Raw genomic sequence first — 279676 nt, 5'->3', positions numbered from 1 at the left:
GGAATGGGAGGGGGATTGGACGATGGTGTAATGTGCTGTTTCTGTGCCAACTGTTTCTGTGACAGTGGAACCACTTCCTTTATTGCTATTGGCTATAACCAAGAACTGATAGAGGCTCGGGCAAATGAGGCAGCATGCCACAGGGTGTGAATGGGTGGTTCCTTTCATGTGTTTCTTCCACTTCTTGTTAATCTCTGGGAACAGCAATAAAAAGACATTGTTTTGCTTCACTGCAGCCGCAGAGAATACACATGCATGAGCACACAGAAACATAGTAATCACAGCGCTGGAGCATGATGTGAATTATCGCTTTGTCATTATGGATGCCACCAGTGTGTAAAGAGACTCCTCCTCTCCTCTTGAGACACACACACACACACACACACACACACACACACACACGCATGCTGTCCTGCAGGAAAAAATCCCCAGATCAGGTTGCTCAGGGTGTGTAGTGTAATATAATTGCCTGGACACCAACCCTGTGTCATGAACTGTGAGATAATTAATCGGCTATAGGCCAGTGTGAGTGCACATCTGGTCGGGTGAACAACTTTGCCTCTCCCCAACCTTTCATCTGGCCCTTTTAATCCAGTCTGGCGGGCAGGTGGTGTATCGTCCCCATTCTTTCTCCCTGTCACTATCTCACTTACTGTCTCTCTTTATCCCTATCACAACATTCACTGTATATCATTAATTATCGCTCAGTCATAATGTTGCCTCTTCTGTAGTAGTGGTTTCATAAAGCAGAAATGTACCATCTCCCAGTGTTGGTGTTTCTGCAGAGTGAGCTGAACTTCCCAAAAATGAGTAACAGAAACCACAGACAACAGCGCAATAACATCATGTAATTCAGGCATATGAAACTAACACCTCCAACCACCAAAAATACACACTGGGATGCCCCTATCTTGAGACATGTCCACAGGGCCTCTCTGATACACAGAGAAATGTACGATAGTTTCGGCTCTAAACTAGGTTGTTTCCACTGCACTCAACAGTTACTGTTGACGTCTCACCTCAAATGTCAGACCTGTTATGATATACCTGACCGCATCACACAACAGCCAAATCTCCAGGTGTGAAATGTTAACATCATGCATTTTGATTTGTTTGAACAGGAAAGATTTCAATCTCTGTCCTGAATGAGAGGTAGTTGTGGGCTGATAGAAGTACAAAACAACCACCAGTTAATTCCTGATAAACGTTTGTGATGATGATGATGATGATGATGATGATGATGATGATGATGATGATGATGATGATGATATGCCAAGTTGCTATTTTAAAGCCCCTTTACCACTTGAAAGGATTTCAAAACTTCTTAGCTTTTTGGCAGTTAGGGCACAGACTTTTGTCATCACTTGGTGACCTTAAAAACATATTATATTTTTTACATTTTTACATTTTTTTACAAGATTCCCTTTCCTGTTTGCAAAACTGCAGCAGCAAAGCAAATGAAGCAGATGACGAACAAAAGATGACCCCCCGTTAAGCAGCCCTACGCTGGTTGCCTGTTAATTTAGAATTGATTTCAATATTTCACCATTAAAGCACAGCAGGGTTTGTCTCCCAGCTACATATCAGACTTAACTCTTTGTGAGCTGCAGTACAGCCCGGGCCTCTGGGAGATTGTCCTTTAAATCACTCCAAAAGACATTCTTTAGAGAAAAATCTGTACTTTTTGTCCTCCTTAAGAATGCACTAATTTATTTGTTCTGTAAATCACTGACTTTATTCTCTGTTCTGTTTCTCAAGATGTTCTCTGCCAGTGCCTTATGACCCCTCTGTCTCCTTCAGCATTTTTCCCTTCTTTTCACTCTCACTACCCTCACTATCCCTTTTTGTCTCTCCCAGATTGTCTCTGTGCCTCTCCCAGCTTCCTGTCTCCCTAATCCTTAATCCTGTGGAAATCGGTCAGGCAGAATGAGCCAGCTTTGATCAGGCTCTCATATCAGGCGTGCTAACAGTGTCAGCACACCCGGATCCCACAGAACCCTGGAGCCCAGGGGGAGAGCTTCAAACAGGCGTTCACCCCCTGACTCTGCTTGAGACGAAGGGGAAAGAGATGCTGCAGAGTTCCTGTTTCAACTGCCAGCTACAGACTCTGACACCAGTCTTTCTTTTTTGATTTAGCAAACATTTGCATTGTGATTTGACACCATTTATCTGCGATGGCTCCTTTGCTTTGGTCTTTTTTCCACATGAACTCAACTTGATGTGGGAAAAGAGGTCAGCAGCCACTGTTACACCATTTGCTGCTGAGAGCAGCGTTAAGAACAGAGATGAGGAAGATGCTTCGACTTTTGTCAGCGGAGTCCTTGACAGCAAGCATGGAATCTGTGTCACTGGTGTTTTGGTATTGTGATCCACAGCCAGCGATAATACCTGCCTGAGTGGGAGGCATGTCACAAAACACCTGGTGATCTTGTTGTACAAATGCATCATGCTGGAAAAATTGGCCTTCCTTAAAGGTCAGCTTTGTGCAAAGTCAGAAAAAATACACAAACTGAATTGTGTCAAAGCAATTTCTGCTTTGTGCCCATATTTTAATCTAACATCCTACCTTGAAGACATGTTGAAATGAAAATATAACAACTCAAACAAAGTCAAAGTCAGCTTTATTGTCAATTTCTTCACATGTACCAGACATACAAAGGAATTACGTTTCCCACTATCCCACGTTGAGACAATTTCAAGTAAAGACATGCTGTTTTCACTTCATATTAGTATGTGAAGGGGGCTACCATTGTAAAACATACATAGACTGACACTGAATTGAGTGCCATGCGGTACATAAGAAAGCAACACTGCAAATACTGGAATAACCAATTGAATTATCATTCCATTCATTTAGTAATTCTTCGCATGCAGCCTGTAAAAGGACAGTACAGATATTCTAAGTGGAAAGGTAATCCTACAGATTAGGATCATACCAAGGAGTAATTTCACAGAGGCTATGATCTTGCAGAAGTGACAGAAATGGCACATAAAGGTTTTTCTTTGTCACAATCTCATGATCTGGAGATCTACAACAATACTGGCTGTGTAATCAGGTACTTTAAATCAGATAGAGAAATTAAGCATTCAACAGTTTATGGACAGGATGTGCAACATCTGATGTGTGACTGCATGCGCTAATGGGCTCCACTTTTCAACTGAAGATGGAAACTCTTTTGGTGATTTTATCACTATGTTCATAATCCTGGCCTATAAAATGCAAGAGAAAGGTGTATATTTGGCAAACAAGACCTCTGTCAAAGTAACCGATGTGGCGCTTGCATCAGTTATAGCACCCAATAATGTTAAATAATAATAATGATAATAATAATAGAAAAGGTTTGAGATGAACAGGGGGTCATGGCAAGAAGAGGATATGTCTAAATAAACTGGTGAAGAACATAAATACTCTTTCTGTGTAGCTCATCCACTGTTTTCCAAGCAAATGCTGACATCTAGTGGCACATCCCATGCACTACATATTAAGAGGAACCATAACCTGTGTGATTAATCATAGACAGACAATTCTTCTGCATTCAACAATATTTTAAATTGTGTCATTGTGCTACGCAAACCAAACTGAATTTTGAAAGTGACAGAAGTAGGCTTGTTGGTTTTCTTCACTAAAGTGTAACACTTGACTCAGTAGTTTGTGCCACATGTTGGACCTTATTATTTAAGTTGCTCATGTATTGAATGATTAATCACGGCTACGCCTCTTTGCTTATCTTTAGTGTACATTACAGTGACACAGCTGATTTAGTCTTATCTACATTTTTTAACTGGACTTACATAATAGCAATGCATTGTAGCTGTTATGTAGCTGACATCAGTATGAATTCAGTGCAAAACAAATTCAAGAGTTTTCAAAATGAATATCATCCACCTGAATCCAGGAATCTAAACACCATGTCCGCAATCAAGACCTCATCCATAATCTTTGCACCTCAATTTTCTTTGTACACTAATCTAATCCATAGCTGGTGGAAGGCGGGAGAACTGGAAGCTTTCAGTCTTCAGTATTTGATTTGATTGAGACATCAGCTGGTGTTTAAATGACTAGTGTTTTTCAAATTTGTGGTTGCCTGTTCTGTATATTCTCCTGCTTCTGTGCACAACTTTTGGATCCAGTTAAGTTTTGTGGTCACAGCTGCTATAAATACTCCTGGCAGCTTTGGTATTACTCTCTTTGTAAAGTTGTGACATCTAACAATTTAAATAAAGACTTTAATAATAGACTCAACAAAGACTAAATTACAAAATAAGGGGTTCTGTGATATCTTGAGTTATTAACAACTTAACCACATATAATACTTAAGTAGTTACTGTACACGCCCCCTTCAAACCCACCAAACATTTAGCTGTTGTTTGGCTTGATGTATGATTCAGAAGAAGCCTATTTGCCCTGAATGACTAAGGCCTTTCATCAATGCTGCTCCTGTATCTAGTGAATATGTGGTTCTGTTGTTGAGAACAGATTGTACATAATCTGTAAGAAAAGCAGCTCTTTGCAGGCTTTAGTAATCCCCACACTCTTTGGCAAGAAGGAATCCCATTGACCCCTTTCTAAACCCTAATGCCGTCTTTATCTACAGGAAAGACACTGTCTTGTCTGGCATCAGATAAGCCCTAATAGGAAAATTTCCTATTGTCAAGTGCAGTAATTATTCCACTGGACTTGAATCAGCGTGTAAAATTTTCCCAGATCGAAACACACATTTAACAGTGGAGATGCTCAAAAGGAACAGCAATGGTCAAAATAGTCATATATACAGCACACATAGCAATATATAGGAATTAGGACTTAAACACTCAAAATGTGTGAACTAATATTTGCTAATGTAATGTGAATCTGCAGCTAAATTTGAAGGTGAGTACTGAGACTTGAACCTCCAACCTGATATGTAAATGTGTTAACAGATTTGTAAAAGGGTAAAGTATCTCATGAGCCATTTAACTTAAGATGCTGTCAAAATTATTTGAGGGCATCTCTACAAATCTCTCTATGTCTGTGTGAACTGATGCTTTCACATGTTTCAGGACACATGCTCAAATGTGTGAGCATTGCACACTCAGAAATGTCTTGCCAGGAAGGATCTGACCTTGTTTCCATATGCGACTCAGCTGTGCTTTTTATTCATCTGGCATTTGTTGTATTTAATATGTCATCTTGTTGGTTTGTCCACAAACAGAGGGCTCTTAGTCATTACACACTTTGTGTTTAAGGATATGTATCCTTCCTTCACTTAGTCCATCCATCCATGTGTCCATCTGAGCATCAGTTTGTGTATTCATTCATCTAAATCAAGATATTCCAAAAGCTACTATCCAGATTACCCAGTAATACTGCATGGATATTCAAATCCAGAACAGGAAGATTCAAATGAACCCCTGTGACCTTTTGTCCAACGCCGCTATCAAAGTTTCCCCCTAACCAACCATGACAATTAATCTCAAAAACAGATGAACTCCACAAGATTTGCTATAGATATGCACGATCCCCAGAGAATTAATCCTAATGTATTTAGTGATTACTTGATTTACTGTGAAAATTCCTCTTTCTGCAGAGGATATACCATTCCTAATTTGGACACTGATTCTTTAACCCCACCCACAGGAAACTAATCTAGATCTTAATGAAATTGTCTGTGGACATTCGTGGGCTCCCGAGGATGAATCCTCATATTTTTGGCAACCTCCTGATCGTCAGCCATATGTTTGCACACAGGATAAAAGTTAGTCTTCTTTTTGTGCACTTTCAGTCAAAACTTCAACAATATTTTCCCACATTATATTTCACAATCTGATCAGTATAATGTCTGTTATGAGCTGTTATGAACCTTGGGCTGCGTTTTGAAGGCCCTGATTTTAATGACCCCTTGATCATTTAGTTGTGCTGAACACAGATAACAGAACAAGACACAGAGTCTACAGCCACGCTAATTGCTCTGAGGTAGTGATGCTTATTGCTAAGGTAAACAAACTATTGCTCAAATTGAAACTGCATGTGCATGACACTGACTGACACTGCCACCCCCTGAGGCATGCCTCTAGCATAAAGAAAGTCCTAAAATCTAATAAAACACTGTATGTTGTTTGTTTCTTCTGACATTTTTATATTGAAGGTTGTACATTGCAGCCTCAAGGGATGCTAGTAGGGCTTTAGTCCAATTGGCTTTAGTAGGGAATCATAAGGTATGTATAATTATTTCCTACACAAAGAGTGTCTGGCAGTGCTGATCAAAGTTTACAATATATCTACTAAAGGACCTTCCCTTCTGCTGAAGCTTTTTAAGGTGTCTTTAGCTGGAGTGCAGTGATTGGCTGCACTAGCTCTCACTCAAAAGCTCAACCACCATGAAAGAACATGGTGGTTTGGACATAAACATTTCCAATAGATTTTAACTGACTAACTTATTGCAACACACCACATTCTTTTACATGTATTTATCGTGTTTATCTCACTGTGTTTTATTGTGTACTGCAGCCTTGCTTATCTGTCTTTTGATCAGGGGCATTCAGGCCCCTGAGCATAAAATCATCTAAAATAAACTTAGAGATTTTAATCAACAAATTGTGAAAAAGACTCTGTAAACCACCTCTGAGAGCACTCTGGACCTGCTCATCTGTGGGTGACTCTTTTAAAAATAATAGGAAACGATCTAAAAGCATTCGTTCATTTACACCACTTCTATTTATAAACCGTGGCTTTCGCTTCTAATTTATCCAGATTTTTTTATGTTATATTTCTGGTTCTCATCCTAATAGTTAATTAAATGGGTCTAATGTGAGAGATCGTGTGGGGTTTTTTGTTTGTTTGTTTTGTTTTGTTTTGTTTTTTTTGTTTTTTTAGTATTTGGTCAGTAATTAAAATTATGTCTCACGATAACATCAAATGCTTCGTCAGTTAATTTAATGTCTAACCATAAATTGCATTTCAGAGTCGACGTAATGCCCGCGGCTTTAGTTGTAGGTGTGCATGATAGGCTGCACTGCTGCCAGCTGAGGGGAAACCATTGCGAGCATTCTCAGTGCACAAAAGCGTTCAGTGCACGTCCTACTTGTAAAGCTCTACAGCAGGGCGATTTTGCGCGTTCCCGTGACTCTCGCCATAGAAAACAAAGCTTGAACGTCTTCCATAACAGCTAGGGGTGCAGACTTGAGGAATATCCGAATCTATGCTGGATACATCATGTTGAATATGGATTTACAGTGGGTGTAGCATCGTTGGAGACCGAGCCTTCTCGGCTGGGGTGACGGCAGGACGTTAGCGAAACCGACGAAAATAACATCAGTGTTTTTTTTCTCGGGGTGCTTTGTCTTGTCCACCTAACGATAGCAAACCACCATTCCCATTTCAATTGCATGATATTCAGCTAGTGATTACTAGCTGCCGCCGGGATGTATCATCATGTTGTCACCTAAAAGTAACTGCTAGGACGTCGGATTGTGAAGGATAAGCAGAAAACCTCTCCGAGGTCCTGACGGGTTGTCACCGGGACCTGAATCTGTGTTAGCCACAGTCGCGGAACCCACTGTTTTCGGCGATATGGCGGAGCAAGGCTACTCATCTTGGTGAGTGCGCACAGGCATCTCGCTCCCGATTAGTAGTAGCTACCTTACGTTAGCTGTTGCTACTGCCAAGCCTGATTGATATAGGTCACTAAACCAATGAATTATATTTCTGACAATTCACGTTAATGCTTGGCTCTTCACGTCTACGCGCTCAGATGTATTTATCACCGTCTAGAGAGCGATATGTCTGTCATCCAGATATATTTTCTTGCATTTCTGAATTGCTAACAGCTAACTTGAGCTGGCTCGTTAGCTAGCAGCGGCTAATCAGCTCCACCAGCTGATGCCGTGCTAACGCTGTGTAGCTTCGATTGCAATGGGTGCTATTGTGAGCGAGTGCTAAAGAGCTAGCTGCCGAACGGTTTGCTAGGCTCATTGGGTTAGCCAGTCAGTGAATGACTCCTTTGCTCATATTATCAGCGCTTGGTTTCTGAAAATTGTAATTTTGCACAAATAGTACAACGTTGCTTGACAGTGTCAGACAGATTGGTGAACGTTAGCTGTGTCAACATGTTAGCGTTAGCTGAGTAGACGGCTAGCATTCGTCGTCGACCCGTTCCACACAATAACAAAGGTTCTGCCGTAGTGCTAAGCTAGCTAACTGGCATCGCAGTCATGTCCCAAAATGCCAGCTCCAGGGTGAGCTTTGGCATTGTGACACACGGTAGGTTGTCACAAATTGTATTTACCAATTAGTGAGGTATACACACTTTAAGTCAGGTGAGCGTTGTTGTTCAATTCTAGTGCTTGTTGAAGAACAGATTAAACGAAACCAGACAGAGATGATCTGATGACTGAAATGCGTTGTCCCCATGAATGAAAATGACCTGACTTTCGTTGAGGCCTAGTTAATTATTGTAGGCTAAGTTATGCTTCTTTGATCCCAACAGCTCGTGTTGAGTTTTTGTTATGATCATTTTTAGAACAGCGTTCTCTTTCGTATGAAAACTCCAAACCAGTGACTCCCAAAGAGCAGACTGGGTTAATTGAATGGTAGGGGGTTCAAAGAAATGTTATGTTTTGATCTTTGGGGTTCGTCTAACTCCATTTTAATGTCATAACTTGGTGTGGTTTTTCTTTCGTCTTCTCACATAGATTTTGTGACTTTGATCAGTTTGGTAACGAAAGCATTTCCTGAAGCATTTCCTGCTCTGAGGTTAATTGTAAACCCTGTCGTTTTTATTTTGTGAGTATGGCTTTGTGTCATTGTAGTTTTCATAAACATTCAGCAGTAAAGGTGCACAGGTGGGGACACTGCTTGCAGGAGGACAAGGCCAACCACTGCAGAATTTCTACTTTGATGTATGATTGAGCCAAAGCTTTCTCATCAACTCAGACAATTTACATTTATGAACCGTGTATTCGTCATCTCAGTCATCATCACCATGACCATAAGCTTGGGGCTAAACTGTTGCTAATATCCCTTTTTACTATTAATATTAAGTATGTATGAAATGGCAGTAATTTTTAGCAGTGAATTCAAATTGACAGCCAGAGTTCTCCTTTAACATTTATTTTGTAGTGTTTGAGTCATGTTGATTTTGGGGGATTGCACTTTTTGAGAAGCTCAGTGTGTTGTCTAACATGCCTACTAGGAAACAGCTACCAGGTACACACTGACAAAAATGTCAAGTTTGAAATGTAATGTTAAGAGTGAAACTAATGAATTAGTTTATTGTCAATAACAGGTGATTAAAATCACATTGTACATGTTTTGTTTTATTCGGTTTATGTACAAAACTAAAGGGAAGCTGAAGGTGAAAGTTGATTTAATAATAATTTGACGCTTATTGGTTTTTCATTGGGAAAGTTTATATGCAGTGCTTCTTTACAATGATGGATTGTGGTGATCTGAGGAAAAAGACAAACTTGGAGATGCAGTTGAGCACATTTACACCTGTATTAATGTGTGGTCTGTACCTTGATACATTATCTGGATAATGATGTCCAATCCACAGGCTTTTGTGTTTTTATCAGGTATTAATAAGCAGTGTTATTTCCAGACAGACTTTACCTCAAATATGGATCTCAATATGGCAAATTGTTTGGCAGACTTGTCAACAAACATGGTATGTCCCAGGTCAAGGAAAGCAATGCTATAGATGGTCATCGTTCATTTTTAAATCACTTTTAGTGAGGGGCGACTCATTAGTTGCATTTTCCGGGCATACTGGACAGATTTAATGTACATCTGATGGTGTCAACATGTGTTGATCTATATCCAGATACTAATCATATGTTAATGTCAGGTGGAAATGTTGTCTCAGATTCAAGGTGTTTTAACTTGTTAAATAAGCTTAGCACAAAGGGAAAGACAAAGAAAATAGCTAGCCTTCATCAATGAGAAAAAGAGAAACAAACACACACTCCAACAGCTTCAAATGGTCTTACATGACACACATGTTACACTTGTTCAATCTTTTCACCTCACTTGTGTTTAGACTGCAAGTGTATTTCTTAAAACGTTGGTGCTTTCCTTCAAAATCACCCAACCTCTGCTAGAGAACTAGATCCTGTGTGAATGGGGTTAGAGAGTGTAGATACTTGTGATAATGTGCAAGCTAAGCAGAAAAACATTGTTCAGGACAGTGACCATCTATTGTGCCAGAAATGGCCTAAATGTCACCTGAAGAACTTCTGAAAAGAATAATTGGTGCAGATGGCAAAACAGTTGAAGCTAAATCAAAGCTTGTATGTCCATGCTGGCAAAAGGTTTTCTTTGCAACCAAACTGCAAAGTCACATATGCTTTTACTCCTGCAGTGTGCAAAGACTCAGACAGCCAATCTGGTCAAATTATGGCCCTAACCCTTTTTACACTTCACAGCAATGTACAATCATCTGTAATTTTACGAGTGCCACATGACTGGTTGCTTTTCTTGCATGTCCTTTAATTTGGAATCTGTTTCTGGTGAGATATTGAATTGTGAGCGAGTATTTGCATTTAAGATGAATTACATTGTAATCATGGCCATCTGTATGCTAGAGTGTGGGAAAACACTTGAAACGCTGCATTGTTGTAATTGTGGTTGAGTTGGTTCAGTTAAATGTGCCATCACCAGTTTACTTCATCACTACTGTACCAGGGCTCCAGACTAACTTTTCCACTCTCAGTTGGTCACACCAACAGATGACTTGGCCTTGCCTTATATATATATATATATATATATGTGTGTGTGTGTGTGTGTGTGTGTGTGTGTATTTATTTTCATTTTTAATTTTTTACTAACTGTAATATTAGGGCATTACAAAGGACAGGCTAACATTATTCTTCTAAGGTAGCCAGCACTGTCCAGGCAGTGGCAGTGGCAGAGTATTTTTTTATGGCTAAACTACGGTAAGACTAGTCCATATAGTGGTGGGGCTTAAATCGGTGTCAATATTTTAATGTGAACATATTCACAATAAAAGAGCACCCCCACCTAACGGCTAAAAATATCACACATTAAGCTAATATGGGTTGGATGATTGCACTGACTCCTTTTTTCACACGCAAAATGACATTGAGAGCAACAGATGTTGACAGTTACTGTTACTGTGCATTGTACATTGTGTCACTCCGCTCAAACACACACACACATACACACACAGCCGGAGGGGAGAAAGAGAGCTAGTTAACAAAGCAGAATTGGTGGATCCGAGTGAAAATACAGTCAAATACATGACTGAGCCTAAGCATTCGTGAAGGAGAGCGTGAAACTGTAGCTGAGACCACACAAAATGTGAAAAAGTCAGCACCGTTTCCAAATGGACCCTATCATTAAAAATATCTTCAAACTCACCATTGACATTTTCAAAGGTGCACAGTCCGCTGGTTGTTTTTGGAAGGTTGTTATTCAACACGTCCAGCACCTCTTTGGTCCACCGACGCTTAAAAATAAATCCATACGTGATACAATTTCCCATCTTTCTTAACTAACTAATTCAAATAACTAATTTTAGACTGTAAAAGAAATAACGGCAACATCTTTGCTGCTAGCATCCATGCAGGACAATGTTTCCACTTGTAGGGTGACTATGTAAAATTTCAATTTGCATACTCTCAAAACATGGTCATAGCATTACTACCAGCTCCAAGGTGGACGAGTTGTATCCAAAAATTGGCTTGACTACAGAAGTGTGGAAGTGGTTTGGTTAAAAAAGATCAGGTGTGCAACAAACCATGATAATAAGTACGAGGTGCATTAAGACTAAGAGCAAATGGGGGCAATACCACAAGCCTATGTATTTTACCACCTCAAGCAGAAGTACCTGGGTGAGTGTGAGGAAAGGCAAAGGTCAATTGAGGAGCGTTCAGCAGGTATTAAGAGTTCCAGTCAACGCAGACAAACTACATTGGCTCAGAATAGTATTGCCGAATCTTTGCAGGCTGTAGTTTTGTCGTATCATCTACAATCATGGTGTTCTTCTTCTTGGTTCTGTTGGTACTCGGGGTGGGCGATGTGGCCCTAAAATATCACCACTTCATTCTGTCCCGTTTTTTCGCTACCCCTCTGTTGAGAACCCAGCACACTGGTCTGGTGCTTATAGGTGGAACAAGAACCACTGCAGTCCATTGATTGGCCAGCGAGAGACAGTGCAACAAGAGTCGTCTCATCATCTGCACACTGCTGGAGGATTTTCTAACCATACTGTTTTTTTTTCTTGTATTATTATTGTTATGTGTTTGGTCATTTTTAGGGCTTTTTGCCATTAGAAGCTCTCCCAGGTGAGCTTTTGTCCTGTATTTTTCAGCAGACTTTTGTCTTGCTGTCTGCAGCCTTTTCTCAGACAAAGTTTGTCTCCTGTAAATAAGCAACCACATACCAAGAAGACAGAACACGAAACATTCAATGTCCTCAATTGTGTTCATGTTATTATAAGTGTAGTAGCTCAGTGCTTAATGTGTGTGCGAAGGGAATGTTCTGCTGAGCGAGAGAGAGATTGATGGTGAACATGAGTGGCGCAGAGGAAAAGGTTAGCAGTAAGTTGTCAGTCTGGCAGTAAATGTAAAGTATAGGTTACAATATGTTAGTTAAATGCTGCAGCCTCTCAAGACCAAGAGCAGTCTCTTGTTTCCCACCTGCTGGAAAAATAAAGGGGGTTACGGTACCAACCCCGCTTACCTCTAAGAGTACTGCCTGTGGTGAATATCCAATGAGATCTAGCTTTAGGTATGTGCGTTTATGCATGTATGAGTGAGTTGGTTATGGTATTTCAAGGGAACTTTGTTCAAAGTGTCTGATGCACACGTGGCTTTGGTCTTAGTAGGAGAGTAGCAGGTAGACTAACTTGTGACTACATGTCATCTGGAGCCATTGAACGCAGTCCCATGCTGCCATTACCTCAAAAGAAGAAATACAAAGCCCACACACAAAAAAACAATTATACATTCGACACTAAAACCATTGTGTTAAGCATATTACTTATGCCTGTGGTTGCAAGTAATACAATATATATACAATATATTGTATTAGTGGTGTTTGACTACAGCAGGTCTTGGAAGACACAGTCCTGTGATGACAATGCGTGCTCAGACATTTCGTTTGGGTGCTGTGGTCGGCAGCATTTGCATGTTCTGTTCTGCACGATTAGTTTTCTAACTACTATATTGCTGCCTGGATAAATTGCTAATGAGCTAACCACAGCAAGTCCTGTTCAGCCTTGTGCTAACAAATTTTGAAGGTGTCTGATGCCATTTTCAAAACCCTTCACACCAGCAAATAGCTTTGCAGCTGCCCTGGTTCCTAATGTGACTGCTGTGTTTTATTTGTCAAGGGACTTGCTTTCTCCCAGTTTCTCTTCCTCATTTTCAGTTTTGCAGCTTGTCAAATGCATGCTGTGTCAGTCAGAACTTTTGAACCATCACATTTTAGGTGAAATTGTGAAAGTACTGCTTCCTGAAGTGCACACGGTGATAGACAGTGATAGACACAAATGCCTGTATTAAGTGAGAGCAGCCCTACACAGTTGGTATTTGATTTAAGGTGTCCATCCAGACGATTGTCAAACGTCTCTTTGTATTTGTATATAGACAACATTAATCAGCCACTGCACTTGTCAGTGTCATCTTATGAAAGCTTTTATTCTGCCTGCTAATTAGAAGGGAGAAGAAATTGTCTTTAATCATAATCCATTACATTTTGTCATTATTTGCAACCACCTAATATAGACATTGTGAAATATCGGCCTTCATTCTGTAATTTCATTCAAAGCTTTTACTGTAGCTACTGTTCTCGCCCAATTGTCATGTGCCTTTGCTTCGATTCAGCATCTCATTTGACTGCTTTATTGAACAGCCAAAGGGTCCAGTCTGTATGATCTTCAGGGCTAGCTGTAAGAGTGCACATACTCAATTTCCCAGGAAGTTTTACAATATAATTGAGAAAAATTGAATTGTTCTGATTTGGAGAAGGAGGTTGATGATAGCCATTACAGCCATGTCATCACATAACGGTAAATATGATTTGATGCATTGTGAGCACTGTGTTGTGGTCAAAAATACACTTTTGGGAGTCATCCTTGAAGTCATCCATGCTGTTAATTCACCCAGTTTGTCCAAACTAAATCCTTCTTTGGGCATGCAAACATACCTGTTTACTAGAGCTGATTAAATTCACGTCACACAAATTGTTGCAGGTACATCAATGCAGATAGTATAGATTAGAAATTGGCTTTAATAAGGAGATTTCCCTTGCAAGCTCTTAAACACAAGTAAAGTTGAAGATGACACTTCTGCATCAGCTTGCTTCATGATCACCCACTCTTGGTTTATTTAATAAGAATGAGACCAAAATGGAAAAAAAAATCCAATAGTTAAACCACTTTGCCCACACTGTCTGACATCAGCCTCCAGCATTAACACTGCAGCAACCACATCTAAGGAACTGAAAGTGTGTTTGGCAATATTTTATGATCATCTTTTCCTACACATGCTTAATTTAAGAAATGAAGTTGGTCTGTAACATGCCAAAAGTAATGATCAATACCCGCTTTCACTTGATAAATGACTTGCGTAGTTAATTGTTCAACTATTTGAAAAACTGAGTGCTCATGTTTCACAGTTAATTCTGTAGATTGTACGGAGGATCGATTTGCAAGCATTGCAATCCATGTTTGGAGAAAATCTTTTGATGTTCAGTAACGCAAAGTGATCCCTGTTTTTCAGTGTCACAAGAAAAAGCTGAGCACTTATTGAGGCTATCTGAGGCTATCTGCTAAACTCAGCACTGCAGTGTCTTTTTACAGCTTACCGTGGAGGTTGTGCTGTGTGTCTTCTGTACTGGTAAAATTGCTGTAGCTTATGGACAATAAGCAGAGCAGTAGTAGTAGTAGTAATAATAGTTTTTTTTTCACACTCGGAAATTAGTGGATCCTAGGTGCTGCCTGCCATTAGTCGTCACTGTTATTACCTCAGGCTACATTCTGATAACATGGTGTCCGGCCCCATCTGTGTAGCCACCTGCTGTAGTATATAACCAACAATTTTTGAAATGTGTGTGTAGAAAATTGTCCAGAAACTGTTATCACTGATTTTTTTTAAACGCTTGTCATAAAATCTAATCTTAAATAGACTCTTTAATATTGCTGTCAAAGAACATAAATATGTCATCATGCTGAAATTTTGAACGATGATGGCTGCAGGTCCATGTTGACAACAGCAGCTGTCCAAAAGTATGTTTCCTTTCCCTCTGGCCTTTTTAAAATGAATTTGGGGCGGGGGGGGGGGCATCCTTCCTCAGGAAACACAGTTATTACGATATGATCCCTAATCCTATTATATAGACTATACATTCTATAATCTGATTCAAGAATGGCCTTTCCAGACACCGACCAATCAACTCATCAACTCACTCAACTCAGAAAGTCGGTGATGTGCTGCACATTTAAAATAATCTTGTTTGCTTAATTAACAGTAATATCTAGTGTCAAAGAGCCTTTGTATTCTAAGGTACATCAAAGGACAGAAATGAGAGCAAGCACCGTCCCTGTTGAATACAGAATGTTATAAGTATATAGACACAACTAATGCTGCTGTATTGTCAGCTTGGAGCACACATTAGTCGGTTTGAATCTGACGGATTACTGAAGCACCTGTTGCTTGTGTCCTGAACAGAAGCATGATTTAAGATTAGCCTTCAGAATTGAAAAGCCTAATTAGACGGTAGTCTGTTGCACCTGGAATTTTAGGGCAGATATTTCAAATCATTGTGTTTAGATTATCAAAATTATTAGATCTGGACCCTAAAGGTCTTAATAGGTGTACAGCTCAGTCTTTACCTGAAAATGTTCTTAAAACATGGTGCTGCAGGGCAATCCTTGCAACTCTGAGCTGAGGCGTGGACCATTTAATTATAATATCATGGCTAAACCCAGGCAAGGACTTCACATGCCTTCACTGTGTCAATCTTTTCTGTCCATTTCTGTGTTGATCCCTTATCATCACTCATTCAGACTGGAAAAAAAAATCCACAGAAAGGTGTAAACACACCTGGGCAGCAGCGCAGGGAACATGTACTCATTTTCATGGAGGCAAAAAGGTCACCGTTGATCACAAATTACATTCTTGTTCCTGAAGGATGTAACCCATTACACCCATAATTGGATGAGAAAGTAGAGGCAGATAAATTTGAATTCCCAATTGAAGGTTTGGTGGCAACTCCACCCAGTGGCTACTGGAAACTGGAGGTTATAGTAAAGTTAATATCTATGCTAGGGGTTTTCATTTAGAGTAATGTGTCTGCATGTGTATGATCTAATGAGACTTTTGAGCAAAAAATTTCTGCACAGTCTATCTTAAATATCCACGCCTCACAGGGGCAGCATTTGCAAAAGTCCTCATTGTGGCCCAGTGACCCGGCCCCTTAGTGGTCAAGTCATGCATGCAACTGGCTTGATGGAGGACGGTATTGGGATTGTGTTATTGAAAACCTAGTCTGTCAGCGAACAAGGACGTCTTATGGCACTTTGGGCTGCCATCCAGCCCCCAACAGTCCGGGATTGTATTTTGTTTTTAAATGTTCCATTCATCTATCTCACCCATGTTCTACGGGCTTCTGTGCGCAGAATTCAGACGAAGCAGTTCGATACTAGAATATGAATTAGGCCTGTGGTAGATTAAACTAGCGGTCTATGTGCTTACTGTGTTGACAGCGAGGTAGTGACATCATTGGTGTCTGTGTGTGAAGAACAAGGTCAGTTTCCTTAATCACTTTCTTAACGCTTTAGGCCAAACTGTTGGCAAGACTTGTAACCTGTTTAGGGAAACATTTGCCTGAATAGGGTGTCATATTTGGATCGGCTATGTTGTTAGACACTTATTATGACCTACATGTTGGGTCAAGTATACCGGTCCCATTGTAATTAGTTGTGCTGGTAAAGATGATGCCTGCTGAGTGTGTTTGTCAGTCCTTAAGAAGAGGCCTCTATTGGACAAACGAGACCGGGGCAAAGCTCCTTGATGCAGTATTGTCCCGGTGTCCTGTTTCCACAGTGAACTACATGTTAACCCTCCCCTCCTAGACACCCTGTAGTCATTCCCCTGCTACTGAATGAATGAAAGAGACAGGGGATACTTGTCCCCCCCCCCCCCCCCCCCCCCCCCCCCCCCCCCCCCCCCGCTTGAGCATCACAATGAAAACTGTGAATTCCTGTGTCACACACGCAGCAGAATGAAAAATGATTTGGAGCGCTGTGTCTTTTTTATGCAAGGGCTGTTCTCTGTGTCAGTGCTTGGAAGAAAACTAGTAATGCAGCCCAGTGATACTCCGAACTGAAACCACATTCACTGCATGCCAGCAGAAAAGGGCTGATTTTAGCTGCAGGGCCTGATATTTCGACACAGAAAAGCTTCTGTCCTATCTTGTTTGCTGATATTATGCAAAGGAGTTAACCTTTCTGAGCTCATGAGCCCTGTTGTTATTCGTGTAATTAAAACAAACATTTGAGTGATTATTGCGAGATTTTACACTCCTTCAATTTTTGCCCGCATTGCCACCACAAACTGAAATGCAGCCAGCATGATATAGTGTGTTGCAGAGGAAAGACCATTTATATTCACTGTATGCAGCTTCACTCATGTAAGGACTGAGATGCAGGCTACTGTTGTAGTAGAGTGGGAGACATTTTTTGCATTCAAAAAGGTGACCCAAAGTGCAGCAGTTGGAAAACATAGCAGAGACTGTTACACATTACACTGTTATCATCACTGTTACAGATGTTGATTCAACTCGAATGTTTTGGGCTTTTTTTTTTTTAATTAAAGAATTGTATCCTGCAGTATGACAAATACTGTATTAAGTGTCATTCAGTTGGTGTTTTTGGGGATCAACTTGTCACTATTGTTCCCTTTGGCTAGTGTGGTTTTCCTGTGTGCAGCATCTCTCACGCTCTGCTTATGGATCCCTATGAAATTCCACTAATTTTTTTTTTTTTTGTCAGATTTCTTTTTTTCCATTGTCATTTTTTCTGACCTATGTGTTTTACGATTTAAGCTCATTTTGGCACAAGAAAGTGTCTCTAGTCATGTGGTGGTGGTGGCGGTATTTAATGAATGTCAATGAGTTTGATGTAACACAGCGTTGTACTATTTCCTGTGAAATGGATTTTCTGCAGGGCAGCCTGCATGTGCAGCTCGAGCACACCGGGTAAATGTGTCGGACGGAGGCTACTCTCACATTTGGGCAACACTCCTCCATGTTTACAATCATTGACCAGAAACGGACGTAACTTCTTCATTTTCTCCAACAGAATATCTGACTCACACGCACATACACACACACACACACACACACACACACACACACACACACACACACACACACACACACACAAACACGGCCATAACGTCTTCAACGAGCTGGCGTCTTGCAGCTGCTGAAATGTTTGCACTTCTAAGAGTTTAAGTGATGAACTCTCTCTCTCTCTCTCTCTCTCTCTCTCTCTCTCTCTCTCTCTCTCTCTCTCTCTCTATTTAGTATTCTCAGTATAAGAAACACTTGCAGTACACAGTCATTTCCTCTGTAGGAGTAACTGTAATATTTGTCACTAGTAACTATCTCATACATTTGTTTGACATTTATGTACTGCAGTTTCTTGTTACCTGTCGGCCGACATATTCATAGATGTCAGTGTATCTGCAAACTAATATTGGCCAGTATATTGGTCTAACTCAACCTTTGAATCATTGTTGTTTTTCTGTAATTTTGTACCTTGTAACGTGACGCATTGCATTGTGTGTTAGCCGGCAAATATAGCGTACATGCCTTTTTTATTTGTTTGTTTTAAGTCCATTGTGGGAAGTTTTTAGGGCTCTATGGTGAGTTCGGACATTCAAATAAAATGGAGGAAGGTAAATGTAGTGCACTAAGTAGCAAAATTGGGACAGTTTCATCCCATTACTGTGTTCATGCAACTGTAAACAGTATCATTTTATTCACTTGGTTGAATAGAGCTGATAAGCCTGCCAAATGGCTCTGTTCATAGCTGATAGATTTCAGCCTTCGATGCATTGATGCCTTTTAAGACTGATGAAGTCTGAGCTAAAATACAAACTAAGAGCGGCTTTGGTGCCTCTGCGCTGTTGGAGTAGTGATGATGATGGCATTGTTGGGGGGATGCTGGTATTTTTTCCCTCCAGCCTGCATTCATGGCCACAGAGTTTGACAGGAGACAGATAGGTCAGGATTGGGGTCAAATCTGCACCTCTCAGCTGAAGGCAGACACTTCACAATGCCAGCCTTGTCTTTGCCCCAGAAAAAGGCCTGCATTATGAGGTTGCATGTCAAGTCTGCCCCCAGATCATTGATATGGGAACAATTTGGTGCTTAGACGGCGCATCAGTCTGCACACTAGAAGTCTGATTACACGTTTGTCTGAAGAAACAAAACAGTGAGATGACTTTACGATGAAATTTTAGGATTAGTCAGATGTGTAATGTTACAAGGCTCCTGTTTCAGAGAGGCAAGAAAATCTGTTTGTTTGCCTCATTAACAGACTAAAAATGATCTGGATAAGTAATGTTTTCAAGCTATTTTCATTATTCATCAAGAAAGCACAGAACTAAAATGCCAACCATCTTAAGTCTGAAGTGTATACTCTGTAACAACAACCCTCAGCTGAGGACTGGCATTATAATGTCCTTCAGCAGCTCCTTTTATTTTGTCTAGTCTGTCTCAAAAAATGCAAGAACATGCACAGATTGCATTGGAGGATGTAGGTCAAGAGGTATTTAGATTTTTACAGGGAAGTCTTTTTCGCTGTGTTACTCCAGTAATTTCAGTAAGGTCTGCAGATTGCTTGCAGTAAGCCCAGACTGGTACGCTGTATTTTGTGAAATCATGTTTGCTTTCGTAGATTGTACAGAAAAGACAGCCCGTCTTGCAGGAATGTCTTGCATGAACAGCATGGTTTGTATTTTGACGATGGACAATGCATTTCAGTGCGCTCAGACATTTTAAGGCTCATGTTGAAATTTAAGCCATAGTTTTCTCAACATCTGTGTGACGTTTCAGCACAGGATTTTCATTAAATATGTTGCCTTAACATGCTGTATTACACAACTAATACATACCATTTTATACCATTTAATACTGATTATGATTTATAATTACTAGTATTGACTGCGAGTAGTAATGAAGTGAGTCGCAAAGGGGCTTTAAAGAAGCAAGCTGCTGTAGAAAAAACCAATGTTCAACCTCGGGGACAGAAAATGTTCAGCTGTGTGCAAAACAGCAGCATTTTCTTGTAGCATGCAGTATCAGTGTGTTATGTGATGTTTTCACATTGTATTAGATACTCTCTCCAAAGGATTTTAAAATCTTCTCCTCATAATTTTGACTGCAGTAATAACAGTCTTTAATTGAGCTGCGCACACCCAGTTCCCCCTACGTATATGCATAATGCACAGGTTGTTTGGCCAGTGTATGAAAGAGGCCACCCAGTTCGTGACCACTTGTTATACACATACTACGCTTCTTGATCTTCCTGATATAAAATTTGCTCCACCCCACATATCACTTGGAGTTGCATGTCTTCTATAAAAGGAGGAAAATGATGTGCTGCAGAGATTCAAAGCAGGGGTGATAAAATTGCCACAACCAGTGCGAGAGTGTCAAAGTGCAGCATCTGAAATGATTGACTGAAATTACACCGGCATAATACTCTTTTCCACTGCATGGCAGTATAAAAAAGATAGAGAGAACTGTGCAAGCATGATCTATTCTAATTTCAAACTGATGGTTTGTATGTCTGAATTGATTATAGAGTAGGATCGGGGAGGAAAACCACCTTTATTCCAAGAGAAAGTGATGCATGTGCAATTTAGCTCAGTCAAACAAATCCAAGGCTGGAATTTTCTAGTAAAAGTAGATGTGGCTGGAATCGGGTCTATTCTGACTCACAGCTCCCCAGTTACTCATTTATTTTGTTTTGGGCTCCAAGTATGGTTGCTGGTGTGCATTAGACTGCTAGACATATGGGTGCGTATGTTAGAAGTAATTCATAAATGTGCAGTCGGGTAATCATACAACAGTGTTCTGTAACTAAACTAAACAGTCTGTCCTTTGGCCCTCCATGTATCCCTCAGCCAGGGTAAAATAGCTGAGGGATCCTTTTTTTTTTCCTCTTTCAGAAATGATCAGAGAAGCTTATCAAACACTAAATTACACACTGAAAAAAACAGACTTGATGTGACAGATAAGAGAAAGTCTCCACACCATCACATGGGGTTTGAACTCAAACAACAAACGTGGTTTCACTCACCTCAGCTTGTAATGAATGCGCTCAAAAGGAAAACTGGTCAAAAATAAAACGCTTGTGTTTTTTTTAGGAAAAATAGCAGCTTGCGGTGTGTAAAAGATTCCAGTCGGGACCAACAAAAGGAGGAAGCCGCAGAGTCTTTTCACAGTATCATTTGTGTATTTTAAGGCTGATTTACTTTCCTGCTCTGCATGTGATGTTTAGTGTAGTGACAACTTGTAAAGTTGTAAAGTAAACAGTACAAGTTGTTACAGTTAATCAGGATAATGTCAGTATGAGGACAGGTGTTACGGAATTTTCTTTTTCGCCACAAATATTTAATTTATTGATTGGTTTCGTATTTCTTTTTTTCTCTCCCTCCTCTTCAGGGCATACTCCCTAGTTGACTCCAGCCAGGTGTCCACCTTCCTCATCTCCATCCTTCTCATCGTCTATGGCAGCTTCAGGTGAGTGTCACTAAATAAATGATCGCTTTGCTCTCAGGAGGATGGTGGACGACGACTTGCAGAGTAGTGCTGTGTTATGACCAAAATCTCACATCCTCATTTCTTATCCAGATAATGATTCATAACACATTTCTGTAAATCCAGTAAATGAATAATTTAGAAGCCTACTTCCTATTGCATTTTTAATCATATACTCGACAAATATAAAGCTTTTGATCAAAAATTTGATCATTATTCTCCTTTTGCTTAGAACCTTGGTGTAAATATTCATTAAAACACTCAACAAAATATTAATGTATAAAATATAAAAAGGTGAAACAAAAACACTTTTCAGCCAGAGTTGCAAACAAAATAAATATAGGCCTAAAATGTGAAGATGGTCAAAAATGTATTTCCAGATGTTCCAAGTGTGCTACATGTGCCAAAGGGCATCTCTGGACAATGTCCGGACCTGATTTGGCTGACACTGTCCAGAGTTCGTATGAGAAAACGGCTTCAGTGTCTCTGCTATGTATTCAGGATGTGTAGCACAGTATAACAATCTAGTTGCCTCGCAAGGCCACGTGATTTTGGCAGCAGAACTCCTTCCCACGTTCTCACGAGACATGAGAGCAACAGTCATGAAAAAGCACTTTTTTTGTTTTTAGAACCTTTTCAAGTATATCAAATGTTCTCATTTTGGGCCCCTGGCTGCAAGAATTGAGAACGCTTAAAGAACACGTTTGCCTTATTGTAGTAAATGTGCTTATTTACCATGCATTCGATGTATGGAGCCGTTTCTCCGGGTTCAGTCTAATCCAAATGTGCATCTTCTGTTTAATGTGGATGAGAAACTTGTTGCTGCAGCGTTGGGGGCTTTCACAGGCCAAGAGTACCTGGTGAACAGTAGGCTGTAATGGGATTTTGGTGCATTTTGTACATCAAAAGAATCCATAGCCCTGCATCTAATGGGGTTTTGATCGATTTAGTTGCATTATGAAAAACAAATTTGTTTGAGAGGAGTCTTCTGGTCACTGGCTTTGTAGTGTTTGATTCTCAGGCTGAATTGAGAGGCGGCTATGTTTTCCTCATCCATCTGTTATTGGATTAACAACGCAGAATCAATGAAGTGTCCATCACTTGGATAAATTATATCTGCATAAATATGTGGGCTATTGATGCTGTCTTATCTACCATCCAGATAGAAAGAGGCAGAGAGGACAGTGCCAGTACGGTGCTCCATCGTCAATCCATGATAGGATGGCAGGACAAAATCACGTCAGACAAAAAGTGGTTGTTGGGTGGATTGTAGTTATTATTTGGAAGTCACGACTGATCAGTTCATGTTGCACTGAGCTCATTCTAATCTGGGGCTATAAGATAAAATCATTCACAGTCAATGCTCTTCCAGCCGCCTGCTTTAAAGCCTATTTTCAGTTTGTGCACACAAAACACCGCGACATATCCCCAGAAAGTTTTTACAGTTAACTGAGTTTGTGTGGCAATAAAAACAAAATGTGACAAAGTATGATAGAAAGAGATTGAGCACATAGATCATGATGTACATGCTTTTTGTCAGCATCTCTTCATCGCCTCTGCTTCTAGCGCCACCAACTGTTTATCTCAGTGTGCCCAATGTTGCCCTCAAGGGAACATGACCGTATTGAGGTGAAAGGATTCTGCTCTTTGCACTCTAAATTAAATGCTTCCAGCCATTGCAGACATTTTGACTTGCCATCACAGGAAAAGAGTTACTAATAATCATCAATTTTATTATTTCCACCTGTGCTTTTCTTACTGAGCCCTACGCCTGTAAGGTGGGAGCATGCATAGGGAATTAAGGGCAAATTATATTTTCATAAACCTATCTGATTTTTACAACAATTTTTATGAATGTGCTCACATCTGTTAATGTTGGATGTGAGCCCAAAAAAAACAGCAAGGACATGGAAAGATTCTGCGGGCTGATGATAATGATGATGTGACACTTTCACAGGTTTCGGTTTAGAACCACAGTTCAGATTAAGTTCACAGACCTCCCGCCGTCTGCAAAGTTCAGCAATTCAACATTTCGCCCAAACTTTTCGCACTAAGTCAACAATGTGAAAAAAAGGAAGATGTTTGGGGGTTTATTTCCAGAGTTTTTCAAAACTGAGTCATCTTCCTTCAGATAAGAGCCATCACTTTTCAGCAGGAGCCATAGTCTCTCTCACATTCACCAGAGAATAAAGCTGTTTTTTAAGTCTCTTTCGCTTTAAGTCTGCTTTTGAGATTCTGATTATTGATGCCCAAGTCCAACACACTTTCCTGCTCTCTGCTCTCTCCTCTCTGTCATTCCCTCCCTCCTGCAGGTCATTAAACATGGATTGCGAGAACCAGGAGAAGGATAAAGATGGTAACCCCACGACAACAGGGGCTTTCAATAACAGCAACACAAATAACAGTGAGTGTTATCAGAGTTAGTGAAGTATGCAGGCAAAATATTTTCTTGCATTTGTAACTAATCACTCACGTGGATGTTTGTATTGTTTTGCAGGTATTCAGACTATAGACTCCACACAGGCCCTGTTCCTGCCCATAGGAGCCTCTGTGTCCCTGCTAGTCATGTTCTTCTTCTTTGACTCGGTACAGGTGGTCTTCACCATCTGCACTGCAGGTAAGCATCGTAACACAAAACCTGTACAGCTGTAGAATTCCTCTAATCAGGCTTTGGCAGTTGTGTTCAGTTGTAGCACACCTGGGGAAGGCCTACTTGTGTTGATTATTGAAACTGTGAAGACCATTAACTGCCCCATTAAGCTGAAAGAAAATGAGTGGAACAAGCAGTCGAGGTATATTAGGCGTTTGGTCTCACCGCTGCGCTTTGTTCTTCTCCTCAGTTCTCGCAACAATCGCATTTGCATTCCTCTTGCTGCCAATGTGCCAGTATCTGACCAGACCCTGCTCCCCACAAAACAAGTAAGGAAACCATGTGGATTTTTTGTGTCTGTGAATCGTGTCTGTTGTTGCTCAAACTGCTCCATGCTGTTTTGCATTTGTAACACTCAGAGATCAGCTTCTTCTCAGTCAAAACTGAAGCCGTCCGCAAGTACCACTGGGAGTGTGTGGGAAATGTATGTTATTGGGGTGAACTAGCCCTTTAACGTGTATCCTTTCACTTACACAGAGATCATTTGTAAGCGTCTCTGGGCTCAGGTGTCTGGACAACTCGGGCAATAATAAAGCACATCAACAACAACACAACCCTCCCAGTCAATAACCAATATGAACACCTCTGCTCTAGTTACCGATTCAGAGCCTCCTATCTGGTTTCAGCCAACCTTTGTATACCTTATGGAGCCAGCAATAAGCCAACCTCCAACCCCATACGCTTTCCAGCTCAGTGTTTAGGTTGTTGTTATTTAGAAGTAAAGACTGCACAGGCTATATTTAGCACATGTATCATGAATGCATCCCTTGTCTGCCTGTTCAGATTGAAGACACTTTCAGTTATACTTAAACCATGTACATGAATCCCCGCTGGGGATCTCATTGCAGTCTGTCTTGCAAATTAGGGTCGGTGCCACTCCAGTCCAGAAGGAGGTGGTAATGCTCCTGAAGCTGTTTGCTAACCAAATTAAAACTCAAGAGAAGGAGAATAGTTTCTGCACTTGCGCTGTTTATTTACAACAGTAACAGTTAAGCTAGCATGAGCTAGCTAACAATGACTCAAACACATGAACACAAACGAGACAAGCATTTTTTTTTTGGTCTTCACAGGCTTTTTCTCTCCGCTCCCTCACCCATACAGATCAATGCTCTCTCATCCTAGTTGCACATAATATGCAAAAATATGCAGAAACTGCTCAGTGATAAAACATTTTTGCCTGTAAGTAGCACATTATCTTATGATGAGTGATTTAGCAGAGTCTCTTATTTGTCTCGTTGCAGGATTTCCTTTGGCTGCTGTGGGCGTTTCACTCTGGCTGAGCTCCTGTCCTTCTCCCTCTCCGTCATGTTGGTGCTCATCTGGGTGCTGACTGGGCACTGGCTTCTCATGGACGGTGCGTGTGTCTGTCGTGATTCTTGTGTCAGTGTGTCACAGGAAATAGTTCTGCAGCAGGTTGTTGTACCACAAGGATCTCTTAATTACCAAAGTAGCCCATTATTCGGAAATAAAATGAAGTGTGTGAGGAGAAGGAGGTTTGATGAAGGTGAGAGTCTGGACAAAAGTCACCATTCATCATCTGTAGGGGAAGAAGGAACAACTCATACAATAAGACATTTTAGCAACACTATTTTCAGGCTCTTACTGCAGAATACAGAATGTACTCTGTACGCTGTATATTAGTCAGCTGCTATGTAAAAAATAACTGGCATTTAAGTCAAATCATCTTGATCAAAATTGATATTTCAGTCCAACAAAGCAGAGAAAAATGCGTAAGGGTGTGCACCTCTCTTATTTTACCCAGTTGACTTCGGTAATTTGAAACATATTCATGGCAGTTTTCTTAACAAATGCGAACAACACATCCCTGCGACAAATGGCAATACTTAGTCATCGAAAATAGACACGCTGAAAGCACAGATGAAACTGCTTGAATTGTGAAATTGACAAAAATCCGAAAGGATTTCAACACAAGCTCGACATGCTTACTGCATGTCCCTGCATTGGAACAAGGGAAGTAATGTAACAGTGCCCTTCTGGGTTCCTGTCACTATTACACCTGGTAATAATAAATAAGGTGCATACACTACTTGTAGTATGAGAAACACAGTCTATATAAAAACATACAGGTTTATTGAGACAAACCTTCAATGCATGAAACACCTGCAGTACCCCCATGTTGAATCTCAGCACCATCTTGTGTCTCACCAGGTCATACCTCATGCACCCAAAAGCGAATTAGGACACGAGCAGAGAAATTTCATCAGAGTAGTCTGACTAATTAATTAGGCCTGTGCGCTCAGTAATTAATATTTGTTAAATAAACTTGCATAAATCATTTCCCATGTTGCTATTTCAGCTCATTTCTGTTCAGCTAAAGCGTGTTTTTAACTGTCTTGTCTTTTGCCTCCTTGCAGCTTTAGCCATGGGCTTGTGTGTCGCCATGATAGCCTTCGTGCGGCTCCCCAGTCTGAAAGTGTCCTGCCTGCTGCTGTCGGGACTGCTCATTTATGACGTGTTCTGGGTAAGATACACACCCATCCATAACTTGACCTCTGTCAGAGCCACTGAAATGAGATGCAGCAAATAGACGATGTGTGTAAGGACGCACTCATTTAAAAAAAAAAAAAAGTCCACAAATATCATCCCGCTGTCAGACTTTGTGCAAAATGGTAATTATTCAGTCTGTGAAAGCCCAAACGCCTCCTTTCCAGACAGATTATTACATTTTGCAGGTTATTGGAAGGAAGTGAGGAGTTAGCATCAATGCTGAGAGCTGCCCGCATTGACAGAAATGAACCAGATAAATGGCTGCAAAGGACAGCAGGTGTCTCCCTGAGCCAAAACTTGGATGAACATCACCATTTCCTCTGAGGAACAAAAAAAGAAAAAACATGTATATCTTTTTCTGTCTCGGGTAGATTTAGGTGAGATTTCTTAGCCATATCTGGCATTGTCCATACTTTGGATCAGCGCCTGCACTGAGCACAAAATACAGAAGTAATGGCCACTTAACAGCATTAGTGTCACCAAAGTCAAGGTGAAGCATTATCTCATGAATGCTGACTTTAATATGAGAATGTATCAGCGGGTTAGTGAGTGGTAGAAGTGAGAAGCCATGTTTTTCTTTGAGTTGTTGCATGAACTGCAGTGTTTTCCATAATTTAATTAAACCACAGAACACAATCAGTTTAGATCTGGGGGAACAGCTCAGGGGGATGTAGGAGCACCTGGCGGCTGTAGATATATTATCTGTTTCCTTCAGACAATACGTTTGTTCAAATAGGTGCAGCCATTGCTTCTTGGAAAGGATTAAAGATGAGTGCTGCAGAAAACTAACATAAAAGCGCACAAATACAAGGCATATTCAAACAGAACCAATCATATCTGACACTGCGCAGCGAGCTGCTTCTGGTGATGTTCTACCAGTGAGCACATTTTCTGACATTGCTCTCATCCTGAGCATATTGGGCACCGAGAAACCTGCCAGCACATTACTGCCGTCAGTGTTATTTCCCTCATGACACTGACCATTTATGTTCACAATACATGACTTGGATAAATAAATCCCTACCTGTACCTGCTTTGAGGAGGTGTTTGAAACAGTAATTTAGTCTAATTGGACATAAATTTGAGTATACATGTGATGTAACTTCAGTGATAAAACATCACTGGACACTGGTAAAGTGGACTTTGTCTGCCAGCTAAATTTCCTCCCTTTTTTCCTCCAGGTGTTCTTCTCAGCCTACATCTTCAATAGTAATGTGATGGTCAAAGTTGCCACCCAACCTGCTGAAAATCCCATAGACGTTCTGTCCAGGAAGCTCCACTTAGGGCCGGGGATGGGCCGCGACGTCCCCCGTCTCTCCTTACCTGGCAAACTGGTCTTTCCCAGGTAAGACTGGTGGAACCACGGGGAGGAGGCTCGTGCTGCGTCTGCTGCCGGTCAGCCTCTGCTGTGTGTTTGTGCTAACAAAGCTATTCTTTCCCACATGTGCAGTTCCACAGGAAGCCACTTCTCAATGCTGGGAATAGGGGACATCGTAATGCCGGGGCTGCTGTTATGCTTTGTCCTGCGCTATGATAACTACAAGAAGCAAGCAAATGGGGAGGTCCCAGGGCCTGGTAACATGTCCGGACGCATGCAGCGCGTCTCCTATTTCCACTGCACTCTCATCGGATACTTTGTGGGTAAGCAAGCAATCAATGGTCGGTGTAAAAGGTCAAGGGTTTTATTGTCTGGAGGTGATACTTTTTAAAATGTATCCAGTGATTAATGATGTGACTGCGTCTTCAGGTCTGCTGACTGCCACCGTGGCCTCCAGGATCCATCGCGCTGCTCAGCCCGCTCTGCTCTACCTGGTGCCCTTCACCCTGCTGCCTCTGCTCACGATGGCCTACCTGAAGGTACGCTGACGGCATGACACTGCCCTCAACAGTCACTTATTTGACCAGAAGTTCAGTTCAGGCTGTTTTTGCGTTTGACTTCTTTAATTGTAAAGAATAATTGAACCCTTTGTCAGATGGAAATGTGAAGGACATTCTCTGGATGCAGTTTTCAACAGTGCAGCTCAAATTCACACATTGTTTTATTAATGGTGTTCAAGCGCATGAGGTTTTTCTAATCTTGTCAGAATGTTTTGTGCTCTACAATGATTGTTAATTGTGGAATTCAAGGTTAACAGTACGCCTCTGCCATAAATACTCTAACTGCAGCAGAGAACTGGCTCGTACTGGTGTGTTTGATTACTTTGCTGATCTCACAACTTGGCCTTTTTTTCCTTTATTTTTAGATTAGGCAGCAGTCTCACTAGTCATCAATGACCTTTTGTAAGATGAATAATTATTCTGGGAATTTTAGAAAGCTGAGAACAAAGTTTGGGGCAAGTAGAATGAAAGAATATGCGAGCAGGTGGTAGAGAATTAGTTATTTTTACTGCGGTAAAAGGTGGAACAAACATTTTCTTGGCCCATCCGGAGAAAGACGTATCATAAACATTTGATTCAGGAGTCATGACTCGCGTCCAAACTGGTGTCTGTGGTCCACAGGGGGATTTGCGGCGCATGTGGTCCGAGCCCTTCCACACCAAGACCAGCAGCTCCCGCTTCCTGGAGGTATGATGCACCCTGGGATAAGCGACCAGTCTGGGGAGGACTGCGGATCCTTTACCTTAATTAGAGGGAAGGAGAGAGGGCGCACTCACAGTGAGGCCATGTTGTCATCACTTGTTCATGCTTTCCGCCAATCTTCTGTGAAAACCCTCAGAAGGACACCAGTGTGTGGATCACAACGCCCCAACACGACTCATCTTTGGTCCCTACATCCTCCCGCCATTTCATCTCCGCTTCCTCGTTTCTGTTTATTTCCTCTTCATTACAGCACATCCTGCCTATGCTGTTTTTGTTCTGCCCCCTCCCTCTCTTTCTTCCTTTTCCCCTCTTCTACAGTCGGTCTCATTTGCCACTCACCCCTCACGGCCCGCTCCATTCATCAGGCCTCTTCTCTCTGCGTTTTTCTTCTTTCTCTTGCATCTTTAATTTTCTCTGCAGCTCTGTTTGTCAGCGACTCAGATGAACTCGATGGCCAGGCCTCCCCCCTTTTTGTGGACTTAGGGTTGTGAGACATGGCTGGGGTTTATATATATTTTTTTAGCATTGTCGTGGTTGTTATTATTATTAATATTATTATTACGGAACGATTTAAACAAACAGAAGAAGCGGAGTGTTACAGTGGCACAGGACAGTGCTCGGGAGCTGCGACGCAGTAAAGGAGAAGAGTCTTCCCCCTCCATCTGCCCCCCCCCCCCCCGCTCTCTTCATCTGTCCCATCATCCCACCACAACGGCTTCTTCTCAGTGTTCCTCTGACACTCCCTGCGAGCCCCACCCTCCTCCTCTCTGTTCATCTGCTGTCCCCACCCTCACAGATAACTATGTATTTTATTTAGAAAAGTTTTATTCTTGGCATATACAGAAATGATGCATTATAAATTGTTAAGCTGCCCCCAGTGTTTGAGGGGCCGCTTCTATTTGTATATATGTGTATTTGCGGTATCTTGAGTTTGTATTTGTGTTTGGGAGCATGTTGAACAGGGTGGGAAACTGACGCCAGCCAACAGCTGAATTTTGGTCAATTTTGGCTGCCAGTTGGGTCAAGTCAACTGGTGAGCGTCCATCATTTCGAGGTTGTTTTCTAAAATTTGTTGCCTTGCGTAATAGATACGTAGCTGGTGGATGTTTTGGGGGGGAGAAAAAAAACATCTGCATCACTGGCTGGTTGATGAAAGAGTTAGTTTCCTGCTCTAGTGTTAAAGTGTGTGTGCGCGTGAGTGTATGTGTGTGCGCGTGTGTGAGAGAGCGAAACAGACAAGTGAATGGTTGTTTTACTTGGTTTTAATTTGAAATCATGAACATGTTAAAAAAAGTGACAATAGTCAGGTTTCCATTGAGCTGTGTGTGTCATAAACACACGACACGTCTGATGGAAACAGTTTGTGTCTAACATGTAAAAACTTAAAGCAAACCCAGAGGGTCGGTTTTCTTTTTATCAGCCTCTGCGGACAGGTGGAAATGTAAACAGTGTTTTTTTTTTTTTTTTTCAAATAAATGAATGTTGAATTAATTTTAAGGTATGCAATGTTACTTTCCATCATGAGACCACATCTTTTCTTTTTTCTTGTCTCTCCTCATTTCTCTCACACGCATCCTAAATTTACATGTATTTATGACCATAGAAACACTAAAAGAAACTTACTTCAGCTTTCACAAGCGTGTAAATGTCTGAGCATGATGATGTCCGGTCTGTTTTTCTACACTTTGAATAAAGATGAGTCAGCGGAGCAGCACAACAGCACATCTCACCTGAACTCAGTAAATGTCGGTGTTTGACCTCACTCGATGAAGACCTGACTATTGTGAGGGATTGGACTCCTGCAGATGAGGGTCAGTGGGACATGAAGACGTACTGTGGTTAGATTCATATGTAGTTACTGATAAAGGGTTCTCTTGGTGGACGGTGGTTAAGTGTGTGTGTGAGTGTGTGTGCCTGATTAAATAACATGATAAAGCCTGTTTGGACCTAGGGAGGGGAGAAAATCAGCTATGCCCTTCAGAAATTGAAAATGGAAATTAGAAATTGAAGCTAACCAATAGGATGTTTCTGCTGTCACCATTTGGTCCTTGACAGTCTTACAGTCTTTTTTTTTTTTTTTTTTTTTTCATTTTGTCCTTCCACTTTTTTGTGGTGCTTGTCAGTTAATATCTAATGTATACTGGAAACTGTGAGTGAGTCGGAGAGACGTACAGACGACGCAGTTTGCTGGCTTTTTGTTTTGTTTTTTTTACTTTTTTATGCTATCTGGCCGTGCATGTTAAGTGTACAGTGTATCATTTCTCAGACTGCATCAACAGGGCTACTGCAGTTTTGAGTCTCTGCTGGCCGACACCGAGGCACTGGACCTAACGAGCTCGCCTGTGCAGGGCAGCAGCGTCCGCGGGTGGGACAAAGACTGCAGGTCAGAAAGACTGCGATTGGTCAGCTCTGACTGATACTATGACCTGAACGCTGTCAGGTTGGGACGTCCGACCTGCCGCTCAGTGTGGCCGACTAAACTTGGACGTCATGAGACCACAAACCCCCTTTCACCTTTTCATGGACATGGCAAGAAAATATATAGATTTATATACATATATATATATATACATATATGTGTGTATATATACATACAGAAATAATTGATGACGATCATGGTGATGACAACAGAGAAGTTTTGTTTTTTTTATAGAAAATGGATTTCTTTTTACCCCCTTTGTTTTTTTGTTTTCCCCCTTAGTGCTTTAGTTTTTTTTATTTTTCTTTCCACCCCGTCTCCCCTCCAGCAGAGGACTCCAGCTCTGTTGGTGCATTGATATTATGGCTGAATGGATTCTGTATAGAAAAAAGGTGAATAAATAAATTAAAAACTGTGTAGTGAAACATGAATCCTGAAGCGCTTGATCTAAAACACTTTGTCTCCTTTTAACCCCTCCCTCTGCCCTCTCCCCTCCTTTCCCTCCTCGTTCAGGATTCTGCTGTAAATAAACATGACTCTAACTGTAGCACCAGTTTGTCCTTTTTCTTTGGGTCGCATGTTTATTAAAGATTAAAAGTCTACATGAACACACGATAAGGATATAAAATACAATTATTTGTGTTTTATGTTCCCGACCTTCACTGGCAGGTCAGCGCTCACAGAAATGCAGCGTCCAGTTCAGGTCCCTCGTCCTGTTTCAGTCTGTGAGTTATTAGTGATTCCATTAAGAGAGATTTCTAATTTAAACTTCTCAGATGGTTTCTGTTGAATAACTGTTTGAAGTCCGAAGGGGCAGAAAGAAATGTATTTCACCAAAAAAGGTCTTTAAGTTTTTCTTCTTTCCTCCCATTAATCATCTCCTGATGTCCCAGATTTATGACCCTCAGGCTGGGAACCTCTAAACTATTTAACATTATATAAAGTAGTTAAAGCTACATAGCCCCACCAGCTACAGCAGTGACATGCCACTTACACAGTGCTGCATGAGTGTTGACAAAATTATTTTTATCTAATCATATATATGACATATCTGGCCTGCAGAATGAGTTCTTTTACTTTGATTCTTCTTCTTCTTTGAGCATATTTTACTGATTATTCTTCTTTATTTTTACTTAAATAGAATTTTGAATGCAGGAGTTGAAAAAAGTATTATTACATTTCTGTACTTTTATTCAAGTGAATGATTTGAATACTTCTGCCACAACTACTGTTATCAAGCTTCCTGTTCAGTCGGACTTGACTGTTGGAGCAAAGTTGGACACAACTCATGAAAAAGATGTTCATGTATGAGCAACATACAAAAACACTGAAATAACTGAGCAAAGTAAATATTGGCAAACCTCCTAAAAGAAGCATTTGAATGGTTAACTCAAACTACAGCTACAGATACTGTGTGTATAATCAGCAATGCCAAAAATATATATATATATGTCATTGAACTGAACTACATCTGCGTCCTCAGTGTAAGACCTGCTCAAACCGATAAACAGCTGCCTGTTTGAGGGACTCCTGTCACACACACAGTGTAACAATGAACCTCTAATATGACTGATGATGTTAACCAGGTCAGCGCTGTCGCAGACTCGGTGCAAAACAGAATTCATCAGCTTCTTTTGTGGCTCCAGTAAGCTTTGATTAACTCTCAATTAGCCTCACTGGCAGAGCAGACACTAGATTACATTTGTCATATTAATATAGCCTCTATAATGTGTCTATAATGTGTGTTCTGGTCTTTTCAGATGGCTCAAAGGGGCATTTTTCATTTGTGCTAAAGTGAAACAACATCTCAGCTGCACATAATGTACAGAATGTAAATTGTGCAGCCTTTTTAGAAAGTTGTAGAAGCCACTTGCAGAAATGTGTGCAAGTTAAACTTTGTCCAGCAGATGGCGACACGGTATAAATATCTGAAAACACTGTGAGAGAAGCAGAATTATGAACGGCCTGATGTGGTTTCTGCACTCAGACACACCAATATGTTCTCACCTCATGTGTGGAGATCTCAACTCATTTTACAAGCTCATTTTCCAGAATAAGCTCCTTTGAGCAGCATCGCAGTGTCTTTAAATGGAAGAAACATGCAGACAAACCACAACAGCATAAAGTTCATATTTTCACAGCGAGCCTGCTGTGAGACACGAATCAGACAAAATAAAGGAATAAAGAAATCATTCTTTGATTGGGCAGTTAACTGAAATGAAAGGCATGCTCTCATCAAAGTGAGGTAATTGGTTCCTGCGAGGCACCGGGGAGAGATCTCCTGAGCCTTCATGGGAAAATGGCTGCCTCAATGACAGACCAAAGACGCTGAGTCAAGAGTTTGTGGAAAGGCTGCTGCAGAAATGCTGAGTTCTTACACTCTGAGCTTGTATTGTGCTCATATCTGTAATGGAAATGAAGCCTTTTGTCTGTCTGATTCACTTCAGCTGCTCACTGATAACAGGTCTGTGGACATGTCAGTGCAATGAAATGACAAATGTCGGATAAATGTTTGCATATGGGCTGAGTCAAGAATAAAGGGCAGCAGAGGGTGTGACACCTTGTCTGGTGAAAGCATTACACTCACTTAGCATTTCCATCTAACCTCCCATGGACAGCCAGTTCAATGAAAAATGATCATGAATTCTCTTATTTTTGATGATTGTTTCCTCCTGTGAATTTCAATCTGTACGTTCATTCTCAAAAGAATTTCAGATTTTGTGATTTTTGCAGGCAGACGCTCCCAAAAAATCTGTCAAACTGACAGACAGACGGACGGCCTGACCTACTGACTGACTGGCTGCTTCACTGGATGGATGGGTGAAGTGGACAGTGGGGGGATGAGGAGCAGGACACTGGGTGGGTAGTTGGATGGGGGGGGCTGGGGAAGGTCGGTGAGGTCAAGGCAGGCAGAGTCCACCCCTCTTCACCTATTGGTCAGATGCAGAACGAGTCCTGAGCAGCTTTGAAGCCCTGAAGTGGACAGAATTCCACCACGGCCATGGGGATTGTAGCATGTCATTTGTAAGAAATTTTGGCGAGATGGTCCTAAAAATGGAGAGACTGGCCCACGCTTGGAATGCAGGGCTTTGTATTTAGAGGCGCTCGTAGGGTGCTCTCCTATTGATCCTGAAAGTACAGATGGGCAGGTGATAGGGCGTCCAATTAGCCTGCAACTGATGCAGAAATCAGGGCTGGTTTTAATTCAGAGGGACAGGAACTGCCCCTTCTTTTCCTTTGGATTTGCAAGTCAATGGCATGAATTTAGAGAATATTTTTCCAATAGGAGCGTTAATCCTGTGTGCACAGGACAAAAGTCCTTTAACCCTCTAAACTTTACTGTCATTTCAAACTCATGCTGTGCAGCCAAACATTGTTCAAACCTAATTTTAAAATGTACTAGCTAAATGGGCCAAAAATGTTCGAATGTGGCTGAAATGTTATAAAATGCTGCAAATATTTCAATTTGATGAAACAGGGAGGCCATGAAAAACACTCTCAAGAAAAAGCTGAAACAAGCCAATGTAGAAAATCTATGTCAGCGTCAGACAGAGGGGAATAAGGGGATTTTTCCAACCTTAAAGCAGAGAAAAAATAGGAAGTGTGCATGTTTGAGGGGTTGACTGCACTTCCAGGATCCTGTACCTGCACAACACATTAAACTCATCCAGTGATTTTAGCTCTTATCACAGCAGCAGACATTTATTCCCAGTCTAACTGGTGAATATATAACCAGGAAAAGCTCACAATAAATTTCAGAGTCAGTAGCACATGAAGTCAGCCAGCACAGGTAATTTAAAAAGTGCTGGTATTTATTGGCAGTGGCCCCTGCTCATGTTCCTTCCCCTTCTTCTTCTTCTCCTCTCCTCCAACCAGGCATTCCAGGCTTGTTTAAATAAGGCCTGCCTGCCTGGGCGCGGGTGGATTCCCCTCTGGCCCTTTGCCCTTTGACCTAAAGTGCATTCCGTATGTAAAGTGAGGAATTCCTCTGAAGTTCAGTTAATGGGGGTGAGTTTTTTCATCTTTTAGACTCTGCACTCGCCCGGTGGAAGTGGAAAAACAAGCTGGATGTACACTTATCGGGCGGCCGTGAGTTATGGATGAGGTTTGTTGTTTATCGGTGGTGGTTCAGAATCGATGCCTCCCACCAGCAGCTTTGGAGCTTCAATAAACTTCTCTAAAAATCCTCTGGGATCATGACTAATTGATTTAATGGAGAATATTGTGGAGTGAAAGTGAGGAAGTGGAGTTTGTTTGGTTACTGGCCCTGCAGCTCTGTTGGTGGAGGAACATGGTGGCTGTAACATCAATGAAATTATCCTTGTAACGTGAAGTCAAGCTTGTTTTTCATTCCTTATTTAAGGATAAAAGGTGTCATATACTGTACTGATTGTAAAGCCCTGTGAGGCAAATTTGTCATATTGGAGCTGAATAAATAAAATTGACTTCATGTATGAACAAGACAAATTTTAAATCTCATTTTTATATGCAGAGGTTTCTCTATTTTGCAATTTAATGATCAAACGGAAACAAAGTTATTTTGCAATCCACAGCCTGTACGGATGAGCGTCATTCTCCAGTTTAATTTGTGGGGTCAGCAAAACACACGGTTGAAAGTAGAAGGCTTGAAATTTCAATAATTTAATAAGCTGATTTTCATTTTAATCTTTCTATTTTGTTGTTTTTTTTTTGGCTTTACTGCCTTGTTGTTAGGGGCTCTGCACACACCGCTGTACTATATGTATTAGAATAATAATAACAACAACAACAACAACAACAACTATAAATTCAGACGCTTTTTCCTCAGATTTTCTTTCATCTCTTCTAACCTCATTTAAACCTAATGTGTAGAAAAGTACTGAAGTGATAACACTTAGGCACAAACTGGGCCTGCACATTTGACGAAGGGCACAAAATACAGAAAAAACCATAAAGTAATTCTGTTAAACCAAATAAGGAAATATTTGATGTTTCACAACTTATATAGACTGTCCATGAACAAATACATATTCCCTTTGTTTGCCAAAAAGTCAAGGTACAGTATGTTTATCCTACATGTTAACTCATAACAGGCTTAACTTCCCGTTAGACCTCTGATGGACAAACTCCAGCAACAGAACCCACACAGACCTATTTGAGATGTTGAAGGGACAGTGCAGCATTTACAGAAATATCGGCACCCGCCACAGATACAGGACGTGAAAATCTGATGTATTTTTATACATGTTATATACTCACTTTTTATAGACTTCTACAACATGTCAACAGCTCAGAAATCATTTTCTCGCATAGTTTGGAAAATCCATGAAGGATCAAGCTGATAAAACATCCTACAAATGTTTTTTTCTTTTTCTTTGAGCCATTAAAGATGGTTTGGGGTCCCTGGGGTTAAAGGTAGAGAAGGAAAGAAATGTGTTGTCTCCTGATTTATTGTTTTACACATCGAGCTCTGTGAACTTCAGGGCCTTAGCCATTAAATTTCCCAGGTTGAAATCGTGGAGAATGGAGAGCATGGCCGAGGTCCTGAGTGAAGAGGCGTATCAGAGGATGGATCCATGGGTCGAGGTTCCTCTGCTGTTGTGCTTTAGGAGCCCTGTGTACCGTTGGAGACGCTGTAAAAGGCTGTGCCACCCACACAGCTGGAATGTCATGCATGCAGTCCATAGAGTCTGTTTCAAGAGGGAGGCAGAGGGGGGAGGAGGAGAGGAGGGGAGCCCTCTTTGGAAGAGACAGGGTGCACAGGGGCTCGGTGCTCGAGGTGGGGTCTACTACTACTACTTCATGAAAAAGATGAAGCAGAAAACTCACTTCCCAACACCCCCCGCCCCCCACAAAAACCTTGTCCATTAAGGCTTTTTTCCCTTCTTTTTGTGGGAAATTATCAATGACGATCCATCACGGTTGTTTGGTCTTTGGCCGATGAGAGGAGAGGGGAAATGTGGAGAGAGACGTGAGATGGAGGAATGGGGGTTGGGAGAGGTTAAAGGGCAGAGGAAGAAAGGAGGTACATTTTCGGAGGATGGGAGGTTGGAAAAAAACAGAGGGAACAATAACTCCCATGTTTAAAAGGCTTTTCTCAGCCCCCATGACACCTCACACAGGCAGCAGTTTGAAGTCAGGGAGAGGTGGTTTGTGGCACTTTCCCCTCAGGCTCATTTGACGAAGAAACATTTTCCAAAAGCATGAAACTAAATTCCCTTTCTCTGTTTTTCCTCCTCACTTTTCTCTGTTTATCTCATCTGCTTTCAATAAAGTACCCTTCAAAATGCTGCATGTTTTTTTCCCCAGCTATACATTTTCTGTAGATTAAACCTGATTAAACACATCTGAGCTGCTGGTGTCCGTGTGCCGCAAATACAAAAAAAGAAGAAGAAATCCAAACACATTATTGGCGAAATCAACTAAAACATAATTGTTTAATTTCTTCACACATAATTACAATTCTTTTTAAGAACTACAGCTCATGAAATTTGCTGATTAAGTGGCATTGCATCTGTTCTTTATGCAGCAGGAATAAATATAAAGTATGCTTAAAAAAGCAATTTTATCACTATCAGATGCCTCATGAATTGTAGTACTTATGAATTAATGTTCAGGCCTGTTTTCAGGATTTTCGTCAACAGTCAAAATAGATTTACCTCCATTGCTTCCATGACTTCCTTACCAATGACTTTATTAATTACTTGTTTGATTTGAAAATCTTACAGTTGTCCTGTATGTTTGAATTTGGGAAACTTCCTAAAAATAAGCCAAATGCGGCATTTAAATCAGGAAACACTCGTTTGAAATAATCATGTGAAATTGTGTTAGTGTCTTTTCAGTGTGGATTTCTGTGAGTAAGGCCACATTTTACAATTAATCAGTAGAATTTTCATGGTTTTGCTATCAATTAATTTGTAGTTATTCAGTGGCAGCGTGATTTTCCTTATTTAAAGACTGAAAAATATTACATTTGAAATAAACACAAGGTTTAACTCACTTGTTAATACATTTAAAGCCCTTGAAAGCAGAAATGAAAAATGATTTGAAAATGATTTGAAAAATTTCCTAATGATCTTTTTTATCTCCTTTTATCTGATGATGATTTATAAGAAATGCTAATGTAGAATTGATTTGACATCTTAATCACACAGATCTGGTGGAACATCTTAAAATATCTCTCAGTAGGTTCTTTTCTCTCTCCCAGAGCAGAAAAACTGACATCTGTGAATAAACTTTTATCGAGTTTATTCTGTTTTAAAGGCACAAAAACAAATTAACAACTAATCATTTCAACAAATCAGTTATTCGTATTAAACAGTAGTCGTGTTGCCTGTGTGTCCGTTTCCACAGTGGGATGATTTTAACACACAACTGCTGTTGAAGGGAAAAGCAACTAAAGCCATTTAAGATCTGTTATCCGTTTTTAAAACTTTTGAATCACGTCTTAAACATTTTGAGGCTCTGAGAGGAAGCTGGGAATGAGGCTCTGCTGGATTATGATTGATTTTTATTCTCAGATAAATCAGATTTCAAATCTATAAACCAATCTTAAATCTACGCTGAATCATTTCATTTATTTAAATACTTTTTGAAATTGTTGCATCTCAGAAATTAATCTGATCATGTGCAAAGAAGCTGCATCTTCTTATTTTCACATAATCTGGATTCACTCATTTCCACAGTGTGAACACCTGATTCTGCTTTCAGCCTCTCTGTGAAGATAAATAACGATCATCAGTGTCTCCAGATGACCATCATGTGTGTATCAGACACATTTGATAACCTAATCATTCAGCCCTTGAAGCCTGAATTTCCTTTTTTGTCTATCAGCTTGTGAACGTCAAATATGTCAGCAGCAGTTCTGAAATCTGAAGACACAAAAACACAAAGTGTGACAAGTCTTCACGTTCAGCTTCAGAGGCAAACTTCACTTCTGTGTCACACACTCGGACGGGACATTTTTCAGTCACCGGGGAAAGCCTCTGTGTGAGGGGCAGAGGGGGCATCACTGCTCCAGACCTTCACCGGATCCATCATGCCCCGCCTTACATCAAACATTTTTTTTGCCGACTGGCTGCACAATCAGATCCCTTCTGAGTGGGCTGGAGTCGGGTGGGTGTGAGGGGAGTAAAAAGTGGGCCCTCTCCCACTGGATAATGCCATTATTTCAGCTCCTCTGGCCAGGAATGCCAAATTTCACAGCCCGCTACTCCTCTCTGTGCGTCAATCAAAGCTTCGCAAGGGGCCGAGGCGCCCACTGGGTCCGCCTCCAGCCCCGTGTGATCCGATCCAACCACTGATCCCTCGGACGGTGGATCACACACGCTCATTCTGCGTATTCTTACTCCAACTGGGACGCATGAGCAACTTCTCGTATTTAATCATTATTTTCTAATTATTATTTTTCATAAATGCTGCTTACGGCGCTAAATAGGGGACGAGTAAATCGGAATTAGGAGCAAAATCTATGTCTAGATGTCTATATTTATATTAAAATCGATTATGTAAAATCGATCAATACTAAAGGCCTGATCCACGCTGCCTGTGTGCGAAGATAAGCACGGTTTAGTCCACATTTGAGCTAATGAACAGCATTACTGTCCCTCCAGAGGCCAATTTAAGGCTAATTATAATCCCCTTTGTAAGTTCACAAAAGGGTTTTTGCGCCAAAATGTAAATAAAATAATTAGTGATCAAGTATCCAGACCCAGCGAGGCGGGGACGGGGAGAAATTTGTGAATGGGACAGTTGTCATCAGGTATTCGTTGTACGGTGTGACGCTTCCCTGCGCGCAGCCAATCCCGTGGCCGCTGGAAATGTCGAACACGCCGAAACCAAACCAATGGCTCATCATATAGCAAAGACTAGCGCAAGAAGAGGCCAATCAGTGGGAGGCATGCAAACGAGGAATTTGCTCCGGCAGGCTCTGAATGTCAAGTAGTCAAAGATGGAGTCCGGATCTGCGAGGCCGTGTGCTTGTGGGATGGGAGATTTTTTCTCACTCCTCGAGCTCCGCACATTTGATCCGTATTCGCCTCCAGCCCGTCAGGAACGACGGCGCGAAGCCACACAGCAGCGGACCGCGAGGTGTGGTTTGTGGAGAGGGTTCCTTCTCTTTGTTTTATGGACAACTTTTTTCCTTCTCTCTCTCCCTCTCTCTCCCTACCTCTCTCTCTCTCTCTCTCTCTTTTTTTTTTTTTTTTTTTTTTGCCTATAACGGATTGTCCCTCCCTTGGCTAGATACTATTCATGATTTTGGAGGAGGAGGTTGTGCGGAGAGGAGGAGGAGGAGGAGGAGGAGGTGGAGGGGGAGGTTGTCCGCTGTGAGTTGTAGCCGATTTTGCGTAAATTGTCAGGAGCTCCGTGCAAACTTGGAAGTTGCAAAGGTCGAGACGCGGAGATTGGGTGTTTATTTACGCGACTTGAGGGAGGAAAACAGCGATAAGAGTTGAGTCAATCCCGAGCGCTGCGCATCTGGAAGCCCGCTTCAAAACTTGATCAGGACACCATTTAGCGCCGTGTGGCCAGATAAACGCGTCCTGCGCCTTATTGGGCTGTTATCGTAGTGTGATGGGTCTCTGAGGGGGACATTTTCCCCGGTGCTGGCGTATGTGTGTGTGTGCGTGTGTGTGCAGCCTATAGGCTGTTGTGCAATCTAACAAGTCGTCAGTATTGTACTGTGGGCTTGTGAGCTGGCAGGAATGGCTTGCAGAGCAGATCCAGTGCTTCCAACGCTGAGGAGGCGTATAGGCCGCTCACACTGATGTATGGCGGAGAAAACGTAAAGCTTCCAAGAACAGGTAAAAGCAAACAGGAGCACCTTGGTGTGTTTCGCAGGAATAATCAAACAGAGCAGGTATGAGAAAGCTGCATGGTGTTCTAGAGGTTTCCAGCCTCCTCTCTGCTTTAATGGTATAGATTCTGTATGTTGTGTAACAACGCGTTGATTGTGCAAACTTGCAGGAGCCACTTTGCTTTTATTCAGGGCTCGAAGGTGTTAGAATAGCTTATTGCGAACTCTTTTCACCGTAAAGGAGCAAAGCAACTTTTTCTGAAGTTTTTTTTTTCCCTTCCTCTTTCGAAGAAATCAGTCAGGCACCTTTATTTCGTCGCGGCCTGCTCGTGTTTTATTTCCAGCAGTAATTTGGCCGCAGAGGGGACAATCCTGAAATGATAGAAAATGCGTTTGATGGTGGAGGTGTGGAGGGTGGCAGCCTGTAGTTCTCTGAAAGCTTTGGGAGTGTGTGTGTGTGTGTGTGTGTGTGTGTGTGTGTGTGTGTGTGTGTGTGTGTGTGTGTGTGTGTGTGTGTGTGTGTGTCCGTCCCCTCTCTGTCTCCAACCTCCCATTTCTCCCCCAAAATTAGAATGCGTGTCATTCACTGCAGAGAATAGTATGGGCCCACATGCTGGGAAATTCCCATTCTCCCAGGGTGAGAGTAACCAATGCTGTTTAAATTAGGAAGTTCATTTAGCTCCACCATTGAGAAGTTATATTGTTAATCTGTCATATCCTAACTTTTGTCTCCCACAGAGCATTAGTGGAAAAAGAAAATCGCCTCATCAGGGTGATTTTGTGCAGTAGAAATATCAACAGTTTGCAAACTTTAAAATCCAGTTTGACTTTTGCCTCATTTCTGTGATCAAACTATAGTCGGGGTTCAGTTTTTAAAAGTAAAATCACAGGAATTTATTATCAACTTGTTTGTGATACCAGTGTAATTTAGAGAGTTTTTTTTTTTTTTTTTTATTCGAGTAAAGGTGGATAGTTGAGCCAGTATGTGCAGTGGAGTCTGATGGTGTCCATGTTGTTGTCCACTGCCCTTTTTCTGTTGCACTACTGGACACTGAGATGAGCAGTGCAATATTAAAAGGGCATTGGCTGATGAAACAGAGACCCAGACCTCTCTTTACTGCCTTAACTCTTAAACCTGCACATGGAGATATGAGGGTTTCCTTTCACATGAAGATCAGCGTGCTTTTTAGAGCATCATCCTTTTAAAAAAACAACTATCTCCCCTCTGATGCTGCGCTTTATTTTGTAAGAGTAAACATGCTGTTGAATTAGTCAAATATCTGAACTTCAGATTTGTCATTTTCAGCTCACACTCAACAGCCAAACACCAAAGAAATCAGCTGAATTCAGATTTCAGCACAATTTGAGCATTTCAGTACCTGTCTTCTTCTTTTTTTTTTTTCTTTTTTTTTAACGCTCAACAGTCGATCCAGACAAACAGCATTGTTGCTTATTTAAATGTAATTGGAGTTTGGCAGTGAAGAATGGCTGTCCCCATGTCCACGTGCTGACACATGCTGAGGTCAGCTGCTTTGACAATGTTGCACTACTGTACCATCCATTCTAGCAGTGCAATAGTATTGTCATAGCATTTGGCCTCAGCTCACACTAAACTGGTGCTAAAGGGCCCGCTTCAAACGAGTTGGTGTAGAAGTGGAGCTGATGACTGATAGCAGGTGGTGGCGCAGAGCAAAGCCTCCTAAACTGTTTACCTAGTTCTGTATTTACAGAAGAGCGTTAACACACATTTGTAGATTGAGATAACCCCCCCGTGACCTAAATTTAAAGTATGTGTGCATTTGGAAATGAGGCATTTTAAAGAAGGAAAACAAATTACAAAAGGCCGTTTTCAACAAGTACAATCTTGACTTTTGCCTATCTTGTGTGACGGTGCATTGATTGGAAGTCACCAGTCACTCATCTTTTAATTTACACCACATCTCATGAAAGATGTGGCTAATTATGTAAAGTGAACTGTAAGAAACAGTGAACACCAGAAGAGCAAATCAATTTAAGTAAAACCAGGAATAGTTAGCAAAGATGTATTCCTGATGCGTTTTCAAAGCTGAAATCTTTCCGTCATTTGAACTGGATTTTCAAGTTTTCCAGAGCTGATCGCAAATGAGTTCCTTGTTAAATCTACATTTTTTTCAATGGAGTTTGGTCTCCTGTGCTTTTCCTTACCTGTGTGCTGTTTTGTCGTCACACTAAACACTGTGACAGTGTGCTGACGGTAAAATAAGCAGATGAAATAGAGGGGGGGAGGTTGATGTGTGTTTTTGAGCATCCTCAGTGGCAGCAGCAGGTCGATGGGGGGAGGGGAGGTTCAGGAGGAATGTAGGGAGCAAGCCCCCCTCCCTCCCCCCTCACGTTTTGCCTTCTCTTCTCTGTCTGTCTTTCTTTCTTTCTTTCTTTCTGTGTTGAGATTAGGTGTCACTGCTCCTGTGTGTGCCTCATGTTCGAGCCCTTAAGTAAAAGAGGAAAGGGGTTTATTTGTTTTGATGACTGTCAGCAGACCTCTCTGGGTGGAAATGTTTAACCACAGTCCAGTTGCTGTTACAAGCTGCAGCAGAAGGACACAAGTGATTATTAAAAACAGAAAGGAAGCATAGTTTTGGGCAGAGATTAGCCGGCTGCAGTGCAATGTTTCAGGTGAAAGAACCATTGTGGTGACTGTCTTTTAGAGCCAGTTTGCAAAGTCTTATCATGTCTGTGCAGCTTTAAAAGATAGTTTTGAATTTTAGAAGACTCAGATGTTAAAGTGTATTTGTGTGATTGCACACTAAAGGGAGGGCAAGAGGAGACCTCAGTCACTTGACTGTGTGAAATTCTCCCTGAGTAAAGAACGTGACTTGTTTAGGCTTGCTTGCAATGCTTGCTGGGAAATCCTGGAATGTGTGGAATGGGGGACGGTGGTGCTTCTGCAGTTATGTGACTGCATAGAGCAGCAAGTATCCTGCAATGAAACCCAACATGTCAGCAGTGCTTTTTTTGAGCAGCTTTTCATGTGCAGATTAAACTACAGAGAATACGAGCTAATGAGATAATGACATCTGCATTTCATTAAATACATAAAACACAGCAAACTCAAAGTGCTGCACATAAAACAAATGGAGTTTTTTTTGTTGCCTTTTGTAGTGTGTCTATGGGCCTGCTGTGTGTTTTCATTACACTGCAGTTAATGAAGCTTTCTTAAAACATTAATGAATCACTGTTAGAGAATGTGTTGGAACGAAGAGGTGAGCTGTTCAAACATGTGACGTTGATTTGGAGTAAACAGTGTTAAACTCTTTTTAATTGTTTAGTTTTTGTGGTTCATGAAACATTTCTGATGAAAGAAACTGCTGTTATTTTTCTCTGTTGCCTTCTCTCTGAATAAAGATGATTAAATACAATTTTCAATTGCGCATCATTTTTCTTTTCATGGGAAAAACAAATTAAAAAGGCAGAATTTGATAGAAGAAATCAATTGATTGGCTATCAGGCGTAAAAGTATTATATAGACTTGAAATAGCCAATGTGACACCTTTTATGCCTGACTGTCATTTGTAGAGAATAATTAAAAAACAGTGAACTAAGCACTGAAAAAAACATCAACCTTATTCCACCATAAAAATGTTAATTTATCTCATTATCACACTGAAACACCGAGATCTCAGACCTGATAACGGCCTGCTGCTTCTACGGCTGTTCAGAAAAGATTGTGAAAACAAACATCATGACTGTGAGGAAGTTTTGTTAAAGTGCATCTTTATTGTTCACAGACGAACTTTGATTCAGTCACAGACAGATGTCACCTCACTGCCAACTCATGATACATCAACACAACAACACACAGAAGATTATTTTCAGCTCTAGAGGAAATGACATTTCCAAAGACACAGAAAGATCGAGTTGAATTATGGGAAAATTTGTAAAGAAAATTATATTCAATACATCCAGAATATGTCCGTTTGATTTTACAGCAGAGCTGAAAATACATGAGGTCTGAGTTTTGAATATTTCCCGCAGTGTAGACTGAATTTTATGGAAAGAGCAGACACAGAACATACTGTCACATAATGTGGAAAAGAGTCATTTTTCTGAATTAAAATGAAATTTAAGGGCATGATCACAAGTTGAAAAGCTTAGAAATTGGAAATAAAAAGCTGCAACATAAAATGCTAATTGCTATATTTTGATAAAATACGACCTCTATCTCAGTCTGTACATTAATGATCACTGTAATGTCTCTGCAAAAATGCTTTCTCATGTTTAGTGATACAATAAAACAAAACATGTTCAGGGACATCCTCAAAGCTGCAAACGCCCCCCTTCTCCTCCTTCATGTTGATATCATTATTCAAGGTGTGATCAAGTCCTGTATTAGTTTAAGGTAAACAGGTATTTGGTGCAGAGTGACATGTGGGTGAAACTGGAAACAACAGCACAGACAAACTGACACTTTTCACACCTCTGCAGCACAGGTACGCCGTGTGTGAGATGACAGCTCTTATATCACAATGCAGTATATTGTCTGGAGGAAGAACAGGTTTGTGTGTGTCTGTGTGTGTGTGTTTGTCAGGATAAGTGTACGACCAAAAGTCCATTTGCAGCTCTGTGTGTGTTAGCTCCCATCGGAGGAAAAGACATTAAGACAAAAAAAAAAAAAGGGAAAAATGTGTTTTTGTTGAGGGGCTACTTTTCAGTAAGGGTTAAAGATTTCTGAAGCATTATTTACTACACTCTGAAACTGATGCAAGGGTTCTCTGCAGACTAAATATTACAAGCAGGTTTATCATTTCCTCCAGTCTCCTGCAACAATTTAGTTTCTTCAGAGATAAAAATACAAAGCCTCAGTGTAAATCCTCCTGTATCCACACATTCAGGTGGCAGCGTTGCAGGTTAGTGCCATGCAAAGTATGCAGAATCAAAGAGTCATAGTCATCCATGGTTCATTATTCACTGATATTTAATGTTTAAATGAAGAACAATGCATCAAATGAAGGACGGGGGACTCTGAGGTTAGTTTATGTGCACAGTGACAAAACATAATGGGGAAGTGATTTAAAAAAAACAGATGAAATAGTAGCAAGGATGAGATGAAAGCAGGTGAGAAAATAAGGACACGACAAATTGAATAAATGAAAAGAAAGAAAACAAACAAACAACAATAAATCCAGGTGACAAGCAGACAATGACAAGGGAAATCCAAATAAACTGAAATAGCCCAGATACAGGAAATGAAATCATCTAGGAAACGTGTGTGTGTGTGTGTGTGTGTGTGTGTGTGTGTGTGTGTGTGTGTGTGTGTGTGTGTGTGTGTGTGTGCTTTTGTATGTATGTGTGTGTATGCTTTTGTGTGTGTTTGTGTGTGTTTGCAAGGGGGAGGATCCTAATTTGGATTTGCCCGTAATGTTTAATTTGAAAGATGCCAAAACAAGGCAGCGGCAAGTGATGAGTGTGTGGAAATCCAAAAAATCCTTCACTCACAGAAAATAATGATGCTTCTCTCACAGAGATGCTCCAATAATCCACATTTCTCCAGCTTTTACCGCAGGTGTGTGTAAATCAGCTCTGGATCTTACTGATAACGTATTTTATTTTCTTCCATTTTCCCTCCTATGAGTTTAAGCCAAAGTTTAAGCTGTTTCCTGACACCAGTGAGGCTTCATCATCGTCACTGCTATATGCCAATATCAATAACAAAGATGACTCTGATGCCACATGAGCTGTGAATGATCACCATGAAGTGAAATGTGGAGCAGATGCTCCATAAACAAGCTGTTTATCTGCACGGGAGCACAGCAGGAAAACTGTGATACTCTGCACACTTCAAGCCTGCAATCATTTCCTGTGAGAGAAAAAAAAACACTCATGCATAATCACACGTGAGCAGTGATATGACACAGTAAGAGTGTGTGTGTGTGTGTGTGTGCGTGTGTGTGTGCGTGCGTGAGAGAGAGAAAGAGACAGCAAATTCCTCTCAGCTCTCTCCTGATAAAGGTTCGGCTCTCCTGGGGGAAGAAGTGTCAGAACCAAAGCGAGAACAAGAGGAGATACAGACTGTGTGCATTAACGTACTGCTGCAATGGGACTGAGTATTTTTACTCAAGTACATTTTTTAAGCACTTTACTTCCCATTCTGTGCGGCTTTACGCTTGTACTTCACTGTAGACAAATATTGCATTTTTTTGCACATTCAAATTGTTAATTGTTGTTGTTTTGTTTTTCAGTACTTGCTGCTACTTTAGTGATGCTTACACATAAAGGCAAAACTAATTATAATCCATTAATACATATTCTGGTGAAAAGAGCATAATGAGTACTTTTACTTCAGTTACTTTAAGTATATTTTGATGCTTATATAATTTCACTGGTGTAAGATTTTAAATGCAGGACTTAAAACGGTATTTTGATGGTATTGCTAGTTACTTGAGTAAAAGATCTGTATACTTCTTCCATTGCTGAGTACAACACAGGTGTGTGTGTGTTAGTCTGTGTGTGTGAGCGCATGTTAGGGTTCATGTGTTACATAGCATTACAAATATCACATTTCAGTTATGTTAATGATTTTTTTTGATGGTTTTAACATTCACCTCCACTCTGAAAAGAGCCAATAGGATTAGTTTTATTCAGGGATGACGCAGCTGTTTAACCTGCCAGTAGATAAGCTGCTGAGACAGATCCGTGTTTTGTCAGACAAAACTGTTTTAACTTGTTTCCAGTGAACATCACTTAGCCACCGCACCCCCTTCACACACACAGACACACACACAGATCGATCTGCAGGTCTGTTGCAGAGGTGATTCACTGCCATCCAGTGGAGAACAGATGCATTACAACTGAAAACAGCAAAGGATCAAGTTGTTCTTTAACAGGCTTCTGGTGGCTTCTAGCATCCTTAGTTCTGCTTTAATTTGCACAGGTTTTACATGATCTGTCCCTGAGATTTGTGCCTCCACCTTATACATGTGTTTCTCCGGATAATCCACAGACTTCACGGTTAACAGCTTGCATTGGAACTACAACACTTGGTCTCTACTAACACAATGTAAAATGAGGATGTGATCATGTCATCTGATGACATAAACAGGGGCATGATTAGATGAAGTTACTGGACTTCAATGAAAACAATGACAACAAATCATATGAACTATTTATTGAAATGATTAAACAGAAGTTGCACAAACAAAAAATAAATAAACTTACTTCTTAAAAACCATTACGCAAACCTGAGATTAAAAGTGCATCTGCACCACTGCATATATATACAGCACTCATATATACAATAACCCTGAGTCTGTTTGCTTTGAGTCCTATATTTCACTTATAGGTTTATTCAGTGTTACATGGTGTAGCAATTCATGTCTCCTAGGTGAACCAATGTGATATTTTTTTGTAAAGGTGGCACATCATGGCTGCAGCAAAGCCTTTATACAAGCACAGGTGCAAACGGTCACCTTCATCAGTGAGAAGTGACCATGTGACACGAGAAGGTTCCTCTGCAGCATCTCCATGTATTCTTCTTCCTGTGAAACATCAGCTGTCTTCAGCACTGCAACACAGAGAAATGTTAACAAACTCTTAAAAAGAATTCAGTAAAGACTGAGCACAGCTCAAATACTGTTTCAGAATGATAATGACCTTAGTTTCTCTTCACCATGACAGTATTGTTGGTGACAGTGAGCTCCGATGAAGCAAAGTCAGCTGAGTTTTGAGACGCCGCCTCATGAGGCATCTGAAAGAGTTCATGAGTGAGAAGAAGAACAGCCGTGAAGGTAAACTATGACACAACAAAGATGTATTTTCTGTGCAGGTGTATGAGTGAGGCAGACGACTGACCAGGACTGGGGGAGCCATGAAGAGGTAATTGAAGGGATAGTGCAGCAGGTTGATGCAGGTGGACGAGTAGAGATCTGCATAACGCATCAGCTGGCTGGCAAAGAGCGTCTGCCTGGAGCCGCTGCGCAGGAGGCTGCCCATCTGGCCATAAGACATGTCCATTCTGTAGGTCAGCACCTGCAAACACAAACAGCAACCACGTCAGCAAAACAGCCCTGGACAGAATGTAATAAAACATGAAAAACACCTGAAACACAACTGCTTCGCTCAGCAGACCTCCTGCTTTTGGTGTCTGGTACAAAAATGCATTTTCAGACTTTCTAGTAGTATTATTGTTCTTGAAAAACAAAATCCGGCACACTGTTGCTTGAACTCATTTTGAAATAGGAATAAAAATATAATGTATACTTTGTAATATGATAATAAAGTGAGTTCAAGGTGGGTTTTCTTTTCAAGTCAAGAGTTTTTCATCCTACACACAAATGAAATGAAGGTACCCATAGTCACCATTAACTAGGTGATTATTAGCATGCATAATACTTTCATTATAAAGCATTTCTTAATGCCTTATTCTGCATGAGCATATTCTACAACAAACAGGACATTAACAAAAAGTTTTCCCTCAATTACCTCCTAATTGTTGCTTATTGATAGTAAATAATGGTTAATAGCCAGTCAATGGTGAGTATGTGTACCTTAATACAAAGTGTTACTGTCTTCATTGAAATGATCCCTCTGGTGAAATGTACATATTTCAGAGTATCATACCAAGAGCTCAGAGTGAAGCTCACCTTCATCCTCATCTGGATGGTGCCGATGTCGGGACACTCTCGACTGCCACTGTCCAGGTGCCTTCAGACGACCGACACAGACAACATTAACAGCTACTTCAGCACTCCATGTATGTATGTATCTGTATGTTCAGACATAGCTAATGCCTTTAGTAATGATGTAATAATGTTAGAAATTCAATGTAAATGATAAATCATACATTATAATGTGTTAATCAGTTCTGTGTGAACTCATGATTATTCGCCATAAACTGCCTGTTTTTAAACTTTATAAACATTCAAATATGAAACAAGTCCAGGTGGACACAAACTCACTTGTAACGCTCAGCTAAGAAGACGTCGAGACGTTTCAGCTCCTCGAACAGGTCTGCACAACCAAGAAAGTCATCAAGACATTGAAAATCAACAAAAAGGTCATAATGCAACAAATACTCAAAGACTTGTCCTTACTCCTCTTCTCCTCCCACACTTGCAGCTCCTTGGTGAGCTCCGGTACGACCAGAAAGGTCTTCCAGCCCTGACGCTTCTTAGATTTGAGGATGTCGCCAAAGATGTGGTCGCCAACGTAGAGGATGTCCTTACCTTTGACGTCCAGCAGATCGCAGACGATGTCTGAAGATCCTGCAACCAGACATTTATTCAAAATGTTACAGAAACTAACACGGAAGATTTACACCACAAGCACACGTGAAAACACACGTACATATGAAAGCAAAGGATGGCCATAATAATTCTAGTTTTACAAGAAACTGGATCCCTGATTGTGAGATTTAATGACTGAATTTAATGTTACAGCACTGAAATATTTTACTTTTAAAAAGATAATTTTTTTAGGGTTTTAGGGAAACAAATTCAAATGAAAAATTAAAAGTAAATTTAAGCTCTGACTGAAGAATAAAAAAAAGTGGAAATCTCAGACACTCTAAATTTATATCTGAATTTATGAACACTAAAACAGAACGATCTTTTTTTGAAATGCCATCACCTCAAATAACATAATAAATAATGATTCACAGAGTTTAAATAGCACCTTTCAAAATAATCTTACAAAGTGCTTTAGAAAGGAAACTAAACTAAATAAAGAAAAATCTGCACAATAATCAAATCTAAAATAGTATCAAATACAGTAAAATAAGAGAAAAATAGAAAAATAACATATAAAACACGCAACATAGATAAAGATGATTTTCACAATAAAACATTTCAATTCTATTAATTGAATTATGAATGTAGAATTTCACAATTAGGTATTGTGTTGCTTATAAAATTCAAATACACATTTATTTATTTTTCTTTGTGAAGAGGGAGAATTTGTTTTGGGTTCTAATTATATTTCCTCATCCATAATTTACAGCATCAAATCTTCACCCAAATTCCAACCAATCTCTAATAATAATAAACCCGTAGGAGTCAAATCCTAGTTGCTGCACTATTATCTGAGTTCCATTGACTTTCTATCTGGACAACGACAAACCAAGTAGCCAAAATAAGCCACAATTGGACATATAAATAATCATCCTACAGAGTACAGGGTGTAAACTGTACTATGGTACAGGGCACTGAGGTTTAAATTCTGCAAAGTGTGCATAACCACAACAGAATCCTTTTCCAGTTGGCTTAATAGTAGCAAAAGTATTAAGAAAAGTCACCTCTTCTATGCCTCCAAATCCCTGTTCTGGTCTAATTCATTAATTCTGTAAATATTATGTGACAGTTTCTTAAAATCTCAATTAATCAATAAATGACTCTCACCTCCGGAGTAAACAGTTCCATGTTGGAGGTCTCCTGTGTAAGTCCCAATCCGAAGCTTTCCCGTGTCCTGTGTCCAAAACACAACACGCCACTGAAACCCGCTGCTGTTCAACAACAACACACAAATCTCCAGAGACCTTTTCATACCGTGTCCACTTGTCTTAGCACGGTGCCCTCTGCAAAGAACAGCGGCTTTCTGGTGTCCACGACGACCAGGTCGAAGAAGGAGCGCCACGACTTCTTCGGACTTCCAGACTGGAATGAAGAGTGATGTTAAATTCCACTGATTCAATGAAATGGACGTTTTTCTGGAATATTCAAAGGGTCACATTTTCTTACCTTACCACTACTTTCAAGCAGGTATTTCATAATGACCTTGATGAAGTAGGAGAAAAAACAGATTTCATATAATTTGCTGTTAAGTTGTCATGACCATCATCACCACATGTTCAGAAGCTCACCTCAGTGTAGCTGTAGTCACTGTTGGTGGCGAGGAAGACTTTGGCCACCTCTTTAATCCGGGTCAAGAGCACACCCAGATTTGGCTGTAAAGAAACACACTTGTTTAATATTTTCTTTATCAGGGAACAAAGACATTTTGTGCGCAGAGTTGTCAGTTCACTCACATCTTTGACAACGTATTTCTCCAAATTCTTGATGGTTCGATCTTTCAGGATTCCCTGCACAGCACACACACACACACAGCATTGTGGTCACCACACAACAGAGAGCCAACAGCGGGACACAATCCTGCATCTTTTGACAAACAACTCACCGTATCGTGGATGAAGTCCATGGCGTCTCGAACATCCTGGAACATGCTTCTGTAGGACATAAACAAGTCGCCGTGCTGGTAACCTTTCAGGAGGCTGGAAGACATTTAACAGGAGAGAGGGAACTAGTTGGTTTCCAATAGTTCAGGGCTGACAGGTAAAAAACCAGGATGGGGGGGCGTCCACTCACTTTGTGTATCTGGTGCACCTGGTGAAGAAGTCCACGAGGCAGGTGTAGAGATACGTCTCTGCAGGGTGAGTGGAAGCACAGGTCAGTTAGCACGTTTAAGTTGCTGATATATAATCGCATATAAAGTTAGAGGGGTCGCAAAAAGTGACGCTTAATGACTCTAAAGGTGAATTTCATACCTGAGAGATTGAAGAGGGTGTTGAGGATGTAAAAACGGTCGGTGTCGTCTCTTTGAATGAACTTGTTGGGGTAGTAGTTGTGAATGTCTTCCCTGTGGAGCACAAACATCACAGAGGTCAGTATGGCACAAACACAAGCTCGCTGTCTGAACGGCTGCAAACAAATGAACAAAAAGAAGGCTCTGTGCTGTCTTGTGATTCAAAAACAAAATCAATTACTCGTGTTTATCTGCCGCCAGAGAGTAAGTGAAAGCACACTGAGCCAGCTCATCTCAGCTGACCGTCACGCTGCACTCTGCATTGGCTGTGTGTGTTTCCCTTCTCACTGAATAACTAAGTAGCCTCCAAATGCAAAGAAACATGAGAGTTTAACTAAACTGCAGATGTGTTTTTTGTTTTTTTTTTCCAATAAGTCAGTGACAGCAAAGAATCCATCCATTGTTATACTGTTTCCCTCGCTCTCTGTGCCTGACCGCACCTGAGCTGCAGAGGTCACAGGTAGATATGTCCGCCATTAAAAATTCAGCAGACTGTGTAAAAGCATCTGTGTATTGTATCTGACCCTTTACCCCGTGAGGAAGCGGAAGCCGTGACTGCAGACTAAAATATTGCCATTTGAATCCACCTTCAGGAGGTTCCCGTAAGTGGTGTCGATCACTAACCCGCTGAGAGTGGAAAAAAGAGAGAGAGAGAAGGAGGCGTGGACAAAGTTATCAAGACATGACATGAACTGAGAGTCGATATAAAGACAGAGAGGAGGCAACAATGTTTGTTCCAGGGCTGAAACTAGTGATGATTGGCCTTTATTTAACAGCTATTATCAAAATAGTTGGCAATATCTTTCTGTCGATTGACTAATCGATTCATTCGCTTTTCCTCGTTTCGTTTTTTTTTCCATGTTTTTATTTGGATTTAATCATAATGAATTTGTCTGCGGCCCCTTGTTGAAAACACGACAATTCAAGAGATTTATCTTTAAAATCTGAAATAAAATAAGCCGTTATCTTTGGGAAAAGTCATGCATCATTGATTACATTATTAGTGCAACATAATAACTTCCCAAATTATGCTCCAGAGGCAATAATAGACAAAGAAAATAAAAATCTAGAGGCAATAAACCTGCAAAAATGACTTTGTGCTTGAATCTCATCTCCTGTTCCTGCAGCATGTTCAATAAATGAATTGCTTTATTGTTGCATGATTCCTCCGTGACGGAGGTCGATTTCAAACTAACCGTGTGGGGAAGGTGGGGTCATATGTGTAGCGTAGAAGCTCATGAGGGTATCCAACAGACACCATTCTGTCTCTTATCAGCTCAAAGCCCAGGCTCTCATAGTCAGGAGACTTATACACTGCAAACACATGACAACAACATTACTATACGGACGGTGAAACTCAAAGCATGACACACACGAGTGCTTCTGCTGGAGCCTTTACGTACTTGCCATCGTGTAGTCCATGTCAAAGCCGTAGCACTTGATGTTCTCCAGTGTCAGGCTTCTGTTGACGAACACCCTGAGATCAAACACAACGACAGCTGAAGTCTGCAGACACATGACCAGGACGAGATGTTTGAGCACGAGACCTCAGAGGTGTCTCGAGCTTCAGTGTGTCTCAGCAGACACAATCAGGTTTTTCTTATCAGCTCGTATGCATCAAAACTACCCAGAAGTTGTCTTCATGCAGGCCTGAATGGAAGAAGTCGCCTTTTTTAAGTTTTGTACCCTTGTGGTTCCTTTACTGACCTTTTTTCCATCAATGGATTTTTTTTAGAGAGTCACAGGCTTCATCTACGTTTCCACCTCAGTTACCTTGTTTTGTCTCCCAGGCCCACTTAACAAGTCCTTGCAGCGGAGGTGGAGATGGGTGGAGTGTCGAAATGTTATCATTACCCCGTGGTGGAATGTACCTAAGTACATTTACTCAAATACTGTACTTAAGAACAAATTCAGCATACTTGTACTTTACTTTAGTATTTCCATTTAGCTCCAAATTGCACAATTCTGAATTTGAAGCTGAAAACAGGTTGTTTTTCTTATGAAATGCTGACTGTGTTAGAGATTTGTGGTTCTCACAGGACAAACATATGATGTTCTTATACAATATGATGCATTGCTGTAGATTAAACCATCCAACAGTGTATAAAGAAGTTAAAATTGAGCTCAACCTTAAACATCCACAGCAGTTAAATGTAACACAGTAAAATTACTCCAAAAACACGACAGAAAACACTAACAGGCAGCATTTTACTGAATACTGAGTACTCTTACTTTTGGAACTGTATGTACATTCAGCTGATAGTAAATAACGTCCACTTAAATACCGTTTTAAAAGCAGGACTTTGACTTGTCGTGGAGTATTTCAACATTGTGGTATTGGTACTCTTAATTAAGTAATAGATCTGAATACCTCTACTGTCACTTCCTTCAACTAGCTCCTCCACTGTTTCCACTGACAAATGACCAAAACCAAGGATCTTTAACAGGCTGTTGTGTGTGTAAATGTACGTGGTTTCCTGTGCTGCAGACGCTCCTCTTTATCAGTGACACCCTGACAGAGAGGCAGAGGCCTATCTGCAGCACCTCCAGTCCGGATGGCCCAGGCTCAGCCCTCCCTGACACTTCATGCTTACTGGGCTGCTGTAAATTATTTATCTGCAGGCTTTTGTAGCGTGAACATGTTACTGCTGAGCATTGAGGATCTTTCTCCTGAGATCGATCAAATAGCAGCAAATAGAGGCTGGCCAGTGTGTCTGATGCATGAGCACTTACTGCACAGGTGGTGCTGCAACTGGTTTCAGAATCTGCTGACTGTAATATTTAGTGATAAGGTGCAAACCCTCAGAGGATAGAGGCAGGTATTCAAATACCAGCAGTGATTACAGACAAATATCTTAAACTGCAACAGCCTGATTATGAAATCACTGAATCTAATGACTTGTTAATACTCTAGAAACAAACACAGAAACTGGAGCTTCTCCTGATCGGGTGTTACCAGTACTACAAAATCAAAATCCTATGCAGCAAAGTATAGGATACTGAAAGCATCTTAAGTCCAGGGTATGTTTGTGTATTTCACTGATATTAAACTAAATCAAATGGACTCACTTTTGCTCAAAGCTTCTTTTCATTCTGGGCTCAGAGTCGATGCTGGGATCTGTTTCCATTGTCGGCGCAGCTGCAAACTTTCAAACTGCTCAGCGCTTCTTGCCGTAAGTCAACGGAGAAGCATTTAAATGACCAAATTTCCCCAAATGTGGCTGGGTGGAGTGTGAGTTTCTGCGTCGTGCGCAGGCTGAATCTCCTCCCTACGACTTTTTGCTCGCTGCTGATGTAAAGAGCTGCAGGACGCGCGTCCAGCCGCGCTCCTCTAGCATAGGTCACACACTCGTCCTGCGAGACATTTCGCTTTGAACGCGTAGATTGTCTTATCAGGGAGACACACATGTGCCGCGGCCGCACGCCTGCGTAATTGGTAGGAGTTTCCCGATGACTGTCAGTCCCGCTGTGACGCTGACTGATTAAGCGTTTTCACTCAAAGCAATACAGGATATTTGAGTGATTTATTTGTCTTTGGTTTCACCAAAAGGTGCACGACGCATAGTGTCACAAGTACAATGATAAAATTTAACAACAACAAAAAAAAACCCATCTGCATATGTAGAAACATGTGTGAAGCAGAAACTTGCTGACTTCAGTCAGATTGAATGGTGATGAAATGGTGATTTAAAGCCATAAAACTTGATGTTTTACAGTGTCAGTCTCGTGTTGATGAGCAGACTGTGATCAAACACAGCGACGCAGCTGAAGTCCGCGTACATGACCAGGACGAGACGTTTGCGTCTGTGGTGGGTCTGACTGGGGGAGGTTTCTTAAAGGCTTCACATTTCACACAATGGTCTTCATGTCTGATGTCTTGTTGGATGATGATAAAGCACTTGAGCTGAGGGAGGCTTTTCTGTGACAGGTTTCTGATGAGTTTGGAGAGGACACGGTTCTTTGTTTGCAGTGTAATATTTCATATAAGAAGTTAAAACTTTTCTGACAATTGTTGTTTCACCACTGCAGCAGAATCTTTGGTGTCCTGTTCTGTAAGTTGTTGTGGTCTGCAACAGTTTAAAAAGGACTATCCAGCTACACTGTTTACATATAGCACAGGCAGAAACACTCCTGTCCTAACACATGTGAGCTGGCTTTCAATAAAGTGCAACTGATCTTTTACTATTTTAATGTTCTGTATAAAGTGATACTGATGGGTAGTTCAGTCTTTTTTAATGTGTCATTTTTCATATGATGACACAGTTAGTGTGTAAAATATGAACTGCTTTTCCAGCAGAAGATGAACACACACTTTTTGTAGATAAACACACACAATGCGCACGCACACACACACACACACACACACACACACACACACACACACACACACACACACACACACACACACACACAGCATGTTTATGCACTGCGTGCTTTGATGCCTATCTGTTCAGCCTGAGGTTAAACATGCAGACCCTACTGATAACCTCCAGCACTAAGCCTGGTTTTATGCTCCAAAGATGAACACAGTATTGTCGTTCAACTGGAGCCACTTTGGGACATTTAAAAGCTCAATAATGAGAGCCCACCTCTAAAATAAGAACACACAAACACAACATAGGACCACAAAAAGAATTAATATTTTTGTTGCCAAAAAACAAACAAAAAAAACACTTTGATTAATATTGTCTTACAGTTCTGCAGTGTTCACATGACTTGGTAAGGCTGACATAAATTATATGACGATATGAGTTTTATCTTATATTTCTGCTTCAGTTAAACAATTTGAATTTACTCAGTGTAGCAAAAAGTGACTCTTTCAAGCTACATGTCTGCTGTTGGACACTGGAGGACTCTGGTGAATGTAATCACAATTTGGTCTCGTATGTTTTGTTTCCATCGTCTTTCTGCTCATTGTATTTTTCCCTCCGTGATTCTCCAGATTTGCTGTGCATCTTCTGAAACTCTACAGCAATCTCCAGCGCTGTCTTATTCCTGGTCTCAGGCATGTTGAACTTCACATACAGCCCACAGCCGCAGCAGAAAAACAGGAATATGAGAAAACAAAAGTACTCCAGCTTCTCCTGGAAAGGAAACATGAGTATAAGTGATGCACTCAATCTGATTTTGCTTGAATAATCTCTCTAATGTGCCAAAATATGACTGAGATAGTAGTGTGCTTACAACTAAGACAGGGAAGAGCATCCCCAACACAAACAGGCCAGACCAGTTGATAGTGCAGGCGATGGTGAATCCAGCTGATTTGAATGACTGCGTAAATAATTCTCCTGGAAGAGGAGCTGTTCCTCCAGCTGAGAGTCAAGAACAAAGGGGGGATTGTTTACACTGCAAAAAGATGTAATCATTCTTGTAGCAAAGAGGGAATACTGAAATTGAAATCTGTGATAAAGGGCTCAGATCTTGAGTGATAAACCTACCTGGTCCACTGGAAAAAAAGAAAATGAAGACAAAAATGAGTCCCACGCTGCAGTATGGCATCCAGGAGACATGAATCTGAGGAAGAAGGAGGTTATGAATGATGTGAACGGCCTTTAGTCATCACCATTCATGTCCGAAAGATCAAAACATGCAGGAATATACTGCAAACAGTGTCTGGCTTTGTGGTGACTCACCTGCAGGTACATCGTGACGGTGAGGAGGATCAGTGTTGCAGACATTCCCATGTATCCTCTAAACAACAAAACCTTTTTGCCTGTATTCTCAATAACCATGAACTGTAACATCAAAACATATTTTCAGTAGTTAACCACAGGGGGGAGCTCTAACTATATATTAGGGCTATGAGATCTTTTTTTTTCCATAATTGTTTTTTTACATCACAAAGAGTAAATAAGGAAACCAAACACATATGCTGTGTGTATACATTTCAAAGGGTTATTACAATGGAAAGTCACTGGTAATAGGGCATAAAATAGACATAAAACATGAGGGGATATTAGTGAAAAAGGACTTACACATGCTAAAGAAGTGGACAGCTCACACAGACCTGTTCCTAAAGCCGTGTGCCTCAACTGATCTTCTTGGATCCCTGCAGCACGAAACACCTCAAAAGAATAAAAATACACCTGGAAAGAAGAATCTGAATAAGGACCAAATTATATGTCTATTTGAAAAGCCCCCAAATTCATGTTCACACCTTTAGTTTTGAGTTTAACATGCACGGCAGGCTTCAGTGCAGCAGTGCAGTGATGAGCGGGGATCAGGGTGTTTCTAAATATACTCCTTTTTGTTTGAAGTATGATTTTAATTGCTTGTGCTAATTGGAAAAGGGGGCTTTTTGGAAAAATGAAAATGAGTTCAGTTCACAATTTTTATATCACACTATTTTGCCAAAAAATAAAAATAAAAAGTAATGTAACTTAAAGAAGCTTTAAATTATAACCTCTGTTTTTCTCATGCTACTATATGTACAAGTGACTTAAGTTAGCTTTTTTTTTTTTTTTTTGTACATTTTTGAAGATTTTCCCTTTTTATATTTCATTAAATAATGTAAACAAGGTTGTTGGCCAACCAGTTGTTGGCAGATTTTGTTAGCTGTTTCCAGTCTTTGCGCTAAGCTAACATGCAGGTGGGTTTAGAATGGGATTTAGCTTCATATTCAACAGAAAGACATTCTTGTCATCTAACTCTCCACCATCTGACACACTGATGTTTGTGCCAAATCTTTTTGTACTTGTCATTTGGCTTTAATGTTTACCAACATAGAGCATTTTCATTTACAGTTTTAACAGGCCTAGAGCTGATCATTAACTCTGCACACCATCTCACTTGAAAAGATATGAGTGTGAGATTATGCAAATGATTTTATGATATTCCAAAGTGCAGTTAACATTTTACTGCTCTTGTGCAAAAGAGCAGGATTTCATTTCACTCACAGCGTTGATACCAGAGAGCTGCAGTGTGATGTAGGTAACAACAATGGTGAGGAGCTGCCAGCGGATTGCTTGGTTCTGAATCAGCTCCATCACTGAATGGTTTCGAACAGTCTGCAAAGCAGCTTTCTCCTCCAGCATCTCCTCCACCTCAATGCTGTGATCCTTGTCGCCCCATAGCCTCCTTATAACTAGAGGATTGTGACAAAGCAGCAGATTAAGGCTGTGATAACACCACTGACCATTATTTGTACATAGGATTCTCTAAAGCCAGAAATGCTGTCTCACACCTTGCTCACAGGCCTGGTGGTCTCCTCTGTCCAGCAGCAGGAACTTGGGAGACTCTGGCAGGGAGGGCAGGGTGGAGAGCTGGACTAACGCAGTGAAACCATTGAAACCAAGCAGCCAGGGCCACCTCTCCTGAGTACCAAGTAACTCACTGCAAAAGCAACATCATCTTCAACATCATGCAATGATGGAGCTTTGACAGTACAATGCAATGTTAAGCACCCAACACTAACTGCTGTCTAAAAGGGTTTTCTTGTTTAAAGGGCCCCATGTTGTTCTATCAATTCAAAGAACATTGTACATTCCAAGTTAATTGCTGAGTGGGATATGGGAACATGGTAGCAAAACGTATTAAAATGATGCACAAAACCTTGAAAATAAGCCCAAGTTGTGAACAACACAAAGAACCTGCAACTATGCTAATGGCTCTGTGAGGATGTTCAAAACTAAATGCTAGCACCAGCATGCTAAAATGCTAACAATGACAATGCTAACATTATGATGTTTAGCAGGTTTGTGTTTATCATATGCACCATAGTAAGTTTAGCATGTTAGCATACTATGATTTGCTAATTAGCACTAAACACAAAGTAGAGCTGAGGCTGATGGAAATGAAAGAAAAGATTTCATCTATATTGTCCCTCCCCCATACAGAGAGGACACTGTGGGTCTTTCGGACAGTTCTGCTCACATGTGAGCTGTCATTTGAACCTTCCACCACCTGACCCCTCACTTGAATCTCCACGGTATCTATGACGCCAGTCACCTCACCTGATCCCCAGCAGCTGACCACAGAACTTCCCCAAGGAGATGAAGGTAGCGAGGGTCACACCCACCATCCCCCGCAGCCTCTTCGGGGCACATTCAACAAGGTACATGGCGTGACTTGTGAGACTGACTCCTAGAGGTATGCACAAGGGAATCATACATTTTCTGAAGAGTCAAGAATGATCAATAACTTGGTGACAAATGGCCCAGAGAACTTAGAAATATAATAGCGACAAGTATAAATAGAAATCGATTCTCTCTACGGTTAATTGTGGAGCCAAGAGTGATGGAGCAGCCATCTGTGAAGATATTAACGAAGAAAGAGATGTAATGGGTTTCCCCATACTGTAGGTTCACCTGCATTGATGCCATAAAGGAATCGTCCTACCATGATCATCTCAAAGGACATTGCTGTTTTGCTCAAGATCATCAGCAGAGCTCCAATTATAGCCACAAAGTTGTTAAACAAAAGACATTGCTTTCTGTGGGGAAAGGGAGATCAGGTGATTCTTTGTTAAAGCCTGGAGCCTTCATTTAAAAACAGGAAACAAAAGATAAAAGCTTAATTTTGTTCGTCTTTGCTGGTGAAGCTTTCATGGAATATATCTCTTTTCTGTTTCCACTAACCTGCCAAATTTTGTGACCAGTGATGCTGCCATCAGCGAGCCCAGCAACCCCCCAATGCAGAAAATGGACACAGTGAAGGACCAGATGAGGGAAATCTGCCACTCCTCCAGGGAGACGTTGTATCGCTCCTGACATGTCTTGTTCACCAGCTCCTTTATAAACTGCACATGAACGGTTTCATTTCTAGTTAAAATATGGCAATATGGTAAATGTTGTCATGTTTGCTTTTTGTAGAAGTACCATACTGTTGTCTTCATAGCTGATGTGGACAGTATTAATACATCTGACAAAAAATCAACTTGTATCTGACTTTTTTTGTAGTTCTACTCACAGCAGACGGAGAAGTCATCACAGACAAACTGAATCCATATTGAAATGTCCCACCAATGCCAGACACAAAAATGACAGCGATTACAAGAGGACAGTTTAGCTGCAGAAATGAAACATGTGAACAGTTATGATGAGCCTCACATTGGAGTCAGTAAATGATGAATTACTGCATTTAATATACATTGGTTTTGTTGTTTCTCCATCTAACACCAATCACTCAGAGCATTTAATTAAATGTAGAATTTGGGGTATTGTTTTCATTCATTAGAGCTGATTTCAAACTTTCATCCTAAAAGAAAAAAGCAAAGTCGAGACATATAATAATTTAAATGTTACTTACCAGGAGTGTTAAATACTGTGGCATAGCTGGAGTCTGATCGTTGTCATCTTTGTCTGTGGTCTTGAAATTAGTCACAAGTTAAACTGGTGTGACAGACACTGAAGTGCACTGCAATGATTAACTTTGTGTTCAGGCCAAAGAGGAAATGTAATGGAGGGCAACAAAACAACCACCAGATATGATAACTGTGTGTATGTTAGTGTGAGGGTCAGTGACGTGTCAAATGATGATAAAAGACTTTGGGTTAAAGTTAATTATTGTCTTGCACTCTATACAGTTTTGGAAACTCGCCCTCAATAAATAGTATAAATGTGTCCTGAAACCTAAAACTTTAATGGTGGATTTTTTTTTCAATCAGACAGGAAGACCAAATGAAGTATGTACAAAATATTTTTTGTTCCAGAAATTCTTAAAGATCCCAAGAAATGTCCACTTCAGCTTCCTGTGAATCTACAATATATACTGTACAATCAGAAACCGCATCACATTAAGACACTGTCATCATTTCAAGGAATATTTTGGTGACACAAATGGGCTCAAAATGACAAAAGGCAGGAATTGACAGATCCATAATCCTTTTAAGAATATGCAATATGCATGTTTTGAAAATGTGCAATAAAAAAGTGGACATTAGAGGTTGGGTAGCAATGGCGGAGCTTAAGCACAGTGAACATAAAGATGCATATTTTCAACATATCTAAGGTTTGCAGAAACGTACAATTCAAATATTGGCGATTGGGTATTTCTCAAAATCTCATGCTAGTCCTTTAGGAATTCCACTGGTAACCCTGCTCATGTCACTGCTAGCTTGAAACACTGGGCAGATTTGTCCTTATACCAAATTGATGCATCAGGCATATCCTTGCATGTTACCTGTGCTAACTGAATACCTAAACTTGAATCTTATGAGGATTGCACAGAATTAAAAACAGGAAGTTCCTCTGTGTCAGGCACTGTCCTGCCAGATGTCACACAGTTGACCTCCAGGAAGGAGCTGGTGACGGCTGTCCTGCATCGTCTCCAGGAGGTGGCGGCTTTGGATGACAACACGCTCCAGACAGACCACTGAGAGACTGAAAATTCTACAAAGCTGTCAGGGGGATTGTTTTCCAGAGGAGATGAAAGCCCTTACTGCTGTCAGAGAGGCTCAGTTTACAGCTTGACACAGGCAGGAATGGCTGACACCGTAAAAACAGAGGCATTGTAAGCCTTTTTCACATCTGTATCAATGTATACACATCACCATTCTCAAATGAAAATGGCTAATGTTGCACCACTGCAGTGCACAAACACATTGCAATAATAAGTCATTCATTCTCTGTGCACCACGAATGCCTGTACCAGATTTCATCCAATTGTTGAGATATGTGGGCATCACCAAAGACAGTAGGGTTTGTCCTCTGGGGACCATGAATTTCACTGAAATTCGTCCAATAGGGGTTGAGATACAGTATTTCAGTCTGGAACCTGCTAGTGAACTGACAGACTGATGGACATTGCTGTCCCTACATCTAAAAACATGCAGACAAAGAAACAGACAAATACCCTGCAATAATCTATGACTGTTTCTTTGTTCTGGTCAAAGGAAGAAAAGAAATTCTCCCACTTTCTTTCAATGTCTGTCATAATTAATGATTTTTCTGAAGGAGTCAACATTATTGACAATCACAGGAAGAAACCATTGTGTATTGTCTTTTACTTTGGAAACTCATCCAATTAAGCTGTGCACTGGCTTGCTCTCATTGTGTAAACTATGGTAAAAGTGCGAGGCTGGCTGAATTCCTGAAGGCGTCTGATGAGACACATGAAAGACATCCTGATGAACGAGCTGAAAAGTGCCACATTGTTCCTTCAGAGCCAGACTGAGAGAAACAACAGAGACGAAGAGAAGAAATTAGGGCACTGAGATCAGAGTGAGAAATACAGAGATGTGCTTCATTGTGTCTGAGGAGGGGAAAGTGAGACCAGAGACTGATTATAAATGGTAACTGGGGGATATGCTGCACCTGACAAAGGCGGAGGAGAGGGATGACTGGTTTTATAGCCACTGAGAGCAGAGCGAGGAAATGGAAAACACTGAAACTGGATAACAAAAGAGCTCAGTTGTGAAACTGTAATATAGAAAAAACCTCATCTACCACAAGTTACAATGTCATGTTTTTGGAAAACAAAAACAGTCCCTTAATGAGGTAGATAATATTGTGTAGCCATCTGCTAATGCAGGATAAAATTACACCGCTGCTAACTCCTTGAAATGCACATTTTGTCACACTGCGGTGAGGTCGTCCTGTCTTGGGTTATTGTCTTGTCATTTCCTGTTTTATTTTGAAAGTCTAACTCTCCTCTCGTTTCAGATCACTTGCCCTTCCTCTTGTGTCACCTGTTCGTCATCCCTGATTCCTGATTGTGTCCACCTGTTCCCCATTACCCTCACGTGTTTAAATAGTCTGCGTCTCCCTTTGTCCTGTGCCGAAGTGTTTCGTCTTATGTCCGATCACCAAAGCCTGCATCATAGCTCACAGCCACAGTCTGTACTTGTAAGTCTTGTTTCCTCGTCAGAGTGATTTTTTGTTGTAACTTCTGTAGTTTAGTTTAGCATTTATAGTCTTTTGAGTAATTCGCTTTCTTGGTTTGCCTCCCTTTGGAGTGATTTTTAGTTCATATAGTTCATAGTTGTAGTGAGTCTAGCCTCCATCTTTTAGGAGAGTTTTATGTTTCTGTCCTGTTCTTTCTGTTTCTTTGTTAGCTCTTTCTCCATTCGGAGAGACTTTAGTTTAAAGTTTTGTAGCCTTTTGATTTTCCTCTCTGTGAGTGATTTTGATTTTGATAATTTTTATAGATCCATGTTTGAGATATTTTCCTCCTTTGGAGTGTTTTTTGTTTTCACTAGAGTAGTCGAGTATTCTCATAGATCAGGTTTCATAGCCCCTTTGTTTGCTCTGCATTGAGGTTGTCTTGACTCAATAAAAGTCTGCTCACTGTCATTCTCTGCTCCTGAGTCCTGTTTTGAGTTCGGGCCTGACAGTACACTTCGGCCAGTATGGACTCAGCAGAGGCTGGCCGGTGGGCGGCCACGTTACAGGCTCAGGAAGCCCGCATCTCTCGTCAGGAGGAGTTCCAGACGGCGATGGTGGGTCAGCTTGGCCAGCTTTCGGCCCAGGTGAGGGAGCTGACGGACCACCTGCGGCAGACAGCCCCACCATCAGCGGCGCCAGAACCCCCAGCTCCTGCTGCGGCCGCGTCCCAGGGCGTGGCCGGGATGGGAATCAAGTTGGCTTCCCCGGAGCGATACTCGGGGGAACCAGGACAATGCAGGGCTTTCCTTATTGATTGTTCCATACATTTTGAACAGCTCCCGCACGCATTCATCACAGAGAAGTCTAAAATTGCATTCATGATTTCCTACCTGACAGGGAGAGCCAAAGCTTGGGCCGCCGCTGAGTGGGCTCGAGACTCTCCGCTTTGCTCCTCTTTTACAGACTTCAAAACTGCTCTCATGATGACTTTCGATCCTGTGTCGACTGACAGGGAAAAGGCCAGGGAGTTGAGCAGAGTGACACAGGGCCGGGACTCGGTGTGCGACTATGCTATTCGCTTTCGCACCCTGGCGGCGGAGAGTGGGTGGAATAACACCGCCCTGTACGATGTCTTCCTGAAGGGGCTGGCGACTCATATCCAGGAGCTGCTGTTGCCCCTGGATTTGCCTGCGGACCTGGATTCACTCATCTCGCTTGCCATCCGGACTGACAACCGGGTTCGTGAGCTCCGGCAACCGCGGAGCAGCTGTTCGAGGTCGGAGAGGGCTCCGTGTTTTCCTACCCCGGGGGGGCAAGTTCTCCGTGATTCACCGCCTGAGCACCGTTTTCCCTCCTTCCCCACCAGGGAAGAGGAGCCCATGCAGCTTGGCAGGACACGGCTGACGCCGGAGGAGCGACGACGACGCCAGCAGGAAGGCAGCTGCTTTTACTGCGGCAAATCTAATCACCTCGTCGCTACCTGTCCGGCCAAAAAGATCCAGGAGGTGAGTCAACCCCCAGCCACGGACCGCGCTCCGCGCAGCCTGACGCCTGTTAAGGTAACGCACCATGCCATCACTATGGACATTGAGGCACTCATAGACTCTGGGGCCGATGAGAGCTTAATTGACTGGGGGCTGGCGGAGACATTGGGGTTAAAATCGAACCCCCTGGCCAGCCCCATCAAAGCCAGGGCTCTCAACGGTAAAAAACTGTTTTTGATCACTCACGCCACTGAACCACTGGATCTGCAGATCCAGGGGCATTGGGAACTCCTGACCCTTTACTTAGTTACTTCACCCTCTCAGTCTCTGGTTTTAGGCTACCCTTGGTTATGTCAACACAACCCCCACGTGAACTGGTTAACAGGGGCTATTATGGGATGGGGGGAGGATTGTGTGGACCACCGCAAACCGGTTCCGGTCCAGGGGAATAACATGACTGCTATTAATCACTTCTCTGTCACCTCTGCCACAGACTCTGAAACCTCCGACCTGAGCTCCGTGCCTTCCTGCTACCACCACCTCCGAGAGGTTTTTAACAAAAGCAAGGCCTTGTCACTTCCCCCACACCGGCCCTACGACTGCGCCATAGACTTGATTCCTGGCTCCCCCATACCCAAGGGCCGGTTGTACTCCATCTCCGGGCCAGAGAAAGCAGCCATGAAAGATTACATAGAGTCATCATTGAGGGCGGGGCTTATTCGTCCTTCCTCGTCAGCAGCTGGGGCCGGATTCTTTTTTGTGGGGAAAAAGGACGGATCTCTCAGGCCCTGCATCGACTACAGCCCCCTAAACGCCATCACCGTCAAAAATCGCTATCCCCTGCCCCTGATGACGTCTGTTTTCGACCAGCTGCAGCAGGCTAAGGTATTTACCAAGCTAGATTTACGCAATGCCTATCATTTAATCAGGATCAGAGAGGGGGATGAATGGAAAACAGGATTTAATACTCCTAGCGGCCACTACGAGTACTTAGTCATGCCTTTCGGTCTCACTAATGCCCCAGCTGTATTCCAGACTATGATTAATGATGTGCTCCGGGATTTTTTAGACCGGTTTGTGTATGTGTATTTGGATGACATTCTCATTTACTCACCAGATCTAGAAACTCACAGAAACCATGTATCCCAGGTCCTCCAACGGTTGTTGGAGAATAAGCTCTATGTGAAAGCAGAAAAAAGTGAGTTTCATGCCGACACCGTCTCCTTCCTGGGCTTCATTGTAGCCCCTGGAAGGGTGCAGATGGATCCGGCTAAAGTGAGCGCTGTGGCCAAGTGGCCCACGCCTGATAGCCGCAAAAAAGTCCAGCAGTTCCTCGGCTTTGCTAACTTTTACAGGCAGTTTATCAGACACTTCAGTGCTATAGCGGCTCCGCTCCATGCACTCACCTCCACGAAGCAGCCATTCCTCTGGACTCCGGAGGCAGAGGCAGCCTTTCAGCACCTCAAGACCCGCTTCACCACGGCTCCCATTCTCACGATGCCTGATCCTCTGCGGCAGTTTGTGGTCGAGGTGGACGCCTCCAATGAAGGGGTTGGGGCAGTCCTGTCCCAGCGGTCGGAACAGGACGGGAAGGTGCATCCCTGCGCCTTCTTTTCGCGGCGCCTGTCCAGGGCGGAGCGGAACTATGACGTCGGCGACCGGGAGCTGCTGGCGGTCAAGCTGGCCTTGGAAGAGTGGAGACACTGGCTTGAGGGGGCGGAACATCCGTTTATTGTCTGGACCGACCATAAGAACTTGGAATACATACGTAAAGCCAAGAGACTGAATTCTCGCCAGGCCAGGTGGGGACTCTTTTTTAACCGCTTCTCCTTCTCTCTTTCTTACAGGCCGGGGTCCCAGAATGTCAAGCCCGATGCCCTGTCACGAATCTACGACCCCGAGCCTGTTGCCAAAGAACCAGAGCCAATCCTTCCACGGACCTGTGTGGTTGGAGCGGTGACTTGGCAGATAGAAAATGAGGTTAAGCATGCAATCGGTGAGAGCCTGCCACCTAGTGGGTGTCCCGAGAATCGATTGTTTGTCCCGGCTGAGCTGCGCCCACAAGTGATCCATTGGGCTCACACCTCGCTGCTTTCCTGTCATCCGGGGGTACGGCGCACCATGTATGCCATCTCCCGGAGGTTCTGGTGGTCATCCATGGAACGGGAGGTCCGGGAGTACGTCGAGGCTTGTTCGGTCTGTGCCAGGAATAAGACGTCCTCCAGGCCACGTATGGGACTTCTTCAGCCGCTGCCCATCCCCTCCAGACCATGGGCCGAAATCTCCATGGACTTCGTCACGGGGCTCCCGGTCTCCCAAGGTAACACCACGGTTCTTACGGTGGTAGACAGATTTTCCAAAATGACTAGATTCATAGCCTTGCCCAAATTGCCCACAGCCAAAGAAACGGCTGAGATTATGATTAACCATGTCTTCAGAGTCCACGGATTTCCTAGGGACATTGTTTCTGACCGGGGGCCCCAGTTTGTGTCACGTTTCTGGAAGGAGTTTTGTCGTCTCATCGGGGCCACGGCTAGTCTCACCTCAGGCTATCACCCGGAGGCCAACGGCCAGACCGAACGCATCAACCAGCAGTTGGAAACCGGCCTCCGATGTTTGGTGTCCCAGAACCCCTCAACATGGAGCAAACACCTGGTCTGGGTTGAGTATGCCCACAACTCCCTGCCCACCTCAGCCACAGGTTTTTCACCCTTCAAATGTGCGTATGGTTACGAGCCTCCTGTCTTCGCGGACCAGGAACCTGAAGTGTCGGTGCCCTCCGCCCATGCCATGATCCGCCGTTGCCGACGAATCTGGGCGGCCGCCCGGCAGCTCCTTATCCGCCAGGGAGACCGGGTCAAAAGGGCCGCGGACCGGAGAAGACGGCCCGCTCCTGCATACCAGCCAGGCCAGAGAGTGTGGCTCTCAGCCAAGAACCTTCACCTCCGAACCACCTCGAGGAAATTGGCACCACGCTTCGTGGGGCCATTCCCCATCACTAAGGTTATTGGTCCTGCAGCAGTTCGCCTGCGTCTGCCCCGGTCTCTCCGTGTCCACCCCACGTTCCACGTAAGCCAGGTCAAACCAGTCAAGGACAGTTCCATGGTCCCGGCCCCCCCGCCCCCTCCTCCTCCGGAAGTTATAGACGGGGGTCCTGTCTACAAGGTCAAGAGGTTGCTGGCAGTGCGCACCCGGGGTCGGGGCAAGCAGTACCTGGTTGACTGGGAGGGTTATGGCCCAGAGGAGCGTCAATGGGTCCCGTCCCGCTTCATACTGGACCGGTCCCTCATAGACGACTTTGTCAGGGACCATCCTGAACTTCCTGGGCCGTCAGGAGTCGGCCCTTGGGGGGGGTACTGTCACACTGCGGTGAGGTCGTCCTGTCTTGGGTTATTGTCTTGTCATTTCCTGTTTTATTTTGAAAGTCTAACTCTCCTCTCGTTTCAGATCACTTGCCCTTCCTCTTGTGTCACCTGTTCGTCATCCCTGATTCCTGATTGTGTCCACCTGTTCCCCATTACCCTCATGTGTTTAAATAGTCTGCGTCTCCCTTTGTCCTGTGCCGAAGTGTTTCGTCTTATGTCCGATCACCAAAGCCTGCATCATAGCTCACAGCCACAGTCTGTACTTGTAAGTCTTGTTTCCTCGTCAGAGTGATTTTTTGTTGTAACTTCTGTAGTTTAGTTTAGCATTTATAGTCTTTTGAGTAATTTGCTTTCTTGGTTTGCCTCCCTTTGGAGTGATTTTTAGTTCATATAGTTCATAGTTGTAGTGAGTCTAGCCTCCATCTTTTAGGAGAGTTTTATGTTTCTGTCCTGTTCTTTCTGTTTCTTTGTTAGCTCTTTCTCCATTCGGAGAGACTTTAGTTTAAAGTTTTGTAGCCTTTTGATTTTCCTCTCTGTGAGTGATTTTGATTTTGATAATTTTTATAGATCCATGTTTGAGATATTTTCCTCCTTTGGAGTGTTTTTTGTTTTCACTAGAGTAGTCGAGTATTCTCATAGATCAGGTTTCATAGCCCCTTTGTTTGCTCTGCACTGAGGTTGTCTTGACTCAATAAAAGTCTGCTCACTGTCATTCTCTGCTCCTGAGTCCTGTTTTGAGTTCGGGCCTGACACATTTTATAAAGGTCTGGATCTCTTGAGCAACAACATGCACAACGAGCAGCTGTTCAACTGCAAATTACATGAACATCGTCAACTTTATGAACTGACTGAAGTTATTTTGAGCCTCTGGAAGTCTGTTTTTCAGACCTCCCACTGAGGGCTAAACACAGAGATGTGTGAGCTCTTCTTTTTAAAGCTCCCTATAAACCAGTGACTGCAGCTCCAGTGTATGAAGGATGCACTGGTCCAAGAACTGTGATGATCACTGACTTTAAAGCAAAACTACGTAACTTTTGAAAGAAGAAATTACATGTTCTTAATCTCCAAATGAAACGCCAGCTTTAAATTCAGTAAAGCACATTGCTTCAACAGCTTTAGTTGCCTTTGTATGATAAGTAACTTATCATAGCTAATATTTGCTAAGGTTAGCAAATAGATATTGCAGCGTAACTGCCATTACTTAGTCACTTACTGAACAGACTTTATGACTGCTAGCTCTGCTGTTACACATTTACAAGACACCGTTTTTTGGCTTGCACTGAGCTGACCCCCCCCCCCCCCATTGACTCTCCCCTCAGACTCTACTGGTAACGTACATTTGTAGCTGATTAGTGAATATTAACATGCTAGCACGCTTGAGATGGTGAACATGGTAAACATTGTACCTGCTGGATATCAGCATGTTAGCATTACCCCTGTGAGCGTGTTAGCATGCTGATGTTGCCATTTAGCTCAAAGCACTACAATAAGAAGAAGAAGAACACATTTTAGTTGCAGACATTTGTCATACAAAAAGAGCTCTGTGCCTAAGTACAGCCTCACAGAGCCACTAGCGTAGCTGCAGACTCTTACTCTTGTTTTAATCTATCTGTTGTGAACCCCTAAGCTTAATGGAAGTGTGACATTAATCACTGGCGCACGTCTCTATTGAAGTCAGCCCGCTAAAACATTTCATAACTTTCTTCCTGGAGACAGAGAAGACAAATACGAAATGTCACTTCAGCATTTTCCATGGGAGGTCTTATTCTTTTTTCCATTACAGTTATCAAAATGGCATTTACTGTTATCCAAGCATTTGCACAAAGTGTCATGATTTTATTTTATTTATTTATTTTTTTTATCCGTAGCATTGATTATATGTAACACAGCCCAATACAATTTAGTGAAAGTTAAAAGCATCTTGGAAAGGGTCATTTACATTTTTTTTTTTTTTTGTAACAAGGAAATAACCAATAATGAATGCTCTATCAAGCCATATTTGATATGTCAGCATTTGATTAAATGATTTGTATTGTGTTGATTTAGCTGTCAGCCATAGAGCACTTGGTCAAGTGTGACCCAGTTCTGTATTAACAACCACCAAAATTGTTGCTGTGACTAATCAGTCACACACATTGTCCTAACATCATCCCTTCATCACCCTCTGAGTTTCTTCAACAGACTATAAATTTGCCATGAGGTGGCAGTAGCACATCTGATATTCTCAGCGTGTGTTTCCTAAACTCTGTGCATCTCCAAGTCTGGCCTCTTTTTTTCAGGTCATCAGAGAAACACTTGGCAGCAGAAAACAGACACTCAAGGAGTCGTGCCAAACTTGTAAGGTCCTCCCAAGTAGACAGAGAGTCATGGCAACGCTTGATCACAATGAATAATGAATGGCTCACAGGTTCACTTTACAAGGAGCTTTTCAGGTTCAGATACACACTCACTATATTCTCATTATCTGTGTGAACTGCAGTCCGGGCAGGGTGACTCATATCAACTGATGCTTTTACAACTTCTCCTCTACCTCAGCTGAATGTTTTCACAAACAGTCAGCGTGCCTGGCTTAACAGGAATCAAGACCTTTTACATGTAGTTTAAACAAAATTAAAATGAAAATTAAAATGAATGCAACAAATCCATCAACGTTTGATAAGCAGGGCAGTCAGCCTTCAAGCAGTTTTTCCAGAAACTCATGCAGTAAAACAGTATATTTTCGAGTTGCTCACATTGAGAACTCACCACGGCTGATTAACATGTGGGAAGTAAAGCACACACAAGGGATTAGCTCTGTGCTTCTGGATCTTACTGGAGCTTTAGAAACATATGTCTTAAAGGAATAAGCAGCCTGGAGGGAATTAGCATAGCTTAGCACCAAGAATGGAGACAGGGGCAAAAGCTAGCCTGTAAAACTCACTTATCAACACATTATATCTAGTTTGTTGTGCAAAAAGTTGTGTTTGACTGTTTCTTCACTAAGAACTTGTTCCACTGTATACATAACCGGCCTTGCTTTGTCCAAAGCTATCTAACCACAATCACTTCTAAATCTCAGTTACATGTTATGTCTTGGGAGATATGTAGTGTGATGGAACAATTCCTGACACAAAAGCCCCTGTGAAACCACAACTTGTCATTTTTACATTCACTTTGATATATCGTTTTAATAAGACAGCTTCAGAGGCCCAGAGTTCCCTCTGTTTCCAGTCTTTAAGCTAGGCTAAGCTAAGCTAACTGCCAGCTGGCTGTAGCTCCATATTTAGTCTACATATTCTCAAATGAGACTGGTATCAATCTTCTCACTAAGGCTAATTCTCAGCAAGAATGCAAATACTCTTATTTCCCAACATCTTAACCTGTTGCTTTGATTTTTTCACTTTTAATTCAAAATTCTACATTTTGTATGTTTGAACCATCCTATGTGAAGTGTGCTATGAAGGAAAGAAACAGAAAAATACCACGATCTTGACATCTAATGCTAGAAAAGAGTTAGTTCATACTGTGTGTTGTTTGACCTCATCAGAAATCAAAAGTGTTTACAGTCATGTCCCCATCATGGACAGAACAACAGCCTCATGAAGATGAATCTTTCCAAACATGTGGCATAAATTACCATCGATTTATGTTTACATCAGCATCAAAACCTATGTGGCCAAACTTGTATATCAGATGGAATTTATGACTGCCCAGTTAAAGCTTAAAGTACCTATCTTTATGAGAAGATGGGCCCCAGTTAGTGACTACCTACCCTAAGACTCCTAACGAGTTACCTTTCATTTAACTAACCATCATTATTATCAATATGTGAATTGCTTCTATCCGTATGTTGCTGTTTGAATACTGAACCAGCAATATGTAAGTGCATTGTATATATGCAAGAACTACTTCTGCCCGACAGATATGACCCAATCTCAGGATGCGTTATTGTTTTAGTTTAGCTTTGCTCTGTTTTTTTTTTATACCTCAATTGTCAATTGTCACTCATTATGTGTATACAGACAATAAAGTTAAAAAAAAAAAAAAAAAACCTATGTGGCCATACTAGCGCCATGGCTCCACTGGTTGGTCCAGACTGAAATACCTCAACAACTGCTGGATGGATTGCTATGAAATTTGGAGTTGACATTCACAATCCCCTCAGGATGAGTTGTGATCCCCCTGCTGATCCTTCACCTTTCATCCAGATTCACCACCAGGTCAATGTTTCAGTTTGTCCAGTACTTTAGTTTTCAACCAAATACCTGCAAAGCCACAGCTGCACTTTGTGTTTTAGTGCTACTTAGCAAATGTTAGCATGCAATCACACTAAATTAAGATGGTCACAATGTTACACTTTATACCTGCCTGACATCAGTGTGAGTGTGTTAGCTTTGTGCCATTGTGCCCAAGCACAGCCTAATAGAGCAGCTTTAGGCTCTCTTTTTTTGTCTTACTGAAAGACTCAAAAATCAATATAGCCACTTTAGAAGATTATCCTAAAAAACCTTCATTTAACATTTTGGGTTTTATCTGACTCTTGACAAATGTTTGAGACATACTCCTCTGTATTTCACTGAAAGGCAGCGGCAAGACTCTGCTGAAGTGATATTGTCTCATCTCCAGTTGGATGCTGGGATGCAATAATAGGCTTCAGACCTGAAGAGATCAAAGAGCAACAAAGGTGAAAGATATAGGTCATGTCAGACTTTGGGATAAACCCTCAGTACAGCAATGAGACAATAAACAGAGCATTGCTGTCTGCAACCATAATTTGTACTTATACAACATGACAAAGGCTCATGCATTCAGGTCCTCTTTGTCAGACACACACACAAATATACACACACAAAATTCAAAGATAAAACCTGCAGAGCTTGTCTCATTTGTCCTCAAAGTGCCAGTCACAATGGATCAATTCTCTAATCTCCACTGGCAGGAAGCAGACTGGTACAGCTGAAGACAAACCAAGTTTAATCAAAGAATTTTAGCGAGTATTGATGTTAATAATAAGAACATTCAGATATTTCTAATAGATTTCTGTGAAGTAACCAGACAATCTTGTCCTTCAAAGTTGGTGTGACACCAACACACTTATCACTTAATATGATACATCCATCCTCGGTCAGCCAAAGTCATCTGGTCATAAAATACTTGGTTGTATGAAGTAACTAGACAGACAGACCAATTAGACTGTGAATTTCTTGCCATGCATGCAGGCCTGATGCCCATTCTCCATACTATAAATGACAAAATCTCAAATGAACCACCACAGCGGCAGTATATCACTTCACTCATGGGAATAAGCTTGAAACCTGAGAGTCAAAATCCCATGTTTTATATCGTGCCATCATGCCCTTGAGTGTGGCACTTAAACCAGATTGCCAGTAAATCTCCAGCTCAACACAAATGGCTTTTCTGTCAGGTGCGATGTGCCTTAAAGCCTTCTGGATTCAGGTATCAGGGACATTAGAGTAGGAATTGGAGTAAAAACAGGTGCAGAATGCTGCTAGCAGGCACGTTTCTCACTCAGGTCTGGTGTCCAGTGTCCATATGACTCAAAGCTAAATAAATCATGTTCAATTAGTCTCCAGCCCAATGCAGGCAGGTGACATTGGATTATGGGGACTCAAATATTTTCTCAGTGAATTTATTTTATTTCAGGTTTAATCATCTGTCCTTCATTTGTCCTCATGTCTTGATTGTGAGAAGATTGCGGCTTTGCTTTGAAAACTGAAGTTAAACTGAACTTAGACACAAATTGACATTGAAGAAATGATGTCCAGCTGAGTGTGGACGGTTTAAGTAAAGACTGCAACACAAAGAGTCGTAAATGTAAATGGTAAATGTTAGTATTTGTGCGATTGTATTATTTCAGAACATATGTCATAGGCTGTTATTTGCAATTACGTGTGAAAATACATTGTAATAAATTTTTTGGGCAGTCGAAAAGAGTTCGACCAATGTGTCATTTCTTATCTGGATTAAATTACACTGAGAGTGGAAGACAAGCAATGATAATTTGATAACACTTTACAACAAGGGTACGAATTAACATTGGTTAATGAAGTAATAAGCATTAACTAATTCTAATTGGAGTCTGTGATGGCCACACCACAGACCGACAGCAATGTTGGTGGTTTTTCTTATTTGAAACAGCAACAAGGAGTTTTTAACTGCTTATGAAACATTGCCAGTTTGAAACTGATACCTCTATATGACCTAAATAAGCAAATGCAGTTTCATTCTGAGTAAACACAACTGCTTTTGTCCAAAATCAACACATCAAAGTTCCTTGTATTTGCTTAAACAGTTTGCTTAAACATACAAACTTTTCAAGTAATGACATGACATGTTGTTGTGTTTTCAGTCAGCAGACACGTTATTGTTGTCGTGGTTTTTTTGGGGGGTTTTTTTTGACAGTTTGCTAATGTGTGTGCAGGCCTAACAGTCTGCCATTCATTCGGTGGGTAACTCAGTTACATTTGCTTTAATCAGTTTATGTTGTACCTTTGTTTTTTATGGATTCTTGGCAAGTTTTCCCTTGGCCAAAAGATGTGGCACCAGTTAAAATGGCTTTTATAAAAGAGACATCAGGAAATGGAAGAGGCCATGTGGGTGTGCCAGAGGGCACTCTGCCATTTAGGATCCATGTTAAATCTAATTATTTTGGGACTTTCAGTTTAGTTGCTTCTGTTTGATAGATTAGTTTGTAAATACTTTTTATTTCTTATTGTTTTAAGTTTAATTTGTTGTATATTCCAGAAAGTGCAAGGCAAGACTCGTGGTCAGGAACAAAAGGCTGAGACATTTACCAGGGAACAGGAGGACAGATGTGGTCAAAGGCAGGCAGGTTTTGCAACAAGAGATTGGGCCAATAGTAATCGCTGGAGAGCCTTGCATGGATTCAAAGAACAGTCTGGCACTGAGTGAGTGTGGGAGAGCAGCTTAAATACTAGACTGATTGGAAATAATTCTCAGGTGTGTGATCAGGTGAGTGGGCAGGTGGGCGTGGCTGGCAGGGGAGCGAGAGTGGAAAAGTACTGAATGAGCATGTGAACAGATGGAGGAAAATGGCAGCAGGTAAGAGATTCAATATACTGTGACACCAAGAGGAATGTAAAATAGCAAAGTGTTATAATCACTCTTCTGCTTTGACAAGAACAAAAAGATATTTTCTGGTGCTTTCTTTGTGTTTTAATCATTTATTTTTCAAGTGCATGATGTGAATAGTACTTTCAAACTCTCAAGCCTCTATGAGACCATCAAAATTTAATTAGACTGAATTCACTACATTCAAATAAGACCTACAGTTATAAAGCTGTGGAATAGTCCTGAATGATCTTTGTAGAATAAATGACTAGAACCTGAAATAGCAACCACAGAAGCTGAAAGCTTTTGTTTTCCTCAAGGACTTTTCAGGAGTTTTTTGGCCAAGTTATCATCATTTCAATCTATAGATCCTTGTGAGCTGCAGTGTTGTCTGACAACACCAATCAAGGTGGTGTTTTAATTTGATTTTTAGGCCATGAGGTCAAACTCTAGAAAGGTCAGAGAGGTCATCACCAAAACAAAGATAAGAATCTGTCAAGTCTTGATATCACATAGCTTAACCAACAGAAGAAATGACTCATGGATGCTTTAATTCTCTTGATAAACTTGTATCACATCAGATTTGCTTCCATACATATTGATCAGCACACAAATTCATTCAGCCTGGTGTTTTTAAAGAGGACACACTCTCTTCAAATCCCACTGAAATGGATCAAAAACATAAGACCTACTCAGCTGTATTGGAGGAGGTGATAAACTGCATGAATCCATTACACAAAGCACATGAAGTGCAAACATCATTGCGAAAGAACAGCTGTAGACATCGTTCGTCAAAATTAAACCATTCATTTCAACAACTTTTAAGGTTTTAAAATGCTTAAACGTACACACATTTTACACAATGCACGCCTGTAATTTGCTTCGGAAGTTTATTGTGATTTACATTCGTCTCATTACGTTTCCTGTGGTTCAAACAAATGTCCCTGTTGCTTCTTTAAGGGTCCATTGAACACCCGGCATCACTTCAAAAGTATACAAATAAAATGAAAAGCCTTCATTTACCTCCATTGTCTAACACAGTAGCATCATTTAGCATTCAGCGTCATTTAGCTTCTTGATCTCAATGACTGCTTTGATCGCTCTCATCCGTGGTGTCAGAGTCATCTGAGGCCAGGAAGTTACTGAAAAGTCTTGAAGCAAAACAAAACTTTTGCACATAACAAAACCACCTCATCACCTCATCATCATAGAAATTTAAGAGCAATTTAGGAGTTCAGGTGAGTGAGTGATTATGACTGAGAAAGTTCCTGTATCTAGATAACCTTTTATGATGTTGTGTGTTCCACATATACATGAATGTGCAGAAACTGTATGTAGTATGAAAAGTGCCTTTAATAGAGAAGATGTGTAGTAAAAAGGTCACCAAAGAATGGCCACAACTATCAGGAAGAAGCTATTGAGGTCAAGGGTTTCCTTTCCTGGTCTTAATGGGCCAGTACCTTCACCCAGAGGAAACTGGGAAATGACTGCTGAGCATCTGAGTGGTCGTTTCTGTCAACCTAAGCAGGCTGCTCACTTTGCTACTTGCCTCACTCCGCATTTTTCAACATACTTGTCAGGATGATCAAAACACAGTCCAGTAGGTAAATACATGGAGTTGGGGAGTAATGTGGTGCTGACTCTGGAGTTGTGTGAGGAGGCATTATGTTTCCCTTTCAAGGTACATCAGAAGGAGACCGGAGAGGAGAAGGCTGTATGCAAACAACAAGAGGTGCATCAGCACACTTGGCCTTCTGCAGGATAAACCACACAGTTACAGTCTATAGGAATTCATAGTGATTTATAATAAAGAATGGCAGCTATCATCCGTTTGTCTACCTTAGATATTTGATAGGAATCAGTAAACAACTAACAGAGTAAAAATTAATCAGTGTAAATATGGGATTTAAGTTAGTAATCTTGATTAGGGTGCATTATTGAATTCTCCTATAGATAGTATATCTAAATGCATGCATGTGGATGTTTGAGGCCTTTCTTTGACTATGAGTGACCTCTCTACACCTTCTATTTGTATTTGATTTGAAACAGCTGCTCTTGCATACATCTCATCTGGATGACGTGGTTTTATCCTCAAAAGGGCAAAATGTACCAAAATATCAGTAGATTAATTAATAAAGCACCTCATGCCTGCCTTTTGTGAGGCAAGACCTCATCAGATTATGTTTCTCTCTGCTTCTTCCTTTTCAAATACACTGGCATGTCAGTCCTCAGTCTCATTTCCACCGCTAGGGGGGGCAATAACCAGTTCCACAGGCAATAACATTGAATATGAATGAATAATATGTGTATGACTAATATGAATGCATTTCTGCTAATTATAGTGCCTAGCTCATAAATCTCTAACTGAATGAATAACCGGCCTTTAGGACTCTCACAAGGCTGATCATAGACCCATCTCAGCAGGACCCTGGTGTGTGTACATATACTGCAAATAAAAAAATCATATAGGTAATATATGGGGAATTAGATTATTCTATTTCTTGTTCTGCTTTTAGTGTAAAGTGTAGATTAGACAAACAGACAGACAGATAGATAGATAGATAGATAGATAGATAGATAGATAGATAGATAGATAGATAGATAGATAGATAGATAGATAGATAGATAGATAGATAGATAGATAGATAGATTCATTTGATATTTTAACTGGGGATGATGTACAATGCATAATAAACATGCTCAGACATAAGCATGGCATCTTTTATTCTATATTTGGAAAAGTGCCACAAACTTTCAGATTCATAAAACAAAATTCATAAATGCTAGAAAACCATGATGGGAGTAAAACTGCTGAGGTAGTGTTTAAAGAGTTTCTGATTAAATTGCTGGCAAAACGAGGACGGATTAGATAAAATCCTGGATAAAACAGCCCACACTGGGTGGAATTTTACCAAGATAACTGGAAAATAACGACACAAGTGCGATGCGTGCTCTCACGTAATAACACCGTATGGAAAGATCATCGTTCAGTTTACATGAACAGCTCTCCCTGTCCTCACAGAATAATAACACGGCTCACATGATGCCCAGATAGGATACCGTGTCCATCCCGTGGCTCGAATTTATGCAGACTGTCTTCATTCACTGGTTTACGCGCGCGCGCGCGCACACACACACACACACACACATGCACACACACACGAAAAAAAAAAAAAAATCTTCCGCCTCCAGAAGGAGGGAGGTGTCACGTGGTATCTAGCCCCAGCCAATCAGGAGTAAGTGCGCATTGCGATCCTGTGCAGAAGGATTGTTTTATTAAAGGGTTGGTAATGATCAATGAGCGAGTGGCGCTGTCCACGGTGCTGGAAGTTACTTCATGACGGCCTGACTTTCAGCACCACGGGCAGCTCCACCTTCAGAAGTCCTGTTACAAAAAATACATATGAGCATTTGCATAACATGTAATACTACATTTATCTGTTTTAAGGTTGTTTTTTCCAACTTTGCAGATATTAAGATTTTCAATGTTGCTTGCTGGTTCCACACACACATATATAGAGAGAGACAAAGAGAGAGAGCGAACTTTATGACTCCAATGCAACTGAAGCAAGGAAAGTCTTGTGAGCAAACAGTGCAGCTCTGACTAAAATCCCACTACAAATAAAAAACATAGCTCCAATATAGCCTAACAGCCCTAAGACTAAATTTGTTGCTGCTGCAACGCCAGGACGTGTGGATGATTGGGTTTCAGCCTTTGGTTTATGCCTCCACAGCTGCTCAATCTCGGGCAGTTGGCTGTATTTCCTCAGGGTGATATAACTCTTCTACTCCATTAATAACGCAGCCACCAGCGGTCACATCAATCTGTGGCTGCAGACACGAGCCGCGGCCATATAGGTGCTGCAGGCCTGCACTGTCACATGGTCAGCGTCCAATGAGCTGAATGGAACCAGCACCTTGTAAATCAGGGGTGTCAGCGAGCTACGTGTGTTTCCTATGAAGTCAATACATGGGGAATCAGCTCAAAAATTTATGAATAGGCCGGGCTGGTGGGTGTTACAATGCAGAATGCTGACGTGTGACATGCAAAACCAGTTTTAAAAAAGGAGATAATACCCTTTTCATATGTTTGAATGTGAACTTTTTACTTTATTTTTGACTGCAGCTTCAGAGAGAGGTGAAGTCTCTCTGTTCTGTAAAGTGCAGGTAGATCTGCAAAAATGAAAAAAGCAAGAATTCTACATAGTTTATGTTGGTCCTGATGAGATAAGGATGGGCTTCACATCCCATGGTTGCAACCTGTTCATGACGTCGAGCCAGTTGTTTTGGTCCCCTCTGCCCAATCGGAGCCTCCGCTCACATTCTACCGGAGCCGAAATGGGTCTATTCATGCAGCGGCTCTGTCCTCCCGTAAGTACCATAACGCCCTTCGTCGGGTGCTCTATGGTACCCGACTGCTGCTTTAAACAGCAGCACTGACATGGAAACCCCATTGCAGCTGCAGAACGATTTCTTTCCAGAGCAGCAGCTCCAGCACTGTAAGTACCAGCACTACTGCGGGCGGGAGGATCGGCTCGGCAAGCAGCACGACCAATGCTGCACCTGCAATAACTGCACCTGTGATGCGAGAAAAAGCCTCATCTTTCGCGGGACGTCGCCGACCACTGTGGGAACTTTAAGGACACCTTCGGAAACGTCTTCGAGGCAAGGTTGCCAGTACAGCGTCTGCGAGTTCACACCCTCTAGTCATGGTAGTTCATCCAGGCATCATCATCCTCACCATCAGCAGCAGCAGCAGCAGCATTGCCGCGATCGGCAGCGGGGCAGCCTGGGCAGCAGCCACAAAGACAGTAACTCCTACAATGAAATAGCCATGAGCAGCTGCAGATACAACGGCGGCGTAATGCGGCCGCTGAGCAACTTGAGCTCGTCCCGCAGAAACATACACGAGTTTGATTCCGAGTCCCAGCCCTTGCAGCCTATCTCAGCCGCAGATGCGTCGGACACTTTAGTATCAAAGCCGGAGAATAATTCTACCACCCTGATGCCTTACGCATCGGGAGACGGAGGGGGAGGCTGCAGCCACAGCGGCGGTAAATCGGGTAAAAAGAAAAACCAGAACATTGGGGAAAAGCTCGGACACAGGAGGGCCTTGTTTGAGAAAAGGAAGCGGCTCAGCGACTATGCTTTAATCTTTGGGATGTTTGGGATCGTTGTTATGGTTATAGAGACTGAACTCTCGTGGGGAGCCTATGGAAAGGTGCGTATTTTCTCAAAGCCCACGCCGTTCAGAGTTGATTTAGTGGCAGCAAGCAATTTCGATTAGATAATAATTAAAAGCAAAGTTATGGCTAAAGCGTTATAGAAAAGCAGCCACTTTAAATAAGAGGCAACAGAAGTCTGGGCTCACTGCAAAGTGTCCCGTGTAGTCACGTTGTCACACGCAGGCCAAAAGGCCCACTGCTGTCCAACCATGAAGGGGAACCCCAATAAAACACAAAGATATCACTGGTCAGGTTTTGTTGCAGTGCACATTAACAGGCAGAATTCTTATTTACCTGTATTCTTCTTCCAGATTTGTGTCACACATTTAGCAGCATGTAGGAATGTGATTTTATGTCATGATGATGTGTCTTGTTTGGCTTTAGTGTTGTTGCTCTTTTCCAGGAGTCCCTGTATTCATTAGCTCTAAAATGCCTGATAAGCCTTTCTACAATCATTCTCCTGGGGCTGATTATCATATACCATGCAAGAGAGATACAGGTAATGTGGCAACGCTCTTTTTTTCTTCTTTAACTGCTGATGTTGAAGGGTCAGTCGTCTGCTCTAACAGTGAATGTCTCATCACGTTAAGTAAATGCTCAGTTTAATGTGTCTGCATGTCGAAAATGCCCCGAGCATTCGCAGGTTAGAAAAGATGTTTTTATTGACCTCGAATCTACCAAAGCAAATAAGTTCTTGTGAAAGCAAGTGAAGTGTTAAATTTCAGTTTCTCTGTGGCGCGGGACAGCGTAATTACTCAAATTGGATTTCCAGCATGAAATTTGGGGAAGGCTGCAACAACTTTATTTATTTTTATTTTCTTCATTCCAAAGTGAAAATCTATACAGCCCTGCGATTGCATGAATGGCTGTAGTGGACTGATCATTATCTTTTGAAGCCACATTAACAGTTACACATTTGGATCAGATTTAGGAACTCCTCACAGGGCTCAGTGGATGGATTCAGACTGTCAGGCTCCTCTGAGATGTTCCAACACTTGGACAGTTTTATGACCTTGCCTCAGAGCATTGTTGCATTGCTTACAGTTCTTCCTGTGCTTCAGCACTTGTGTCTTTTGTCGAACAGCCACAGAATTAATGGGGGACTGTATGTTGCCAGAAAGCTTTCGTGTATTAGATCTTTTCTTTTGTTTTAATTAAATCAACTTAAAAGGAAAACTTCATTTGAACAGAGACACAGCTCAGGCATTTCCCCCCAATCTTCAACAACCCCCTGTTTAATCATGTTAATGGATTTTCTTACTTTTAAACAAGCTGGTTTTTTTAAATGCCTTTAGCTAAATTGTTTGAGCTGATCAAGCTGTTTTTTTTTATATGCTGTTATTCAAGACATAGAGGAAGTTTGGGTAAAACATGCTACATTTGGACAAAACATAAGGTTCTTATATTTTGCTTTAGCTGCAGTATATTCATCAGCCTTGTTGGTATATTTAGTGCTTACAAGTCCCAGGGGAGTATCAGTCATTGAAATAGCCCAACAGTAAAATGTGTCGCCCTCTTTCAGATGTCTCATTGTAAACCTTTCTTTATGAGGGATGATAGAAATGCACAGACATCATTACCATATTTCAATGCATAGCAGAAGTGTTTTCATTTCCCGTGCAGACAGTTCCCAGCAGCTGTTTATAAATTAGAAAGCATACTGTACGTTTGCATGAGAGTATCATATTCTAGATTCATTCTTCCCTTCCTAGGCCTCCGCTCCTTCAGCTCTAATCCTGTGTGAATTATTTAATTCATAAACTCAGCTTTTTCACCTCTTGCTTGTGCAAACTTTGCTTGATGCTGAATAATGTAACGATTTAGTTGTGACTAATAGAGAGCAAAGGTGCATTCTTCATCGCAGCAGGTTTCCATTTAGTGACTTTTATAACAGGTTGTGTGAAATTGACAGTCGTGGCTCAGCTGTACTTTTATGGTCCCTGTTCACAATAAACCAGTTAAATGCTTTAGCTCTCAATTGTGCTACGCAGTCGCTGTTCGTCATGTCTTACTGTCATGATCCAGCAGCACGTCTGTATTCAGAAATATGGGGATGAAGACAGTTTTCAGAAGCTTAAATCCTCCGTTTTTCACATTAAAAATAGCTGTGATGCAATATTCTTTCCTTCTCCACAGATGCGCTGAAAATTTCATTTTAGCTCTAAAACGAGCTTTTCTTTCCATTTGTTTAATTGTCAGTAGCTGCACATTTACCCCACCGGAAGGCTGTTTCAAACCTCTTTGATCCAGACTCCTCTGACAGGCACGTCAATATCCAAAACATTTTTCACCCTGGATAGCTCTCTCGTCACGATAAAGACATTTCCTCTTTTGCTGACCTAGAAAACTTTATCAAGGCAATTGTTTGCCTCACAGTTGATTACCACAATGCACTTTTCACCACACATCCCCTCTCCACAATGATATATATACAATTTATTCAAACGTTGAAGCCTGAACACTTAAACGAATCAGAAAACATCATTGCATCACTGCAGTCTTACTCACTCCCTTCTGCTTCTCTCTAGATGTACAAATTGATTATAAGTTCCCTTTTCTTATTCATCAAGTCCCCTTTGGAACGAAGGATCAGCCAGTTCCTGGAAGCTGACTCTGCCTTACTATTTAAATCCAGTTCACAGTGTTTATGCTTTAACTTCCACTACACCAGCTGCTCCTTTCCTTCCCTGCCTGAGGGCCTTTTGTGCCTGTTGTTGGTAGTCTGTCATTACTTGGTGCGCACAGACTGACATATGTGCTTGCACACACACACACACACACACACACACACACACACACACACACACACACACACACACACACACACAAATTAATTCTAAATCTATCTTGCTAATGACACACACACACACACACACACACACACACACACACACACACAGTGGCTCTGGATGTGTGTGTGTGTGTTTCCTTTACATTTTCTCTGCGCTTCTTTCATTTGCATCTGATCAGCTTTATTGTTTATTATACTCTGGTAAATGTCACGTTTTTCAAACTCCATGATCTTTGTTTTTATCAGACAGCTGCTCTGAACAGAGTTCCCCATCCGTTTGACATCGCAGTCAGACTCCGACTCCAAATCAAAAGATTCAAAGATGGTCTTTTTTATTCCATGCTTTCTTCTTCCTTGTCAAAGCCTGGCTCCTACATTACCCACAATCCAACCCAACCTCTAACGGCTGGTTTAGAGATTCAGGCGAGTTGTGGGAGTGGCGGCTAATGTGGCCTCGAACCTCTAGCCTCAGACGGAGATGAGGAGCGGGCAGCAGAGGTCTGGGAACTTCACATCTCACTCAAGTGATATCACCTGAGGCAATCGCTCAAATCGGCTCCCCCTGGAGCCACAAAAGGCTTTATCCAACATTTTCACATACAGTATGCAGTATTATTCCCCAACACCTGCAGACGGACTCTGACGTGTGAAATTGATGGAGTTCCCTCTGTTTAAAAATCTGAAATCTCTAACCCCAAGCTGATACACTGAAGTGACATTGCTCGAGTCATTTCCTCAGACTTTTCAAAGCTCTTCCAGAGTCACATTATACAACTATCTTCTTAGACCGTGCTGTACTCACAATGACTGGTAAATTGACATGTAAAATCAGATCAGTGGAGTGTCCATTTAAAACACCAACTTCCTGACTCGATATGTAGTGCTATCTCCTTGGTGAAACACTGCATCAAATACACTTTTAACACTCTATCCACTGTTGTATTATTCAGTATAATGTAATGCCCGTGGTTTGTGGCTTGTGTATTAATGCTGTGCGCAGGCCAAAAGTGTTTGTAATATCAGTAGAGTGCTGTTTCTAAAGTGTACTTTTCCATGTGGGAAATTTTGCTCCTGCAGTGAAATAGATTATGCATGCACATCCATGTGTACTCACAGATGCCTGTCAGATGTAGAAGCATAAGTCAGGGTGATGAAATATTTCCCCAGCACTTCTGGCCCCTTAGAACTGATTTACTTGTCAAACTCGGTAAAGACTGTGCCCTCTCGTTCCTTATCGGGTATAACAACATGAAGTGTTTTTTTCTCCTCGAAGTGACTGAAAACTCAAAAGGTCAGGTCAGACAGGATAGATGGTGGACACCAGCTGTCATTTGAATTGTTTAGGGATACATCTGCTGTGCTGCAGTGGCAGTGATGGCTGTCCTACTGAGTCAAGTGCATTAACAGAGAGAGACAGTGTGTCCATGTCCTGCTAAATGTCCTTACATTTGTCCCAGCGCCTACAATTAATAGAAATAATATTAGTCTTTAATCCTCTTGCACATGCCGATGTTGCTCAGCGTCTTTTTTGTGCTTCTCCTTGAAATGTTATCAGCCTGATTCAGTCCCCGTCACGCCTTTTGTCGACAGCTGGATATCTGCCGGAGGAATTTTTAGACTTTTTAGTGGAGTTGAGTTTGCTGTGTTGGCAGGCAGCGACTTACTGTACAGTATGAGTGGAAATGGAGAGGTTAGAGTCTGTAGCTGCCTCATGACTTTGATTTGTCATTGTCAAAGTCTGATATGAGCTACGAGCTGGGAGCATCTTCCTGCTCGCTGCTGCTGAGATGGTTGATGAGTTCACCTTATTCCCAAACAGACAGAAGCTGTGCTGAAAGTTTTCTCTTCTTCTCACATCAAAGGCTCTTCGCCGAGGGGCATTTGTGTTCAGGCCATTGCTGTGTCGTTGTACCTTGTGATGACAGTTCTGCTGAGTTTTCTTAAACTAATGCAAAATGCTTTGGGGGCTGTTCTGCCTTTGATGTGTACTTTCGTGATAAAAGTCGGCGCTGATGTTTCACAGTCACACAGTATTACATTTTACAATCTGCAGAAAAGATAAAATAACAACACATCGCCCAAACCGTGCCAGCGAATCCTGCCAAAGCCAAACTTGGCCGTGCTTGTCAGACCGCCCCTGGGTGGTGTGTACGTGTCAGAGATATGGTGTAACTGCAGGAGATGCTCTGCATTTCTCACAGTGAAATCTGTCCTCTACCTGAGACTCCAGACTGGAGTCAGATAACCACCACTGGCTGGTGACCTCAGTGTTTTCACTGCCTTTCAAGGCCAGAGACACCCAGCCTCCCAAAGAGCTGAGAATCCTACAGATTACTTATTGATGGCATTTACTAAATTGTGCCCTGCATGCAACTTCAAACATGCCAATGGTTTTTAGATCATTAACGTGAGCAACTTGGCTGCAGCAGCAACACTTAAAAGAAAGATTTATAGCAGCTTTTGCTTTGGCTCAAAGGGGCTCTCTGTTGCTTGAATAGAAGAATGTATATGCAAATGTGAGACTTAATTTCAGAAACAAAAACAAGCTGAAACTGCAACAGCTTCAGATTTACTCAGCAAAGTGGTCTCTTAGTGGCTCACTTTGATATCATAAATAAAGTATTGCATTAATGTCTAATTGGGCTGAACCTCTCAACCTAATTCACTAATGAGATTGAGCGATTTCATTCTCAGTGACAAGATATATGTTCCCATCTCCACATTACACAGATTAAATATTGAGCTGGACTCCATTAGTTATATTGAGCGTAGTGAAACCAGTAACCAACCCAGCTAGCATCACCAAGTGAGCCCCTCTGAGACTGCACAGCGTAGACGCAGGACAGGCAGGGAATGATCTTGGGACATATTCTGCTGTGTCGTCTCTCAACCTGACATGAATGAAACTTTCCCATGATGAGCGAGGGGCATGCACTCTGAGTGATTAGACTGTCCATCAGAGAAGAAGCTGAATGTCTGAGAGAAGCCAGTGACGGCTCGATATGTTCACCGCACTGGCTGTTTCTTCTCTGCTGTACAATGCAGAGGCGTGTGTGTGTGCATATAACAAAATAAAGGTGATAGATTAAAGAACATAAAAATTCCTAAACATAAAAAAGGACTTAAAGGGTCAATTCACCCAAATTAGAAAAAACACATACTGTTTCGTTTTGATTTGCTCAGGCTTGGAGTTTTCCATCTCTGTCTTAGTTTAGGCTGTCCAGTGTTTGATGGACACTGTCTCTGGACAGAAATGTTGCTGCTGAATTGTTAGCCATGCAGCCAGATTGGCTTCATGGATAGCAGTATCGGTCAGTTGGTCCAACACTTCAGTCCTGACTATAATGTCTCAACAGCTATTGGATGAATGTCTCACAAGCTTTGCAGAGACATTCATGGTCCCAAGAGGATGAAGCCTACTGATTTTGGCGACCCCCCGACTTCCTCTAGCACCACCATGAGGTCAAAGTTTGTGGTTTTGAGTGAAATGTTTCAACTGCTATTGAATGGATTTACATGTGGTGCACATATCGGCGTCCCCCTCAGGCTTAAGCGTAGTAACTTTGGTGATCCTTTAACTTTTCATCTAGCACCATCATCAGGTCAAATTCTCAGATATCTGCAAAACTAGTGACATTCCCATCAGCCTCAGTTGTACTTTAGTGCTTAAGTATCTAAATCAGCTGACAGATTCTCCTCATTTTACTTTATACTCTATTTAGCACATTTGTAAGTTTCAGCTTGAACACTGATGGTCTTTTTTGTTGATGCAGTTTGTGTGAGTTTGACCTTGTCATGATTTTCAGAGACCACCACCCCCTCCATAGGACTTTCCTTACTATTGTCAATCTTGAGACGTGTGTCTGACTCACCTCCTTATGATTAAGGCTTTCTGGAAAATAACTGTGCATGCAGTTTCTTCATTTCTATTTTATATCTGTGAAAATATAATAAAACAATTGGTAACTTGACCAACACATATTCATTTGGGTAGAGATCATTTGTCCTCATTAAAGCTCTACTTGTTGTCGTGTTGCTTTAAACTCCCATATCATTGTGTTTGACTGTCAGACTGCAGCCTTCTAAGTCACTGTCAGCCTTTGTAGACATGGATTTAACTGTGATTAAGTTACTTCCCATTTAAAATCCCCTTACTTGCTGCGTTTAAATGATTTGTCAGCCTCCTGTAACTAATTTAAAAGCGTCCTGTCTCATCAGCTGCATGTCTTCATGCCTGACTCTCTGCATCTTCCTCTCTATCATATTTTTGACACCACTGAAAACACACAGTTTATTATTTTTCCACTGCAGATGTAGCTTCCTCCACCTCTCCGTCATAACTGTTGGTTCTGCTGCTAGCATGGAATATTTGATGCTCTGAGGTAAAGGGCCCTTGAGTATTGTGTTTCAGGTCATCCATTACCATAATTGCTTCTACCCACCAAGTAGGCTTTCCTTATGCAACCTGCGTTTAAATGTTTAATTACATTGTTTTGAGGTAACAAACTTTGTAACTGCTTTTGACATGGCAGGTTTGTTGTTTGAAATGTAAAATAAAACGCTGGTTGTGCTGTGTGCAAACAATAGATTTAGCTGCTTTCAGAGGCCTAATTCTGTAAGTAAGAAACCGTAGCAGAGAGGAGTCACAGCTTGTGTTTCCGTGTCTACATTACACTCAGTTGGAAAGCCGAACAAGGCGAGCTGTGGTTAGAGTTACACACTTCTCTGACAGATGTCAGTTTGTTAAAGGAGCTCAGTGTCGCTCATTTGATATGAACAACTGCCTCTGAAAATTTAATTCACGTGTTTTCTGTGTTTGGGGGAAACTTTGATTGTAGCTTTTAAATAAATATAAATGAGGCTTTGTGGGACAGTTGTCACATTTGTTCGTGGACATGTGTTAGTTGTACCTTATGCTGTTTTGCTTGTCATGTGCCAGCTTGTTGACAGTTGATATTTCTTCCGCAGTGGCTGTTGGACATATAATTGGCTCAGAAGCTATAATAAGCGTGCGCTGTGGTTCAGTGCAGTTTGTGTGTTGAAGTGAAGCGGGCGCCTGTAGTGTCAGGGCGCCTTCAAAGCTGTCAAGCTGTGGAGCATTCATGTATGTCTGTGAGAAAAGAGGCCATATTATTGATTTTTCCATGTGCTCTCTTTGTCCTTGAACATGTTGAATAGGGACTTCTTTTCGATGGGAGAAATATGACTGTTTCAGCAATTCAATTTTTATGTAACATATCACTGCTAAATTTACAATCTAGGTCACTGATCCCATTAGCCCTCCAGGAGTGGGACAGTTTTTTACTTCTATAATGAGAAATTACAAATGAAACTAAATGGAGACGAGCTGGCAAAATGCCGAGTCGTGATGTGTGCCACCAGTACGTGTTGAATATTCTGAATGTTTTATTACTCATAGAATTAAAACTGCTGTTTTGACTGATAAATCGATATATCCAGTATATATCAGATCTAAACAGTTATGGGACTGTACAGAAATTATGGGGATGGGGAGGAAAACTAACACTGTTCCCTTCTCAAGGTTACTGATATTTAGTTTGACACAGAGAAAACTGCAACACCCAACCCCCTGATTCCTCAGCTCAGCTCTGATTTCCAGCTTAGTGTGTTAATGGGACAATTTTTTTTATATACAGAGCCTGAATGGCACATTAGCAGTGGAAATAGCAATTGCAAAAATTATGATAAACATAAAAACTGGTGCATTTTGTGAAGTAAGAATTCCAGCTGCTCTCTATGAGCTGTTATTACAACTGTTAATGTTTAAACCAACAGCCAGCAGCTCTGTGGCTGCTGCGACGCCTCAGCACCATCAGGGTTTCATGCTTTAGTAAAACTGGTTGGGTTGCACTGTAATGTGTTTTATCATATGTTAACTCTGTTAACTTTACTGTAGTTCTTTTACAGTGCAGAAAAAATTGTAGGCATTTGTTTGCTTGTGTAAAAAAGGCATGCTCTTTGGACAGAATATTTTCAATTCCTAATAACTGTAAAGGTGTACTTTTTCTGACAAATTGACCCCTGCAGAAACTATAAAATAAAACCCTGATATGGTGACACAATCTGGAGCCTATCCCAGCTGTCACTGGGCGGAAGGCGGGGTTCACCCTGAACTGGTCACCAGTCGATTGCAGGGCAACATGCAAAGACATACAACCATTCACACTCACACCTAAGGACAACTTAGAATCACCAGTTAACCTAATGAGCATGTTTTTGGTCTGTGGGAGGAAGCCAGAGTGCCCGGAGAGAACCCACGAATGCACGGGAAGAACATGCAAACTTCACACAGAAGGGCCCCTGCCCAACCCAGGGATCGAACCGGCGACCTTCTTGCTGTGAGGCACGCGCACTACCTGCTGCGCCACCGTGCCACCCCTAAACTTTAACATATATATTAAATTCTGCTTCATGGATATTACCAGTGGGTACTTGTGGAGTGGGAAAAAAAATCACTAAAAATTGAAATGACACACTTGCACAATCCTGTTCCCAGAGATGCTGAACTGTAAGCAGAAACATTGCACTTGCATGTGCATATTTTCTATTAAATCCTGAGAAGTCACTGGACATCGTATAATTGATTACCAAGCATATTAAGGAGGTTTCTGACAAAATGTAATCATGTGCAGTTTTCCTTTTCTCTCCTTTGGAAGGGCTTCTGCTCTCGTGGCAAAAACAGCCTGCGGGAAACATCACTTGTATTGTTGCTGACAGCAATATTTTGTGAAATACGTACCGCCAGTTGCGACGGCCTGTTCACAGGAAGAGGACCTTGAGGTGATTGAGTGGATAGAGCAGGAGTAGCTGTGGAGGAATATCAGTGTGGCGTGTCAAAGAGAGGAATTATTTGACAAATGTAGAGGAAGTTAATACAGTTTGATAGCATTTAATCCTCAACCTGCACCAGCAAATATAAGCCCTGGTGAGAGGAGCAAGACTGAGATAGTGTATCTATGACTATAAGGATGATCAGGGATCACTGTGAATGAGCTGGTGGTGGCAGTCACAGGCTCAGTCATTAGTTCAGGGTGAATACATGGAGCAGTGAATCTTCTGGTCGAAGACAAGCGCCCCGTAGATTGGATTGAAAGTGATGAAGAGAAGGGAGGGGATGAACAAGAGGAAGGTGCAGGAGTATGTGAGGAAGCAGCTGTAAAAGATAGAGGACAGGGTGGAGAAGAGTGATGAGGGTGTTGAAATCCACCCACACTGAAGTCCCCAGCGGAACGGCCTACCTTCTGGTCGGGGTGGCCAGGCGACCAGAACCTAATGCTAATGTGGAGGCGGCAGATGTTCTCATCAGTGCAACGCTTTGAAGTTTAAAAATGCTCGCTGCATGCAGTTAATGTAACACTTATTTTTTTATTTTTGTGTTTTTGTGAGAGAGAAACAGAGTAGGGGGGGAATTTTTTGGCATAATTCAGAGACATAAATTTGCTTTGGCCTATTTTACTATGAATTGTGTATTTACATACCATCACATGTAATTCTGGCCATTTATTGGATTGCCATTAATAGAATTCTAGACCACAGAGCCCATCGCCCACAGTGATATCTTCAAATGTCTTGTTTTGTTCAACCAAAAGTCAAATATCCAAAGATATTCAGTTTACAATGATGTACATGGCAAACAAAAGTAGCAAATCCTCTCATTTGAGATGTTGGAACCAGAGACATATTTTTTTTTTATTATTTTGGCTTGAAAAATAACATAAATGATTAATTAGTTATCAAAATAGTGGCAATATTTTTCTGGCAATCGTCTAATTCACTGATTAATCATTACTTTGCACCTTCCAGGCAGGCGTTGTTTTCCATTCACTTCAATGTCATATGAAAATCAAACTTGACAATGCTTGAAGCTTCAGATAGTCATGACTTTCATACAATACAGAAATTAATAGAAACAAATGGCTACAAGGCAGAATAAAATATGAAATCATATGAGACATCTTGTTGATCTCTGGAAAACATATTCAGAAAATCAAAGGCATGATATTTCAGGGTTGCAGCCTTTATAAGATATCCTTGGACATATCTGAGGGCAAAGTTTGGCCTTGAATGAGTGAAGTGTCCTAACTATGTAAACGGTTGTTTATTTTCTTTCGATTTTATTCTCTTGAAAATTGTCATATTTTTCATATACTGTATAACAGCGGTCCCCAACCACCGGGTACCGGTCCGTGGGCCATATGGTACCGAGCCGCACAGACAGACTGAACAAAAAGTATTTTATTGATCATCAGAGTCTGAAAGAAGTTTTATTTTGAAAATCAGATGCATCCGCCTGTGCCTCTGTGCGCATGTCAAACCGTCCGTCTCGGTCTCGTGATATGGTAGTAAAAAGTAAGCCCAGAGCTAGCAAAAATTAGTTTAAAAAGAAAAAACGTCGCCGGAGAGCTTCTTCGGAAAGGGAAAAAAGGCCAAATGATGGCACAGAAGAAGAAGAACAACCTACAACTTCCAAGAAAAACAAAGTTGCATTTAAGAGACAATATCAGCAGTCCTACTTAAAATACAGATTTATCGCTTCAAGTGATTCTCACGCACCAAGCCCGCTCTGCCTTATATGTGGCGACAGGCTCGCAAATGAGGCAATGAAGCCTTCATGTTGAAGAGAAACAAGAGCAGGGCTCCTGCTAAGTACACCAACTACAGAATCACTACAGCATCTACGACCGGGATCCGACCTGGGATCTGACCCGGGACACACACTCTACTACTACTACTACTACTACTACTACTAATACTAATAATAATAATAATAACGATATCAATAACCCCGGGAAGGATCGGTGCCCCGGGATCCGACCCGAGACACACACACTGATGATATTAATAATGATAGTAACAGCTGGGTCGAGTCAGCTTTGCTTAAAGGTATGAATCAGTTTTTCAGCATCCGACCCGGGATTGACTCGGGCCCGAACCCGGGTCAGTCCCGGCAATGTTCTGGGAAATATCCGGGTCGGTCCCGGCTAAGTTCCGGATTGGTCCCAGCAAAGTTCCGGGAAATTTCCGGGTCGGTCCCGGGTAAGTTCCGGGTCGGTACCGGCAATGTCCCGGGAAATTTCCGGGTCGGTCCCGGGTAAGTTCCGGGTCGGTACCGAAATTTCCGGGTCGGTCCCGGCAATGTTATGGAAAATGTGACTCAGAAATGTGATTTAATGACTGGGGGGGGGGTGGGGGGGGGCTATTTGTGACTTATTGTTTAATGGGGTTTAATGATTTCCCGTAGCTTGCTGTGTCACCATGATGAAATGTTAGATGTTTTTTTACCCTCCGTCGGCCTCACCATGCCCTTCCCTTGCAGTTATTTATGGTGGACAATGCAGCTGATGACTGGAGGATAGCCATGACATATGAGCGCATCTTCTTCATCTGCCTGGAGATCCTGGTGTGCGCCATTCACCCCATCCCAGGAAACTACACCTTCACCTGGTCAGCACGCCTGGCCTTCACCTACGTGGCATCCAAGACGGATGCAGATGTGGACATCATTCTGTCCATCCCCATGTTCCTGCGGCTGTACCTCATCGCTCGTGTCATGCTGCTGCACAGCAAGCTCTTCACGGACGCCTCGTCACGCAGCATCGGTGCACTCAACAAGATTAACTTTAACACACGCTTCGTGATGAAGACCCTCATGACCATCTGTCCTGGCACCGTGCTGCTGGTCTTCACCATCTCGCTGTGGATCATTGCTGCATGGACTGTGAGAGCCTGTGAGAGGTGCCTGGATCAGTTTCTCACGCTATGCTGCACTGCTCAGCATGAAACATAGATAAGGCGTAAAAATAGATAATGTACACACTTCTTAGCTCACTCTGCGTCTGAGCATCAAGATAGAAAGATTTTACAAGAAAAGATTATAGCCCTGCAGTATTCTGACAGCGTGTTTAATCTCACATTCATTACTCTATTGAATTTTTTTTAAGACGAGATTTAGTCATAAGGTGAAGCTGGAGTGTTTCAGATGCATTGAGGTTGGTCAACCTATTGCATTTATTATTCATTACAGGTACCATGACAGCTCGGACATAACCAGCAACTTTCTAGGAGCCATGTGGTTGATCTCAATCACGTTTCTTACCATTGGATATGGGGATATGGTCCCAAACACATACTGTGGGAAAGGAGTCTGTCTCCTGACTGGCATTATGGTGAGAAAAGCAACGCAATGCACCCTGAGTGCTTCAGGGTTAGTTTTGTTTTGCCTGTCAGTATCTCTTAAAGTGCTGACAGACTGACAGAAAGTAACTAATATGCCACTAATATTTAAGAACTGGGAAAAAAAAAACTGTTGACAAGCAAATGAAATAAGTGAAAATCCATGTTGTGTATTTATGCCTGTCCGTTCTTGTTATTTCACAGGGTGCTGGCTGCACTGCCTTGGTGGTGGCTGTGGTGGCAAAGAAACTGGAATTAACCAAAGCTGAAAAACATGTCCACAATTTTATGATGGACACCCAGCTAACAAAAAGAGTAAGCAAAAGCTCTGCACTCGATTAGTTTGACATCATGGATACTTCACCTTTCTGGGTTCTTGACCAAATCTTTTTGCACATTTTAGGTGAAAAACACAGCTGCGAATGTTCTCAGGGAGACGTGGCTCATCTATAAGAACACCAAACTGGTGAGGAAGATGGACCACGCCAGAGTCAGGAAGCACCAGAGGAAATTTCTCCAAGCCATTCACCAGTAGGTACCACGCTCTGAACCCCGACCCTCACCACTCATGTTGGTCTAACGCCTTTTTATCCAGCAGCGCGTTCACTTGATTCACCGCTGCGACACCAACCTGAAATCTGAATTGTTTGACACCTGTAGCAAATATGTGTGCTGCTCTTATTGACAATTCTTGTCATGTCCATGTTTCAATTGAGTTGACTAACTTTAAATTTGCAGATGTGACAATGACTTGGCCTGTTGATTCTTCATCATCAAGAGTGGTAAAATATGCAAGGGGACAAAATTTACCTCAGTAGTTTGCTTATGCATCAGAGGTTCTTGTTACTTTATCTGTGTAAAATGGCATTTTCTCTGCATGAGAATGGGAAAACACCCATAATGTTGTGGCAGCAGTCATTCTTCCAGAGGCCTCAGTTTTACAGAGGTATTCCTGATAAAAAGGAAAAAATCTAATTTTACCTTGAAATATTCTGGAGTTACAGAATTCACAGCAGTATGATATTGATCTCTCCCCCTCTCTCTCACCTTTTGCTGTCAGATTGACTCTTGTGTGTCTCTCTTGGTTATGTCGGCTTGCATGCTGACCTCAGAGGCTGGCTTTCTACTTTTCTAGCGGTTGGTCAGACACTTACCTGTCAGCTAGTCTTTTAGTGGGTCCCCGAGGACTCCTGATGCGCTATCTAACTCCAAAACAGTATTGATTTTAGCCTCATCTCCCTCGTTTTTCTTCAACCTACTGTGCTTACAAGCACATCCAGCCAGTGACTGCTGGCAATCAGCTCAGTGCTTTATTCAAATTAGTGAGTAGATGTACAGTGATTTTCTTATATTTACATTTATACTCAAGTAAGGTGTCTCCTTTTTGTATGTTTGTTTGCTTTCTGTGGTTTTATGTATGTATATGGGTCTTTGTGGTCTCCTGTGTGCAACTTTGATTTGCTCATGAATCTTTTGGACATACATTTATGTTTTAAAGACATTAGGATGTTTGATTACAAGGTCGAGAAATACGCAAACTGTCTGCTGCTGCTGCAACCCGCATCCAGATTTGTGCCGTTTAACAGCATTTTGTCACGGTTGCTTTGAGTCTTTATGTCCTTGCTGTTGTATTCAGGCGATTCGCAGCGGTGATGACAACGTCTCATGTCCACCTCCTGTTCTTTAGGACAGCCTAATAATGGAAATCCCTTGGAGCTAAAGCTAAATCTATACACAACCAGATTCAGTGGGAAAAAGTCACATCCGGCTCTGTGTGCAAGGACGAATACTCAGCATGGTGTCAACATCCTCCCGTCACACCTTTATCTTACAAAGATTCTGCTTTGTTCAGGAAGTGGTGTGTTCACAGGCCTTATCTTGGGGAGTTTTAAGTATTGCCTGTAGCCTAGGTGCAGTGTGTGATGCGTAAACTTTGGATTGAGATAAATGTAGGACAGGAAGCGGCTTGACAGCGAGCAGATTGCTCAAGTGGAGGGTGGGGAAAAGGCCTACAGCCATCCTTGACCTGTCATGAGGCGATGGTAAACATCAAATCAGATATCACCGTACCAGTTTCCTCTGGTCAAAGCTGCAAGAAAAACTTTCTCAGAGGTCCTTATCAGTCACTGTAAAGGATGTGAACTGTAGACAGTTTTTAAATGGAGCCATAGATGCTTTGAGGCATTGTCTGCGTTGGTGAATGTTTACTGAAATTAACAGGAAGGTTGTTTTGATTTACTGTATTCTTGATAACCAGGACAAAAAAAGGGATTAGACTCAGAGAGCAAGCCGAGCTGCAGCTCTCAGAAACACAAAGAGATAACACACTGGTTGCAGGAGGAAGTAAATGAAGAATAAAGAGTTGATGCTGTTCAGAGGTGAGGTGACAGTGTAGAGATGAGGGTTCCAGCAGCCAGACTTGAGCAAACAGATTTTGCCATCTGAATATGTTTATCTGATGTTGTAATAATTCATTTGTCTACTTCATGTTTCCTTTTTTTCCTGTTTGTGTCGACACAATGCAATAGAGCTCGAAAGTAAGTCTTCGCCTCACATGTAGATACAGACCTGTTGTTTGCATGCTAACGAGAGCTTGTCCTTGAACCCAATAATGTACTAAAAAATTACACTCCCTCATTTGATAAGTGAAATTCATGCCACAAAAAATGTTTAGTTTGCAACTGTTTTTCAAGACATAATGTTGCCAGATTATTACATTTAAGTTGCTGCAAACGTTTTTATTAGATGTATGTTCAGCTGAGTAGCATGTCAATTTGATAAGATACAGATCAGTCTCCCATTTTCCACTCAATCTTCAGCATTTTGTGATGCAAACAGCTTTAAATAACCAGCACAAACACATTTTCAGTGTTGTTATTGACACATGCTGCACATTGTAAACACCCACAGATGCATATAAAGTGAATTTCAATTATCGGTGATGGAGGGTGTTTTTCTTTCCATTTCTGCATGGATGTGATGAGAATTTGATCTTTAATCAGAAAGCCACTGATTAAACTCCAATCAACTGTGCTTTCACGTACCGAAGGATGACGACTAGAGCTCTACAGGAGACAGACCTGCAGTAGCACGAGTATATGATTTATGATATCCCTCAAGTCATTTTATACAACTTAGCAGTCATGTTCATACAGATCAGGGCTCAGGGTCATCTTTCGGCGTGTGGAACCATTGTTACGCCTGTTACTACATTTGCAGCCACATTTTCCTCCATTTCTCTGTTGGATGACACAGTAGCACAGACGCTGATCTGGTGTTATCATGGCTGGTAAGCAGCATAATAACACGGACATACAGCTGTCATGCTTCTCTGCACTAAGAAGAATTAGCAGAGTTTGCATTAGACGCAGATTAAACACTCCTGAGGTCATTCGGATGGTGCATTCTACCACACCACAGGCATGATGTGGCACACGTGCATCCGAACGTCTTACAGTTTCAGGCCATAACATCTGTTAAGTCGAGTGTCTCAGCGCAGTCAGATCCCCTTTGGGAATGCTGTCCCTGTCCATCCACAAGGTTGAAGTGGGAATCATAGCATGAAGCGGGACAGTGAGTGCTTGTTAGCTCAGAGATCAGTGGATTGGAGAAACAGCAAAGTGACCTGAGAGGAAGGTCAGGGTAAAGCCTTCGAGCAATCCCATTTGAGCCTGAGAGGCTGCGACTGTGACCGACAGCACGAAGCTGTCAGCCGGGACGGAAAGAAAAAAATAAATAAATAAGTAAAGGACAGGCTGCAGAATGTTTGCCCTGTCCATTATCATTTCTCTCCACATTGAGGTAAACGGAGGTCATGACAAAGAAAGCAAGTCAGGAGGGGTGAAAAAAAATATGGCGCAGCAGGAACTGCGATTGCCTTAACTGATTTAGTGGGGTATTGAAAAGCTTTGCATTGCCGTTTTCCCCTGATGAATATCAAGCAGATTTAGAGTGTCCATTCAAAAGGAGAACTGCCCATGAGGAGTGATTGATTGAGGGAACGAGACACGTATTTAAAAGACAGGACGAGCAGGCTTCCTCATCCTGACCTCGAGCTGCCCTGTGCTTCGACCCCATCTGAGAGCTACTGGTCATCCAACTGTGAAATGTGTAATATTAGCAGGTCTTACATCAACTGCAAAGCCATGCAACACTGAATATCTCTTGTCATTTTAGATGCCTTCTTTTCGTTTCATTAATTGACTTGAATGATAAGATTTTGCAATAGTATTCATGTACTTGTCTTTAGAGTCTCCTGTGTGAAGCATTTCAGTCCTCAGTAGTCAGGACATCTTCCCTTGCCTGTAGTGTCCTGTAGTGGTGCCTGTGGCACCCTCTGTTGGTCCGACCGATCATCTTTGCTCCACATCTGCCTGTCTGCAGGAAAACAGAAATAATCCTGCATTGCATGAGAATGGGCGTATCGCAGCTAATTATCAGACTCCCCAACGGCCCCTTCAATCCCCACCCGATCTGCATTAATGTTTGCCTTCAATACACACACAACCTAATGATCACCTCATACTGCATTCATGTCGTTATAGGGTTTGTTTTTTTAATTATTTCAGCAAGATCTGAAACGGCAAACTTGCCCTCATGATGTTAGTCTGTGTATTGTGCCCAGTTTAATTTAGCATGCGTGGGTGATTCAGGGGAAAAAAAAAACTCTTTAATATCTCGAAACCACGTGTGCTCGACACGCTGCAATACTGCACAGTTGCTGTTTTTGAGCCCCCTGAGAGGATGAGTAAAAACAGGCTTCAGAAGCTTAATTGAACACGAGATGTGAATTATTTAAGCATGTTGTATGGAGTAGGTGAGTCCATTTCTGCAGACTTTACAAGTTAGATTTGCAGTTGATGTAAAAGTGGCCTTTTGTGACTTTTTTTTAACAAGCAAGGTATCATTTTCTATTCATGATGTCAGATTAACAGGATTCCTTTGAGCGGTAAATTGTGCAGGAACATTAGACTTTTTTCTTCTTATGTCACAGATTTTTTTTTTCTGTTTAAGCTGGAAAGTCTTAAAAGGAAAAGATGCAGTATGTACAGATATTTGCAATCAAAAAGGTTAAATGTGAGTCTGCATGTTAAATTAAAATTATGTTTGACAGCTGTGGCTTTTGGGTGACTAAATAATTCATTAACTTAAATTGAGAAAGTTGGTTTAACCGGAAGGAAAGCTTTAAAGGTAGAGTGGGCTTTTTTTTTTCCTTTTTGGTGTCAAGTAGCTATAAGACTTGATAAACAATGTTTACAGGTGCTCTGATACTATGAGTCCTCCTCATTCCTTTAATATGGTTGTATGTATTGGTTGAGTAGGACCCCCCTCCCCTCATGGTCTCCTTTCCACTTGCATGCAGCTCAACCAAACAGACTGACCCCTGCATTTTCTACACACGTTCTGTGCATGTCCTAGGAGTGTTCTCCGTGTGTATGCCTTGTGTGTGCACAAATTTAATGACAAAATTCTAATAGCGTTAATTTATTGGGTTCTGAATGGTCTTGTGTTCAGATTGAGAAGTGTTAAAATGGAGCAACGCAAGCTGAATGACCAAGCAAACTCACTAGTGGACCTTGCTAAGGTAAGCTAGACTACTGCTGCATTGTACATGAGGATAAACAACTATCCTGACGAGCTTCTTTCCTTTGTGTGATTGAATTCAGTGCATGCTAGTTCACTCGCTGAATTAGTTGTGTTTTTCTAATATAATCAAAGTCTACAGGTGTCAAATAAACAGACAGGCTGTTCACAAGGTGATTAAAAATGAATCTGTGTGATGATTCTGGTTGTCTGCACTCACCTGAGATTCTCATCTTTTGGGTTTGAAATAATAACATTTTATTTTGCAGTGTAAACTACTATCCCCGGGACATGTTCACCTGAAAATTACTGAATGAGAGAAACAAGAAACCCCCTTCTGTGTTTGTGCCGTTTTTCTCTATATGTATTCTCTGATGTTTGTCTCCAGATGCACTAAACAGAAGTTGACAAACCTTAGGGAAAGACCAGGCAGCTTGCCAGCCTGACACAGCAGAAACAGTAACCTGGGAAGGGAGACACACTGTGATCTGATGATTCAGCCAGAAGTAAAGGCAGAGAAAGAGAGGAAAGGCAGAGCGCTTTGACATTCAAAAGTAGACCACAGTCAAACTGGATTCAAGCCAGCGTGTCATGAACGGTATTAGTTAATATTGCCCAATCACCTCGTGCTGTAAAACAGCAGCGAGAAGAGTTGGGATGTGACATTGGATAAGGTGGCTTATTGCCAGTGGCACTCAGCTGGATCCTGTTATAGGAGTGTGTTACCATCAGAGGGCAGTGTAGCCTCAGTCCCTTCATGCTCCCTGTGGAAAGATGGAGCTAAATAGAGCTGAACGTATCATTGGCAACTGCATCACCACTGCAGTGCGATGTGAAATTCCTCAGATCCCAGTGTATCCCCTTAACTCATTATCTCTTCTCCAGTCTAATACAGAATGTGGTTTGTCATTTAATGTGACTTTAGCAATGCAGTGGATGGTGGTTGGATGTTGTTTCTTTCCTCAGCATTTTCGTCACTTTGCCTTTCAGGCTGAATTACTGTACATGTCGTCAAACTGCAAATTGCTTTTTGAAATGTCTGACTCTCCTCTCTTTCTTAATTCTCTCATTCTCTTGTGCAGAAATGGGTTGATAGTGTCCGTTTGTGAATCTGTTATGACCATATATATTCTTGTTGCATCAGTTTCATCCTCTATTTATGATATTTGCTCCCTCGTGGTTTACTAGGCCTCCTTTCTTGGTCTTTAGCATTCTATGCCATCATTATTTCATGTGGTCTTGTTAGATTTCATGATTTACCAGTGAGGCCCGGACTTGGGTTGATTCAGTCCTCGTGTATGCCTGCATGGAGGAAGAATAGCATGTGCATTAGATAATACATCCATACATGAAAGAATTTGGTTATCATTACATGAACTGTTTAAATGTGGAATCACAGATGTGATCTGCTGAGAAATTTGCACATGGCAAGAAATCAAAGATTAGATTAGTGTTTATGTAAGTAATACAACGCCCTTGTCTGTGACTAGCTGTCAGGATGAGAGGTGTCAGTGCTACTTTAGTCCTCACTGATTCACATAAACAACCTATCCCATTATTCCTGCCTCAAATCAGAAGAGGACAAGGTAAGTGATGGATGGCATTGCCTCCAGGCTGCCAGGGATTATTAGTCCTCTGCTGAATAATACCTCAGAAACCGCCCTCCAGCAGCATCACTCCCACAGCTCATCCGAAATGTGACATGCATTTCTTAGTGGGTTGTTGACTATTTTTGAAGAGTTGAACCTCGGGAGTTAAAATGCAGCAGCTACAGTGTATTTTTAAAGGTCTGTGAACAGATGCTTGATGCATCAAAGGGGCAGAAGGCATCATCTGCAGGCTCCTTTCCTGTCCCCTCAAGGTCATAGGCGAAATGTACTCTGGTCTACATGGAAATGTGAACTCTTGTAAACCGGTCATATAAAATCTATCCTTGTCAGACAGTCTTTGACAGAAAAGTGCTGCTTCTCAAGGTTGTAACTATTAAGCATAAAAATAGCTTGACCCCTGTGAGCGTGGTCATCTTTGCAGAAAGAGGTCAGGAGATATTCTGTCTTCAGTTAAGGATATTTATTAACACACTGATGAAATAGAGAACATGACATGGATCTCACTCTTTTGGGAAATCGCAGTTTGCATGCAGTTTGCTGCAACCACCCGCCAGAATGAGAGTGCCTGACTTACGATTATCCAGAGTTTTAAAAAGAAATGTGCAGCTATCTGATTGGTCAAAACAGGTGGTGATCATCGTGGTTTAGACTTTGGTGCTCCCTCCTTGGACCACAGGCTGGTCCCAGCCTCTTGGCACACGACCCATCCAATCCATAGGAGACAGCGCCCTGAAAGAGAAGATAGCTAGACCCCCCCCATATGTAAATTATGTGTTACCTGACACGAGATGCGTTAAGTTTCATTTTGTGTGTTTTCTGAAGTTACTAAAGGTCATATTGCCTGTATGGCTATGTGTGTGCAGCTTATAGTTACTGGAGGGCATGTTGGTAGTGTGACCATGTGTATGTAGCTTATAAAGAGATGAGAGTAAAGGTCAGGGGGTGTCAGGGGGTAACTCTGACACCCCCTGACCTTTTTTTAATGTGGAATGTACTTTCCTGCTTCCAACCTCTGCTCCCCCTAGACAGGAGGACAATGGGACAGTCACTGGGAAATTTCACAACAGTACCTTTAAAAAACCAAACATTTACTTGAACTTGTAAAATCTGTCTTATCAAATCAGCTTTTTTTTCCCTTATTGATAACTGATACTTTCTTTTCTTTACTAAGCAGATATCCCATTTGGCATTTCGTGTCAGATCCATTTTTTTCATCAATGGCTTAAAACAATACCTGCATACCCATACAGGAGGTACATTGAAAGGGATTTGTTTGCTGCAGCTCTTCGCCTGTACTTTTAGCACAGACTTCTCTCGTGTTGCTGTCCCTCCATCGTAGCTCATCAAACAAATACGGTCCACTGAAGCACAAAAACTGAACTAAAAAACTGGGACTTTGGAAGACGTTTGTCTCACGCAGACTGCTGAAGCTGCATATTGGCTTCAGCTGAACTTTAAAATACATTTTTACACAGCGTGAAGTCTGTGTATTTTGTCCCCCATCACTTACATTGAAATCGCTTTAGAAAGGAATCTCTTTCCCATCAGTACAATTAATGCTTAATGCTCAATGTGCATATGGGCATTTGAGTATTGTTTTCAGACAGACTTGAAAAAGTTTGAACATATCCTTTAATTGCTTTTGTGTCAGACAATTAACAGTTGGTAATGGCCGCTCTAGTCAAAGGGGTTTTTTCCATTAATTAAAATGAGTCTGCAGTCTGAGCAGAATGTGTTGAGAAAGTTAATCTCCTCTTTTTCCTCGCTTCTCATTTACAGAATGAACTCACTCGCACTTTCAACTACATATTTTTTACTGTATTTATTAAGTATTGAAGAAGAATGTGGTTTTATCTCTAACCAGATCTGTTCATAATGGACACAAACAGAACTATCCATCAAAGAATAACACCAGTTTGGGCAATGATCATGCTAAGCGTGTTTCCTCTCCCCTGTTCCAGACTCAGAACATCATGTATGACATGATCTCGGACTTGAATGAGAGAGGAGAGGACATGGAGAAGAGGATTGCTCTGCTGGAGACAAAGCTGGAGACTCTACTGAGTAACTTGCAGGCTCTGCCGGGACTCATCAGCCAGGTCATCAGCCAGCAGCACAGGGACTTCCTGGAGGTGCAGCTCCAGCCTTATGACAAACATAGCCCTGAGCGCTCACAGTCAGTGTCCCGACGGAGGTCGTCCTCCACAGCACCGCCCACCTCCTCCGAGAGCAGCTAGAGTCCAAGGGGAATGCCTCCACTGAAGACTTTTGCCATCATATGGCCAAGTTGCATTTATCGTAAAGCCTTATGGTTTCAATAAGTATTATCCAAATTCTGATGACAGAATCCAAGATACTGCGGACAGTGCATTTTAATGGATAACTTCATGCTGTTATTTGTTTTTTATTACCTCAAAAGATGTTGTTATCCTTGCTCTGGTGACATGACCACAAATAATGGCGCTTCCTTAAAAGGCCTATCGATAGGGGTACGATAAGAGCTCTACTCCATCTCTATGCAGAGATAGCCAGTTTTAGGTGGCAAGGTTACCATGTGTGAAACAATTGCACTAAAATAGTGCTTCTCACAGACTTTGTGCTTCTGCTGGCTTGATTCAGTTGCCGTGATCCTCAAAGCAAACTGAGAAACCACTGCGAAATTAGTCAGGGAGCATGACAGTGATATTGAGGAAAAGTGCTGTGTTTGATGGACTGGAGTGAACTGACACCAGAAGGCAGATGAAAATTGCTCCTATACACTGTCACTCAGAGATAACTTAAAAAGCTTGAAATGAGGAAAAAAAAAAAAAAGCATATATCTTTTAGGTTAGAAACAGCATCAACTATAGCGGTTTTCTTTTGCAGAGTGCCCCTGTAGAATGACTATTTTTGGGGAGACGTTGCAAATAATTTAATCCTCTAGTCAAAATGAATGCATCAAAATCTGTACTTGCACTTACTTTTTAATCAATGCACTTCAATGCTGACTGACGTATGATATAAAGATGCGTTGCTCATTAAAAGACATTTGAGATGTTTGGGCATGGGTTTATTATTGTCAATTCTCAAGTTGTGGCTCGTGTTGATGAATCAAGTCAAAGCCCTTTTTCTGTTTTTCAAAAAGATGCATTAATTTAGACCTTCAGAGGTCTAAAGAAATGTGTTGAGTGATCACAAACTGAGTAATTACCCCTTGTCTTGCTGTGTCTCACCTCTTGTCCTTTCTTCCTGTGCTATTTATGCTTGCTGTCAACCCAGCTGGGCAACAACACGTGCTGAACAACAACTCGCTGAAACCATATCTACCTTTTAAAAAGAAAATGCCTATTTTTATATATTTTGATGAGGACAAGCACACCTCCTACAACTAAACAAACAACAAAACGGATGTATGAAGTGACAGATTCAGCATATCTAGCACATGATTTAATATCTCTTGGACTGGAGTTAAGGTACATACATAACGTTGTCTAGGTTCTCTCCTGATCTTAACTATAAACTACTTAAAAATTGTATTATTCTCCAGATTGCATTTATTTTTGACAGCATATGCTTAAGATGACAGTGTTGGCTGAGCTGGGAGAGTAGTATCAAAGAGCAGTACTGGTAAATCTACCTACAGTGGCTGGTATTTATTAGGTTTTTAGATTAAGTTTCTACATCAAAAGTCAAATTAAGTTATTTAAATTTGATTGAATGGCCTTTCGTACAATCTATTTCCATATCAACTGTGTGCAAAAGCCATGATGTGGCCAATATACCCTCTATACATTAATATTCACCATATTAACATAGTTGTTAACGCAACCTTTTCAAGGTTCACAGACAATAGCATGGCTCAAAGGAGATCTGGTCAAATCGGCAGCATTGATCTTGTTTAACCAGCCCACACACTAACCAATAGGTCAATCAAATGGTTAACAAAATGACAGATGTTCAGTCCACAAACTTCAGCAACATAAAAACCAATGAGAGATTATACTGTATGCGACTTAAACAATAAGCAATTAAACAATAAAAATATACAATTTGACAGTCCTGTGTCTTTTTTATTGTGTGAGAATTTGTATTAAATATGGCTCATTTAAAGTGTGTTTGTGTGTGTCCCTGCATAAACTAGTCAGACAATTAAATCAGCATATAACTGTATCCATTGTGATCTAAATCATTTTTAAATTCAAGTTAATTTAATTAGGTGGAAACCTTTCTTGATTTTTTACTGCTCAACCAATTAGCGGAGACAAATTTAGGGAGTGTGAGTTGTAAAATCTATAAATTTGGGTAAAGTTTGCCCGAGACTGTATCTTGTAGGCACTCTAATAGACCATAAGAAGGTGGCCATCAGTGATGGAGGAAGAAATCAGGTCCTTTACTTTGGTAAAAGTACCACTATCACAATGTAAAAATACACATCCTATGTCAAAATCAATTATTAAGTGTTTAGTTTTAACTACTTTCTATACATCTAAGAACAAAAGTTTAGTTCAGTGGTTCCCAACCTCAGGGTTGGGCTCATCCAAGGGATCACAAGATAAATCTCAGGGGTCATGAGGTGACTGTTGTGAAGGGACAAAAGCCCCAAACATTGGGAGCCACTGGTTCAATCGTTGACATAATATTTTATTCTATAACCTTGTTTTTAATGTAAGATCTTACTATGAAAAGCAAATACTGTTTGGTGCTTTAAAATAATGTAAACAGTAGAATATTTGCCTGTGAAATGCAACGTAGAAGTGTAATGTAGCATAAAAGGGAAATATTCAAAGTACAAGCACCTCAAATATGCATTTAAGTGCAATACTTAAATATACTTGTTACTTTTCACTACTGAGCCTCATTGATATAAAAGGAGTGAGCAAAATCTTAAAACTACCTTCATTTAAATGTATTCATTTGGCAGGTGCCTTTGTCCAAAGACTTCTCAATATAACGCGAAATAAATGAACTATCTGTCAAAACTAAATGTCACCCCTTCCTAGATTAACTATCAAGTATGATTCTGTACGTCTTAATGTTTTGGGCATATGTCTCTCCTGCTTCTATCATTTTTGTCCTGTTAGTCATCGCACCGGGTGTAGCGCGACTTTGTGCTATGTCCTCGCGAGATTTCCCGCGAAGCATCGCGGCTTGCTTCCTGTCGGCTAGTGTGCATGCTAAATAACATCTTAACTTTGGCAACTTTCATGTTAAAATCTTTCCAACTTATTTTCGTAACGTTACTTGTACACGGGAATCTCCGTCACCATGAGTATACTCGCCAAAATAGCAGAGATTGAAAATGAGGTAAGCTATTAGCAGACAGCTGGCTAACCCAAAGAATCAGTCACGTTTTAGCTAACTGTTAGCTTGCAACGCTAGCAAATGTTATCCTAGCTAGCACAGCTGGGCCTCGTTGTACACTGTAATACATCTTGACAGACCAAAGTACGTCTTTGAAAAGTTTGTTGTAAAGGTGCTTTACGCGCTCATTCGACTTGTCGATGAATTCTGAATTAAACATTAGAATTCAATGCATGCTGCTAACACCCAGCTAGCACCATAGATAGAGTTAGCGCTGATTCTATATTCCGTTTGATTTCCTGGCAATCAAATGAGCAACCACGTACAGTGTTGGGTGTAAATCTGCCATCCTCACCAGAGTCTGGTACCCGCAGCTCATAACACATCCAAACCTAAGTTAGAACTAAAATGATGTGATATGTTAGCCGGCAATTTCTTTTGAGCGTTTTCGACGTGTCATTGAGTTTCCTCCCAATAAATTCAGCTACGAAGTTCGTGTGAAACAGTTTGTGCCTTGGAATCAAAACTGTATTATTGTTAAATTCGGCATTTGGAAGTCTTGAAATTAGCCCTGGACAAGAACCTTTGTGAAGTATCATACTGCTATAGTTCAGGTTATTTTAAAGTACCTCAGCAGAGATGGCAGAAGAAGAAACATGCACTGCCCTGGTCCTTTAGGGTCAGTGATAACCCCTCCAGGTTAACTGTACACTGTAGTACTGTCTGGAAATGGCTCAACAGAGCAGGGCCCTCATGCAGGGACTCCCACTTAAACAGGTCCATCACAGATCCGCTCAGACAGTGTAACACCCATGGTCTGTAGTTGCTGTATTAATCCCATCTGCTGGTTACTGTGAAGGATAGGTTCACTATTTTATAAATGAGTCTTAACACAAAAGAAAGGTGCTCATATGAGCGCTGGAACTGTTCATACTGGCCATTAAAAGATCTCTTCTTAATGCACTTAGTCTCCCTAATTATGATAGACTAAACCTGCAGCCCTCTTTCTGTGCACAGATGTATTCCAAAGTTTATCCATAGCTAATGTGACGCTTCAGTGATCCAAGTCTCTTTGTATAATACTCCCCCTTTTCCCCCTGACATTGTTTCCTTGTTGAGCTGAAGTGGAGGGTTTTATTGTGATGCATTTTTATTACAATACATTTCCAAAAAACAAATCCGACATAAGCTGTGAAAGTCTCCAAAGAATACCCTGTGCTCCCACTCTTTATACCCACTTAACTCATTAAAAATTGTGGGGGGCTCGAGCTTATCCCAGCATGCAATGGGCAAAAGGCACGAAAATTCCCTGGACAAGCTGGTTGTGTGCTGCAGGGAGCACAAGCTGTTGTTTTTCTCTTGTTGTGTAATGTTTAGTTCTACCTGTATAAACTCTTAAGATACTAAGATACTACAGGACCTCATGCCGGTGTTGTTACTGTTCTTTGTAGATGGCCAGGACGCAGAGGAACAAGGCCACAGCTCACCACTTGGGTCTGCTCAAAGCACGTCTTGCCAAACTGAGGAGGGAACTCATCACACCAAAGGGAGGCAGCGGTGGTGCGACAGGAGAAGGTAAGATCATCATCTTTTAACTGGGTTTCATTACAAACATGTTTTTAAGTCCTATAAAGCATCATGGTGGATATTTTGTTGATTCAAGTTTCTGATTTTCATTTTTTGTCCTTTTTAGGTTTTGATGTGGCAAAAACAGGTGATGCTCGTATTGGCTTTGTTGGTTTCCCTTCAGTGGGAAAGTCTACGCTGCTCAGTAACCTTGCAGGCGTGTACTCTGAGGTTGCCGCCTACGAGTTCACCACTCTCACAACGGTACCTGGAGTCATTCGCTACAAAGGTGCCAAAATTCAGGTACAAGAATTTCTTATTTGTTCAAGACCTGCGAGTGCTTTCAGTCTGCCATTCTTTCAGTACTTATTTTATTTTCTTGTCTCTTCCCTCAAAGCTCCTGGATCTCCCAGGTATCATTGAGGGGGCCAAGGATGGCAAGGGAAGAGGCAGACAGGTCATCGCAGGTAAAAGATGTGATCAGTCAGGTTTTCATTAACAAAATAAGTTGTAAAACATAGGATGAAAGCAGTTACAGTTAGTCATTTCCATTTGAAATTAATGCAAATCCATTTATTGAGACACTTATGGCATTGCTGTGTGCTTTTATGTGTTTTTAATGGCAGCAAAGAGGCAGAATGACACTTACAGTAAGAGTGGAAGGTTTTGGTTAGAGGCCATGATTTAATCATATTTATTTCATCAAGCCAGAAGACAAACAAGCTTACTGATGAAGTTTTGATACACTATCAGCTACTTTATTGTACAGTGTACACTGTGACAAACATGTGGTTGAATTTCATTCAACATTTTGTGCATTTATGTGCGGCCAGGAAAAAGTAAAATCTCAAGAGTGTTGTTATTATGAAATGGCTCCAGATCCACACTGTATCCTCTACAGCAGTGATGTGATTCCTTCATCCACTCTGCTCCAATCAGTGTCTGCCTCCCCCTCCTCCTGTTGTTTTAGTGGCTCGAACTTGCAACCTAATCCTGATAGTGCTCGATGTGTTGAAGCCTCTTGGCCATAAGAAGCTGATAGAACACGAGCTGGAGGGCTTTGGCATCCGACTTAACAAGCAACCACCCAACATCGGCTTCAAGAAGAAGGACAAAGGAGGCATCAACTTCACAGCCACAGTATGTCTCACACAGAATGACAGCATTTTAAATACAGGAATGCAGACTTCTCACGATTGATCACATCAAGTTGAGTGACTGAAATGAATAGTGCTAATCAGAGTTTTTAGTTGGTTTTAGTGGCGGTATGTGTGTATTATAAATACTGGTTGTCTTCTTGTTGACTGATGAGCCGGAAAAGTGAGATATTCATAACGAGAACCATCACTCTATAAACTGATGAATTAAAGGATGTCCTTTATTCTGGCATGTAGGATTTTACTTGTCAGTGATATCTGTAGCTTGACAGTTCATTTAAATGATGGCCATTTTTCTGGCATCCCATTCCTTTAAACAAACATGTAAAAGCCTTTTTGTGTGTGTGTGTGTGTGTGTGTGTGTGTGTGTGTGTGTGTGTGTGTGTGTGTGTGTGTGTGTGTGTGTGTGTGTGTGTGTGTGTGCGTGCGTATGCATGCGTGTGTGTGTGTGTGTGTGTGTGTGTGTGTGTGTGTGATAGAGAGAAGAAGTTTCTTTAAGGGTTAAACTGATCTGCAGAAACAAATGCAGAAAACACATTTTTACTATGTTTTATGTCTCACCATCTGGGTAGCAAAGCCTCAAACACTTCTCAATGCCCCCCTCTGGTGGACATACATACGATTACACTTAACATAGTTGCTCCTGCATATTTGTTCTCCTATCCTCAGATTTTCATCATGTTCTCCTTGAAGCATGACAAAATTGTACATACAGTGCGAAATTATCTAGTAGTGCGACTGTTCTAATATGTGTAAACTATTTGTGTTTTTATTGTCTTGTGTTCATTCATTGATAACATGCCATACCCCCCTTCCCCTTTAGTGTGCACAAAGTGAGCTGGATGCTGAAACTGTTAAGAGTATCCTGGCAGAGTACAAGATCCACAACGCCGACATCACTCTGCGCAGCGACTCCACAGCTGATGACCTCATTGATGTGGTGGAGGGAAATCGGTAAGCTGCCGAAGTGCCAAAATGGGGCTTCCTTAGTCATCCCCAGTGGGTGTGGCCTGTTGAAATCTTCAGTCTCATTTCAATTCCCATTACACCAATGCAGATGCCTTTGACAATGCCGTTCATGTTTCACACGCAGTTCCTGCCGCACATGCATTTTCAGACCTCTTTCCAATTTTTCATACGTGTGTAATGCATCAAGTGCAATTTCTAGATAAGCAATGTCATCTCTGACTTAAAAATCAATGGCATTACCATTCCTCAATGTAATTAGATATATGAGCTCAACAAATGAGATAAAGCAGGGTGGGGCACGCGTGGTGGGTCTTATGGTGCACTGTGTACATATTGGACAAGGACCTCACTTCCAGGACTGTCGTTGAGGGTTTTATTGCAAAGCAACAGACATAGTAGCAGCATAACATCCCTGCAGTTGTAGTTGCATTCACAGGGTCTCTCTTGCATCAGTGCTCTGTTTCTTTCCAGGGAAAAGACCAGAATTAAAAGACATAGCATAATGCACATGAATATTACAATGCCACAAATAAAACTAAATAACCAAAACATATTCTTTCTGTAAAATATTCTGACAAAAAATAACAATGCCTGAAACCCACTCACATAAATGCTCTCTGTGTCACAAAATGCTCCGCGCTGACCAACGTAGTCACAACAGTACACTGTGGCCTGAAGGTGTAAAATGTGTGAAAATGAATACAATTATAGCTCCAAAATGTGAAAATATAATTGCAAAAAGTGAAGGCAAAGAACATGCCTGCCTATATGTCTAGAGCAAAAGAGGAAGTAAATCGATGAAGCAAGTGAAACACAAATAGTCTGGTTCATAAATAAAACCGTCACTGAACTTCCCGTTAAGACACAAAAATTCCATTTATGTAGGAAGGTACATGAATACAACATGAAAACATGTTTCTCTCAAGTCAGCTCATATGGCCACTAGCTGTTCGGCTAAGCTAACAAGCTAACGGCAGTTATTATCTACAGCAAAGAGGATAGTGAGCAGCAGTTTGTGGTTGTGGTGATATGCTGCCCCCTGTTTGTGTGGCATGACTTTTGAAAGGTGGCCAATTCTTACACGTTGCATCTTATGGTTGTTGATTGTGCAGCAGTTTCATGGACAGCAGCACTTACAGTCTCTTGTCACAACAGGGTCTACATCCCATGCATTTACGTGCTCAACAAAATCGATCAGATCTCCATCGAGGAACTCGACATCATCTACAAGGTGCCCCACTGCGTACCCATCTCGGCCCACCATCGCTGGAACTTCGACGACCTGCTGGAAAAGCTGTGGGACTACCTAAAGCTCGTGCGCATGTAAGAGTTGTTTATACAGTCACCATAAGGAGGTGTGAACGGGGGTGAAAGATGGTGCAGAACATGAGCCTCTGTGAAATCTCATATTCGTAGCTTCAGACTGCAGAATTTGACTGAGATCATGTGTTCATTTGCAGCTACACTAAACCTAAAGGCCAGCTTCCTGACTACACATCTCCTGTTGTACTCCCTGACGAACGGACTTCAGTTGAGGATTTCTGCCTAAAGATTCACAAAAACCTCATCAAAGAATTTAAGTAGTGAGTACTGTAGACTTTACTTCAAGTTTTCACTTTTTAAAGGGAATTCTGTCTCGTAGGACGCAAATTTGACCATCGCTGCAATCTTCAACACTGTTCCCGACAGAAGTGTTTATTTCTCTCCATCTTTTTCTTGTATTTTGTTATGTCTTAATCCAAACGGGCGACGTTATCTTATTCTGTACATCTCTTAGAAAGAAAATGCCTGTTGCCCTCACACACTGTCCTGAGAATTCAAATCATTTTTAAACACGTTAAATGGAGGAATGGTTAGTGAGTTATGATCACGCTTGTTTTAGAAATGCAGGGGCTGTGAGGCCAGTTGGCTGTACTGCAAGATTCTCTGCAACGACGCTAGAGACGGCTTACGGTCGTGAAATGAGCATTCAGCTCACGGGCAACAGCTCTGGTGGACACCCCTGCAGTCAGCATGCCAGAAGCACGCTCCCTGAGTGCCGTCTGTGGCTTTGTGCTATGTGATAAAACTGCACACACATTCTAGAGTGACCTTTAATCGTGAGCAGCCAAAGGCGCACCTGTGCGATAACCATGCTGTTTAATCAGCATCTTGATATGATATTCTCTTTGCACAGGAGAAGTGCTCACTAACAAGTATTTCAATCCAGATTATTTATTACCAGTTTGGTTTTTTACTTAAAGGCATAACTGACCTCACACCAGGTGGACGAGTGGTCATCAAATGGTTTAAAACAACACAGCCGCTTTAATCAGAGCCATTGCCCTCTGTGTGGGCGAGGTATGCCAGATAAGCATTAATTTGAGAGTCTGGATTAGGATCTGAGATGATGTGTTGCACCACCATCTACAAATGGGAGCTAAGATCATCAATCAGTCGATATGTTAATCCTGCTGAGCATTACCCATCCTCCAGGGAATGAGTGGGTCAAACGGTGACACATGCGATTAGAAAGCCTCAGGATCTGAAGGGTGTCATTGTACCCTGTGGGTTACTCTAGAATGCACAGCCATTTCTGCTGTAGCAAAGAAAGGATAATAGTATCTGTGTAAATAATTCTCTGTTGTAATTAAGGTGTTGATTGCGACATTTTTTCTAAGATGATGTAAGATGAAACATGCGTCCTGTTAACTGTCATTCATGTCCAATCATTTCAATGATTTTACAACTCGTCCTCTTTCAGTGCACTCGTGTGGGGATCATCTGTGAAACACAACCCTCAAAAGGTGGGCAAGGACCACGTGTTGGAGGATGAAGACGTTATCCAGCTGGTGAAAAAGTAAAAGGAGTCTTCACTGCATGGCGTCTGTATCACCAAGCATTCTGTACAGCTGCTCAGTAAATCACCAGACATCCATGAGAGCATCTGTGTCATGTGGATCCCAGTTTTCTGCTCTAATTTAAAAACAAAATGACATGAATGGAAGTGTCACGGTTAAAAGAACCAACAGTACTTAACACCATGAATAGTTCATATTGAATATTGGTTAAGGCTTGCAATAAAATCTGTACAATAAAAACATTAAGGAATCTTGTCTTTTTCATTCTTGTGCAACCAGCTTTAACATGTATTTCACCCATGCGTGTTTAAAGTGTAGCCAGGCACACTTTTTTTTTTCTCTAAATCAAGATGATGTGCTACATGTGGCCTGTCAGCGAAGCCCCACAGAAATGTTGCATCATTGAAGCCTGTGCTCCATCACAGTTGTGTGGTCTCCCTCAGAAACGCAGCAGCAGTGTTAGGACGACCATTTCAGTCTGGCTCAGAGGAAAAGAAAGGTCTCGTTTGAAAGCCTTGTCCAGCTAAGTGATTTATGTGACATTGATGATGAAGGCAGTTATTCAGGCTGGTGGCCCACCCCCTTTCTCTGGTAGGGACGGCCACTCAGGTTAATCAGTTCATTCACTCAGACGCAGTCTGGGGACATCATACGCCAGCTGTTCACAACTAACAAGACTCCACAGAGCAAAATAAAGAGCATTTCATCAGCGCCGGGAGCACTTCAGGAAGCATGCATTATCTAATGTCGTTATGTTTCAACCTGCTTGAAGTGTGGCGGCCATTTTGTGTCTGAGCACCCAGTGCTAGCCAGTGATTGCAGTGGATGGCGCCAGTGCATGCACAAGTATATAGACTATGATATGATATAGTAAGACTGGAAAATTGAAGACTGCACTTCATCGAACTAAACAATAAAGCTGCATACAGTTCAGCATGTTTGTTCTCAAAGGGTGATTGTTTCATAGCATATTTAATATACTGCAAATATGAGGTGGTGTCCTTTATAATCTGAGCTTAGTCTGGTTAAATAAACCGATGCTTACATTTCATCTAATATACACATCAAACAGGAAAAAGTTGAGATAGGCGTGCAAAATCCAGTATAGAAAACGGCAGCTTTGATAATCGTGCTTATCAGCATTTACACAAAAGAATATAAAATCATCCAACATGCAAGAGCGACAAAAAACACTTGAAATAAGTCCACCCTCTGTGGTCAAGGAGAAAAGCTGCTTTGTCAGACCACAGAAATGATCTTGTTCTGCTTACACATAAGAAGCCATTAAATTGTCAGAAGTACAATCAATATAGTCCATTAATTACTGGTTACACTGTATCTGAACAATGTTAGTCTTGGATGTTTAACAAGGATTTAGATATGCAACAGGATTCAACTTAATGGATCCATAAAAAGCAGATGTGCAAGAGAGACAACACTTAGTGCACTGTAACGGTCAGCGAGGATGCCGTCGAGCGTATTTCATGTTATAGACTACAGTTCTTACTGAGAGAAAAAACACTTTTTAGGAAAAGCTGCAGTGGTTGAGGGTACTGCCTGCCTGTCCCACAGCAGCAGGATCAACCCTCCTCAGACACCACCTCTACCCCACCCCCTTTTACCCTGTAAATTATAGCAGCACTTTAGCTAATGAAAGAGTTGAAGACCGGGCACTAATAAAAGCCATTAAGTGAATAAAGCACTTCCCCCTCTAACAAAATTAAAGAATCTACCCATTTGGGGAGGGAGGACTCAGTATTAATATTTATGAAATGCGGAACCAGCGGCCCCCCCAAACTCCCCAACCCACGTCCAATCCCAGCCCGACCAAGTCCTCCTTGCCAGTGCACCTATCCCAAGAGAACATCACCAACCCCTCCTAGCTTGAAGGAGGGGCAGGAGATGGGGACTTGAAGGGTGCTGAGGACGCAGTCAGGACAGTCTGCCTCTAGTAGAGCAAGCTAGAAGACCCCAAGACACAGCTCAGAGCACCCACTCGCCTTCGTCAACCCGCTGCACCTAACATCGACTTTGGAGCCAGAGGATGGAAAGGTGGGTTTCTTGGAAAGACCAGATGTGCTCAAGTGACTTTCCAAAGACAGCAGCTGGAGGTTGTCAGTAGAATCCAGAGTAAGTTATGACTGAGACGCATATTTGTAGTGTTGTACCGATAGTTTGTTGGGTTGGTCACTGTGACCTTTAGTCACAAGAATATCTAATGTCCTATTTTTCTTTAAATCAGATACTTTTAATGATAAATGTTAACAAATGAACCTTCTTTAGCCAGATTTAGACTTAGATTCTGCATGAGTTTGAAGAGCAGCTCCTGTTTGTGGTGATCCATTTTGGAAGAAAGAAAGACACAAGGTAAGGGCGCATAATTATGTATCACAATCATCCATGCATAAAAACCATCACACCATCCCATCAGCCACACTGCATCCCTTTGAAACATCCTCATTGTTCTGGAAAACAGAGGTCTGTTTCACCGCCACCGCCCACCATTTTCACCCAAAGTACTCCCATTTTCGTTCCATTTGGTCCCAACAAATGCAGGGTTTCTCTTTGGTGCATTAATATGTATTGTGGTGTAATTTCATCACACAAAGTGGTTCAGTTGCCAGAGCTCTAAGTTGATTATCGCACCAATGCCTTCTCATTTTAGTAAGATGTCCCTGGGGAGCTGGAAGAGACACACGAGAAGGTAACAAGATTGTCAAACCTTTTGGACAAACAGCTGTCTTAGCTTGATGGTATCATGACTCTTGACATTGCACTCAGTGACCGTTAACATAGTTAGGACTCAAACGTCAGGAGCGGTTGTGTCTTTCACTCTGAGAAGACAGCAAATGTCCTCAGATGGAGAACAGCAATATCGCAATAAGTACCGTTCCTGAGGTCACCGGTGTCCCCGGACACCAAGACTTATTTTTTAGTCAATTACTTGTAAAATTTCAGAGTGGACTCTATGACAAGCTGCGCTTCCTAACAAGATCACTGACGCATTACCCAAACTGTGTTTCCATTGATCAGATGAATTCCACCCAATAGAGTGATGGAGAACTAACTTGATTAAGGCGCCGTTCCTCTGGCCTGCTGTAGATCTTTCCTTGAAAATGCTTCTTATTCGAATGTTTGCATCATAAAAAAGGACTGAATTTTTAGAAATTCTTTTTGGGTCATGTGTAGTTGAGTCGGGCACGAAGGACGGGAGGGTGGGGTTTGACGCAGTTTGTGCGCAGGAAGGGTGTAGCCCTTTTTTTCCGCAGTGTGAGTGTGACCTATGACTAATCTTTTTTTTTTTTAATTCTGCGGATGTTCTTAATTGTTACAGGTCTTTTCTAAGCATTCTGCGAACCAATGGTTCGATGTGTTTTTTTTTTCTTTTTAATGTATTCTTGAGCCTCGGATCCCCTCCCTCACACCTTTAGTCTTTTTCGAATCTTGGACCTCAGATACAAATCAAGCTGTGGGATTGTCCTTCAATTGCAAGAACCCAGGAAAATACTTTGACGATAACTTGTTCCTTTTAGGAGATTTGATACTTCCGGATGAGTTGGCTGACGTACACAAAATGATAAATTCTGTTTTACTGATTTTCCCCCTTTAATTCCATTTACATCTAAACCAAATGACCATGCTTTGGAATCCCTTGGACACCTTATTTTCAGCTGGATCCCCTGTGATCCGCTTTGAGTTTTCCGTCTTTGCCCAGGACCCCATTGTGCTTGATCTAACCATGCAGTGCATCTTCTGTCCATGGTTGTGCCAAGCACCTTGGAGGCTTGTGAGCGCTTCCATCTGTTGTGAATTCCCAATTAAAAAACTCTGATTTCCATTTTCAAGGCAATCATGTGCTTGTGCATGTTTAAAATATAGAAACATAAATGAAATGAACACTTAAATTGGCCAATAAAACTTGAATAGTTGGAGGAAATTAAGACTCTAGGGTACATTCAACAGGACCAATAAACAAATTTGAACTGTCATTTATCACTTTCAGGTTCTAATCTTGCCTTCGTTGTTTTATCTCATGATGTACTCAAAAATGTAGGACTATGACCAATAAATATCATCTGAACATCCTGTGTGTTTCTTTTTTTTCCAGCGTTGAATGAGGAGTGGGGCTTAAATGGTTTTATAGCATTCATATAGATAAAACAATTGTTTTCAACAACCTGGTTGCCGTCAATATGTCAGATTTGTGGAAACGATCAATTACCGTAAGTGCTCAATGGCTTTTAACTATGGTTAATAATTTCAGCCCGTGGAGGTCACTCTGTTAAGACTGCAGACACATCACCGATGTATAAATCAAACCTGGAGACATAGAAGCCCATGTGTTCAGAGAGAGTTTATGCTCTTGAAATGATGGTAAAATTATTGACTTTTGTTTCTATACTGTTCCAAGCGACTCAGATTTGCTCTATGTTGTCCCATAAGTCAAACCACAACTGGTGCATTTAAGGAATAAATTAAAAATGATTTAACCTGACTCTTCCTTTCTTTATGACTCTTATTTAATTGATTTGGTCTTTACTAACACGTCATGTGCTGCAGGCATTAGATGATAATGCACACTATAAAACACTGATGTATGATGTAATGTTTGGGTTTAAATCACTGTCAGAATCACCATTACAGCAATGAAGTACACCAAGAGCCTTGTCTAGTTATGCTGTACTGAGTAAATGAGCTCCATCCTGGAGAAATATTTATTCATGGATTTGTTGTATACAACATATTCCCAGACTTTGTTTGGGAATTTTAATATTGGCAGCATATGTGGCAGAGTTAAAATTATAGATGCTGTCATTATTGGTTATACCTTTATATATCATGGATGAGGTGATGTAATTCCTCAATTGTAGCTGCCATTTTGAATGCAGGTAGTATGTTTATTTTTTCCCAAATACAATTTATCTAATGAATTTTATAAAATAAAATAAAGTTTGACAAAACATCAAACATATTGTAACATTTCCTTTGTGGAAGGAAACTGGAAGATGTGTTAATATTTTGTGCACTAACTGCTTAAACATTAGGATTAGTGTGTAGCAAATTCTGTATAGAATTAGTATGAGGTTTGGTTTTAGGATGCATCTGTGGTAGTTTTCCAAGCTGATCAGTTGAACAGACCGTTTTCAGCAAACCGTGGAGCCTTTCCGTGCAGCCCGTCACTGACCTTAGACCCAGACAGGGAATACAGGGTTTACAGATTATCCCATTAGACGACTATAGTGTCTGCACCACACTGTGTACAAGAACAACGCTAATCACCCTTTTCTCTACCAAGGCCAAAACCAAGAATGCTGAACACAGTGAGACGCATGTGAAGATCCGTTTATTTGATCTGATTAGCTGCGCTTCCATTCAATAATTCTTCAAATCACAGGTTAATAAGTGCATCAACTCATAGCCACACAATTTTTCCATTATTTAAGTAATTCACATGGTAGCTGATCACAATCTAGTTATACTGGCTGCAGAAAGAAAGAACAAACAGTGAGAAATGTGAGAACTCTTAGACTACTGCATCTGGCACACAAGTGTCATCAAATGAGAGCATCAAACTGTTACTTTCACAAGCTCAACATTAGAAAACGTTGCATAATGTTTAATTGGGTTATCATGATCTCCTCAATGTCAGTCTTGTTTGACCACACAAGAGACAAATATCATAAACAAACATTTTATTTCCTCACTCACACTTTCAACATATGCAGCGTATCTCACGTCGCCATTATTTTTAATTAAATAGCAGGAAGTAACTCACTGCAGAATTACACAGATTTTTTACAGGGGGATAATTAATACTCTAGACTGGTAGTTGTGGGAAAACCTTCACAAAAATCCCACTGTACTGCTTTATTTTGAGCTGATTCACATCACCTACAACAACTATGACATTAAATATTGGTACAAGATGAGATGTTTTTAAACAGAAATGGATTTCATGACATTTGCGCCAGATCATCAGGCTGTAAACAGTGTACTTTATTAGGCGATGTTTTATCCCACAGCATGAGGTGCTCTTTGTACATTCGTAACACCCCCTGCAAACATTTAAACTACAAAAGCAACAAGGATGCTGGAAGGATGAAGTCTATGGAGTTTCAGTAGGATCCACATGAATAACTAAAACTGAAGAATCACAGCGAAGGACAAACATGTTCCAGAGCTTGTTGTACTCATAAGAAGGTTTTCTAGTACTCAGGCAATTCTTTTATGAATGTACAAGATCTACAGTAACACACAGAAAACACAAACCCATAACTCCAATAGTGCAAACTTGAGTGATGTCTGCTACAACTGTTGTGAACACCAGGATAACACAAAAAAAAAAAAAAAAAAAAAAAAAAATCAGAGCTGAAATGGGACAACCTAATTTTTCTTATGAAATGTACATAGATTGTGATGCGGCATAAGTACTATACGTTCCCCTAAAAAGGGCTTTTCCTTGCAGGTAAAACTGAACCAAAGCGTGTCAGTACCATTGCATCTGAGGATTAATGTGGTTGTTATAAGACACTATGCCCCTAGTGCTGAAGGACTGGTTTATCTTCAAAAGGCTGTTTTGTCAACGCTGGCAGTTTCGAACAAACACGGCAAGATGGACAGTGTGAACTCTCAACTGTGTTTACAGCGAAACAATACCATCCTCAAAACACAAAGAGACACCCTAGAGTCTTCATTTTCAATTCTGCAGACACATTTTTCCTACAGTGGCAACATTTTGTTCAGGTTCTATCTCTTTTTCTTTTCTTTTTTTAATCCATCACATCTTCACCTCATCTGAAGACCAACCATTCATGCTGCAAGCAAATAGGAAACCAGTTGCCTTAAATCCATCACATGAAGAAAGGTGTTAGAAAAAGTTCCACTGAGAGACCTCAATTGTTCATCTGTCAGCGCACAAATCTCAGCAGTAGTTTTAGATTTCAGTGATAATCTTGAGCAGAAGCCAGTCATACATACTGTTCTATGTCAAATACTGTACAACCATTTCCACAACACCTTGCTGAAATCACAGCACAGACACTAACACAGTGAAGTGGCTCCTGGCGGGCTGAACATCCTTTAAGTCAAGCCTTGTCAAACAATTGAAGACAAGACATAGAATGTTAAAATGGGAGAAACGGTGCTTTGGCAAAAGCGTCTCTACAATTAGGAATTTTGGCTTGATCTTACCAACAGTTCTAGGACATACATCATTAGCAAAAGAGGCAAAAAATGTCACGTGGCATCGCTTGGCTATGCAAAAGTATTGCCAACGCCAATCTTCTGGATGAATATTTCCATGGCAACATTTTCTCAAAAAGGACAGTAATGCTGTCACCAACACAGTCCATTGTTCTTGTGAGATCTCATCTACAACCAAGATAACCATGTCTGCGGATGGATATACTGTATATTTGTCTTTAAAGTAGATTGCAACTTCCGTTTGCAGTTCACGCAATGTACCGAAAAAGCTGGCTGGAGGGTTTGATTTGGGTACGAGTGCAGGTGACAACACACCAATATAACTCCTCGTCTATGAAATGATCTTCTCAAGCGTAGATCTGTCCGGGACCACCTGTGTGTGTTTTTTCTCCACTGAGGCGCTCCTGGCTTGGCTGGCGACTGTCACTGGATTTAATGACACCTGCGTAGTCGTGGATACCCACTTCTAAGTTCTTGGCCCTCAAAGCAGCGTTATGCAGCTTGTCCAGAAAATCAGGCATACCTGGCAGATGCAAACAGAGAGCCTCCTTACTATCAGAGTAGAATATGCATTTTCAGTGGGAAAACATGAAACATATGTGAAGAAAAATACATTTGCAAAGTTTAAAAATGCACATAAATCTGAACGTAACAGAGAGTAAAAACGCAGTTTTTCCAGCATCAGCTTCTCAAGCATCAGGACTTGCTGCTTTATGTCATTGTAAATTGAATATCTTTGGATTGTGGACTTTTGGTTGGACCCAGAAAAACAAAACAATTGATTGATGAAGTATGATTAAATTAAATGTGGCCCTGACAAGTTTCAACCAGTGAAAAGAGCTCACCACTTGAGACCATCCAGCTCACGCAGTAACGGGGAAAGACAGTCTGAGGGTTGTCACTGTAGGTCAGCAGGTAATCGAATCCATTCTGTAAACAAGAACGTACAAGTGAAACTGTGTGGCAACAAAACACAGTACCCTGGATGCAAGCTGCATTAATTTGTGTAGCAAAATGTTCATCACAAACCTCATCAAAGGACTTGTGAGGGCGGATGACCATCTTTGACTGGTATGAATGAACCCTCACGTATTCCTGAGTCTCTGGGACTCTGGGATGTTGCACAGCTCTACAAGACAACAATGTTACTCATTTGCTAGTAATGCATCAAAAACCAAACCATATTTGACTTCAGAGACCAATTATTTTTTGAAGCCCCACCTGGATACCAGGACCATCAGGTTGTTGTCTACATCAACATTATAGCGGCGCACATACACATAGTCCCTCGAGTACATGGGATACTGTGAGCAGAGATTAAACAAGATTAATTAACAGCTGGGGGGGGAATGAACACTGCCTCTTGGTTAGTGTTTGCTCTTGACCAACTGATAAGCCAATGTCATAGTTTGGTCATACGTGAATTGAAAGAAGGAAAATACCCTGTGTAAACACATTATCTGGAACAAATAGCCTCCTCCCCTCAGACAAAATAGCAAACAACAGAAACTCACAGGGAAGTGTGTAGCCCAGTGCACAACTTCAGAGCCTGTACTGACATCTCTGTCCACCACTTCAAGCTTGATAACCAGAGAATCCCACTTCTTCCTGTACTCTGTATCCAACTGGGGGAAAGGGGAAAGCATAAGTCAAGGTTAGGTGCTTAATATAGCACATAGAGTGAGTGTTAGAGTTGCTTTTGTGCTGCACACATACAGCACAAGCACACTGGTTGTGCAAGAGGACCTGGGTAATGGAAACTCAAAACAAGCTGCTATAAACACACCAAAAACTCAACTGACAAAAAATAAGCATGCCAATGCCCCAATGCAATAAATAGTAAATCTTTGACCAAATCACTGCCATTACCAGTTGAAATCCACTTGCATAACTGTATTTGAGTAACACAAAGATTTCTCATAGTTCATAAGTCCGACTTTAGGAGTGATGACATTGCAGCACATCTAAACCCCTGATAAGGAAATAAGAGTGCCAGTGTAGGACAGCACATTAGGAAATTTTAAGGCTGTACCTGTACATTGAAGAACTGTCTTGGGGTGACATCGTCATAGGAGCCCAACACTGCAAGGAACACATAAATAAAGGATGCAGAGTCTTAAAAAAAATCAAATACAATCACAACCAAAATACCAGGAAAACCACAAAGCAAAAAGAAAGCTTAGAGAATGTGTGCTTTACATGCATTTCAGAGACCTAGTCACACATGTGACAGGGTGAGTTGGCTGACCTCTGTATTCATAGAGGTGACTGTTGGGTATAGGGCGCTTCCACACTCTGAAGTCCTTCTTCTCTATCACAGTTTCCCAGCCAGATTCCACCTGTCTGGCCACTGTACCTGACTCTGTATTTAGACATTTCACAGCCTCCAGTGCCTGCAGCTCAAGTCCACATCTTTAAAAGGAATACATATAACAGGACAGATTATTCAGCATTCTGCACAGCTGACATTGCACATCATAGTCACATAAATATGTGATGCTGCAATGCATATACAAATGGCAGATAAATTAAAGGAGAAACTGTGTGTTTTATTATGGTAAGTTCTTGAACCACGATTCAGTTACCCCCTCGTGCCCCGTACGGAAGCATCCGTATTTATTATGCATCTCCAATCTTTCATTCAGTCTTTTCCTGTAATCTTTCGTCCAACTGTATGTCTAAGCACAAATACATACACACGTGCATTTAAAGAAAGAATTCAAACCTGCGAATTTCCTCATCTTCGATCTTCTCATTGTCCCACACGAAGATGCCAGCCATGGCCGCGATAAGTTTCCCAGTGGGGGCGTGCTTGTTCTGAAATCTGCGCCATATGTTCCCAACCAGGGTCCACCTGGTTCGCTCGGAGTACAGGTTGGAGTAAAGCTCACCGATCTGACAAGCACGCCGGAGCCTCTGTCCGGTCACAAAGCTGCAGTGATCCGCAAATATGGAGAGCAAACCCTTCCTCTTTTGGCCAGATCCCGCGGCCTCACTGATACCGACACTTGCCCTCTGGAGCCAGGACAACAGCAGGCCCATGCCCCTGCCCAACCATGGGACCCTGTCGAGCTTTTCTCTGCCATTCTCGACAGTCCGCCTGAATGACCTGCTGCTTTGGAGCCTTATTGTATTTACACCGATCTCGCAGATCGGACGACGATGAACGGAGTGAAACATGACAGGTGTGACCGTGTCAAGTTCCCAAAGACAAAATAAATGCCACCGAATTCACTAGCTAGCTAACGAATTGCACAGCCAACGCTAATGGTCTGCGGAGATGCACCATGTATTACCTTTACACATATGATAATAAAGACTTTTTGGGAGGAAAAGTCATCATTTTACTATGCTTGTAATGTTAGTCATCAAGCACGCGACATGTGTTAGCATTAACGTAAGCTAACAATATCTCTGTTAACTGCCTACGACTGCGACACAAACTACTCCTCGACACCGCCGCTCTTATTTCTGTATCGAAACTTTAACAACTGTACAGTAAACTATATCGTTAACTGTAACTCTAACACATTTATCTACCTCCGTATCTTTCCCAAAGACAGCCTCGCGTTTTCAAACTCCTGCAATGCATTTGACCTCCTCTTGCTGCTGTCTCTCGCACACCCACCCGGAAAACCCGCCTTACAAAATGTTAAGCGGGAGTTCATTGGACGCTTGTTATTCTAGGGCAAATGTGATTGGTTTTAGGGGGAGCCTGTCTTAACTTTAGCTTCCAGGGCACCAGCAAGTGTGCTTGTCCAGCTTCACGTCTCTACCAAAGCTCTCGGTTCTTCGACGAACTGGGATCAGATTTTGCATCCGAGCCTCTCCGGAAAGCAGCTATAGAACAGTACGATAAGTTGAAACCTCGTCCAGGATCAGTTTCAACGCAAAACTGAACCCATACAGGAAGTTAGAGTCGCCCCCCAGCGGTGCTGTTCAAAGCCAAAGTCACAAGTATTAAGTAAGAACTTAGCACGTGTATTTGAGTTGAAAAGGTCTGTTCCAGCAGGAGGCATCAGTTACACTTTTGTGGCAAAATTAACCAATTTTAGTCGCTGGATTCATGTATATGCGTGCTATTATTACAATATTTTCAAGACATCCGATAAAGCTTTTCTGGAATATAATAATAATTACTTTGTGTGTGTTCTCACTGGCAAAGGAAGCAGTGATTAATTTTTACTTAATAGCACGTCCTCGATGCAAAATTTAATAGAATAATGGGGGGTGTAAATGAAAACTATAAGAAAAGACTAATTTTGACACTGGAATCATTTATGAACAGGAACAGGAAGGCACATATTAAACTGTTATGAGAATAATCTACGGCAGATGGCGCTGTTTAACCATGCAGAGAACAGGTGGCGATGCCATAGATCAGCCTAGAAAACTACATCTGATACAAGCTTAGATTTTTCGAAGTTAAAAATTACACAAATACAACTTCAGAATAAATACTTTAAAATATTCTCCACAGAGGAGCTGTATGCGCTGAACTTAACATCAAAAAGGCTTTATTGTACCATGAGGCTCCCAAGGAATCAATGGAAGCAACAGTCCCATGTATTGCATTTCTCTTTGACCAGCCCTGTCATTCAATCATGCCTTCAGCCATTCATCCAGTTTGCAGCCAATTTTTTTTGTTTTAGAAACAAAATAGGCCAGAGGTGATGAAATAAACAACATTTCAACACAAGTTGTATCATTATATTTCACTTCATTGACATAATATTAATGAAGTGGGTGTAGGGGAAGTACTTCCTTTTTAACACACGTCCTGTGTTAGCTTGATTCATCACATTTTACTTGAAGTCATGTGTGTATTGCTCATGAAAGCTGTGAAGGATTTTAGTATCATAAGACCATGAGGCAAGATGTTTTTAAAGAACACAGCCTGTTGCCTCTATCTCTGTTTACTTATCTCCAAAGCAAACAAATCCACGTAATCAGTAGTTTTCTGCTCAAGTGACTTATACAGTTATTTATGTACGTGTGTGTGTGTGTGTGTGTGTGTGTGTGTGTGTGTGTGTGTGTGTGTTGTAAAACACACAGTTGATTTATTTTATTCTGTTGTCAATGAAAATATTTGTATACATGTTCTATGTGTGTAGCATCAAGGGGCCTACAACTTACATTTGCAACCCTGCACTGAATGATATAAAATGACAAATGAATGACATTGATTCCATGATTTACAAGAAATTTGTTATATCCAATCAATAAATTCTGAGAAATTTCTGACACTGACAGTCCATTCTAATCTATTCAATATTTTATTGAACCAAGGTTTCTGGTAAGGGAGAAAACAAGGAGACTTATTATTACTGTGAGTAACTGTTTGGCTGAAGAGGGAGTGAAAGAAGACGTAAATGATATATTTCCAGGTTACGCATGGAATTCTGGAAATTGCGAGTGTGAAACTCCCCTAGTGAGTGGTTTTGAAACAGATGCAGTCGCCACTCCCTCCTTTGTGACATGCTGCCTTCAAGTGCTGAGAAAAGAATCGTAATTATAAGTGCTCATGGCCGACACTAAACATTGTCCAATATGAATGACGAAATTTTCCATGATCCTCGATAGAAATGACGTCAAGCAGGGAGAGACAGCGAAGGGAGGGATAAAATAGCAATAATATGTGCTGATACTACAGCATCATCCTATGTAAATAAATAACGTACTGTGGTGTGTTCAGGGAATTCTCACTGGTTCATCGTCGCTGCAATGCAAATGCAAAACAAGCTTTGGCTTAACAGTTAATCAGCCAAATATAATTTGCAGTGCTTATTGAGCACTTCTTCCATTCAGCACATCAAGTCTCTCTTGGGCACAATAAAACAACATTGACCAAAGTAAACGATCTTTGTTGGTGAATGTTATCATTTCCAGTCGGATGCACTTCAATGAAGACAAGTCCTCTGTGATGCAGTTAACATCACCACCTCTGGGTGTTTTGTTTCCCTGCTCTCTTTTGACGTGACATTGTTTGACATTGACATTTGACTTTGATTGACAATATGACACTGAATTACACTTGTTTGTTTCCATTGCTTGGAAAGCTAATTGTGATATGTGTCTAATATAGGTGCCTATTGCCTGCAAGGTTCTGCTTGAAGTGTCACATTACAATTTAGACAGTAGGGGAATAAAAGCACACTTTTACTAGAGAGATAGATAGATAAAATAATAATAATAATAATAATTTAAAAAAAGCAAAAATTAACCAAAGATTGAAAGTATTAACAGTAAAATGTTCTCAAAGTTTCAAAAGTATTGCTTGTTATGCAGAAAATGTCTCTTGTCAGTATTATATATTATCGTATTGTATTTTTGATTATTATTTGTGATGCATTCATTTTTGAGCAGCTTTCTAAGTTGAAACTGGTTGAGGTGGAGCAAAGCTTAACTTATTTTTGAGAAGCTCACCAAATATAATTATACACAATTTATTTCTTGAATGTGTTGAGGTAGAAGTACAAAGCAGCATAACATCAAAATAGTTATACTATTCTAATACTATACTTATACGTATAGTCCTTGAGTGAATGTCCTTGAATTCTACCACTGCATGCACACAATACACAGCTATGTAGGCTACACAAGTATAGATAATATACAGTAAGATATGCGATGTGATATGTGAGTGAAGTCACCTAATACTACAGAAATCGATACTAAGTGTAACAGTTATTCAGTAATGTATGTAGTTGTATTTTAGGCGCGGTGAATGTAAAGACAGTAAGAAGTAAAGACAAATAGATAAAGTAATAAAATAAAAAAGGCTTCGCTGAAACAGGATCTTCTGACGAACACTGCAACCATCCACTGAGCGCACGATGAGTTAAAAAAAAGAGGAAGAAAGTCTTGCTTACAGCTGGGCGGTGCTTCCTGAGGGACGCATCCAATAAAAATAGAACCCCCCTGTTCCGTTCACCGGCACGAGCTCTACACATGCGGCAGCTTAGCTCATTCAAACCGAGACGTTTCTGGATCTGAAAAGACGGACTTATGTTATATCGAATCGGATAGTCGTAAATAGCCTTTTTTTGGCCATAGTCACTTTATCTTTAACTCAAGGAAGTTTTTTTGAAGAGATATTTCATAATCTGTGTATTTTTCCATTATCCCGCGCGCGCTATCTTAACGTCTGTGCGCGCTCTAACGTTAATTAGCTTATTGGCTAGCAAGCGCCATTCTTCACGGACTGAAAACTGCAACGTGTGGTAAGTTTTGCAATCCAGAGTTTCTGTTGGAATGAAGAGATAATTGTGGTGTATTCACTGAACACTATAACTAAGAAAAACACCACCATTTAATGTTAACATATGTCAAATGCTAACGTTCGTCGGAGTAATAAACCATTGTACTACGTATGCAACAGTAATACGAGTGATGTTTGTTAGCTAGCTAGGATAAGTGAAGACGGAGACTTCACGTTATTGTATGTGAAATGTTTTGTTTGACCAAGGATAAATCGATGATTTGGTCGCTAAATTGGTGACTGAAATGCCGTAAATGCGAGGTTTGTGTAATTCCTGGCTCGAACCAAGGTTAAGGTGCCGTGAAAACTGTCTGTTACGATAGTACTAGTGTTGAGGTAACGTTAGCAGTATCCAACATATGTCACGCACATATTTAACGTTAAATTAAAATTGTGTCGAGACACACTACGGTGACTGCCCACCCGGTCAGCCAGGAACACCTTGTGTTCCCTTAATTCAGTCACATCCGGTTGCGTCCCCTTTTACGAAAAACAACGTCAAACGCAAATGAAATTGTAGATAATGGGCAAGGTAGCCTGTTAGAGCTATAATTACGGCAAATTAACGGCCAAATGTTAACAACAGGCCGATGGACCTGTTTTCTGTTCTATATTTGCGTGAAGCAGTGTTAACAGACGGGGCTTGTGTTCAGGGCTGTACTCAATGAATGGATGACGACACGTGCGCACTCAGGAAAGAATTATGTCTCCTCTAGATAAGGCACTCCCTATGCCGTAACGGCCATTATGGACAAGTATGCTAAACAAACACGACAGAAAACCTTTAAATAAGAGAAGTGTTAGAGTAAGATTATAAGACGCAGATGTAAAACAAGGTTAACCTTCGGTTTCCTCCTGCGACATTTACCGAAAATGGCTTCCCATCGGGTTGTGAGAATAGGCAGTAAAGATAGTAGTCATCTGGTTCTAGCGTTTATTACTGTTTTCCTACGTTTCTCATGTTGTTTTATCTCATTCAGTCTTTCAAGAAGCTGATTTCTCCTCGTGAAATCCTCCCTGACCTCTCTGTATTTCCTTAGCGTTGTCAGTTTCTTCTCTTTTTACTTTAACAGTAAGATAGAGTGAGGTGAAACTGTTATTTAAGCTGCCCTTTTCTGTCTTTGTCTTTTTCAGGATGTTCTCCTGCTCATCTGCAGTTACAGTTGCACAATGGCTGTCTATTCACTCTGCTCGATAGCTCTGCACCAAAGAAATGGCAACAGATCTAGTATAATTACAGGATAGCAATAAGCCCACGCCAAACCTCTGTTTACCTTTTATTGTTTTCTGGTCAGTTCCAGATAAACACATTACAAGTTTGCACTGCTAAATTTCAGAAATCCTGTTAAAGCAGGTGGGCCTAAAGAATATTTATTTATTTTACCATTTACCTCTTTATTTTACTAGCTGCTGCTTAGAAATAACATTATATAAATAGTTATTTTGAAAGGCATTCATTCCCTTTAAGATTGTGAAGCAATTCCTCTTTAGTCTACAATCATGGTTTCAACAACTGCAACTGCAATAATATTGACCAGCACAGTAGCGCTGGCAACCCATACAGCTCTGACAGAGTACATGTGGCTGCTGATTGTCGGCTTCATCATCGCCTTCATCTTAGCCTTTTCTGTGGGTGCCAATGATGTTGCCAACTCATTTGGCACAGCTGTAGGCTCTGGAGTGGTCACCTTGCGCCAGGCATGCATTCTAGCCACAGTGTTTGAGACTCTGGGATCTGTGCTCCTTGGAGCCAAAGTGAGCGAAACCATCCGCAAGGGTATCATCGATGTGAACATGTACAATGGCTCCGAGCATTTGTTGATGGCTGGATCCATCAGTTCCATGTTTGGTGAGTATCTGCAGCTTATCTCATGTGTAATTAGACCTGCGGTCATTGAACCCTGTGAAGAGAGCTTGGTGGCACGTAGGCTTAGCACGATTTTGTTCTTACAACCAGAAACTGTGGATGTCAAACCAGCACCTGGGAATAGGGCTGTACCTAACTGTGTAGACTACTGAATGATTTTCACATAGGTTTTGATTCATGATGATCATTTATTTGAACCATTGTCCAGATTACTTTAGCAAATGTTTTTTAAAAAATTGTAGCTTTTTCCAGTTTCTGCTGTTTTTGTCACAATGCAGGAGACCCTTAGACTGTGGGAAGCCCATTAATGTATCACTGTGTACTAACAAAAAAAAAAAAAAAGATTGTCTTACAAGTTGCATGGAAAAGCTGAGGTCAGTGTGTCTTGTCTAATGTAATCAATTTATTTATTCTCTTTAGGTTCTGCTGTGTGGCAGCTGGCCGCGTCTTTCCTTAAGCTCCCCATTTCTGGAACACACTGCATTGTTGGTGCTACTATCGGCTTCTCGCTGGTTGCCAGAGGCCATCAGGGAGTCAAGTGGCTTGAACTCCTCCGTATTGGTAAGTCAGACACTGAAGTCAGCTGACCTAGAAATGTTCTTGGTGTTTGGTTGAATTGCATCACGTACTATATTAATGTAATGGCAGGGTGTGACCGGTAATGCAGTGTTATCATAATACATTAGCCAGTGCTTTGATGATGCAATGATCCCGTGTCAGAAATTTATGAATGACCTTTTCAGGTTCAGGGCTAAATCCACAACACCAGATGGGGGAAGACAAGCACCAATATTAATTTCACAAGTTGTTTCTCACATTATCTGTATTAGATAGTGGGATTCAGGTCTATGCTCCTCTGCAGAAAGCCCAAACCTGACTTTTTGCCCTTTTCAATACAAACAACAAAACTGAATCACAAATAATAAAATCTTTACATCATTCAGATATGGGAAGTGGCTGATATTTTATATTGATGTCACAATAAGACCCCTTATTGATTGAATGGCTGAACAGTGTGTAAAAAGATCTACCTTGCCTTCTTATGAGACAGGTAGCCTTGTTGCCAAAGAATGTCCATTGCACTGGGGGAAATGGCCTGACCTGTCAGGATCATTTCCACAGGAATCCTATTTCCTAGAAGAAAAAAAACAGTGCATTTCTTAAAAGAAAATGATTAATTATGATTTCAAGCAAGAATAGGAGGATGCAGGCTTTGTTGCAACAGAGTTGTTAGATATTATGTTTCCACTAAATTTCTGTGCTCATATTTCTTTTAATTTGCAGTTGGTTCCTGGTTCCTGAGTCCCATTTTGTCCGGAATAATGTCAGGCATTGTTTTCTACTTTGTGCGCATGTTCATCTTACATAAGGTAAGCAGGCTGTTCTCAAATTGTAGAAAGTATGTGTATTTGTGAGGGTGACAAGAACCTTTTTGAATGATACATTTAGGTCACTTTCAGCGCTGTACTAGTCCACACTCCAAATGAAATTGAGGAAATGTTTGTTACATGGCGAGAATAAAGCTGCTCTTCCTCTGAAGCAGTTCCTCATTCGCATCATACAGCAATGTTCAAATTACCACTCTGCCCTTGTCATGTCATCATCTGTAACCTGATGTTGATGCAAAATGTGGCATTTCTTTTCTTACAGTGGAATTTGTTTGTCTGACGTGGTGTTCTCCTTTGTCCTTGTAGAAAGACCCTGTGCCTAATGGACTGAGAGCCCTGCCTGTCTTTTATGCCATGACTATGGGAATCAACCTGTTCTCCATCATGTTCACAGGAGCTCCGAGTGAGTATCATTGTTTGTGTCATTTTGCTCTGCATGCCTGCTCAAACCCACATCTTAAAATAAACTGCTCCCTCAGACAGCCGGATGCCCACATGTATTCCAGACTGACCCAGACTGTGTTTACCATTTTCACAGAAGCTGTGTTTATTTTAACATGTTTTTTTGGGGCTCTCTTGCTTGTGGTTCTATGTGGGTCATAGCTGGAATGAAGTTTTAGAGCGGAGCACAACAGGGAGATGGAAATAAGATTCACTTAACTCTTGACGTCACTGTCTGCCCTTCAGACATGAAGGAGGAAAAGAGAAGTAAAGAGGGTGTTTGAAATGGTCATAGTTGTCCCATGCCCATAGTTGTATTGCTGCTCAGAAGTTGTATAGAAATGCACTGAATACTTGTTGGCTTTTTCGTCTTCCCTTCATTAAATGAGCAACTTTTGCTCCTTTGTTCTCTTTTCTCTACAGGGCCTAACAGTTCAAGCTGGCCTGGGCCATTAAATGGCTGCTACAGGCCAGAGTTTGACCAGATATGGTGCGCTGATGTGTGCATGCACATCAGTAGCACACTCAGAGAGGAGATCACTTGCCGTTCCAACGTAGTCCACATCCCTGCTTAGTCAGGCATGTTCTGTACAGTTGTGTAAAGTCCCTCACACCTCAACTCACTGTACATGAGGACCTGTACTTGGGTACCTCACATAAAATTGCATATCAGACACCCTAACAAACTCCCTGCATCTTCTATGAAACTGGATGTAGACTTGGGTTTATATTCACATAGACATCATAGTATCCACATTTACTGTAGATTAGGGCAAATTGTCACCACATGCACACTCACAGGTCATTCTGAAAGTCTCGAGACTGCAGTGGAGCCTGTTTTAATATTGAAATAATCATCTATTCCTGCATGATCAATATCCTATAATAAGACCACGCATGACACCCCCCCCCCCCCCCAAACAATCCCATGTCTAATTCAGGCTCATTTTTAGATACAACACTGACACTCAGCTCATTATTGCTGATATATGCTTCTCATATGCAACAGTGCTATCTGCAGCCGACTGAGTACAGTATGTTTGGTTTCCTGTGATAGGACTTGGCGTTCCCCTGAGTTCCCTAGATCCTAGCGTAGTGGTGCGATTGGACACCAGGCATCCCACAGCACATTCCTATACTCAATATATACACCGGTGCCAGAGACCTCAAGGCAGCATGTGCATGCAATTTGGGCCAAAGAATTTGAGGGTCAGCTGTCAATCCTTTATAGATGAGGCTTGGTGTGGCTTGGATTCTTCACACCTTATAAATCACTCTGCTGTCACTCCACTTCAGCCCTATTCATTGTCAAATGAAAATCTGCCCAGAGACATATGACATAAATCATATCCTCCTTAAACTATTCCACAAATGTTTAAATGTTAAGTAGGCATCTCGGAGAACTCTTCCCTACATCTGCTGAATCTACCTTCACACAAGTCATGATATGCAGGTCCTTTTTTGCACACCAGCGTATGTTTCAAAGTGCTGAGTGTCATAGTGACAGTATGTTTTGACCCCCTCACACTAGCCTCCATTGATGAAACTTCAATGCATTTAGCTGGATACGAATTTTCTGCCTGGGTTACCTTCTGAAAAACACCCAGTGGCGTTGGTTGCTGTGGGGACACAAACAGTCAGCCACACAAAACCGATACACACATCTCAGAATGCATCACTTATTTTAACCTGAGCCGTACTCCTGAAACAAAATCTTTAGTATCATCAGAGGCTTCTGTTGTCATGGATAGATACTCATTGTAAGGAGTGAACACTGGGCTTTAATATCCTTTTAGTGCTGATGCTTTATGCAGCTGTACCTTGATCCCAATTCTCTTGGTAAGTGCTACACTGGGTCCTCAACAAAAGTGAGGGCAAATAACGAAAGGTTGTTCACCAAGTGAGTCATAAACTACTACTTTAACTGTTATTGTAAATGAGGTTGTGGCAAGATGGACATATATAGTAGTGGAAAAAAACAACAAACCATGTTATTGTGTAATGTAGGCCACGGGACAGAGGTTTCAGGGAGGGGTTTGGAACGTAGCCGTGGTTAAGTTCAATTTCCTGTGCAGTCCTATTCATCCCACTGCGTGGCTGTGCTGTAAACTCACCCTTTGTGTGGGAGTGTTTATCAGACCACTAGACACAGGCTAGTTTTTAAACCCTCTTATATTTTTCAAGAATTTACCGACAAACAAGTCACGGTGACAAAGTATTCACATGAATGCTGTCGGGCTCCCCTTGTCTTCTTTAGTCTTTGTGTTTTTTGTCCCGTTTTATTGTTGAATTCCGGCAGTGTTACTGTACACTAATGTCTGAATCACACCTGTCTCTGGATGTCTCACTACATGTGAGCTGACACACACCAGTGGAAGACCGCAGCCTCAGCTGTTACAGAACCGCCTTTCAGTTTTTCCTCCTGTGCCTCCTCAGTCCAGAAGGGAGTGAGCTTCCATTGCGTAACTAAATAAACATCAGTTAGGTGCTCTGCAGTCTCATGCTGCAGCGTGACTCAGTGGAGAGAGCGCACTGTGGACTCTGCCCTTAGATGAACACGGTGACCGAGACACTTATCACTTAGCCTTGGCCCTCAATTTCCTTTTGTTTATCTTAAACTTCCCAAGCTAGTGGAAGCGTTTGTTTTTTTATTTGTGCGCAACCAAGGTCACCTCACCTCACCTCACCGTGGTTGCTGGTGTTTTCAGCAACTCTTGTTTTTGTTTTCTCCTAACCATACTGCTGACTTGCATCCTCTCTGCATGACAAAGATGACTGCTTCCCCAGGGAAATTTAAATAGTTGCTTTCTGCCACCATGAGCTGCATTATATCTACCTCTGCTGCATTAGCTTTGCTGCAGTCTTGGCAAGAGGGTACCTTTATTACTACAGCAAACAGCTCCAGTGAATGACCCCCACTCCCCTTTCCCTTTTCTCCTTAAGTAGTGTCACCTTTTAAGGAACTCATTGTCTATGTGCTGTGTTAGCAGGGCATTTTGGGGTCACGGTGACACTTTTGCTCTTTGACCTTTTGGGTGTTGCATAACTGTTCACATCTAGGGGTACACATGCTTTCCATATTTGACAAGGATGTGGCAAAATGAGGCAACACAGTCATGCATATAAATTTAACAACTAGAGCCAAAAGATAATTTGCATGATCCGATGTCATTGTCAGATGCAATTAGGTACTGCTGTTTGTGTGTAGTTCATTTTAATTTATTGCTGCCATTCATGTTGCCAAAAGTTCCCCTTGATTTGACCTCATGTTGACTTGTAATTGCTATCTCGTCTTACATATTGTATAGTTTTATAAAACTACTCTGCTATACATGTGGTATTTCAGTCAACTTTCTGTGTTGTCCACTAAGGAAGGTAGCACCTGCTGCCTTGTTTTTTTAAAATTGCCTTTCTCTATTTGTCTTTGTGTGTGTGTCTGATTGTGTCCGTGGCACCTGGCGGTCCTTCAGTGCTAGGATTTGACAAGATCCCTTGGTGGGGCACCCTGCTAATCTCGTTGGGCTGCTCTTTGCTGACTGCCATTGTGGTCTGGTTTATTGTGTGCCCTCGCCTCAAGAAGAAGATTGAACGTAAGTCACATTCATGTTTTTGATTTTTTTTGATGACCTGATGACTCAGTTTGCAAATCCCTGTCACCAGTTTGTGCTGACCACTGAAATGATGGTTTCCTCACTTAAGCCATTGGACAAGTGAGGGATTTAGCACTGCATATGTAATGCCAACCTATTCAGAGTGAGGGCTCATATTAATCCAGTGAATGGAGCTCAGGGATCTTTTGTCATAATGGAGTCGCTCTAATGAAAATCATCCAAAAATATTGTCACCAGTTTTTGTTCTATAACCCTGGATTAAAGTAAAAATCCATCTGAATTTACACACCAATAGTGTATTTTTTGGGGGGGGGTTCAACATTTCGCAGAACTTCTAAACCAAAACTTGAAGCAATGCTGATAAACCTGTTTGTTGTCAGAGAGACAGATCTTGAAATACCTTTTGAGTGATATTGACTGCCTGCCAAGTCTCTTGTGGTAACAGAAATGGCAGGTTTGTCTGACCAAGCATGATGTGTCTAGATCAGCCACCATCCATTAGACAAGCAGCCTAATTGGGTCATAGTGATCCACTAATTGGTCTTTACCTCCTTGACTAAAATAAGCCTGGGTTGACTTAAGGTGTTGGCATTTGCAGTACATGTGTGGGGGGAAGGCTGAGGGTGATTGACTACTTCAGCTCCAGCTTTGACCAGTTTGGATGATGCAATCTGGCCAACTGTTCAGAATATTAGTAGGATTGTCAAATAGAAAATATTGGCACTATGTGTCTGATTCACTTTAAAGCCACAAACAAGTGTCATGTGAGCTACAGGCTGTGTTGAGTCTTATCATCTGTCATAAGTCGTGCTGCTAGAGGTTGTGTAAATAAATTCCTTGTAAGGTCATAATCCATTTATCTGATCATGTGAACGCAGTGGCTCACTTTTGAACACAGATAAGGTTGCCTTTATAGGACAATGAGTTTTTTTTTTTTTTTTAGTCTGGTTATGCAACTCTTCTGACTCCCTACAGCTTAGGTTGGAAGAAAACACGTGCTGTGCCTGTATTTCTCTCCTGTACTGTTATATGTTTAGACAAGATCCCAGCAATATCTCACGCCGCCTCCTCCCCTTCTAGGAGACATTAAGTCTTCCAGCCCTTCTGAGAGCCCCCTGATGGACAAGAGGGAGCTGAGAGAGGCCCACTGTCCAATCCTGAAACAGACAGCCAAGGAGACGTCTACGCCTACCACCCCAGCTGTCAGTCAGAACCCCCCTGCTCAGCCCCAGGCTGCACCTGAAGAACGCAGGGTGGCGTTTGACATTGGAGATTCTGACGATGTTGACAGTAATAAGGACCGCAAGGTGGCATTTGACATTGGAGATTCTGATGACACAGACTACAGCATGTCAAATGGTGGTAAGTATGCTTAGAAACAACATTGTTAGTAATATATGTGTGATGATGCAGCTTATTGGTATACAGTGGTAACTCTTCTACATATGTAATCATGAAACAACACACATGAAGTTGATAGAACTTAAGACTTACAAGTTGTTCTTACCCTTCTCTGCAGCTCCCAAACAGGTTCAGTCAAATAGTCAGGTCCAGATAAACAACCAGCAAGTCCAGCACAGCAATGGCTCCACAAATGCTTCCAGTCAGGTCCAATTCAACAATCAGGTTCAGTTCAACAACAGGCCAGCTCAGATACCAAGTAACGGTTACAGCCAGTACCACACAGTCCACAAGGACTCTGGCCTCTACAAGGATCTTCTGCACAAGCTCCACCTGGCCAAGGTTGGTGACTGCATGGGTGAAGGTGGTGACCGACCTATCCGGCGCAACAACAGCTACACCTCCTACACCATGGCCATCATTGGCATGCACGGAGACTTCAAGCATAAAGAAGGGGACTTCCGTGCCAGTGAAGATGGTGACAAGGGGCCAGGGTCAGGTGGTCAGGACAGGAAGCGTGTGCGTATGGACAGTTACACTAGCTACTGCAATGCTGTGGCAGAGCACACAACTCCTGAAAGTCTTGGAGAGGGTGACGTGACACTTGAAATGGGGAAGGAGGATGCAGGTAGCAGCCAAAGCTCCCTGGATGAAGATGGGCTTGAGGCAGACAAGCCAGAAGTCTCAACTCTATTTCAGTTCCTCCAAATTCTTACCGCCTGTTTCGGATCCTTTGCTCATGGAGGAAACGACGTTAGGTATGAAGATTCTTTCACAAAGGTCATGTCTTTGTCAGTCATGAGGCTGATACAGTAGATAACACTCTTGTTTCTCTGCAATGCTCAGGGTTACAAACACCTAACCAACCAACAAAGGCAATGAGCATTAGCCAATCAGAGGCACAGTAGGGTGGGTCGTTACTTACTTCAGTGGACGTAGTGAACCACTTCAAGTAAAACATAACATTTTATTCAAGCAGACAAGAACTATGCTTGTTAGTGTAAGTGCAATAAAATCTTCATGAGTAAAAAGCCAGTCTGAGAATTTTATCAAAGCAGATAAAGTATAGAAGGCGATATGTTAATCTACTCAGCAGTCTCTGCAGTCTCCCATTCACCGCTGGAATGTCTTACCGCATACCACGGCACGCTGGTTAGTCAAACAGCTAATTGTTATGAACCAGCTAAAATGAAAACTGTCTCTATGTAGTCTTAACTGTTGGGCTTAGCCTCCCACGCATCTTAAATTTTTTGTAAACTTTGCTACTGGCTGAGATGGCAGCCCTCCTCCCTCTGTGCAGGCAGTGAATCACATCTACAGCAGAGGGATGACAGAGGATAGGAGGAGGGACTGACACTGATGTCTGTGTTCTTCATTCTCTCTAAACTTATTATTTGATGTCAGGAGTATTTATTTCACTTACATTTTAGATTAGTTATCAGAGAGATATTATGGGGTTTATATAGTGACTTTGCTGTTGTAAACATAAATGCATTTCTAAAATTGTAATAGATGCAAACAAGTTTTTCTTATTAACACTGCTTCAGGGAAGCGGCCTGCATGCTACACATTGATCATTTTCTTCTTTTTTTTTTTTTTTTGGTGAACTATCCGATCAAAGTTCAGCTTTCTTCGGTCACTGTTGAAATAACCTCACTCTTTCCTATGCAGTAATGCCATTGGACCTTTGGTAGCGCTGTGGCTGGTTTACACAACCAGCAGTGTGACTTCAAATGAACCCACACCCATTTGGCTGCTGCTGTACGGTGGCGTCGGCATCTGTGCTGGACTCTGGGTGTGGGGTCGCCGAGTGATCCAGACTATGGGCAAGGACCTTACCCCCATTACCCCCTCAAGGTATGGACTCCAGACAGTGCAAAACCTGTTTCTCCTTTGCCATAAAACCACATCCTCCTCAGACATTACCAGTCTTTGGATTTAGCAAGCGTGCTCAGACACATCCACCCTAGTGTTGTTTTTATTCCCCTGCAGTGGTTTCAGCATTGAACTGGCCTCAGCCCTGACTGTCGTGGTAGCCTCTAACATTGGCCTGCCTGTCTCCACCACCCACTGCAAGGTAAGCTGGTCAAACACTGTGGTCTGGGAAGTAGACTGAGACACGGGGGAAGAGACTATTTAGTGTGAGGGAGGCTACAGCAAACAGAAATGCAGTCTGTATAAGTTCAAATGTGAATCTACTTCATAGTGTAACATTTTAGGTTTGCACACAGATTGTTCAAAGTCATGAATTGAAGTAAGATGATGAGATTTATCTGACAACTGCTGTGTTTCCAGGTGGGCTCTGTGGTTGCAGTGGGATGGCTGCGCTCGAGGAAGGCCGTAGACTGGCGTCTGTTCAGAAACATCTTCATGGCATGGTTTGGGACTGTGCCCATCTCTGGCCTGATCAGTGCTGCCATCATGGCTATCTTCATCCATGGCATCCTCTGAGCATACGGCTGCACCCTGAGCAGGGGAGGAGAAAGAAAAATCGCTCCAGTGCGCACTAGGAGAAAAGGAGTAAAGTTGGAAGGCCAAAATATATCGCTTACCTCAAGCCAACAACTTTGGAAGAAAAAGGAAAAAAAAAAAAAGAAATGTTTGAAAGGACTTGAGATATGGGCCTGTGGTTCTTGGCTGCATCATTTTCAACGTAGAATTTGCTGTCTGTTCCAGTTGGGCCACATTACTTCCAGTGGGAAGCTTGCATTTCTTTATTCTGACTTGCTTTTTTCATATCTCATCATTCTGTAAAGAGTTAATCTAAAAGCATCAGCTGTTTTTCTTTTTCTACTACTCATTCATTTTTTTTTTTTTTTTACTTTGCAATTATGTATATACAACCATGCTGTGTTTTAATTTTGTTTTACACAATAGAAAGAAATGAACAATTAAAATGCAGTATTAGCCGTTTACAGATGTAACAGTCATAACACATGCTGAAAATTACATAGATGCGAAAGGAGTATTTTTAGGTGAAAGACAAGGTTATCAGTGTGTATGTGTGCATTTTCCCCTAATTCCAAATACTTGTTACTGATGAACTCATATTTTGCATCTGGCTTCCTAGTATCCCCTAAAACCGGGACATTTGTTTTCCATTTCTCTTGTTCCAGAACAAAATTGACAGTAAATTCAGAGATGTTGGTGACAGTGTTTTCTACCATACTTAAAAATGATTGCACTCACAGCACTAGCAGTTTTGTCTTTAAGACGCACTACCTTAACAATTTACTATGGTAGAAGCACTAATTGTACACACTGGATGACCACCTGTAGAATGATATGTGACATACTGTATCATTAGCATTAAGACGTCAGCACACTTCTGGCAGGAAATGACAACGCCCACATTTTTTTTCCAATTGATGGATTATCTGCAATCCAGTTAAATAAATGCCTGGAAATAAGTCAGTTACTTGAATTTGAAAAAGATCAGCAGAATGTCAACTAAAGCAAACATGCTCTCAAACAAGACCTTAAGTCTCCTGTTAATACTTGATTGCATCCTGGAGGCTGAGTGCTTTAGGACTGCTTCGACCTTGTTTTTCTAGTTCAACTTGCATCGGCTGCATCCCAGTATGGTTTTTCTGTGGAATTTGCAATCACCCATTCAGGTTGCTCTCGCTTTTCTCTTTCTCCTTCGGCCCACAAGATGCTGAATATGGTTATAGCTGAGGAGGAATGGGGTGGTTTGATGTTGAGCTGATGTGGTCTCTCGTTTGAATGAGGGCCAACATATGTTGCATGCCACCAGTGTGTAGACACCTGGCTGCAGTACTAAATGCATTTCAGACCTATAGATGCTGTAGTTGCCTTAATTGTTTTATTTTCCCTTAGGTACCAAAGAAAAGAGTTGGTTTTTTTTGTTCTTTTTTTTAAATTGCACATCAACATACTCTACTCCACTCTTATGGATTAAAAATACAAATAAAAATGGGAAAATACTGGTGTTGAATTTGTTTTTGTTTCTTCTCCTGAATATAATACACACATATCAGAAAGTAACAATAAATGGCAGTTCTGGTGAGATTATGCAGTATTAGCAGCTCTGAAATACTGCTCAACAGAAGTATTTTGTCGTAGCACATAACATGGAACAAAAGGAGACAGGTTGTGCAGAGAGGTGGAATGGTTCCCTTTTTATTGACAGTAAGCTCGGTGCAGCTCAGGCGCCGGGTGATGAATGTGCGTTGGGATCCGCGTGCTTCTACGCTTTCTCACTCCATTACATCTGTGACGCAGGGACAGACAGAGAGGATTCCTTTACGCTAGCTTTACACTGCTAACACACCACAATTCAGTAGTTTTCCAGCACTCTCAAAGCGCATATATGAATAACAGCCCTCCTAGGTTTTTCTGACATGACTCACTCCTGTGTAGGTACTGGTGAATGATGGTGAGTGAATGATGACTGTGTGTGCTTTTACTGCTGTAGAGCACAAAGCGAGGCCTGCTCTATCCCAGAGGATTACGAGCTACCACTTCAGGCTGATTTTCTCTTCTCACACCAGCCCGTGAAGGCTTTCCCTCTGGAGACTTTTCTAAGCCTATCATAAAGATGACCTCATCTATACCCTTGGATCAATTTTTAAACTGTTCTTGGGGCAGCTTTTAGGGCAGGGACAGTGCATCCTTGGTCCTAAAATAGCCAGAAGCAGATGATACAGTATAAATCAAGCACAATAAGCACCTGGGGACAGATGTCTCGGAGTGTCCTGGATTCTTGTCCTAGATTTACTCACATACAAGGAGGACTGTGTTCAAATAAACAATCCCAGCATCTTATTTTTGAGGTCAAGCAGTAAACGGATTTTGTCATATCTGTGGTGACTTGAATAACTCTCCAGAACATGTGTTTTGAACGTCTGGACGCATTAAACTGGGGCAAAAAAACAGCTCCACACTTTTTACAAGCTGCCGAGTGGTGAATTTGTAATTGCTCCTGAGGCATTTTATTGCTTACTTTATTCTCAACCCAACCTATAAAGGTTTAAATCTAGCTGAGACTGGCTCTGACTGGCTGTGTTTTCACTGTCATTGCATAACCTACAATTTAACTCTCACTGTGTTGCTCAAAACAGTTCACCACATCTTGCCTCAGCAGGTACTGTGAGTCTGGCTCAACAAAGAAAAACAAAACTCTGAGTTCAGATCATTAGCAAACAGGATAGGGGCAATAAACAGACCGGTATACACTCAGATGTGGATCTGCGTGTGTGTAGCATTTAGACATGTTCACCTTGCTCCTTGGTTGAATCCTGGCTGACTTCATCTGCGGAGGAGAAATGAGAAAATAAGGATTTGCAGCAAGTAGTTCAAGAATGAGTAATAAGTCATGAGTACAGTTTGAGTTCTCAGTGGCCTTTTTCTTTCTCTTACCCACACTGCTCACAGTCTCTGCCTTTGCCTCATGGTGCTCTGGGAAGACATTACAATGACTTTGAGTTTAAACAAAGTTAGCTACAGGCAGTAAAAAGACTCTTATTTGTATAAATGTTTGAAATTCATGAATAAGGATAATAAGAATAAGAATAATAAGGATAACTTGTTCCAAAAGCAAAACAGCACACAGTATTATTCAAAGCTCATAATGTAGTGTTTGTTTTACCATTAACTGTTATTTTGTAGTGCTTAAAAGATTTGCAGCACTTACCCCGCCTCTGTCTCCCTGTCAGAAACAATAAAGACAAAAACTGGCATTGATGGAGTGACAGAAGTTGAAGTTACAGCTTTAATGTGCTGAAAAGACTTCACGCCACAAACTCACCGTCTGCTTCCTCAGAGGACTCTGATTCTGGGGAGAACAGAGGAGCAAAATCAGCCACAGAATTGTGACATTTTACTGTAAAATGTTGGTGCACTTTGGCACTTTTTCCTCTGAACTGTCCTTTGTTGCCATCTACAGGCTGATATTTGAACGGTAAAACATGGTGTTACCTTCATGAGCTGCAGCGTCAGGGTTCCCTCCTCCCTCTGCTGGATGAGGATTCACAGTTACGTAATGCTTTCAGGAAATTAAAGATCATAGGTCTTTAACAGCCAGAAGGATGTTTTTTTTTGTGTTTTTTTTTTGTTTACACACCTGTGCTGTCACTCTCAGTTTCAACACGCTCCTCCACTGTTGGAAACATTTCAACAGGTGATTCTGGCATTGAACACACCATCAATATACATACCATCATGTGATTAAGCTGAACTTACCAGATCCATCTTGAACAGCCTCTGTATGTCAAACATTTGGAAGATTGCATTACCAGCTGCACCTGAATCAGCCGTTATGAGTGTTAAATGTCAAAAGGTGATATCGGTCCACTTACCGAGGTAGCGTCCATCCTCGTTCTGTTCCTCTGTAACTTGATAGGACAGATTGAAAAAAAAAAGATTAAAACTTGTTTCAGATACTTAACAGTGGATGAAAGGTATATTTAATTACGGCCATTGCTCTGAACTTTGGTGAAACTTACCATTCATCTGAGCGGCCTCAGCTTTTTGAGCGGCCTCAAACTCCATCTGATCTGAGGAGGCAGAGGGAGAAAATGATGCAAAGCAAGAGCCCAAAACTGGCAATTTGTGTAACAATGATTGTGAAGCAAAGCAGCGTTACGGAGAAAAAGATGAATGAATTGAGAAATCGAGAATTTAAATGACTTAAACAAGTGTCAGGTAGGTCAGACTCTCAATCTCACAGCGGCGTGAATGAACACACAGACTGAATTCAAGTGAATGACAACACAGACACAAAATAAAACATAAAAACATCTCAAACTTCACTTTCAAAGCCAGCTGGTTTGCATTCAGACTGATACCTATTTTCTGCAGTTCAGTGAGCCCATCTGCATGAAAATACAAGACGTTTGGATTGAATCATATCTGTTTTCAGGCATGCAAGTGTCACCTTCACATTACTATTATTGATATTCGTTATTGATAATCATTTCCTCACCGTGCTGAGCAGCTACTTCCTCTTTCTCTGCAGACTCCAGAGAGGCTGAGAGAGCTAGAAGTCATCACAGGTGCCAATAAATACAAAACTGAACATCAAATCTTACTTATAAGCATGAATAGAGACACATTATCAAGGAAATAATATAAGAAAATGAACAAAATACAGCAACTCTGCGCCCAGATTTTGACCTCCCATTGAAAATCATAAAACTTTTTATTCCTCTTACCAGAGTGAAACGCTGCCACAGCGAGGAAAACAAATAGTGGTACTAGAAATCTCATCTTGGCTGCTGGTCTGCTTGAGGATGGAAGATTTTGAGTGTCCCTCCAAACTGTGTTGTGTTGTTGACAGTTTACAGCCTCTTATATCTTCAGTCACATCACATGTTTCGCATGGACAGGCGGCTCTGGTACCATTGTCCCTCCCTACCTGAGAGGACAGCTGGGTGGCACATCAGCACACAGACGTGTCCTTATTCAGGCCGTCAATGCCACCCATTGTTGGCTCTTCAGTCACACGGGCCTTTATTTGGGATGTTTCTGTGTCTGTCTGATTAAAAAAAAAATGGGGGTCCTTGCAGTCTGAGCTGTAAACAATGTTCATTTCCTTTTAGGAATGGAAATGGTGACTTCACCGCATATCACAATGTGACTCAGAAAGACAATTCCTCAATTAAGCATGCAGATCAAAGAGAGGATGCAAACAGTCTCCTCAGCTGTGAAAGGGACTCGAGGACATTTTGCTCTTCTCACCCTCAAAAAAAGAGAAAAATCTGAATTTTAGATGGGAGTAAAAAAAATATCACAATCATACACTTCATCTGTGAAGCAAGTGTGCAGATTCTTTCATACATGCACGCGGTCTGCCTCGAGAGGTGATTCAAACATAATCTAATCAGGAGTAAAATGGTAAATAAGAGCACAGAGCAGACAAGGCCTTGTCACTTTATTGTGATCGTAAACATACAGTGTGATCAGAGGTTTCAGTGCTGTTTAAAATCTAAATTTGTAAAAGTCTCATTTTCTTTGTGCGGAAGAAGCTGGTCTAAATACTCCACATGGTTGTTGTTTTCTTGGCACTTGCAAAGGGACTTAAGTATAAAACTGAAATTACATCACACTAGTATTATTATAATTTTTGCTACAGTATCTCTTGACATATTCTCACGACCAGAAAACTTCTTTCAAAAATCTAGAAAAATACACCTCTAACAGTGCTCAAGAAACAATTAGCAAACTACAATTTTCCTCCCGAAGTGGCTGAAGAACATGAAAGCGACAGGACATCTGATAAATCACAGGGACAGAACTTTTAAAACTGATCAACCTCCGTTTGTTAAAACAAAACACTTTCAGTTCGGTCCCGGTGGCGTGACTCTGACGGCGCAGGAAGACCTGAAGAGAGCAGCTGAGAGATCATTGGAAGACACATAAATCAATCAATAAAAAGGACATCTACAAATAAGCAAACACTTTGCAGGCGTACAGCTCGAGGGTCATGACGGCTGGTTTGTGTGACACCGGCAAGCTGACTTCCTGGATGTTAGTTGTACCGTGTTCCAAACAGCAGGAAAGCACGTTAAAAAAAAAAAAAAAACCACATATGTTCAAGACCCTCCTGCAGACAGAGGAACACTTGAGTGTGTGTCTACCCTGCAGTGCAGCATGTTTCACAGTGAGTACTAAATTCAGCACAGTACAATGTTGATCCACCTTTCAGTGTGATTTGTGCTTCTGTTGCTGGTGAATGACGAACTGGGGCTACTGTTAGGATGATTAAAGGTTGATGCCTCATTATTGCTAATAACGATATTATACTCACCAAGGTGACCGCTGAGATCTGGGAAAGCAGAGACATGGTGAAAGAAGCAAGAGTGCTCGACATGTATGAGCGCCTGGCCTCTTATTTTAAAGAGAAAACAAAGATAAACACGAACAACTTCTTGGTTCAACTCTAAGATGTCATATTTGTAGTAGCTGTGTGTGCACAAACAGGTTTTCCAGTGCAGTGAGGGATTATTTACCGCCCAGTTAAAGTGGTCTGGATGATCTAGTTAAACCACTGACTTGGTTAAACCTGTCTGATTGTTCAGCTGCTGACTTTGTCACCGTGTTCCCAGACCTCAGCACTGACCTTTTTGAGTAAAAGAGAAAATGGCCAAACTTTTGTGTTTAAAAGTGGTTAGAGCACCCCGGATACCTGACGGAGAGTTGGGACTTGCCCCAACAGGAGTGTTATTGCAGTGCAGCAGGAAGTGTGTGTTTATACTGTACTTGATAGTACTTTATTGCTTCTAGTTCTCGCTCCTCAGAGTTCTCCTCGTAGTCGGGTGTGCAGGTCCTCCTGGTCGATCTTGCTGACCTGTTGGTGCCAGCGGTGGTGTGCCAGCAGGGCCACGTTCCGGGCAGAGATAGCACTCATCTCCATGGCGCTGGCCGCCCACTCCACGGCGCTGAGGTAGTACATCCGGTTATGCAGGATGAAAGGAGGGGTCTGGCGCTGTGGCGGGCGGTAAGAGGGATAAGCCAGCCACTTGGTCTCAGACACAGAATCCCAGGAGAGGAAGATGTCCTGCAGCTGCTTCTGGGACAGCGACTCTGGGGAGAACACCTTCCAGACTTTGGCCTGGCTGGCGGGGGGTCGCTTGTAACCCTGAGGGATGTGGACAGGGTCGACAGAGCTCAGGCTGTTGATGGCACAGCCCTTTGAGCCTGTGGTGAGGACGTCGGACACGGTGAAGTCCGAGGCCGGCTCTGTGGTCCCGAGGTAGGAGGTGTTCACCAGGCCATGGACCAGGGTGGAGACAATCTGGTGGTAGCGCCCCGGATAGTGAGACGGGATCGGAGGTGAGAAACCTGAGAAGGTGATGTCAGACTTTCCCTGGTGAAGCGGTGTTGCTATCACCACTATGTCATACAGAGAGTGTGCTGAGCCTGATTCTTCCACATAATTCACCTCATAGAAGGTGGCTGTGGGGCCTGCAGATGGGAGACAGACGGAGGTTTGGCATTAGAAGGTGTTAACATACATGTGACAAATCCATGAGTGAGAGAAAATGACTAAATTGAAGGAATGTGAGAGGCACCTCTCTTGGATGGTCGGAGTTTGACTGAAATGGAGGTCACTCTGGCAGGGATGAGCTCACTATTGCTGTGGTACAACAGTCCCGAGCACACTCTCTTATTGCCTCCATCCACTGCCCACAGGCCTGAATCTGCCCCGGCTAATGACACGGCCCCTAGAAGACAACACATACAGGAACTTGCTTCTATTTTAAGCTTTTTCAACAAAAAGAACCACATTATAATTACATATGTGATGAAGCAGTCCAAATTCTTACATTGTAAAACATACCCACAAAGCCATTGATGCGGACACTTTGGCCATAGTTGACACGAGTGATGGGTGTAACAATATCGTTGAGGAAGATCTGCGAAAATCCATCACCCATCATCGTTTCCTCCAAGGTCTGATTCATCAGGGTAAGAAAACTGTCGCCGCCCATGGCGTGCAGGAGCCTCTCCGCACTGGAAAATGAGTAACCATACTGCTGATACTGATAGATCCTGTGAAAAAAAAAAAAGGATTTACACAACGGGTAAGACACCCAACTGAAGACATTAGACTTTGGAGCCATGACAGCTGCTTTTCTCCTCCTCACCTCATAAATTTGTCCAAAATACTTTCCACCCACATCTGCATTCGGAGGAAGTTGAACCCGTAACGCCAGAGCAAGCGAAAGAAATTCACTAAAAACCAGTCGCTCTCTTCAAAGGTGAGCTCCTTTCCATCAAAGATGGCCATTTTAGAGGGGACGGCGTGCCTGGGAGGAATACCTGAAACAAACAGGGAACATAGCTGGCTTCACTGGAGTGCATGCAATCTGTGGTTTCAACTATTCATGCATTGTTCTGAGCCTGTTTAACTCAAGAAATGTTGATTTTACCTAATTTTTCAATGAAGTGCTTCATGTGTAGGTTCAGCGGATGGATGACTGAGCCCCCCGTCTCATACTCATGATCTCCAATCTTCACCGTCGCTAGTCGCCCGCCAACAGTGCCGGGTTCAAACACATCGATCTTCACCGCGCCTCCAAACTCCTGCCTCAGGTAAAACGCCGCAGCTGCTCCGCCGATGCCCGCTCCGACCACAGCTTTAAAAAAGAAGAGACAACAGAGTAAACCAACTTTGCATCAGGCTCAGCTGGAATTGTTCACCTGGTTGATAACACTGGTTATACTGTCGATCCATGTGCACCTTTACAGAATAAACTTCTTTCCTCAATTTTATGTTATTTGACACTTGAAACAACTTTTGTCAAATCTTCCTCGCTGTATTCTCTGGCTACCAATAATAAGTACTTTCATTCTAGAGTAAGAGATTATCATTTTTTGATTAGATGATCACTGTTATTTTAATCTATACTTTCTTTATGTTGCCCATAAAATGTCCATCGTATTTTTCCAGAACTCAAGATGATGTCTTCAAATCACTTTTGTAGTCTCAAGGACAGTCCAAAAAAACCTGTCATCAGCCCTGTTTCTCATGATTGATTAGTCCCCTGATCAATTCTGTTTCAGGAGGCCTCATAGTTTTGGTTCATAGCAAGATCATCGTGACCTACATGCTTCTGAGTTACTGATACAGCTAAATCAAAGAATATATCATCATAGTGTCTAAGATCTTATGGATAATACCAAGAAAATCATCCCATCTGATTATCGATTTTCATATTGACTAACTGATTTGAATGACTATGCCGAGCCTCCCTGTGGGAGGCACTGCAGGATGAATGCAAATGCCACCTCCTCGTTTAACTCACATCGAATGTGCCACAAAACACGATGCAAAGTATAATTTCTGAGTTTTGTGTATTTACAGTATGCTGTTGTTGTCATCTGGCTGAGTTCACAGTGAGGTCTCCCCAAAGAAATATAACATGAACTGAAGCATCCTGGGGAAGAAAAGCTTGTCTACCCTCCACTGAAGCAGACTTTAGAAGCATCATTGTGACCTGAAGAGGGGGTTTTAGAGAGGAGGACTGATGTGCTCATGTCTTGTTTTCATTCACCCTGACCTGGGACTGGCTTACCAATCTTTTGGGGTTGCTCCTGCAACTCTGGGGCTGAGGCCAGACTTCTTCTGCCGGTGTTCCAGAGGCCCAGGAGCAGCAGAGCCCTCAGTGACAGGGTTCGTGGATTCATTGTGGGCATTTGTCACTACGGAGCATCTGAATAGGAAGAATAAACAAGCCAATTACTTCAAGCCATCAGTCGCTATCAGTCTTGGTCAAAGGTTACACCCACGGGGTTTTACACTCACGCAGAGAATAACGAAGGAAATGGTAACATATCGTATTACACAGCCGAGGCAACCGCTACCATGTCTTAAAACTTTATAAAGAGAAAGCGCTCAGTGGTACAGTGAACGGTGTGGACTCACTATTTCAAGTCAGTACAGGAGCGCTGCAGCTTGGTCCACAAGTAGCCTTCACAGTGTTAACTTCGGCGTTGCACTTCAAGATAACTTGAAAGTTCAGTAAAATTCCCTCCTGTCTACTTCAACATTAAACTGAACAGTTAACAAAAGCTACAATGAGACAAGAAGTGACAATTACTAACGAACTATTAAACTTGTTTGACGATTGACTCACGCTGGAGCACCGTGAACGTCTCCAAATATTGAAACACACTTCCTGGTACGCTTAAGGTCGAGTTTCAAACTAAAAGCTTCGCTATGTCTATACACATTTTCTCATGAAAAGTAACAATTATATGCTTCTGTGTAAACCTGCCTACCTTATACATTATAATTCACACTACCTATACCCAATTATGCTAAGACTACTATATAATTCAATGTGAGTACCATGGCTAAAAATGGCAGGAAGATGTAAGGTGGAATGTCGGGATCTTAAGGTCTTTTATTTTGAAGGGTCAATTGATTTGTGCATTGGGAAAGGGTCTATCTAGTCTCGCTTACTCCACTCTCTTTTCCGGTTCCAATGTGTATCATAAGGCAGATGTGTCCGCAGACAAGCATGCTCGGTGGTTAATTAGCGGAAAATGGGGCTCTTGGAACTTTGAATGAGCTGAGCGGAAGTTGTCATCTCTCGTCTGTAATCTCTCACGATAAAATAGATCAATATTGAGAATAGTTAATTGCCAATAATGCTAAAATGATTTTAAAAAAGTGTCTATTTTATCACTTTTTTTTAAATTTTGAAGGCAGGTGACAAAAAACGGAAGAGGATTTTTTTTTTTTTAACATTTGCGGAAGTAAAGCGGAAATAACGTAACCATCTTCACATCTTGAACCATGCTTCAATGGAGGTGACCTTAGTTATTAAGAAATTGTAAAGTAAAGCAGCTCGGCGACAGCTTTGCCGTGGACGCCGCAGGTACAGCGTGTCCGCCCCGGTTTATGAACTAAACTCATCGTAAATATTAGTGAAGAGTTAGCGCCGAGAGCAAAAATGGCAGAAGCACATCAGGCACGCATGCAGACCGTGGTGGAAGACATGGTCCAAAGCCTGGAGAGGGACCACATCCGTAAAATGCAGGCAGGTGTCTTATCTGTGGAGACATGAAGTGTGAATGCAGCGCTTTGTTTCTGACAGTCTGATGTTTGCAGCAGTTTTCATCCATCACATGAGTTATCTGTGTGTTCTTGCTGCAGGGTCGCATGTTCCGCTGCAGTGCAGAGTGTTGTGAGCGCCCCTCAGACTCCATGTCTCAGGTGCATCAGTGCATCGAGAGGTGTCACACTCCTCTGGCCAAAGCTCAGGGACTGGTCACTTCAGAGCTGGAGAAGTTCCAGGTGAGGGACATGACATGCAAGTGTGTGGCAGGGTACATGCTTTGACCCCTGACAGTCTGGGACCAGGTGCTTAGTTCACTCGCATCAGACCCGCAGTGGGAGTTTACTAAAGCGGATGTAATTCAGTTGAGTTCTCTTTAGTTCAACCCATACTTCAGGGCCCATGAGGAATAACTTTTAGGGTTGCAGCAGGGAAATCAAAGCAATAAACTGCATATCAAGTTAGATACAACAGCAGTAGGTATAACACACAGCTCATATCATGTCTAACACAGAGACATAACTCCCACATGGAAATAAGTGATGGGCAAAGCAGTTCGTTTCAGTGTACTCAATCGTTAGAATGTGCTCATTAAAAAGTTTGTTAATTTTATCGTTCAGTGCTTCAGCTCAGCCACCTGTTTTTTCACATTACAGGTTTCACCACACTTTGTAAACTGTGATACTACTACTTCTCTCTCTGTGCCTTCAGTAAGTAAAACCACGTTCTCTTTGCCCCTCAGGACCGCCTCACCAGATGCACGATGCACTGCAACGATAAGGCGAAGGATCTGTTTGACTCCGGCGCGAAGGAGCCAGCTGTTCGATCGCTGATGGAGCGCTGTGTGGGCAGCTGTGTGGATGACCACGTAAACCTGATCCCCAGCATGACCCGAAGGCTCAAAGAGAATTTGGACTCTATAGAGCAGTGAGGGGCGGGATGAGCAGCTGGAGACGCAAATATACAGCATCACAGGGTTAGTCAGCTCAGCCAGTTTGACCAGTTACAACAGAGGAATAGAGGGCTGGAACACCACGAAAGGGTCGGCAGAGTGAACTTTATTATGGATCATTTGATACAAGTTTTAGAGGCTTTGACTGAATGTTGGTGTTGTGGAGATTTCTAACTGTTCGCTGTGAGATTTGTTATTGTACCATGTGTCGTCTACAAACAGTGGAGACTGGGAGCTGAGAGGATCTGACCTGTTAGGATCCTGGTTTATCTGGGACGAGCAAAAAAATCCAGTGATCATCTGGTGTTATGTCACTGTGCGCGAACAAGACGGCAGCTCAGAAAAGCTTTGAAGGGACCTGTTAAGTGTGCGTTTTTTAAAAAAATATGCATATATCAAGTTTTAAAACTTGTACTCCATCACGTTTCAGATGTGCATCTATTCCTGCATTCACTTGTGAATGTCATTTATGTTCAACTGCTCCCAGCCACAATTAATTTTGAAGTTATCGTGAAGCTTAGCATGTTTCTCTGCAGTATGAGCCCTCTGTCACTTACTGCGAGTTGTTCTGATTGTCTGACCTCCCCTCATGAGAGATGTTTATATATCTGGATTAAAAGTCTGATAGACATACCTGCTTTTTGAACTGCATTACTTCATCATATGAACAGCATGAGCTCTGCTTGCTAGTATTGAGACAACACAAATGCCAGAGATGCTTTTGTTACATATTTTAATGATTGCAAAAGAATATTCAGTTATATACAAATAATGTTACAAGAAAGGCAACACTGAGTAAGTGCAGGGGAACATTGCACATGAACAAATACATGACGCAGGAAGCGCAGTGTAGACCTGATGTAAGTGCTACAGCCCCATTGACTTGGTCCAAATCTAACATATTGTCATTGTTAATGTGGACAGTGTTTTAATTCACAGCTGGTGAAGTCATTTCAATGCAACCAATCTGGTGACTTGTAAAGTTTGCAATTATGTCAAATTGCCCTTTGAGAAGAATGAAATGCATTCATGGATTCAATAAAAATCAAAATGTCAGGAACATAGAAGAGCAAATCTGAGAAAGAACAGCAAAGCCAACAGGATTAACTGGGATGTGTGATAATCTGACAGAACTCTTAAGACTAAGGTCTTGTTTTAAGTACTTCACATCATCTAAATGTAGAATAACAAGTGAGAAACCAAGATGCCAGAACTGTGATAAAAGCAGCCTCTCCAAAAAGATCACTGCTGAATTACATTCAAGAAGAAGAGAGCCTGCAGATGAGCCAACTGAAAACTGAATATTCTGTCACCTGCACACTTACGTTTGAGCCACTCACAGAAATACCTCTTACAAAAATTAGTTCCCGTCTTGAGGAAACCCTGTCTTAGAGCTGAAGAACTCGACAGCCAATCTGTGGATGAGTGTTAGGAGTGTTTCCTGTTTTCTTAATTATGCTAAACTTCTAGTTTTAATCCAACCTTTTTCACTCCTAATAAAGATCAGCTGTTTTGAACAGAGGAAATCCACCGGAATCTCCACAAAAAGGTGATCATTTTGAGCTGTGAGCATAGTCTGAGTGCTCAGTCATTTCATGTGGGATGATACAGCACATGATCACTGACATTAACAGAATAAAAATGGCTGGGCAGCTCTGTCAGATATGTTCTTTTAGTATGTCCAAATGAATATCACTAAATAGGAAACCGGGCTTCAGCAGGAGGAAAGGAAATAATGAGGACACTGTATAATAATAGTAGCAGAAGACACAATCAATATTTAACAAGAGTTAATTTGTAATATCTACAGAAGCATAAATACACAAATAACTGCAGCTGTGGCAAAGACCTATGCTGGAAAAAGAGGTCATGTGATAGCACCACAGCCCATGTGACTGGGCAGTTTTATTGGCTGTTGAGAAGTGTGTACATACTTTGTTTTGCAAAAATAAATCCATACAAATACAAATCAAGTAAAAAATAAATAAATGCCAAACAAAAACACCTTTAACTTTGAACTTAATTACAGTTACAGCTATACAGGCAAGTCATACTGAGCAGAAGGAGTTAGCAGCACATCAGTCTGCTAAAAACACCCATTTACTGGTTTTCAAAACAGCATGAGGTAACAACAGATTTCCAAAATTGCCAAACAAATAGTCACTCAAGTGTACAGCAACATAATTGCAAAGGTTCATAATGTGGTGATGGTAGCCGTCTAAATATCCTGCCTTATAAATGTGTCAAACAGCTGCACAAGAGGAACAGTGGACTCAGTTTAATGTCACTAAATGGACAGTGTAGCTGGTCTCATCTCATCTCAGCTGGTATCATCATTTCTGTGAGCTTCAACATTACGCTGTGAACATCACAAAGCTGGTGTCAGTGACTCGACGTCCATCGTTAAACTGTGTCAGTGATGCTCAGGTTGGTTACACGGGCTTTGCAAGACTACTTGTATTACTTGAAGCAGCATTTTTGTTCATATCAGGTTTTATAAAATGAAATTTGCAGTATATTTTACAAAGTTGAAAGTTGATACAGAGTATAATCTGAGAGGTGGTGGACTTTCCAACCTGAAAGCCTTCATAGAAGCTGCTCTGGAGTAAAACAGCACTGATTCATGTCCAACAAAGACAAAGATGGACACGGACCTACGAGGGTTAAAACACAGGCTGAAAATCCTGCTTTTACTGCAAGTATCAGTTCATTTTTCACAATTCAAAGTGATGTCTGGTGATTGTAGCCATCGGCTGCGCTCCAGCTTCTTTTTATGTAACGGCAGACAGAGCCACTTAAACGGAGTAGAGGTGATATGTGGAAGCAGCTATGACGATAATCAAACAGCAGCAGGCGGAAGAGATGCCGTGTCAGTCTTTCATTTACATTTCATTTCTTTTTACAGGTTTTAAGTGTTGGCAGTGATTGTACAGTACCTTTGCCATCTGGATTCAGCCACGGCTAACCACGTGAAATCTGTTTATTAGTCTATATTGTTTATGACACTGTTGGTAGACCGGATGTCCCACTCTGTTGTTGTTGCGTCCTTCACGGGCCATCGATTCAAGTCAGTAAACAAGACGAGTGCTGTTTTGAGTGCCGATTAGAAATCAAAAGGAAAACATGTGCATCGTAAAAACAGCACTGTGTTTTCGAGTGCACCAATCATCGGAGCTACAGCCACACCTCCGACCATCACCCCAAAGTCTGTTGTATGATCAGAACGAACAGACCTGAAACTTCCCATACAAGCCAGCAAAGGTCCAGTTTCACCCTCCAGTCCTGTTCCCTCATGATGTTCCCATAATCCACTGAGTTACATAACATGCAGATGATATGTCCAATGTCAGGTGATGTTTAATGTGTCGGTGGATTGTACATACAAGCTTGTGTCAGTGTCTCAGCATTACCAGAGGAATAGTCGCAGATAATGGCAGCTGGGTGTGCCACAGGGCATCAAGACACGCTGTGAGCAGTGCTTTCTTGGTCTGAGGAGTCCGGGCGGTGGTCCGACTGAGGCGACGTATACAGGAAGTTACAGCACACGTAGAGGGGGAATGACAACAACCGGCTGTCCAGGTTCATCACCACATACTCCTGAGTCGTCAAAGGGAAAAGAGGAACAATTAGCAAGTCAAAAACAGCATTTTGTACAAGGTGACGGCATGGCAAGTGAGCCAGCTATATCTACGGGTGAACAGAGTGCACTGACCTGGTCTTTCTCAAGCGTGAGAAGCTGGTAACCTGTTGAGCGACTGCAGACCAGTTTTCCACGGCTATCAAAGGAAGCGAGACGCAGCCTGAGCAAATGAAAATTGTCAAAGGTTAACGACCTTCCAAAATTGAAGCTGTACGTATTTTTAAAGGAGTAATGTGACATTTTGGGAAATTTGCTTATTTGCTTTCTTGCCAAGTGTCAAACGAGACACTGATACCACTCACATGTTTGTTAGGTCAATATGAGGCTACCACCAGCAGCTGGCTAATGTAGCTTGACATAAAGACTGAGAGCAAGGGAAAACAGCCGACCTAGCTCCGTCCAAAGGTAACATCCAGCTCTCGGGAAGAAAGCAAATAAATTCCATTTCCAGGAATGTTGACCGATTACTTTGCAGACAAACAACAAACACCTAGTTTCAATACGTAATCCTTATTTATTACATATTGAAACATAAATACATAATATGCATACATAATAAAATCCTGTTGTACAAATGGTCAAAAACAAGCATTGTTTGTATTGTAATTTCATTAAATGAGCTCAGAATTCTGTAATAAGTTACTTATTAGAATACTAGTTACAGTAAATTGATTACTGGTACTTCTCATCATTTCAGCAAATTCAACAAATGCTCTGTCACTAAGTATTAGTTTTTGTTCTTGCAGATGAGTTTCTTTCCAGACTATAGCTGTAATTATAGTCTATTTATTAATGATCATCTTAATTTGCTTATTTTAAAGTCCATACAGACACAGCTGTACGCAGCTTTTAGACAAATGCTCAAAGGTTGAGCGCACTACAGACCTGTATGCCAGATGCCTTCGAGGTTGCAGACTCACAGCGCCCCCACATGGCTGACTCAGAGTATTTCTTTTGAAGACGATGAAACGGTTTGTGTAGGTCACCAGCAGGTCAAAACCAAAGTTAAAGCCTGTCCACCTCCAGCAGTACTGAGGGGAGGAAAATTATTTTATTTTTCAGTAAAAATCAAACTAAATACTTTGTACAGGAGCAAAAGTTACTGAGGCAGTAAGTTTGTCCAACTCACGTCTCCATCTTTAGTCAGTTTCCTGCCGCACCTCATGCTGCTCAGCTCAAACTCCTCTTTGTTGGCTTCATGGGGACTAATGACAGACAGGCACCTTTGTCATCCCAACAGCATTAAAACACATTCAACGCATGCAGTTCTGTGGTTACAGAAAACAGTTCACTAACAATACTACTGTTCAGCCTCAGGTCTCACCCGTTATCATTCTCAAATTCTGTCCGCAGCATAGCGAACCACTGGTTTTTGTACACCGACGTTAGCCAATCTGGAGTAAGATTGAATAGAAAATATGAGCAATGCATAAACACATGGAAAAGATACAAACGTTAGGATGAACGACAGTAACAATGCTTTACGAGCTTTTGTCAAATTTAAGTTAAATGTAAGCAAGTTCTTCTTCTTCGTACCACTTACAATCACTAGGCTTACATGCGCACTCATTTTCCACTATCATTCCAGATATGACAGTATTCAGACTTTGATTCAGGTCATGTAAACAACATGTTCTATTTGGATTTCCAGAATTAGGCCTTAGGGCCATGCTGGATGTGGATGTTTGGAATAAAGGCAAACACCGGAATATTTTGCGCATGTCAATGCAGTTAGTGAAATTAAACAATTTACGCAACTGAATTAAGCACAAAAGATGAAAACAGAATCTTTGTTCCCATAACTGGCCTTATTTTTCCTCCATTAAGCAGTCAGGAGTAACATGAGAGCCTCTGAAAACTGAATTTAAATTATTCAATTTGATACTAGATGATGACATTTAAAATGTCTTCTTTTCCACAGCACAGACAAAACAAATTCATGATTAAGTTATGTCAGACAGAACCACATCTTACCGGGAGGCAAAATATTGTCTCTCTCCAGGATGCGTGCAGATGCCAGATCGTTGATGATATACTGCAGACGAACGTATCTGAACACTGAACGAAAAGGTGCCCCCTCCTCTGTGTTCAAGAAGGGCTCTTTCTCACTCAGATCTGTGGAGCAAAGTCAAGTGGAAACACAGTGAAACATCCGCGTGTGTGGCTACCAACAAAGAAAGGCCGCATATGAAGATAACTGTTTCATAAGACGTGGCCTTTTTGTACCTGTCCTGCGTTTGCAAAGCCAGGCGTCAGCGTCGGCCAGAAGCTGCTTGATTGGGCCGTCCCACGACAGGTTGAGCTGCAGAAACATCCACTGCGGAGAGGAAAAAATGCAAAGAAAGCTCTTAAAAAGAGGTCTGATGCTACAGTGAGTGTATGTGGGAGTTATAAAGTTTCTAATTTTTCTCATGTACCTTTTTAAGAGCAGTGTATACATCCATCTCCACCTGCATGACAAACAAGTCTGAGGACTGGATGAGCTGCTGCATCACCTCGGCCCTGTAAGAGCAGAGACAAATGGTGATTATGGCACTATTTTTACACTGTGGTTCAAAACATAACTACTCAACACAACCATTTGATTATTCTTTTTAAAGACGTCACAGAACTAAAACTAATCAAGACTATTCTAATTAAGCAGCACATTGCAATCATGAGGGTCGTGCTATGATATAAAAATTGATCTAATGCCTTGATTATCAGAAAAGTTACTTTGAGAAAGGACTGAAGCTAGAAGAGGGCGAACAGTAAAGAAGAATTGTCAGCACGTACCCAAGTTCCTTCATCAAGTCTACATTTTGGTGGGTCATCAGGTTGTTCAGAAGCCACTCCAGACACCTGCAGAAAGAAATTCACAAACACAGTGTGATGTAAGTACACAGCACAAATGACAGATTGGCCATTTATTACTGTGATTTGAAATACTTAAAATTAATTAAAATCTGACTTTTTCATGACTGAATCCAACCCATAGATACTGGCACAAGCATAGTAACCACACACAGTCTTCGCACTGATGTTTTCCTTCATAGTCTCTCCACACTGCTGGATCAAGCCATCCTATTGACAACAACAAACCACGAGACCTGATTAGGTTTTCTATCAAGTGACTGCAAAGATAAAAATCAACAGGGGAATTTAACACTTAAGACAGTAAACCACTTTATTCACTGTACTGACCAGCTGCAGCATACAAGCAGCGGCGAGAATACTGACAACCCTGCTGGGCTTGATCAGAACATCATCCCGGTACAGGGATCCAAATACGACTTGCAGAGCTACACACACAAACACACAGAGGCAAAGTTCTGTCAGTTCAAAGCATATACAAACACAGTCGCCTTCTGGTTCCTACGCCTGATGTTCTCTCACCTTCAGTGTCGATGTTCTGGTCCGGGATCTCTAAGCTGATTTCCATCATGTTGGACTCTTTCCAGGAGCCGCTGAACATGCTGGAGAAATATCCTGACTTCAAAATGCAAGACGGACAGAGAGAAAAGAGAAAACGTATTAAATGATAGGCAATGATAGCCCACGTGACTGATCGATGTGTCTGTGTTTATGTTTTACCTGACACAGATACACCTTGTGGAGGTTCCACTCTTGTCCCAGAGCACAGATGCGAATGTCACTGTTTTCCCCATTCAGGAACAAAGTCTGATAAATGTATCGTGATGTGCTTTTCAATTTCTTCCTGCTCACGTTTGGAAAACAGAAGAGACAAAACAAAATATTGATGACTTAAAGATTTCTGAAACTGAACTAACTTTCACAATCATTTTTTTAATGGACTTGCCTGCGAGGTGTATCCAGTATGGCATCGTCCTCTTCTTGTTCACTGTCACAGTCGCACTGGGCGTTTCTTTTTCTCTTCTTACACTCACATCCATGCTTGCGGCTGACACTTGTGCCCTCTGCAGCCTCCTCTGGTCCCTGAGACGGGGACTGGAACCTGCTGCCCAGACTTCCCATCTCTATGCTTTTGAAGAGACATAACACAAGCAAAACTATCATCTGTTGGGCACTTTGGCTTTTAGAGTACTGTGATAAAATATGAGGGCTCCAACTACGAATGAATGTCATTCCTGATTAATGCGTTGATTCATTTTTCAATCACCTGTTTAGTCTATGAAATATCTGTAAATTATGAAATATGCCCATGACAATTTCTCAGAACCAAGGTGACGTCTTCAAATTACTTGTTTTGTCCAACCAATAACTCAAAATTCAATGATATTACAAGAATATGACAGAATAAAGGAGCAAATTCACAGTTGTTTGGACATCATATTCCACGTGTCGCGGTATTTCATGAGTACCACCAATCATCCCCCCAAAAATAAGCACATCACATACAGTGTATAGGTATTTGGTTAAAAAACATGATTTCACAGGACAGCAAATGATATTAGAACAAATTTGTTGAAGTGGGTCTGTTGTGCACTTTGTACTTATGAGTTTGAGTGCAGAACAAAACAAAACGTGACTGAAGTTTCATTATCGACACTTGTCCACAACAGCATCGGCTGCAAAGGCTCCCACCTTCAGCATATGCAAACCAGATGTACAATCTGTTAAAAAAACAAAACAAAACACAGCGACTGAGCCACCTTACCTGGTGATTAGCACAGGGAAAGCTGAGAGAGAGGTGTCGGGTTAATTTGGACGGCAGACGCCGGCTGATTATCTCAGGTCAGACAGTCTGTCGGTCTAACGTTGACGTGCCAGTTGAAGAGCTAACCTGAAAGCTAGCTTAGCTGCCGAGCTCATAAACGAAAAACAATCCTGAAAACAGCAACAGCGTTGCTTCTGACAACCTGCGACTCCGCACAAGCCTCCAGGACACAAAACCCTGTTTGGTTCAAGTTACATCTTTTTTTCATTACAGCAAATATAAACCCGCAGACAGGAGATGATGTGTAACTGCCCTAAATTCTGCGGCTGCTTTTGTTGTTGTTCTTCTTCCTCGTCGTCGTTTATAACACACAGGCGGCTGCTCTGCTCAATGGCGTTACCTACTGTCAGGTGGACGAATTACACGTCTGGAAAACGTCAGTCAAATCTCGCAAATCTTTCTGTTTGTTTGTATTATATGTATATTTTTGTGATTTAACGATTTATTCATACTATACCCATACGTTAAATTCACCATAAGTGTTCAAAATAGATATTAACCATCATATTGTAAAATAATAATGCTGCACATTAGGCCCCCGCTGAACCCTTCTGACCAGTCTGTCTGGTTCCTTTTAAGTCCAAAGGTCGAAGCCAAATCAACACTGTTTAGTCTCATATGTCCCTTTGCCTAATGAAGACTTCATTTAAGACTGCACTGAGAGGACAATGATCATTTAATAATTTATGCACATGAAAACTTTAAAATGTGTTTAAATCAACGCTAAAAGCAGAAATGGTGGAGCAGCCACCATTTCCTTTTGTGAAACCCCAAAATGTAATGGCCAAACATACTCCACATCAAGTTTAAACTTATGCTTTCAGAAAAATTGCATTCATTTCGTTATGGCCTACATTGCACAAATAGCATATTACTAATAGAATAGATTTCAAGGAGGTTTCCCACAAAGATATAGATAATTTGTCACTAGTTTTGGGGGAAATACTCTATGTATAACCTTTATTTAATCAGGCAGTCTCACTGAGATCAACAGCAAAAGAGACCTGACTAAAGAACAAGAAAAACAGGTCAGCTGGTGCACATCTGATTCTGATTCTGATCCACTTCTTTGATGGTGGAGTCATCTAGTCAATATACAGCAGGTCAGCTAATCGTCCAAAACTCTTTGAAACATATGAAGAATAAAGTTTCCAGTGCATTGTGAAGACTGTATGATTAATGTGGGATTAATTGCAGCAGGTCTTCCAAGAAGATGCTTGAAAACTAACAACTAATGAAATTCTAACAAAGCTCAGAGCTTCGTCTCTATTTCCCCTTTCCTTTTATTTTTTTTTAATGTTCACTAATGAAAACAGTGATGAAGCTGAGACAACATTCTCTCTAGTGATGTATGCCTGTGTTGCCTGCATGGGACAGTGTCAATGTATCCAAGGCAACTGGCGTACAAAGGTCTTTGTTGTTTTGTCTGTTCTGACCACTTCAAAACCTCTCACACCCCTTCCCAGTCACATCTGAATAACCCACCCATGAAGACCAAGACCTCACTGAATGGAGGCTTAGTTAAGCCACGAGTTGGACAAAGTGTTTAGTCTACAACCATCTGCAGTGGCCAAAAACATACCACCAGTTTCTACAGACAATTGAGATTCAGCAGCTGTGGTCACCTTCAAAACCATTAAAGACATAATTTAAAACTTAATGCCTCCTTCCATTGTGAAAGAGGGGATACTTAAAAGTGTAGAGGATTCTGCACCATATATTAGCCTCCAAACACTCTTCTCAACAAAGACAGGGTTGCCCTGCCTCTCTATTTTAACTGTAGGGTAAATAGCATTTGACATTAAAAAAAAAACTGACATTGCCACTTGTCTTAATAGTGTGAATGCTGGAGTCCTAAAGACCTGAAAGAAAATCCCCCAGAGCATAACCTTTACTCCAAAACCTCTGGGCCAATAAAGAAAAAGCAAACAGACATTAATATATAATACATGACAGCCCTCCAGTGGCATTGTGTGGTACTCTCCTTCAACACAGCCACAACAGAAAGAGTTTGTGTGCACTGACTGACTGTTTCTTGTGTTGTGTGCCTCTTCTGAGATTCACCATGTAAAAATATCACAAATAATCTCTGCTGATATATTTGATCCCCATGGTTGATGTTTTTTTTCTGAATCTAAATCCAAAGCAAACATATGCAATGATTATAATAAATGATAATAAATATAAGTTCTCTGCAGTCCTGTCTCATTCTTCTTCTTCCTTATTTGATCATTCACTTAGCACAATTACTTATTCAGCAAAAGCTGTTTTGATAATTCAATGAATCTTTGAATTACTTGACCATCTAGTGAAATCTCAGTGCAACACTGACTGCATTCAGTGTGTTGTTATCCAGCAGTTTAATTATGCTCTATGCTCATGCATGAAGACTTTCATGCTGTAAACGTTAACGCCTTTGTTTTCATTTTTTGGGAACAGAAACCAGCAGGGTGCTGATTATGGTATGGTTTGTCTGTGTGACTTGCTGAGCAGGGTTTGTCCTCCTCTTGAGCACAAGACGCCCTCAGCCTTGTGCTTCTGCATGTGCTGTAAAAGAGGAAAAATTACTGAGGCAAAGAGAATTCCAGAAAAAGTGAGTAAAATTGAACAGACTGAGAGAAAGAGATGCAAGCACACAATAAGGAATCATCATGTATGAAGGAAAAGATCTGTGCTTTAAGGTTAGGGTTGATTAACTAATTCAAATGAATAATTGAATAATATTCATAAGACAGTGGTCTTAAATTTTCTAGGTAACTGTCATTTATGTGCATTTTTTTGTTTTTTCAAAATTATCTTCTAGAACACATTAATATTGACATCATTATATATATTTCATTATTACATAATAAAATATGTAACAACAACAACAACAATAATAATACTGATAATTATTGTTGTTGTTGTTGTTGTTGTTATTATTATTATTTACCTATTTAAACTGCAGCTTAGATAATATCCTATACAGCTGCTATATGCCGAGGAAAATACTGAAAATATTCTAAAAAAAAAAAAAAAAAAAAAGGATATGACGTGTAAGATGTTCCCGTAGTGGGCGTAGTCATTCGAGGAATCAGCCAATCAACAACGAGCAACCTCTTTCACAACATTCCAATCCCTTTCCAACTGTCTTCCTCCTCTCCCTGCCCTGACTGGCCTATGTGTGTGTGGGGCATTGACACGTAACTCTGTCCGTTTCGTTGACGTGACCAGGCAGGACACCTCCACCTGGGGCAGGGAGAGCAGAGAGAGCACTTTTCTGTCCCCCTGTCCCCCAACCAAAATCCGTCTTATTCGGAGCATTTTGCAGCATGGAGGCGAGAGACGCGACCGCAGGTGAGGTTGTTGTTAGCAGACAGGCGATGTGTTGTTTAGCCAAAGTAATGAGCACTTACACAACATATTACTGATGATGAGCTGTTATCCAAACCACAGCCGTGTTTGGTATGCAGACAAGAGAGAATGTTTTGTAAATAAGGAATAACAAGTTCATTGACATCGTGTTTTAGTACACAATACCTTGCTCATACTTCCAAATAGTACTACATTGTGTCACGTTTATGTTCCTGTTCACCCTCTAGCTGCTCTCGTGGGCAGCGATGGAGACGAACAACCCACAAAGAAGGACCCAGCTCCTAGAAAAGATAAACAACAGACCGAAAGCAAGATGGAGAGGATCTTTGGGTTCAGGAGGGAGGACCTGACCTCCTGGAGGAGCCTGGTGGTCCTCCTGAACCGTCCCACTGACCCTGCGTCCCTGGGGATCTTCCGCTGCTTGTTCGGTAAGCTAAGATGCCTTTTACTCAGACTTGGTTTCAGTGAATTTTGCAGCAGGCTTAAGATAAGACACTTTGGCCATCATTTGTGCAGCAAGCCTGTGTGCAACTCCATCATGTGTCCCCCATGCAGGTTTGCTGATGGCTATCGACGTCACACAGGAACGTGGCCTCAGTCACCTGGACTATAAGTACCTGGATGGTGCCCCTGTGTGCCGCTTTCCCCTCTTCAACTTCTTGCAGCCGCTGTCACTGGATTGGATGTATCTGGTGTATCTGGTGATGTTCCTCGGTGGGTTGATTTTAATGTTAAGAAATATGTTCCAAAGGTTTAAAAGCTCACGCCTCAGTGTTTACTGAGACCACGTCAGCAAAGCCCCCACCCCCCACCTCTTGTTTTTGAGTGGAAGGGGATGCAGTCATTTTATAGGAGACTGTCACCCTGGGGTGCCGCATACGGCAAAGATGAAAGCAAATACAGCAGACCTTTTATTCCCCCCCAAGCCAACTAACTCATGCAAGAGTTTGTTTGAGTCTTCCAAACATTTTGAGTACGAAGGCTTTTGTAGCGTTCACAGTAGCTTGTGCAAGAATGCAAACAGAAAAGCAGAATGACAATAAGAAAATCAATACTGAGGATAATGATTAAGGGAACAAATCCAGTACTGTACGAAGAGTACACAGCAGCCTGGTTACAAATGCATGTTCTACTCTTAGTCTCAAGTGTTTAAATAACAACATTTGTTGTAGATGCAGTAATACTGTTTGTTTTGTATGTGGTACTTCAGTATTCTACTTGTACATATTTGTCACATACATAATTAAAATGGAACATGATCATTTCTTAATTCCTTTTTTTCCATAAACTCAACTGAAAACAGTACAAAGACAATAGATTTAATGTTTTATTTCATCAACTCCATTGATTTTCTACTTATTCTGAATTTGATGCAGCAACATGTTTCAAACATGTTGGGACAGGAGCAGCTAAAGACTGGGAAAGATGTGGAATGCTCCAAAAACACCTGTTTGGAACATTCCACAGGTAAACAGGTTCACTGGTAACAGGTGTTAGAGTCGTGGTTGGGTTTGAAAGGGGCGTCCTCGTTCTCGAGGACGGACGAGGTGACGTTCGCCACTCTGCGAAACACTGTTTAACAACTGTTCTTATTAATGTGAACTGAAGTTGTGTGTCTCACACTGAAGGCGCCGTGGGCATCATGCTTGGCTGCTTCTACCGCTTGTCCTGCCTCATGTTCCTCTCCACGTACTGGTACATCTTCTTCTTGGACAAAACGGCCTGGAACAATCACTCGTACCTCTACGGCCTCATTGGATTTCAGCTCACGCTCATGGATGGAAACAGATACTGGTGAGAAGATGTTCGCCAGGCTGTGTGTCTGTTTGCTCGTGCATTTCTGATCTGCGTTAGCTCCACAGAGGAAGCCCACTGTGCATGTGTCTGTTTGTAGGTCAGTCGATGGGTTGCGGAGGCCTTCCATAAGAAATGCTCACGTGCCTCTTTGGAATTACACTGTGTTGAGGACACAGGTTTGTGCACCAGTGACTTTCAGCAGCTAATACAGTACATTTTTCATCTTGGCGACAGGTGATCCAATGATGTCAATGTTTTTTTGTTTTTTTTTGCCCCTTTAAGATATTTATCGTATACTTCATTGCTGGAATCAAAAAGCTGGATGCTGATTGGGTGGAGGGATACTCGATGTCATACTTGGCTCACCATTGGCTGTTTGATCCTTTCAAGTAGGTATTAGTGCAGCTCGGTCCAAAGATGTTTTTGCCTTCAATCACTAACTGTTGTACGTCAGTGCTCCCACTCTGATCTTGCTGTGCTACGCATTATTTTTCAGAGTGATCCTTCCTGTGGATTTAATAAGCCTGCTGGTGGTGCATGGATGCGGTCTTGTTCTGGATCTGACTGCCGGCTACCTGCTGTTTTTTGATGTCACGCGACCTTATGCATTTTTCTTTGTCTCGTACTTCCACTGCATGAACTCTCAGCTGTTCAGCATCGGTGAGTCTGTTGTCTTGCTCCATTAAAAACATTCTTGTCGTTGCCATGAATGTTTAAAATTTTGCCATTTCATTATCTTCATCAAGAATGCTAATCCTCCACAGGGATGTTTTCCTACACGATGCTGGCCACCAGTCCCTTGTTCTGCTACCCTGACTGGCCAAGAAGATTCTTCGCCCGTTTCCCAGCATTCCTGAGGGCGGTCCTGCCGCTCACCTCAACGGATCCTCAGCCCAGTTCTTCCTGTGTTTACAACGAGATCCACAGCGCCAGCAGCGAACGTCAGGAGACCCCGCCTGTCGCCAAAGCTTCTAAACTGAGACTTAAGCATAAGCTGGCGGCCATTTTTACTATCCTCTATATCACTGAACAGTTCTTCATGCCTTACTCCCACTTCATCACAAAGGTACATCTGCCTGTCATGTCTGTTGATCAAAAAGAAACCATAAATAGTTTTGTCATGTTATTCTGCTACATTTTCTGCACAGAGCAGTTCTGTTCAATGAGATTCTACTTTGCTGTCAGCAAAAGCCTTTTAAACCCCGACTGAGTCACCACACCGATAGTTGCTCAATCAGAGTCAACGGTCACTGGTCCACAGCAAACAACAGCTCACCGCTGTTAAAGCCCTGAAGAAGAAGATATTCATCATCTAGTCTCTGAAATGAACTTTACGCTTGGTTTCTACATATATTTACTAAAAGCTGGTGAAAGTGTTAAAAATAATTTACAGTCACTTTGATTTGTATGCAATTATTCTAATGTTGAGTTTTTATGCAGGGTTACAACAACTGGACCAATGGCTTGTACGGCTACTCGTGGGACATGATGGTCCACTCCCGCAGCCATCAGCATGTTAAGATCACCTACAAGGATGGAAAAACTGGAGAAATTGGATATCTGAACCCAGGGGTGAGTAAGAAGCGAAACGCTGTGAGAAACAGAGCATTGCATTAAGTCTGTTTGTTCAGTTTGGCTTCACGGTACATCAGCCAGCATAGACAGTCATAATGAACAATTCTCCTAACTGCACTGTCTGTGAACTGAAGGTGTTCACGCAGAGCCGACGCTGGAAGGACCATGGAGACATGCTGAAGCAGTATGCCACGTGCCTCAGTCACTTCCTGCCCCGCTACAACATCTCTGAACCTGAAATCTACTTTGACATCTGGGTGTCCATCAATGAACGCTTCCAGCAAAGGTATGTCAGCCTTTCACTTGAGAAGAAGATGTTATTGATGTAATTAATGTAAGATTTATCAAATGAACAATGTTATAAAATAGTGAGATTGTGTTTAAAAATGTGCTCTTGTCTTCTCTCTAAGGATCTTTGATCCCCGTGTGGACATTGTGAAAGCTGATTGGTCACCTTTCCAGTCAAACCCATGGCTGATGCCTCTCCTGGTGGACCTCTCACCGTGGAGGACCAAGTTCCAGGAGATCGAGGGCAGTTTGGACAATCAGACTGAGATCGTCTTCATTGCTGACTTCCCAGGTTCCAGACCTCTCCTTGTTCTATCCGTCATGTAGATGGAAAAGTATAGTTATGTTTAAAGTTTTTTTTCTTTGTGCTAACTGACAGCATGTTACCTTTTAGGTCTCCACTTAGAAAACTTTGTTAGTGAAGATCTGGGCAACACCAGCATCCATGTACTGCAGGGCAAGGTGAACGTCGAGGTAGTGGAGGAGAAGAAGAACTACACTCTTCAGCCTGGTGAGAAGATAAAGGTACAGCAACAAACCGTCACCTCCGTCACCATGATGCTGTTTAGCCTCGACACACTGTAGCATTTACTGTAATGTACGTGTGTGTAGGTGCCTGCTGGGGCTTACCATAAGGTGTACACGGTGTCTGACGACCCGTCTTGCTACATGTACATCTACGTCAACACCACAGAGGCGGCGCTTCAGGAGAACTTCACCAAGCTGTTTGAGCTCCAGGAGCGTGTTCGCAACGGGACAGGTGAAAACGCGCTCTTACCACATTCTGTTTTGGAACAGGGGAACAGTGTTTAACAGTTCGGACCCCATGAGGACTTTCTCCTCTTTCATCCAAATATAAAGAAGTTTTGCTCGAGAGCTCAAAAAGAATTCCTCAGAAGCTGACTGGTCAGTCTCTTCCAATAGAAACCGAGCCGCTGCCCCCCGAGCTGCAGCCTCTTATCGCCCCAGAAGGTGATGAGGTCAACGCCACCGACCCGATTGTGCAGCTGTTCCTGAAGCGGCAGCGACGCATGAAGGAGGTGAAGAAACGCAGGGAGGCTGGCGTGCTGGAGCGGCTGGAGCGCTTTGCAGTGAAAAAGTACTACACCATCCGGAGGGGGTGAGTGTTGTCCTGAGACAGCACAGTAACGTGGCAGGTTTGGTTGTAGTTACGCTTAAAAACTCAATTAATCCAAGAATGTCTCTCATTAACTCGTCCACTTCTCTTTTAGATTCTTGATGGCAGCCATTGCTATGAGGAACCTGGCGGTGGGTCTCCCTCCTCTCGAACAGCTGACAAGAGAAGTTGCCTTTGCCAACATGAAAGCACCTCAGGCAGACGGCAGCCAGGACGAACTGAAAGATGAAGTTGGTCACGGAGAACTTTAAAGCTGCTGTTGGGGCCATAGATACTCTGTTGAATCGCCTGCAGCTGCTGGACCACACGTTTCAAACGTGCGTGTGCTCTGACTGGACTGTTACTGGGACATCGATGCCCAGAACTTAAAGGATTTTTAATTTTCTATGCTTCTGAGAAAAAATCGCCATTTCAGATTATTTCCAGATGTGAAGCCAGTATTTTGTGGTAGTGTTTGTTTACGAATCTAAATTCATGCAGAGGACATCTGAAATTTCCCCACTGTGGGACTAATAGAGGTATATCTTATGTTTCTGTTGTAGCTACGGCAAAACCAGAATACTGTATGTTAACAGATATGTACCCTTTCCTGTTTGCTTAAATCATCTTAGGAATGTTATACTTGCAATCACAGCTGGGTGATATGACCAAGAAATATTAAGACACTGACATTTAATCAGAAATGCTCCATGATAGATGATTATATGATCCGCTGGAAGATCATTGCTTTAATGCTTCTTTGTTTTGAATGAAAATGGACAACAAACGAGCAAGTTACTGAAGGGTTTTACGTTTTAAGGGGACAGATATCGCCGATCACACACTGACGTGAACGGGATCAGGGCGGTCGATCGCTCCTCCTCCTGTTGGTGTATTTCCTCAACTCTAATTTCAGTAATTCAAGGCGAATCAAGCATATTTATGTAGAGGTTTACTCTGTTTTCAGGGACTCCTCTCAACGTTTATGCTAACCCTGGAATGTGAGAAAAACTGACAAACAGCTGTTAGCTTGTCAATTGAGAGCCTTTTCTAGTTACTTTTCTAATAAAGAGGCTATGGTGTCTACAAATTTGACGTCATTTTAATTAAAAATCAACCTGAATTTTCAGTCTGACAAACAAGGTTTTGTGGAAATCATGAATTTTATTGGTGTCAGTATTTTACATATCGCCCATCTTAAAGTGCTACAGCAGAATTCCAGTGTTCACTGTAGGTTGACATTATGGCACATAAAAGACTTTTCACAGAGCACAAACGGTACAATGTTACACAGTATAAATACATATAAATCTACAAGATGGATCTCTATGAAGTGATTTACTTTGCTGAAACATAAAATCATGATCTGTTTAGTTGAGGTTAGCTGCTGATTTCGTTCAGTATAAATACGTAGCTGTCACGGTGCTGTAGTGGAGGTCCAGTCCTGTCAGAAGTGTGTCATCAATTAAGCCCAAGAGGTGAGATACAGCATCATGTTTCACAAAAGCTGCACGTCATGTCACGACAGGAGATGGTTTGTACGTTCACAGGCATTCGTTCACATGGAACAACGTCAAGACAGTCAGTATTTTTATGTCATATTGCACAGTGTTTTTTACTGGTTGAAAGACTTAAAAATCACCATCTCTCATTTTACAAATGTTCTGCAAAACAAAACACTTAGCTTCCCTTTACCTGACGGGTGACTGTGTGTCTAATCACAAGTGAATAACTGGCCCTTCTGTATTATGTGTAATTTCAAAATTTAGTGTAACATGACTGGTATTGGTGCCAAATACTGGCCTATAGCAAGTCTTACCAGAAGCCTTTTTCCCTACTTGTGTACACAAATCACACATGATTCTTGTTTTCGTGCACAAACTAAGACCTTAATGTGAAAATCTACAACTACCAGGAATGTGTGTCTGAAGGCAGTTTTCGTGGGATTTGGGACAATATGACAGGACCGGGCTTGTGTCAGGTCTAGTCAGCAATAAGAAGGATTTCTGCTTTGATTTAATTATGATAATAGCTATTTTTTTTCCTCGAGTTCACATTATATTGCACAAACTGGAGCTATTTTCAAAGATGGGAAGGTGAGACAGCAACAGTTTAAACCCTGTGTTCAATTTTCTTGCTGTGCTATCAGTCCTCATACCTCATTATTGCATCTTATGGCAGACATGGAAAGCCCTTGTAGGGAGGGGGTGATGCAAGTGAAGGAAGCAAGGTGGCATGAATGAGAAACGGAGCAGCGGCCTCGAGTTCGACGTAATCCTCTCTTGAAAGGAAACTCCATGGATTTTATACATACTAGAAGAGTTTTTCTGCGTGTCAATAAAGTTGTACAAAGCTATTTATGGCTCCAGAGGGAGCTGTGCCAAATCTGATGATCTGCCTCAGGTGATGTCACTTGAGTTGTGTTGGTGTGGAGTTTGAAAGAAGCAAGTTTATCATTCTGCTGAGGTGAGCAGGTTGAGGCTACATTAACCGCTGCTAGCACAACACCCGAATCTACGACCAAACTGTCGACGGTCAAATGTGCTTCTGCTGCGCTGATTTTGATCTTTTTAAACTATGTATTGTGAGTCTGATTATGCAGCAGAAGTGCAAAAAGCTAAATCGAAAAAAAATGGACCACTCTTTTAATCATTCTGTCAGCATCTGTTTCCTCTAAACGCGTCTTTCCTCGCGCACAGGTTGTGCCACATCTGTTGCGGACACATTTCAAAGTGGCTCATCACCGAGCTGAGCTGCCCTTTCAGTCGCTCCCGACAGAGCTCTCCATCACCACTGTAAACACCGCAGCAGCTCCTTCACAAACATCTGACGCTCAATCAAAGAGGTCCACCTCACTGCCACAAACCTATTTATGAAGCTCAAATCATGTCCACCCTAACATGTGGCACGTAGCTGTCAACTCCACCGGCACCCAGCCCTGAAATTGTTCCACGCTGCTCTCTCTCAGACGGCTCCGTGTGGAAGCTCTGAACAAATCCAGAAACCAGAGCACTGGTGCTACAAAGGGAGCGGCACCTCCCTGTTTGCAGGCCACGATCCAGCTCCAGACTACAGCCCTGTGCTCTGTCTGCGTCTGCTGCCACCGGCTTTTCCTCTCTGGCTCCCCAGAGGTGGAGGGAGATTTACGAACTTCTGGAAACTAAAAACTCTCAAAACACACTTCAGGTCTCCCCTGCGCTCACATGCCTCTTATTCCTATTTCCAGTCGATAGTGTTTTTATTCCACTCATTACTTTCTTAAGAAAGCAGGAAAATACAAGCAAATGTATCATTATGTATTAAGCTCTGTAATTTCTCAAAATAATCTCATTCTTTATTAGTCTTATGTTAACCTGCCAAACTGTACTCAAAGGATTAAAATCCATTGAAAAATGGGCCAATAGTGTATATTTTAAGTACAACTGGTGCAGAAGTTACTGGGTATAACATGAACGGATCCTTTTAAAATGTAGTGCCAGTGAATTTTTGAGAGATTAGGCATCCCTTTTTTTTAAAATCATGTTTTTTTGTTAGTTTTTTAATGTTATGCTTTGGAAAATGTAAATGAGGCTCAGTGTTACATGTTATGTTCTTCTTGACGCACACCTAAAATGGTGCGAACGTGTGGAGCATCTGCCTGCAGCTCTACCTTGGTTGAAGATCCGGGTAGAAAACTCCATGTACCACACCTTCAATCACAACATTTGAAAATGTGTCTGAAAGCAAAGAAAGTTTTTGAAATTAAAAGGCCAGATAATAAGAACTTCATCCCCACTTTACACTAGTTTCACAGTTAATTTACCAGAAATAATTAAACTTTTCAACTACGCTATTATATCTATTAAGCACCGAACAAACTGGAACGTGACGGGCAAGTGTCCTGAACTCACCGTGTGCAGATGGCAGCAGGTACGGGTCTCTCAGAAACAGCAAGACCGGCTGGTGTGAAAGTTTACTGTAAGGAGACCAAAAAGGAGAAGTGAGAACGTTTACTGGCAGCTACATGCTGCATATAAATTAACGAGCTGAAGAAATGTAGATGGTGTCACTGACATGTGGTGTGCAGTTCAAAAGCAGAGCAAATAGTGGCACAAGTTTTAACATGTTTCAACCAACACTTTATTAAAATATCCACTGAAACAGGAATCAGAACGACTCACCTCGATTCCTCTGATTCCGTATCGAACGACCTTAGAGAAGATAAATGATAAGTTAAGCCACATCGCCTTCCAGTAGCCTGAGAGCAAACTCACAAAAAAAAAAAAAAGCCACAAACTGGCCTTTTATTTCATAGAAAACCTGCAGTTTCAACTCACCCACAGCTTTCTGTTTTTGGCACTGAAGGAAAATGGCGGATATTCAGGAAATCCAGGAATATCTTTGGAAGAACCCCATTTTCCATAATTATAGTCTGGCAAAACAGGCAAAACAAAAGCAAATTACAATGTGCGCATGAAGCGGCGGTACACAACTGCAGTGACCAGCATGACCTTTCTCTGCGGAGCGTCTGGATTCGTTCAGTCTTCCTACAGCTGTACTGCAGCATGTATGTTTACTTTGGGTTGGACAAAATGTGTTTATGGTAAAAGCAGACAGGATGCATTCATCACACTGACTTCACACACATAAAGCTAAAGATGTTTAGCTTCTTTATCTAATGCTAACAGTCCCAGCGGGTGGAGCGACGGTGTGTCGCAGTACCTGCAGGTAGAGCTCCAGGCCTTGCCTCCTCTGCTCCAGGACTTTGGGAACCCAGTTTCTAACGTGTTTCGAAGGGATCTCTGGTGGCTTTATGCTCTTCTTTAGCTGAAAGGATTTAAATACATAATCAAAAAAAGACAACACATGGCAGATCAGGCGCTCCCATCAAACAAAATGCAGACAAAGAGCAGCACAGGAAGAGGAACTCATCTGTGAAGCAACGACCTCAAACAAACAAGTATGGTGAATGTGGTTAACCATCATGGACCACATTAAGTACTGATTTACTGTGCATGCCTTTTATGTGTTTTTTTTTGTTTTGTTTACATACTACTGTATGAAATGTGCCATCTGAATAAAGTTTTCTCTATTTCATTTAATAATGTATACAATTAGGGCTGCAGCCAATGACTATTTTAATGATCAATTACTGTATGAATTGTTTTTGGATGACCCAATTAATAGTTTCATCTCTTCAATGTCAGACATTGAAGATGGAAAAGTGTCCAACTGTCTTATTTGAGAGAACAACAGACAAAAACGGATTCAGTTCATAACAAAACCCAAAAGTGTTTAGGTATAAAAATATTAGTAAAAATATTATTATAACTCAAATATCAGTGGAAAACATCATCAAACAGGGTGGTCAGTATGTAAAAATCATAACATTTTCACTTGTTAAAGGCTGAGGTTAAGGACATTAAAATGAAATGTGAGCTCATGAGAGAGGAGGACTCAAACGCAACACGGACAAATGGTCATTAAATGAGGGGATGCACTACATCTCACCATTTTATGCAAAGCGTGGAATTCACTGTAGCGTTTCTCAACAGAATGCTGTCTGCCGTTCATCAGCACGTCGATTTTGAAGACCTGAAAGGAAGGAAAAAATAGAGCGCATACAGTGAATCTGTCAGTTACAGCCTGAGTTACCAATAGGAAACATCTGACTGCTGTCAGAGCTACTGTTAACGTCCCTTAACAGACTTCCCTCTCAGCTGGATTCGTCCGTACAAGCTGCAGATACAGCAGAACCACTGCTGTATTACCGACTTCATGTGAAAGAGGAAATCCACTCTTTAGTGACGCAGCATCGTTACTGCAATTCTGGACTAGAGGCATGAGACAGCTCAGAGAGTCTAATGACGTGAGCAAAGCACATTAAACACAGTTTATCGATTTCCTGACAAAAAACGAGCGTTTCAGTTCCATTCATTCACTCTGCATATATGAGGAATGCAGAAGTTAAAGAAATAGTGGGAAATACGAGCAGCTGCTCTCTTGCCAAGATTTAGATAAGAGGATTATTACAACTTTCATGTTTTCACAGTAAATAGGAAGCTGAGGTCAGGAGTCAGATTGCTTAGCTGAGCATAAAGACGGGAAACAGGGGGAAACAGCTATGCTGACTCCAAGAAAGCAAGTGTTTCCCCAAATGCCAGACGCCCTGAGAGAAGGTACAGGACTAACATATGACAGCAATAAGTCACACTATGAAAGACATGGGAGCTTAGGGCCTCACCAAAAGGCTACTGAAGGCATTATGGGAAATGTAGGATCCAAAACTTTGAATTAAAAGTAACTATCTCTCAGCCTATGTGTCACTGTAACACTAAGAGGCTGGTGTAACCCTTTAAAGTGAAATGTGTGGTGAAAATAGAGTTTAAAAGGCTCATTAACATTTAATATGAGGTTCCTATATACAATGAATTCATGTCATAAAGCTTATTATGTCAGACAGCTGGGGGGGTCCTCTGACCTAGAGGAGTGGGTGGGTCGGTTTACAGGCTCAATGCCTCTAATCATAATACAAATTCTTGACAATACAAACATACAGTTATATTAAATTAGTTAATAAGTTTTAGCTCTTTGGAGTCTGTGGTCGATGAAACGTTCAGTGCGCTGAAAACAAGGTGAGTTCAGGGCTGATTGGAGGCATCTGAACAGCCGATAACCAGACTCACATCAGCATTCACGCTGCTTGATGTTAAACAGACGACAGTTTCTCATTTGAAGCGAACAAAAAATGTGAGTTCAAATGCCAAACTGATGACAGCAGCAGAGCAGGCGACACACACACATACACACACAGTCAGACACACAGAGAGACAGATAGAGGTTATTGCTGAACAGCTTACCGTGAAGCCTTTCTCCATCGAGTTGTTTTCTGAGCGAAACGACGGAATCGACACTCTGACTGGATGCATTTTGGCTGGAAAAACGAACAGTTTTCTACGTGATATTTGATCCTGTGGCACTCACACACATACACACACACACTGCTGGTGGTTTACTCCAGTTTGTCTGTCAGCCTGATAGAAATCACTGGATTCAAATAACTTCAACAGAGTCTCAGTGCTGCCCCCTGCTGGAGGGGAGGACGCCGCACATGACCAGGCAGTTTCATGGTTCATGCTGATGATGTTCAACACAGAAAGTTGAAGCCCAACAGTATTAAATGCTTAAAAAAGAAAAAAGAAAAAATATTATATGAAGATAATAATAAGCATATTATAATATCAGAAAAATAATTATTATTATAATGTGATTCCAGTGACCACCCCCTCATCTTTCAGCCAATCATATGCCCCCTTCCTCTTTTTAAGTGTTGTTGTTTTTTTGTTTTTTTTTTTTGTTTTTTTTATGTTAGCAATGATCTCTTGATTTCTTGGATGTGAAAGGGGTGACTCGGTCACTCATTGTGATGAACCCACAGATAAATTCCCCCTCGGCTCTGCAGAGCATTTTAGCATCTTTCAGCTAATTGTTTTTGTTTTGGTCCACGCTCACTGCTCCCTGCTTGCTGCTGACGAAGTTTGCGCCTAGCTTGTACACAGCTCAACCCTACAGAGGCAAATATTTCCAAGACCAAAAACAGAGCTAATAGAACATTACATTCCGTGTTCACATCTGATGGTCAGAAATACAACCCTAAATGAATGCTAATGTGGCTATATGTCAGTGGGATGTGTAATTAATCCCCCCCCCCCCCAAAAAAAACACAACAAAACAAAACAAAACAAAACAAACAAACAAAAAAAACTCTGTTAATGCAGGTTTAAGCAAACTTAACAAACTCAACAACTGCGAAAATTTAGTCAGCTATCTGGGCTGAGTTTGAGTCTGGGTTGAGGGCTTGCAGTAAACTGAGTTTTCTCTGCATCAACTAAAGATGTTCTTTATATACTGTGCAACCTTTTTAAAGCTAAATAACTTTCTCTTTATTTTGCACTTCATGTAAATACTAAGTCGCTGGAGTAGCAGTTTCTCAAATGTGAGCGTTTGCTAGTTAGTTTTTGTTATTTATATGAAGATGTTGCAAACACTATAAGACAAAAAAAAGTAGGAAACAAAGGCAAGACAGAAGGGAAGTCACTTAAAAATGATCAGTTTAAAAAAGTGATACCATATGGCAATGTTTTATTCAACTAAGTTTCACCAAAAGCTTTAGAGTAAAGAGAGCTTCTTCCATTGCTTATAAATATAACAAATACATTTTTTCTTTAAACAACTGGTTCATTTTAAAATTGTTATATAAGTGATATTGACTTAACAACGAGGGCAGGCACGTTTATGTTTGTATTAAGCTATTCTAAGTTTCTAAATTTCATGGATTTTATTCTTTTACTATCTTACAACAGGTATGAAATACAAGCATACAGTACAATGCAACAGAAGCAGGAAATGAAAAATATCTCACGAGACAAGAAGAGATAAGAATATACTTCAGGATTAAAAAAAAACTGCTTTCCCACACAAGCAAAGAAGAATTCAACATTATCTGGCACTATGACTTCAGGTGATTGCTACTTTTTCTTTAAATCATGATTATTTTAAATTAGAAACAACATCACCAACAACTGAAAATGCATTTCATGATGTTTTATATGCCCTCATATGCAGTCCTCTTCACTGACATTTACAGCACATGCTGTGAATGACTGTCATCTCTTAATACCTGAAAAGAAAGATGAAGACAAGAATGAAAACACCATGAGGACTAATAAAGGACACGAGGAATATCAAAGAAATATCTGTTACATGAGACACGACACTTACGTTGACATGTGACAACCTGACACGTAGGCGTAGTTGCCAGTGTAGCGAACATCACAGCGCACGATGTTGTTACTGTAGTCACTTTCTGGGACCTGATATTGGGGATTTACACTGACCTGTGTAGAACAACAGAATACACATTACATATAAAAATACACAAATCAATAACACAGCAACAAAGATAAATAAACAGCACAAACTCTGATCAAAAGTTCACAAATTCAGTGTGCTCCTAAAGAGGTTTAGTGTCACATGAAGTCTCATCTGGTTTTTCTCACAAACCTTGAGGATATAGTTTCCAGGTTTCACATCTGTGATGTCAATCCACTGGCAGTCGATGTCTGCGTTGTAGGTATCGTAACATCCTGGGCTCAGGCCCTGCGCATTGGACAGCATCCATGTAAAGCATTATATAAACAAACAAGCGTCTTATAAAACACTGTGAGGCACTTTCACATTAGAATAGAAACTGTAACTTTAACAAAGACTTTACTGTTTCGTTGCAGTATAAAATCTAATGATATGAGTAAAAACCATATAATAAAAAGAATAATTTTTACTATATTTTTGGTTCAGTCTTAGTGCTATGGTTGGATGCAATTTCATCAAGACAAAAAAACAGAGAAAAGATGAGCATGGAAAAAGAAATCTTGCACTAAACAACTGATCACAGATGTTCAGGCAGGTGGGATCGTCTAGCAGGAGAAACAGGAAATCATTAAATCACCATCATCACTGGCTCACGCAAAAAGGAAATACTAAACTAGCTCTTTGAAAAGATGGCCGTTTCAGTGAAAGAGTGCTTGTTTTTCTTAGCTCCACTCTGGTTTTTAGAAATGTATAAACCAAAATCCTACAACCAGGTTGTAAAGAGAAAGGCACGTCAGGAGATCAGGATTCTCCATTTTGGTCTGAACACTTGTGCACCCAAGCCCCCAGAAATTCATTTTAAGGGCCACTGAAAATCTTGGCGTGGCACTGGTGACAGGACAGCACCTGAGAAGCTCATTATGCATACGTGACAGGGGTCAAGATATTCCATCCATCCATCCATTTTCTATACCCGACTATCCCTTTTCGGGGTTGTCTATCCCAGCTGTGAATGGGCGAGCTGGTCGCCAGTCGATTGCAGGACAACATATAGAGACAGACAATCATTCACACTGACACTCACACTTACACCTAAGGACAATTCTAGAGTCACCAATTAACCTAATGAGCATGTTTTTTGGTCTGTGGGAGGAAGCCGTAGTGCCCGGAGAGAACCCACGCATGCACGGGAAGAACATGCAAACTTCACACAGAAAGGCCCCGCCCGACCCGGGGACTGAACCGGCAACCTTCTTGCTGTGAGGCTACCTGCTGCGCTACTGTGCCGCCCCAAGATATTCCAATGATAATATTAAAAAATTGATCAACGCAATCACATTTCGACAGCTGTCTGTTCAGGAGGTTTCTTTGAGACCTGAGTATGGGCGGTGCAGGCGAATCGCCTGTAGTAGCCGTAGTCACAGGATGTGTCCTCCAGGCAGAAGCTGGCCTTGTGGCCCTCAGCCATTGACTGGTGGGTGCTGGCATCCAGCAGCTCGTAGTGGCTGAACTCATCCATGCTGTGGAAGTGCCTGTGGACCAGCAGCAACAGTGTTCAACAACATTTTTAATCCAAGCCGAGTGGGTCTTATTACAACAACCAGACCACTGTCTGTCATGATGAGGGCCTGTTTTTGTTCCTGAGTCACATTTCTACAATTGTTGATTAACATTTGAACACATTTTGTTGGACATTTCCCAGCGTTCATTTAAATGGCTGCAAGTCACTGCAGTGAATCTGAGTCTGCTTTCACTCCATTATCTTAAAGGCAGTTTGTTTAATGAGACAGAAACAGTCTGGATTTTAACACAAGTTGACTTTCAAAACACTGGCAAAAAAAAAATCTATACAGTCTGCATCAACAGTTTATTGGCTCTCTGCCAAATGTGCTCCATCTTGGGGATTAGCACAGTGGACTGGTTATTTCACTACATAACTTTGGAATGAGGTAGTTTCTGTTGAATCAAGGAGAGCTGGGCACTTTCCAAAAGCTCAATAAAGGGACAAAAATAACAGCAGCTTTCCTTTTTGGCTCATTATCCACATCACACAACTTTATTTTACAATGTCTGGCTTTGCAGCTGTAAATTAACTGAACTTAAAGGTCATATGAAGTTCAGTCACACCATCTTTTTTAAGCCCAAAGTGTGTTTTACTATTTTTACACTGAGACTGTAAAAATGGAAAATTACATCTTTGAAAACCTGAGGAAACAAATAGAACTCATGTTAAGATGTCAGCCCTGATATCAAAATCTCTGCAAAGCAATAAAACAGCCAACAAAAGCTATAAAACAGCCAAAAGTAACACAGCTGAGGTTCAACAGGGGGTGCCATACCACAGCTACAGGCTGGAAAAGACAAATCGTGTAATGACAAAGCTTTCATTTGTCACTGATGAACAACAACACAGATCTACCTTTTGAGTTACAGCGTGTGATGAAAATGTTTTGTCTCCTGTTCAAACTCATAAAAGCATGTGAATGTTTAGATGCTGAAATGTTTTTGGCCTACATACCAGGTCAGAGCAGAATAGTCCAGATCTGGTTCAGGACTCTAACTGATGCCAGCACGTTGTTGGTCAGTGAGAAAAAATGATGCAAGGGAGCAGCCACAATTCACAGAGACTCTTTCACTGTGTGACGGTGAGGTGGACGGCACCGACATGACATTATACTCACTGGTGACAGCTGTGCCACTCCCAAGAGTAACGTGGCCTGTTGGGAAGGAAGTCTGCTGTCCCCTGGTTCTTCACTCTCTGAGGAAACCTCAGCAGCATACGGGTGTCATAGTCTCTGATACTGGATCGATAGGCTGAGCTGCAGGCGCAAACCAAAGGAAGAAAAAAAAACACAGGTCATATATGGACATGATGACATCACTGAGATTGTTTTTCCTGCTACATCCCCTCCTCTGAGTGGAGCAGACTTCCAGCGTCTGAGTGAAGGCAGCCTATGTATAAATGGTGGGTGGAAAAATAGTTTGAAGGCACGTGGTTGTTTGGGTTAGTTTTCGATAATGTGTTTACCACTCAGGCTTTCTCTCCTCGGACAAACTATGATTAAACTTTACAGAAATTCACCACCCCTCTCCACCATCAGTGGCTGGATTCGGTTAATTTTACCTCATGGTTCCACTGGGCAGCCCTCACCCACAAACACTTTAGGTGGTTGTTATGGCTCAAAGCTCTCTGAATCACACACAGGCTTGGCTGTAAGCCCTTTTTTTTCTTTTTCCCCTCCATGTGGATCAGTTCTGACAGCAGTCTACCTTGACAAACAGTTTTCCTCCGCTGCACATCTCAGGTTGTACATTGGGACTCTCTGGGCATAAGCAGAGGCTTGAATGTAGTATGGGTCAGGTACCAGATCAGGCAGACCTACAACAACAAACAAGATGATAGTAGCAATAATAGCTGAATATGAGAGTAAATAAAGGTGGTACATCAAAATCTACCAATCAGGAAAACGAATTACTAAACTGTACTAATTCACTAAATTCATAGTTTTCATGTACAAATAAACAAATACTTTAACAGATGACAAGTACATATAAACATGTAGGAATTTAGAGACACAGAGAGACAAGACAGACACAAAAACTGATTGCTTGCTTGAACAACAGGAAGCTAAGGACCTCTTCATTACATCACATCTGTCTCATTAATGACTTGAATGTTGATTTGAGAGCACTTTCCGCAGTCTTACCATACTGATGATTCCTTGTTCCATATCCGGGTCTCGCTCTCGGCCTCGGTCTCTCGTAAACGTCATAGTAATTGTAGTATGGATTATCCCCATCAATGGACTTGTAGGGGTCATACGGGTCATCACCGACCATCATGTCTTCTCTCCTGACTTTTTCCTCGGTCTCATTGGCTCTGCCGCTCCTCTGCGTTCCCGAGCGCTCCCCGGGGCTGTCATGGTGATGCTGGCGGTGCTCGTGCCCTCTCACGAGCTTTTGGAGTTGAGGAGGGAGGTTACCGGGGCTGTGCGCACCGGACGCCGGCCGGGGAGGCTGCTGCTGCGCCGCCGGCAGGCTCGAGGTGTCCGGATGGCTCGCGTCCGCATCACGAATGATGGTGACAGGTCGCGCCTGCACTTGCTCCTGAGGTGCGCCTCTCCGCCTGGGTGGTTGATACTCCGAGCCCTGGCTTAAAATGCTAAAAATCTTGCCGTTGTGTGACCATTGTAGCGTTTGTCGGAGAGCCGCTCTTTGGTTGTCTCTTTGTTGTGTCCCCGGATCCCTCTGAGACTGGGCAGCTTGCAGGATGAAAACAAAAAAGTAGACGCACGCATATGCGTAAAGTGGCGTGCCAAATATGCGTAATCCCATTATGAACTCAATGAAAGCCGATTTAATGTGACAAAGCGACTATTGCAAATGTGCCGGGCTTGCTACTTGTCTTCACACGTAAATATCTTTCATGTCAATTTGAAGGATATCCAATCAGCACAGAAGAAAAACTAAGTTTGAATGTATCCGTGTAAACTCATATCGCTCTGCTCCTGCAGCCTGCAGATGCGCACAGTGAGATGATGATGAGGAGGAGGAGTTCAGCATTTGGAGTTTCTGAATCTGTTACACAAGTCCAGCGCTGCTGCTCATATAACCACTGGATACGTGATGTCTGATCATGCCCGTCCAAGTGTGTTTGATAACTGCTCAGTCTGGCCCTTTGTAAGATGGTTAATGTGCGTTAGTAACAACGAGTGAAGCGTATTTTCTTCATCGCGAAGAATGGAAACAGATGCATTTCTTGAAACATAACGGTTATATCAAAAACAGGCACGAACACAGATGCAAACTTACTCGTGAAATCCATCCTACGAAGTTATAATAGAACTTGAATAATTTGACCCATTGCCTGGAAACTACTATTTATTTTCTATATTGTCATTTTTTCTTTCTCTGCCAGATCAACAAAATGTCATGATAAATACCTTTTCCCTTCACTGTTGGATGAATTCCCAACCAAATTGCAACACAGTCTGCCAGGAGTCTCTACACTCCACTTTCTCATAGGAGGCAGAAACCTAAACATGACTCTTTGATGGCCATGCAGCTTTTGCAGATTTTTTTTTTTTTTTTTTTTTCTGGGAAACCATCTCCCACAAACCCCCTCCACCCCAGCCGCGCCTCAGTCCTGTCTGTGCTGGATCTTTGCTGACAACGTGAAAGCCTCATCACATGCTTCTCACAGTAATCGTCTTTCAGGTCATAATTAGTCTATTCTGAGCAATAAACAAAATGAGGCTGTGCTGATACTTGATATCTGCATTACTGCGTCTGGTTGCAGGCTGGTGACCACCACACTCCTCCGCTGATAAATCTAAGTCATTTGCTGCAGCCCAGTCAAATCACGGCCCTGCTGTTAACACCAGAGGTATAATGCATAGCTTTGGAGACTTGATCCAAGGTATTCATTTTCTTTCTGTTTAGCAAACCAGGAAATTCTTTCTAACAACTACACAACTGACCACAGGATAGATGCTGCCAAACCACAGCAAAGGCGTCACAAGGAATTTACAGTTTCTCAAATCACAAAGTTTTATGAGAGCTATTGACTTCAAAGCAAAAATTACACATGGAGAATTTGGACAACCAATTTTGAGCCATTATGGATCAGGAAAAACCGAGCAGTGCAGAGGCAACAAATAATACACTTCACAGGTTTGATTCAAAATGGAGCTAAAGAAAGAAGAAAAATGAAATGAATCAGCAAAGGCTTTTTCTAACATGAACAGGAATGTGACAGGTGCAGGATCAAAGAGCCTGTGTGGTCTAATCACACATCAATTAGTGTCCCATATCCCGACACTAGGGGGCAGGTGACTGCAATTAATACTGGAGTGCTGCATGCCATTGTCTTATCAGTTCCTATGAGGGGGACTGTGGTCTTACCTTAGACAAACTTTACACTCTTATCTTATTTCTTCAGATTTTGTTGGTCTGTAAATGAACTAGTCTCTGGAATCACATACTGGCAAAGCACAGAAAGTGGTTGCTGGTGGCAGCTATAGAAACATTGCATGGAGTCAAGTGGCTGTCACTGACCAGGAACATGGGGAAAAATGTATGTAATATCCTCTATATTGTGGGTGGGGTGGGGGTTTTTTTGTTGGTAAAACTTAATTTATCCGGACTTGTAACACTGAGAACGATGCCTTCTTTTTCAGGAATGTCCTGATCGTACTCACACAGTTACCCACATTTCCACCTGGAAACTACCTCCTACAAATCAAATCTGGTGTTATTGCCACATACAATCATACACACGGTGGAATTTGATCTCTGTGTTTAATCCATCCCAGCAGTGAGAACAGTGGGCAGCCACCGTGTGCCTGGGGATCAACTCCAGCTCTAAGCCAGTGCCTTGATTAAGGGCACTGACAAGAGGTATAATCTATAGGTATATTTTTGATGCAAACATACAAACTCCGGACAGAAAGACCCTGCCCCAGCCGAGAATCAAAACCAAAACTTTCTAGCCGTGAGGCAACAATAACCACTGATGGCCTGAACTGTTGGATACACTGAGCAGACATCGGAGCTGCAGGAGGTTTGGGGTGTTTGTGAATGGCCGGTAGGTTGGATTTAGTGGCATCTAGTGGTGAGGTTGCAGACTGAAATCAAATAAATACCTGTCACTTAACCATTTCCTTGTGTGTAGCCAAATATTTTGTGGCCTCAAATCTTGCAAAATATGTGAAAGAGACTCTCTAGAGCTACTGTAGAAACAAGGCAGTGCAACATGGAAGAGGACCTGTTCCCTCTGTAGATATGAAAAACTCGTTCTATGGTAATGAAAGCACTGATTCTTATTTTCAGGCAATTATTCACTAATGAAAATGAACTTATGAATATCATATTCCATTTCTGTCATATTCTGCCAATGGATCCCGCTAAGTCTTACACACAGGTCCGTCAATGAGTAAGACCCTTCACTTCCAGCAGCTCCAGTGTTGCTGAACAAACAATTTTCTCCCAGTGGTTTTAATGGGGGAAGATCAAGTGTTAGTTTTTCACCTTTGCTGCTGAAATTTGACTTGTCAGTTCTACAAATGAACTGGCGGCCATCTGGTCACAAGACTGCTTCTCTAAGATTCCAAGCAATAGTTCAACATTTTGGGAAGACTTAGACAAGAATCTTGACACCAGCTTAGCTTAGCTTAGCTTAGCTTAGCACAATGATTGGAAATGGAAACAGTTTGGCTGCCTATGTCCAATGTAATAACACAAGTTGTCACTTTGGATTTTGTACTGATTCAACAAACAAGATATAAGACAAGAACCAAGCAGCCTGTGACCCTGTTTCCAGTCTTTGTGTTGAGAAGTCTCCACAGGATTCTGATAGGATCTGCCTGATTCTCTGTCGTTCCTGTGTCTGACTCCCTACTTGGTTTGATCTGATTTGTGATCTCGATCAGCGTCCATCAATAAAAAGACTAGCTGCTTATTCTCTGCTGGGCAGAGCAGAGAGCGACTTGGGGTGCTTCTGAAAAGCGCCATTGCGTGCCCGGTAGAATAAAATGATCTGCTCCTGCTGATCATTTTAGAACGTGTCATTGCTGTGCCCAGGAGAATTTGGTGGTAACTTTCCAAAACCAGCGATCTGACAACGACTCTGACTTCACACAGTGACTGGCCGGCCGTGCGGAGGTGAAGGAGCTCTCTTTTTTTTATTTCTTCACACAACTACTCCAAAAGTGAGGGTGTGATTGTCAGATCACTTTTCGCATTTGCAAAGAAATGCAACACCATCAATGCCTTTAAGTGGGCGCCATTATCCTCATTTGAACAATTATTGCGTCTCACCTCTCTCTGTAATGACAGGCTTTGCTCCAACTTTGAACGAGGTTGTTCAGAACAGCTTTAAACAGGTCTAGAAAAGATGTTTTCGCAATTAACCTTTTTACTATGAGTGACAGTATCTCGCAAGTATAGTTTTCTCCCAAAGTTGGAACACCTTTTGTTGTTTCATGTGAGAGACGACTAGCTGCGCTGTTGTTTCGTTGCACCTCCAACTGGTTTGAAGAAGGGCGAGACTAAATTGGAAAAGGTGGTGTCACAGCACTCCTGTGCATCAATCACAAGAACCCACAAAGCAGAGCCCCACTCACAAAAACACTGAGTGGTCAAAAACCTTACAGGGTGCCTTTCACTTTGATTGGTGCATTTCAGCAATGCATATTTATTGTTGTTGAGAAATACTTCAGATGAAACCAAGTTTTCAGGAGCTTTAAAAAGAGTATGATGGTGCTTTTTAAATTAACTTGAACATTTAGGATTCCAGTGAAAATCCTTTCCGCCCAAACAGTAGCCGAGAAAGAGTTCAACAATTAAGAGCAGACCAAAAATAGTTAATGGTCTGAGAATAGGTCTTTCTAATGGTAGAGTACATGGATTAAATCATGCTGTAAATTACAGTTAAACCAGTTGTATTGTTTTTGGATCTCAGAGGGCACACATCATCTCACAGTCACGTGAGGTTACGTTTCAGCTTGTGTAAGCTGTGAGGGTGAATCAGAGCCAACTGGAGTTATATGAGCTTCTGAAAACGAATCCTCCCTTCAGACTTATATGAGACGTTCAGGAGTGAAGATAAGTAGGAAATGTTTGATACAGAAACAGGATGAGGATGCCAAAGGCTCGTTAATCCAGAGACACTAGAAGATGCTTTAGTGAAACCGAGAAGTTGTGAGGATTAAGAGGTGAAAAGATGAGAATAAAAGGTTTTTCAACTCCTAAAAAAGTCTTTGTAAACTGAATCAGAGCAACATCAGCAGTGAATCTGTCTGCTCTTTTGAGTTTCCTGTTTTGTCTCCAGAGATGCCCTCTAGCAGCTTTATTCATTCAACTGTAAGGGGTTTGGTTTCAGTATAAAACAGCTGTAGATGCACTTTTTTAACCAGTATGTGATTGTGTTTTTGCTTTGAGGATGACTAACATACACTCCTGCGAGTCTGCATACCAACAGTTCCTCCAGAGAGTGAAAAATATGCGCTCCAGTGTTGCCTCCTTTCTCTTCACTGGAAAACCAGACAGACAGTCAGAACCAGCTGTACTGGGTCACTGATGTTTTTTGCTCGTAATTCATTGAACTTTCTCCAATGCAGAGTCCTTTTTCTCTCCAGCGAGGGCAGCACAGTGTTCCCTCACACAGCTCTGAGACACATCTGTAAGGAATTAGCTGTGTTCTTTTGTCCACGTTGCTGGAATTCACCCCCATTCCTGATTTTCTGGGCACTCGGTGGAGCTAAAAGAATTTGAAAAAATCCACGTCTGAGTTGGAGAATGAGGTGGGAAAATAGTGACAAGGTTTCCTGCATGAAACTCATCATCGTGTAAAGAGGAAAAAAAAAGATCTCCATCCTTTCATGATGCTAAATTTACCTTAAAACCAACACCAATTACTCAGTGCCATCACTGACTCAACATCTGGCAGACATTTAGCATTGCACTTGAGAGGTGAAGCCTACTTCTCAGCACTTAAAGCAGGCAGTGTCTAGATTTAAGGCAGACATAGATATGTTATTATACATGCTTTGATGCATGTAACCCATCACAGCCATGACATAAACCCCATGTCGCTGCAGCTTTGGTGGCTCTGTTTTCTCAAGTAAATCTACTAAAAACCGGGAATATCAGTTTGAGAAAATATGTATTGTTTTCTCCAGTTTGGATTTTTTTTCTCCCCAATTTGCTTTTAATAATTGATTTTTATGTCATCATCATGATCTCATCACAGTAAAACAGAACCACACACATGTCTCAGTGCATCCATGGCAAGGCAAGACTCTTCTATCACATCCCTCGACTTAAACCCCACAAGTTCTATCCCACAGCACATCTGCTTCTGTTGCAGTTTTTACACTCTGAGATGTACGCTCTTTCATTTCCTTCTAGTCGTGGGTATTCCCTCCACCCATTTGCAAAACTCAAATAAGGCCAGATTCAGTTCAGCTAAAAACTCGACGACAAAAACAGACAATTCAAATATTTTCTCCTCTTTCATAAATACTGGGTTTCCATTACTCTTGGAGCACCAAGTTAGGGCTTGCACCACACACACACACACACACACACACACACACACACACACACACACACACACACACACACACTCAGGCACAAACACACACTGTCTAGTGGACTACGTGGCACTCTGCACATGCACTATAGACCCTCTAACCAGGAGGAGGAGCACTTTGTCAGGACAAGACCCAGAAAACTTTACATTGTCCGATGATTCACGCAGAGGTTCTTTATCTTTTCACTCCCAGTATCTCCTCTCATCCCACAGCCACAGAAATGTGGGGAGAAATTCCAGTCAGCGATTTATTTGCCCCTCTTTGACTTGCGATGCACTATTAATTATTTACAGCAGTGATTTATGTATCTCTCTATTTGCCAAGACAATAACAGAATAAAGTGTGGGAACAACATAAATTACTGTACAAGTCAGCGATGTTTGGTGGAAGCCTTTTAAAATGTCAAAGTTGATATGTGAAATGATGTGATTTTCAGTCACGAACTGATTTCTCTGGCCACGGCGGAAATGAGCTGTGAACATGCTGACAAATTATCACCATTTAAAGGAATAGTTTGAAGTATTGGCTTTCTTGGTGGAGAGTTAGATGAGAAGATTGAAAAGCACTGTCACGTGTGTCCATTAAATATGAATCTATAACCAGCAGCCAGTTGCCTTAGACTGGATGACTGTTAGCAGGGGGAAACGACTAGCCTGCCTCACCAATCAGCACCCCTAAAACTAACAAATTAGCACATTATGTCTCATCACACACTTTCTGGAGTCTCAGTGCCAAGAAAACGGTCCACATAACACCCTGTAAAAACGGTTCACACTTTACTGGTGAAGTTTTTGTTTGGTAGTGAACTTGAGAGGTGCTGGTGCTTTGAGATGTGCCAGGTTATGTTAGCTTTGGAGAAAGCCAGGCTACCTGTTTCCTGTCTTTGTGCTAAGCTAAGCTAACCATGCACACTTGAGAGTGACAGCAAACATGGGATCTAACTATGTGCCAGAAAGCAAATAAGGAATTTTCTTAAAATGTCAAACATTTGCTTAAAGACATGAGCTCAGTGTCACCCCTCCACAAGAATGTCCTGAGTTTAAACCTCAGGCTCGAACCTTCCTGCATAAGGTTTGCATGTTTCTTTCTGACTTCACCTCCGTTTCCTCTGGACGCCTTTTGCAGTGTGAACACGTGCAGCCCAGGTGGGCCAGAGAATATACAATAAACTAACCACAGGTGTAAATGTTAGTGTGCTAGTTTGTCTATCCTTCCCCCACACTACATGGTGGGTTGGTTCCAGCCTCCAGTGACCCTCTGGTGACCTTAATATGGTTAAAATGGGGAAGACAAATGAAGGAATGAATGTTTGTTAGCCAGGAAGCTTGGAGGAAGCTTGCTTAAGAATGAGTCGAAGAGATGAAAATGGGACAACGGTGACATTCAAGGCCTAGCTGTCAAAATGAGCGTTTACTCACTGCAAGAATAGTTCATTCATCCCGTTTAAAAAGGAACAATGGCTCCACCTACAGGAGGCATTCAGTACATTTAAACTGATGTAAATATGAAAACAAAACGGGTGTAATTGTATTCACTGGGTCTTAAGACAGAGTTTGGTGCCAGGAAACAAGGTGGTGCTGGGTCTTCCACAAATGAGACATAAAAACAAGTCATGAATCATTTTGGAGACAACTATACAACATTTGCATTGCTGGTATTTTGGCCTCAGACACTGGAATGATTCTTTATCTTTTCACCACATATGTCACTACTGCTGCTTTTGTAGTCTTAGTGAGGCGATTACTTATACTTAACTGACTGAAAGACAGGTGACAACAGCTCTCCAGCTGGTTCTGTAGTCATCCATCCTCCTCATCTGGTCTGTAAACATCGCTGTCGTCAAGGAAGTCCTGGATGCCGAGTCTCAGGCTTTCTCATCGTCACTTCTTACGAGCTGACTCCCTGTAGCTGTCTTCCTTGCTCCTCTGTGTCGAGGAGCTGAGGCCTGAGGTTGAGGAAGCACACTCTTCCCACCTTTGAGAGGCTGAGGGTGGACCATCTTCACATGGTTCTACTAGCTGCCCAGGAAGCTCCTGCACATATGCTTGAGTGGCTGACAGTCAACTGCTGAGGAACAGCAACAGGAATGGCAATTCAAACAATTCCAGTAAAAGTAAGAAAAAATACAATCTACACATATACTTACTACAACTGTACAGCACATATCAATGAGCCATCAGCACACGAAGCCCTTTGAACAGTAATATCAAATACTGTGCAATTGTTGGTGAAGAAACACAGTCACAGGCTCACTGTGACGCAAACAAATTGGACACATTTTTCTCATGAGTTCAAAACATGAATATGAATATCGGACTTACATTCGGCAAGGGGCACGAAACACAACTCAGAACGGATGATAATGTTGCTGTTTGAACAGATGAGATAGTGGAGAGTAAAAACATGCAACTTTTACAATATGTGACAACAAGGAAACTATTTGCATTTGGGTTCAATTTGCAGTTGAAACCTGTTTTCACATGGGTACAAAGTAATTTCTAATGGTCTATTAAACGTGCCGTGTTGCTGATTCTAAGTTTGTTCTTGTCCATAATGAAACACACAGCATTTTTAGTGTTTGGGTGTGATTTCTTTCGGTGAACACCTACGTCTTTCTTTACACGCACATGCCTGTAGCAGTGCAGAGTTGTGCAAACCATCACCATCAAAGAACACATGAACACAACAATTGCTGCGGCTCAGTTTCTTTATTTATTTAATGCAAAATAAACAGATATGAAAGTTAAAGTAAAACAAGCTTCAGAGACACAGGCATAACACACAGCATTTTCAAGGCATGCTTCAATTTTATCAGTGCATAAAATATTCATAATACTAGTAAATCCCACCATCAAAACTGGCCACTGATGAATTTTCCCACAGGCCGCATGCTGTAACAGAGTTTAATAAATGTGGTGCTGTCATAGGTGGTGTTCATTAGGCTGCTGGCTAAAACTATCAAAAATTTGTTTCTAATATTTTTAGCTTTCAATTATCAATGAGAGATACTTCATATGACCTGATTAATCAAAAGCGAAGTTCAGTGCAAAGAGATCCTACAAAAGACAGACCACTGGTGTATCAGAAAGAGGCGGCTCAGTCTGGAGAAGAAGAGTTTGTGTCAAACAGCGAAGAGCAGGTGTCCTGAGAAGAAGCTTTTGGTGCTCAGGCCGGTGGTCCCAGCGGTGGCCTCCAGCCACACTTTGTCCCCTGTCTGTAGCCGGAGCACCATGTCCCCTGATGACATTTGGCGACCTCCCAGGTAGACCTTGAAACTGCGCAGCACCAGCTTTTTGTTACACCTAAGGTCCACACTTCCTGCACTGATGAAGGACGTGCAGAGGAAGCTGAACTGATAGACACCAGGGGTGACGCATGTAAACAGGCCCGTCTTAGTGCTGTAATGGTTCTGTTCATTGTAGATCACCTGATGGAAGTGAATGATTGTCTCTGAGGATGGGTTGTACTCGCCCAGGCGGACGGAGAAGGCAGATTGTGGCTGTGAGGCATTGATGTTGAGTGCTGGTGGTCCAGGAGGTCCTCTCGGGCCAGGAGGGCCTCTCGGGCCAGGGGGTCCTAGTGGACCTGCAGAGAAACAAAAGTACAGAACACTGTAAAAACACACAGCATATTGTAAGCTTTTAATCATCATTCATTATGAACTGTCCAGAGATGGAGAAGAACTTAGCACCTTTACTGAATTGCTATACTCAAGCACACTTGTGATACTTGTACTTCACTTTAGTATTTCCTTTTTCTACTACTTTATTTTGCTCCTGGTCTGCCGCGGAGGAAGGACTTTCCAGGATGGGCATATAATTTCACCTTAAGCGTGACATGGGCATGTTGCGTGTGTTGCTGTGTTCACTGATGCATGGCATGTTGTGTGGTGATTAATAAAAGTATGGATCTTAATCTTAATCTTATACTTCTACTCTGCTACATTTAAATGGAAATATTGTACGTTTCACTCCACTAGATAGTAACTAGTTCTTTTATGTCTCTTTTATTAAGGCATCAGTAATAATATTCCTAGAATATGTGCTTCAAGTGCTTTGTTACCCTTTTAAATAATGCATTCAGAATAAAATATTACATATGACATTATATATATAAAATAATATTTTTGTAAAATTGCTGTGACTTATTACAGTGTCAAAACACATTTTATACTATTTTAACATTTTTAAGTTCTTCAAAGACATTCAACACTGTGCATAGTTTACAAAAGGCTGCACAGACACCACATACGATAACTGAATACACTACCTCGTTGTCCTCTGGGTCCACTTGGTCCTGGAGGTCCAGGGGGTCCAGGGGGTCCAGGGGGTCCTGCGGGTCCAGTTGGTCCAGTGGGTCCAGCTGATTCACATTCTGAATAAGAAGAAGATGTAGAAGTTATATTTATTTAGCCTCATAATGTAAGGAAATGTGCTTGTATTAGTAAAACAAGACTGATTTCTTCTGGAGTAAGAATCGCCTTCACCAAGATGCCAAAAAGAACAACAGGTAAAGGATCTGAATCTGCACTTTTTAAGAAAGTTGCAGCTTCATTGTGCTATTCAAATGTGACTACCACTTGTTAGTACTTAAAACCGACCTCTTTTCCACTGACTTCAAAACAGCTATCACCCGGGCCTGCAAGATCAAACACCACAGATGAAGAACGAGTTCCATTCAAGTGATTAGAGAAGAAATAAACACACCAGGTTAAACGTAGACTGAAAAATGCTGAGGGTCTCGCTCCCCCTCCCAAAGTCAAAAAGTGTGGGCCAGTGGTATTTCACCTCTGCAGGGTCTCTGCCTCCAGGCCGACAGGTTTAGCCGTCGGATGTTGGAGCAGTTGACGAGGCGATTCCTGTTTGAGAGGACGCTGAAGACGTCAGTGGGGACAGCCCTGATACCGGTGTTGTCACAGATGATCCTGGCCAGGCTGGCAGTGTTCAGAGTGGCTCTCTGACTCGGGGTGAAGACGCCCGGATTCTCGTACCACAGCCTGATTGTTTAACAAAGGAGAGTGTGAAAAGAGACTTGTTTTTGTGATTGTGTTATCGTAAAGGTGGCCAAACGCTAAGATTCAATGCATTAGTTTATCTATTCAAAACAAGATCACGTTTTTAAATCCATTATGTGTAAAATAGAATATATGACTTTTGCACCCCTGAGTGGTCATATTTGGTATTACAACACCCTCAACTCTCCAGCCCCCACAGATTCAAACAACTAAGATGACCGGGCTGAAAGAAAATCAGACTGCACGCCTCCATTATACATAAACATTACTGACCTGTCGCCCTGGCGTGTCCTCTGGAACTGAGATGCAATGAGGCAAGAGAACAGAGGCCCCACACGGCCGCCACGGACAAACGGCTCAGCCACGCCTCCCATCCAGACGTCGATGTTGTCGGGCGTGCCGTAGAGCTGCAGCATCCTGCGGGCCAGGCCGCTGTTGTTCAGGACCTGAGCGAGTTCTGCCTGGTTCCTGGGCTGAGACAGGCCACAGAACTTACGCCAGGCGTTGTAGCCTAGAGGAGCAAACAACCATTAAGCAAAAAGTGGATGAGGACAATGAAACGTTCAAGGAGAAATTGAAAAGGCTTGAAATGAGAGTGAGGGATGTACCAGGTAAGCCATGGTCACGTCCCCTCTGCATGTTGAGAGAGCCCAGGTCCAAAGCCAGGTGCTGCACAAACTGGAACAACCTCTCCCTCAGAGCATCCACCATCATGTGATCCTGAGTGTTCAGTTTAGCAGGACGGCCGATCAAACCACGGAGCAGGGGATCAATGCCATCTGGGGAAGCAAAATAAAAATTAGGGCGACAGTTCAAGGCAGAGTGACCAATAAGTTATCACGCTTCTCTCTGTGCAGCTCACCCTCAAAGACGATTCTCCAGGGGGTGAAGAAGGCCCTGTACAAGGAGACACTTGGGAACTGACGGTGCTCCCTGTAGTTTGCATCTAAACGGGCTAAATTTGGCTGGATGGCCAAGTGGGCGAAGCGGTAAGCTGCTGTCGCAAAGACGTTGGAGACGCTGGGGTCAACGTTGGGATTGTAGCCGGGGTAACGGCCGAGCTGTCTGCGCATCGCGTCGTTGCCCACAATGTGTGGCAGATAGTCCCTGAACACAAACACCTGAGAGACACAGAGAGACTTATTTTAAGTAAAAGACTGGAGTGTAGGACATATCAAATGTAAAGACAGAGGTGGGAACGCTGGCTGCCTCTCAGGTTCCGCTACCTGCGTGTAAGCTCCCATGATCTTGCGAGCCTCTTGGTAGAGGGTCTCACTGTCCCACTGTGGGTTTAGTCTCTTCAGCTCACGAGCCAGGCGGTTATGCTCACGCATAAACAGCGTGTGGAGGGATGTCAGAGCGATGTTCTCGTCCACCCGGACGTCACCTACCAGACAGAAACATAAACATCAAGGTCACATACGGACAAATGCTTGAGGATTTGTTCTTTTCCTCTTCAGATTCATACATTTGGCATCTATTATTCTTTGTTAATAAGAATTTTTTTTTTAAAGAATTTACTATAAGAAATGTAAAAGTACGATAGGAGTTATAGTTGTTGACAAATACATTATACCTAAAAGTTCCTTATAGCTGCTTACAACTACAAAATATGTTCTGAACCATTTATTAAGTGTTTATGCTTAGAAATGTTTTTCGGTTTTAGGTTTTTATCTAAAGTGTTGCCAAGGTAGTTAATTATACAGTTCTTCACAACCTGGCAACCCAAAATTCTTATTACACCTCGAATGGCTTATTGCTGATCTAAAGCATTCACAAATTATTAATGATCCATTTCTAAAGCTATCAGTTACAATGAATTTTCAAGATGACTTACCTGCAATGAAACAGGGCACCTCTTTGGCGTTCGTGTCGTTGGTGACCCTTTTGCGAGTGGCACACATGTTCACTTGGAGAGGGTGGAAGGGCAGCAGCTCGCGCCCGTTGTCTCTGAACTCTGTATTCACACGCAGCAAGCCGCCATCATTTTCAAGGTCACGAAGAAACAGGGCAAGTTTGTCCTCTGAGCCGTACACCTGGCTGAGATCCAGGAAGGCCGTCAGGGCATTGATCTGCTCTCTCTTGTTGGGCTCTCCACCGAAATTGTAAGCTGAGTATCCAGTTCCGCAAACAGGGGCTGATCTGAACGCAGGGATGCAGCTCTCCGGGCCGGACGGCAAGCGGGGGTCGCCGGGAGGAATCTGTTCGTAGGAAACGGGAGAGCAAAGGTTATGAGACAATCTTTCACTGAAAACAACATCTCAATGTTTGGGTTAGAGCTTCGACACTGACCGGGATGGGGATGCACGGCTCAGTTCGCTCGCAGCTCTCGTCACAGTTCACCCCGTTGCTGAAGGAGCGGATGCTGGGGGAGAACGGCGTGAAGGTGAGATCGTGGTCATTCCACTGCCCAAATAAGGTCACCATGTGAGTGTATAGTCCGTCGTTCACCACTCCTGCATCCGTCGTGTTTAAGATGTTGTTGGACACCTGTCGCACCTGAGAGTGGAGGAGAATTGTGCAGTTTTCATTTTTACTAAGCACTGATGTTTATTCATAGAAGTGAGTGTCTGGGATTTCAAGGTCCTACCAGCGGGAGCAAGAAGTTGTTGAATGTTTGGTTTTTGAAGCCTTTTGGTTGAGAGATGCCATCGTCGTATTCAGCGGGCAGCCAGCGGGTGAAGGGGGTGTTGGAGGATCCGAGGCGAGGGTTATTTCTAAAATCAAACAGGAGACGTCCATGTTTGGAAATGCTGCTTGAGAAATCCCAGGGAAGTGTACACATCTTCTGCGGTGTATGGCCCAAGGTGTTTAAGTCTATTTCACAATCGTATGCTCTGAACAAAAGCATTCACAGACCCTGTTTCCATTAATTCAACACAGATTACTTTTTTGAAAGAAACACTTTGCAACACATTGCTTTTTTTCCTATGCTATTGATATTGAAAAAAACTTTGGAACATGGAAATGCGCTGGTTAAGTTACATTTTTTGAGAAAAGGTATTAAGATTTTAGGTATCAATGCCAGTCCTAATAATAATAATGAACAAAATTATTATTATTATTAATAATAATAATAATAATAATAATAAGAAGAAGAAGAAGAAGAAGAAGAAGAAGAAGAAGAAGAAGAATTTGCTACTTCAATTGAAATTTAAAACACATCATATCACACTTGAATGCTTCTCTTACAGGTTGTTGCAGACGCTGGTGATGGTGCGATACACGTTCACGTTTGGTGTGGTGCGGCATTGTGGAAGACTGACTCGAGCTGAACATCCAGTTATTTCTGCAAGCTTTTTCAGGTCCTCCTCAGAAAGCAAGTCTGAAAAATGTTAAAGACACAATTCCTGGATTCACAACGTGTCTGCATGCCAGTCAGGTTTTGAAGGTGTTGTCCTTAATTACAGCTTTGAAGTGCTCCATGACGCCGACATTACAAAACAGTAGACCTTTGAAGTTCAGCCAAGACCAGGAAGAGTTGTCACAAAAACGACAAAGTGAGCACTGTGCGTGTCTGTGTGTGTTGTCTTTTTCTGTCTGCTGCATGTCTGACCTGTTGCGTTGAGTGACCGTTTGTGCACATGATGCATCCTCTCATGCAGCAGACGGAGGGTTTGTGCCATGTAGTCTGCAGATCTCACAGCTGAGCGCGTGTCACCACGAGGCTGCTTCATTAGACGAAGAGCATCGTGGGGACTTACCACGTCCCTGCGGACTCGTCTCAGACTCCTGGGGGAGAAAACAGAGTTACAGTTGTGTGAAAATTGTGGCCTTTTGTGGAGATTACAGAGTTATTGTAATGAATGGCTTGCATACCAAAAAGAGCACTTCAGTAAGCATTTATGCTGAATTTATTTGAAAGATAATCTATCTTGTGAAATAACCCACAAGATGAACTCACTCTTCTCTGGAGTATGTGTAGGCATCATCCACGAGTTTCTTTGCCTCCTCAAAACAGCTTTGAAGGAGAGTACGGCCAAGATGTTCACCTGCAAAAATCACCACATTCATCAAATTGCTCATTGAAAATTCAGGTATAAAAGGGAATTAGAAACATGTCCACAATGTGAAGGGTGTAGCCTATACCTGCTGGTTTGGAGTGAGCAGGCACCAAGCAGACACTCAGTGCAAGAAGGACGGAGAAAAGCATCTCTAAAACAAACAAACAAACAAAAGTCAGTACACAAGCTAAATTCCTTTAGTTTGTCAAAAGGCAAGCACAAAAACTATTTCTCAAGCTTCATGTCACAGAAAAAATATCTAAGAATCTCCAAAAAAAGAAGACATACCTGTGTCTATGAAGATAGCTGTGAAGGTTTCAGATGCTCTTGGAGATCAGAGTTAGTGGTGTTGAGTCAAGCATCATCGCCTTCTTTATACTGAGTGTGAGGCCCCGAGGCCTCGCCCCCTTGGGGGCTGTCCAGGTGAAGCCACAGTGAAGAGCAGTTCCTTCTTCCTTCTCTGACTGTGCTGAAGGAAATCTTTTCTTCTTATCAGTTATGGCTTCTGGTCAACTGACAGGATTGATGTTTTTACTGAAAAACTAGATAATAAATACATGATCAACAGCACAATGGATGCAACAGTGGTGATAAGGACAGTAATCATCATGGCACAGTCACCATATCATCCTGGCATTATCACTATTTGCAGTTGGCTTTTTTTTTTTTTTTATCATTTACTATGAAGCTATTTGAATAATCAATTTTCCTGTTCATTATTATAACTTTGACATCAGTGCATTTAAAAAATAGAAGTCATTTTGTCGACTTTTTGACATTTTTAAGCCTTATTTTTGAGTAAATTTGAGTCCCTTTTCATTGTATTATTTGACATAACTGGATCAAGAGTTTTCTCACTGAAAAAAAAAAAATGTTTTTTAGCACAGAATTTTCAAAGTTTTTGAGCATCTTATTCTCCAAAAAAAATTTGGACAGTTTTTCTTTTTTTCCACTTGTTTACTGATGTTGCCATGTTGTGGCTGATGGCCTTCAGTGTTACCACACAGAAACTGGTGAACTTGAGAAAGTCCCTGAAAAGAGGAAGAGCTCCACACTCACTCATTAAAGTAAGGCTGAATGAGGTAAGGAGTTCACACCAGTACTGTATGTACTAAAGGTGTTGGCCACAGAGCAATGTAGGTAAATAAGTAATAGGTTGTATTTGTGAGACGTGGTTGTGCAATGAGGAAAAGGAAAGACAGATATACGGTCAAAAACAAGTTTACCTTTAGCCTGTATGTGTCTGTTTTGGTGAGGAGCCCTGTGGTTCCTGCACGCAGAATGGCTTTTTCATAGTTCTCACGCAAAATTGTCACTGATAACAAAACAAAGAAAGGTACGAGAGAGGTCCATTAGCCTGTGAAAAGCCTGACATCAAATAAATAACGGATTATTACTGATAAAATGAATATAATGCAGTACAGATTACAGCTGCTGACTAACACACTAACACATGCAGCTCAGACTGCAGGATCTTGTTGGATGTTGGATCTAATCATGACTCCTCCGACTGCACGTTTTGAGTCAGGAGGTGAAAGATTTGAATCCTTGATCATTATCACACCGACCAATTGACAAATAGAGGTGTGAAAGTCATTTAGAATGAAGGATTTAAATCAAAAGAAGACAAAATTTGCAACGATTTGTCCTTCATGGTCATCAGGCAGGAAATTGCAAATTTCAACCTCTCCTGCTGCCATTGTTCTGAACTTGTACGCTGCTGGGTGTGGATGTGCACACTGTCACCCCCCTGTGCTTTAAAATTAAAGACAAATTTTAACAAGTATGGCTTCATTCACTATAGTAGAAACTACTGAAAAGATTGAGGAACAGGTTGCACATTTCTAACTTGCCTTAACATTAAAACATAATTATGCACTTGCTTAAAAAAAGGGATAATCACATTGAAGCACAGCACCAAAAGTAAATTTCATCAAAGTTCCTGCACATCGTGAAGAAAATTTGAAATGAACAAATAGTTTTCATGCACTTTTTTCTCATCAGCTTCAATGTGAGGTCAGTTTGTCTGCTTGTTAACAATGCATGGGTTCACCTTTCTGTCAGCAAACATGCGTTTGCCACATCCACAAGAGAGTTGCACTAATCATGTCCAGTTCCCTCTTTGAAGGAGGTTTGAAAAAAAAATAAAGAAGAAGAAATTAACAGCAATGGCTGAAACATTGTTAGTCAACCTCAGGATTTAGCAAGAAATCATATTTCTCCAGTGCTGTCAGTTGTATTTGATGGGAGTGTGCTGTTGAGAAACTCTGCTTCTACAACCAAGCAATTATTCTGCACAGTCATAAGAACACGAGTTTTACACTTAGTAACAGATTCCAATTGAAAAACACCAAGTTTTGTTAACAATCACTCATAGTTCTGTTTAATAGTGTAAAAAATTCCCCATGGCCCAGGAAGCAGAGGTGTTTTGCACACTGCATGAGTCAGTTATGGCATTTATGACAACAATAACTCAGTACACAAAGCTGTACAATAGACTTCACCTTTACGATGAACATAACACGGAAGTAGTACACTTGGTACTGGAGACAATAAAGTACAGACGTCAGAAAGATTACGCTAAAAGGAGTCTCCAACTTGCAGGAAATCTTGACGGGACTGTTTTCAGTCACTATAATTACACCCTGTTTTATGAAAGCATGTAAAAATATAGAAAGGCGCAGGAGCTTATGTGCTCATCTATGTTCCAAAGTGAGGCCTTTATGAACATAATTAATTAACATGCAAATATGAGATGCACTTCAGAGCTGCAGCAAACATCTGTGAAAATAGAGAGACTTGACAACACACAGGGCAGAGAACAATGCAGCTTTCTATTTCACAGACATCTTGTCTGAGTTTGTCTCGTCAGAGCGGCGACAAAAGGTTAGCAAATATGAGCATCAACTGGCACAAAGAATCAGCGCGTTTCTTTCATTTTCACTATAAAAACACATGTGTACACACACACAATGATTGAACTGGCAACTCTTTGTTCATTCAGTTTTTTGTTGAGTGGAAGGCCAGGGATTAGTTTCATAGCTTCCCAGGCAACTGAAAGTTAGTTTGAGGAACATAAAATCAAGTGTTTTTTTCAGTGTATTTCCTTTTTTCACACAAAGACAAGCCTTATATGGAGACATACTGTATGTACAGCACACACTCTAATTAAATTGCACATTCTTCTATGAATTAGTAAGTTACACTAAAAAAAGAACATATCTCAACCTAAACTTCCCCACAGCCCCCTTCCCAGATGTCTCACTTATCAGGCTTTAACATTAAATGCAAAATTTTTATTTATTTCTCATATTTCCTGTAGTGTTTACAATTCACTATTTGCGCTCATGTTTAATTAAGGTATTAATGTAACAAGCATCTAATGGATAATGGATAAACTGGCTTTGCACATAATAGAGTTTGAAAAGGTTTTGTTTGGGTGTGGTTATTTCTACAGGTGATTTTATTTTTTAAAATAAGGACTATTATCACGAAAGTCTTGATACACATGCCTGGTATTAGGGAAAATACGTTATTACTTCTGGCCTCCACCTGACAGTATATTAATGGTCCACTAACCTCGTCCACGTTTTACAACTGAAGCTGAACTTTGCTTGCTCATTATTTTGATCTGGGTCAACTCTGGCCTTTTCATCATCTGGAGATCTGATTTCCAGCATCTATTCAAAGATCACAGACAGACAAAAGTTTGATTGAATCTCAGGACTATTATTACTTATTTGTACAAACACATGCAGTATAAGATGAAATAGACACAGAAGAAATTTCTTTCCCGCTGTAGTTTTTTATGTTTGGTTCCACTTTTGTGGTAACTGTAACTTCAGATCAGCCTAAAACAGCACAGACAAAAAGGCCTCGGCATCTCCTCGTTGGAGGGGAATTACGTTTGTCACGTGGAGCTAACTCGCAGATTCTGTTGCAAATTTTGAGGCAGGAGGAAGCAGCGATGTGCAGAATGCCAAAGGGATTTCACAAGTTAAACTATTACAAAGAACGAGCGCCAACAAGGAAACTGAGAGAAGAACAAAGATGCTGTCATGGAATCCCGCCCATTACTATTCCCAGACAACTATTGTGACGCCAGGTACTTGGATCCCTCAACAGCACATAAACACAACTCTAAAACTTTCTATTGTTAGCGTCTGTCAACACCTCTCAAGTATGTTTTTACTTCCCTTTAAAGTATGTTGCTTTCCTAACTATATGCTCAACAGGAAGTCCAATTCTATGTTGTAAAAAGTGCTCAAATAACCAACATCAAAGCAGCAACACAGAGTTTAAACTTGTTTTTCACCTCAAGCTGGTTTACGTGTTTGTAGAGTAAACAAGTGGTTGAGTTCTGAATTAGTGCAATGACACACATGTTCCCATAAACTACTGGTCATAAAGATAAGCCAAGAGGGATGTTTGGGAAAGCATTTAAATCAAGATAAAGGGTAATTAGGCAAGAATTCAACATACGTACGCACAGTTAATCTAGATCACCTGTATTTTTTAATTTTTTTTTTTTGCACAACTGTTCAGTTCAATAACTAATCCCTTTGAACAAGTGCCAGTACACAGCAGAACATATGAGACAGACTCAATCATTCTTCCGACTAGTCGACTTCTGATACAGATAAAGTATGCCATGATGTCATGTCACATGGACGTGATAACACTGTGTAACACAATGGTCAGACTGTCTTTTTCAGCTAGCTTGGTAGAGAGTATCCCAGGTGTGGGAGCTGGCTGGTGGGCTTGGGAAACCAGTGAAGCAGGTTGGCTGGCTGGTTATCCTGAAGATAGAGAGAACAAAACGTTGTGCTACAAAATGAGATGAATGGGAATAAAGCCAGAGTTTCCCATGTCATGAAGGTCGCTCTCTTTTAACCTGGATCACCGCGCTTACTTAAGCTGCACACCTTACCTGCTCCAGACCAGGTTATATGAAGAGCTTCAGATATAAATTTTGTGAAAAAACTCTCTTCCCTTTCACGAATTCTTTTCCTGACGACACTCTCTATGAGTATGAGTCATATGAGCCGTATGTCAGTGATGTCACTCAGCGGTGCAAACTGCACGCACCATGTTGTGGTTTGTCACCTCAGGAACTTCCATACATGCAGTTTGCTTCAGGTAATACTGACACTAAATTTTACACATCATATATCCACACACTGAAAGAATGATGATGCCAAGTCCGTTTTACACTGCTGGGATTACACCTAGTACAGCTAATATTCAATCCATAAAACTGATTTCACTTTGATTTGGCCAAGTGTGTCTTTAATTAGGGATCTTAAGAATCTGTACACAGAATTATTGCTAAGTTTGTGGTTTTCAACATTCCTTTTATTTGAAGATCAGACCACGTTGCTGATCAGAACATTTTGTCAGGTTCTGATCAACGTAGACTAGATATACAACGCAAAATCATAACATGCAGCAAAATATCAAATCAGTACCAAATGCAAGGGAGAGGAATGTTTGTAGTTTGGTGTTGAAAGATCTGAGTCATCGAGGCGCCAAGGTTGGCTCAGATGTTTAGTCCCACCCTGAAAAGAAGAGTCAGGAGACATGTTACACAGTGATGTGTTTCATTTTGTCTTAAAATTGTCATAAAACTCCTGCCTTAACAGACAACTGAATGAAACATTATATAGTCCATATATGGTCCATCTCATCTTGTTGATTCCACATATGTTGTACTGATTAATCAATGAATCGATTGATCTATTTAACTGATAGCTGGTCATTTTTCAAACAAAACAATCCTGTTTCCCCAAATGTGAGGATTTCCACGACTCTGTTTCATATCATTGTACTGAACATTGAGTGTCTTTGAGTTTTTGACTGTTGGACAGAGAAAAGGAGCTTTTCAAATACATCACTGTGGGCCCTGGGGAATTATGAGGGGCAATTTTACAACTGTCTGACAATTAATGGACAAAACGATCCAAAAAGTTTCAAACTTGCACACATGACTGAACAATTGGCAGCTGTGCCAACTCACCAAATATACATAGCCGGATAGCATAGCATATGGCAGATGCTCCGCCTCCTTGCAGGATTGCATCCGCGATCTCCTTACCATACTGATCGATGAGGTCTGTACACTTATCTTCGACGAAGGAGGGCATAATGTGACAAACCTTCTGCATGGCATCAATCACATCTTGCTGCAGAAAAGCAGGATGTAAAATTGAGATTAACATGAGCTTGCTTATCGTCAGCGCTGTCTGTGTGCAGGACAATGAGATATTGAGTTTGTTCATGTGCATTTGGGTTCCTTTACTGCATGAGTGTGACACACCTCATCAAAATCAAATGGAAGCATGTCAAGCAACTCGCCCATAACATATTTGCAGAACGTGCAAACAAGTGAATCCTTATTGCCAGAGAGAAACAGCTGTGGAAGTGAAGCACAAAGAGCTCAAACTGGGATGTTTCCATAAAAACAATATTGTTCGTTTCCCTCCAAGTTCTACTTAACGGACATTATCAGCTGCAGAGCCATTGCTGAGCATCTTTGTCTGCTTGTCAGTGGAGACGTTCCTCGGCACCTACAGACAGAGACATGAGACATGACAATTAGAAAAACACAGAAAGCAAAGACGACAGAAGTCACTGTTATACTGGGAAACATTCCCCCTGCCTTACCATGGAAGCAAAAATCATATTGAAGGCCAGTGGAAGCATCTTCTTCACCTTTACTTTGCACATTGTGGAAACAGCGGGTGATGCTGTTCGGTTGTCGCACTGCTTTTCACTCATGACCTTATCCTGGAAGAAAAGGGTGTGTAAAGAATGAGAAATGAATGTGTGTAACAGGTGTTTTGTCAGACACCTTTTCTTGTTGCACCTTTACACGTTGCCTTCTGAAATATTCAGCCTTGTACTCACCTGGAGGTCTGGATTGGAAAACATGACAGCAAAGAGTTCAAATATTTCGGTGCAGTTTTGGCAGACGGCTCCATTCTGAGTATCCTATGAAGTCACATAATGAAACTAAATCAACACCTCAGACCGATTTGATCACTTACAAATAACATTTGCCACATTCTCAGTTGTTGCATCATGAGATACATTTGTCAAAGACATTTTTTGGTTATTTCTGTTGCGTGAAATCTGTTTATTGTCCCTTCAAAGTTTAGTCCTTGAGACTGAACTCTAATCTGTGGCTGCATCAGTGTTTCTGACCTTGTGCCAAATTCACTTGCGCACCTTTAACAAAACCGTTGGAGTCGAGATCTCTGATTGCTTTATAATTCATTCTTTTTTGTAGTTTGTTGTTTCAAATCATGTTTCAATAAGTTCTATTTAGCTTACTATAAATGACACACATCACATTGTAAACCTGCACATCACAATTCTCACGAAACCCAATTTTGTTGGACGAAAGCATCTCTTACACTTTTCAAATCATCCTGATCCTTTTTCACGTCGATTTCAACAGCAGAGGTCAGAGCTGAAGAGGAAAATGTTACAATTAGTCATCAAGATAATACTCACCAGAATTGGAAAGAAACTAAGTACACTTATACTCAATTGATGCACTTGAGTACAGTTTCAAGTAAACGAAAGTAATGTACATATTAATACATCAATAATTCAATTATGTACTTTACACTATTCTGAAATGGCCCATTCTGCAGGGGTACTTTTACTTTTTGTTCTGTAAGTGTACTGTGATGCTATTGCTTTGAAGACTTTCACTTGTGACAGAGTATTTCTGCACTGCGGTAATGATACTTTTAGTGAAGTCAAAGATCTGAGGTCTTCTTCCACCACTGATGCTCACTGTAATACTGTTTTCTTCATCCTCACACAGCAAAGTGAGTGAAATGTGCCGTCTTACCAGAGCCAAAGAGGCCAATAGAGAGAAGCAGTGCAAACTTGAGCGAGGCCATCATGTGTTATTTTGAGGCTGTTAGTTCAATATCTTCCTTTCCTTCCACAGATGAGTGCAGTGAACAGTGGGTGCAGATTATATTGGAGAGGGTCCGCCTGCCACCTACAGTCTCCACCAACCAGAATTTGAGGAGACAAAAAAAAACAAAAAAAAACTCAGGCCAACAAATGGCTTACTGTGACAGTTACAGCAAGCCATTTGTTTGCATTTTAAGTGTTCTTTCTAATGCAAATAACCATCTGCCAACATCATCTTCAACTTATCCTACAGTTTGTTGTTTCTGTTTCCTGCCTCATACAGGCCACACAGCATCCAGAAGTTAGACTTACTACACGAGAGTATGACCTCAACTTTTATCATAAAACCTTTCTTTTTAACCCTCCTGTCGATCTTAATCTGATCTTCACATGCTCATCATAGTTTGCTTCTACTTCGACCTTGGTTTCATTATACATTTATCATCTCCACTGACATGCAAAACAACAGACTGAAGTGCTACACTGGTCAAAAGGCACAAGCTTACCAAAATAATTGCTTTTTGCATGTCGGGCAGGAAGTCTGAGGGAAAAATCCAATAACTGTCAAAGCATGTTTGCTTTCTAGTTTGAAGAAATCTCAATTGTCAAAGTTTTCATTTTATTCTTGATTGAGGCCCTTGGCTGTATTCGGAGTTCTGCCCAAAGACCGAAGCCATCATTCAACTCAGGTAGATTCCTCTGCTTTCAACTGTGTTTGAAGTCGACAGACAAAATAACTGTTATATGGTCGTATTCTTTAATGCTACTAGCAACCACTGCTGCATCTTTAGTCTCACCTGAAAATGACACTGAGGATGAATATTAGGTAATAATAGTCTGATGTTGACTCAACTCTTAGTCATGTTGGAGGCTGTGTACTGTAAACCCACGCTTGCACCCTTTAACCCAGCTGCTTGTGTGTTTAATTAACCTTGTGTCCATGACCCAGTAGTGTGAACATTGAAGTTTGGCTTTATTGAACAACTAGATCACTGCTGGTCTTTCTAATATGGAAAGACTGATAGAAATGTGGAAAGGTAGCAAACAAGGTGCTAAGGCCAGCTGGTTTGCCAGATGTATTTTCTGTGTGTTAATATCCAACATAGTGGTGACAAATCACCTGTTCATTGATCGAGCTGAAAGAAAAAAATCCATGGCAGTTGTCAAATCTGGATTCATGAAATGCTTTGTAAGTGTTATAAAAGGACACACTGGTTGTGACACGAGTGGAAGCATCACTTGCTGTCTGTATTTTGCCACTTCTGCATATGATGCAAAATAACCACAGAGAACTTATCAGCAGTTTTAATATTGATTGAACCATTCTGGTAATATTTTAGACTGATAGGTCTCACTGTGTGTGTAAATGTTCTTTTGGAGCAGGTCCACTGTCCACATGTTGAACCTGATGGTTTGTCTATTCCCGCTTATCTTTGTTTTGTCTGTACACCTGAGAATCTTCACAAGATGGCCAAGCCTGTTTTCACTTTAAAAAACAGTCATTAAAACAATTCTCCTTTAGGACAGCATCCCCATTTAGTTCAGCTCCAACTTCATATAGTCTGTATTTAATCATAGAACAGCACATATCATCCTTGGTCTCTGTGATATATTTAACTGTGGTTATTGTTGTCAAATCATGACACAAAACTCTCCACTACAGGCCATTCATCCTGATGCAAAGTTAAATCAACTCAATATTTTGTGTGTTATCATTTGTGTGCAGACAAAACAAAGATAAGCGGGAATAGACAAACCATCAGGTTCAACGTATGGACAGTGGACCTGCTCCAAAAGAACATTTACACACACAGTGAGACCTATCAGTCTAAAATATTACCAGAATGGTTCAATCAATATTAAAACTGCTGATAAGTTCTCTGTGGTTATTTTGCATCATATGCAGAAGTGGCAAAATACAGACAGCAAGTGATGCTTCCACTCGTGTCACAACCAGTGTGTCCTTTTATAACACTTACAAAGCATTTCATGAATCCAGATTTTATAACTGCCATGGATTTTTTTCTTTCAGCTCGATCAATGGCTGATGATGGCACCAGCATCTGTCAGTCAGAACAGGTGATTTGTCACCACTATGTTGGATATTAACACACAGAAAATACATCTGGCAAACCAGCTGGCCTTAGCACCTTGTTTGCTACCTTTCCACATTTCTATCAGTCTTTCCATATTAGAAAGACCAGCAGTGATCTAGTAGTTAACCCTTGGTTAAAGGGTGCAAGCGTGGGTTTACAGTACACAGCCTCCAACATGACTAAGAGTTGAGTCAACGTCAGACTATTATTACCTAACATTCATCCTCAGTGTCATTTTCAGGTGAGACTAAAGATGCAGCAGTGGTTGCTAGTAGCATTAAAGAATACGACCATATAACAGTTATTTTGTCTGTCGACTTCAAACACAGTTGAAAGCAGAGGAATCTACCTGAGTTGAATGATGGCTTCGGTCTTTGGGCAGAACTCCGAATACAGCCAAGGGCCTCAATCAAGAATAAAATGAAAACTTTGACAATTGAGATTTCTTCAAACTAGAAAGCAAACATGCTTTGACAGTTATTGGATTTTTCCCTCAGACTTCCTGCCCGACATGCAAAAAGCAATTATTTTGGTAAGCTTGTGCCTTTTGACCAGTGTAGCACTTCAGTCTGTTGTTTTGCATGTCAGTGGAGATGATAAATGTATAATGAAGCCAAGGTCGAAGTAGAAGCAAACTATGATGAGCATGTGAAGATCAGATTAAGATCGACAGGAGGGTTAAAAAGAAAGGTTTTATGATAAAAGTTGAGGTCATACTCTCGTGTAGTAAGTCTAACTTCTGGATGCTGTGTGGCCTGTATGAGGCAGGAAACAGAAACAACAAACTGTAGGATAAGTTGAAGATGATGATGGCAGATGGTTATTTGCATTAGATAGAACACTTAAAATGCAAACAAATGGCTTGCTGTAACTGTCACAGTAAGCCATTTGTTGGCCTGAGTTTTTTTTTTGTTTTTTTTGTCTCCTCAAATTCTGGTTGGTGGAGACTGTAGGTGGCAGGCGGACCCTCTCCAATATAATCTGCACCCACTGTTCACTGCACTCATCTGTGGAAGGAAAGGAAGATATTGAACTAACAGCCTCAAAATAACACATGATGGCCTCGCTCAAGTTTGCACTGCTTCTCTCTATTGGCCTCTTTGGCTCTGGTAAGACGGCACATTTCACTCACTTTGCTGTGTGAGGATGAAGAAAACAGTATTACAGTGAGCATCAGTGGTGGAAGAAGACCTCAGATCTTTGACTTCACTAAAAGTAACATTACCGCAGTGCAGAAATACTCTGTCACAAGTGAAAGTCTTCAAAGCAATAGCATCACAGTACACTTACAGAACAAAAAGTAAAAGTACCCCTGCAGAATGGGCCATTTCAGAATAGTGTAAAGTACATTATTGAATTATTGATGTATTAATATGTACATTACTTTCGTTTACTTGAAACTGTACTTAAGTGCATCAATTGAGTATAAATGTACTTAGTTTCTTTCCAATTCTGGTGAGTATTATCTTGATGACTAATTGTAACATTTTCCTCTTCAGCTCTGACCTCTGCTGTTGAAATCGACGTGAAAAAGGATCAGGATGATTTGAAAAGTGTAAGAGATGCTTTCGTCCAACAAAATTGGGTTTCGTGAGAATTGTGATGTGCAGGTTTACAATGTGATGTGTGTCATTTATAGTAAGCTAAATAGAACTTATTGAAACATGATTTGAATCAACAAACTACAAAAAAGAATGAATTATAAAGCAATCAGAAATCTCGACTCCAACAGTTTTGTTAAAGGTGCGCAAGTGAATTTGGCACAAGGTCAGAAACACTGATGCAGCCACAGATTAGAGTTCAGTCTCAAGGACTAAACTTTGAAGGGACAATAAACAGATTTCACGCAACAGAAATAACCAAAAAATGTCTTTGACAAATGTATCTCATGATGCAACAACTGAGAATGTGGCAAATGTTATTTGTAAGTGATCAAATCGGTCTGAGGTGTTGATTTAGTTTCATTATGTGACTTCATAGGATACTCAGAATGGAGCCGTCTGCCAAAACTGCACCGAAATATTTGAACTCTTTGCTGTCATGTTTTCCAATCCAGACCTCCAGGTGAGTACAAGGCTGAATATTTCAGAAGGCAACGTGTAAAGGTGCAACAAAAAAAGGTGTCTGACAAAACACCTGTTACACACATTCATTTCTCATTCTTTACACACCCTTTTCTTCCAGGATAAGGTCATGAGTGAAAAGCAGTGCGACAACCGAACAGCATCACCCGCTGTTTCCACAATGTGCAAAGTAAAGGTGAAGAAGATGCTTCCACTGGCCTTCAATATGATTTTTGCTTCCATGGTAAGGCAGGGGGAATGTTTCCCAGTATAACAGTGACTTCTGTCGTCTTTGCTTTCTGTGTTTTTCTAATTGTCATGTCTCATGTCTCTGTCTGTAGGTGCCGAGGAACGTCTCCACTGACAAGCAGACAAAGATGCTCAGCAATGGCTCTGCAGCTGATAATGTCCGTTAAGTAGAACTTGGAGGGAAACGAACAATATTGTTTTTATGGAAACATCCCAGTTTGAGCTCTTTGTGCTTCACTTCCACAGCTGTTTCTCTCTGGCAATAAGGGGATACTCACATGCACCTTCTGCAAATTTCTTATCAACACCTTGATGGACATGCTTCCATTTGACTTCGATGAGGTGTGTCACACTCATGCAGTAAAGGAGCCCACGTGCACATGAACAAACTCAATATCTCATTGTCCTGCACACAGACAGCACTGACAACTGTATGGAAGACATGCAAGCTTGTGTTTATCTTAATTTTACATCCTGCTTTTCTGCAGGATGCTGTGATTGATGCCATGCAGAAGGTTTGTGATATTATGCCCTCCTTCGTCGAAGATAAGTGTACAGACCTCATTGACGAGTATGGTAAGGAGATACTGGATGCAATCGTGCATGGAGCCGCACCGGCGGCCGTATGCGCCCTCATCCGCTTGTGTTGATTGCGGGAGGCTACTTTTGTAGGTGAGTTAGCACAACTGCCTCTTGTTCAGTCACATGTGCAAGGTGGTACCTAATCACATCGCAAATAATTTTTTAATTAGTTGATCGTTTTGTGTATTAACTGTAAAAAAAAAAAAAAAAAAAAGTCAAATTTCCCCTCACAATTTTCCTGGTCACTCAGTGATGCTTGTTTTGTCTGACCAACAGTCAAAAACCCAAAGATATTCAATGTATAGTCCAATGATATAAAACAGAGAAGCAGAAAATCATTTTGACGTTTGACATTTTTGTTTAAAAAATGACCTCAGTTGTCAGTTGTGAAATAATTTTCTGTTCATCAATTCATCGATTCATGTACTAATCAGCACTACACATATGCAGTTAACAGGATGAGAAGGACCCTGTATAATATTTCATTCAGTTGTCTGTTCAGGCAGGAGTTTCATGACATTTTCTGACTAATTTACTGCGAAATGAAACATACAGCACTGTATAAAACATCTCCCTCCTCTTTTCAGGGTGGTGCTGAACAAAGTAAACCATGGTGCCCCCATCGATGACCCTGATCTTTCAACACCAAACAACAAACATTTCTCTTCCTGCTTGACAAATGTGGCAGTCTGCCTTATAATTCTTTCACAAATGGGCAATGACTTGATATGCAGCTGCATTTTGTGATTTTGCATTGTATATTTAGTCTACATTGATCAGAAATTTGCTTGAGAAAATGTTCTAGTCAACAAGATGGTCTTTCAAATAAAAGGAATGCTGAAAAACACAAACTTAACAACTATTCTGTGTACTTTGTCAGACTTTTCAGATTGTGCTAAGATATACCTCTGTAAATATTCATAGTGGAGTGGCTGATATGGCACAGCAGTTCGTGCGTGTGCCTCACAGCAAGAAGGTCTCTAAATTGCCCCGAGGTGTGAGTGTGAGTGTGAATGGTTGTGTGCTTGTGCCCTGCGATCGGCTGGCGACCGGTCCAGAGTGTACCCCGCCTCCCGCCCGTTGACAGCCGAGATAGGCTCCGGCCCCCCCACGACCCCGAAAGGGATAAGTGGCATAGAAAATGGATGGATGGATGGAGTGGCTGATATTGCACAGATGAAACTGCAAAACATTTGTCAGTATTCACAGCCAGAATGAACCAAACTATAGGATAGGATGATGTGACACAATGCAGTCAATTCATATTTAAAATATAATCACAGTACATCTTTTAAGTTTGTGAATGAGTCTTTAAAATGAGCAATGTCATGTTTTCAAGCATCGGTGTGAGGAACTGAAAATGAAACTTGACTGATGAAATATTAGCTTATTGAGAGACAGAGAAAAAAATGGTTCCACTACGCTGAAAACAACTTTTATCATACTCACATAAGTTTGTTTTGATTGGTGGGGTTATGTAGCAGGTGGGCCCTGTCAAATATAAGATGCACTCACAGTTTCCTGTACAGACCTCATGAGGAAAGACACTCAACTAAAAGCCTGGAAATGACAGAGGAGGGCCTTGCTCAAGATTGCTTTGCTTCTTTTCATTTGTCTTGAAGGTTATCATGAGACTAAGATGATGAATGGAGATCAATGGAGTGTCAAAAAGAAAGGTTTTATGATAAAAAACTGAGGTCACACTCTTGTCTTACAAGTCTAACTTCTGGCTGTTGTGTGGCCTGTATACGACAGGAGAAGTCAGTGATCATTGTGTTGTGAAATATCAATTATCTTTGGTGTTGGTATATAGGAAGTAATAACTTTAAAAAGAACATGGAGAATGAATGTCTAGCTGTGTGACACCAAAACAAACTGTGGAGTCTTTTGTCTGGAAGGATAATATTGAACAAAACAATGGAATCTTAAAGGGAACAAGTCCTTAATTTGGACTTAGGACACAATATGTGTGAGTATTCCCAACGAGAATGAAAGAAACTGTGGGATAAGATGAAGTTCTACAACTTTATCTGTATGCACATGAAATAAACAATGTGAGGTAATTTGACATGAGAAACTGGTTGTGAAACTTATCTAAATTGGATGAAAGCCACGTAAACAAATGGCTTACGGTAACCTACTGGCCTGAGTTTTTCTTGTTTGTCCCCTCAAATTCTGGTTGGTGGGAACTGTAGGTGGCAGGCGGACCGTCTCCAATATAATCTGCACCCACTGTTCACTGCACACATCTGTGGAAGGAAAGGAAGATATTGAACTAACAGCCTCAAAACAACACATGATGGCCTCGCTCAAGTTTGCACTGCTTCTCTCTATTGGCCTCTTTGGCTCTGGTAAGACGGCACATTTCACTCACTTTGCTGTGTGAGGATGAAGAAAACAGTATTACAGTGAGCATCAGTGGTGGAAGAAGACCTCAGATCTTTGACTTCACTAAAAGTATCATTACCGCAGTGTAGAAATACTCTGTCACAAGTGAAAGTCTTGTGTTCAAAACTTTACAAACACACAAAAGTGATAGCATCAAAGTAAACTTACAGCACAAAACTTTAATGTTGCAGCTGGTAAAGGTAAAGGTATTTCTTTCCTCTCTCTCTCTATGTGTGGAGTAAAAAGTATAATATTAGCCTCTGAAGTGTAGCAGAAGAACAAAGTAGCAGAAAGTGGAAATACTCAAGTAAACTTTAAGTACCTTGAAATTGTACATCACTTGAGTATAAATGTACTTAGTTTCTTTCTAATACTGGTGAGTACTATTTTGATGACTAATTGTAACATTTTCCTCTTCAGCTCTGACCTCAGCTGTTGGAATCGAATTGGAAATGGATCAGGATGCTTTGCAAAACGTAAGAGATGTTTTTTCCCCCCAAAAAATGGGTTTTTCAACTGAAAACAAGAATATGAAAGAAATCATAATTGTGACAATTGTGATGTGCAGGTTTACAATGTGATGTGTGTCATTTACAGTAACCTAAATAGAACTTATTGAAACATGATTTGAATCAACAAACTACAAGAAAGAATGAATTATAAAGCAATCAGAGATCTCCTCATAAATCAGGTCGACTCCAACAGTTTTGTTCAAGATGTGCAAGTGAATTTTGCACGAGGTCAGAAACAACACCAGCTAAACACTCTGACATGAATATCAGTAAGTACACGTTCATGAGAGAATAACTCTGAGTATCCTCAGTGTAAAACTTCTGTCACAGTTATGAGCTTGTTCCAGTTCGACATTATATATTTTCTGCAATACAGTAGGAATATTATACACAAGCAACATAATAACTCAATAGAAATTTTAAGTGACTGATACATTTTTAGTAGCTAACACTGATGCAGCCACAGATTAGAGTTCAGTCTCAAGGACTAAACTTTGAAGGAACAATAAACAGATTTCACGCAACAGAATGTTATTTGTAAGTGATCAAATTGGTCTGAGGTGTTGATTTAGTTTCATTATGTGACTTCATAGGATACTCAGAATGGAGCCGTCTGCCAAAACTGCACTGAAATATTTGAACTCTTTGCTGTCATGTTTTCCAATCCAGACCTCCAGGTGAGTACAAGGCTGACTAAATATTCCTGAGGATTACTCTTTATTCACTGATGTGATTTTGACTGTCTATGTCCATATTCACAGGTCAAACCTGAATACAACTATGCTTACAGAGGTTTCATAAAAACAACTTCATTTACTGTAAAGTCTTTATGAAGCACATTCTGTACGTTTAGAGATGGAAACACGAGGAAGTAGTCTTGCAAATAACACTCACAGGGACATATACATTCATGCACACGTGGATACACACACACAGTGATGGAAAAGTCCAGACATAACAAAAAGGACATAAAAACCATAAAAACAACCAGACAAACAAAAGCACGTATACATAAAAAGAACAGAACAATGACGCCACCTCGGATGCTAATATACAACTTTCTTCCAGGATGAATTCATCGATGAAAACCACTGTGACAACCAGACAGCATCATCCACAAAGTGCAACGCAGAGGTGAAGAAGATGCTTCCACTGGCCTTCAATATGATTTTTGCTTCCATGGTAAGGCAGCGGGAATGTTTCCCAGTATAACAGTGACTTCTGTCGTCTTTGCTTTCTGTGTTTTTCTAATTGTCATGTCTCATGTCTCTGTCTGTAGATGCCGAGTAATGCCTCCTTGGAGCAGCGCTCTGCAGCTGAACATGTCAGTTAAGTAGAACTTGGAGGGAAACATGAAACGAACAATATTGTTTCTGTGGAAACATCCCAGTTTGATTTCTTTGTGCTTCACTTCCACAGCTGTTACCTAGGGGGTCACTCACATGCATGTTCTGCAAATCTGTGATGAGCACATTGATTGGCTTACTTCCTGTGACTCGCACTGAGGTGTGTCAAACTCACGCAGTGAAGAAGCACACACATACATGAACAAACACAATATATTTTTGTCCTGCACACAGACAGCACTGACGACTGTGGAGGAGTTATGTAAGCTAATGTTAATCTCTATTTTATATCCTGTTTTTCTGCAGGAAGTTGTGATCCATGCCATGCAGGAGGTTTGCCATATTATGCCCTTCATCAGACGTCAGTGTACTGTCCTCATTTCCAGGTATGGTAAGAAGATACTGGACTTAATCTTGAAGGGAGCTGGGCCATCAGCCATATGCTTTGGTATCCGCTTGTGTTGACTGCGTGAGAAAACCTTTGTGGGTGAGTTAACACAGCTGACTCTTGTTCTGTGACGTGTTCAGGGTGACAACTAATTGCATAATATCTCAAATTTTTTTCTGACTAATTAATTATTTTGTACAGAAAAATATTAAAATTGTCCCTCATAATTCACCAGGGCTCAAAATGCTGCTTTAGTCTGACCAACAGTCAGAGACTCAAAGACAGTCAATGTACAGCACAATGATATAAAACAGAGAGAAGCAGAAAATCATTTTGACGTTTGAGAAACTGCAATGTTTGACGTTTTTGCTTGAAAAATGACGTTATCAATGGTAAAGTAATTTTCTGTCTATCAATTTATTGATTCATCAATTAATCGCCACTACATATGTGAAATCAACAAGATAACATGGACTATATATGTACTGTAGAATGTTTCATTCAGTTGTCTGTTCAGGCAGGAGTTTTATGACAATTTTTGGCTAATTTAATGCAAAATGAAACATACAACTCTGCAAAAAATATCTCCTTACTCTTTTTTTCAGGGTGGGGCTAAACATGAGTCAACCTTGGTGCTCTCATTGATGACCCTGATCTTTCAACACAAAACTACAAATATTCCTCTACCTGCTTAGAAATGTGGCAGTCTGCCTTGTAATTCTCTCACAAATTGGTACTGATATGATTTTTTTCTGCATTTTGGGATTTTGCGTTGTATATCTAGTCTACACTGGCCAAACCTTAGCTTGTCAAAATGTTATCGTCAACAATAAATAAAAGGAATGCTGAAAAACACAAACTTAGCAATTATTCTGTGTACTTTGTCAGACTTCAGTCAGTTCAGTCTGTGAACTTCTCATCAGGTTTAAAATTGGAGGTGAATTCCTTCACAGAAAAAACCTACTGTCCATGCAAAGGTGTGTGTGTGTGTGTGTGTGTGTGTGTGTGTGTGTGTGTGTGTGTGTGTGTGTGTGTGTGTGGGTATGTCAATGCTGTTCATCTATTGCTAATCTCTAGAACACACACTGAAAGCAAAAACAGGAACTACTGGCACTCTAATGTTTTTCTGAGGATCTAATCGTTTTTATAACCTTTCTACTGAGTCCTTCTTCTGACTTCTGGTTATGCAATTTTTACTTTCATTAACATTTTAATTTTGACATTCTTTCATTATCTATTATCTCTGTACATACAACAAATCACTTTAACTGCTGTGCCAACTAATGACATTAAAGAAACTGATTATATTTTGAATATTACCTTAGTATGGGATCACTTAAATCTGCTTTTTGCAGCTGACAGAAAATATATTGCAGCCGTCAGCATGCTCACAAAGACAATGTTAACATGCTGATGCTAAGCAGGTATAGTGTTTGCCATGCTTGCCATCTTAACTTTGATGCTAATTTGCACTGTGCACAATGGACAGCTGAGGCTGATGGGAATGGCATTAGTTTTTCGGGTATTCGGTCCTAAACCAAAGTGTCTGACAAATTAAATTTTGTACCCATTAATTGAGCTAAATGAGAAGTTAAGGGATCACAAATATTATTGTACTTCAGGGTGTGTGAATATCTGTAGCAAATTTCACATGAATTCATCTAATAGTTGTGGAAACACTTCACTTGAAATCACAAATGTCAACTTCATGGTGAGGCTAAATGAAAGGATAACCAAAGTCATTTGTATACATCAAGCTAAGACTATGACTCTTCCACGTGATGTGATGAGATATTTCAAGAGCTTAAATAATCAGCAATGTGCATAGTTGTTGAGATATTTCAGTCTGGACCAAAGTGGCGTACCGGCCATTAACAGACCAACAGGTGTTACAATCTCTAAAAAATGCTAAATTGTATTTTTGCAGAATCTTTATGTGTTTATGGCACCTCAAATTATTCTAATAATAAAGATTTTTCATTTGTAGAAAAATGAGACTATTATAGTAAATACTGGTGCATCTGTGCCACTTTCAGTTGATTTATCTCAGTATTCCTAGATCCGATATGTGGAACAGGGAGGGAACGCGCAAGCACTGCTCTCTGACGCAATGTCCTTAAAGCTACCACTAGGAGTCGCCAGTGTGATATGGCCATGTCCAAAAGATGGTGGAGTGACCCAATGGTCACACTTCAAACACACGGACATCAAAAAAACACTGCTTTTGAAGAAAGGGTTGAAATCTTGAAACCAAAAAAATCTCCAGCCCCTACAATGTGTATGGACTTTACATTCACAGACAAACAACAAGAATTACCTGCAAAAGTAAACAGTTATGAAAGCATAAATATGAGATTTAGTTATGACAGATTAGTTCAAAAGATGTCCTATGATTAGATTTGTGGTTTTCACCTGCCTTACATGTTTTGTCTTATTATTTGCTGATAAAGTACAGTTTCTGGGAAGTTGAGAAAGTTATTTTAAGGCAGGGGGATCATAGAGTATGTCTCACTTGAGTTTCTCAAACAAAAAACTGAGATTAGAAATCAGTCTAAGGTATTCTGAAAAAAATATTAGCTTTGGTGCGAGCACACGTTAGTATAAATGTAGTAAGTAGTTTGAACAGTACAAGGAGAAAGAACGTGGACCTGTTTAACTGTTTTTCACAACAACACGGCCATGGCAACATGGCCTTCCGCACCAAAAACACTATCTCTCACTGTCCTAAGATGCACCTCTGTACAGTGGAGTGGCTAACATTATACAGACAAATCTGCAAAATACATCTCAGTAGTCACAGCCAGAGTGAACCAAACTATAAAATAGGATGATGTGATACAATGTAGCGAATGCATGTTTTAAATATAATCACGTCTTCAACATGAACAGTGTCAAGTTTTCGCACCGAGGTATGAAAAACTGAATATGAAACTTGACTAATATTAGCTTTTTGACAAACAGGGGAAAAAAAACAGTTCCCCTATTCCCCTATAAATAACTCTTATCACACTAACATAAGTTTTTTTGTTCCCCCTCAATCTGGTTGGTGGGGGCTATATGTGGTAGGTGGGCCCTGTCAAATATAAGCTGCAGTCAAAGTTTCCTGTACAGACGTCAGGAGGGAAGACACTCAACTAACAGCCTGAAAATATCAGAGGATGGCCTTGCTCAAGATTGCGTTGCTTCTATTCATTTGTCTTGAAGGCTGTGGTGAGAACATAATTAATTGTACTAAGATGATGAATTAAAAAGTGAATGGTAAAAAAGTCAAGTGATGAGATATACTGCAATGATATATTGAACGTTCCATCCTACAGCTCTGACTTCAGCTTTTAATGTTGATGATTTGCAAAATGTTCCAGATGCCCTGAGAGCAGTAAGTTTATGATTTTTTTAATTTAACAAAATGAGTGAAAGTGAGTGAGACACTGTTTAATTGTAATGGTTCACAAGCCAAAACCTTTGAAAGCACTAGTTTAATCTTTAACAAGGCATTGTTTTTTCTAAACTGATCATACATTTTATGTAAAATCTTAATCTTTCAAGTAACAAACTATATCTGTCAAATACATGTAGTGAAGGAAAAAGCACAATAATTCTCTCTGAAATGTAAGTGTTCCTGATTTCTTCAAAATTAGGAAGTGACTTCAACTGTCTGTTTGTATTGTTTCTGACTGCATCACATGCATGCAACAACTTAGAATGAACACCTGGTACAGTATGTGTAAGTGATTTAATCAGGTTGAGCTGTCTTAATTTTATGACTTTGGCTCTGTACACAGAATGGGGACGTCTGCAAGGACTGCACCCAAATATTTGAACTCCTTGCTGACATGCTTTCTAGTACGGACCTCCAGGTGAGTACAATGGCCAACTAAGCAGCAAACACATTCCAGAGGACTTATATTTGTTCACTGATAGTATTATTGATAGTCAATGTCCGTATTCTTAAGTCAAGATTAACATACACATCGTGTTATCTCAAGGGCTTGCTAAGATCTCTGGTTGAATAGTCTTCATTAAATTTAAAAAAGAAAAAAGAAAAAAGGAAACACTTTTAATTCCCGGAGGTACACCCCACCTGTTCTCTTATCAGTTAAAGCACCTTCATCACATTCAGAGATGCAAATAATTTGAAATCAGTCATGCATAGTGAAATTCTCTCTCTCTCTCTCTCTCTCTCTCTCTCTCTCTCTCTCACACACACACACACACACACACAAAATAAAGGGAACGTCTCTTTCTTTGTTCGTGCTAAGTCACTTTCCTATGTCCAACAAAAGTTGAAATGAGACTTCACAGTTAGTTTCTGTTTCTCACCTGACCTCAAAGATCCTCTTTCCTCTCAGCTTTATCTGTTGAGAGTCCCACGAGGATCTAAGGAGAGAAAACACGTGCCAATTTCTGTATTAACTGTTTTAAGTAACACATTGTTGTAGACATTTCACTAATTTCCTCCAGTTTGTGATTACATCCAGAAAGTAACTTCGTATTTGCCAACGTTGTCATAGTGCTCTACATTGTAGAGCCTACAAGGCAAAGTGTAAAGATGCAACAACAATAAGTATACAATATAAGACCCGTTACCTTGCACAATATATCTCTGTGTTCAAATGCAAATGATAGTGATGGTTTGACATAGAAGTCATTACCTCAATGCACTGAAGAAATACATTTAAATGTTTTGAACCCTATGGACCGTGCTGCAAACAAAATCTTCCCAGAGGGGTCTTCGGTTTTGTAAAATATCATTTTTCTAGACTATGAGCATCACAAAACAAATGCCATTCACCTGTGTTGATGTGGCAGCAGAAAACTTAGCAAGCTCTAATTTTCATAACATAAAACTGAAACTACACATTTGCATTATTTTAGATAACAATAGGGGAGCATGGAACTTCATTATGAAATATCTAATTATATGTACCAATACATAAAGGAACCAACAAATGGTGAAATAGCATAATACATTACATCACAACAATGCTACAGTAATTAAATTTGAAAAATTAGCTGCTGCTGCTGCTGCTGCTGCTATAAACCCAGCCAACAGACATCTAGTTTGACATGGCTACAGAAGCTACCTAGCTAGCCGCTATTCAGCTTGTCTGACTTTTCATTTGGCATTAATGTGAAAGCTGGTGTTAACAGCAGAGGCTGGCTTTAAAATTCAGTTACCTTAGCAGCTTTGTGAGGTGTTCCTCTGTGAAAGTCACAACTCTGTGAAAAGCAAATAAAATTTCCTTCATTTGTCTGTTAGGAGCTAACGCTATGTAGCTAACTAGCAGTTGATGAGCCATAAGGAGGCACGCGACTGGCTGAAAGGCGGCAGGAATTGTGTCTGTGTACGTCTGTTGCTTTCCTTACTAGCTTAAGCCTGTGCTTCAAAGGTAAATCTAATACTTTAAGATGATATTGAGAGGCCAACTGGCTTTGCATTGCACCTGTTGCTCAAAAATTATACAACATAAGTTTGTATCTTTATGTGAATATGTCTAGTTTTGAAATTATTATGTATTTGTTCAAAACAAAGGACATTGTGCAAACTTCACACTGAAAGCGGCGGTTACGGAGAACTTGGGGACAGTGGTTTCATAGCAGAACTAGTACAATTGTAACATCACCACAACTGCAGCCAAATTCTTTTTTGTAAGTATGGTGTGACTATGGGAATGTCTATACGCACATATCATACAACCCATTTCCACTCTTACTCACATGCAAATGGGACTTATCTGTAATAAACTTCACCAAAGATATTGAGGAAAAAATGCTTCACAAGAACAAGCAAAAATATTAAGCATATAGTGTCATTTGTCTGGCATTAACACAGCAAATGCTAAGAAATTACATATAGTGTCTGGTTTGTCTCTTAAAATCAATGATATGTTTAACTGGTGTACACCAACTCATCTGCAGATTAGGTTTAAGACCGTACTCCTAATACAGCACTTTATTTCAGAAAAAGATCATGGATAGCCTGGAAAGTATGTGTGACCACCTGCCTGGGTCAGCCGCCAAACTCTGCAAAGAAGAGGTGGAGAAGATGCTCCCGGTGGCCATCAGCTTCATGACTGCTGTTGTTGTAAGTTGCATGCTGGATTCATAAACAGACACAACAGAAGTAAAATAATAATAGTGGTGTGTTCTGTAGTTTTTGCGGTCTTTCTCTAACACATATCGTCCCATCTCTTCCTGTGTAGAAACCAGCTGAGGTCTGCAAAATCATTGGGCTCTGTGGCTCCTGTGACAAGCAGGAAAAGATGCTCCGGTATTTCGTTAAGGAGGCTGTTCAGGCTGCCATGACAAGTGAAAATGTCAGTGAAGTACAGCTTAGAAGAACTAATTTGAAGTGAATATTATCATACGTGAAAAGGCCTCAGATTGATCTATTTGTGCTTCACTCCCTCTGCTGTTTGTGTCCGTCAATTAGGTGCAGCCCGCAACACAATGCTCTTTCTGCATTTTTCTAGTCAAGACTTTGGAGGACTTGCTGCCTAAAGAAAGGACTGAGGTGAGCGCTCGTGCAGTGAAGGAAGACATGTGCACATGAATAACCGCAATATCTTTTTGTCCTGTCCACCCACACAGACATACATGCAAGTAGACAACCTGAGTGCCTCCAGACAGCATTGCCGGCTGTGTGGACATCATGGTGCCCCGTCATCTTTCTCTTTCTCTGCAGGGTGCTGTGATTCAAGTGCTGGAGGAGATTTGTCACATTTTGCCCTCCTCCTACCGGGATCAGTGTGAGGCTGTGATTGGCAAGTTCGGCAAGACAGTGCTGGACGCCATCCTGAGCTACGCCACCCCTCAGGCCATCTGCGCTCTCATCCGCCTGTGTAAAGGGCAAGAGGCTCCTCTCGTAGGTCAGTCTGCCTCTCCTTCAGTAATGTGTGCAGGCCTTCATCTTCAAGTTTTCTTGTTTTGTTCATCCACTGGTTCGACCCAATGCAGACCTTTGCCCACAGTGGATTTAAACTTATTGTAGCAGGAAAAGCACTAGTGTTAACATTAATGGCAGCTCTGTTCCCTTAAACTATAACTCTAAGATCTCCAAACTGGTACACCTGCACTGAACACAACTGTCATCAGGATGATTCATCAACTTATCAAAATTATTTCATTTTATGCCTATCAATGAATCAATTATTCAAATGTCCCTGCTTTTTCAGACCCATGCACTTTGACAACGCACAGGTGCAGGGACATGAAGACTGCCCTCAGATGTGGAGTAAGTGAACGGCTGTCTAGTTGTAAACGTGTTGATCTTGTGAATGTTCCGTATTGATCACATTTGTCCTGTCTTCTCTATGCAGACGCTGTTTTACTGTCAGAGATTTGCATGGAAGCCTCTCAACTACAGCACGCTTTAAAATGCCGAGGTAGGTGAAAATTTATGAGGACTTCAATTAAATTAAAAATGCATGACACCAAATAAAGTTTCTTCAAATTTCTTCTCAGGATGGGACTAAAAGAGTCAGCTTCAGTGCCCTCGCTAACGACCCAGATCTGTCAACGTCAAACTGCAAAAATTTCTCTAACTGCTTCACACCTGTGGCACTCTGCCTGATAGCATTACTTTCAGATAATGGTTTGATATCTTACTGCGTTTTGGGACTATGCATTGTATATATAGTCTGCATTAAGTGAAGAAAACCAGGACTTAGCTTGACAAAGTATCATGGACAAAAGTGTTATTTGAACTTCAGGAGTAAAAGGAATGTTAAGATATGAAAGCTTGACTGTGGGATCAGAATGTTCAATGATTAGTATGAAAGGAAGAAATGTTTCGCAATCATTCTGTACGCTGAAATTTGTAAGAATTTGCTTAAGGTTTTTGTACCAACTTCTATTCCATACTTGTTTCATGACTTCCTCCTTCTTGTGAGCTTTCACACGGATGATTTTTGGAGAATTATCTAAATGCAAAACTGTTAAAGAGAATCTACAGTATGACCTTAACATGGAATCACATAAATCTACTTTATGATGCAAAATAAATAGTAAGAAGCACAGTCAATGTGCACAAGGAAGAGTGCAGTTTATTTGAAGGGTTTAAAAGAGAAACTCAGCAACAAATCGACTCCTCAGTGTGAATTACTGAAGAGGGAAGCTTTAGTAGAAACTTGTGGGGGCAGGTTGAGTAGGTAAGGGGTCAGATACTGGGGGGCAGGGAATAGGGACATTGCTGATTATGAGAAAAAGGCACTTTTACACATTCAGCAACCACAATGACAGTCCTCAACATTCAAAAATGATTTTACAGTGAAAAGAATGCTTATAAAACTCCCCACAGGAGACCATGTAAACGGGCTGGTTTCTCTGTACAACACCAACCAATCATTTGTCTCGTCTGTGGATGAGCCAGAAGATGCAAACATATGATTTAGAAAAAACAAAACAAAACAAAAAAACTTTTGGGAGTCATTTCACTGGGTGATGGAGAGTCAGATTATTCTCTATGGCTCCTAGCTGAGGTTTCTATGCAGTGCACTCAAGGAGCCACAAGGTGATGCCAGAGGAGCCAAACTAAAGACAGGATATCAGCTTCGTCAGAGTAGGAAAAAAAAAAAAAAAAATCTTATAATCTAATTTAAGTATTACATAAAGGTGACACAATGCTACCGATCTACAGTACATGAAGACATTTTCAGACACACTTACTGTGCCCCCAGCTCTGACCAGGTAACTGTGGTGATTTAAAAAGGTGAATACCAATCTAACTCAGTCTTACAGCTGGCTTAGCCTCAACTCTGCAACTTCATGGTGAGGATACACAGGGGCAAAGTCATGGAGAAGGGCATTTGGGTAAGCTTTCCAAGGCATATAGTGTGTATTCAAAACTTTTTAGGTTCACTGGCACATATCTTTCCCTAATTTATCTGCCTCTCTTTTAAAAAGAAGTCTTCAGAAAGGACAATGAGAGGGGCAACTTTGACAAACCCAGAGTGTTTCAAGCATAATACTCAGGAAACAGATGTGTGCCACCCATGACCAAAAGAGGTACGGTGTGAAGAATGAATACATTTTAAAAACAAATAAATAAATAAATAAGCTCAACATTCATTTGGGAACTACTGAACTACTGTACAAGTGACACTGAAAACATAAGCCTTTTCCATTTTTGGTAAATTTAAGAAGCAATGTGCTGTGCAATCTCGGTGAAAGATTCAAAATCCACAAGCATCAAGTAACAAATCTGATCCTGCGTCCTCATTTGTACAAAATCCAACCCTGTTGAGAAGACGAGAGCAGTAATACCACGTCTTACATTCACTAAGCCAACTGTGCGCTGCCTCTTATCTCTTTGTTTTGGTCTGTCTGTGGCTCTGCTCTTCATCTTCTCTATGTCAGTCCACCTTTCACGCTTTCAACTTGGCATGGCACACATCATTGCTTGCCGGTCAAAGAGTTGGGTCCCAACAATAGTCGAACGCCATTCTACAGATGATTTCAAGTATACTGTTGCCATGAGATAAAAGCAGCCCCTGCCCAGAGGTGACTGAACCTGGGTTTCTCTGTAACTACACCCAGAGTCACTCTCAGTAGGGTAGGGGTGTGGTGGGGGAGTGCAGTACCTCTGCCTTTATCTTGGTCAGCACAACACTGACACATTCAACATCATTTAGAACATTAACATGACATTTAAACCAACAAAATAAATTACAAAAATGGAGTGATTTCATGGTGCAGCCCAACATAACCACACAGTCATTAGCAGCTTCTGACTTCTCTGTAAAACGTCAGAAAAACAAAGCATGGCCTGAAGGGACAGCACACAAGAAAATTAGCAGACAGGGTCAAGTACTCGACAACAGTTTAACCCTACTTGTGCCACAGAAATCTGAGAGGGTGAAGGCTGCGAAGGGAACAGTGCTTTTGTTTTTTGTGACTGCTAATAGCAACAAAATTAGGTGAAAAGGGAAACTGCATTAAAGAGAAACCAACAGAGGATGCCAACCACTGATCACTTCTACAACTAAATTGCAGTGAGACTCTGAACTTAAATGCTGAGGAATAGGAGATATTTCTTACAAAATACCATTATTGGGAAACACCTATATGCTCCTTATGGTTTAAATATATCCTGTCAATAATGCTCATCAGCCTTGTGGAGACTCAAGTTAGTCCACTCTTGACAAGCAGTGTCAGGAAAACTTGATGACCATTAATAATACAAAAAATGAGGTGAACCGGGAGAACAAAGATGAATCAAAGCTGGCAACACTGCTGAAACCTGCATGCACAATTTCTCCAACATGTCTGTTCAATTTAATACCTTGGCATCTGAAATACTGTTGTTCTCTCTTGAAGATGTATTTAACGGGAAGGGAAAGGGCATCTTTTCGCATAGTGGAAGTTGTGGCGATGTGGCTGTTTGTGTGTGTGAGGAGGGGGGGTGGGGGGTGGGGAGAAAGGGGGAGGTAGACAAACACACATTTATCTGTGGTACACCTAAGACCTGCTGGGAGATTAGAGGCAGGGGTTCAGTATTTCAGCTTCTTGGGCACCTCCCATGAAAAGACATCACGACCAAAGTGCCCATAAGCTGCTGTTGGCTGGTAGATGGGCTTCTTCAGGTCAAGATCCCTGGGACAGAAATAAAAGTCTGATTTATAGAAACCTGAAGTGTGTGGAAAATCTGTATGATAGGGATCCTAACTGCATGTTTGTGCATTGAAATGTGAAATAAGACACCACAGGATACCTCACGATAACTCCTGGACGGAGGTCGAAGTTCTTCTTCACGATTTCCAGCAGCTCCTTCTCGCTCTTCTGGGAGGTCCCATAGTCGAAGATTGACACAGAGAGCGGGTGGGAGACTCCAATAGCATAGGATACCTAAAACAGTTGTCAAAGATTATGCCAACATTAAGAACTTCAGCTGAGACAGGAGAGACTTTTTAAACCAAGAAAGCCCTCAGCACATACAGTACTGCACCATGCTTTATGTGTGACACTAATATATAGAGTTTTGTTCACTCACCTGGACCATGACACGCCTGCAGAGCCCAGCTTTCACCAGAGATTTGGCCACCCAACGGGCAGCATAGGCAGCAGAGCGATCTACCTTTGTGTAGTCCTTCCCAGAAAACGCTCCGCCTCCATGGGCACCCCAACCCCCATAGGTATCGACAATGATCTTACGCCCGGTCAGACCAGCATCACCCTGCGGGAAGCAAAACGGGACTTCGAGTTTTCTGCACAAATTCTCTTTGCATGATTTTGTTCATCTTGACCAATCATTTAACAGTTACGTTACTATTTTTGTGCTGGAAATTGGCCATAAGGTAGTTCCAAGGCTGCACTGTGTATGAGAACTACAGAGGTAAAGATTTGAAAGACGTTCTCGTCTCACCTGGGGTCCTCCAATGACAAAGCGGCCACTGGGTTGCAGGTGATATATGGTTTCATCATCGAGGTACCCACTGGGAACCACCGCTTTCACCACCTGCTCCTTCAGACAATGGCACATCTCGTCTAAACTTATGGCCTCATCATGCTGCACCGACACCACGACAGTGTGGACACGCAACGGAACCATGGCGCCTCGATCCTGCCTGTACTGAACAGTCACCTGAGGGGGGAAAAAAAACAATTCATAAATATTAAAAGCGTAAACAAGATGGAAGAGTTTACCGTCTGTTCTTTAAATTTATTTTAGTTCCAGATGGTGAGAGAAGTGTATGTTTTCACAAGTATATGAAAAACAGTTTGCAGAAACAAACAAGAAATATAAGTGTGTCACTGTAGATGATGTGTAGTTTCTCCTAAAGTGAGAACTGGCAATTGACCTTTTTTAAATATTATAATATAATAGCCAATGACAAAAATAATCATTGATGCAGTGATAGGTCTAATTATTTGGAAAGAAATCACATTCAAGTCAGGTATTCCAGGAGTGCAATACAGTTTTATTCCGAATAAAGCATGGCCAGTATGAAAGTAGAAGCACTCTTTCCTCATCTAACCTGAGTTTTGGAATCGGGTCGAAGCCACCGCAGCGTTCCATTTCGGCGTAACTCAGCCATCTTGGCATTGAGCTTGTGAGCCAGGACAATAGTGAGGGGCATACACTCCTCAGTCTCATCAGTGGCGTATCCAAACATCAGACCCTGTGAGAGGTGCAGTGACAAATCAGTGCATGAATCGAGCACAAAACAACATCACAAATACTGTTACCGCCATACTTCTGGCTCCGTTCCCCCAGCTCTGGATCAAACACAAACACAAATGTATGAACCCTCCAACCTGGTCACCAGCTCCCACGTCCTCCTCTTTTCGATCCAGGTGTACGCCCTGAGCAATGTCAGAGGACTGCTGCTCCAGAGCCACCAGCACGTTGCAGGTCTTATAGTCAAAGCCTGTAGAACAAGACAACTGAGCTTCGGTTCATGGTTTCACAGGCTAGTCCTCACTGTGGCACTAGAGCCTCATTCAGATATGCATATTAACTTTTACGACACAGTGCCTTCGTGTATTTTTACATGAATCCCTCCGTGCCTGAGAGAGGTGCATAAAGTATGATGTACATAATACATCAGAATATGCACATAATAAAACAAATATACCTAAAGACACAGAGATCACCTGGAAAAGGTACATAACTATCTCCTGAGCAGTTAGCTTAACTGGCTCAGTTACACAGACTGTGTTAGAAATCAGTCACTAACTCACTATATATGAAAGTCAAAACCGTTTCAGACACTAATAAGGTCATTGCTCATTTTCAATTCCTCATATTCACTTCTTTCTGCAGTGCATTGTGGGAGAATTATACAGTAGAATTCTCAGTAGACATCCTGATAGTTCTGTCACTACTCCTTCTGCTTTGAATGGACTCTCCACAAGCTACAGAACTGACAGAACCCTTTGGATGATTTGATGCAATCCTGTGTGAAAATTTTAATAACAACCAACACAAACCTGAGAAGGAAGTCTGTAAGTAGGACAGATGCTTGAAGTGCATGAAATCTCAAATTGCACTACACTTACAGTCCACAACTTTCACTACCGTACCTTTGGATGAGTCGTCATAGCCTATGTGTTTGATTGTGTCCCTGACAATCTTCTGGTAGTCAACATTGGCCTTGGAGGTTATCTCCCCCACCAGCAGGATCATCCCCGTCTTAGCAACGGTCTCTGAGGACACAAATACATGCAGCGTGAGGGATGAGAGTGAGACTAAGTGTAATAGATTATTAAGAACAAGAAGGTGGAAGGGTATTGAAGACACAGGCTGAAGCATGAATTATCTTCTTAATTTCTAAATTTAAAGATATCCTGATAGATCCTGCACACGGGTCCTTTAAAATCAATTATCAAAGTAGCCAAGTAGCTACCTAAAAATGCAGGATGTGAACTATTTGTCCCATTACCCTTTAGATCAGCTTTTTTTTCAGTAGATTCAAATCACCAAAGTGATGATGCAAATAACTAACTAACTAATTTCTAAAAAGTGCAGGTTGAGCCACTTTACTGTTCAAGTGAAGCAAATTATTTTGACGAACAGGTTTCCACTGGTAAATAGGCTGAGGTAAACCCCACCGACAAACAGTAAATGTAGATGATTTGTAATTTAAACATCAAGTCCTTTGATGAACTGTAATTTCAAGCCTCCTGAAAGCTTTTCATCATGTGCATGTGTGAGTATGGTCCTGGTATAATGTGTCAGGAGTATGTAGTTGCATACACATGCATGCATACAAAATTCGGGGACTGGATCAAGTGCAACGGACCTTGGGACAATTGCTGCCCAATGCATATTCTGACCATCCAGACAGACCAAGCGCCACTAATGCGATTGTTCCAGGAAGAGGTGGACGAGAGCTGGGATACGAGATAAACTAATCCACCTTGGACCTAAGGCCCTAAGGCTACTCCACTACACAGCCTACTGCTGGCTAATGTCCTGTCACAGTTCAATTGAATTTTTCTCTTTCATGATAACAACCCTGGTCCATATCGTATTTCAAAATCTTAACCTATTTATAATGTTTTTCAGCCTGCGCAATGGGGACTTTTTTTTTTTTTTTTTTTTAAGTTCCTGATTTATTTCCTGGGTTCAGTGCCTGGAGCTCCTCATGGCCTGCTACAATATGTTTGAAATGGAGTTTTAGTTCACAGGAGCCACAAGGTGAAATATTTCTCAGGAGAGGAACCAAAAAATCCATTAATTAACATGACTGCATGGCTCAGACTTCACATGCATGTTTCAACCTCTATGGTGCTGCCTGCTTTGCTATCTAAACTTACCACATGCTACTTTGGCGTCAGGGTCTTGTCCAAGGTGTGCGTCCAACACGGCATCACTGATTTGGTCACAAATCTTATCTGTGGAGTACAACACATTTTTCAGCAGTCTCATCAACACACATAAAAACACGCCATGGCAACGCCACAGTTAGGCTTATTGGAGAGATGGAGAACATATTGGTGCAAGATTATTTCAGGGGCAGTGATTTTAAACACAGATTGTAATGCTAAAACTACTCTAATGTTGAATTGTATTGCTATTTAGTAGAACGGTAGTCTAAATGTTTCCAAATTCTAAGAATGCCATCAAGCAGGAAACACAGCACCCACTCTAGTGTTGAATTGTATTGCTATTTAGTAAAACCGGTTTTAACAGTAGTCTAAACCCCCCCCCCATCCCCCAGCATAATGTCCTACAAACTTCTGAAAAGTTATGCAATTGTTCAACTTGCTCTACAGTAATATAGTCTACCGCACCAAAAACCCTGCAACAAATCCTTATTTTATGAAGGTTATCTTGTTCTCTTTCGCTCACTAATCAATTAATCAACTAACTGTAGCAGCTCTATTACTTTCTATGTCAAGATGCAATTTTTAGGCTCAAAATCTGTTTGACTGTCACGTTATCTCTGGACTTAGCAAGTCAAGCACAACGGGGTTTATTACTCACATATGAACAGGCTTGTCAAATGAGTAACACACATTTCTGATAGTATCCACTGTGTGCAGATTAGGTAGCGTAACGTTATGGTAACCCCATACACTTCTATATATAGTCTATTTGTCTGTTGAACAAACTTGGGCATTTTCCTTCTTGACTCGACGATAACAAACCAGCAGCTGCCGAGCACATGTCACATGTACATGAACTTACATGACACTGTAATGATGCAACGCCTTCTTGCAGCTAACAACCTTTTCCAATTTAAAGTAAAAACACCAAACACGGGGTAGCCGTGCTTGTGTGCGTGTAATGTTAGCTTTTGTTGGCGTAACACGCCACCTCATGATGTAAAATAATGCCAGAGTCATGAGGAGCTAAGCGTGATTGACAGGCACCAACAGTCCCAACTAACGTGATGTTAGCTTTAGCAGCTAGCCGCCGTGTTGTTAGCATGCAGCCGCAGCTTTAGCTCAATAAACTGGATTACAAGCCTAAAAACAGGTTGTTGTCCTATAGGGGATGTGGACTGTCCGAATTACATATAGCTAAGACACTTTTACACGGCGTGAACCCACTTTTTCACTATGTTGACTGAGCTACAGAGCGGATGAACCGGGCAGGCCTAACTACTTAGTGGGCAGAGACCAGCTGACAGATAACACGCTGAGCTAACACACCACCTGACCTTGTTTGAGAGGCTAACAGAGTGCTAGCAGGATAATTAATGTGGTAAAAGGGAAACTACCTGACCGACAGAGAGTTACGAGTTAAAACTTACCGGGGTGTCCTTCTCCGACTGATTCCGAAGTGAAGAGGAAGCAGTCTTCATCAATGAGCGAGTTGTTATGGAAACCGTTCAGATGGCCGTTCATTTCTTCAGTAAACACGCACTTAGCTTCCAAGCTAACTGTTCAAACTGCGAGACGCGTTCACAGACAGGTTTGATAGCCTTTACCTCGGTCTCCTGCTCTCTCACAAACAAAGTGATAAGGCTGTTTCAGGCTTCTGCGCACCGGCTGAGGCTCAGAGCTGCTCGGCGGACCCTATTTATCTGGCTTAACAACTTCTCCAGAGCCTTCAAGTCATTTCTGTGCAGCCAATGTTGTTGTTGAGCGCAGACCATGTGGTGCAGATGGGTGTGCTCTAATTAAGAAAAAAGTCCCTTGGGGTGAAATACTGTTCAATAAACTTCAGGTACCCACCACAGCTGCATCATGCTGTTTTTACTTGATGTTTTCGGCTCATGACCCCTTAAAATAAAACACTGTCTACTTGTGACTCCTCATCACTTCTTATCATTTCCATAATTCACACAAGTAGTATTTCACGTGATGTAAGATTTTTAAGAGGCATGAAACGGTTAAAGTTTGAAGTATATCATTCATCTGAGGAATTGCATGCAGTTCAAAGAAAAGCAAGGCAAGTTTTTTGTTTATTTGTTTGTTTTTTAACCTTAATGCCTCTAATCATCATGGCTACCCCTTAGATTTACCTCTGGTTCAGACCCCCAAGTTTGGGAGCCAATTTAAAATTATGCCAGGGAATATAATCACATCCACAGCCAAACTTCCTACAAATTAAACTAAAATTTTGTTCGGCTCAGTGTGCAGAAAGGGAGAAAAGCATTCAGTGGCAGCTGTTTGAACAGGTCTATGATGATGACTAACTTTCTGCAGCCAGCCACATTTGGACTACGCAGTCTTGGCTGCCCATCAGATAAATTAATCTGTGCGTGTGCAGCTTGTTTTGCCTCTTCAGCCTGGTGTCTCTGTGGTTTCAGACCTGTGTGCTAATCCAGAAAGTGATTATCTTGATTACAATCACCAGGGCAAACCATAAGCTGCGCACACTTATCTACGCCTCAAGACACCAATAGCTGTTTCTATTGGAAAATTGTCCACTTCTTTCATTGCATTTGACAAGATGTCCTGTATGAAAGTCATATCTCACAGATCCATTATGTGACTTGAGTCCATGTGTACACGCAATATTGTGTTTGTCCAATAAACGGTATTTTGTTTTTGTTTCCGTTTGTCCTTGTTTTATTTGCACACTCACACAGTTACATGACACTTTTTTTCCTTGAAGCAAAACAAACACATTAGCCCTAACATCCACTCACTGACCTCTATAGAACAGGGGCTGTATTCACAAAGCTGCTAAGAAGAGGAGCATTGATCTAAGATTACTGTTCAAGTCACATGGTCACATGTACATTTCAGATTGACTGAGGTGGTGAAGTGCTCTATCTCTATTCTTGGATATATTAGATTAATTTTTATGAATACAGACCAGGAACTATAGAGTGGAAATTTTAGGCCATACTCTGGTCCAAAATGCACAGATTTAATGTACGTTTTAACACATAGGCCTACACCTCCCCACACACACACACACACACACACACACACACACACACACACACACACACACACACACACACACACACACACACACACGCTGTGAACTATGATACCATCAATACATCTGGTCCAGGGTCCTTATTTTGATTCGTGACTATTTACATGGATCCATATTGCTGTCAATAATAACTGCTCACATCCATCACAGGTTTCCTCTCACTTTGGTTTCACATTCAGTATGTTTGTTTATGTATGATATAGCTTATGAGTCTATAAAAGCACTTGTAATCAGGAGTCTGGACACATCTTTGACTCCGAGATACACATAGTGTATGAGATGATGGTAGATTCAGAAACAGAGAGCTGCAGGCCTACAATGCGGAATGTTTGCAAACTACATTAGGAGTCATTAAATGTGCTGCTTCTACGAGCACAGTGACTTTGGGGGATTAGATCAGACTCTGAATGCATGGATATTGGCATTGTTCTCCTTGTACAGTACTTCCTTTTAACTACTGATGTTATTATTCTATGCTGTGTTTGTCTCTCCTGTCTTTCCTATCTGTTTGAGCCCTGTGGGGCTAACCTGAGCTGGTCTGTGTTCACCCAAGATGGCAGCGATCAGGGCCTCCGGTGCAGTCACCCCACCGCCTGGAGACACAGGGCTGCGGGGACTGAGTGGGCTGATGGTGGGAGACTGCACAATGTCAGGGGAGACCAGTCGCTCCTTCTTCGCAGCAGAGCAGGGTGAGCGGCTGCGAGCCTGGCCTTCTTTGGAGCGAGGACAGAGGCTGAGGCCCTGCAGGGAGGGGAGAGGGTTGGAGGAAAGAGCAGGGACAGCGGGGCTGCGGCTGCGACGGTGACGATGGTGATGTTTGCCGGTTTTAGGGCTCGGGCTGCGGGAGTTTGGAGCCAGCAGAACCAGAGTGCTGTCATCTTCTGAGCTGACGTCTGAGCTGTCAGAGCGACGAGCGGTGGGGCTATGGACTGGAATCTTAATCTGTTTGGGGTGGAAGATTCAAGAGAGGGTAATGTTGTGCTATTGAATTATTATCTGATGCATACATACATGCATATTGCAGACAGTGTAATCTGTAGCAATGTGTCATATTTAATTCAATAATGATATGTTTTGTATATATAATCTGAATCTGCAAAGTAATGAGTCACTATAGCTCTTACTATAGGGAATGATAATGTACATACAATATTTCCCTTTGAGATGTAACAGAATAAAAGTATGAAGTAGCAGAAAAGAAGTACAGAAAGGCCTGCAAATAATGAATGTCATTGCAGCATATTAACGATCATGGATTTTAGATTGCGATGTTCAAGAGTCACACATGAATGTAACTTTTGTGTGTCCGCATACTTTTGACCATATATATATGCGTGTATAACCATTTATGAATATATCATAAGGAGCAATGAGATGGCTCTCTTTTGTCTTGTGACTTTTCTTACCTGAATTGGTGTTGACAGTCCAACAATACTGTTCATATTATTGCTGTAGTAACCCAGAATGTATTCACAGTCATCTCTTGGCAAATCCTCCTCTGAAAACGTCACCTGTGCAGAGAGGAACAGGCAGAAATTAAGCCTGAATTTAGCTGTGGCGCAAAATAAATGTGCGAATTTCAGTATCTGTCACACCTGTGTCGCATGCTCTCCCTTGGCCCATATGTATGCCTGGTAATCCTTGTGATGTCTGAATCCAACCTGCGCAGAAGTAAGAAATGGCATCAAACTCTTACAGTGAGCATCAAAGAACTTATTCTAAACCTTTGAGAAGACTCACCTTGTATATCGCTACCCAGTCCCATGAGCTGCGCTGATAAGTTGATGCAACGGTGAATCTGACTGTGGAATCTGAGACCTTACACCACTCCTTGTTTACCTGCAGCTCCACCAGGGGCGCATCCACCTTGAATGGGAACTAGAAAAAAGAGCACAGAGAGTTAAAGAAAACATAAACATACAGTATATTTGAAGAAATGTGTGAAATATCATCTCACATGCAGCGAAAACACGGCAGAAACAGGCTTGTGGTCACTGATGGTATAGCCCATGTGACTTCGGTACACATGCTGTGTCACTTTAGTCGCCCCACCCAACCACGAGGTCAGGCCCCGCTGCAGTGCTGCATTGTGGGTAGGAACTGGGGAGCCGGTACGACGAAGGCGCCAGAGGATTCGATCCGTCCAGGCAGGTTTCCTCTTCTTAGCACTGACAGAAAAGGAGCAAAAGGGGACAGACAGTCACAGCGGGTCTCACTTTCTAGAAAAGCAGAATGTGCTGGTTTGGGATGGAGAATGTTGGACGAACCTGGTGTCGTATGTATGAGTGCCCACGTCGAACTTATAAGTAGGCGGAAAGTTGAGTGGCCCCTCATTGAAGCCTTCCAGGATGGACTCTGTGTTTTTAGCCATGTTGAGCTGAGTGGACAAATGATGGGAGAAACAGAGCAGGTCACATGTCTGAATGAATTTCATTCACCCTGACAGAAGGTAACAATTGTTCACTTTGTGCTGCAGCGCCCTCTATTGGTTGTGATTCGGAGACAAACAGGTGGCGTGAAGCCTTCCAGAGAAATCTGTCTGTCACTGTGAAGGTGTGAATGGGTTAAAATGCTGAAGCTGCCTCACCTGATCTCGCTCCCACAGAAGAAGCAGCTTATTGCTGTCGATGGCACACTTCACCACGTGGATGTCATAGTCTTCGATACGGAAGTTTAAATCTCCAAACCAAAACACCACACTGGAGACAGAAAAAAAAGACCAAAAAAAGACAATTATGACATTTTAATTCAAAAATGTAGAATTTTATTTTTTCACTTCTAAGAAAAAAATATTACTTGAAACTCAAGATAAATTAAAGACTAAATATCGACACTTCTAAGCTTTATCATGGCCTCCTCACATTTATTTATCAGTGGTGAGCCGCTACTGCAGTTTACAGCTCAGATCAGGTCTGGCACATTTTGGTGCAACAAAAACAAAAACAGAATATTTTCTGAATGGATGTGTGGTATTTGGCGGCTGCTGAGTGATGGTGAGCATCTTATTTATGGGTGCTCCATCTTCAGCTGAATGAATTAAACTCATATGGAAATCATAATTGTAAATCATCAGAACAGAAATGGTGTCACCCACTCGTGGTCCAGTACACCAGTGGCAGTGCCTCCATCAAACTGCTGCTGCTGCAGGATGCTTTCAAAGTCCTCCATCCGCTGCTCCAGGTTCCTCATGTGAGCTGGCAAGTGACAGTTGAGAAAGCACACCGGGTGGCCAAACACTGTCATCCTCGCGCTGACGCCCCCTTTATTCCCCTTATAGTGAGAAAAAAGGGCAAAGAGAGGACAAGGTAAGAAGTGGATCCCTTGCACATAGCTTCTTTAAAATGAAATCTATGTGCTAGTGCTGACATGTTTCAACCATATGTGTATTCAGGGACAAAGTGAGGATGTTTTTCCTGCCCCTGAGTCACAGAACCAGAGAGCCAGACAGCCTGCTGCTGCACTGACCTCAAAGGGAAGGAGACTGCACCAGCAGCAGCCATGGGTGATGCTGACATCAACTCGCACGGGAAGGTCACACACTGACATACGCACCCACGCATGCACGCGCCTGCCGGCAGGAGGGAGCACGCACGCACGCCACCTTTCATCACCTTGCCCCCCTCCCCTAAACCCCACTGACACAAACCCACCACCAATTTTGACATGTGATACATCTCAGAGCAGCGCTCTTCTATGCGCAGCACGTACCCAATATCCCCCAAGTCCTGTGCGTGTGCTCTCTGTCTGCACACCTCGGAGGAACGGAAGGTGACAGAATTTAGAGAAAACCAGCAGCAGCACACCCTGCATACGCTGGGACGCCACCTAAAAGTGAGGATACATGAAAAATAGTGCATCAGCACAGTAAACTAGATTTAATAATTGCAAAAAAAAAAAAAAAAAAAATCTACAGAATGTCTGATGTCAGCAACATCAGATTTAACTGACCAGAACATATCCAAAAGGACTGAGTGTGTCCATGCAAAGCTCACTCCACTGGTCTGAGAAAAGAACATCCTTCAGCCGCTTGTTTATCATGGAGTTGACTTCCTGGAGTCTGTGTGGTGCCAGAAAAGTAGAGAACTGTCATCAACAAGTGAAAATACAGGCATTAATGAAAAGGACAGTGACGGCTAACAGGAGGGGACGGATCAGAATGAACACAGATGACTGAGTGGGCACTCACGGCTGTCTCTCTGGCACTGCTGAGCCTGGTGGAAATACTTGCTTACCCGATGATAAACATGTCAACGCTCCCATCTGAAACATTTGGTCCGAACAGAGAGGTGATGTCATCTGGCGGGACAGCTGATCCCACGTTCCATGTGACGATGTACACCCTGTCAGGGGATAGAAAGAGTGAAAATGCTGCATTAGATTTAAGTACTATATGTACTATAGAGCAAAGGAGGACATAATCTGTGCTGTAATCCTCAGAGAAATACCTCTCATCAGTGTTGCTGTATATAGAAAAAAAGATAAGCACAATTAAGCACCTCTTTGTACCTCGGCGATGACTAAGGTGTGTGTGTGTGTGTGTGTGTGTGTGTGTGTGTGTGTGTGTGTGAGTGTGTGAGTGAGTGAGTGAGTGCTAGAAGAGAGCAAGAGATGGAACTAACTGTCCTTTGAAAGTGAACTGCCAGCTAAGCTGTGTCATTACAGAAACAACAGAAGCAGCTCATTAGGGCTACGACTAACATTTCTTTTTAAATTGATTCATCTGTTAATCATTTTATCAAGAAATAGTGAAAAATACAGCTTCCCAAAGTGAAAGGTGATGCCTTCTAATGTCTTATTTTGTCTGACCAACAACCCAAAACCCAAAGAGATTCAGCTGTTTATCGTAGAGGACAACGGAAAGAAACACATTTTCACATCTGAGAAGATAGAACCTGCAAACTTCTGAAATTTTGGTTGAAATCTGAATCATAATGAGTCAAAATCATTAGATTTTACTAGTTGCTATCTGGATTCACGACATCTGCCATCACATGAAAACTATCGTAGCTACAGATAATGGATATAACATAAAATAACTAAAAAGAGAGAGGAAAACACATTTGGCATTATGGATTACGTTTTCCATGCAAGTGGATATCATACAGGCATGAATAGATACTTTGGATGTGAAGTATATGTGATTTTGTATTTAATGAGCAAAACATGCAAATCCACCAATATGGTCTGTTAGATTGTGATTTTCTCTTTTTTTGGGGTTACGCTAGAGTTGATCATCTGCTCGCTGAAAGACCAGGTCCCTCCCAGCCCAGCATGGAGATATGCATATTTGATTTGACATAGGTTTTATAGGCCAGATGCCCTCAGTGACACAACCGTCCCCATTTATCTGGGCTGGCAATTAGAAATGCACTAGCTTATGCATCCCCAGTGGCTGGGGTTTAGTGTCTTGCCCAAGGACACTTCGAGATTTAGACAGGAGGAGGAGGAGGGTGGGTATCAAGCCGCCGACCCTCCAATCAGCAGACGACCCGCTCTACCTCCTGAGCCACAGCCATTGCATATTTCACATTAGAAAATGATCTACATGGTGAGAAATGTGGGTTTGAGTGTGACGGCAGGACTGGCAGAAGTTGCTGCCACCTGAAGCCGTCTTTCCTGCTTCATATAAACACAGTTCCACAGATTTAAACAGAGATTTTTATAGCCGGCCGATGTTCATGAGCGAGGAGCGCAACAAAAGTGTGCCTGTGGGAAGTCTGCCAACAAAATGTGGCTGTGTCACTCAGAATCAGAAAGCTCTTAGTGAAATTTGCTGCTTTGATTCATGTGACACGGTCTGGCATACATCAGCTCTCATACAGCCACCGACTGCAGGACAGCTTCTGCAGCTGTATTCAGATGTAACAGGGAACAACACTCACAGTGGTGAGAACAGCATCCCTTTAAACCCTGATTTCATAGAAAAGTAAAGCAGTGATTATTTGTCCCACCTGAAGTCGTTGTTCTCTCCTGGCTTCTCGGGCTGCACTTGGCTCTGTGTTGAGCTCCCGGGTGAGGGGGTCCTCTGTGGCTGAGGACAGAGGCTGGGTTTGGGACTGAGGCTAAGGTTGGGGCTCAGGTAAGGCTGGCTGGTGTAAGACTGAGGGCTGTGGGGGCTCTGGGGACTGTGGAGGGAGAAGGAGGACTCTGTTGGGGAATGCGGCAGGACGTTGGCACTCTGAGGTCCTGGGATGCAAACCGGGGTCAAATCTATTTCCTTGGAGGGGTCCACTGAGATTCTGGTCGTCTTTGGAGCAGGTTTAGTTCCAAGAGCAGTCGGTCTTGGACGGCTTATGCTTGCCAGCGTTACTGGAGTGGACCCAGACTTTGGCTGCCCTGACTGCATTTGGTCTGTCAGTTTCACAGGTGCAACTGCAGACTGCATGGGGCTCAATCCAGTCTGTTTCTTGAGCGCCTCTGATGGGCTGATGAGAGCCGGTTCCTGGACTGTGAGCTGTGGAGGTAAACCTGGGCCGGCTCCAATCAACGCACAGGGGCCAGGCTGCACTTTGGGCCCACAAGGCTCAGTGCTGATTTGTTTCTGCTGCGTGCGATCCATCAACCTGGATAATTGCAACAAACAATCTGAGATTAAAAACAAGACAGTGCAGCTTGCAGAGAGCATGAAAGTGACTTGTGCAGTCGTTGCCCTTCACCATGTCTTGAACCTGCCTTCACCGAATCTCATCATCAGTCAATGAGTCTTAGGTAAACAGGTGAAACAACAAAGCATTGAGAGGAAGCTGAGAGAGTGCATCACATTATACTGAGCACCTGTCTACATCATGCTCCCCGAGCGTCACTGATGACGTGATCATGAGAAGGCAACTGGGCTGAGGCAGAGGTAGAACAAGTACTCAGATAAGGTAAAAATATCAATACCACAATGCAGAAATACTGCATTAGTGCATTCAATTGTTTTACTTAAGTAACAGTACATAAGTATTACAACAAATGCTTGAAGGCCCAAAAGAACAAGGACTTATTCTGTATTTAGTACTTTGAATCTGCAAAGTAACCAGTGGCTACAGCTGTCAGATAAATGTAATGGAGGGAAAAGTATAATACTACAGTATAAGTACATCAAAATCGCACATAAGTACAGTACTTGAGTGAACGTACTTCGTTTTTCTCCCCCAGTGTGCTGAGGAACTATACCTCTGTCCTGGATTACATCCTTGTTGCCTAGCAACATTAATTAGCCCCCGACCCTTTTCCAAAGCCAGTGACAGAACGATTGCTGATCATTATGGGATAGAATCACAGAGTAAAGCGCTTTCCCTTGCTTAAGAAACTGAACTCTGGTCAGTCAGGGGAGCGCATGAGACGGGACACAGCTGCAGATAATGGAGCACTTCAGACAATGTCAACAGACACTGTAGGTCACAAAGAAGAGGATGTGATAGGAGGACAAGGGCCTCCCACCATTTTGTTGATGCGCCCTCCCACACAGATATTATACACCTGTTAAATCATTCATGATATGTAAATTAGGATCTCTTTCATGTGGCCACAGTGGTAACCTGCAGAACAGAGCTGTGGGTGATGTGATCAGACAGGTCTGTGCTGAATTCACTTTAAAAAGTCAAAACTTTCACAGCTGAAATAGCACAGAACAAACGGGCCCTTTTCCATCTTTCATAGTCCGTGAGCCAGCAAGTCTGAATGACAGCTCCAGCACCCAGAAAGGTACGAGCCTGAAAAACAGCACCGAGCACAATTTTCCATCAAACATCAACACAAACACGCAGCTGCAGCGTCCGCTCACACAGCTCGTGAAACCATCTGTCTTACCTTTCATGCGTTTTTATTTATTTTTTTTATTTCCAAGGTGAACCGTAAAGGTGATCGCTCAGATTCTCAGAGGGGGAGAGCATCAGTCTCACATTATGTCTCGCACGCCGATCAACGCGGCAGGACGAGAGCACGATCGATGTTTGGTCCGGAGACAGAGCGACGGAGTCAGCCTGCAGGACGGATGCGACCCGTCGTTACCGCGGACAGCGGACGTCTCCGTCGCGGTGCAGACCGCGCCGCAGGGCTGTCAGGACAGGCGGCGGTCACGCTTGATGTGTCCGGACTCCTGCATGTTGATGTGTGTACTGTAATACAGCAGCTGATTATTCCTCATCCTACTTATCGCTGCGCAGCGCAGTTGGCCGGAGCAGCTGTGCACTTTTCGGTCATCATCCCGCCTGCACCTCCTGCACACCGGCCGCGCACCGACCCATCACGCGCCTCTCGGTGCACCTCTCTCTCTCTCTGAGTGCACTCTGGGTAAAACACACGGGCACCTGAGGGGGCGGGCAGAGCAGGGAAAGCAAAACACAAATCAGCTGCCAAAGTGCAGCCGGCCAGAAATAATTGAACATCTGTCCGATCAGTGACGCATTAATCTGGCATTAGTGCGTCACTGATTGTCACAGAATTGATCATCACGCCAAAGCCACCTATTTACAGCTGGGTCGCAGCTGGACACCCTCACAATTTAGTGCGGCAATGAAAGAAACGCTGCAATTAAAACTACTTCTGTTCTTGTAGCTTCTTGAGCTCAAATTTTGTGGAGACTATCAAAAACGTGTTAATTCCACGTGGGTATCTTTGAGGCCCCATGTTTGTGGTCCTTCACTATTAAGGTGAGATTTTCCTAATACTGTCCTGATATAGCCTCAATACAACTGTTATGTGATCGTCTTCAACAAAATATACGCTACATATGTTCCCATAAAAATATCCTATGATGATGATTAATAGTAGCTTTAGTTCTGTAGTGCCTACCTGTGTAAAGAACATGAATTATTCAGCAGGTGAGCTTTTCAGTGTGTCAGTATTCCCATTAGAAAAACTGGTGCAATTCAGGGCTTTTTAACTTTTTTTTTTTTTTAATCAAAATAGTTGGCAATTAATTTAATAGTTGACAACTAATCGATTAATCTTGCAGCTCTAGTGTAAAAAACCTCAGTGTTAAAGGAGTATTCCAGCTATTTAGCATGGCCCTTCCATAAAATCGGGGCCCTCACAAGAGGCAAATGATAAAAGCAGAGGTTTAAAAACGTTTACAATTTACCCTTCCTGTCAGTAAATGCCCTGTGTACACGTGCATTTATAATGCCTGCTTTCTGTTATAAATTCATTGCATTTGATATTATGCAGCCTGAGTATCTGCTGCCCCTTTAACTGTATATATCCCACATGCACACAACATAAGTCTAAACAGTTTATAACAAAGTGCCGGACAAACAGTGACTTACAGTTAGAGAACAACAGCTTGTATAACAGAATGGATTTTTATTAAATGTGTCCTGAATACTCACACACTCAGGCCCTCAACAGCATCGTCATAAAATTTGTTCCCAGATTCTCTATGGATCTGACTGGGATTAATGCAGATGTGTAATCTCAGTGGAATGTACTGATCCTACGCGCCAGCTGTCCACTGAGAGCACACAGACACCCATAAGTCCCTGCTAATACACAAACCAATACAAGTGCTACACATTGTGCATTAACATTCACATGATGCATCAGCCAGACACATCAAATACTTAATCCTCTGCCTCAAAGTAACTCCACAATCACGGACAAAAATGTTAATATTCAGCTCAAAAAGGTGCCTAATATTATCTTTCTGTTGTCAGCTCATGCGCATGTGTGTGTATTACATGTAAAAACTGAAATCACAGCTGATCATGAAAAGTGTCTACGGTCGTTTTTTGGTTTTGACCAGGCCTTTCTCCACCAGAGAGCGGTAGAACTCCTGGATGTATGTGTACACACACTTCCAGTCGGGCTCTTTCATCCGGACTAAGTCGTCAGCGTCCAGCAGAGGGGGGCAGCCTGCCAGCCTCCTGCAGACAGAGACCGAGAGTCAATGGCACAACACTTGACACAAACAATGACACAGAACAGTAAAGTCACTTTGTTCTCATCTGCCGCTGGAGCTTGTTCCAGACAAGGTACATCTGCCTCTTCATAAAAGGAATGAGAGCTCACTCTGCGGTGCTGAAAGCCAGCTGGAAGTTCTCCCTGGGCTTGTTGGGGTTGAGGATGGAGTACTCAAAGGCGTCAGGGAAGAACCTGTGCACCAAGGCGCAGAAGGCTATGCCATCTTTCCAGCTTGAGGAGAAGTTCTGGATATCCACCCCCTGTTTGAGAGCAGAGGGGAATCAGTTTGAAAGAAATAGCAACAGAGAATGAGACATAAAGGGCAGAGCTATGTATATATATATATATATATATAGCTCCACAGGGCAATAATTCACTCTCAGGCAAAGAGAGTCAGGGCATATTTACCTCATATGGCTCTGTTTTGGCCCTGCACCAGTCCAGAAGCATCTGTTTGACATTTTTAGCGTTGGGTGCTGCAGCAGGAGGACATTTCTGGGCTGAGGCTACAGCAGGGCTGACCTGGCTGAGGTGAAGGAGACACACGCATCATGTACAGAAAGTTTGATTTACATCATCTTCTAATTGGGCAGATCATTTGAATAAGAAAATACTTGTATTTTTCTTTTTGGGTGGACAGGATTACTAAGCATGCAAGAAATCTTAGAAACTCCTTAGAAATGAACACACTGATGCTGACAGGCTTCAGTAATGGCATCACATGGAGAGTTCCCAAACTTTCTATGGAGCTACGCAGGCATGTCAGGCATGAAATGAATGCTTTACTTTGTTGTTTTTTAATCCCACTTTGTATCGTGCATGAGCCCAAACATGCAAAACTGACCATAAAGTCAACTCACCTGCCTGCTGATGGAGAGGGCTGACCCGGTGGTTCTAATGAGATACAGATACATTATCAAGAAGGTCACATAATTTGAATAGAATAAAATATCACAGGGTGTCAGGGAGCAGCTGTAAAGACCTACTGTTTGCTGGTGGCTGCTGGTTCATGGATGCTCTGCCTATGCTAACAGCTCCGCCCGTTGTTCCTCCTATGCTCAGGCCCTGCTGTCTCAAGTCCTGCTGCCTGGACCCTCGCTCCTGATCCCGTTTATCTGATGAGAGACGGTGGGGAATTTAGAAAGCAAGCAAAGCAGGAGGGGAATACTGGAGACATTATTATGATAACTTATGGATGACTCTTGCATGGGAGCGAGGATCAGATTTTACCTCTCTTTTTCTTGAGCAGGTCCCGTAATGCAGCACGAATCATCCGTCTCTCTTCAAAATCTGCTGCATTGTCCAGCTAAAGAGTAAAACCACCGGTTAAAGAAGTGAGAGATTGAAAAAGAAACAGCTCTGGACAGCTTTGAAGAGATCTCTTGAAATGACTGAACATTTAGACAACACAGGACAGCAACAAAGTAAGTTAGTAAGAGAGCCGTTACTGCTTTCCTTTAACTGAGACACGACTTATTCCTTCCATGCATATGTAAGCAAGTGAAAATGAAGCCCTGTGACTTGCATTACCGGGTTAAAGGTCACCTAATTTTCAAAAATAAGACGTGAGACAGTGATGACAGAAAACCTTCAGCACAGCAAATATAAAAGGTTGATTTTGAATTAATCATTGCAGAAGAAGAAGAATTGAATTCCCTCCATGTTCTTACAACACTGTTTGATGACATTGGATGATGAGGTCAGCTGACTTCCAGCGCTTACTGAAAGCCACAAATCACTGGCTCACCATCTTGTTGAGAACCTCTTCATCCTCAATAGCAGCCAGTTCTTCGCTGGTCAGCGATGCTGATCCAACATCAGTTTTTGATTCCATGTCTGAGGTGGAAATCTGCTGGACGATCCAAAAGCACAGCACGAGTGACGCAGAGTAAAAGATCCTTGCATTTCTTCAGAATATTGAACATGATGAGAACTTCAAGACAGCAAGTAAACACACTTGGTATTGTGAGGCAGATGTTTGAATGGGAGGCCGTCAGGTTTCTCACAGGGCCTGAACAATCAGAATTTTATTATTAACATAACATTTGAAATGTTTGAATTATTTAGACAGAGCGGATACTTCTCACCGTCCACTCTAAACACTGTGCAAATGTCACAAAAAGAGCACAAACCACATCGCAGTAAATCAAATATAAACAGCTAACATGAGTCTTAACAGACACAAACACAGCAGCCACGCGAAGAAATGTTTGTCTTACTGAAGCACCCGTCAGTGTATCTCAGCAACTGGCTGAGTGCAGCAGAGAAGGGGCAAAAACACGTACAAATATAGTAATGTAGTGCAATGAGTCCATTACTGAAAGAATCTGATAACAGCTGAAAACTATGCGCTCAGGCACAGGGTAAAAGGAGTCGCAGTAAAACCCGATGGCACCAGACGGAGAGAATAAAGGCAGAAAAATGTGACAAACGTGACATTGAGAATAGTGATTGGAGGCTGTTGACGTGTAGTTTCTCTCACCTGTTGTCAGGATGCAACCTTGAGTCTAGTGGCAGTCTGTGGGTTTCTCAGAAGTTTTCAGGGCTCCCCTCTCTCCTCCTCGGTCCTCCTTCAGACTTGTCTCGGGGGCTGTGAGAACTCAGCCTTGACATCACACCTCACGCCGCAGCGCTTCATAAGGATGCATGTTTGGAGAGCGAGCGGAGGTTGCTTACATTAACCACCCAAGATGGGAAGAAGGAGGAGGAGGATGAGGATGAGGAGGAGGGAGAAGTCACCCTCAGCAGAGTCTCTCCTCCTCTAGTCATTGCATCCTGCATGATGTCATGTGAAACTTCAAGGGGGCACTCCCTCAGCCAAGCTATTTTTTTTTTCTTTTTTTTCCACAGTTTTCACTTGGTTGTGTTTCATTTGGACCGTGTAATCTTTTCAGTGGAAAACAAAGAGTTAACAAGGGCAAAAAAGTGAGGAGCGCTGCCTTATTCAGGCAAAAGGCTGACCAGTAGCAGCGTGTTTACAGAAGCAGAGGAATCTCTGCAGGACAGGACAGAGCGTGCACACACACACACAGAGACACACATCTGGAAGAAAACAACATCAGCAAAACGTCCTCTTCAACTTCAGCAGTGTTTAAAAGTTAAGGCAGATTTACAGAGCGATCTAGTCAATCAGAAAAGCAGACAAATTGCTCCACCAAGTGGTGAACACTCACAACTCCTTCGATCTCACACTGTCTGGTAACATGCCAGAGCACTTTTTCACATCATACTAACAATGCTTCATTTCTATTCAAGTGTTCCAGTAAGCCATGGCTGTGTGACTGAGAGCCCGCATGAACAATACCAGGACCCTGAAACTGAACTGCTAAATGGAGTGCAGCCATCTTTAATGTCATGTCAAAAAAAAGGCATATCCCCTTTTATCCCTGCAAATGTACTGCTGAAACAATGGCTGAGTTAATTGAGCAGTAAATTGACAGAAATTGTGAATAATTGAGAATTTGTTCAAGTCACGATTCAGATTTAGTCAAGATTTCAGATCTGCTGATTTACTTAACTTCAACTGTAGCATGTTTTTGTTTGGTGCTGTTGGTCAGATAAAACAGAATTTTAAGGACTTCACTTCGAGCTCTGGGATGTTTCAGTGGGCCTTTTAAATGCTTTATTATCACAACCGACAGATTAATCGATAATGAAAAGTCAATGGCTGCAGGCCTGAAGGCAGCTTTATCTGTAACCTATTCATCCTTTCAATGTGTTATATGTTCCTGAATGTTACTGAATTGTTTCACATGAAAACAGTAAATTGTGAACAAAGGTGAAATAGCCTTCTATAGCATCTAAAATACAGCAAACATGTTTTTACACATCACACATTTTATCATAAGATCAAAATATGTTGAGTGAAAAAAACCTGCCTGACAGCACGGTCAGGTTATCTGAAAAATAAAAAGCTGGAATCATCTCAAAGCACTCTCACTCAGGAATGAGGTGGTTGGTTTCGCTATTGTTTATTGTACCAGTCCATGTATTTTCAATTCAAGCAATTTGCAGATCACGTTTACATGAATCGCCCGCAGGTTTGCCCCTCACCAGAAGCACCTGTGGCTGCAGTCAGCATTCAAAGTATTACCAAAACTTTGACAAAATGACAAATCAAATCACTCCTTTCTCATCTACACAATGTCCAAATAAGGCATGAGGCAAACGTTTCATTCTTAAACCAGTATAGTTTAAACCAGCCATATATGACTATAAAATACATAAATATTATAAAATAACTATTTACACGCAACTAGCTTTGCAAACAATCAAAACCAGTATGTACACAGGAACCGCAGGCTTTGAGGGTAGCGTCTTCGTACCTCGTCAGTGCAACAGGTGCTTTGCTCAAACTCGACTAAAAACAATCAACTCAACATGATCTCCATGAGAACAAGCAGCCAAAACCGTCAAACTTCCACAAGTCTGTGATGGTTTAACAAGATTATAAAACTAAAAAAATGACAGCTGACGATGCTCTGATCATTGATCGATATCAGATTTAAGATATGTTCTCTACTGGACACAGTAAAATCCATCATTCGCATGCTGCAGTTTTATTGTGGCTGCTGAAAAGCTGCTTGATCTCAGTCCACTAGTTAATAATCAATGAAGACAAGGGCATTAACAAGTCCTATTTAACAGCTGAGGTATTCAGTCATGTAAAACCAGTGAAGTGATATGCTGTACATAATATTTTACCCTGTAACTGAAGATCACTCGCAATACTGTTTATCATTTTCAAAAACAAAACAAACAAAGCCATTATCAAACTATCAAAATAAAACCATTTCCTATCTATCTTGGACTATTTTTTAACTGACTGGAGTTTTAGGATCTTAGATTCATGACATGAATCTCAAGGACAATGTAATTTTACAAATGGCACCCTTGAAATATTATCAGCAATACATCAAGGAACATCCTTCACCACACAACCCTGCCTGAAGTTATTCTTATGGCGAAACATGCAGAAAATGTGGCAGGGGTCATGGAACCATCTTTGACGTATGGCATTGCTGTTTGTAATCTTGTGAGAGCTAAAACTGGATGTGAGTGTGTCTGGTCAGGGACAGAACCAGTACTACCACACAGTGGGATCAAAAAAAGCTTTCGAGGGAAACATTTGGCATATTACACATGTAGCAGGAAGTGCACGATAACAGACATGCCCAATCATTTCTGTTTTCAGGAGCAGCGGTCTTCTGCCTGTATATCTGACAGGAGAGACCGTCTAATTTTACATGTACGCATGTGCAGGACACTTGAGGACAAAAATGTACAGCATTACAAAGCCAGAGCAGGCTATGGACATTCAAAAAAATAAATATTTTCTTCCATGTAAATATTAAAAAGGGGAATAAAATATGTTTAGTCACAAAATAAAATCATGTCAATAAAACGCTCTTCAAATACTGAGAGAAAACATTACGCCGTCCAGCAGAGGTCAGTTTTTCAAAATGTGCTGCTAACTAACTCTTTAAAAATGTCACCCACAAAAAGGGAAAAATGAAGCCTAACAGATGACATGGGTTAGGATTTAAGAAACAACCTTAAGAGTACAGCACAGTCTTCTTTTTCATCATCTCCTCCACAGGGAAATAGACAGCTAATGCCGAGTGACACTCCTTAGAGAACTTGTGAACCTAATTATTGAGGAACGCTGCAGCGAGTGCACTGTTGTAAAGGATGGAAATAATTGGACTAACTCTACAGAGAACGTCCTCTCAAGCTGGTATGAGAAAAAAAACTAGGCCTTGAGTGGGAAGCCACACTGATGTTCATAAGGGGATGGACAAAACACAGACCCCAGGCCTCTTATTAAAAATGTGCTTCAGTAGAGGAAAAGAGGCGTCTCATTGCACACAATTGTTGGCTTTGTCCATCACTGTAACTTCTGCCTCAACACAAAGGTTTTTGCATCCTTATTTAACAAGCTTCACAAAAAAAAGCTGCCAAAAACCCAGTCCCTTACCATGACAGGACCAGGTAAATGTCAGGTAACAGTACTATTTAAGTATATTTTTAAAACAAATTGTGCCCGTTCAGATTTGAGGCGGAGTGCTCTTTAAGCCTGCCAGCCTCACTGTCACATGAGGCTTTCTGCAGCCTGCAGCATCCACACCAGCCACCCAAAACATCGATTAGAGCCCTCTGTCAGTGAGAATATTTTCACAGTGGAGTAGTATGAGTGACAGTGTGAATACCTCATGAGGTATTAAACAGTTTAGTGTGCTCATGCATGCATATACCAATATAGGTTATGTATGAGTGATCTACAGATGAAGGAGAGAATCTAAATCATCACTGTGATAAATAAAGGCAACCTTTTCCTCTCTGCCAACTCTAGTTCTGTGTGACAAATAAATTGGCACAGTGAGGAAGTTAAAATAAAAAAAAAAAGATCTGTCACATCATCAGTGAGGATGGCCTTATAAGGTCACACTCCTTCTGTTGCTCTTGACCCCTTAAAGACACAAAGGGTACAGAACTCACTGTTTATCATTTCATCCTTCAGTACTTTATTCTCTCCTTCATCCTTTCAGTTCAGTCTATCTTGTCCTCCTGTTTTCTGTCCGGTCTCTGCTGATGATATGTTGGTTCAGATGCACAAGCTTTGTCAAAGTCCTCTCCATCTGCAGTGTGCAAATCCACCTGTCCGGACTTCTTAGCTTTGGCCTTGCGTGCATCCAGGTAGCTGACGATAAACTCCGAGTTCTGATAAATAAGCATGCCGGACAATGTCAGCACCGCGCCGGCACAGCTGAGGGTGGACAGCTCGCTGCCGAAAAGCAGCTGAGATAACAGCAGGTTCCCCACCACACTCAGGTTGCCGAGAATATGCAGAGTGACGGCGGAGGTGAGTGTGATGACGCAGCAGCTGGCCAAGTTGTACATGACTGAGCCCAGGCAGCTGAGCAAGATAAAGACCCACAGGTGGCGGTCGTAATGCAGCGGCGACTCCAGCAGAGCCCAGTTTTCTAAGGCCAGAGCCGCCACAGCCAAGATGCAGAAGCTAGGAATGGACATCAAGTAGAGCAAGAACACAGAGTTGATTTTCTCCTCCTGAAGTAAGATGCCTGAGTGAACAGAGAAACATGTGCAGTTATGACATATGTAATCCCTATGACAGTATTTGTTGATGCACAGTGTCAAATCTAAGTCAAGGTTTTGACTGGAAAACAGTGTGTCAAAGAAAAGCAAACAGGGAAACTGTAAAAACAAACAAGTGAGAAACGATGAAAATACCTTGCTAAAACCTGATTTTCTCTACATGAACTAAAATACCATATAACACGTAAGCAGGAAACCTGAGAGATACTGCACAAATAGGCATCCTCGAGTTTAGTGAACTGTTACGACGACATAACAGAAGGATTCTTTTTTCATAGTCAAAATAACAAAACACAGAATCAACTTTTTCACTGATCAGCTCATTCAATAGTTTTTTCTGAGCTTTGAAGCTTTCTTTTGCAAAAACTTGCACAACTCATAAAACTTGTTTGTGATTATGCCTTGATGTCTGGACACGCAAACCAAAACACATCTCTGAAACCTCTTGATGACAGACTTCATTTTATTGAATACAGGTCCAAACCTGTGAAAATACCTTGACTCTGGGCCTTTAAACAAGACGACACAGGCTACCAAAAGCCTGTCTGAGAAAAGTTAACTTAAAAGGGAAACCGTTTCAACAACAAGTGAGAGAGGATGAAAATAGCTCGCTGAAACTTGATACAGCATCATCCAGCTCGTTTGGCACCTTGGGATGGACTCAAAGTTTCAGTCATGATTAAAATTAAACCTAATGTGCAGTAGCTTCAATCTGTTGGACCTTGTTTACAAAGTGAGTGCCATATGTAAAAGCAGGATTTTTTTTTTTTTGTATTTACCCTTATTCAACAGAGTAAACAGGCAACATCTGCACTCATGCACTGCTGACACACTGAGTGGCTATACTGGATTTTTTGAGGGAATTTGGGGATTAAAATTATGAGCCTCTAGTCACAATCCTGCATCTGTAACTGTGAGGCACCCCTCTGCTCTGCCAGGTACCAAATATGTAGCATTAACATCCTCATGAGCATAACTGGATTTCTACTTTAGTGTTACGCAACAATTAAATACAGGGCCTCAACATATTTTTAGAAACTCATTAACTTCTCTTTCTCTGACAACTACGATGTTGTGGAGACTAATGGTGTTAGAGAGCCTAATCCAGTGCACACAAAAACCAACTCTTAAAGAATTCCTTCCATAAAATGTTTCCCTGAGAGGACAGAAGATAAATGAGTCCATTGGATAAAGGGAGCGAAGGCAAAACTCAGACCATGAGATTTGCATTAGACCATGTGACATTAGTTCAACAGATGAATCTGTCTCATTACCAGTACATGTTCACTTAAACTGTAGCCATACATTCAGTCTCAAAATGGGTGTTTTTCTACTGAAAGTCTCTTTGTTTATATCCCCTAAGTTTCAATATTGTATTGTATTCCAGGCCACCCTGTTTTTTTTCTAATTATGAAACAGTCTTTTCAGAAAACAAAAATATGAGCAGCAAATAAGAGAAACTTCAGGCTTTCTGAACTTTTCCAATCCACAGATCATCATGTAGCCAGGATGTGTGGAAACCTTGGCCATTCTAACTCATATACACGTATTGATGTTTGTATCGTGTTTCCTCAGAAACCAAAAATGTGCCACTGTAACATTCCACCTTAATGTGCGGGTGTGTTACCATACTGAGAAGTGAATCACTAAATAGTTCCAGACCCGCAGACTGCTGCCGAGTCTGAAGGAAGACACTAAAATAACCTCTTATGTCTGTGTCATGAGATGAATTTTCCAGTATCTAACTCACAAATGTTACTTTCTATAGTGACAACAAAAACAAAACAAACATCAACAGTCTGAGGTGGGAAGCAGGACAGGAAACACTGACGTGTACTTACTCTGCTGAATGGACTTGACACCCCTCAACATGGTCGCTGCAAACACAAAGAAGCAGCCAGTCTGATCAAACTGGACCTCTCCCATGATGCTGAAGGAAGCTCCCAGGCAGATGGGCATCATGGCTGTGTATTTGAGGATGTGATGCTGCTTGCCCAGGATCAGCGTGGAGATTGCCAGAGTAAAGAGTGGCGTGGTGGTATAGATCATTTGTGCAAATGACAGCTGGACATAGTTCAGACCCATGTTCCCAAAGGCGATGCTGGCACAAAACGTCAGACTCAACAGGAACACCTTACATTTTGCACTGGGGGTCAGGTCCTGCTCCCCAGCTCCTCTGTGGCGGATCACCTGCAGTTTGATCAGCCCGTAGTCCACCACTATGGCTGTCAACATGTGCAGCGCTGACAGCAGCAGAGGGTACCTGAAGTTGTAAACGGCAAATATCCATTTGTTGAGGCTGGAGATGGTGGTTCCTGTCACCAGCCAGACAATAACAGCAGACAGCAGATGGAGCATCTCTGCGGGTGGCCTCCTCCTGCCTCTGTCTTGCAGAGTCGCCTCGCATTTTGAGAAGCCATCGGCGCTGATCATGTTCGTATCATTGTCCTCTCTAAAAGGAAAACACATGTTGAGTCCTTGCCTCTCATTTCCAGTAGCAATATATAATCAAACCGGCCAGCTTTGGGGCAAACCCGCAAGCTAAATAGCGAAAATAACCCGTGACACGGCAGTTCTTTCTCCTCTGCAGTGTGTGCGAGTCTTTGTTGTTCGGTAAACCTGCATTTTTCTGCACCGCCTACAGACACGTGTTTCTATTTTGCATGACGGGGTTGGTTGTATAACTTAGCCTACCCTGCGCAGGCAAAATGACACACGCTAAACCAGGAAGGCAGGCAGACGGGAGGAATGACGAGAGGTGTGAGCTGTTCAGGGAGGGCTGGGAAACAGTGTGCGCCTTCTCCACGACGGGGACCAAGGGGATTGGTTATTATCCTGACGTGCAGCAAAAGGTTCAGCGTGATGCACCAAAACCCCCAGTGGAGTAGTAAACATGGGGCATACTGGATGCGCCTGTAACTAAATCAAATTCATAACAGACAGCGCAGCAGTAGCAGCTCACATGAGTTATGATTTTTTCCTCCTCACGTTGGCTTTAAATAGATGCTTACTTCATGCCAGAGGAGATCTTGTGATTCACTTTCCGTGCACTGGAGCAGAGGGAAACCCTGACAACTCTCACTGTTGTTCCCAAACACGAACTGGCTTGTTACACCGCATACCACGTAGCGTTAGCAAGTCAGACAGCGGTTTTCAGTCATGATGTTGTGCCGCTTGTGTCGAACAGCTGTGCGGCTCGGTAACCGCCAACACAAGAGTACAACTGCCCCCTTTGTCTGACAAAATAAAAGGGTAAGGTGGGTTGAGCTAGCTGACCTCTGCTGTGCACTGAGCTGTCACTTGACACCAAAACCGCTGAACGTCTCTCGGTTTGTGCTGTCATGCTAACGTTAGCTAGCAACCCTCAGCGTAACTGAGGAGCCAGCGCTCGTTAGCTAACGTTAGGTTGTTAGCTACAAAACAACCGTTACTCCCGGCTCGCGGCGGTGGTAGCATCCATTCACACTGTGAACTTCAACCACACCGCGACTACACTCAATGACAATTTCTCATAGTTGTAATTTTTTTTTACCTTTTTATCCGACGAGTACCTTGAGAGTAGTGACAGCATCCCCAAAATCTTCGCCAGTCGCTCGAGCTGTCAGCCAAGCCGTGGCTGCGAACGCGCTTCAGTGTTATTGGTTGGTTGATTTAAAGGGCAATGCCACTAATTTATAGGCGTCGTCAGTGCGTGGTGCACGCTGAACGAAAGCGCTCCTGTGCGGATTTGGAGACGCTGCAGACTCACATGCTCACAAACCCTCCAATGGAAATGATGAATTGCGTTCTTGTCATCCTGTGAGGTGTTCAGGATGAGTCAGGAAGCCTATACGCGGGTTTAATTCGAAAGATACAAATAATTACCTAAAGCCAAACAAAGAACAGAGAGTAAACCAATCAAATTGGAGACATCAGTAGTATCACTATCCTGTATAAATCAATGCTCCTGATAAATGAAGATGGGATTTGTTAATCATGCTGTTTCTGGTTATGGAATAAAGTTAATTGAAATAACCACCATTCAAATTGTGACAGGGTTTATGTATGGATGGACAGTTGAGTTCAGGTGGAAGTATAAATCATCACAAGTGCATGAGGAAATGCTGAGGGTTTACCTCCTCTGAGCTTATAAACACCACAGTGGCGAAGAAATCAAACAAGATGAACTAAATCACGATTTTGTCATCACTCATCATCTGCATTTGCTCACTATTTTCTTTGTGTTTTTTGATCTTGTTGTGGAATAAATTTTGGGTGCCACAAATATAATCTTATAATGTTGATATGTTCTGGGAAAGAGGCTGCGACATAATGGAGGACAATTATGAGGTAAAGGTTATGGCAAGTCTAGATATCCAAAAGTCAGTTTGTAAGTATATTGTGTATTGTCAGGTCAGACAGTTCTGGCGTCTGGTTTGTTCTTTTGCACTTATGACAGCAGCTGACATTCAACTTTAACCCAGAGCAGCAACACTGTCCCAAGATAAATTTATTGTTGGCCTGAAGCCATCCTGACAGACACTGTGTCTCTCTTCTGTGTCATCTGTCCTTTGAGAGATCAAATATTTCAGTAAACAACAACACAATGGCATCTTTATGTTTTTATTTGAGCTCAAAAATGTAAACTTTTTTGAGATCATTGGGCACAAAAGGTGAGTTCACATCAGGTTTCAGTAAGAGTCGACAAACAATTAACTAGGTGAAGAGGCTTTTCACTACAGAAGTGCTTAAGCACTCTAAAACCATGCATAGCTACACTATATGTTGTCATGATAACCTTTGTGTTAATGTAGCATGTATCATTACCTGCAGGTAAACATAACATTGTGCTTTATTTGAACAACACCTTATTTGCATCATCAATATTATATACTGCTCATATTCAGAATTTCATTCCCCCAACATCTCACTGACTGGCATACAATCCTGATTCTATTTAAGCTTATATATACACAAACAGAGTTTAGGTGGTGCCCAAAATGTGAATGTTCAAGTAATGTCAAACAATATTTTCTTACAGTGGTTTAAATGAGGTGATTCTATTTCTATTATATTCTTGCTATATACAGGCCAAAATCAACCAAGCAGTCATACATGTTATAATACATAGTAAGATGAAAACTATAAATTAATAGTTTAATGCTGGTTATAGAATGTACGTTTACCACTAATGTACACTGCTCGCTTGCACACGAGAGTCTTAGCATATGTACTGCTAAGCCTTTCTTTAATTGTTTTCTGTATAAGTCAGATTTCTTTACATAACCATCAGTCAGATAATGGAATACTGTTACTAAAACACAGGTTTGGTGCTGAATAAAACACCTTGCTGACTTGGGAGTCAGCAGGTTTGTAGACAGAAACCACTTTTGTTGCTACGAATCAAGATGACAAACCCTGGCATTTTTAGTCAATTTTAAATGAACTAAAAGAAAATTCACCTTGAAGTATATATAGAAGTGTCCCCATAGGAAAAGCATTGCCTGCCAGATTTCTATAATGTGGTTATATTGGACCTTCAACTTCATTACATAAACAAGGCTAAAACTACCATTGAACACAATAAAATTCCTTGCTGAGGAAAATCAACCAAACTTCCATGAAGTTTGGGGACTCATGAGAGACTATTTTAAAAGTGAGTGGTCAAAATAGATGTAGCAGAGGTGGAGATATTTTCACTTTTAGTGCTTAGAATGGGTCAGGCTCTAAAAATGCTGGATCCTACATTTCCCATAATGCAGCTCAACAGCGTCTTTAGTTAGACCTTCCCAGCTTGGTAAACTTTTCAACCTCCACGCCCCCAGTTTGTAACACAGGCCATCTGTTACAAATCTGTACAAGTCCAAGACTGGACAATAACTGTAAATCCTTGAAGATACACTGAAATTTCAAGAAGTAAAATAGTAAAAACCCTCAAGAAACAGGGGGATCAATAAATGAACTTCTGCTGAAAACGCCTTTCAGTGCAGAAGACTCCAGTCCTTTTAAAGTCTGGTGTTTTGAACCCAGCATGAAAAACATGTTCCAGCTTTGAGGAGAACAAAACATTCAGTTCATATGCCACTCCCTGCCCCCGAGCTATCCTTTAACACACCCACTGGAACAAGTGTGTTTTGGCATAGAAATCATTTCCTTGTAAAGCATAGTCTATATTGCAGCCCCCGACACACACTGACCCACATGAGAACACCATGTATTCTGATAAATTAGTTCTCTGCAGGGCTGGTTAAGTGTACACACGGAGTGAGGCCATGCATTCTGAAAACACAAGTTATAATAGAGCAGAAGAGAGCAGATTAGTAAGTGGAAGCAGGTTGCCGCAGCTTGTTTTTGTGCTTGAAATTCTGGGAGTGACGGCTACTTTCAATAGCACACACACACACACACACACACACACACACACACACACACACACACACACACACACACACACACACACACACACACACACACACACACACTACTTTTGTCCTAGAAGATCTCAGAACATTGGCTCCAGTCCTGCCTTTCTTTGGCCTCCCAGTAGCCCCCCCTGTAGACGTAGGTGCTTTCTCCTGTTGAATCATCTGTCCTCTTCTCAAACCACAGGGGCTGGTAACCCTCGATGTCTTGCCCTAATAACACAGAATCACGTTTTCTTAAGGCGTGACTTGAATATGTACAGTTTTGTCCCACTTCCTCTGTCCATTCTATTGTACTCGTCATGGAAAATAGCCTGAACTCTGTCAGAAGAAGGCTGAGTCCAAATCACAGTGTGACCATTCAAACTATTATGTGAAGTAAAGAGAGAAGTAAGTAAGCAAGAGTGAGAAAAAAAGGAACTAAAGAATGAAAGGAAGCAAGCAGGGAGGGAGTAAGGAACTACAGAAGAAAGTAAAGAATCATTTCTTCTACTACTTCCTTCTGTAGGTCTTGGGTAGGAAATAACAGAAAGGGAGATAAAGAAGGTAGGAACTAAAGCAGGAAGTTAAGGAAGAAAGTAAGTCAGAAGCAAGGAAGGAAGGAAATAAAGAAAGTAAGGAAGACAAGGATGTAAAAAGGAAGCAAAGATGAAAGTAAAGAAAGTATGTAAGAGGGAAGTAAGGAAGAAGGTAAGAAGGAAGGAAGTGACTAAGGAAGTAAAGGAAGTACAAATTAACTAAGGAAGGAAGCAAGGAAAGAAGGAAGTGGATAAGGAGGTAAAGAAGGTAGGAAGTAAAGAAGGAAGGAGGGAAGGAAGGAAGGAAAGATGGAGGTGAGTAAGTAAAGAGTGGAAAAAATGAAAAAGAAAGAATGCAAGAAAGAAAGGAATAAAGAAAGGAGAGTGAAGGAAGAGAGTAAAGAAGGATGTGAAGAATTAAAGAAAGAAAGGAAGTAAAGTAAAATGAATTCCATACAGACACAAATTAAAGTTGTAATTTTACTTTCAGGTGCAGTTTAGCTTGTTAAACTTTAATCCCTCTTATTCTTGTTGGTTTCCATGTTCTCACCTTCCTCCAGGGCCTGACTGGCTTGAGCCTCCTTTCTCTTCCTCTCCAGCCTCTGACACTCCTCCAGACGCTGCTTCTGGACGTTCGCTTCATCCCACAGGCCTGCCTCCATCAGGCGCTGGTCTGGCCGCAGGCGACTGTCAGTGGGAGCGACGCCCTCTTCTGGTTCATTGAGAGTCAGAGCCAAGGAGGAGAAAAAGTGCATGTTTTCTGCATTATCTCTGGAGAGTGAAACAAACGACAGACAGCGCATGAAGACAATGGCGAAGAGCTATCGAAGAGGACAGATCTCAAAGGTTTGGGAGAAACGTGTTAGATAAGATAAACATACGGGAGAGGATATTTCTTCCACAACAGTTTGGGCTGAAGAGTCTGATAAACGGTCTTTTGTTTGCCTTCAGAGCCTCCGCACCCTTGGCTGCTGTCCACTATCTTGGCACTCTCCATCTTGTCGTCCCAGGTTCCTGACAGGATGTAATGGGCTGTGCCCTCTCTGTCCTCTACCACTCCCGTCACCTAGAGACACCAGAGAAGGTGGCACACAGGAAGAGATCACTTACATGCACACTCTGACTGCTAGGCACTGACATATTCACAGCTGAGGACTACTTTACTTAACTCTTATATTCTAATTTTGCACTGATTTCTAGGCAGATGCTGGCAAAAAGCGATGCTACGTACATCTGCTAAAACAGCTTTGCACATTCTTGGCACAGACCTCTGCCTTCTGCCAAGTGTAAAACTGTGTCAGTGCTGACAAATCTGAATGAAGACGACCAACAACGATGTGAGCTGTCTGTTTCCTGTCTGAAACAATTCATCACAGAATGAAAAGGTACAACAGACGTACTTTACGTGGGACTTCTCTGGAGAAGTAGCTGTAGGGGGAGAATTTGAGGCGGCAGGTGTCCTTGGTAGTGTTGTTGACAATGTCGATGTCTCCAGACTGCCAGCAGCAACAGACAGTAAAACAGACGTGACTTAAAGAGTATGATGACCCAAATTACTTCCCTCAGTGAGGTGGCAAACACACACATACACACACAAAAACAGTAAATTTCCTTTCTGTTGCCTAATTATTTATTTTTTTGGAGTGAACTGTTTTTAATTGGGAGTCTAGCTTTTAATTTTCCATTATTTGTTACTATTTTTACCTTTTTTTTTACAGGTCAAACTCACACACACACACACAACATCAGAGACAGGTTGTGTTTTTGACAGTTAAAGTAGGACACACCTGATCAATCCAGAGTTTCCCCACAATGATGTTGTGCACCGTTGAAGTCACTTTGCTCCACACGTAGTGGTTTCCGCTTGAGTGGAACTGCAGGTGAATGTTTCCTACAGCGAGGAGAAGGAAGACGCACAAACATCAGAAAGGTGCAGAACATTACAGTTTTAGAATTAGTAGCTAAATTATTCATGTTCTAACAAATATCTGGATATCTTGTTGTGGTACATGTACTGTATACTGAAGTGCATCAAGATAAAGTCCTGACTTTTACTTGTTTCTTACCGAATGGCATGACAGAAATATATTTCCCACGAAACTTGCTATCAATAGTGATGTGCTGCCACAAGGTCCATCCTCGCTGTGAGGTCACATGGTGGGCAGCAGCTGGTGGGTGATGACTGACCTGAGAGTGAATGGTATCAGCTGGTGTCAGCAGAGGCTATACAGACATCACACTGTATGTTCTTCACTACAGGGTAATTTTATATTTATACAAGTAAAAGTGTGTCCAAACATGCCTGTAAGGAGACTGTATGGCTGTGTTTGTCTCACCTGCTCAGAGATGGAGCGATAACCGTACTCCTCCAGTCGGTCCAGCTCGTACGTCTCCCCCAGCAGAGGGTTGAAGGGTTTGGCTGTACGATGGACGGTGGTGGAGTAGGAGGAGACAGAAAAGGCTGCCACCAGGCACATCTGCTCCAGAGAGGAGTCGCAGCGAGCCGCCCGGTCCAGGAGCTCGCTGTACTCCAGATCCTCCGTCAGGCGCTGCAGCATTGACAACGGCTCGTTGAAGTTTACCTGCAGTCAAGAATTTAGTGAGTGGTGCAGGTAATTGCACATTTGGAATAGCCATTTATTTCTATTCAAGCCATATATCACAGGCAACTTGTACTGTATGTTTTTCATTTACAGGCATGGGTATTTTGGACAGGTCTTTGCCAATACAGTTCTTCATGATGCTCCACAGGTTAAGAGAGTAATTTGGTTTGTCGGGAATACGACTGCGTCTTGTTCTTCGTAGCATGTGGTTTGTGCCTGAGGTGTCCTGACAAGACAAAACACAAAGGTTTACTCAATGTAAAAACTGAGACGTCCAAAGAAAAGACCAGGTAAGATCACTCTCTATGTGTGAAAGTGCGTATGGGTGTGTATAGCAACAACAAGTTCTATTTATTTCATCAGTATCAGCATGCTTGGGACCTACATTCTCATTGTGAGTCCAGTCATTGGACACTCCTCCGCTCATCATACTCTGATTACTCCCTGAGCGCCTGAGGGAAAGCAACATCATTTAAATACATGCCAAAGGCACTGTGCTTGTGGCTGATGTGGGACACAGCTCTGAGATCACTCTGTGCAGAGATAATGTCTCACTTGTGCTGTATGTTGCCACTAGCAGTCACAGTTATGAATGCAGGTGAGTCCTCCATGGCATCGAAGAACTCTGCCTCGTCATTCTCGTCACTCGCATCCCCCTCCTGAGACCGCTCCACACCTACGGCAACAAACACAGGACAAGGGGACAGAGTGTCCTCAATCTATAAAAAAATATACATACTGTAAAAAAAAACAACTTACAGTTATTAGGCTTATTTATTGCCCTGCAAATTGTGCCAAACAACAAAAATGCATTGACAAAGAGGACAGCAGTCACAAGAAGAAACACACTGACATTTAATTAATTTGCCTCACACTTTAAAACTATGCCCTCAAAATGTGTTAAATTATCAGATATGACATCCATCCATCCATTTTCTATACCGCCTATCCCTTTCGGGGTTGCGGTGGGGCTGGAGCCTATCCCAGCTGTCAACGGGCGAGAGGCGGGGTACACCCTGGACGGGTCGCCAGTTGATCGCAGGGCAACATATACACAGACAACCATTCACGCTCACACTCGCACCTAGGGGCAATTTAGAGTCACCAATTAACCTAATGAGCATGTTTTTGGTCTGTTGCTGTGAGGTACGCGCACTACCTGCTGCGCCACCGTGCAGCCCAGATATAACATCTTCAGCAAAACAAACATCACACTAAACTGGTAGTTTAGGAGGGCTACTTTGTTGTTAGGTGTTTCTTTTACTCTCTCTTTCAACGAAAATGAATGCACGAGAAGCTGAGATATGAGAAGTCTGACTGAGGGACACCGTCTATGATAGGCATGCATCACTACTACTGGCCAGAAGAGGGCCATTTTCCTTTTCTGTGAGAGTACACTTAGGACACAGAGAGAGTGATGTGTCTCACCTGTGTATGAGGTGGGATTCTCCCTCCAGGCTCTCTCTAAGCTGTTGTGCTGTTTGGCTAGCTGTTCGATGGTCTCCTCCAGATGGTGACGCTGTTCTCTCACATGCTGCAGGGCCTTTTGCCACCTCCGGCTGTAAGATTCTGCTACGTCCAGAAAGTCACGACAAGCCTGAGTTGTGAACACAGCACACATCAAAGGAGGCAGGCAGAGCCCTCAAGTTGCATTCCCCTCAGACATACGCAACTGACCAGTCTCCCACTTAGAGCGGCTGCGCCGGCTGAGGCACTGCGTGAACTCACATTGATCATAGCATTGGAGGTGATGCGGATCAGGGTGGCTCGCTCATTAACAGCTTTCACTTTGTCTGTGCTGTCACCGGATACACGCAGTTCCTCAAGTTCGCTGAGGGAGCGCTGCAGGGCGGCCCCGTGCTTTCCAATCAGCTCATTACAGGTGCTCAGGTCGTCTAGCTTGCTGGCCAGAGTCTTGAGCACCCCTTGGGTTAGGACTCGGTCCTCCTGAGGTACAGAGCCTTCATCTCCTGAGTCATCTTCACACAAAGACAAAAAAAGGCAGTGCACAAATTACATAAATTAGTAAATATGCTTGGGTATCATTAGAGGTTATTATGTCTGAACAATTTGGGTGTTTTTGGTGTTGAAATGATGGACGGGAGTAAACAGAACACAGGAAATCCATTTCTCATCAGACATATTGAGAAAGGCATTTTAAATACTCTAAATTTGGACTGAGATTGAAAGTGTTAGTGGGAAACGGATGGAGGGAGATAATAACACCTCACACCCTGATCCCCCACACCCCTTCCTCTACAAGATGGGAAAGCTGTGAATGAACACTGTTGCCCTGGAAACGTAGGCCTGTGCAATCGGGAGGCGAGGCTATTTTTAGAAGAAAATGGAGAAAAAAGATGACGCACTACCCTTTTCCTCCTCTCCCTCTACCCCTTGTTGGCATGAGCTGAGCCATCAGTCTCGGGGATTGTAGAGGGAGAGCAGGGAGACTGAACTGATTACGAGACATCAGAAAAGAAAAATCATGATGTCAATTTTAAAGCTGCTTCGCTGCTTGAACCCGTCATCTGCACTCTCACACTGACCCTCTTTTAGATTAAAATGCAGATAAATTTGGACAAAATATTTTCCTCTATCTACTTGGTCCACATGGTAATTGAAGGAGTGATTTCTTTGTATGGCAGCATCATGACATCAAGTGGAAACTGTAGATGTTTTATGCATGAATTTACACACATCGCCTTGTAATTCACTCACATATCTGGTACTAAACGTTGGGATTTTTGACAAGACTTTTAAATAAATTCTGAGGCTCTGAATAGCGCTTCTCCGTCAATATGTTGGCAATTATGGACCTGCAGGAAACTGTGCTCTATTAAAAGCCCCCGGATTCGAGACACCTGAAAAGGCTCTGCTGTCATTTCTACAAAATGTATATACTGTCTAGTTTCATTATCCAGACAGATGGAAATGTCAACACAAATAATCCATCTTTAAAACGCAAACAACTGCTTCCATCATATGTAATGAAACGTCTCTCGGTCAAAACATTTCCTCCCTGTTGAAAGAAACAGATTGTGTGTGTAATCTGAAAACTCCCGAGCATGTTGAGTGAATCTAGGCCAGCGTCTGCATCGCCTGTGAGTACCAGAGCAGGAGGACAAACTACTGTGCTTGACAAGAGGGGAAAGGAAATAAAAACAATCAGGGCAAACTGGATTCACAAAGTCTCAGGAGGAGAAGATTAAAAATGAGAGGGTGACAAATCCTTCAGGCATCTGTAATGTTTTCATGACCAACATACAGTACAGACAAAAGGATCTCACTGGACTTATTGTGCTCCAGGCGTTACTTTTTGCTTTTTTAAATGGGCGTGCACTTGGACATGCATGTCAGGGATACTGGTCTGCTCTGAGCACTAATGGGTTATTTTTCACGCAGGACACCGGAAAGTCTGAGACAAATTGGTGACTCATCGTTGAATCATGAAAACACACCCACAGGTGATAGAGGGAGCGACAATATGGACACAGTGTGGGAAGAGGGAGTTTGAGTTAAAAACCACGGGATACGCTGTAAGCTTCTGCAACACAGATGAGGTCTGACTGCAATGTGCTGAAAGCTTGCTGTCGCACATCCTGAGCTCTAAACAGTTATTTGGATTCACTCTCACGCTCGCATTTGTTCAACTTTCACCCTGGATTTACTGGTTGAATGAGGGGTTTGAATTTTGTTTCACAACATACTCATTATAAAATGTGTAATGTAGTGCTATTACAAGATAAGTGCCTGATAACTTCTGCAACAGCAACCTCATTTAATTCACCTTTAGCCAGTTCATTTGCCTCGGTATTATTGTCACTAAGCGCATAACCAAACCATGCAATAATAATCTGCAATCAAATCACACACTTCACAAAAGACACACAAGTATCTGTGCCTGCATGTGCATAAAAACACACAAATTATTCTGTTGAAAAATGTGTGAGGCAAACTGTATTTACCAATGTTTGTTCGAGAATAAGGTTGGCCGGACATTAACATACATGTAGAGCTGTGGTCAGATTATAAATCCATGAATTTATTGAAAACAATCAAGTAACAGAAATGTAAACCACAATTTCTTAACTGTGGGAATCCTCAGAATAAAGTGAGGCTATGTAAAGTCTTATGAATGCACTCAGATCCTTAAATCCTGTGAAGTATGTTGGCTGTAATCACTACCAGTAAGGCAAAATCCATTGTTACACAATGGTAGTTGCACCTCACACATCAGTCGTGGTCTTTGTATGCTAATATGATCAGAGTCAGACAATACTGATTTGCATCTTGCAGGTGCAAACCTTTTACTCAGCAGTAAAGGGCGCTCAAAGGCACACACCTCTCTGAATGATTCATCTAGCAGCTTTATTTACCACAACAATCCGGAGGAAAAGTAGGTTTCAAATCAGTCGGAAAAAAAGAGACAAATATGGCACGTTCGACTGTCCTGTTGGGAAATCTAATCGACATATTTACTAAGACATTTGCACAGCATACAGCCAAACTCACCAAAACTCAACAAACAGACACACTCTGCAACATTTACAAACACACACATGCATGAAATCAAGCATGTAAGTACACAGCTTCTATCTGAATGCTTAATCTGCCCTTATTAAAATAATTAACAGATTACTTACAAGGTGACACTCAGTGAAAAAGCTGCACTCGTGTCTCCCTAATGTCCACAGAGTGTATGGTGAAAAATGTTTTCAATGAAAATCCTCACACCCTCTCTCTTTTTTTACCCCTCCTGGAACCAGAAGGGTAGGAGGAGTCTAAAGGAAGGTCATTTCATTCAGCTCTCACTAACGTCATACTGAAGGAGATGGAGGGGGGGGAAAGGAGGCGGAGTGGGAGGGAGGCGATAGCTGCATGTGTGCACATTTGTGCAGGAGAGAAGGGAAGACAGAGAGAGAGAAAAGCCCACAGTGCAGCTCTGCTCCTGTTTCCTGACTTTTAAGCATCCACGAGGAACAAATAAGGTTAGATAGACAGCAGCACATAGAAAATGTTTCCAAGCCTCACAGAATAGAGATCATAATACATGATATTGTAATTCTGTATTAAGTGATTGGGTCTTGCAGGAGTATTGTAGGAATCATAGCCGACAGAATGAGTCCATATGATTAAATGCAGATTTTACATGAACAAACATCACACACTTGTCTCATCAGAGCAATGATCAACACTGCCCTCTTGTGGCTTGTTGTCTACATAGGGCTACAAATAAATAAGATATTCTTTTAGATAAAGTGGGTCTTGGATGCACGAGCCTGCATTCAGGTTCCAGCCAAAATGACTACGTCAGACTTTCTCAGGTGATTCATGTTCGTCCTTTGAAGCACATATTCTGGGACAAAATCCCCCTCTCACCTGAGTGATGCATCAGCAGAGTAGCATTGGCCTTCGCTTGCTGCAGGGCTGACACCCATCGCTGACACTCTCCCTCAGAGGTGGCCTTCAGGTGGTAGCTTCGGCCTCCGCTTGTTAACACCAAGTGGCAGGTGTCACCCACCTCGATGTGCGCCGTTGCCAAGGGAATGGTGCCCCGGCAGGTGTGTGCCATCTCTGCCTGAGTCCTGAGGGAAACAAACAGTTGTTAATAATGGCGCGTGGCAGCAGAACACCCAGATTCCACGTTGATGTGCCCCATTTACAAAATGGGGCAGCTCCATTTCTGAATGATTAAAAGTAGTGACAAGCCAGTAAGTCTGTCACACAATCAAGTCTCAATGATCCTTTCTAGGCTCACAAGATTTGGACAACACGTAGGCAACATGTCTCTGGATGCTTTGAACGATATGCGCTGCAGCTTCACAGTCTGACCTTTTGGCTTACATACACACTGTATGCTGTTTGTGTAAGATTACACAACTGACATGTTCAAAACACAAAAAATACTTTAAGGTATAATCATATACAGAACAAATGCTGCACTCCTCTTAGGCTCCTTCATTTCAGAAACGGTTATCTCTGTTTTTGACTTATGTTTTGCTTTTTCTTTGTTTTTTCCCCATGTAATTCAAACTATTTTACAGCAGCTAGTTAGCTAAACTTGTTAACTAACCCACATTTTATACTTTCTTGTATGAAGCGGTTAAACCGAGGCCGTAGCCATGAGGTCAAAATTGGGTTAATTTAGCCGTTGAATTGAATTTTTATTCTTCACCAGTCAAAAATCGTAACGTTCATCTTATTGCTATGACTCAGGTGGTTTTGTTAAAGCTTCATTCAGAGCATTTCCTCCAGGTTTACAGCTAAAAAGTTATATTTCTCCATAAAAAATACCCCCTTTTTAAATAGATGCCCTCTGCCTACATGCGGCTAACAAATTCAGTCATGATAAACTTTTCATGTTGGGGGAAAAAACGGAGTCAGGTCGAGCACCGAGGCTCGCTCTCACCGTCGCCGTTACCTGTAGTAGGACAGCAGGCCGTTACTGAGGACGAACCACCGGCGCTGGTAGCCCTTCAGGTAGTTGGTCCATTTAAAGAGCCAGCCTCTGTAGGTATCCGAGGACGGCAGGTGGAGTCCCGGCAGAGTCGGGGAGGGCAAACTCTTCACCAGCTCGTTCATTTCTCCCGCTTGGCCGCTAACGTTAGTGCAGTGGGATGGACGGAGGCGCAGTTTCAGTGGACTTCCTGCTGCCTGTCAACAGCTGCACCTTCAGCTAGCTGCGCTGTCCTCCGCTAAAGCTGCTGTTAGCTTGCAGCTGTTTGCTGAAGCGGTGTCAGCGTCCCCCTTCACCCCGAGGGGCTTCAAAAAGATCTACTGACGCTAAATGTTTCAGCTAAGAGGAGATACAGAAGAAGTACATCAGGGTAGAAAACTGTACACCGGCTGCACTTTGACTGCGTGTTCATATAAAGCCCGTGGATGGGATTGGGGGGGGGGGGGGGGGGGGGGCTGATGACGTGCTTACTTTTTTTTACGCATCATTTTGCTTTTTTATTTAATTTTTCAATCTTTTGATTTCTCTGTTGGAGGAAGAATTCTGTCTCATCCAAATATCACGCCATGGAAAATGAAATTAATATTAATTAAAAAAAATCAAATAAAAGTCATACATTTAAGATTGAACTTTGAACATTTAAGAAAACCTTTCATACGTCTTTAAAATAAATCACAATTCGGAGATTTCAGTCTGAGATTTAAGACAATGAGTCAGAAGTTTTAGCGTGACATTTTCACACAGCGCCTTCAATTATGTTGCATCTGCGGCACTCAGCTGCACTTTGCGGTTAAAGCCACTAGGGGGCATCTTGATCTTAGAATAGAAAATGTTGATTATCATCAATACAGTTTGTCAAGGAAATGATCATCATTCATCATTTTGGGTAACATTTTCTTCAAACTGTGTGTGAAGAGTAAAATAATTGTGGAAACGTGAAATTAGCACAGGCAGAATTTCTTACAAATCAGGTTTAGCGTTGTTAAAATGGACATTGTTATTCTTTACATGAAGCCCATGAGCTTCCACAGAGTGGCTGCTAGTCTCCCCAAGATCCCCATTAAAATCACAATGACTTAAAATGACGAAAAATGCAGTCTGAACCAGGCATAAAGATCAGAAAATATAAGAAATAACCAAAAACTGTAATCATTGTTGTCAGTACAACAGGACAAAGACCAGAACTGAGGGCAAGACAAGAGGCAGCAAACCCAGTTTAGACTGTGACAGAACAGCCTGTACGTTTAAAGTGATGGATTAATGATTATGGAAGCCGTTTCTAATCAATTAACAACCAGAGAGCTAATAAAATCACACTGGACACGAAGGCTTCATTTGCTTGCATTTCTTGAAACCTTTATTCAACACATCAAAATGGTAAAATATTAGGCTCTTGTACAGACAATAATTTAAATAAATACCATGACTAATTATCATTAACAAACGCAACAAGCAGTATCATCAAAGAAAGACCTAAGGCTTCTTGACTTTAAGTGGAGTATTTGATTCTTTTCTTTTGATTACAGGGGAGGTTACGTTTAAATAAATGCATTAACGAGTAAATAAGCAAACAGCTAACAGTTGAGGATTATTTCCATTTGGCATCATCGCAGTCATTAGTGAAAACTTTACATTGTACAATCATTTCTGCAAAGTGCTTTGTGACAATATGCCTCACAAAAAGGGTTGTAATGTTTTTTGTTCTTTCTTTAGGATTTCGATGCCTGCAGGTTTTAAAAAACCCAAAGGCATCTCCATATCATCATCTGAAATAAATCTCTATGGCACTACGTCAGGATGCTTGACATGGTCTTCAATAGATATCGTTGTAACATATTTGAACTTTACATTGCACTGTATAACGGTTTATTTTAAATACCATGTTGTAACCAGTTTACACAGCACAATGCAATTAAAATATTCACCGGTGGGACGAGTAGTGTTGAGCGATGTCCCACCTTCAAAATGAAGTCATTAACAGAACAAGAAGAATTTTCAGCCTCTGTTTATTCAGAGGTTTGCTGGGTACAGTAGTAAGGCAGTCAGCACGGCCGATAACGCTTTAAAAATCGTCATGGTGAAAAACTTTGCTACAAGAGTGAGTTTCAATCCATTGTCTTGAAGGTTTGTTGTCGTTATCACAGTGTGAATTGTTCCAGCTTCCAGCATCCTTCCCAACTGTAAAGTCTGCCTCCACTCATATGCAATACCATCAGTGTCCCTACTCTTAAAGCAGGCCATCTTGTTCAAAAACCGAGGGCAGAAGGGAGAAGTCAAAGGGCACAAACTTGACACCGGTTCCATGATAGAATTTGTTCTGAAACTCCACCCTGAAATCAAATGTTCAAGCAAGCGAGAGCAACAATGAGGACGGTGAATGCAAACAATGAACTCGATGTCTCAACCTTAATGTTTCTATATTCAAAAGAGTCATTATTGAAGCTCTGACATTTTATAGGTAAAATGATTAATCACTTCATCGAGAAAACAGAAGCTAATTACAACAGCTACTGAACTGAGGAATGGTCGTGAATGCTCAGATCATTTGGCACAATGAGACCCACCAGTGCAGTCGGAGAGCGTGGAGGAACGCTGATAAGCCTTCCATGACGAGCAGGATGGACACGGTGAGCATGGCGAAGAGGCCAAACACAGGCACCAAGAACACCACCCCGACTCTGGTGGTGATCCTCAGGCCCAGGCGCATCACCATGGCCCACAGCACCTCTGACAGCTCTGAAACCAATAAAACCAATGTCCATAAGCATGCACGATACACAAAGACACACACAAAAATGAATTCATGTGGAAGGTAAAGAAATGAAAAGCGGAAGTCGGTAGCACAAAGAAGCTCAGAGTGCATGACTTTTTGTGGCTGCACTTACGAGCATGAGCCAAGCTGAGCGCCCACAGGCGCAGGTATGATGCAGTGTTGGAAATGCAGCCCAGGCAGTACTCTATGGTGTGGATGGCCTGGTACAGGAGCACGTCTGCAAAGTCAAACTGCAAAACAGATCAAATAACACGTGGCAGGTTAAGAAATACAAATACAAGACAGTAAGATGCTGAAATGACAGCAAAAACAACAAAGTCAGCACACACGCGACAGACCGTTAATCATGCAGAGTAACAGCAGTAAACACCAGTGTCCTAAAAATGTCTGAAATACTGTTGAATAGACAAGACATGACACACACACACACTGGATCACACACACGTAAGACCATTTAAAGTTACATATTGCACCTTGAAATAGAACATTTCACATATAAAAGCAGGATGCTGGTGGATCTCTGACCTCTTTGGGAAGAGCTTCTCTGCTGGTCATTTCATCAAGTCCCTCCTCTTCATCATCCTCATAGGACGGTGTAGTGGAATTGTCATCCTCACTTACACGCCTCACCCTCTCATAACCCTGAGGTAAGACAACAGCGCTGATTTTGTGGAATAATGGACCAAAAACTACTCAAGTTGAACATATTTTAAACACATGTGATGACACATACTCTGCGTCTGCGCAGCCCTTTGCCTCCACGGTACAGCCAGTACAAGTAAAGAGGTTTCCCTAACAGCAGCACGGGAACTGACAGCATAGCTATCACAACTAAGAAAATCTGCAGTCCAGTCTGTGGAATCAAGATAACAAACATCGCGTTAACGAGGATCAAAACGCATCCAGAGCTGATAATGTTTCAGACGATACGGCCAACACATACCTGCCCTGGGTAGAGAGGAGTGATATCCTTCCCCTGCATGACAAACATGTTAATGAAGTGGATGAGGATGCTGGGAGCCTGGCTGGAGTCTCGTGCGCCGTATGCCAACCACTTGAAGAAAATCATGAAGACCAGGTAGCCAAAGAGACAGAGCAGGAAGAGCAGCTCAGGAAGAAATAGCAGATAGACATTAAATTTCTGTCGGAAGTGCCTGAAGGGAGAGAGCAAAGTGTGGGAATAAAGAAAGTGATGAGGTGGTGGTTTTAATGACTGGACCCCTCGATGCTTATCAAAACAACAGACGTTGATTTTAAGCAGGAATAACGTGAATGGAAGTTCTTTGTGTGATATTTGCGCAGGCAGACAGGCAGTCAAATACTTTGGTTTATGACCAGTTTCCTGCAAAACTAATGGCATTCCCATCAGTCTCAGCTGTACTTTGTGTTTAATGTTAATTAGCAAATTTTAGCATGCTAACACACTTAACTATGATGGTGAACATGGTAAACATTATACCTACACTGTACTAAACATTTAGCTTTTAGCTCAAAGCTAAAGAACAGCCTGACAGGGCTGCAAGCATGGCTGCAGACTCCTAGTGTTGTTACTAGATTTGGACAATAATGGAGGTCTATGACACAGAGAACCATCAATGCTGGTTAGGCAGTTAGTCAAGCAATAGGTTGCTACAACACAAATATAAAGACAAGATAATACTGTTTTATACATATACCAGACAATCTCAAAATCTACTTTATCTGGATGGATGCCCATGCTATCAGTGCATGAACAAAAGGGATGTAAGATTACTGCCAGAGACTTCAATCTCGAGTGACTCACAAGTGATTGAAGACACTCAGCACGACTCCAAAGCTCATGTGGATGACCCCAATAACAACTGACATCTTCATCTTGTAGGAGTTGAGGAAGGACAGCCGGTTCACTGCCATGTTCCATATCTGATGGAAAATAAAAAAAGGCAACAGAGTGACAATGGTGTGAAAAGAATCTAATTATATTCCGACTGTATGCCTGAGTGTATTTACTCACAGGATCAATGCCAAATGGGTACGGTCCACTGAAAACCCCACTGACATTAGGGTCTAATGTAAGTAAAGCATTTGTTTGGAGGGTTTTGTTTCTGCAACGTACAAAAAAGATATGTATTAATTAGAAAAACACCACATGCACTGACACACAGAAAAATTCGGTTTCTGAATGTGTGTATTTTTCTGATAACTCACGTCCACTGCTGATTTGTGAACATAGCCTTGACGCTCCAGCCAGAGCCAAATATGTTGAGCGACTTGGAGAAGCAGTCGTTGTAAATCAGCCCGGTGTAGATAGAGAAAAGCCCCATCATCAGGATGATGTAACGTCCGTTGAAGAACGTCGCCCATATCTGAGACCAGCAGAGACACAGCTATCAGCTAAAGCTAATCCACGATTATCAGATTCTGCATTATGGATGAGAGGAGCAACTCATTCCGACCTCATTACTGGATCGTTTCTTCTTCTGCTTTTTTTCCGTCAGCACCATCCACACGGCAAATAGACTCATTACCAAGCCGTGCCCGAGGTCGCCAAACATCACAGCGAACAGGAAGGGGAACGTGATGATGGTGTAGGGAGCTGGCAGCCAGAGAGAGATACACTCAGCGCACTCAGTTATAACCTCTCCAAAGCTGTGCTTAACAAAGGGATGCACAACGTTTAGTCTTTGCAAGAGGCAGTGTGAGTTCTTACCTGGGCTTACCTCGCGATAGTCCCCCACCCCATAAGCCTCCACAATGCTCTGAAAGCCAGATGTGAACTTATTGGTTCTCAAGAGGGTAGGTGGAGTGTCACTACTTGGGATGCGGTTCACAAAGGACGGCACGGTGGCATCACCTTTTCTCTGTTGAAAAAGAAGGAAAAAATGTAAAAGGTGACAGAGAAATCAGTACTTATTAAACAGCAGATGTGCGTTTGACACATTGAGGACGTTCAGTGTTCCCTTTAGTTCCCTGTGTTCACGCTGCATCGCATGTCAAACGCTCAAAGCTTTGAATGGTTCTCTGAAAACGTTTTTCTCTAGTGCACTGTGGGTGAAGAAACTGATCTAAAAACAACCAAATATGCAGCTTGAAGCAGAGGGAATTGCTGGCGTTCAACGTACAGCAAGAAAACAACAAATGATGAGCCAATAATGACACAAGAAAAAAGAAAAGCAGATCGAGTGGACAGGGAGTCATCTAAAATGCCTGTCCTAGTGATACAATTTGAGTGTTTAACAGCTGATAAGCAATGCCAATTCAATTAAGAGGCCAAAAATGATCCTCTGAAAACATGATTACTCTCTCACCCCTAAATCTAATGCAATGCATTAAACAAACGCTAATCGCAAGCAGGATTTTGGCTTCCATAAAAAGTCAGACTTGATCTGCTGCAACGTCGACACTTCGTGTTTAGAGAGGCTTTTGTGCGTCAAATCAAATGTAAGTAAGTAAACCTTTCAATCCTTTCAAAACAAGAGTAACATGATGCCTCACAGAAAATACAGTAGCCTAAAATACGACAAGACTGTCAGGAAGTGACTGAACATAGTCAAACAAAATCTGAAAAGAAGATCTTGAAACCATTGCAGTAAACATGATAAAAAGGTTATAAAGATGCCAGGCTATACAAGGGCTTTTTTTTAAAAAGCTTGTGGCTTAGCTGATCTGAGACTGAGGTGGAGTTTGTTCCACAGTGTTGGAGCTAAAGCAGTCACAGTATGATATCTCCCTTTGTCTTCAGCCTGAAGCGGGACTTAACAACATTTAGTTTTCAGATCTGAGAGGCTCTTAATGCAGAATAAGAGGCAGAAAGCGGAGCCAGACCGTGACGGGATTTAAAAGTAATTAACAGGATCTTGTGCACTATTCACAGGTAAACTGTCCAGTCACAGGTAGTCATGCATGTGCTGCTTAACCACTTTCAGCAGCAGCTGCAGGCAGATCACGAAATAATCAGGCCTAATACTTCTTCTTACTCACAGAGCCCTCCTCTAGCGCCCCACGCAGGTTTGCCAGGTCGCTGACGGGACACCACACCTCAGCAATCAGACACTTGTTGGTGACATCGAAGCTGCAGAGGTTCAGAATATGGTAGATTGCCTTCATCTTTTTCACCTGCACAACCCAGGTGTAGGCTGACTCTGAGGCCTTCTGCAGAACCTGCCTCAGGTAGTCCTCAGTGCGGTGCAGCACCTGGAGGAACGCATCAGTTAATACAAACACACTGAGAAAATGTGATCGGTGTTCCCAGCTGATGAAAAGTCTCAAGGCTTTATAAGGCCTACATTGTTCAGGTCTTGGATGCGTGTCCTTAAGCTGTCCAACACATCGGCCCGCTCCTCATCATTCTCAGGGTGGGGGTAAAGATGGCAGTGGTAACTGAGGACAACAAAGATGGACATGTGTGCTGATACTGAAGGAGAGGACGAGAGGCACTGAAATGTCAAAGTCACGTGATGACGGTGTTCTTACCAATCGCAGATCTTTTGAACTTTCTGTCCGATCTGGTCTCCCCAGAAAGAGATGAGAAACACGACACTTTTGCTTATCTCACCCTGAAACAACACAGATCAGGCAAATTATTACTAAAGCCCCCAAAAAACAAAGTCATAAAGTGATGAAAAAATAATTTTTATATGTATCCCTTCCACAACGCTTTTCATTTTGCGGGTACACACGTAGGATGTTTCACTTAACTACCAGAGCATCGCTTCATTGACATGTCATCTAATCACGCTCATTAAGCTGAAAACTTGGTTTCAAATGATCTCTCTATTACATCTCAGCTTCTTTGTAACTATCCATCCATCCATGTTCTATGGCGCTTATCCCTTTTGGGGTCGCGGGGGGGCCGGAGCCTATCTCAGCTGTCAACGGGCGAGAGGCGGGGTACACCCTGGACCGGTCACCAGCCGATCGCAGGGAACATACACACAACCATTCACACTCACACCTAGGGGCAATTTAGAGTCACCAATCAACCTAATGAGCATGTTTTTGGTCTGTGGGAGGAAGCCGGAGTACCCGGAGAGAACCCACGCATGCACGGAAGAACATGCGAACTTCACACAGAAAGGCCCGACCCGGGAATCGAACCTGCGACCTTCCTGCTGTGAGGCACACGCACTACCTGCTGCGCCACCGTGCAGCCCTTCTTTGTAACTTATTTTCTAAAATTTTATTAATTTTTAGATATGTGGCAATCAAAGTTAAAGATTTGATGAGAAAAAAAACATCTTATTTTAGCCTTCAAAATTCAAATCTGCTTCATCAGAAGAACTGTGCGTGGATTGGGGATGAGGCTCGATAGCACTTTCAAATCAGCATCAAATCCACTTATCGAATCAGACTCCTTTCAAATCTTGTTAGATTCACACTCATTTAAGGCTAAATTAAAACTCAAATATGTCTAATCAGATTTTGTTGGCTGAGAAGGCAGAAACGCATCTGTTTTTGTGGCAACTGTTACATTTATCAGATGAAATGGTTGTACAGTGGTGTTAAAGTGTGTTTTACAGTAACTCAGACAATCTTTGGCTGAACACAGACACCAGCTGCTGGGAGCACATTAACCGGGAAACTGCCAAGATTTTTTATTTCAGCCTTTGTGGATTGAATGTTCAAATATGCCACGTTCATACTGTTTGTTTTACCCAGCGACAGTAAAATATCAGCTATCGTCACATTTTATTTCAAATGTGTTTAAATTCTGTTTGGTACATGGAAATATGTGTGTCACGTCAGACACAACATTGTGTTCATGCAGGAAACAAACACACACACACACACACACACACACACACACACACACACACACACACACACACAAACACACACACACACACACACACACACACACAAAGAAATTCCTGTTTGATTTCGACATGCAGAAGAAATGTCACAGTATTTCTCTTGGCTCACTCATGAGCTACGCAGTTGAACTCACAGTGTCCAGATCAGCAAGGTTCTCATCCACCTCTGCGTAGCTGAGGATGGTGTAACCCTTACACACTCTCCACAACATGCGCTCGAAGGCCTCCACCTTCACCCGCTGGATAAGACCTGACACAAACCTACAGCCGGGGGAGAGATCAGATCAGCTTTAGGGCTCATTTCCTAATGATGTCATGACTGTTGCGTGGATGTAAATGACGTGTACTGCAGCTCACCCTAGCTTGGCTCCAAGTCTTTGCATACCGGTGCATCCTGTCACTGAGTCCGTCTCCATCGTGGGGAATTCTTCATACTGGGGACCAAGAGCCTCATGCTAATTATAAAAAGGAGCATGTTTCATTCATGACAGCTTACATTAACTGCTCCTTAAATGGTTCCACACAAAGCTGATGTGATGTTCACACGTTGGGATGTGATGTTTAGCCTCACGAATGGCTGTCTCACATATTCTCATTGCTTCTAATACGGCAGCCCGGATGAGTCAGGTGCAGCTCGTAACGGCTGCATTGTGACCGTAGCATTAATTAAAGGCAGCACTAGATCCACCTCTGTCACCCGGGGAAACAAAACACATCAGTGATAAGAAAACAAGATGCTGCTGGCGAGGTGAGGGGAAGCGTTCTGCGGTTGGTGTGAGTGATGAATGAGCCGCTGAGCGGAAACACACTCACTCTGGAGCGGCTGTGTATGAAGCTCCGCGTGATCTTCAGCATGTGCGTGTACTCGGTGAGCTCCAGGAGGTTCCTCCGCAGCTTCTCTTTGTTTCGGGCCACCTCGCTGAGCTCCATCTCCAGCCTCTGAAGCTGCTCCTGAACGTCAGCACACAGTGAACACCAGCTTAAGTCTGAGTTCAGCTGTCAGATAGGGCGAGGTAGAATTAACTAATTTAATTAACTTAATTGCAAATATTGATCACATTAGATTGAATCCCAATGTGCAGCATTTGTCGTCTATAAATATACGCAGAGAAATGATAAATGCTGGTAAATGTGATGTAACCGATATGACTCATCTTTGTAGCAGTGCTGGCATGTGTTCCTGTTATTTTGTCAACCCTCCATACAAGAGATACTGTGTTAATGAAGAAGGAACCTTCCATTGTTACATATGCAAAACACAAAAAAGTAAAATATATCATGCTTTTGTAAAAATGTAACTCGATATCATGATATATATGATATAAATGTAGCATATTGAAAGTGCACAATCAGTGATGACTGGGTGTTGGTATTAACCTGGTTTTCTGTTTAAGCATCATATCTGTCAGACCTTTGGATAAACCCAGTTCTCCCAGTTTAGAGAATCCTGAATTCTGTTAAATGGAGCACCAGAAGCAGGATATCATGGAAAGTAAGCAACTCATCCAGGTTTCTAATTGTTCTCCAGCACGTGCGCAGGTGAGTCCTCAACTCAGGTTCTGACTCATATGAACTCACTGCATACAAAGTCTAAGTGGGTCTGTAGTGTGAGTCCTTTGTGTTCATGCAGAGAGAGCCAGAGCTCAAGACTACCGTTGAATTTCTGATAATATGAAGCTGAACCTGAACTCGAGGAGCTGAAACAAAAGGCAAAAAGGTAAATGGTGCATCCCCATATAATCCCAACCCTTGCTAACATGCTCAGTTAAAGGCTTTTAGAATAAAACGTGGCTGAAATGACACTCACCATGATCTCAAGGACTTGTCTGGGTGGCGGGGCAAGGGGACTCTCATCCTCCTCTGGAACGGCTATGTTAGCCTTCTGGATCTCCCTCAGAAGGTAGCCTGTCCACAAAAGCACACTGATAGTTTGTTTCATGGTAATTACTGCTGGGGTGCTGTTTTACAAGATATATCTGTCCAGGTGTATGCTCAGGCTACGCCCACGTGATGAACCGTCCCAGGTGCTCTCTTACCCAGAATTCTCTCCATCTCCTCGCACCTCTTGATTTCGCTGACGAAGCGCCGCTGGAAAGAGCTGACACTTGGGTTGAGCTGAAACCAGAGGAGCATCACAGGTCAGGTGGCTGCATCGGTCAGTGCATAACAGGGTCCATCATGGTATATATACATGCAGCTTTAGACGGGCTGTGTTATAGTTCATTAGGGTTTATTATAGTTTAAATATGATTAAAACCTCCATCTATTGTACACTCTCATCTCCCTTGACTTTAAACCTTGAAATATTATTCCTTTCAGACAGATAGACAGATTCAGTCTTTATATTTCACAAAATTGTGGAGGATCATTAAGGTCTTTTTATGGGGGTTGAAGTTCAGCATTCACTCCCTCCCTCCAGTATACATGCAAGGTAAGGCAGAATCAATTGATTCTGTATGAGAATAAATAATGCATACAATGCTACGTTGGTAAAAATGAGTGTTTGTGCATCATAATCATCAGCCTTTCTACTCACATCTCGAAACTCGACCAGCCCCAGCTCTCCGAGCTCACTAATGCAGTCATATTCAGAGCCGGACTGCAGAAACAATTGCGCCAAGCACATCTCCTCACTCCGAAACACCATCTTTACGTGGCAGACGGCGCTCCTCCGCCGCCTGATAATCTGCCTGTAGCCGACTGAACCTGGACAACGAGCCGTTTACGACAGGCGAAAATAGGACATCACAAAATTCAAGCCTTCGGTGCGTGGCTTTAAAAGCCCTCAACCAATTAACATCCCCCCCGAGGATTAATTATTGTGTGATAATAACGACGGTTTTCAGAGGGGGGGATGTTTTCTCATTCTGCATGTGGGTGTCGCGCCGCTTTGTCTCTCCTCCAGTCCGCCTGATGCCTAATGAATAAACAACATGAAGACACAGACAGAGGCCATCCTATTGCACCTTTTGCGTCGAGCGATCGGAGAGAAAGGCGTCATCCTGTGGGCGCTTTACCTTGAACACCTGTCATTACAGCGCAAAAACACGGCGACGACGCAACGCTGGCCGGACAGAAAAGAGCGACATGCGAAGTGAAAAGAGAAATGTTCAAGCCGCCGAGGAGACCAACGGGGCTGAAAGAAGCATCACCCGTCAAAATAAGACCGTCAGAAATAGACTACGGCCTTTATTCGCGCTACGTCGGCCGGCAATTGACACAGATTGCGTCTCCGGGTTGCCAGATATTGTCACATCCGCTGAAATCATCGCGTGTTCTCGATGTAGAAAGCAAGAGGTTGAAGTGTGAAGCTAGACGTTTGATTTGGCAGTCAGCAGCTAGAAAGACACAAAGTGCATCATGTCTGACCACAAGTGCAGTCTGACTGATATTAATGTGCACCGTGTCGACACTGAACCGGGAGCATCCTGCTGAAACATCAGCTATTTGACGGCCTCAAGCCTTCATTTGCTGAACTTCAGTGAATTTACCCTCACTAGATCCACTTTATTTATTGCAATAAAATTAGCCATAATCTAAGTTTTTGGTGCAATTCATTACTCTCTCATTCAAAATTATGGGTTTTCTTCGCCTAAAGGGGGTTAGCTCACAAACCTGGCAACCCGCATATCTTCTTATTCTGTTCCATCACTGAAAGCGGGCCGACCACCTGCTCTTCTTCGGGTGTGAAATCCTTTATTTATGATGTTTTGAGACTATATGGTAATTTTGGCATTTCCAGAACAAATTTTCCAAGGAGATAAATTATTACAGCATGTTTTAACGTCCGAGCATCTTTGTCACGACGCGCTGACGACAGCCTGCTGTGCTTCAGGAGTAAAAACACCTTTAGTTGGCCCACATGACTCAACACAAACCTCAGTCAGGCTTGGAGAAACCTGGCTGTTGTTACTTTCATTCTTTTAAGATCAGACATTTAACAGAAGAACCGTGAAGCTCAGCGGTCAGTCCAGCACCTAAACCACATTGTGAGGACACATTTGTTTAACATTTTAAGCAGGATTACTTTTTTTATTTCCACCTTTTACAGTGTAAAAACAACACAAAAGAAAAGGGACCAGAAGCAGAACTGTGGCCCCCCTGCACGGTCAGTATGTAGTCACACCCTCTTTGGCAGCTATGCAGACACTCTTTGTCTTCAGCTCAAAGTCTTTTAGTTCTTGTTTGGGGGATTTTCGGTACGATACGGTGCTAAAATTGTACAAAACAAAAACAATGCACTAACCTTACTTAAAGTGTTGAAGGGAATGTTTCATCTTCAACTTAATGTGTTTTGAAGATCAGTCTACTCACTTAACTATTCACACTAACATACATTTTTACTCTTGAGGACCAAACCTTTTAATTCCACTGTATTTCTTAGACGAGCTCAGTCTGTTTTGTTTGCATCCAGCACAGCTCACTCATATAAATTTGAATGCATGCAAAGAGGTGCTGCTGCTGGCGCCCTCTCATTGGTGTTTTTTCCATTAGGATATGTTCACATTTACATACGTGGCACTAGTGCTGTTTGTGTGGATGACTTTCACCTGATGATGGTCTGAGGATCGAAACACTGTTGATAAAATGACTGTAAGCGACTGGCGGTGTGCTGTACCTTACAGAGGTTTTACATACAAACATTTCCAGAGAAGATGATTCTGTGTTTCTATAATTTACTGAATTTTAAGTCCTAAGACTCTGCGCCAGTCTGTTGAGCTCCTGCGACAGAGCTGTGACCATATCCAGGACCCGCTGCTTGTCCTTCTCGTCTAATCGAGCTTCACATCGCTGAGCAAATTTGTCCGGATGCCACAGCGCTTGCTGTTTCCGGAGAACTTTACGAAAGGTCGGCAGGTCCTTTCGGTCCACGCCGTGCAGCATCACATCCACCATATCCTGCACGGTACCTCGTGGAGCTGGCCAGGGGATGTCACTGTAGCTCAGCTTTGTGCTGTCAGCTGAGGAGCCAGCGTGAAAAGTAGCCGCACACCCCTCCTCGTACCTGCGCTTCCTCCCCTGCCGAGTCTCTTCCTCTTTACGTGCTGCTCGAGCCAAATACTCCTCATGTTCCCTCTGCAGCCTCTCATGCAGCTCCTTGTTGCTTTGCTCTTCCTGCTCTCTCTCTTGTTTGCTCTTCTTTCTTTTCCACCCAGAAGATGCCCCCGCCGCCGCCGCCAGTCTTTGAGCTTCGGCGTGCTTTTTGCTGAAATACTCTCTTCGAATTCGATCAGCCCAGTCCCCAAAGTCTTCCTCGTCGTCATCAACAGGAAGAAAATCATCCGCTGTGAAGCAAATACAGCAGTGTTACTATCAACTGAAGAAAGTTGAAACACAAGTCAGCATTAAAGGATGAGTTTAAATTTACCGTCATACACTCCAAAGGTTTCACAGAATTCATCCTCGCATTCACCAAACAGCTTCTCCAGCCACTCCTTCTCAGGGTCTGCTTGAGGTGGAAAGCTCATGTTTCCTGCAGTCTGTGAAGAATACAAGGAAATGATTATACCACACTGAAAGTACTAATTAATATCAAAAATACCTTGGTAAACTTAGGAAGTAAAAGACCAAAACATGCTAAATCACTGATATGATCTGAGTTATTTCAAATCTGCTCTCAAAAATATTGGCCGATACATTGGTGTATATATATATATACTGTATTGATGTCATTTTGAATCATAAAATGTATTAATGGGCTGCACGGTGGCGCAGCAGGTAGTGCGCATGCCTCACAGCAAGGTCACAGGTTCGATTCCCGGGTCGGGCCTTTCTGTGTGAAGTTTGCATGTTCTTCCCGTGCATGCGTGGGTTCTCTCCGGGTACTCCGGCTTCCTCCCACAGACCAAAAACATGCTCATTAGGTTAATTGGTGACTCTAAATTGCCCCTAGGTGTGAGTGTGAGTGTGAATGGTTGCTTGTCTTGTGTGTTGCCCTGCGATCGGCTGGCGACCGGTCCAGGGTGTACCCCGCCTCTCGCCCGTTGACAGCCGAGATAGGCTCCGGCCCCCCCGCGACCCCGAAAGGGATAAGCGGCATAGAAAATGGATGGATGGAAAATGTATTAATAGCATGGATCCATTACTAAACGCACTGTCACCTCTGTGTGTTTCATCCACTTCAGCAGGTCTTCAGGAGTGACTCCGGCGCTGTTGGGAGCATTCATAGCCTCTGGACAGCTTTTTATGAGAGGCACGACCAAGTCATCATATGCTGAAGGAAAAACAAAAATAAAACCCAATGTAAGAGGAATGGCGGTTCAGGTTTAATTCAGCTGCTTTCCCCGTCGTCCTCACCTGTTTTCCCGTGTTTCAGAGCCCCGTTGACCGCGGTGTGTAGCGCTGTGTCTCCTTTACGGTCCTTCTGGAGAACATCGGCTCCGTGTTCAAGCAGCAGCCGCAGCGCAGCGTCGTCTCCCCGGCAGCAGGCCAGGTGCAGCGGGCTCCTCTCCCTTCTGCCCTGGGAGAAGTTCACGTCCAGGTCCCGGTGCTTCCGCAGGTACGACTTCAGCTTCAGCAGCCGACCCTCCTCCACGTATCTCCACACCCGCTTCTGTTGGTGAGACATAGGGACTAAAAACGCGCCAGACTGTTTGACGAAGTTAAAGGTAACTGCTTTTGTAAGCTGTTTAAGTTATCTTTAAAAAGCCATAACATTAGCGGAAAGTGGTCCTTCTTCGTAATAAGTCCGAAGCTCGCAACTGCTCGGGCACCAAAGTTCCGGCAACATAATGGTTCCGGCATTGCCACTAGGTGTCAGCATTGGCTACTTTTCCAAACCAGCCATCAGCTGATGTGTTTCACGCTGCTTTGATTAACAGCACACTGTGGCAAGACAGGCTGCCATGAAATGAAGCTTGTATGCACATAGTGATGTTTTTCATTCTTTCAGGACTCTGTCGCAGTCTCCCAGATGGTTAATTACTCTGGATTCATAAGCTCCCCCTGCTCTCTTTGGGTTTCTGTGCCTCAGCCTCTTTTCAACACGCCACCTGTCCGGAAGATGTCATGTTAAG

At 41.9% G+C, this 279676-nt stretch overlaps 23 protein-coding genes across 30 annotated transcripts; 7 read left to right on the top strand and 16 right to left on the bottom strand.

Moving 5' to 3' along the window:
* The first annotated feature begins 7091 nt into the window (after positions 1–7091).
* On the top strand, positions 7092–30979 carry sppl3 (signal peptide peptidase 3). Its single transcript, XM_070989388.1, has 11 exons — positions 7092–7575; positions 21680–21757; positions 24088–24179; positions 24273–24392; positions 24616–24694; positions 25667–25779; positions 26801–26907; positions 28115–28278; positions 28384–28574; positions 28681–28790; positions 29433–30979. The coding sequence occupies exons 1-11, from the start codon at positions 7550–7552 to the stop codon at positions 29502–29504; spliced, it is 1152 nt and encodes a 383-aa protein (XP_070845489.1). The 5' UTR covers positions 7092–7549; the 3' UTR covers positions 29505–30979.
* A 17855-nt stretch (positions 30980–48834) lies between these two features.
* On the bottom strand, positions 48835–56627 carry nt5c2l1 (5'-nucleotidase, cytosolic II, like 1). Its single transcript, XM_070988874.1, has 18 exons — positions 56324–56627; positions 54658–54731; positions 54451–54568; positions 53786–53881; positions 53217–53308; positions 53038–53095; positions 52850–52943; positions 52701–52754; positions 52536–52619; positions 52414–52449; positions 52222–52329; positions 52075–52141; positions 50773–50943; positions 50638–50689; positions 50323–50383; positions 49532–49708; positions 49334–49427; positions 48835–49244 (listed from the first exon to the last, which is right to left on the bottom strand). The coding sequence occupies exons 1-17, from the start codon at positions 56380–56382 to the stop codon at positions 49335–49337; spliced, it is 1494 nt and encodes a 497-aa protein (XP_070844975.1). The 5' UTR covers positions 56383–56627; the 3' UTR covers positions 48835–49244; position 49334.
* A 1495-nt stretch (positions 56628–58122) lies between these two features.
* slc2a11l (solute carrier family 2 member 11, like) lies at positions 58123–62524 on the bottom strand. Its single transcript, XM_070989436.1, has 12 exons — positions 62501–62524; positions 62162–62260; positions 61831–61991; positions 61561–61685; positions 61207–61336; positions 60438–60586; positions 60151–60338; positions 59230–59340; positions 58888–58989; positions 58693–58768; positions 58439–58566; positions 58123–58338 (listed from the first exon to the last, which is right to left on the bottom strand). Exons 1-12 carry the CDS (start codon positions 62522–62524, stop codon positions 58123–58125), a joined length of 1509 nt encoding a protein of 502 aa, XP_070845537.1.
* An 18731-nt stretch (positions 62525–81255) lies between these two features.
* kcnn2 (potassium calcium-activated channel subfamily N member 2) lies at positions 81256–105118 on the top strand. Of its 3 annotated transcripts, XM_070989597.1 has the most exons (9): positions 81256–82157; positions 82565–82660; positions 94290–94708; positions 94998–95139; positions 95351–95461; positions 95550–95677; positions 97675–97683; positions 100661–100730; positions 104301–104706. In XM_070989597.1, exons 1-9 carry the CDS (start codon positions 81378–81380, stop codon positions 104574–104576), a joined length of 2031 nt encoding a protein of 676 aa, XP_070845698.1. In that variant the 5' UTR covers positions 81256–81377; the 3' UTR covers positions 104577–104706. The 3 variants fall into 3 exon arrangements, with proteins under 3 accessions (XP_070845698.1, XP_070845696.1, XP_070845697.1); XM_070989595.1 differs by lacking the exons at positions 97675–97683; positions 100661–100730 and having other exon boundaries at positions 104301–105118; XM_070989596.1 differs by lacking the exons at positions 97675–97683; positions 100661–100730 and having other exon boundaries at positions 81314–82157; positions 82568–82660; positions 104301–104465.
* Positions 105119–107430: 2312 nt separating this feature from the next.
* On the top strand, positions 107431–114399 carry drg1 (developmentally regulated GTP binding protein 1). Its single transcript, XM_070988712.1, has 9 exons — positions 107431–107622; positions 109071–109194; positions 109313–109488; positions 109583–109652; positions 110156–110325; positions 111166–111296; positions 112467–112634; positions 112772–112894; positions 114055–114399. Exons 1-9 carry the CDS (start codon positions 107584–107586, stop codon positions 114152–114154), a joined length of 1101 nt encoding a protein of 366 aa, XP_070844813.1. The 5' UTR covers positions 107431–107583; the 3' UTR covers positions 114155–114399.
* Positions 114400–119476: 5077 nt separating this feature from the next.
* stard7 (StAR related lipid transfer domain containing 7) lies at positions 119477–124980 on the bottom strand. Its single transcript, XM_070989324.1, has 8 exons — positions 124080–124980; positions 123603–123766; positions 123387–123436; positions 122869–122979; positions 122576–122658; positions 122384–122483; positions 122200–122284; positions 119477–121877 (listed from the first exon to the last, which is right to left on the bottom strand). The coding sequence occupies exons 1-8, from the start codon at positions 124532–124534 to the stop codon at positions 121702–121704; spliced, it is 1224 nt and encodes a 407-aa protein (XP_070845425.1). The 5' UTR covers positions 124535–124980; the 3' UTR covers positions 119477–121701.
* A 3297-nt stretch (positions 124981–128277) lies between these two features.
* Positions 128278–141270, top strand: slc20a1b (solute carrier family 20 member 1b). The gene is made up of 11 exons (XM_070988266.1): positions 128278–128577; positions 129750–130464; positions 130903–131043; positions 131767–131852; positions 132177–132273; positions 135782–135901; positions 137003–137284; positions 137442–138081; positions 138995–139180; positions 139316–139400; positions 139619–141270. The coding sequence occupies exons 2-11, from the start codon at positions 130116–130118 to the stop codon at positions 139772–139774; spliced, it is 2142 nt and encodes a 713-aa protein (XP_070844367.1). The 5' UTR covers positions 128278–128577; positions 129750–130115; the 3' UTR covers positions 139775–141270.
* Positions 141271–141437: 167 nt separating this feature from the next.
* Positions 141438–144656, bottom strand: LOC139348313 (neurofilament medium polypeptide). 2 transcript variants are annotated; one of them, XM_070988267.1, is made up of 13 exons: positions 144499–144656; positions 144270–144323; positions 144133–144159; positions 143791–143841; positions 143644–143679; positions 143528–143548; positions 143409–143444; positions 143264–143302; positions 143094–143120; positions 142980–142994; positions 142706–142744; positions 142566–142598; positions 141438–141557 (listed from the first exon to the last, which is right to left on the bottom strand). In XM_070988267.1, the coding sequence occupies exons 1-13, from the start codon at positions 144551–144553 to the stop codon at positions 141544–141546; spliced, it is 447 nt and encodes a 148-aa protein (XP_070844368.1). In that variant the 5' UTR covers positions 144554–144656; the 3' UTR covers positions 141438–141543. The 2 variants fall into 2 exon arrangements, with proteins under 2 accessions (XP_070844368.1, XP_070844370.1); XM_070988269.1 differs by having other exon boundaries at positions 143264–143299.
* Positions 144657–145200: 544 nt separating this feature from the next.
* pcyox1 (prenylcysteine oxidase 1) lies at positions 145201–149967 on the bottom strand. Its single transcript, XM_070988218.1, has 7 exons — positions 149715–149967; positions 149365–149502; positions 148219–148425; positions 147934–148108; positions 147627–147838; positions 147358–147510; positions 145201–147250 (listed from the first exon to the last, which is right to left on the bottom strand). Exons 2-7 carry the CDS (start codon positions 149483–149485, stop codon positions 146580–146582), a joined length of 1539 nt encoding a protein of 512 aa, XP_070844319.1. The 5' UTR covers positions 149486–149502; positions 149715–149967; the 3' UTR covers positions 145201–146579.
* A 596-nt stretch (positions 149968–150563) lies between these two features.
* Positions 150564–152737, top strand: fam136a (family with sequence similarity 136 member A). The gene is made up of 3 exons (XM_070988953.1): positions 150564–150834; positions 150951–151091; positions 151595–152737. Exons 1-3 carry the CDS (start codon positions 150748–150750, stop codon positions 151781–151783), a joined length of 417 nt encoding a protein of 138 aa, XP_070845054.1. The 5' UTR covers positions 150564–150747; the 3' UTR covers positions 151784–152737.
* Positions 152738–153442: 705 nt separating this feature from the next.
* gmcl1 (germ cell-less, spermatogenesis associated) lies at positions 153443–160427 on the bottom strand. 2 transcript variants are annotated; one of them, XM_070988952.1, is made up of 15 exons: positions 160063–160427; positions 159244–159426; positions 159018–159141; positions 158820–158916; positions 158628–158725; positions 158395–158507; positions 158220–158285; positions 157862–157946; positions 157671–157761; positions 157419–157559; positions 156769–156838; positions 156574–156649; positions 156330–156475; positions 155517–155604; positions 153443–155401 (listed from the first exon to the last, which is right to left on the bottom strand). In XM_070988952.1, exons 2-15 carry the CDS (start codon positions 159417–159419, stop codon positions 155261–155263), a joined length of 1512 nt encoding a protein of 503 aa, XP_070845053.1. In that variant the 5' UTR covers positions 159420–159426; positions 160063–160427; the 3' UTR covers positions 153443–155260. The 2 variants fall into 2 exon arrangements, with proteins under 2 accessions (XP_070845053.1, XP_070845052.1); XM_070988951.1 differs by having other exon boundaries at positions 159018–159137; positions 159240–159426; positions 160063–160174.
* Positions 160428–163218: 2791 nt separating this feature from the next.
* On the top strand, positions 163219–169393 carry ggcx (gamma-glutamyl carboxylase). The gene is made up of 15 exons (XM_070988703.1): positions 163219–163458; positions 163704–163904; positions 164032–164190; positions 165105–165270; positions 165371–165449; positions 165556–165662; positions 165770–165933; positions 166038–166339; positions 166714–166845; positions 166983–167134; positions 167259–167428; positions 167531–167661; positions 167749–167896; positions 168061–168256; positions 168369–169393. The coding sequence occupies exons 1-15, from the start codon at positions 163434–163436 to the stop codon at positions 168523–168525; spliced, it is 2289 nt and encodes a 762-aa protein (XP_070844804.1). The 5' UTR covers positions 163219–163433; the 3' UTR covers positions 168526–169393.
* Positions 169394–169401: 8 nt separating this feature from the next.
* snx24 (sorting nexin 24) lies at positions 169402–175281 on the bottom strand. The gene is made up of 7 exons (XM_070988704.1): positions 175093–175281; positions 173744–173827; positions 172955–173059; positions 172570–172664; positions 172414–172443; positions 172144–172208; positions 169402–171969 (listed from the first exon to the last, which is right to left on the bottom strand). The coding sequence occupies exons 1-7, from the start codon at positions 175159–175161 to the stop codon at positions 171899–171901; spliced, it is 519 nt and encodes a 172-aa protein (XP_070844805.1). The 5' UTR covers positions 175162–175281; the 3' UTR covers positions 169402–171898.
* Positions 175282–176485: 1204 nt separating this feature from the next.
* Positions 176486–181613, bottom strand: loxa (lysyl oxidase a). The gene is made up of 7 exons (XM_070988991.1): positions 180811–181613; positions 180374–180482; positions 179785–179922; positions 178479–178635; positions 177296–177391; positions 177014–177129; positions 176486–176912 (listed from the first exon to the last, which is right to left on the bottom strand). The coding sequence occupies exons 1-7, from the start codon at positions 181436–181438 to the stop codon at positions 176906–176908; spliced, it is 1251 nt and encodes a 416-aa protein (XP_070845092.1). The 5' UTR covers positions 181439–181613; the 3' UTR covers positions 176486–176905.
* An 8578-nt stretch (positions 181614–190191) lies between these two features.
* mpx (myeloid-specific peroxidase) lies at positions 190192–196549 on the bottom strand. Its single transcript, XM_070988727.1, has 14 exons — positions 196504–196549; positions 196301–196366; positions 196116–196203; positions 195768–195943; positions 195404–195536; positions 194802–194928; positions 194504–194710; positions 194049–194412; positions 193438–193598; positions 193074–193332; positions 192820–192990; positions 192485–192722; positions 191985–192193; positions 190192–190782 (listed from the first exon to the last, which is right to left on the bottom strand). Exons 2-14 carry the CDS (start codon positions 196362–196364, stop codon positions 190319–190321), a joined length of 2661 nt encoding a protein of 886 aa, XP_070844828.1. The 5' UTR covers positions 196365–196366; positions 196504–196549; the 3' UTR covers positions 190192–190318.
* A 20343-nt stretch (positions 196550–216892) lies between these two features.
* Positions 216893–221570, top strand: LOC139348959 (prosaposin). The gene is made up of 10 exons (XM_070989397.1): positions 216893–216981; positions 217089–217147; positions 217554–217628; positions 219734–219856; positions 219975–220088; positions 220205–220285; positions 220457–220640; positions 220947–221005; positions 221091–221156; positions 221236–221570. The coding sequence occupies exons 1-9, from the start codon at positions 216930–216932 to the stop codon at positions 221145–221147; spliced, it is 804 nt and encodes a 267-aa protein (XP_070845498.1). The 5' UTR covers positions 216893–216929; the 3' UTR covers positions 221148–221156; positions 221236–221570.
* Positions 221571–221787: 217 nt separating this feature from the next.
* mat2aa (methionine adenosyltransferase 2Aa) lies at positions 221788–229808 on the bottom strand. The gene is made up of 9 exons (XM_070988501.1): positions 229473–229808; positions 228031–228108; positions 226795–226917; positions 226027–226139; positions 225747–225890; positions 225134–225352; positions 224762–224944; positions 224483–224616; positions 221788–224364 (listed from the first exon to the last, which is right to left on the bottom strand). The coding sequence occupies exons 1-9, from the start codon at positions 229564–229566 to the stop codon at positions 224262–224264; spliced, it is 1191 nt and encodes a 396-aa protein (XP_070844602.1). The 5' UTR covers positions 229567–229808; the 3' UTR covers positions 221788–224261.
* A 913-nt stretch (positions 229809–230721) lies between these two features.
* On the bottom strand, positions 230722–239390 carry LOC139348415 (inositol polyphosphate 5-phosphatase K). Its single transcript, XM_070988500.1, has 13 exons — positions 238910–239390; positions 237067–237678; positions 235348–235455; positions 235064–235172; positions 234824–234940; positions 234210–234385; positions 233703–233814; positions 233383–233492; positions 233073–233283; positions 232856–232993; positions 232711–232776; positions 232522–232626; positions 230722–232057 (listed from the first exon to the last, which is right to left on the bottom strand). The coding sequence occupies exons 2-13, from the start codon at positions 237672–237674 to the stop codon at positions 231587–231589; spliced, it is 2331 nt and encodes a 776-aa protein (XP_070844601.1). The 5' UTR covers positions 237675–237678; positions 238910–239390; the 3' UTR covers positions 230722–231586.
* A 1052-nt stretch (positions 239391–240442) lies between these two features.
* On the bottom strand, positions 240443–243607 carry smtna (smoothelin a). Its single transcript, XM_070989416.1, has 8 exons — positions 243483–243607; positions 242748–242849; positions 242231–242306; positions 241987–242115; positions 241861–241894; positions 241409–241526; positions 241109–241260; positions 240443–240963 (listed from the first exon to the last, which is right to left on the bottom strand). Exons 2-8 carry the CDS (start codon positions 242832–242834, stop codon positions 240816–240818), a joined length of 744 nt encoding a protein of 247 aa, XP_070845517.1. The 5' UTR covers positions 242835–242849; positions 243483–243607; the 3' UTR covers positions 240443–240815.
* Positions 243608–244947: 1340 nt separating this feature from the next.
* On the bottom strand, positions 244948–251747 carry slc35e4 (solute carrier family 35 member E4). Of its 3 annotated transcripts, none has more exons than XM_070989572.1 (3): positions 251649–251747; positions 249958–250568; positions 244948–248082 (listed from the first exon to the last, which is right to left on the bottom strand). In XM_070989572.1, exons 2-3 carry the CDS (start codon positions 250547–250549, stop codon positions 247550–247552), a joined length of 1125 nt encoding a protein of 374 aa, XP_070845673.1. In that variant the 5' UTR covers positions 250550–250568; positions 251649–251747; the 3' UTR covers positions 244948–247549. The 3 variants fall into 3 exon arrangements, with proteins under 3 accessions (XP_070845673.1, XP_070845674.1, XP_070845672.1); XM_070989573.1 differs by lacking the exon at positions 251649–251747 and adding an exon at positions 250676–250840; XM_070989571.1 differs by lacking the exon at positions 251649–251747 and having other exon boundaries at positions 249958–250840.
* A 1182-nt stretch (positions 251748–252929) lies between these two features.
* On the bottom strand, positions 252930–264542 carry osbp2a (oxysterol binding protein 2a). Its single transcript, XM_070989296.1, has 14 exons — positions 264060–264542; positions 263018–263223; positions 259367–259617; positions 259067–259235; positions 258194–258314; positions 258024–258090; positions 257730–257864; positions 257372–257617; positions 257102–257222; positions 256823–256926; positions 256436–256531; positions 255917–256101; positions 255586–255806; positions 252930–254730 (listed from the first exon to the last, which is right to left on the bottom strand). The coding sequence occupies exons 1-14, from the start codon at positions 264218–264220 to the stop codon at positions 254588–254590; spliced, it is 2226 nt and encodes a 741-aa protein (XP_070845397.1). The 5' UTR covers positions 264221–264542; the 3' UTR covers positions 252930–254587.
* An 883-nt stretch (positions 264543–265425) lies between these two features.
* On the bottom strand, positions 265426–275985 carry atp6v0a2a (ATPase H+ transporting V0 subunit a2a). Of its 2 annotated transcripts, none has more exons than XM_070988362.1 (20): positions 275197–275985; positions 274697–274775; positions 274468–274565; positions 273474–273611; positions 273018–273115; positions 272795–272921; positions 271321–271403; positions 271134–271227; positions 270829–271041; positions 269558–269708; positions 269304–269443; positions 269056–269213; positions 268862–268952; positions 268652–268770; positions 267812–268022; positions 267602–267721; positions 267394–267510; positions 266981–267098; positions 266660–266831; positions 265426–266425 (listed from the first exon to the last, which is right to left on the bottom strand). In XM_070988362.1, exons 1-20 carry the CDS (start codon positions 275305–275307, stop codon positions 266323–266325), a joined length of 2541 nt encoding a protein of 846 aa, XP_070844463.1. In that variant the 5' UTR covers positions 275308–275985; the 3' UTR covers positions 265426–266322. The 2 variants fall into 2 exon arrangements, with proteins under 2 accessions (XP_070844463.1, XP_070844464.1); XM_070988363.1 differs by having other exon boundaries at positions 273018–273094.
* Positions 275986–276341: 356 nt separating this feature from the next.
* Positions 276342–279350, bottom strand: nfkbil1 (nuclear factor of kappa light polypeptide gene enhancer in B-cells inhibitor-like 1). Its single transcript, XM_070988360.1, has 4 exons — positions 278958–279350; positions 278762–278874; positions 278029–278140; positions 276342–277945 (listed from the first exon to the last, which is right to left on the bottom strand). Exons 1-4 carry the CDS (start codon positions 279226–279228, stop codon positions 277347–277349), a joined length of 1095 nt encoding a protein of 364 aa, XP_070844461.1. The 5' UTR covers positions 279229–279350; the 3' UTR covers positions 276342–277346.
* Between the last annotated feature and the right edge of the window lie 326 nt (positions 279351–279676).

This window comes from Chaetodon trifascialis, chromosome 20 (assembly GCF_039877785.1).
Source record: "Chaetodon trifascialis isolate fChaTrf1 chromosome 20, fChaTrf1.hap1, whole genome shotgun sequence".
Classification (NCBI taxonomy): domain Eukaryota; kingdom Metazoa; phylum Chordata; class Actinopteri; order Chaetodontiformes; family Chaetodontidae; genus Chaetodon; species Chaetodon trifascialis.
The sequence above is the reverse complement of the archived record's forward strand: the minus strand, read 5'-3'. Positions and strand labels throughout refer to the sequence as shown.

What these genes read in the sequence shown, in the direction of transcription:
- fam136a (XM_070988953.1), top strand. Translation starts at nt 150,748, where the DNA reads ATGGCAGAAGCACATCAGGCACGCATGCAGACCGTGGTGGAAGACATG. An exon ending in ACCACATCCGTAAAATGCAG is followed by an intron (nt 150,835 to 150,950) that starts GCAGGTGTCTTA and finishes TTCTTGCTGCAG; the next exon opens with GGTCGCATGTTCCGCTGCAG. An exon ending in CAGAGCTGGAGAAGTTCCAG is followed by an intron (nt 151,092 to 151,594) that starts GTGAGGGACATG and finishes TTTGCCCCTCAG; the next exon opens with GACCGCCTCACCAGATGCAC.
- osbp2a (XM_070989296.1), bottom strand. Translation starts at nt 264,220, where the DNA reads ATGAACGAGCTGGTGAAGAGTTTGCCCTCCCCGACTCTGCCGGGACTC. An exon ending in CCTCCAATGCTATGATCAAT is followed by an intron (nt 259,236 to 259,366) that starts GTGAGTTCACGC and finishes TTCACAACTCAG; the next exon opens with GCTTGTCGTGACTTTCTGGA. An exon ending in GGAAACTCTGGATTGATCAG is followed by an intron (nt 256,532 to 256,822) that starts GTGTGTCCTACT and finishes TGCTGCTGGCAG; the next exon opens with TCTGGAGACATCGACATTGT.
- slc20a1b (XM_070988266.1), top strand. Translation starts at nt 130,116, where the DNA reads ATGGTTTCAACAACTGCAACTGCAATAATATTGACCAGCACAGTAGCG. An exon ending in GCTTGAACTCCTCCGTATTG is followed by an intron (nt 131,044 to 131,766) that starts GTAAGTCAGACA and finishes TTTAATTTGCAG; the next exon opens with TTGGTTCCTGGTTCCTGAGT. An exon ending in ACCCCCATTACCCCCTCAAG is followed by an intron (nt 139,181 to 139,315) that starts GTATGGACTCCA and finishes ATTCCCCTGCAG; the next exon opens with TGGTTTCAGCATTGAACTGG.
- mpx (XM_070988727.1), bottom strand. Translation starts at nt 196,364, where the DNA reads ATGCTTTTCTCCGTCCTTCTTGCACTGAGTGTCTGCTTGGTGCCTGCT. An exon ending in TACACATACTCCAGAGAAGA is followed by an intron (nt 195,944 to 196,115) that starts GTGAGTTCATCT and finishes TTTCTCCCCCAG; the next exon opens with GAGTCTGAGACGAGTCCGCA. An exon ending in GAGGCAGAGACCCTGCAGAG is followed by an intron (nt 190,783 to 191,984) that starts GTGAAATACCAC and finishes GTTTCTCTGCAG; the next exon opens with GTCCACTAGGACCCCCTGGC.
- ggcx (XM_070988703.1), top strand. Translation starts at nt 163,434, where the DNA reads ATGGAGGCGAGAGACGCGACCGCAG. An exon ending in GATCTTCCGCTGCTTGTTCG is followed by an intron (nt 163,905 to 164,031) that starts GTAAGCTAAGAT and finishes TCCCCCATGCAG; the next exon opens with GTTTGCTGATGGCTATCGAC. An exon ending in ACTCCCACTTCATCACAAAG is followed by an intron (nt 166,340 to 166,713) that starts GTACATCTGCCT and finishes GTTTTTATGCAG; the next exon opens with GGTTACAACAACTGGACCAA.
- slc35e4 (XM_070989571.1), bottom strand. Translation starts at nt 250,585, where the DNA reads ATGTGTTTTCCTTTTAGAGAGGACAATGATACGAACATGATCAGCGCC. An exon ending in TGTCAAGTCCATTCAGCAGA is followed by an intron (nt 248,083 to 249,957) that starts GTAAGTACACGT and finishes CTGTTCACTCAG; the next exon opens with GCATCTTACTTCAGGAGGAG.
- mat2aa (XM_070988501.1), bottom strand. Translation starts at nt 229,566, where the DNA reads ATGAACGGCCATCTGAACGGTTTCCATAACAACTCGCTCATTGATGAA. An exon ending in TGACGCCAAAGTAGCATGTG is followed by an intron (nt 226,918 to 228,030) that starts GTAAGTTTAGAT and finishes TTGTGTCCTCAG; the next exon opens with AGACCGTTGCTAAGACGGGG. An exon ending in TTGTCATTGGAGGACCCCAG is followed by an intron (nt 224,945 to 225,133) that starts GTGAGACGAGAA and finishes TGCTTCCCGCAG; the next exon opens with GGTGATGCTGGTCTGACCGG.
- gmcl1 (XM_070988952.1), bottom strand. Translation starts at nt 159,419, where the DNA reads ATGGGAAGTCTGGGCAGCAGGTTCCAGTCCCCGTCTCAGGGACCAGAG. An exon ending in TTGGATTCAGTCATGAAAAA is followed by an intron (nt 158,286 to 158,394) that starts GTCAGATTTTAA and finishes TTCTTTCTGCAG; the next exon opens with GTGTCTGGAGTGGCTTCTGA. An exon ending in AACTGACTAAAGATGGAGAC is followed by an intron (nt 156,476 to 156,573) that starts GTGAGTTGGACA and finishes TCCTCCCCTCAG; the next exon opens with TACTGCTGGAGGTGGACAGG.
- loxa (XM_070988991.1), bottom strand. Translation starts at nt 181,438, where the DNA reads ATGGGATTACGCATATTTGGCACGCCACTTTACGCATATGCGTGCGTC. An exon ending in GAGGAAAACTGTTTGTCAAG is followed by an intron (nt 179,923 to 180,373) that starts GTAGACTGCTGT and finishes TTGCGCCTGCAG; the next exon opens with CTCAGCCTATCGATCCAGTA. An exon ending in CCTGCACCGCCCATACTCAG is followed by an intron (nt 177,392 to 178,478) that starts GTCTCAAAGAAA and finishes TCCAATGCGCAG; the next exon opens with GGCCTGAGCCCAGGATGTTA.
- stard7 (XM_070989324.1), bottom strand. Translation starts at nt 124,534, where the DNA reads ATGTTTCACTCCGTTCATCGTCGTCCGATCTGCGAGATCGGTGTAAAT. An exon ending in GAAGATGAGGAAATTCGCAG is followed by an intron (nt 123,767 to 124,079) that starts GTTTGAATTCTT and finishes TTCCTTTTAAAG; the next exon opens with ATGTGGACTTGAGCTGCAGG. An exon ending in GAGCTGGATGGTCTCAAGTG is followed by an intron (nt 121,878 to 122,199) that starts GTGAGCTCTTTT and finishes TGCATCTGCCAG; the next exon opens with GTATGCCTGATTTTCTGGAC.
- LOC139348415 (XM_070988500.1), bottom strand. Translation starts at nt 237,674, where the DNA reads ATGGATCGCACGCAGCAGAAACAAATCAGCACTGAGCCTTGTGGGCCC. An exon ending in ACTGGGTAGCGATATACAAG is followed by an intron (nt 232,777 to 232,855) that starts GTGAGTCTTCTC and finishes ACTTCTGCGCAG; the next exon opens with GTTGGATTCAGACATCACAA. An exon ending in AGGGAGAGCATGCGACACAG is followed by an intron (nt 232,627 to 232,710) that starts GTGTGACAGATA and finishes CTCTCTGCACAG; the next exon opens with GTGACGTTTTCAGAGGAGGA.
- drg1 (XM_070988712.1), top strand. Translation starts at nt 107,584, where the DNA reads ATGAGTATACTCGCCAAAATAGCAGAGATTGAAAATGAG. An exon ending in CGGTGGTGCGACAGGAGAAG is followed by an intron (nt 109,195 to 109,312) that starts GTAAGATCATCA and finishes TGTCCTTTTTAG; the next exon opens with GTTTTGATGTGGCAAAAACA. An exon ending in CTCATCAAAGAATTTAAGTA is followed by an intron (nt 112,895 to 114,054) that starts GTGAGTACTGTA and finishes GTCCTCTTTCAG; the next exon opens with TGCACTCGTGTGGGGATCAT.
- LOC139348959 (XM_070989397.1), top strand. Translation starts at nt 216,930, where the DNA reads ATGGCCTTGCTCAAGATTGCGTTGCTTCTATTCATTTGTCTTGAAGGC. An exon ending in GCTTCATGACTGCTGTTGTT is followed by an intron (nt 219,857 to 219,974) that starts GTAAGTTGCATG and finishes CTTCCTGTGTAG; the next exon opens with AAACCAGCTGAGGTCTGCAA. An exon ending in TGCCTAAAGAAAGGACTGAG is followed by an intron (nt 220,286 to 220,456) that starts GTGAGCGCTCGT and finishes CTTTCTCTGCAG; the next exon opens with GGTGCTGTGATTCAAGTGCT.
- LOC139348313 (XM_070988267.1), bottom strand. Translation starts at nt 144,553, where the DNA reads ATGAGATTTCTAGTACCACTATTTGTTTTCCTCGCTGTGGCAGCGTTT. An exon ending in TGAGGCCGCTCAGATGAATG is followed by an intron (nt 143,680 to 143,790) that starts GTAAGTTTCACC and finishes TGTCCTATCAAG; the next exon opens with TTACAGAGGAACAGAACGAG. An exon ending in AGAGACTGTGAGCAGTGTGG is followed by an intron (nt 142,599 to 142,705) that starts GTAAGAGAAAGA and finishes TCTCCTCCGCAG; the next exon opens with ATGAAGTCAGCCAGGATTCA.
- kcnn2 (XM_070989597.1), top strand. Translation starts at nt 81,378, where the DNA reads ATGGAAACCCCATTGCAGCTGCAGAACGATTTCTTTCCAGAGCAGCAG. An exon ending in CGTGGGGAGCCTATGGAAAG is followed by an intron (nt 82,158 to 82,564) that starts GTGCGTATTTTC and finishes GCTCTTTTCCAG; the next exon opens with GAGTCCCTGTATTCATTAGC. An exon ending in GTCTCCTGACTGGCATTATG is followed by an intron (nt 95,140 to 95,350) that starts GTGAGAAAAGCA and finishes GTTATTTCACAG; the next exon opens with GGTGCTGGCTGCACTGCCTT.
- nt5c2l1 (XM_070988874.1), bottom strand. Translation starts at nt 56,382, where the DNA reads ATGGAAACAGATCCCAGCATCGACTCTGAGCCCAGAATGAAAAGAAGC. An exon ending in GGCTTCCGCTTCCTCACGGG is followed by an intron (nt 53,309 to 53,785) that starts GTAAAGGGTCAG and finishes TGTGCTCCACAG; the next exon opens with GGAAGACATTCACAACTACT. An exon ending in CCATCCAGATGAGGATGAAG is followed by an intron (nt 49,709 to 50,322) that starts GTGAGCTTCACT and finishes TTGTGTTTGCAG; the next exon opens with GTGCTGACCTACAGAATGGA.
- sppl3 (XM_070989388.1), top strand. Translation starts at nt 7,550, where the DNA reads ATGGCGGAGCAAGGCTACTCATCTTG. An exon ending in CTTCACCATCTGCACTGCAG is followed by an intron (nt 24,393 to 24,615) that starts GTAAGCATCGTA and finishes TCTTCTCCTCAG; the next exon opens with TTCTCGCAACAATCGCATTT. An exon ending in GCACTGGCTTCTCATGGACG is followed by an intron (nt 25,780 to 26,800) that starts GTGCGTGTGTCT and finishes GCCTCCTTGCAG; the next exon opens with CTTTAGCCATGGGCTTGTGT.
- pcyox1 (XM_070988218.1), bottom strand. Translation starts at nt 149,485, where the DNA reads ATGCCCACAATGAATCCACGAACCCTGTCACTGAGGGCTCTGCTGCTC. An exon ending in GCACTTCATTGAAAAATTAG is followed by an intron (nt 148,109 to 148,218) that starts GTAAAATCAACA and finishes TGTTTGTTTCAG; the next exon opens with GTATTCCTCCCAGGCACGCC. An exon ending in ACTCCGACCATCCAAGAGAG is followed by an intron (nt 147,251 to 147,357) that starts GTGCCTCTCACA and finishes TCCCATCTGCAG; the next exon opens with GCCCCACAGCCACCTTCTAT.
- smtna (XM_070989416.1), bottom strand. Translation starts at nt 242,834, where the DNA reads ATGGAATCAAAAACTGATGTTGGATCAGCATCGCTGACCAGCGAAGAA. An exon ending in CCCTCTCCATCAGCAGGCAG is followed by an intron (nt 241,527 to 241,860) that starts GTGAGTTGACTT and finishes CCTTCACCTCAG; the next exon opens with CCAGGTCAGCCCTGCTGTAG. An exon ending in CCAAAACAGAGCCATATGAG is followed by an intron (nt 241,261 to 241,408) that starts GTAAATATGCCC and finishes GCTCTCAAACAG; the next exon opens with GGGGTGGATATCCAGAACTT.
- atp6v0a2a (XM_070988362.1), bottom strand. Translation starts at nt 275,307, where the DNA reads ATGGTGTTTCGGAGTGAGGAGATGTGCTTGGCGCAATTGTTTCTGCAG. An exon ending in GGCTGGTCGAGTTTCGAGAT is followed by an intron (nt 274,776 to 275,196) that starts GTGAGTAGAAAG and finishes CTCTGGTTTCAG; the next exon opens with CTCAACCCAAGTGTCAGCTC. An exon ending in TTCACAAATCAGCAGTGGAC is followed by an intron (nt 268,953 to 269,055) that starts GTGAGTTATCAG and finishes TGTACGTTGCAG; the next exon opens with AAACAAAACCCTCCAAACAA.
- nfkbil1 (XM_070988360.1), bottom strand. Translation starts at nt 279,228, where the DNA reads ATGTCTCACCAACAGAAGCGGGTGTGGAGATACGTGGAGGAGGGTCGG. An exon ending in AGTGGATGAAACACACAGAG is followed by an intron (nt 278,141 to 278,761) that starts GTGACAGTGCGT and finishes TATTCTTCACAG; the next exon opens with ACTGCAGGAAACATGAGCTT. An exon ending in AACCTTTGGAGTGTATGACG is followed by an intron (nt 277,946 to 278,028) that starts GTAAATTTAAAC and finishes TTTGCTTCACAG; the next exon opens with CGGATGATTTTCTTCCTGTT.
- snx24 (XM_070988704.1), bottom strand. Translation starts at nt 175,161, where the DNA reads ATGCATCCAGTCAGAGTGTCGATTCCGTCGTTTCGCTCAGAAAACAAC. An exon ending in TCCACGCTTTGCATAAAATG is followed by an intron (nt 173,060 to 173,743) that starts GTGAGATGTAGT and finishes AAATCCTTTCAG; the next exon opens with CTAAAGAAGAGCATAAAGCC. An exon ending in CCAAAAACAGAAAGCTGTGG is followed by an intron (nt 172,444 to 172,569) that starts GTGAGTTGAAAC and finishes ATCTTCTCTAAG; the next exon opens with GTCGTTCGATACGGAATCAG.
- slc2a11l (XM_070989436.1), bottom strand. Translation starts at nt 62,524, where the DNA reads ATGCCACAGTATTTAACACTCCTG. An exon ending in CTGGTCACAAAATTTGGCAG is followed by an intron (nt 61,686 to 61,830) that starts GTTAGTGGAAAC and finishes CTTTCCCCACAG; the next exon opens with AAAGCAATGTCTTTTGTTTA. An exon ending in CTTTTTTTCCAGTGGACCAG is followed by an intron (nt 58,567 to 58,692) that starts GTAGGTTTATCA and finishes CTTGACTCTCAG; the next exon opens with CTGGAGGAACAGCTCCTCTT.